Source organism: Miniopterus schreibersii (genome assembly GCF_964146895.1).
Source record: "Miniopterus schreibersii genome assembly, chromosome: 8".
NCBI classification, from domain to species: domain Eukaryota; kingdom Metazoa; phylum Chordata; class Mammalia; order Chiroptera; family Miniopteridae; genus Miniopterus; species Miniopterus schreibersii.
The window spans coordinates 28,292,581-28,576,333 of NC_138109.1; the positions used below are offsets into that span (position 1 = coordinate 28,292,581).

The following is a 283,753-nucleotide window of genomic DNA, read 5'->3' on the forward strand; positions in this document are numbered from 1 at the left end:
ATGGAGAGGGTGGGGGATTCTGTGGGAAACAGCAAGTAAGACAGGGCCAAAGGAGCGTGACCGGAAGGCACGACCGGATCTAAAGGCAGAGCTGTTCTCCGGTGGGACGGGCGGCCTCCGGAGGGAGCACTTTGTCCTCATGGATGAGCAAGCAGAGGGTGGAGAAGGGGTTTCTGCTGTGTGTCAGCACGGATTTGTGGTTTATGAAGGACACTCCAGGTCGGGGTGAGGGTGTGTATGTGTGTGTGCGATTATGGCCTACACAGCTATACGTACATGTGAGAGCCTGTGCCAAGAATTTGTAAGTGTCTGCTTGCGTTTGTGTATGTATGTGCTTATGCACGACCAAGAGAGAGAGAGGGAGAGAGAGAGAGAGAGGGAGGGAGGGAGGCTATGAGACTGCACATAGGCAATAACTGCAGAAAATGGGTAAAACTAAGAAATTCTTCTTGTGAAATCTCAGAACCTTCTGCATTTCAAGAAAAAGATGGGAGGCCATCTCTTCTGGCAGCCTCATCACCCTTCCCCCTGGGTTCCAGAGTGTGTGCACAGGCCTCTGTGCCAGCTCGAGGCGGGGCTTGGGGCGGGGGGTGACTGTCTCCCTTGGGGATTTCCTGGTAGAACCCCAGCAGTCTGAACAGAGTGCAGGGAGCTGCCTGCTTGACTTCCCAGGGGCAGTGGCAGACCCCAGGGGATGCATTCCTCTCTCTCCTGTGGGGTTGAGGATTAGAGGGGGGAGCACCCCCTCTACCTTGCTGTCCCACCTCCCTGGCAGGGTTTGGCAGATCAAATGTCTGCCCAAATCTCTCACTGCTCCCTCAAGGATCTGTGCCACTGTGTGCCTCCTACACACCTCAGCACCATGGCACACACCTTTGCTGGTGTAGAGGGAGCCAGGGAACCCTGCAGTTCCAATAACTTAGACATTCTCAGCACTTACTGAGCACCTGCTGTATGCCTGGCCCTGTGCTGGGTACAAAGAAACAAGTAAGAAGAATATGGTCCCTGCTCTCAAGACAGTTAAAACATAGGGCAATTTGGGTTAAAAAATAGAGAACTATGGGAGTATAGAGCAGGGGTCCCTAGCTCAGACTGGGAGGCCAGGAAGGTCCTTAGGGGGGAGACTTTTGAGCTGAGTCCCACAGCTCCAGTGCTTACCAGGAGGGCAAGAGAGAAGGGCGTCCTGGGAGAGGCAGGGCACCTACAGAGCTATAGCACCCAGTCGGCTGAGTGAGCCCTGAACCCTGGAGGAGCAGGGGCCTGTCTGGGTGGGGCTTGAGGATGGTGAGGGTAGTGTCAGGGGCTAAGGATAGAAAGGGAAGCCGAGAGCTTGGACTCAAGCCCAAGGGCTTGGGAGGAGCACATTGGAAGCCATTTCCAGTGGGAACGGGGTGGATTTTAGTAAACCCCACCCTGTCCCATACAGTTGCGGCTTGGTGGTGGTTCATGAAGAGGCCAAGAGACAAGAGAGGAGCCATTGTCATGTCCTGGTGAGAAGAAGGTGGCATCCACGTGGACTGGAGCAAGAGGGATGGGGAGAAGGGGTCAGACTGATGAGAGATTTAAGAAGTGGAAATACTGAGGTGGCTGCAGGCATGGGAGGGGTCAAGGGTGCACCTGAGTCTCTGGCTTGGCAGCAGGTAGATGGGGTCCCTTGGGCTGGGGCGAGTGTGGAGGATGAGCCTGAGCTCAGGCTGGTCTTGTCTGCCGCATTGGAGGAGCCTTCAACTTCTTCAAGGGAGGATGGAATGTACTGGATCAGCGCTGCTGGCTTAGACTTTAACTTATTTAACAAATACATAGCACTTTCTCTGTGCCTTGCACTTTATAAATATAGAGTCGCTCAATCCTCACACAACTCTGTGTGGTTGGTACTATTATTATCCCCATTTTATAGATGAGAAAACTGAGGTACAGAGAAGTTTAATAACATGCCCAACACCAGCTGAGGGAAGGCAGGGAAGTTTAGTAACATGCCCAATACCAGCCAAGAGAAGGCAGCTGGTAATGGGTGACCCACGGTATGAACTTGACTCACCTCAGAATCCACACTCTCACCGTGCTGGCTGTCAGCAGAGACATGGCGAATGAAGCCACGTCTACATGAGACCACACTGGGAAATGCTGAGGATGGGACCGCGGGGAAACACTATGAAGCAAAGAAGATTCTATTATGGATTTGGGACAAGTTGCTATGTGCAAATAACTGCCCTGCTCTGGTCCTCGGTTTCCTCTTCTGTTGAATGGGAATCACGAGCAGTGTGCAGCCTGCTTCCTAGAGGCTCGGGTGGGATAGGAGAAGGGCCTTGAGGAAGTGGAGCGCTGAGGGGCTATGCGTCAGGCACACTGTATGTGCTCAGGCGGCGGGTGGTGGGTGAGGTGAGAAGGGCAGGGGGCTCCCTGAAACTTTTCCCCAAATCCTCCTGTGCTTAGGCCTTGGTCTCAGTGTTCTTTCAGTCCAGGGGTCTGGTTCCTTCAGTGCTCTGAGAAAGGGGCACCTGCTGAGAAGGTCCTGGAAGATGGACCCCTGGGGGGGGGGGGGCAGGCCCACCCCTCCCCCCTCTTTCCCACAGAGCTGCCCAGGGCTGGAAGTCTCCCCCACCCCCTCAATCTCTCATTCTGCTCTTGATTCTGGGAAAGCCGATTAGGAGGCAGCCTCCAGCCCGCCTCCCTGACAAGTTTGTCTGAACTTCCAACAAAGGCCCTCAGAGGGCTGCAGAGGGCGGGCCCTGCAAGGGGAACCTGACACCGCTGGCCCAGGATCACCCCGGCAGCCTAGGAGGCAGCCTTCTGGCTCTGACCACCCTTCAGCTGGCAAGAACGTCTCTGAGAGGGGACCTGACCCCATGAAGGCCTGGGGCTGGGCCAGGGCAGGCTAGAGGACAGCTTTACCTGGGAGCTCCTCACAACAAGGAAGGCAGCACAGACCAGCACCCGGAGGGTGGGTGGAGATATGCTTGCATTCTCCCGCACACTTCCACACACTCCCAACTACACACACACCCTTCCCCTTCACACCACACATGCTCACACATACATCCTCTCAGACACATGGGACATGCTGACTTCTGCATTGGACCACACAATCTCAGGGTGTCTGTCTCCTACTCGTATACACCCCTCTGCCATTCAAGCCCTCAAACACACAGCCCATGGTCTGTCACCTGGATGTCCCACATGCTCTCGCCCCATCCCCAAGATGTGCATTTTCCCAACTTACTCTCCAGACAGCACCCCCCACCCCAACACTTAGATGTTGGCACCAAGTCCCCTTCTACATATGGGCCTCTCCAGCCACACTGCCAGCTTGGTGCCCAAACACTCCATTGCTGCCCTGTGCCTGCTGAAGATGTTGCCCAAATATCCACATGCAAGTCAGACCCGGTCCCAACTGCCACCATAACAGCCCTGTTCTTTGATCCACACATCCATCCTCACACACTGTTCTCCCTCTTGGGGCCACCTTCCTGGGTGTGTGACCTGTGTAGCTACATAGGACCCTGGGCTCAAGCCCCATAATCTTCTCATATCTCCATCTTGAATTCCTTAATTTCTTAACAAGGAGTCCTGCAGCCTCATTTTGCACTGGACACCACAAACTGTGTAGCTGGTTTCCCTCCTTCATTACAATCTCCCTCCTCTCACCCGGCCCTTCTGTTGCTTCAGACACTGAGTCTCCAGAGAGCCCTCGGCTTCTCCTACCTGTCCAAATGCCTCCCCTTCCTCTTATAGCTCAGACTTCTCTGTCCCTACCCACCCCCATCCCTCGCTAGGCAGCTGAGTGTGACGGGTGGAAGGAACTACTAAGGGCATGGTATACTTTTACGTACCTCCTCCTAGTGTGACCTTGGAGCTCAGTGTCCCCATCTGTAAAATGAGCTCATGACAACATGTACTTCAGGGCTTTCTGTGAGAATTAAATGAGATAACATCTGGACTCCACTAAGCACAAAGCCTGGCATTTAGTAACTGCTCAATAAATGCTTGTTATTATTGCTGTAATTACACTAATAATTACAATTATTAGTGCTGGTAAATAGCAATAGACTCAGCCCCTGGCCCTATAGATAGAGATTATTAGAATAATCACACATACATAAATGTAAGGTAGCAGGATGCAGGAGAAGCACAGGTTTCTGACCTCATGGGGCTTACAGCTAACAGGAGAGGCAATCTGAGGCTAGGATCAGGGATCAGTCTAGGGCAGGTCACAGCTCTGTTAGGGGCTCAAAATGAGGCCAGAACCAAAGCTTTGTGTGTGGCTGGGATCAGGGATCAGTTGGGGCCAGGGGCAGGGCTCAGTCTAGAGCAAATCACAGCTCAATTCGAGGTCAGTGTTGGGGCTCAGAATGGGCCTGGGCTGAGCTAAGTCTGTGACTGGTACCAAGTCAGTTTCATTTCCAGCATTAACTCACTGTGGGGCTGTTTAATAAGCTGTTAGGCTTCTGTAAACCTCCGTTTATCATCTGTAAAATGGGGAGATCTCTGCCTACCCCCAGGCTTGCGGGCATTATGGAAACAGAATAAACTGCTGCCACTAGCACTAATGCTCCAAGCCCGGCCCCTGGGGCTCCGTCCCACCCCCAGGCCAGGGAGGCTGTGCCTTCATCACCCACATCTCCAGCTGTGGGAAACCACCACTCAGCCCGGGATACTTTCCAAGAGGAGTCTGGAGATTTCGAAAAGCCTTTTCAACAACAAAGGCCACAGAAGCGATATTTCCTCTAGGGGCTGACCGCTCCGTGGCTCCTTTATCTTGGCAACCAGGCCTGGAGAGCCATTCTTGGAAAGAACTTGTGTGGGGCGTGTGCGGGTGCATGTAAGCTTGAGCGTGTGCTCACAAAGCCGCTCTTTGTTGCCATCCCCACCTGAGCAGGCTGGCAGACCTGGAAACCTGGGTGCTTCATAAGTCACCCCACCCTTCCCCTCACCTCCACATAGATGTGCTGGGCAGCCAACAGAGAGGGGAAACTTTTTTTTCACACTGTTCTGAGGTGTCCAACCAAACTGGATCTTCACTGTGACCTTTCCCATTTGTCTTTGCTCTTGCTGATCCCTCTTTCTGGGAAAAGCCTATTTATTCTTCAGAACCCATCCACTTGACACCCTCTCCAGGAAGCCTTCTTTGATTACTCTACGGGAGGGCAAGGGCCCCCTCCCTCTCTTGAGCCTTCTTGGCTACTACGTGCGGTTCTTATCCACACCCAGATGGAGCTCCCTGAGCAGGACCTGGCATGGCCCAGAGCCTGGCTCAGAGTTGTTGAACCAATACCACATTTGTTGAAATGAATTGGAGGAGCAGCGTGAGGGCCAAACTCTTTCTAGGACCTGGGGAACCTGGATCCTGTCTGGCCTTACTGCATGGCCTTGGCTTTTTCTGGGCCTCTAATTCCTGTGCAGGGGTTGGAGGGTAGTCTATATGGCCATCTGCCTGCCTCAGACAGCCTTGATTTCTGAGTGTCCTACTGGGTTTTCAATTCTGTGTGATATTTGCCCCCCAATTTCTTCAATTGTTCTATCGAGGACCTCTTCCCATGCTGGGTGCATCCAGCTGTGGGTGCAGGTGTGGTTTAGAGTCACTCGTGTAGCAAAGGCCCAAGGAATTGGGATGAAAGGGCCCCCAGGGATGGCACAGAAGGATGAGTGAGCACCCTTTGGCCATGAAGGGCTTCTCCCTTTTTGGGGTCTCATTCTGGGCATCCTTTAGATATGAGGCTAGGTCTGAGGCAGAGACCATGGCACAGCCCCATCTCTTCCTGAGGACATGGCTCTGTCGTGGTTCAGGCTTTAGCTCCCTCCTCTCAGTCTTGAGCACCAATGTCCAGAGTTTAGGGACCACACCCAGTCTTTGTGAGGTGGGTGGGTGGGAGCCTCAGTCAACTAATGTTTATTGAGCACCATCTATCTGCCAGACACAGCCTGACAGTGGGGATACAGTGCTGAAGGAGACAGTCCCTGTGCCCACGGCACTTAGCACTACTGTGGAGACAGACAACAGATAGATAAGCAATGAAACAAATACATTTGGGGTGCTGATTAAAGGTTATAAAGAAACTAAAATAGGGACTGGTGTCAGGGGTCAGGGTTCAGCCAAGGAGACTGATAGAATGACCAGACCAAGAGTTAGGACAGTGATGACCATACAGATCAACAGACAGGTGGACAGAAGGGGAGGAAAGAGGTTGGTGCAGGCCTGGAGGCAGGACAGAAGGCTCCCAAGGGAGAGGGGGTAGGGAGGGGAGGCATCTATTAAGCTGATGACTCCAGGCCCTAATCCTGTGCCAGGCCTAGGCGGGTAGTGTGTGTGTGAGTGTGTGTGTGTTGGGGGGGGCACCCCTGCTGGGGTGTAATTTCACGCTGAAGGGCCTGATGGGGCGTCCCAGGGACTGATCCTTTCTGGATCAGAAAACTCACTTCCCTTTGTCGCATGCAGGGCGATTAACATCTTAACCCTTTGTGGGCTGGCCTAGGGCCAATCCCGCCCCATCTCACCTCCAGCTCCTTGGGACCTGCCCAGAGCCCTTTGCCTGCAGCCCAGCCAACTCCTGGACCATGTCATGTCTGCAGGGAGAGAGAAGCTGTAACAGGAAAGCCAGGGGATGGATTCTAAGACAAGTCATCCATGTCCTTGTTTCCAGCTCCCCCAAGCCCTTGTGCCCCCAGAGAAGTGAGTTCCTCACTCCATCTGCAGGTTCTCTTATTGCTCAGTTCAAGTCCAGTCTCCTTCAGGACGCCTGGGGTCGAGTCTAATCCACCACCACAGCATCCCCCATGTTCTGTGGCGGGGTGCTCACTGCCTGCCAGGGGAGCCTCTCAGACCGGCAATAAGCAATACAACCATAACCTCCTAGTTCCACTGACCTCTCAATGAGGAATGAACAGTGGCTGCCCCAGGAGGCCAGGTCCCCTAAACACTCACAAGCCGTGCCTCTAGGAACACTCCAGAGACATCCTGGCCATTTCGTCCGATGGTGGCATCGCAGGCCTGGGCAGGTCATCACAGTTAGCCCCTGCGTCCGTGCCCTCTCTTGCTCACGTCCTGTCTGTTTCTGTTCAAAGGTCCCCAGGAAGTTGTCTTTTCTCCGGCCCCTGCCCCCGCCCCTCAGCCTAACTTGGGGGCATCCAGTGTTGGCTCTCGCTGCCAGTCCCCTCCCGAACTCCCAGGGGCAGGGGAGAGGGGCAGGGACCGGGCTGGACCTCCTCTAAGCTCCCTGGGCCCCTAAAACCCCAGCCCCATTAAAAGAAAGCCCCTAAATGTTATTTACACTTCGGAGTCTTAAAAACCATTAACAAAAGCCACTTAATTCAATTATCTTCCCGGCTGGCTCGGTTCTCAGCGCTGAGCCCCGGCCTCCCCTCCTTGCCCCCTCTCTCTGCCCCCCCACCCCCGTCATTGTGTCGGGCTAATGAGGTAAACTGAAGCGAGCCCTGTCCCCCCTGACAGGTTTATGAGAATTTAATAAAGCGTGGCCGGGACCAAATGAGTTGCCTCAGCCTCGGAGAGCTCATTGTCTCCGGCGTCAGCGTTTTTGACTGGAGCCGCCCCCTCCCCCCGGCTCCCGCCTCGCTCAGCCCTCGCCCCCACCCCGGGTGCCTCCCAAGGTGAGCCTGAGGCCGGTGGGCCCGGCACCGGCCAGCTGGCCGCACAAGGCACTTGGGCTGCACCCCGGGTAGGACAGAAACGGAATCGGTCAGTGAGCCCGAGGAGACACCGTCTGGTCCCTTGCCGACCTCCCCCTCACACCCACCAGCCCCCAGGAATGTACAGAGGCCTCTAGGACTTCTGCCTCCTCACCCACGGTGCCTCTGCTCCTGTCGCATGGGCTGCTGCCAACCTGGGGCTGAGGCTTGAGTGGTGCCACCAAGATTCACTTTTTCTTGCCTGTTTGAAGTGACCAGCCAGATTAAGCTCCCAGAGCAAGGGGGCTTCTCCTGCCAGGGCACAGGGGTGGGGACACAGAGACATGGTGATGGCCTGGTCGCACTCTCTTCACTGAAGTTTGCTTTCTCCTCACATTTTCCCTAAAAGGTAACAAGGGGTGAAGCACAATCCAGGGAGCAGAAGGGACTTGCCCAAGGTTTCAAAGGAGTCAGAGTGCAGACGGAAGAGGCTCCCAGCCTGGAGGCTCCCCAGACACACCGGCAGGCAGGAAGGCCCAACTCTGGAGTCCCAGGGGTACCTGGAGAAGGCCCAGCTGTCCTTCTTCTCTCATGTCCTGGGCAGCCTAGTTCCCGCCTTTCTCTTCACGGCCAATGTCCAGGAGTTTCTGGACCATTCAAAGACCCAGAATTCCTTCTCTCTCCCTCAAATGTGGCTCTAGAAGTTATTTCCTTTTGGGGCTGAAGCCTGGCCTGACATGGGAGCCTCATCTGAAAGGTCCTTAAGTCAGTGGGGTGTTGGGGGAGCAAGTCTTAGGTATCAAGGCTCAGTCTGTGACCTGGATGAAAATTCAGTCCTTGTCCTGGGTCAGGGATCAAGATATGGACCTGGGTTAGAGTTCAGGTTAGGGCCAAATTCAGGGCTCTTTGACCAGGGTCAGGCTCAGCCTTATCAGAATCAGGACTCAGTGTATAGATCAGGGTCAGAGTTAAGTTTGTGGCCAAAATAAGGGCTTAATATGTGTCCAGGATAAAGGCTCAGTCTGTGCCCAAGTCAGGGTTCAGTCTACGGACCGAGTCAGAACTCAGGCTAAGATCAGGATCAGGGTTCAGTGTATGGACCAGGCAGGGGCAGGGCTCAGAGTGTGGCCAGGATCAAGCTCAGGCCAGGACTCAGTATGGACTTGGGCGAGGGTTCAGTCTGTGACACCTCTCAGGACTTAATCTGTGACCTTGATAAAGGCTAAGTCTATGTTTTGGGTCAGATCTCCCTCTGTGATAAGGTCAGGTTTCAAGGTTGGAGGCATCATTTAGTAAATTTGGGCGACTTAACCCCTCATCTGCCCATTCCTCCCATTCCACAGAGCCTGCCCCTCAGAAGAGGGAAAGGTCAAGTTGTGCAGGCTGCCTGGCTGTTGCCTCCGTCCCGTCATGTACCCAGGCTGCCCTCTAGTGGCCATCTCTAGCAGTGCAGATTTCCTCAGGCTTAGCCGATCTCTGGCCATTGCCTACTTTGGGGAGCCTGGCCCTCAGTGCCCATCTAGCCAGCTCTACATTCCTGCATCCTCCAGCCTCCGCACAAAGTAGAAAGCAGGGATTTGCCAAGGGAACTCCTACACACAAAGGGAGCTTTTCTCCTTTCCTGCCCAGAATTGGGCACCTTGATAATTTACTATTACTGGGGACCTAGAGTCTCAGCTGTTGGGTCAGATTCACATCTTTTACTCATTCAGCAAATATTTGTTGAGCACCTGCCTTGTGCCAGGTAGGACTGAGTGCACAGCAGTGATCAGGACAGAAGTCCCAACCTCTTGGAGTTCATAGTCCACTCACTTCTTCTTAATCCCCAACTCCGAGTCCACAGACCTCATCAGCAAGGCCCGGGCACCAGGAGAAGGGTGGGTGAGATTCAGAACTGGGCAATTTAAGGTACCGTCTCTCCCCCAGACTCAGAGGTTAGACTGGTCTAGATTCTGGGTTCTGTCTTCATCTCTCCCCAAGTGCCTCATCTGGACCCATGGCTTAGCCATCACCCCAATGGCAATGGTTTCTAAATCTGCATCCCTTCTGCTCTCTTTCCAGAATTCAGGAAAGAGAATTGTGGTTCCAGCTTCTATGGGAAGCTCCATGGGGCTAATAGGCCTTTTATCTTACTACAGCCCTTGCTTTTCCTCCACCACAATATGCCCACCTGTTCAAACCAAAATTCTAGAACTTTCTCCCAGATTCTTCTCTTTCATTCCCCTTAAACTCCCCCAACAGGGAGACCTCAAAAAAATGGGTGCAGAACCTGTCCATGGCCACCACTCCAGGCCCGGCCCTAGCATGTCTCACTGCAACAAACTCCTAACCCACCCTGTTTTTCCCTTGCCCCTCAACACTATTTTCCACACAGCGAGCAGAGTAATCTTTACAATCATAAATCAGATTATGTCACTTCCCTACTTAAAACCCTCCAGGGGCTCCCATCTCGCTGAGAATAAAATCCCAACTTCTCACCCTGGCTTACTCAGCTTTATATAAACTGAGGGATAGGTTCCTTCCCCACCCTGGCCAATTTCATCTCCCACTCCTGTCTCCACAGCTCTTTTTTCTTGGCCTGACACACACAGGTCAAGTACATTCTCACCTTAGGGCTTTTGCACTGGCTGTACTGCCCTAGAGGGGCCTGAAGGAGTGTGAGGGAAGGAGTCTCCTGGTGGGGCAGGCCTGGAGAGATGGGGGGCGGGGTTGCTAGGGTGACTTGTTGGAAACTGGGTCCTGGGGTATAGAGAATATCTCCTGGTGTGCCTATGGAAAGGGAGGCACCACAGATGGGACAAATGACCTTCAGCTGGGTGCGGCAGTGAAAGGGAGATGTCAGGGAGCCAATGCCTCCCCCGCCACTTCTCCCCCTCCCCCCTCCCCCTCCCCTTCCCCCTCCCCTCACACAGTGTCTCTTGTCTCTCGGTGGCCCACTGTCTTGAGCTCTTATTGCCTGTTTACTCTTCCTCCTCAGCAGCCAGGCCCCCAGGCAGGACCTGAAGTCTTCACGTGGGGGGAGAAGATGGTGTGCATTTCCAGGCCTCTGCCAGCAGGTGGGAGAGGGGTTTGGCCTGAGACTCGCAGTCCAGGGCTAGAATCTGGGGTGTCTCCTCCTAAGAAGGTGGTAGGAGAAGAGTGAGCCAGACTACACCTCAAGGCTGCATCAGCAGTGGCCCCTCTCACCTCCTATTCTACCAAGGCAGCAGGTGGCATCCGAGGCTGCAGACCAGTAAACCAGAGAGATAGGACTGGGGCCTTCCTTACCCCCCCCCACACACACAGTGGGGGTGGGGAAGTGCTCTGAGAAGAGGTCATCAGCTCAGGGGCTGGATGCTTCAAAGGTTAGGGCCCATCGACCCGTGTGAATTAATAGAGATGACCTGCTCAGCACCTACTGAGATAGATTCACTCGTCTCCAGGTCAATGGGAGGGGGAGACAGCAGGAGGGGCAGAGGCAGAGAGGGGGTCAGAGGAAGGAAGACAGATCACAGGGCTGGGGGGAAGAGCCTGAGCCCTAGCAGAAGAGCAGCAAAGTCCACTCTGAAAAGAGAAAGGGACGCTGATGAAGCCAAGGGTGGATGAGCAGAGAGTCATGGTCAGCAAGGGGTGGTGGTCCAGTGTGTGCCACCATCCCTGGGCACTGATGACCTGGGTCCCTATACTGAGAGGAGGAGCTGGCCAAGGTTGCAGTGTCTTCTCTTCAGACACTGGTTCCCTTGTTTATTCTTGCAAGGAAGCCTCCATCCCTCTACCAGCTGCTTTCACCCACCTAGACAGAACACAAACTAAGCCCAGACTCTACAAGTCCAGCCAGGCCAGGAGAAAGGTCTAGGATTTGGCTAGCCCTGGGGAGCCCTTCTTTCCTCATCATCCCTGCTGGGAGACCCAGCCCTCAACCATCACCACGTGCATGTGTGATGTTAGTGTCACCTGCGTTCCCCATCTCATACACATAGCCAGGCAATCTCACCCACAGGCACACTCAGGTGTTCATCCAGTCCCCCAGCCTGACACACCTGTTCCCACGATGTTCACAGGCACGTCCAGTCTCAGTCTTTTGCTCACAGTCACCCACTCCTTTCCCCTGGGTTTACAAAAGGATGGGAGGGCCCCAGAATCCAGGGCCCTGCAGTCAGGTCCTCCCTTCAGGGCTGCACCACCACAGAGAACTTGACTCCAAAAGTGCTTTATTGAGAAGCGAGGCACAGAGAGAATGCACTGTAAGAAGCCCCTCACGGTTCACCCCTTCGGGGAACCCCAGCCTCAGCTCCCCCTGCTCTACTCAGGCAGAAAGGGTGGAGTGTGCTCAACCCAGCTTTACCTTTGGGATTGTCCTGGCTCAAATCAGAGCCACCTCCTTCGCCCCCAATAATCCCAAAAGGTCGATGGGGTGGAGACAAGGAGGGCGGGCAGGAGCAGAAGGGGTAGCTGGTGACCTTTCACAGTGTGCAGGGACAGGAGACAGCCTGGGCCGATCCTCCTGCCCTTCTCCTCCCTTCCTCCCACTTTGGGGGTGTAGGGGTAGTCGGTCCTTCTCAGAGTGGCTTTGTTCAGTGTCCGAATGCCATGGGTAGTGGTGGTGTCAGGGGCTCAAGGTCCAGGCGAGTAAAGCAATGGAGGGCGCAGCAGGCTCCACCTACAGGGCCTAGGAGCTGCTCCCCCCGGGGGTGAGGGCCGGCCCCCGCACAGTCTCCCCCCAGCAGCTCCAGAGACGGGCCAGGCGAGGCCCCCGTGCCCAGCACCGGGCCCTTAGGAACATTTCTCTTCTCCCTTCTCTTCTTCCTTGCATGGCACTAAGCGGCGGGCCCGCGGCCGGGGCGCCCGGGAGGCCCGGCCGCTAGGGGGCGGCGCGCTCCCGGGGCAGGTGGAGCCGGGCCCCGTCGGCGTGCGGCGCGTAGGCGGCTGCGGGCGACGGGGCGTCCAGGGCGAAGGCGCCGGGGCCCGGGCTCGAGCGGCCGGAGGACGCGGCCGAGGCGGCGGGGCTGAGCTGCACGGCCGTGGTGTCCTGCGCCGTGCGCTCGCTGCTCTCCATCTCCAGCGCCACCCGCCCGCCGCCGCCGCCCCGGCGCGGGCCCTTGGCGGCGGCCGAGCGCGGGCGGCCCGCGGGGCCCCGGCGGCTGCAGGCGCAGCAGGCCGCGAAGAAGCCGAGCGCCACCGCCAGCAGCGCCGGCCCCACGACCAGCGGCGCGTTGTGCCGGGGCGGGAAGGAGGCGAAGGCGCCCACGAGCGTCACGTTCACGCCGGCCAGCAGCACGCACAGCCCGCAGGCGCAGCACAGCGCGGGCGACGGCAGGCGGGCCAGCCAGCCCCGGGCGCGGCCCTCGGGCGCCCCCGCAGCGGGTCCCTGGCTCTGCCCTTGGGGCGGCATGGGCGGGGTCACCGAGCCTTGCTCGTCAGGCGCCCTCGTGCCGCCGGCCCCGACCGGCCCCCATGGCAGCAGCCGAGCTCCCAGCCGTCCTGTGGGCAGAGCGAGAGGGGGCGGTCAGCAGGGCATCGCAGCTTCCAACCCCTCTCAGGTCTGGGCTGCACTGAGTGCCGGGAGCGCAGAGGTCGTCTGGGCCAGCCCCTGCCTTTGCCTCAGGGAAGCACCGGCCCACCCCAAATGGGAAGAGGCTGCCTAGTTTCCCCACCCAGTCCCTGACGTCCCTCTGGTCAATCTTGCCATCCTCCTACCCTCTCTCCTCCAGACAGACGCAGCACCTCTGCCTCCTTTCCTCCAGGAAGGCTTCTTGGACTAATTAAATTGAGTGAATGGCTTTAAAGTGCTGAAATGATCATTATCAGTAGTCCTAAATAGAGGGCAGGTGGCCACTCTTGGGATCTAGGACCTCCCCCCCCCCCCAGCTATAGAGGGCCTTAGAAATCTTCTAGTATAGCCCCTCCTTGTCCAGACGAAGAGGTCTAGCAATTTACCCAAGATCCAGGACCAGGACCTAATGACCTGCCTCTTGGCCTACATGTTCCCACCTTAGGCTCTGGTAGGCATAAGCAGTGACATTAAATTTCCTGAACATCAGATGAGGCCTTGGAATGAGTGATTGAGTGAGAGTGAGGAGCTCCTAATATTTCAGATGGCCAGGGGGTTCGGTTTGGCTGGAGCAGAACCAAGGCCCCAGGTTCCTTCTAGACTGGGAATTTTATTAGATTCCAATCCTACCTCCATCCTGCCCCCTCCCCCCTCGCCAGGATTCTGCTGTTGAACCTGGACTCACAAGCCTGATCACTGGATGCTAGAATTCCTTTCTAGGATTCTCTGGTTGCATCTGGGATTTATCACTGAATTCTAGAATTCTGGGAATGCATGCGGAAGCCAGGGTAAGGTAATCAGAGTCCAGGGATTTAAGGCTTCTATTGAGAATTCTGTTCTGTAACATGAAGTCACAGGCATGAAGGCCCTCAAAGGATGAGATCATAACTATGGAGCTATGTTAGAATTGTGGAAAAATGTCAAAAAAGGGGCCTGAGTGGGGATGAGAGGTGCATAATCAGATGGTACCACAGCTGGGAGCAGAGCATGCAGGAATAGTAATGGGGCATGACCTAGACAAGTGGCCTGTCCAGGCTTCAGTGTTAACACCTGTCATGTGGGGCTAATAAGAGAACCTACCTCATAGGGTGTAGTAATAATGAAATGCTTTAAGCTAAATGAAATGCTTAGAACAGGACCTGGAACATAGCGAGAGTTCAATCGTTAGCCATGTCGTCACTGCAGTGGTTGATAGACAAAGGGGCTATAAGGTCTCAGATCTGGGAGGTCGGTCTTGTTTAGTTTGCAAACAGAACAGTTGGTCTGTCCCTCAGGTGGAAGTGCCCTAGGAACAAGCCCTGAATTGTCCATGTGGGTGTCCAAAGCCTGCACACAGTGAGGTTGGAGAGAATTTAATGACTTATGAGTGAAAATGAGTGCAGGTGCCAGAGAGGGGCAACTCAGGTCTTCACTCTGGACACATTTGAATCAGCCTGGCCCAAGCAGGTCAGAGAGCCTGGAGGGACCACCTCTACTTCTGCCCAGATCTGGTGACTCCAGGGCTCCCTTTGCTGGCTCCATAGTGAGAGGTGGCAATTCTGCTGGGACTCCAACCAGAAGCAACTGGCTGACCTCACAAATCCTGGCCAAAAAAAAAAAAGCCTGTGTTGACCCTTGAGGGCATTTACAGACCACAGATTCCTCAGGAAGCTTCACATTTGCACAAACCATCTGCTCTATTTAACCTGCAGCTGTTGGTTCTGCCAGGCGGAAATAGTAACCACTAAAGGTTACTATTTACTACGGCAATTTCCAGTTTGCAAAGCCCTTCACATTCATGACATCACTGAATGGTACCACTGCTTGATAATTATTAACAGCCACATTTCAGAGCTGAGGAAATGGAGGCTCAGAGCGGGAAGTGAGCTGGGCTGCCATGACTGGACTAAAGGACAGGACATTCTGAGACCAGGGTCAGAGAACACATGATCTGGTGCACACTGTATACAATCTTGCTTCATCTTAAAGAGACGGGTTTGATCCCCTGGTAGCTTATGTGGAGGTAAATCCCCAAACCTTCCCTTATAGGGAAGATTCTTTGTCTTTGAGTTTCAGCAGTTTTACTATGATGTGCTGAGGTGAGATTTTCTTTGTATTTGTCCTTCTTGGGCTTCCTGGTGCTTCTACAATCTGTGGCTTGATTTCCCACCACTGCCCCAGTTTTGGAATATTTTCGGCCATTATGTTTTTTCCATTCTCCCCCTCTTCTCCTTCTGGGACCCTAGCTGTACACATGTTCAATGATTTGACATTATCGATATGTCTCTTACACTCTATTCTGTATTTTGTAGCCTTTTAATCCTCTGTCTGTCTGGTTATTCTCCTTCTGATCTATCATACCTTTCACTAATGCTCTCTTCACCCGTGTCTTCTCTGCTGTAAAGTCCATCTATTCAGTTGTTCATTTCAGTTGTGAACTTTTCAGCTCTAGAATTGCCACTTGGTTATTTTTCAAAGATTCCAGTTTGTTGTTGAAAGATTCACTTCTTATCTATTTTCTTGAACGTATTAAATCCTTTTAAAGTCTATGTCTGAGAACTCCAACATCTGGATCTTGTTTCTATTATTTGTTTTATTGCTCTTGGTTTTTGGTCATTTAGTCTTATCTCTTGGAATGCTAGATAACTTTTTAAAAAGATTTCAAATTTTAAAAAAATATGTTTTTATTGATCTCAGAGAGAGGGAGAGAGAGATAGAAACATCAATGATGACCGTTATCAATTGGCTGCCTCCCACACACCCCCTACTGGGGTTGAGCCCAAAACCAGGGCATGTGCCTTGACTGGGAATCAAACTGTGACCTCCTGGATCATAGGCTGACGCTCAACTGCTGAGCCATGCCAGCCGGGTGCAAATGGATAATTTTTTTTATTAAATGTCCAACATTGTAGAGATAGCCTGAGGCTCTGTATGATGTCATCTTCCTCAAGAGAAGATTTACTTTTGCTTCTGACAGGCAGCTAAAGAAGGAAGAGGCCACCTTAACCCGATCTGGGATGGCACAGACTGGAAGTTGTGCTTCAGTCTTTCTGAGTCTGGTTTATATATGGTTAATGTGTACTCTCAGAGGATAGCCCTTTGGGCTCAACTAAAAGCTGAAGTGTTTATTTGTTTTTAAATAGAGCCTCTCTACTTTTTAAGCTCTAAATTTCAATTTTGACTTCCCAACTCCATGACCACTGCCCCCTATGAAATGCAAAATGTCTTAAGAGAAAAAGTGAAACCAAATATTACTTCTTTTCTCTCTAAGATCTCGGCCCCTCAGGTCTTCACTGCCTTGGTAGCTCTTCCATGTCCTTAAACAGAGTTCTTAAATGTTTAAGCCAGCATTTTTAGTTATCCTCAGTGAGTGAGTTGGTCTGATACAACCCAGCCTAGGTGAGAATCTGAAATTAGCACTTTCAGATTGCTAAATTAATTGTGCTATCCTGAGCACTTTCGATAGCGTGAGATTAAGTATTACTGTTATAGCTCCATTTTATAGATAAGGATACTGAGGAACAGTAAGATTAAACTCACCCACGACCACTTAGTAGCAGTGGTGGTGCCAGGATTTGAAACCTGGTGTCTTGCTCTGGAAGCCCGAGCTCTCAATTTAGCACAGTGCTAGGTTTGTTAAACACTTGTTGAGAGACTGAAGCACAGAGCATAGACTCTCCTCAGGGCCCTGTAGATAAGCTTCTGTAATTAGCACTTAACACTGCTCGACTGTCAACAGCACAGGAGGGGCCAGGGTGTGTTTTGTGTGTTTCTCCAGAAGGTAAACTCACTTTGCTCCTCCTTGGCTCAGCAGGCTAAGTTCAACAAAAGCAATGCCTGCCCAGGGGCTGAGCTTCCAAGTGCTAATTGCCAGTGAATGATTCATTTTTGCTCTTGGTTGGCAGAACTGACTCTGGAAGCCAAAACTACTTCCAGGGTTTCTGCCCCGGGTAGAGAAAGGGCTAAGGGCCCTTTCTGCCTCCACCTGGTTAGTTGCGATCTGGGGTACACAGGGGTGAGGTGGTGAGGTGGCTCAGTTGTTGCAATTCAGTTTGCGCCACCATTTCCACCTGGTATGCTGTGGCCCTCCAGTTGGGGCTGTTGAGGTACTGGAGCTCTGGCTAGCTCTGTTGTGTCACTGGGGCTGTTCACTAAACCCTTCTGGTTCTCCCTGCTTCTGAATAAATGTTAAAATTGTACTTCCTGGCCAATTTATGATTAGGTGGGGCCATGTGACTAGTTCTGGTTAATGAATTGTGACTGTGTCACTTTCAGGCTGGAGTACTTAATTTTCAAAGCAGGACCCTCCCATTTGATGCTATTGCTCTCCCAAATCCTCCAGCAAATCATCAATAAGTTTGGGGCCCAAGAAGGGTGGTCCTTAGTAGGTGGAGGCCAGAGCTCCTGGGGAGGGGTCTCTGTCTGAAGTCCTTTGAGGTCACTCCAGCCCAGCCCATGGATGCCCGTGTTGTACAGGAGCAGTTGCTTGACCAGGGGCAGTGGTCAGGCCTCCAAGCCCCAGGTTCCTGCTCCAAGGGCCCCAAAGCCTCTGGGCAACATCAGCCATGACATCAAACATCAGCCACTGGTCCCAGCCCCCTGCCCTCCAAGTGTGATCGAGGGTCTTGTTTGCTCAGCCTGAACTTTTTGTCCCTCACTGTGAACCCCTCTGTTCCCCTTAATCTTAGTCCATTTGTTCCCCCTCAGTCCCTGAAAGTCTGGGCCAGCCCCCTCTCCGGACCACCCCCCCAGCCCCAGTGCTCTCTCTGTCCCCAGCCTGCTCTCCTCCCCACTGTACCTCATCCTCAGGGAACCCCCCACATCACTATTACTCAGTGCTGGCATATTCGTCACCCTGGAAAGCTCTCAGCTTTTCCAACTGAACTCTGCTTCCCCAGAGTCCAAAGAGCTGTCACCACCCCCATTCCAGCCAATTCCACAGCCCTGCCCTGCCAAGTGACAGGCATGGGCGGGTGCATACATACACATAAACACACACACACAACACACGTGGGCATTCAGCGACATGCCCAGAAATACAAACACAGATGCTTTACACACTGAGAACTGCAGACACAGGCCAACAGATAGACAGACACTCAGTTGCCTGCCTATCTGGTGGCAATGAGCTGCTGCCCAGCAGAGGTGCCTCTGGGGACTTCTGACTTCTCTTTGCCTGGGAGTGTGGGGGTGGAGGGGAGCTACTTGGGTAGGGAGCCCTGGGAGAGGGGAGAGGTGAGAGGTGATGAGGGGACAGAGACCATTCAGACCATTCCAGCTGCTCTGATGGTGTCCTCCCATTTCGAGTGGGCTCCATGCCTACAACAGGCATGTGCTTGCAGTTCGTTTTATCAAGCCTGAGTTTTGCCGTTTCTGGGGCTCACTTTTGCTGAGTTTGGTCTAGATGGTCTCTGCTGCCCCTGGCTTCTGGTCCAGCTGAGAGGCCCCCGTGACACAGGACTCTCCACTAACTCTGTACCCAGCAAGGCGAGGTGACCCAGGGCCTCCTGCTCTCTTCTGGTCCTCTCTGGTGCTCTCAGATTTGCCCAGCAGGCTCCTTGTCCACAGCCCCAGCAGGGGCCATGTTTGTGCCAGACTTGGGTCCCAGCCTCGGCATGGGCCTAAGCTTCCACTCCGTGAATCTCAGCTGCTTGGACCCATAGGGAGGGGTTGAGGGAGGGGACTGCAGACTGGCTGGAGTGGAACCACCTCTCCGCCTCCCTCCCTCCAAGGCTTTGGGACCAGCTCTTCACCCTCCAGCCCAAGTCCTATCTGCCTCTCCTGAGGAACTTCAGCATCTTTTGTACAACTGTTCCACCTTGTGTCCCCCTAGCTCCTTGGCTCCTCATCTCCGATGCCCAATCCTCTATTCCACTCAACTACCCTCCCCCTCACCCCCCCTCACCCCCCCGCCCCCATCACCTGAGGGACCTTACTGCCCTTGTCATCACCGAACCGTTCCACCTCTGAGAAACCCAGACATCCTACTCTCGGCTATAACCCCATTGCTACCGCTATGGAAATACGTGTACAGCACCTACGACTGTCAAACGCTGTTCTCAGCCCTTTATATTATTAACTCCCTTGAGCCTTGTGACAACCCTATAGGTGGAAGCTATTGCTATTCAGATGGGGACACACAGGCTCAGAGAGGTTGACTGACGTGGTGATAACATGTGGCAGAGCTGGGATTCAAACCTAGTCTGTGTGTCCCCTAAGCCTGTGCTTTTCACCACGGCTCCGCGGCGCCTCTCGCTGTAACTGTGCTCTGAGCTGATGCAGCCCTGGAACTCTCTACATTTTCTCCACGAGCCCCTTTCCTCCACTTCTTTCTGCACCAACCGCATCGAGAACCAGCAGCACCTTACTTCAGTTACTCTCTTGCAGCTTAGTTTGTCTTGCAACTTAATTGATTGTCCAGCAAAGCTTCAACCCTGCATCAGTCCAGCTTTCCGCCTCCTCCAAGTTTGTGCACAAACTGCTAAGTCTGCTAAGTGAAAAGAAAATCATGAGCTGAGCAGCACGGCCCTCTGTGCACCCACGTCCCTGGCCCCCCAGGCTCCCAGGAAAGCTCCCCCTTCCTGGTCAGTGCTCATCAACCCCTCTCACCGCTCCTGGAGACACTCGAGCCTCTCCATCTTATACAAAACAACCCCCCCTGCAACTCTGCATCCGCCCCTCTCCCCTTCTTGAGAGTGCTGTCTGCACTCCCTACGTTACCTCCTTCTCAGGAGTCAATCCACGCCCCTCTGGTTTCTGTCCTATCACTGGGCTCTCCCCAAGGCCGCCAGCCGCCTCCTTGTTGCTGAATTCAGTGAACACTGTTCAGCCCTTAGCTAACTTGACCCCTCCACAGCTTTGGCCCCGCTGAACGCTCCCTCCTGGAAACATTCTCTTTCTCTTGGAAACAGTCTCCTTAAACTTCATCTTTTCCCAAAAGCCCAGACTCCCAGCCAGAAACCTGTTCTCATCCTTGCTCGTCCTTTCTCAGGCTTCTCCCCAAGCATTTCCAGTCCAATCCCCAATCCATCTGCCGCCCAGCCCTGCAGATCCTTCCCTCCAGGCGGCTCTAGAATCCGGCCCTTCCTCTCTGGCCTCACTGCTGCCCCTGCTCTGCCCCCTGCCCCGCTTCTCCCCGCCGGTTAAGATGCCAACCTGGCTGCCTCCAGGCAGCCCTTGTGATTGTGCTGGAGTGGAGCTCAACTCACCAGGTGCGGTCTGGGGCACGTGCTGCTCCCTGGGCCTGAACCACGTAGGTGTTGACTTTACCTTCACCTGGCTAACCCCAGCTCAGCCATCAGAGGGCAGCTGGGATGCCACTGCCTTCAGGAAGCCCCCCTTAACTCCCCAAATCAGCAGGCAACTGGAGACTCCTGTGTCCGGGTCTAGTCCCTCAGTGGGCTTCCTTGAGGACCAGGAGTACATCCACTTTGCGGCGCGTCCCCAGCGCAGTGCTGGAGTCTCCCAGGGGCCCAGGGAATGTTGGTTCCACAGTGGTGAAGGGCGGGGCTGGTCAGAGGGGCCTCGGATGTGTCGCCTGTCCTCCTGGCTTCACCTCCCTTGGTTTTGAAGTCGCTCTGTGCCCCCCCTCTGACTCCCTCCTCACTTCGGGAGCGTGTGGGGGGCAGCTGGGTGGGGCCTGGAGGTGGATCCCAGGGCAGGTTCCTACTGGGTAAGGAGGGGGGAGGTCAGGGTAGGCAGAGGGGCCCAAGGCAGCCACGCTCGGCGGCATCTCCCGCTTCCCTCTGTCTCATCTCTTTTTGAAGAACTCCCCCAAGGCTACAGGTCCCGACCTCGCGTCCAGGCACAGCTCCGCTCCCCTGGGCGGAGGGCTGGGTGGTGTCTCCGCCCTTCCCCAGGGCAGCCCGCGCTCACCGCCTCCCTTCTCCGGCTCCTCCGGGTCCCCGCCGCCCCTCCCGCCGCCTCCAGCTCGGGGCTTTCACCGCCTGAGCCGGTTGGTGGCCGCTGAGCACCCAGCGCCGGCAGGAGGGAGGGATCCCCAGGGACCTCGGGGGCGCGAGTTGGGGGGGGCCCACGTGGGGTGGGGTGGGGTGGGGTGGGTGGCGGCCGGTCTCCCGCACTCACCCGCCTGGCAGCTCGGAGATCCCGGGGCGCTCGGCCCCCCGCAGTCAGTCCCCGGAGTGCGCCGGCCGCGGGGAGCGCGGGGCGCGAGTGCGGGGCAGCGGCCCGTCGCGCGGATTCCTGCGCGGCCGTGGCCCCTCGGCTCCCCGCCGACCCAGGGGCGGTGATCTGACAAAGTGTCCCGCCCCCCGCCCCCCGCCCTTCTCCCCTCCCTCGCCGGGCTCTGGGGAGACCCCCGCCCCCCCAGGCTGCGGTCGGGACTTTCGAGCCCGCGGGGGACACACCGCCGCTCGCGCTACAGCGAGGGGGGCTGGTCGCACCGACTCCGTCTCGCCTGGAGCGGATCCCCCACCCTCCCGGGGGGTGGGGGGATGGAGCTGGGGAGCAGGGAGATTTTCCCAGGGACCGTGCCTCTGCTGGCCGCCCTCCGCCGGTCCTGCCCCTGGAAAGGGGCGCGGCCACAGCCCGCGGGGAGCTCGGGCCCCGGTGGGACGGGGAAGGGCCCCTGGGGGTTGGAGGGGGGAGGGAGTGCGGGGCTCAAGGCCCACCCGCTTGGCCTGTGATAGAGACCCCGAGTTCAGCTGGAAGAGCGGCTCCAGCCTCCCCCCTCGCTCTTCCCCTGTCCAGTCCCAAACCCTCCCGACGGGGACCCCGCGGCTCCCTCCGTCCTGACAGAGGTCCTGCGAGGGCGGTGCTGCAGATGAGGAAACTGAGGCACAGGGCCCCACAGCCTCTTGCCCAGCCCCTGGGGGCGGAACCAGGCTGTGAGTCTCACCCCCCATCCGCAGCCCGGTCGGTCCCCCTGGGGGGCCCAGCTGGGATGTGATGTGCAGAGGCTGCCCCGCCAAGCGCAGCCCAGCCAGGGCCCTGCAGGGCACAGCCACGCTGAGGTCAGAACGGGGTTATTGGACAGAACCGATTTCATTTATTGAACAGAGCACTGGCAGAGCCCCCCCCCCTTAAATATTGGAGGGTTCAGGAGCTGCTCAGAGGTGAGAGGGTGCTTCCCCTGAATACCACCCACCACCCCACCCCTGCCCCCTTGACCCAACCGCACCTTCCTCCAAAGCAAGGATGGGGGGAAGGCATGCCTCCGCATGGACCGCTCCTGTGACCAGGTAGAGGGTCTGGGGGTACCCAGAGTGGAGATACACTTGGGGAAGGAGTTTCTGAACATTCACCTGCACTCGGGGGGGGGGGGGGGGGGGGGGGGGGGGGGGGGGGGAGTCTCAAGGAGCCCATGGTGGCTGGGGGAGAGGGGCACTAGAGGCAGGCCTTGAGAACTCCCACCCAGTTTCAAGGGTCCTTTGAACCCCACCCAGTTCTCCAATGGACATAGCTCTTGCCTTTCTATGTGTTCATTCCTTAGTTTATTCCACTCTGATCCCCATCACTGCTCTGTGCCTTGCCCTGTCAGCCTTTGGGGATACCATAGCCCTGCCTTGGGGAGGTCATGGCTGGGAAGGGTTGATGGTGGGCCAGGGTGTGAGACCACCCTCCCAACAGCTCAGGCTCCACTTGCTCCACTCCCACTCCCACTCCTGCCACCTTGGGCACTTTTGGGGGGTGCTGCAGGTGAGGATTGAAGATAAACAAGAGGAAAGGTTTCTTATTGATCAAGGAGGAACCACCAGGCCTGAGTTACTGTTGGTGATGATGAGATTGTGGGGAGAGGGGGAAGGAAAGAAGGGGCGGGAACAGGTAGGAAGGAGGAGGGGAGGAGGAGGCAGGGAGGGGAGTTGATTCTCCTCACGCTGGAAGAACCAAGCTCCACAACCTGCCAGTGCATGTGAAATTGAGCCCCTTCATGGATCTCTATCCCTCTATGGTCAGGGAGTCGGTCCCTGTAGCTCGCGTAGAGAATAGCAGAGGGTTGAGCCTTGGGTGGGGGAGAGAGGAGACCTGGGTGCTGGCATGGCTCCACAATCTCCCACTGTGGGACTTGATGGATTCTTTTCCTGCAGGGTCTCAGCTTTCCCATCTGTACAGTGAGATGGTCTCTCCCACTTTTGGTTGGGTTTTCCAACATCCACTGGGTATCTTCTGGATGCCCAGCCCTCTGCTCCCTACTCTGAAGAGGGGGAAATAAGGGCCATTCAGAGTGATGTGGGCCATGATGGAGGGAGCCTTCAGGTGGTGGGAACACAGACAAATCAGGGGAGGCTTCTAAGAGGAGGTGCCATCTACACTTATCCTTCAAGAATGAGACTTCCTAGCTTTGTCTTATGCTCACCATATCAGGACAGAAGCCACAAGGGGCAGATGTCTCTGTAGGATCATGAAGGTGCAGGTGTATGAAGAATGGTGTGGAGGGAGGAATAATGTTTTCTGCATAGCCACACACCCCTGGGCCAGGTCCTCCTCACCACAAACCCTGTGGGCACATGGGGCCTTGAGGTGGATCTCTAGAGAAAGCCTGGAGCATGTTTTTTTCCATTAAATTTAAGCCATTAACATTTATTGAGCATCTACCATGTGCCCTGATGGTAACCAGAAGAGGGCAGCATACACTAGGTTTAAATAGGATTAATAATAGTTTTATGAAAAAGACTTCAACCGGCCTGGAGACTGTCGAGAGAGGGAGACACAGCTGGTGGAAGAGGACCGGGGGGGGGGGGGGGGGGGGGTACTATGGTTAAGGGGATTCTTGGAACCAGGCCTTTAAAGCTGAGGGTTTTGAAAGATAGGAGCAGGGGGTCCTCCAGGAGAACATAAGCCAAGGCTTGAAGTCTGCAATGTGTTTAGATTGCTCAGGAGCAGTGAGAGGGCTGGGGAGAAGAAGGAAGGCTCGAGGTTTTGTCCGGAGTCTAATACCCAGAGTCTCAGGGGAGGGCTCAGCTCAGGAGTCACCTCCTCTTGGAAGCCTCCTATCATGGCAGTGACCACTTTGTCTAGGATTTCCCCCTCATGCCCCCCTCCCCACCCCCGTCTGGTTCACTGCTGCTAAGATCCCCGAGGAGTTGCCCAGAGTTTTGATGTCTCCAAAGGAATCGGATCCAGCCCTTCTATCCAGCCAGGGAGCTCTAGAGGCCCAGAGCCAGTCCTTGGGAACTGAGGGGCTCAGCTAGGCTGTGGTTTGTGTAGGCCTGTGGTTCACTTCTGTGGCCAGGCTGAAGCAAGGGACTGGGGTATCCCTGGGCCCTAAACTCCACAGAAACCAGTCAGTAGATCAAAAAGCTTCGCTGCAGTCCAGAGAGAAAATCCGGGTCAAGAGCCTAAAAGAAGGATCCCTGTGGAGCTTCCAGTGACATCTTACTTCAGAATCCTCTACCCCTACTCCACGTATTTCGTTGCCAAGAGCCTTGACCAAGTGAATGCAGATCTGGCATCTCCAGGGCCTGGTTCATCTCTGGTTTGGACCCAGGAGGGCTTTGAAATCAGGGTGGTGGGTGGGAAGGGAGGGCAGGGCAGGGGGCAGCCCCTCAGCCCTGGCCTCAGGCCTCCCCAGTCCCCCGACCCCCTGGCTTCAGCTTCTCCAAGGTTCTGCTCACGGTGGCCAGGCTGCTGCGGACTCCTGGGGGAGAGACCAGGATGGGGCTGCCTGAGTAGACAGATCTCTGGGTCAGAGCAACCCAGAGGGACCGTGGAGCAGAGTGGGATAGAATAGGGAGAGAGGGGAGTCCCAGGAGGCAGTTTCAGCCCAGTTCACAGAGGCATGGGTGGTCAGAATGGCCCTTCAAGAAGACAGCAGACGGGTGTGGGGTTAGAGGCAGGACTGGGGCTGGCTGCCTGGTCTCCGTTCTGGCCCCACTACTTCCCAGCTGTGTCACTTAATTTCCCTGTGCCCGTATATAATGTGGGGCTAATTATAGTACCTTCCTCATATGGTTGTTCTGAGAATGGAACAAATTAATATATGTGAAGTGCTTGGAACAGTGTCTGGCATGGGACCTTTTGCTGAGATTGGGCATCCTACCGCTGGAGGCAGGCACTGTGCGCTGGGGCCGTCTTTGAGAAACTCCTGCCCTGGAATTTTCCAGTGTGTGGGGATGGAGCAGGAGGAGGATTCCCAGTTTCAGGTACCAGCTCTGAGAGTTGGATTCCACAGTGTGAGAGGAGAGTGAGAAAATAAACTGGGGCATTGGATGGAAGTGAGGGGAAGGGGCAGCAAGGTGCCTTCTGTCCCGGTGTCCATGCTGGGCAGGACAGAGAGACCCTGAGGACAAACAAGCAGGGCTCAGCTCAGCCTGGAGCAAGAAGGTTTTGACTAAACACATGGAAGAACTACCCAGCTCTGTGGGCTCTCTGGGACTGGGCAGACCCCTTTTGCATGTCCCTCAAGATTTCCTGTGGGTCCCACAGAGCTGCTCAGCCAGAGAGGAAAGGTGGAAGATGGATTCTGGAATTTGTGGAACTTACCCTCTTTATTGCCATTGGTGCTGGATCTTCCCTCCCCCTGGTCTGGTGCTGGATGGGGGTGGATTCTCAGGCTCCCTGTAGGATGAGACCACCCCAAGCCCCCTGGTCACTAAGCCATTCTCAAATCAAGGCCAGTTTTGGAAAGGGAAGTCCTTCCTGTTGTCTAATCTCCATTCCTGCTGCTGTCTTCACTCCACCATTGCATTACTTTAGGCTTTAGGTCTTCCACACGATCTGGGCTGGTGTGTGTGTATGAGGGGAGGGAAGGGGAAATGGGCCTTTGAAGGAGAAGATGGCAGGTTTTTAAGGAGATGGGGGTTCTGGGGAGAACTGGGGATGTGTAGAGCTCCATAGGATTGATGGAGATGGGAGTATGTATGTGGGGCGGTGAGATGAAGTGGGAGCTATACAAGGGTCCTAAGGTCTTGAGGGAGATAGGTCTTTATGGTGGCTCAGGGATGAAGTGGTGTGATCTGGAGATCTTGGAGGTTTGGGGGAGATGGAAAATCTAACAGGGGAGATGGGAGTTTTAGGTGCTCTAAGCTGGTTCAGGCACTTTTGCAGCAGGCTGGAGTCTGCTGTATTGTAGTCATAGCAACGCCTGCACCCCCCCCCCCACAAACACACACACACACACACACACACACACACACACACACACACACACAGAACAACTCCAGTACACACAGCCAGGAGCAGCCACACATGTGGGCTCTGCTCCCCTGCACAGTGGGCCACAGACTTACACACAAAAGGTCTCACAGTCTTTGGCAGACTGCTGGGGGCGGGGAGGGGACTCACCTATATTAGGCAGGATATGGTCCAGATTGAACCGAGCCTTCAGGAAGGGGTAGGCCAAGATGAGGAGCCCTGGGATGAGAGACACAGAGGGGTTCTGTGACGGGGAGGGACCTGGTGGATGTGAGCTGCATAAAGCTGTGGGTGGGCTGTGAGCCTGGGGGTGGTTTATGAGGGTGATATAAGGCATGCATGGAAGAGCACGAGTGCAGGTTGGGACTGTGGGTGTGTAAATGTGAGCCTGTGAGTATGTGCATGGGATAGCTCTCTAACACCCAGCCCCAGGAGGGGCAGAGAGCAGTGCCTGCCTGGGGAAAGGGCTACAGGCTGTGTGGGCCCAGGCTCCTGGCTCCACCCAGCGGGCTGAAAAAGGGCCCAGCTGCCACTACCACCACCAACTCTCCCCTGCCCCACCCTCCTCTAGGGAGTTTTAGTCCTCCCCTGGGGGGCTCCTCAGCATGCTCCTTTCCACCCAGACCTGGGGAGGGGGTAGCAGAAGAGTGGGTCCTGCCCTGCCCATTCCCACTCTATCCCCAGACCAAGTGTCAGTCGCCCTTGGCGGGAGTTTACAGGTGCAGATGCCCAGAGCCCACAAGCCCAGAGCTTCTCGGTCTGTTTTTGGCCCAGGGTTGTGGAGTGGGGTGAGGGATGGTACTCAGCATCACTGGGAACATCAGTGGGACTCGCCCAGATAGGCAGATGGACAGATATGCCGCTGAGACATACTGAGGGAAAAAGGAAACCCTTTGTCTGAACTGCATCCTGTCTTGGCTCAAGGAGGGTCCACTGGGAACTCTGTCCCCTTTTACCTGCTCCCATCAACCCACCCCTACAGGCTTATGAATCCCACCGCAAACCTAAGAGCCCAGGCCTGAGACCGGACAGCCAGGGGGGGAGTAGCCAGAGAGGAATGTGGCACAGCTCCCTCTCCCGTCTCCTCGCTCTGGAAGTCCATGGAGGAAATCTCACCCCAACCTTCTTCTCCTTCCCTGTATCCCCAAAGCTGCCTTGCTCACACCTCTAGCTTCTACCCTCTCCAACCAGTTCCTGTTGTCCCACCCCTTCCCTCCATTTCCTGTTCACCTGACCATGCCCCTGCTCCCTCCGAGCCCAGCTCACCCAGACCAGCGGCGCCAATAAAGATACCACCCAGGGCAGCTGCAGCTTTGGACACGGAGACGCCGATGATGATGCTGCCGGCCACCAGGCCAAGGCCCACACACGCCAGCTGCAGGCAGCGGAAGTCTCTGCTGTTGATGGGGATGTCCATGCAGGCCTACCCAGGGCACCGTGCCCAGCCAGTGGGGCCTCTCCCCAGAAAAGCCCTGGAGGTCCTGATCCTCTTGGTTGTCCCTTGTTGGAGCTCTGCCTTGAGGGTGGAGTTTCTGGGCAGTAAGATTCTGGACTGGTAACCCTTAGATATACCTGCAACCCTATCCCACAGCTCTCCTTAGTGCCCCCCCCCAACCTTTACCTAAGATCTCTTCCAGGTCATCCCAGCTTACTGTTCCTCCCCTAAAGACCCCTGAAGCTGGGGACCACTTTTGGGACTCCTGCCTGGCCACATGCAGTGGTGGCTGCCAGAGTTCTGGAGAGCTGGGCCTGCCCCATGGAGTCCTCCACTGCCAGCCTCCTCTTGGGAGAGCTCAGCCCTAGCTCCCCTGCCCTGGACATCCTGCCCCAGCTCCCTGGAGCCTGCTCAGCTGCCACTGAGCCTTGGCCTATTAAAGTTTAAAGCAGTGGGGTGGAGGTGGGTGGGGCAAAGGGTTGGTCCAGAGGCCCGGCTCCTCTGAGATGTAGGCAGCAGGGAGGTGCTGAGTTATTCATGAGGTTGCAATGTGAGCTGCTGCCTGGGTCCCAGAGGCCCACTGGGGCAGTCAGCCAAGGTTCCACTGCTGGTCCCCAGCAGGGAAGGATGAGCTACTGGCTTCAGGTGGGGTTCAGTAGCCAGGGATGTGAGGAGACTCCCCCGCCACAGGTTCAGGGCGCACTCTGCTGTACCCTTGGCTTGGAGGTATACCTGAGCCTCTGCTCGGGGACTCAGAGAGAGTGACGGAAGGAGACCTGTAGGAGGTTCAAGAGGCAGGAACAGCAACTAGGACAGGAGGAGAAGGAGAGGTGTCCCTTCAAATCCACTCTGTATGCCTGTCCCTCCTTTACCCCATTCCATCCCACAACCTCTGGCTCCCAGGCAGGGCTGAGGGGTCCTAGTTTGAGACCCCCCCCCTTCTCCTTAATTAGCCTTGGTACCCACTCCCCTTTAGTTTTCAGTGGGCTGAGAGGGTGAGCCCTTCTAGCCTCCTGGGAACCCCGGCTGGGAGCTGATAGGGAAGAGCGGTGGTAGGGACCAAGAGGGAAGAGAAACATTTATGGGCTAGGGCTGGGAGAGGAACTGGAATGGGAATCAGCCTAGGTGGGGGCTGGTGTCTGTGGCCTGGGTCCGGAGACTGGAACATGGCTGGCACCTCCTGACCTTTGGCTTGAGCTCCTCTGCCCAGACTGTCTGACTCACTCGCAGGATCCACCACCTTGAGGCCGGGCAGCATTCACCCAGCCCAGCCAGCCCAGCCCTGTCACACCCCCCCAGTTCTAGCTCTCATCACTAATTGCGTTCTTTGGCCCTCTATGGATTAGGGACTCCCTGGTCCCAGATATGGCCCTGGCCTTAGCCCTGCACCTAGACACCTGGGCATAGTCTCCAGGGTCCCATCGCAGCCACCACTGATTTCTCTTTGGATCCCCCCTTCCTTCCCACCACACCTGCAGACTGGCACAGCTGGGACCACGGTCTCTGCCTCCAAGGCTGCCCCCTGCCCTTGCCCCTCCCCTTAGCCTTTGCTGCCCTTCTGCTGAGTATCTGCCTGTCCCCTGTGGCCTGGTTAATACCGCCTCATCCTGCAGGACCCTGCTCGGCCAGCCCCACTCTGTGAAGCTGTTTCTGAGGTGCCTGCGTGGGTGGGCTGCCTCTCACGGCTGCCCATCAGTCCTCATTCTCTCTGTGCCCCATTCAAAGACTGTGAGCCCCTTGAGGGCAGCTGCAGAGAGTGAGCTCCACAGAATGCTGTGGCTGGGGGGACCTGGGTTAGGCTTCTGGACACAGGCAGAACTCTGGGAAAGCTCAGACCCACAGTCACCTCAAGCGGGCAAAGAGGAGGGCCTCGGGCACCATGGGACCTCTGTCTCTAACAAGTGGCTTTCCTTGGTGGGGATGGAGGAGCCTAGGAAGGCCGGGGTCACCTGACTGAGCTTTGGCTGAGGGAAGACACTACCCAGACACTGGAGAGAGGCCTGGGCAGGGACAGGTGTGACCTCAAAGGTGTGTAGAGAGGAGGGGCGACTGTAGAGCACCCACGGGCTCCCTGGGCCATGATCCTGGCTCATAAGAGAAAGCCCCTGGAGGTGGACATTCCCCAGGCACAGCTGCTGCTGCCAACATCCCCCGTGCCTCTCACCAGGATGAGGTCTGATTATTCCTCTAATTAGGCATCAAATGACAGCCATGTCTCTGTTACATGTAATTGATCCCCACTGACTGGTTTTAGAAGGAGCCATCAAAATAATTGTCCATGAAAACATGTTCCTGAGATGTGGAGCTTTGGGAATCTGAACATCTTCCACAGAGCCCCCCCCTCTGTTTCCACAGTGTGTTTGCATAATTCCCCCCCCCCCCCCCCCGGGCAGGGCCTGTGCCGGCTCCTCCATGGTGTAAGAGTGAGGGTGGTGCTTCCACACCATCAGCAAGACAGAGGCTCTGAGGCCATGTCTCCCACCTGGAACTGTGGGACTGGGACCAGCCATGCCTTTGCCTAAGCTTCACTTTGCTCATCTTGTGAATGGGAATGGGGGTGGTAGAGGCTGGAGGAGGGATACTTGTGCATTGTAAGTTTTAGATTCCAGAACATTCTGACCTCTGAAAACTGGACACTGAATTCCAAATTAGTTTTTCTTTGACATTGCAAATCCTTCAGGGCACAGATCAGAGGAGGAAATATGGAGGAGACACACATTAAGCCACTATCAGTTACAAAATCACAGAGAGCCCTGGCTGGGTAGCACAGTTGGTTAGGGCATCATCTCAATACACCTGAGGTTTGATCCCCAGTCAGGGCACATACAAGAATCAACCAATGAATGCATAAATAAGTGGAGCAACAAATTGATGTTTCTCTGTAGTGATGTTCTGAGACCCAGACCGACCAAAAGATGCTGGCTACTTTGAAGAGAGTGGCCTCTCCCCACAGTTCTTAGGTGTTTTTCATTGAGTTTTGTTACACTTCTGTCCCCAACTCAAAGCCCATTCCTCAAGTGTCAGCATTTTGTATAGAAAAAACATCCTTTTTCTCAGCATACCTATTAGGCTGTAGAAAGAGGCATGTTTAGAATTCGGAAGCAGAACCTTCTTTCTTCAATAAGATAAAATGTCTTGAGCTTCAAAAAAAAAGAACCAAACAGTATCACAGAATCATGTCAGTTCCTTTCTAGAACAGATGAGGAAACTGAGATGTGGGAGAAAGGATTGTCCCAGAGTCCCTGATAGGACCTCAGTGTCCAGAGTCCCTGCTTGGCTGGGAAGTACTCCAGCATATCTCTGGCCCCGAATTCTAAATTACCTTATTTGTGGTGGGAGGAACTGGCAACCCCGCATTCAGAGGAATCAGTCCAGGACTGCATCTTTTCCCTCATCACAGGAGAGCATCATTACGGGCTACTCAGAACCAGTATGATGCCTGCCCCTCCGCTGATTACACATGTAGAGAGGAAGGCTTGCCAGTTCTTACCTCCACATAGGCTGTATCATCTCTGAAATAACATCTGTCCGTGGGTGATGTGCTTACTATAACAGGTGAACGAGATGGAAGCTCAAGGCACTGGAGCTGGACCACTCACTGCTCCCCACCCCATGAGCATCAGAGCCCTCCTCCCTGAAGCCTGGGTCCCCCAGGCCCCAGGCTCAGGGTGTGGCTAGGCCATGGGTCTCTGCTGAGTTCCATCACGGAATCTCTGTCTCTGGTGAGGCCAGGGCTGGAGGGTGCCTGCCTCTGAGCTTTCCTTCCCAGATCCAAAGGTGGAGTGGGGGTGGGGAGGAAGAGTGGGCGAAAGGCCTCGGCTTGGTTTAGTTCTGTTTATTTTCCTTGAGGGGTGAGGACCCTGGAAAAGAGCATGATTAATTCACTGATCCCCTGGGGAACAGGCAGCTTTCCCGGGCTGTTTGGAAGCTGAAGTCAGAAAGCAGCTTCCAAGGCAACTGCTACCATGGCAACAAGAGTGCCAACCATGGGGGAACCTTGCTCCTACATCCCCTCCAGACCTAAGTAGCTGGAGCAGTTGGCACAGGACCTAGGCACTGTTGTTCTTGGAGCTAAGTTTGGTGAGGGGGCAGTCAGTCGGGAGGTAGATACTTGGAGGGAGAAAGACTTGATCCCTGTGCCCGGGCCCCAGATACAGGAGTCCTCGGGTTCTGCTTGAACCAGGATGGGCTGGGGCTGAGGCCTGAGACACTCCATTGTGTGGGATCAACTCTCCTAAGGTATAATCTAAGTGGGAACGCTGGAGCCTAGGAACCTGCTCTGGGAACCAGTTCCAGAGCTTCCCTCAGTGTGTCTGCCATATCTGCCTCTGCCCAGCAGAGCCAGGTACATTGCCTGGTCCTCAGAAAGGGTAAGGCACTTCCAAGGTTGCCTAGTGAACAGTGGCAGAGGAAGGACTAGAACCCAGGGCCCTGGCCCCTACTGCTGCCCCTTGGGGATAGGGACCCCACCCTAAAGGGGCAGAGCAGCCTGTCAGCTGGAGGATCCCATAAAGGGCTAGAGGCCAGGTCCATCTGGAAAGTCCAGAACTATCTCCACCCACACAAGCCAAGGAAAGGGGGAAAGCTCATCTCCATCACCAGGACCCAGTTGAATCACTCTGCCCCAGGTGGTAATAATAAAAATAACCAAAACTAGCATAGCTAACAATTATTGAGTACTTACTGTGTGTGTGCCTGAAATTACCCTAAACACTATATTTATTAATTTTTCACTTTCACAACAGCCTGCCCAATTTTTGGTTACAGAAACCAAGACCCTCAATGATTAACTTGCCCAAGGCCCAAAGCTGGTAAGTGGCAGAGCTGGGATTTGAACCTGGGCAGCACAGCTCTGGGTCCCAAGTCTCTCTGGAAAGAATTCCAGTTCTACCTTCTTAGCTGTACAGCCCCAGGCAAGCTATTTTTTACTTTCTCTGCTTGGTTTTCATGTTAAATAGGGTAAAATAATAGTACTTTACTGCATAGGGCTGCTGTGAGAATTAAATGAGATAATGCCTGTCAGCTTCTCAGACAGAACCTGTTACTAAGTGCACACTAATGTTAGCAAAACCAGAGCAGGTGCAGTAGCATTTAAGCAGAGTGGAGGATGGGAGAGGCCTTGCTGGGGGTCTGGGGGTCTGGGGTGGGGAGGTGGTGTGGTAGAGGGCACAGCCTGAGCACACAGGGGCAGGAGAGATCGCCTGGAGTTGTGTGTAGGGCAGTGAGGGGCTGAGGCATGGAGGTGATTGATCCAGGTAGCCCCTGGAAGTCACATCCCTGCTGGGCCAAACTGAAGGGCTGACAAGGCTGGGGGTGGAGTCCAGAGACAAAACTCATACCCTGGTTCTGAGTCCCCAGGGGACTGGGAGACTTTGGGCCAAAAGGCTCAGATCGTGCAGGCCTGATTTTCTAGCCCATCCCCCTCTGGCCCGATGAAGACCGATGTGAGGGTAGTGAGGGTCCTGCAAAGCAAAGAACAGAAGTATGTCATCATCATTCACAGTGCAGGACAGCTGGTAGCTGGGCCCATCACGCACCCCCTGAGTAAAGAACCCCTAATCCCAGCTCCCAGCTCTGCTCTCCCTGGGTGAAGAGCTCCCAGGGAACCCAGTCCACTGCCCTGACACTCAGGCCTCTCTCTTGCCACCTCCTTGGGAACTTTTAAAGTCCCTTCCTGCCTTAGTTGTCTCCAGCCTGGCTCTGAGATTACACGGGACACGCACATGAAAGCCCCTGCGTGGTGAACATACAGGCTGTGGATGGGAGGCACCGTTTTTCTTTGTTGCCAACTCTGGCAGGACAAGCGTAGTCCCGGGCACACAATGGATCCTCAAGGGCTCAATGCTGCTTTAGATGGAGGGGAACTTTGTTCCCACTCAGGTGGCGGGCAGGGCTGGGTACAGGGCGCATCAGCTTAAAGCATGCTTTGAAGTCCGCTGTGATGGCTGCTGACACCACCACTTTAAAGGCAGAGGCTGTTTCTTACTCATCTCTGGCACAGACTAGGAAACTGACAAATGTTTGATGAATTTCATTTCCTCACCTGAAAAAGAGAAGCAATCATGTCTCCTTCACCTTGTTTTATGAATCCAATGAGGTGCTATATTTAGAGGTCCTGTCTCCTCTTCAGGTTTGCAGGTGAAGAAAGGACTACCAGGAAGGCCATAGCTACAATTTAAAAGTTTTATTAAAACAAGCACAATGTGTAATAGCATCGTTGTGTTGTATAAATGTCTGAGATACACATACTGATTTTCTTTAGGTAACTCAGCAGCTCAGCTTATCTGATGCCAGGTTTGCCTTCATGCTCTTGGCAGGCAGCAAGTGCCACCTCGCTCAGACCAGGGCAGCTGGGCTGCCTTGGATCTGGCTCTACATCAGGCACAGAGCTCCTTGTAACTGCTGGGACCTGTGCTGCCTTCCATACCAGGCCTAAGATGCAGCAGCAGACTGGGTCTCTAAGTCACTCATTGTGGTGTGATAGTTTAAAACCAGTTAGAATAATAGGAAACAGCGGATTAAAACCTTTCAAATGCATGGACATCCAGGAAAAGAAGAGCGAGCCTCTGCACGCTCTGGCAAGTCCATGGGCTTGCAGTGGGCGTTTAAAATCCCATCTTTGCTGGAAGAGCATGGTTAAAAAAACAAACATTTTAAAAAACAAAATACTGCAGACTTTAGCAGCAATCCCAGACAAGGAAGATGATGATAAATGAGGGACACACTTCAGTCACGGCAAAGAAAGATTATGTGCTTCTCTGTGCTACAGACTGGAAGACTGATCTGGCTTCCGGAATGCGAAGTCTCTGCCCTCCCCTGAATTGAGGGGATGGCTTTGCTCAGCCCAGGGGGAGGACATCCAGAGGACAGAGGAAGGTGGAAGTACCAACAGAGGAGGGGGTGACAGTGCAGGGAGGGAAGAGCCTCTGTCAACTGACACTTCTCAAGGCTGGCTCCCTGAAGGCTGCAGCACCAGCCACCACTGCCACCCATTCAGGAGAGCAGGCTGGATCCAGGATTTGCAGGCGGGTGAGCAGGTGGGCAGGAGCCCAGCAGAGATGTCCCTGCCTCAGGCGATTATGCAAAGTGACAAGTGATTGCTTTCCTTTTCAAAGACAACCCCTTTGGAAAAAGCTTTTTCCTTGAGGTCTCTGAGGAAATGGGGGGTTGGTGGGAACCTCAGGGCCTCTGTGGATGAGAAAGTCCGGCTGTGGCCACACAGCAGGTCCCTCTGCCGGATCTGCCGACTTTAGCCTCACAGGTTTCCAGGGCCTGAAAGGTGTGACTGGGGTCGGTCAGAGAGCTGTGGGTGTGGGCCGGGTCCTTCATCTCCACTGCGGCCTCCCTGGGTGAGGGCCCTCCGCCGGGCCAGGCGTGACTTGGAGGGAGGGGAAAGCTTCATGGAGCAGAAGCCCTTGGCCAGTGCCTTTGACTCCTCTGCCAGTTCATTCTCCTCGTGCTGAGACAACTGGCGGTTAAGGGCAATGGCCTCGGCCGCGAAGAGTGTCAGGTCCATTGTGCTGCTATTTCTATAGGGACAGAAGGGAAGGCAGAGAAAAGAGGGAGGCAGGAGGACTCAATGGCTTCAGCCAGGCCAGTTCCTTGACGCCCCCACCAACTGCTGCAGTTCCATACTTCCACCACCTTTTTCTGAGCCAGCACGGGGCTGCTCTCTCTGAAGTAGTTCTTGTGTGGGTTTGGAATCTGACTTCGCTGAGGCTAGAAAGGCTTTGAGCCTCAATTACTGTCCTTGGACTTGAGAGACAGATGCCCGTTTCATTCAGCGCACCCTCCTCTAAGTCCCCAAGGCTCTGCACAGAGCTCAACAGAGGAAGGGCCTCCTCAACATATGAAACCCACCCATGTATGTCCTTCTCCCAGGTCAGGGCTGGGAGCTCCAAGGGCAGGGGCTGTCCCTTTGTGTCTGTGTCCCCAGAAGCCAGCACAGGGCTAGCACAAACAGGCAGTATTTGCTGAGTAAATATGCTAAGGTGGATCTGAGATTTGGAGCATCAGGGCATCTGGATATCGCTCTAGAGAATCAGGTAGGAACCCAAGCTGGGCAGTAGCATTCTGGCTCAAAGGAATTGAGATTATAAAGGTATAAGACTTCTCTGTGTAACTCCTAGAAATGACCATGAGGTTGGTTTCTGGAGGGGTTCCCACAATGCTTTAGCCCTAGCCCTTCGGGAATATGGCAGTGCTCATGAAGAATGTGATTGAGTGTTAAAAGGCACTGAAGTAAGCCCCGGCTGGCACAGCTCAGTGATTAGAGTGTTGGCCTGTGCGCATGTCAAGGGCACGTACCTGGGTTGCTGATTCAATTTCTGCCTCATGTTGGGGCGCATGTGGGAAGCAACCAATCGATGTGTCTCTGTCACGTCGATGTTTCTTTCTCTCCCCTCCCTCCTCCCTTCTACTCTCTCTAAAATCAACAGAAAAATATCTTCACTCCTTAGGCGAAGATTTAAAAAAAAGAAAAAGGCACTAAAGACAAACAGATCTGGGTTCAAAGCTGAACTCCCAAGGCTACTGTGCAGTCTTGAATAAGTTAACTTCATCTTTCCATGCTTTAGTTTTCCAAACTATAAAACGGGGTAATAGGAATGAGCACCGCTCTTTGAAGTTTATCATGAAGATTATGGATATAATCTATGTACAGCCCTTCGTACCATATCTGGCATGTGGTATTTACTATGCAGTGGCCATCATTATTATCGTTTGTTTAGTAATATTTCTATCATAATCCATCTTGCTGCCTTACACTGCCCTTGATTCCTGCTTTCACCAAACCACAGCAGCAGAAGGAAACCTTGGTGTTATAATCCACAGATAAGGTCTGTTTGGGGATGCAAATGGTGATTTCCAGTTAGGATTCAAGTGTTTAAGCAAAACAGATTTTTCTCCTGCACACAGCACAGGGAGGAGCCTTGAAGGTGCTGGAGGGCTGGAGAAGCCATCCAGGTGGAAGAAGAGAAAAGAGGGAGACATTTACTGCAGGGGTGTAAAGAGAGGAAGAGAAGTGGGGAGAAGGCAGGCCAGGGAGCCACTTCAGGGGAAGGGTACCTGAGCCTAGAGATGGGCTCCCCATCCCCTACCTCCATCCCAATGTGGCTGAGAACTTGAGAGAAAGTCAAAGCCAAAGAAGGAAGGGTGTTGGGTGTGGTGGGAGCATTTACCTCTGGAGGACTTGCGGCGTGGGGAGTCCCCTTTCTGGAGCTTGCTAGAATGGGAAGGATAGATATGTAGGTAAGTGTTGCTCCCTCCTTCAAGAGCTGTCCCCACCCATGCCAGCACAGAGTGGGTAGGTTACTACAGGCTCTGGCCCAGCACAGGGACTTGGCCAGGCTTGCCTGCAGGATCAGATCTTCCAAGGAGAGAGCAAGCAAGGAACAGCCCTCAACCCAGCTACCTCTGCATGGAGAACCCTCTTGGCCTGGCAATATCCTAATCATCCTCTAAGACTCAGTTCTAGGGTTCCTTCCCCTGTGAGACATTCCCCTTTCCTGCCACCTCCCAACTCCTGCCTATTCTAAGCAGAGGTGGGTCATTGTCCACTGGTCCCCCAAACATCTACCACACTATCCTGTCATTCATTCCCTTGTTTCCCTCTCCCCATTAAAACATGAAGACAGGGACTGGGTCTAACTCATCCCACTGTTACTAGTGTCTGACATGGCGGGTACTCAGTAAAGACAGCAATTCTTGAGTGGCTGGGAATTAGTCACTGCGAGACACTTGGATTGGGTCCCCATCTGTAACATGGGGCTGCTGGGGCCACTGAACTGAGACACAGTGACTCCCAGGAGGTCTGGCAGACCCCTTGGAGGAGAAGAAGTCAGGCCCCATGACTAACAAATGAGGATGGCTAAAAATATTCTCTAGTGAAGACTTGGATCCTTAGTTTGGTGAAAATGCCACTATTTGCCTTTTGGGCAAGCTGCAGCGAGACCTCAGGAACACAAGGAGAATGTATGTGCCCCTAATGCAGCCACACAGCAAGCAGGGTGGCAAGGCCTTGCTTCTGGGTGCTCTCAGCTACTGATCATTTTGTACAAGGGGATGGAACCGCAGGCCTGATGACATCAGGCTGCTTCCTGGGCTGTATGCCTCTCCGAGTAGCTGGATGCATGTACCGAATCCCCCAGAGGCCTCTGTTCCAGAGAAGCATGGGTCAGCTAGGGCCTTGGTCTATGATCAAGGTTAGAGCCAAGTCTGTGACCGGCATGGGACGCAGTCTGGGGCTGGGTTAGGAGTCAGTTCACCCTATGAATGAACCGAAACAGGAATTGAAACTGCCATATAATCTCCCTCCAGCTGAGGTCAGCCACCTGAGTGTGAGAGCTTCCTCGTGACCATGCTGCAGGCCTGAGGAGGTGGACCACCACCCCTCCCTGGGTCACTCACCCCCTGCACCCACGGGTGCTGCAGAACTTGGGCAGCGCTCAGTCTCTGCTTCGCATCTCGAACCAGGAGCTTGGAAATGAGGTCTTTGGCCCCACTGGAGATGTGTGCCCAGTCCTTGTCAGGAAACTCATACTTGCCTTCTTGGATGCTCTCAAACAGCTTGTTCTAGGTAAAGAAGATTCCTCTTGATGCGACACTGGCCAGGGATAGGCCGGATGGGCCTGTTATTGATCTGGTCACCTCCAGTCCAAATGACCTCAGTTGAAGCCACAGCTCATGGCTGGGATATGCCAGACTCCCCACACTCTCCCCTAAACCATCAAATGAAACAGAATGACCTTGGCAGGCACGATGGCTATGCTACTAAGCAGGCTGGGCGGGCAATACATGGGAAATATCAGAGAACAAAGCCCGGATTCCTTGGCCCTTTACTCAGGGCCCTTCAGGAATGGGCCCCTGGCAACCTGTCAGGTCTCATCTCCCACCACCATCAGCCTTACACTTCTACTCTTCCTCCCTCTACTCATTTGAACCTCTTGTCTTTGCTTTGCTGTCCTTCTACTTGTGTTTCTTGCTCCCCTTCCTCTGAGGCCAGACTCACCCTTTCAGACTGAGTTTGGGTATGACCTTCTCTACCTGGCTGGGCTAAGTGCCCGATCATCTCTATTTTATCTTGGGCTACCCTTGGACACAAGAGGGAAGGGGCACATCCTTCCCAGATCAGGAACAATCCCCAAACCCAGTCCTGCTGGGCATCCCACAAGCATGCTGACCCCTAGCCGGCCTTCTGCAGTGGATCCTGGGACTGCACTCACCTGGCACACCCTGCAGACCTCTCCCCGGTCCCAGCCACAGTCAGCCCCACAGTGACCCACAAAGGGGGGGTAGCCACTCAGCATAATGTAGAGGACCACGCCCAGGCTCCATAGGTCACAGCGCTTGTCGTAAAATGTGGCCTCATCTATGAAGACCTCCACCACCTCTGGGGCCATGTACTCTGCAGAGCCACACTGAGGAGGAAGTGACGGAGAAGAGAGAGGCTTAGTCACAGGGAGAGGGGATGGCAAAGAATAGAATGTAATAGGACTTGAGCAAGAGAACAGAGTTGCAGAGGAAGAAGCTGTCAGGAAAGCCAGCTAGAGAGCTCACCTGATGCCACCAAGGCACTTAGAAAAGCTGGGCCAATTAAACATTGGAAAACTGAGTCCTATCATTCCACGTGACCCACATGACCAGTTCCAGGACACCTTCTTATCTTTTTGGGTCCTTCTCCAGTAGGCAGAGACCCTTGGTCAAGAAGCTCCAGGAATCTCTCCCTGCATACAGTCTCTCTGTATATAGTCACTTAATGTGCAGGTACTTCAATGTATCAGAAGCATGGCTCTGAGGGAGATCTGTGGAGATCAATTCCATAAAGCAAGGGCTTCTTAAAGTGAAGTCCTGCCAAGCTTCCCTGCTAGCTTAGAGCAAGGAAGTATAGGACTTAGAATTAGTAGACAATCAAAGCTAGGAGAATTCTTAGAACAAATACAATTTCCCCACTTCTCCCATTCATAGATGGGAAAATCAAGCACTAGGGTAGGACAGGGATTTGTTTAAGCACATCAGTTGCAACCCAGTATCCAGGATTCCTTCCTCCCATCCTTGCATAGAAAACTGCTGATAAAAAGATGTAATTCACTTTGTTCCACTCTTCATTATTTCAGGTTCACCAGGAAATACCCCGCCCCCACCTCCAACACACACAACTAATTTGTTGGAAAGATGGTAAGTGGAGAAAGCACATTGTCTTTGTTATTGGCAATTAGAGTTAATGACTTTGAGAACAAGGTAGCTCAGTGTTGGAAAAACTAATAAACATTTCTAATAATGTTGCTTAGAATAAGACATGGGCATAGTCAAATACATGTCTTTAAAAAAGGTTATTAGGAAAATTCACTTATAAAGCAAGCAAATCTCAAAAGAATCATAATTACAGTCTAACAAATATGTACAGAGATGTCTTAGGAAGCAATAGCTCCCAACAGCACCATCTGGGTATGAAGTGTGAAGTGAGAGAAGCAATAAGACAACTTAGCCAAGTGAGCCTATGTGCAGAGAGCCTGGGACCTCAGTTCTCATCACAGAGAGGCCACACTCCCCATCTTCCATCACAAGGTGATGCGCCACTTCAGCAGTGGGAATAGGGCTCTCAGAGCTATAAGGTGCTCATATGCCAGAGGGCTGGCCCAGGAATGGTGTCTGTCTTTACCTGGGTCAGGATCCAGGGCTTAGTCTGTTCTTATAGATATAATTTGTCTCATCATTGGCAGAGGACCCACCCCAAGCTAAAAGCTCTAATGTCAGTTTTATTAGCAACTAAGCACTGGGGCAGGGAGGACAGTAACAGTACAAAGCAGTGAGTCAAATGACAACTCCGGCAGCAGGAAGAGATGTAGATATGCTCGCTTTTCCTTCCTTAGCCCTCTGTTCTGGACTCCAGAGCTTTGGGTCAGGGGCACTCCAAATGTATAGAAGCTCAGAAGGAGGTGGCACAGGGTGCCCAGCCATACATACCGGAGTGGTCAGCTCTGGTGTAGTTATGGGGGTGCAGGAGTTATTCAATTTCACCCCACTGCCCAAGTCAAAGTCACAGATTTTCACTGGAGACACCTGAAAAGGAAAGCAGAGAGTGAAGGTTACAAATATAAGGAACCAAAGGGCACTAGGAGACCAAGGTGACTATGTGGGTGCACTGTTACGTGGCTGCCAGACCGAAGCCCAGCCTTACCTGTCATGTTTACTCTCCTTAAGTTAATTAGGAGTCACCTGAGGATTTATTCCAAGCTGTCTTCTGCTCTATGCTCTTTACTTATTTCCTGACTAAGAGAAAATGTGTGCACTACATAGTTCAGGCTACTGTGAATTTAGTACAAGACAAGTAGCAAACCTTTGGAACTCTTGCCGACAAAGGTATCTGTGCAACACAGAAGTTAGAGAAGTTAGTACGTATTCCTGGGACACTCCTTGTAGACTATTGAAAGGAATTATGAGTAAAAAAACCCTTGACCACCTCAGGTGGCTTAGGGTGACCAACTTGACTTTGCTTGCTTGGGACTTTGTTGGTTTAAGCATTCTAAGTCCTGCGTTTCAGAAAACCCTCCAGGCAGGAGCAAACTGGGATGGCTGGCCACTCCAGGTGGCATCAACATAGCAGCTAAGCCCACCAGAATTGGAGGCTGCACCTGAGACCAAAGACAGGATGAGTCATCTCTGGAGCCAAGCAGAAGGGCGGTTTGTGTGCACGCATGAGAATGGCCTGTGTGGTAGAAGCAGTACAGTGAGTCAAAAATGCTGGTTCCGTGAGTCTCAGCTCAGATTTACCTGTGGGGGGAGCCTGGACAAATCCCAATAGCTCCTTCTTTCCTTCTCTCCTCCTTCTCTCCTTTTTTCCCTCTCTCCACTTTCTTTCTCTTACATTTTTTTTCTTTTTTTCCACTTAGCCTCTCTTTTTTATTGTGATAAAAATATATATAACAAAATATGCCATTTAAACCATTTTTAAGTGTATAATTCAGTGGCTAATTAATTACACATACAGTTGTACAACAATTACCAGGATCTGTTTGCAAAACTTTTCCATCATCCCAAACAGAAACTCTATACCCACTAAGCAATAACTCTCCGCTTGCCTCTCTCCCTAACCCCAGTAACATCTAATCTACTTTCCGTCTCCATGAATTTATCTATCCCAGATATTTCATATAAGTGCGATCATACAATATTTATCCTTTTATGTCTCGCTTATTTCACTTATAATATTTGCAAGGTTAATCCATGTAGTAGCATGTATCAGAACTTCATTCTGTTTTATGGCTGTGCAATATTCCATTGTATGTATATATCCACATTTTGTTAGTCCATTCAGCTTCTGATAGACATTCGGGTTGCTTCAAGCTTTTGGCTATTGTGAATAATGCTGTAATGAACCTTGGTGTTGAAGTCCAAGTCTCTGTTTTTAACTTTTGGGGATATATACATAGGTGTAGAATTGCTGAGAGTTATGGTATGTTCAGCTTTTGAGGAACTGCCAAACTGTTTTCCACAGAGGCCGCACCATTTTACATTCCCACTAGCAATATACAAGTGTTCCAATTTCTCCACATCCTCATCAACACTTATTTTCCATTTTTTAAATTATAACCATCTTGGTAAGTGTGATGTGGTATATCACTGCATTTCCCTAATGACTATGGATGCTGAGCATCTTTTCATGTGCTTATTGGCCACTTCTATATCTTCTTTGGAGAAATGTCTATTCAAGTTCTTTGCCCATTTTTTAATTGGATTGCCTTTTTGATGTTAGAAGTTCTTTATATATTTTGGATATTAAAACCTTATCAGTTATACGATTTGCAATTTTTTCTCTCATCATGTGGGTTATCTTTTTATTTTTTTAGATTTTTATTGAACTTATTGGGGTGACATTGGTTAATAAAATTATAAAAGTTTCAAGTGTACAATTCTATACGTCATCTGTATGTTGTATTATGTGTTCACCACCCAAAGTCAAGTCTCCTTCTGACACCATTTATTCCCCCTTTACCCTTTTTTAATTTTCTTGATAATGTCTTTTGACATGCAGTCTCTATTAATTTTAGTTTTTCAATTATAACAAAAGGGCAACAAATCCATGCCATGAAGATCAAGTGAAACAAAGAGCATGAAAGTACACTGTAAACCAGAGGCAATATAACACAGTAGTTCAGAGCACCCACGGAGTTCTGAGTTTTAATCCGTATTCTACTACTTTTCAGCTGAGTGATTTTGGACAAGTTTCTTAATCTAAATTTCAGTTTCTTCATTCATAAAATGAAGATAATAATAGTATCTATCTCATGAGAGTTTATAAATACTAAATAAAATAAATATAAGTGCTGGCACACTATAAGCACTAAAAAATGTTAACTATAATAATTATTAATAATCATAATAGCAATGATAAATTATATAGTTTAATGCCAGAGCCACAGACAGAAAGGCACAAAATCTAATTACATTACTATTCCCCACAACAAGTACCAAGTTGACTCACATATTCACTTGCAACCATTCCTTATGAATGAGCTATCCCTTAATTCAAACCAAGACACATGTGTTCAAGCATCCGCACACAGATACATACACAGAACCATGCATGTGGGTCATCAGAACCACCAGGGCCTAAATCCTTCCTAACAAACACAGAATCTGTCAAACTCATACATGCTTATGGAAAGGCAAACACATCTACTAGCAGATTGAGTTAAGGGAAAGTTTAAAATAGATGGCATTTGCTCGACACCAAGAATAAATGTTTTCTTTTTAACGGGCACCAAAAATAGAAACAGAAACCCTTTTCAAGAACCTGCTTCCCAATTATCACTTCTAGTGACATATATACCATGACATAAACATCATTTATAGGCAGAGATTTGCTTCATATAAGATTAAGTTGCTGTTTATGACTCCCATCACCTGCTCTAAAGGTAGGTGCATTGGATGAAAAAACATTCATTTTGTGTGGATCTCATATATTTTACAAACTCTCAGGCTTAAGCCAATTGTACTGCTGAAAACAGCAAAGAAGGGACAAGGATTAACCTTACTTGGAATATAGAAACGCTACACATTAGGTATAACATTCTCACATGTTCATAATAATCAGTTCAAGTTGGTACTGGAGTCTGAGAGGACTGCCAACAACCTATACTGAAAGCAAAGGTGGTTTCCCCACAGTGGCGTAAATACTGTAACATACTAAGTGGGGCTCTAAGTACCTTTTCTGAAGATTCACACAATATATTTTCTGGCTTCAGATCTCGGTGAGCGATGCCTAAAATGACAGAGAGCAAGGAAATGGTTAACATATGCACATAATTATCAAACATTCCACACACAATTAATTTTTTCCAAATGCTGCTGTTCGCAGATTAATTCCCAATTATGGTACATTAAAAAGTCAACGAGCTGCAGGAGGCAGAAGTAACCAGAGACAAACCAAAAGTACCGTTGAATGCAAGTTCTTTTGAAGCAGAAGCTTTAGAAGTCTGGTAGGGATACGAAGGGCTAAATGAATCCCAGCCAGCCTACCTCTCAGCACTGCAGGGACAACCAAGAATAAGAAGCCTAATACAAAGCAGGGCAAAGAACTCTGCAAACAGCCACGCTTGGAACAGCAATGCAGAAATAATGAGAGCCTTGTTTAAGAGCATCTCAGGAGGCTGAGACTGCTCTACCTCATTTCTTCTTGTGTGGCCAATTAAAAAAAAAAAAAGATTCCTTCAGTGGGACTTCCTTAATGTTCAGAGGGTCAAGTGTTAGTGAACAAATCTCCCAAAGCTTGTCCAATTCCCTTCTCTCCTACTCCGTATATCCAAGACAGTTCTGCCAGAAGCACTGCAAAGGCTGCTTTGACCCATGGTGCTGTTCTTAAGATAAGCCCCCCTCCCCCCTGCACTTTAGCCAGCCCTCCTGAAGGAGGCTGTAGATAGCAGCTGACTGCATGAGGGGTTAAAAGCTACTGACAAGGACAAGAAGGCACCTGAGGGGAAAACCACCTTCTAACCAAAGATAGGGACAAAGAACCAACTCACAGGGCCATGGAGTTCTAGTGGACCCAGAAACCTCCCATTCCTCTTTCCTCCTGCAGAATGTATGATGCAGAGACAGAAGGGCTGCGAGGCTGAGCAAAAGCCAAACAGCTACTGCTTGGAAGTACTGGAAAGCAACAAAGGATTCTTGGGTAACAGGGAAAAGCAGAGTCGGCTTTACTAAAACTCCCTGGATGATCAATTTCTCAGGCAGCCCTCCGACTCCCTGGTAGGTGACAGAGGCTCAGCACACTGGAGGCTCTTCACTAGAGGAAAAACCTGAGCTCCAGCAGGCTCAGTGACTTCATCAGTCACCTAATTGAATGAGAACCCAGAGCAACTCAGTCCAGGCTGCACAAATTGAGTCGGGCTACAGCTTGCCGTACTAAAAGTGAAAGATATTTTCCATTACAGCAAGTGCTCCCACAGAAGGATCATGAGCCACACATGGAGCCTTGCTCTCCAAATAGGTGCTGATGGCCCAGTCGTCCCTCAGCCTGAGAACTGAGGGCCATGTGTAATAATAGGCCTGCCTCTGTGAGCACACCAGCCATCGAGCCGCTCCAGTTCATTTCCCAGAGGTTAAGCTGCAGTGTGTCCAGTATTTAAAAGTATGGAACTTGTTTCCGGGCTGACCCATTCTTGCCCAATTCATCTTTCCAGTGTGAAGTTATTTAGAAAACAGCTAAGTTCAGCTGGAAATCGTTTTTCATCCCCTCCAACTTTTAGGCACATGGGCAGCTGGCCAGCTAGATGTTAACAAGTACTTCAAAACTCCTCAGACACCACCAGCCTCTGTTCCCTTTAGTGCATTCTTGTAAAAAAAATAAAAAAATAAAAAAATAAAACCCTCTTTACCCCCCTCTAAGGTATGGATCTTGTAAAAAGCATGACCCAGTTTTGCAATCTACGGAGGCAGCTTGGGGAGCAGTTGTAAATCTTTGTCAGGCAGGTGTTACCTACATGCATCCCAGCTTTCAGAAACAGAACCACTGCTATTCATCATGCTGTGGAAAGTACAGATCCCCCTTCTAGGAATTTTCATCCCGTGTATAAGTCAGGCCCCCAACATGATGTGGCCTGGGTGCAGATCTCTCTCCAGCCACTGGAGAAAGCGAGATAGAATAAATGAACCCTCCCCACCCAGTCCACACCAGCCTGCACTGTGCTGCTGGCACAAGGTGGGGTGCACAAACAGGATGCCTATAAGTGGTCCTGAGCACTCGTGACCAAGGCGGCCTAGATCCACAAAAGTGAAGAGAGCAGAGCTAAGTCACAAGTTATTCACTCTAGCCCCCACCAGGCAGAATGCTTTAAGGGAATTAACATTAGGAATAAAGATGATTTCTGCCTGGTGGGGGGTAAGGATAAAGGAAACAACATTATTGAAGAACCATATAGTACGTGCCAGGCACTGCGCTCCAACTCTGCTGTACGTATACAATACGCCACAGGATGCACACAATTGTGTATGCCAGGAAGTACAGATGAAAGGCTTAGAATGGTGCCCAGTACGTAACAAGTGCTATCTAGTGTTAACTACTGCTGGTGATGTAATTCTCTCTTTATTCTCACCATAACTCTGTGGGGTAGGCACTGTTACAACTGGTAAATAAGCAAAGCTAGAATTCATTTTTTTTCCATGACACTGTTGTTTGGCAAATTTAAAATATGTATGTAATAATTAAATACATTTATGAAAATGCAAAAACACCCAATTTGCAAAAACATTTAATTTACTACAAAAGTTCTTAAATAATCAGTCCTAAATAAGGACTGTAAACCAAAGTGTAATTCCGACAATAGCAATCCTGCTCTTTACCATGGTGAAGCTCAAAAGATACCTCAAACTTACCATGTTAATAGAAAAGTGCACTTTCCATTTATTGTGAACAAGATATAAAACTACATGTATACTATCATGCCAATAGAGGTGATGTATTTTAAAATACTAGAAAGAATATCATCAAATATTTATACTAGAGGTTGTATGATGCATGGTTTGCATTCTTCATTAGGAAAGAAAATCATCCACATCCACACACCCACATATACCTTGTTCAACATGAAATTTATTGTTCTTGTCCCTGCTCTTTCTTCTGTAATCCTTATCATTCTTAATAGCTCCACATCTACCCACCATCCATATCAGAAGTCTGGAGCAACCTGGTTTTCCCCCTCACAGTCACGGGTGGGCCTGCCAGCTGCACCAGCTCCTGGCCCAGCCCTCCACCTGGCCTGCCTTTGTTCCTTGGTCCCCGTAGGCTGACCAGCCCAACCAACCCACCCACCAAGGCAAAGGCTTGGCTCACCTTTGGTGTGCAGGAAGTTAAGGGCAGCAGCCACATCCTGTACTACTCGGCTGGCCTCTCGCTCATTGAAGTGCTTCCGCTTCTGGATGTGGGCCAGGATGGAGCCTAGGGAGCAGAGGGGACACAGAGGAATGCCTTTTCAGGCTCTACTAAGTATAACTTGTCAGAGGCCAAGTGTCCACAAGTTTGGGGTGGGGACATAGGCTTATTCATTGCTGAATGTTCAGCATCAAGTATGGTTCCTGGCACAGAGGACGTACCAGCACAAAACTGTACTGGACAGAACTGAACTGTGATCTTCTGTACCTGTCTATGATGAGCAAAGAAGGGAGTGAGAACAATAAATGGCCATAGGATATAAATGCCATTTGGCTCCTGGAAGCAAAAAGAACTACAAATCCAAGTGAATCCACCTGGGGTTGGGGGCCTCTCTGTAGGAACTTTTCCTCCTTTGCATCTGATCTCAGATCCAAATGAGAGCACAGCTACAAACAGAAATGCCACACCCTCACTGGATATGCAAATAGAGGAAAAAAAAGAGAAAAAAATGCTTTCCTTCTGAACTTTCCCTATTATTATTATTATTTATTGGCAACTTGTTTGAGAATTCCCTGGGATTCATGATGGATGATCATCATCCTGGGCCTTAATCAGAAGTCCAAACATATACTCAACAGTAACTACAATTTCTCAAAGACCAAGTAAATTTTGTTGGCTAACACTTATTGAGTAGTTACTATGTGCTAAGCACTATGTAATACTCTTTTAAATAGACTATCTTAGGCTCACCACACTGTACAAAATGTACAAAATACAATTATCCCCATTTTACAGATAGGGAACGCAAAGACAGGAATGGTTTAAGCAACTTGCTCAAGATCATACATCAGTAAGTGGTGGCATCAGGACTTAAGTCCAGTAAGTTTGACCTCAGAGCTTGTGTAGACTTCCCCTCAGGAGGACCTGTGGCCCCAATGCTCGGGGGATGAGTTGCCCTGAGCCAACCACACTCTCTTTACCCATTGGGTCTGGCCTCAGTAGAGTTGCACTCTAAGTGATATGGTTACAGACAACCCCAGCTGCATCTAGCATTAAAACATGCCATTCAAAGTCCTAGTATTGTTGGGTAGGGCTGGGCAGGCACAGGCACGAACATATGGCTTGGCTCCAATGTGGTCTATGCTCACTAAGCCAGTATTTCTGGACTGAAGGTGTCATCCTTGTGTCCTAAAAAATGGTACATGTTTACTTATTACCTATGGTTTGGGCACGGACAGGGGATGAAGATTTTTCACTTGCCAGGTTAAACAATCAAGTGATCCCAACATGCTGGGAAACATTCTGAGAAAACCAGCTCCTGGCTAGATCTCAGGTTTGCTTTATTAAAGTGAGTCTCATTTCCAAATTTGTTAAAAAGGAAGGTGAACAATATTACAGATGTCCCTCAATCCACCCCCCTTTTTATGCCCCTCCTCCCAGACCCTGAAATTACACTAAATCTATAAGTAAATTTGGAAAAAAAAAAAGGAGGGTGGAGTGTAACATTCTACATACTTCTCAGATAGCTCCCACCACAGCCAATTGTTTTAATAATAACTGCTGATGATTATTAAACCTTTAGCGCCTACCAGGCACTGTGCTAAGCATTTCACATGAATAATCTCATTTAACCTTCACAGCATCCCAAGGAGGTAGGTGCTGTCGTTATCCTTATTTTACAGATGACAGAATACTATTTGGAAAGGTTAAGTGACTTGCCCAAGGTCACACAGCTAGTAAATCATGGGACTAGACTTAAACTTAGCTTTGCTGGTTTCTAAAGCAGTCTCTTAGCTACCAAGCCCCTCCATGTAGCCCTCCACTCAGCTCCAGACATCCTTCCTAAACTTCACCTTGCAAATGTGTCCTATGGTTGGGTGAATGATGGGGAAGACAAGGGCTTCTCTATCTCCCTCTCTTTGTCGGAAAAACAACTTCAGTATACATCTCAGTGATTGTGTGTAGGGGTGATGGCAGTAGTGGTGATGGTTAAGAATGGCATCTTTCTATCTGAAGGATGGCACATTTTCAGGCCTCCTCTCTATCCTGGGTCTGTGTCCTAAACAATGGGACCCTCCTCTCCCCTGGTGAGCTTTTCTGGACTTCACATTGTATATAAAAGCTTCCACCCCACAATTAATTCAGTTAAATAGTGAACGTGTCAAAGCATGGATTGATAAATTGATGACTACATGTATCTATATAGGAGCCCTATTATAATGAGAAGGCATTTATAGAATGCCCACACAGGTGACATTCTAAGCTCTGCAAAATGCTAATTATCATCCTTCCCTCCGGCCTCCCTTCTCCCAAATCAAGGGCAGTTTTAAGTCCTTCATCCTTTTTATTAGCTTGACTCGTTTTAGAAGTCTCTGGGATTCATGATGGATGATCACCACCCTGGGTCTTAATCAGAAGTCCAAACACATACTCAACAGTAAGTACCTCCTTGCAATTTCTCAAAGACCAAGTAAAACCTTGTGTCATCTTCAAAGAACTCAATCAGCTCCAAAATGTTCCTTAAATAGGGAAAAATAGGAGGAAAAGGAAAAAAGGAGAAATGGTATTATAGATTAAAGCCCATTTATAAATATACAATGAAAAAAAATATACAATGCCCTGTAACAGGGCAGAAATCAACTTGAAATCAGAATGCTTATTAAACACCCATGTTTGAGAAGCAGCCAATGGTGTTAGCAAGATTCAGGTCACCTTATCTTTCCATAATGTTTAGTCTCTGGTGTTTTCACCAAGTCTGTGCTGTCAAACCCCAACCCTAAAACCCACTAGGTAGAGTTATAAAAAAGTCCTGGTCACATTAAACTGAATAAAATCTGCAGCCGACTGGAAGCAATTGCGGTTAATAACACTGAATAGTAGGTGTGTGTCCTGGAGGCAAGCAGCAAATAATTACTTGCCCTCCCTCTTGCCCATAAATCACGGGGCAGTATTTACATTGCCTGGAGAAAATGGAAACATCTGTCAAATAGACTTGGGGCCTAACGTGGGCACCGCTAGACCCTAACTGCTAAGCGCTGCTTAATGAAACGGCCGTGTTCCCGGCCACCGTAGCACTTGTGGCCTTCCCCGGTGAGCACTCTCTGTCTGCCTGAGCATTACCGTGCTCTGCCAACAAGGTCGTCTTGTAACTCAGTAGGGAAGCCACCAGACTGGATATCGGAGGTGTTGGGGGCTTTTTTTCTTTTAAAGAACGAAATAAACCACGTAGAGTCTCTAATGCTGAACTCAGAAGCTGCAGGCTGAAAATAAAAATCTGTCCCTCATAAAAAAATGCTGACCACTTTGGGAGATACCAGGCTTTTACTAGTGTGAAGGCGTCCAAATAAGATGGCCAAAATGGCCTAATTTGAAAGAAGAGTGTAGAGGCAGTGCCTGGAGTTAAATCAACAGCAGCCCCCATCCTCCAAGCTTAATGACAAAGCCATCAATACCGGGCCACTGGCTCCCTGCTGACCCTGCGTGGAGAGAAAGGAAAAGGAAAGCGAAGTCTTAGAGGTGACCCTGATTTAAAGCCACAGCAGGAGAGCCACTCATTTGGAGCTGGTGGTGAGCATACTAGGATGGGGCTAGAGAGCACCTTGGCCCAGCTGTGAAGCACAGAGGGTTAGGGCCCGTCTTAGGACCCTCAGTAGTAGCTGCATGTGTGACTATCCTAGGAACAGAAAACAGCAGCAAATATTCTTAATAGTTCTCATAATTCTCATCTATTAATTAAAGCAGGTTCCTAAAGGTTTCTACTGGGTAACACTCAGTCAACCTAGTTTCCACAGGCACTTGAAAGAAATAAAACCCTACATTTTTCCCAGGTACTAATTCAGATGGCTCACTCTTCTAACATGCCTGAATTGCTGATATGTATAGTATTTTGGCCTAAATAGGAGATAACTTCTTTGCTGCTGTTATTTCTCCTCTCTCTTTTTTTAAACACTGAAAGATGAAAGGAGTTATATGCAGTTGTGGGGGAAGGACTGAGAGCTGGGGTCAGGAGATGGTAAGAAATAACCTCTTTTTCTGTGGCCAAGCATCCCCCCAGAGAAGCAGCAACTAACCCAACACCATACTCACTTATTTCCTTGACACTGATAGAGCGTCTCCACCTCTCGAAATACCCTGCTCCGACTGTGCCCTGCTTGTTTTTCGATGATCTGTGGGAAGAATAACATCTGTCAAATACACCCACCTGACCTCAAAACACCCCTCAACAGGAGCCCTCTGGCAGAAGGAAAGGCCAAATTTAGCACAAATCAGTTTCAAGCACAAGTCTGGAGTAGGGCTTGGTGACACTGGCCCTGTGGCTCTGTCAGCAAAGTGGCAGACTGGCCCCAGGGCTTTCCAGCCTGGGTGGGCTGTTAGAAGCCTCTGAGGGCTGTCCCCAGCTGCCCAGGGGAGACTGAGGCAGCCAGCCTCAAAGAGCTATCTCTACCCATCTCTTACTCCAAGGGTATCTCTTTCTGCCTTTTGGGTAAGAATTTACAAACTCTAGTGAAGGATCTCCTAGTGCTGGAGGAAGAGCAAGGGGGATGAAGGGCACTGTGGACAGGAACTAAAGCTCCGAGGTCCAGCTCAGATGCCACCTCTGCAGTTCATCTGAGAATTTATCCTTTGGCAGGCACTGTATTAAGTCATTTAGGTAATCTTTTAACACTTACAACACAATCCCAAGATAGACAGAGGTCAAACATTTGCCCACAGTTCTGACAGGTGGCAGGGCTGGAATTTAAGCCCAGAGCTGCCTCCGAAGCCCTTACTATCCTATACCTGCCTATATTCTCTATAGCTTCTCTCAGAGAACCTAGAGGCCTTGTCTCTCCTATGATACTGTGGGCGGCTCCCCCTCCCCACCTATATTCTGAGGTACTGACTGAAGGAATGGGTGGGCCAACAGATGAGCAGGTGGTTTACACAGGGACTGGCTGACTCTGAACATGTCTATGGACCCATCCAGAGCCCCAAACCGTTGTAAGCAGAGCCTGTTGGGCAAGTGTTCTGCAGAACTGGCTCTGCTTTATAGTCCCATGTCAGTGGACAGCAGACGATGACATCCTGTTCCTTTATTCCAAGAATGCTGTGTAGAACACTACAAACTTCTCCAATATGTTGCAGTACAAACACCCATGAACAATGTAATTTTCTAAATAAGTTCATGTCTGTTACTAAACCTCTCGACCCATTTTCTGCACAGAGAGGTGCAGTGCTAGGGCTCAGAAACTATTCAGCTTGTTCATTCACCAAACATTTCAGATCAAAGTCAGGAAGAATTTTCTAGCAGGCATGCTATCCAGCAATGGCATAATTTTCTCTGTGGAGGTAATGGGCTCCTACTACTAGAGATGCAGGAGCAGAACATGGTACAACTATTTTGAGGAGCTATAGAGGAAATTCAGGACTAGATTTTCTTGAAATTCCATTCCTACCCAGAGACTCTAGTATTTATCAGTTGGATGCTAGTAGGGAAAGCCCTAATCGAGTATTGTGGAGCTATGCGGGGAGAAGCAGACCATCTCTAGTGAGTTTTCAAGGAACCTAAGACATGAGACACTGGCAGAACTGCTGAAATCCAAGAATTGCCAAGGCAGGGTCCATCTTTGCCCAAAGATGCCAGGGGACGTAGAGGAAGGAACTGGTTTTCCTCTTGTGAGCCAACTTTGAAGAAATAGGTCTGTATCCATAAATGTATTCAGACCTTTAAAAATCAATTGACATTTGTAGTTTTTACCACACTTAAGGCATATTTTAAAAAAATTATTTGTAATTTATACTAATCTGTTTCCAAAAAGGAATTGAGGCAGTGCTTTTGTTACCATATGAAGCAATAGTCTAGCAAAAAGGAACATGCCTTAGCAGAAGTGTTTTCCTTTATAAATCCACAGCTAGGACTATGGCCAATTGGTTAAAAAAATACACTTCTTCCAGGAGTCAATCTGGCTGGGTTTGCCCATATGAGGCAGTGTTTAGACCTGATGGCTCAGGCTCAGGTGGATGATCTGAAATAAGTTTGAATTATCCCCTTGGATTTAATAAGACCTTGTTTCTAGATCAGTCATTCTCAAACTTTGGTAGGTATTAGAATCACTTGGAAACTTAGTAAAAATACAAAGACCCTGGTGCAGGGACCACACTTTGAGAACCACTGCTCTAGATCCATTTCTTCTTCCATGGGAGGTCAGCAAATGAAAGAGGGGTGAAGTGAGCCACTCCAAGGTCACACAGCTAGAAGCCACCTCTCCTGCCCCACAGCTGAGTGCTCCATTCTCATTATTATGATAATGTACATCATTTGTAGAGCATTTTGCAATTTGTAAAATATTTCTACTAATATCAGCTCATTTTTATTTTCATCTTCATAACCAGTGCATGAGACAGGAAGGGCAGGTATTAGTATCTTCATTTTAGAGATGTGGGAACTGAGGCTCATGGAGCTTCAGTGACTTTCCCAAAGTCAAATAGTATCAGTTTGGCCCAGTGGGCATGGCTCAGTGGTTGAGAGTTGACCCGTGAACCTGGAGATCATGGTTTGATTCCTGGTCAGGACACATGCCCGAGTTGCGGGCTTGATCCCCAGTGGGGGTTGTGCAGGAAGCAGCCAATTGATGATTCTCTCTCATCATTGATGTTTCTATTTCTCTTCCCTATCCCTTCCTCTTTCTGAATTCAATAAAAGAAAAGCATGTTAAAAAAAATAGTAGTAGATTGTCAAAACAGAGATTCAGGTAGGTCATCTCATTATAAATCTGTTTGTCTACTCCCTGAAGCTAACTTCCTTTGTCAGATTAATAAGCAGCAGCTGCTATAAGCTAGGTATTGTTTTAAGCCCTTTACACATATTAACTTATTTAATCCTCACAATAGTATATAGCTTCTATTATTACATGTATTTTACAGATGAGGAAACTGAAGGACAGAGAGGTTAAGTAACTTGCCTAATGTTACATAGCAAGTAGAGAAACCAACATTTGAATCCAGCGAGTACAGTTTTGGAGCCCCAATTCCTATTGAGCCATAATATTGGGGAACATAAAATTTATTTGGTTTAGGACTATGTGCAAAGTAAAGCCTGGCACCCAGATAAGATACTCACTTTGACGGCATACTCTTTGCCATTCTGCAGGTTCACAGCACCTTGAACTTTGGCATAGGCTCCCTCTCCAAGCAATTCAGAGGTCAGCTTGTACACATCTAGAGATGAAATGGATGAAATAAGATGAGTCACCCTTTGCAAGTTAAGATGGGAAGAAGAGCTTCTGTTACTCAGCTTCCTTGGTCTGACAAAACACAGGCACACGATGACTCCACAGCACAGTGACAAAGAAGACCATTAGCTTTCCCGGCCATCTCAGGACTCAGTTTCTCAACAACTAGACCACATTGAAGGCATCCTGTTCCCCACTTTGGAAATGAGGCCAGTGAAAGGGTTTCAATTCGGCACACACTTCCTGAGCACCTACTATGTGTCAGACAGCATATTAGACTCATAATAGGGACAGAGCAAGGAATAAAATATAGTCCCTGCCACTGAGAATCACAGTCCAATGGGCAAGACAGACACGTACACAAGTGACCCCAGAATAAACCAGGCAGTGGGAAATACTATCATACAGAGACAAGACACAGTAAAAAGGAGCCAGGGAAGGGAAATGTTATATCTATCTGTTCAGAGAATCTGGGGGATCCTCATAGAAGGGCTGTAACTTGAATGGACATCATGCATTCATTTACTCATTTGCTGAGCACCTACTATGTGCCCGGCTCTGTGCTAGGCATTGGCGAGACAAAGGGGAATAAAGCACTGTTTTATTTTATACCACACACAAAGGAATTCATTGGAGGTTTTAGAGAAGTTTCCAGAAGTCACCCACAGGAAATAGCAGACAGATATAAATGCAAACGGATGCCTTGAGGTTTTAAGGGTGCTGAGTCAGAGCAGTTCTCAAAGAGTAATAGGCTTGGGTTGAAAGAACATTTAGGTTACCTGCCCAAGCTCACAAATAGCACGAGCTCTTTGAGCCCTTCCAAAGGAAGCCACAGCTCCATCATGGTCTCTGCTGAATTGGCCTCCTTCTCCCTCGGCCTCCATTCCTCAGCTTCTTCCTCTTGAGGCAGCCTAGCACTTAAACCCATAGACTGAGCAGAATACTTTTTAACCATGAAAGTAGATTTTATCATCCTGAGTCATCAGAAGCCCTATGATTGCACAAGCCATCCTTGAAAAACAGGAAATACTCTTTATGTTCATTGAAAGAGCAAGACCTGTTGATTTGGAACCTATTCTAAAACCCTTGGGACTTTTGTCCATCCCTTCTCCCCTTACCCTCTCCACCCCATACACACACATCTATTGACTGAGTTAAAGACAGACAGACAAAACTCTGCATTAAGGACCTTCTTGGTTTCATCATGGTTTGGTCCTGCAGCTGATTATAAGAATACACACTGTTGTTTGTAAATATTTTAAATAATATGCTTTACTCACAATGGACACTTTAGTATTAGCCTTTTACACATGTCAAAATAGATTGGTGGTTGGAGGTCCAATATTCCTGACTCATAAAGGGCTTGTCACTAGAACTACTCCACAAAACAATTAATTCATTAGTGTGTCTGCAATATTGGAAAGAGGGACCATGAAGGGGAGCTATATGATGAAGGGGCATGTTACCCCCAGGAGTAACTACTGATCCTTGCAGATCTCTGCAGAAGTGTCCAATGATTCATTTCATCCTATCACATGCCCAATGACAGCAGGACCAGCACGGAGCCTGGTGTCTCACACAGTGTTCAAAATGTTTGATGACCAACACTGTGACCCCTGAACACAACATTCACTCTTAAAATGGTGTCAAACTCATACAGCACAAGAAGCTGCAATCTCTTGGAGTCAAATTCTCTGCTTATAGAAGACTGAAGTTCTGCAATGGCCCTCTTTTCCTCTTACAGGGCTGTTCTACCTCTCAGCAGCCCCTCTAGGAATAGCTGAGGGAAAGATCACATCTGAAAGAGGCTGAAACGTATCAGGCAATCTCACTGCATATACAATTCTGACAGATTGGTCTTTCTGTCCCTTGACCATTCAGAGGAGGCTTGTGTATCATCCAGGGGCTTTTCCCATCTGCTCTCTGTCACTCCTTTGTGTAAACTCATGCACCCCTATCTTTTATCCTTACTACACACATAACCATGAGCTCGCTCTAAGATTAAACAGATCCTGTGATCTAGACCCATGGGCTTTTGAGAAGCTCCACTCATACTTGGGGAGCCACAGGCCCTGATCTAAGAGAGTTGTGAGACCAACCTTCAAATTTTCCCAGCAAGGAGTCAGTGGCCCGGGCCTTCTGCTTCTTCTTCTTCCTCTTGTCACTTTCTGCAACGGGAAGGGGTTCACTGCTGCCCATCTCTGAGAGAAAAGTGGAGATGTAAGGGAAATATCACTGTACAGGTCCAGCTGTACGTTCACCCAGAAGAAAAAAAAAACGGTGGTGGTGGTGGTGGTAAACCAGGAGCTTTACACTGATGGGTTTTAAATATCTGTGAGGATTATTGATTTGTTTTGACCCAGGAGGCAAAACTAAAGGCAAAACCATTATAGCAGATCATTAACTGTGGAAAGAACCTCAGATAGACAGGCTAGATTAAAAGAGGATAGCAGAAGCCTGCTTTAACCAAGCTCATTAGCACATGAATTTAGATCTGCCACCAGTCAAACTATAGTCCCCAAACACAACAATGAATCCATGAGCAGAATACCACCTGTGACATCCTCCAGCTTCAGCACCAGAAAGCTAGGAAGGAGGGTGAGGTTGGGAGGGGTACATGCAAATGAAATCATACAATTAGTAACATTCCTGTGCAGATTTGCACAAGGATTCAAAAGGCCTCCAGTGGAGATTGCCTCTGTGAAGGTGCGATGGGGCAGTGGATGTGAGAGCACAGACAGTGCTGTGGAGCCACGGCATCCTCCTCCCTCTCTGCTTCTTATCTGAGCGGATACAAGTAGGGTCCATCCAAAAGCCTGCAGGCTGCTGGATGGGGTCATTTATTGTAAAAGGATTATTATCTCTCACTGGCAAGCACCCGGTGCCCCTTGTTAAAGGGAAAACTTGGCAGGCAGATATTTGGACATTGGACAGATTGGGCAGGAAAAAGTAGGGACGGAAAGAACAAGGGGGAGACTGAGAAGGGGAAAGAGAAAAGGAGGAATAATGTAGCCAGTACCCAACTGTAGTACTGTTTCTAAGACACTCTAGTAAGGGCCTTCCCCTGGTAAAGATAAATTACTTATAGAACATGTCATGCCCCTGATCCAGAGTGGAGCCTTAATACTCTTTGCCTGCAGTTAGAAATAATAAGATTTCTCTGAAGTCTCTGGGTCTAAATCCCCACCAGGGTGATTAAACCTTTACATCCTTCTAAAATAGAGGCACTCGAGTGCTGATGGGGCATACAATGTGAGAGACTTTTAGACCAACCTTCAATAAACACAGGCTCTGGGTTGTTGGCTTTTTTTTTTTCCCAGAGAGATTTTGAAATGGAAGCTGGCTCTTTGCCCATTGAGGGAAAAGGCCCACTCTCTTCTCAGAGGACCCCAGCTGAACACGATCAGAGAAATGGCAAGTCTGCTCAGGAAGATTAATTAGAGCCAATGCACGTCTTCTATGCACTGTTCTCAGAAGTGAGTACACGACAGCCATGAGAAGGCACACAGAACGATGGCCTCTTCAACACCACAATCCAGAAAGCATGGTTAGGCAGCCAAGTATCTGACAGCTCAATTTAGGTGCATTCTTCCTTTTACTTTTAGGATCTGATGACAGCAGATTTTCAATTATACTTTACAGAACAGATAAACACAGGGATAAAAGGAATCCTCAGAGAATCTCAAAATATTATTCTAGCCAACAGCTTCAAGCACAAGATATATCTTGCGTAACACACTATGAATTCAAAAATTAAACTTAAATATCAGCACCCAAATACCCACCCTCATCAAGGTATATTAAAAGGAAAAAAGCTGCTCAACATAGTGAGAAACTCTACAGAAATAAAACACAGGGCCACTCATCTTTAGGAGCTCAGGGAAGGGGCACTGACTACTGGGACAGCAGGCTGAGAAGGAGGGACTACTGTCCCTCTTGCTCTGCCTCTGTGTGCAGTTAGTGTTAACCCTTGCCCCCATCTATTTTCTTACCAGCACAGCAAGCCAAGTGCGGACTAGACAGATTTTGGATTCACTTCTCTTTCTCCTTCCCCTGCCCACACTCTGATGGAAGCCCTAAGGACAAGCAAAACAGCCAACAGGCAGGCAATGTAGAGGAGGAGCCAGAGGGCTGGAGGCATTATAATTCACAAGGGATGCTCAAACATTCTTACGACTCTAGCTAGAAAACCCTGTTAGCCACAATTTATATTTGGTTTTTACCACAGCAGGGCTGAGGGAGCCTCTTGTGGAAGAAGCATACCTCTGAGCACCACCACACACTCAATATTAGATTTTATGGCTTCACACACAAAAAGATAGAGTACCTGGTCTACTCTGCATGGATTTCATTGGAAGAGGGTACGCCAGAAGGGACAAATGGTTAAGGCTGCTCTTGGAAACAGAACTTGTTGAAGGAGAGTTGTTTTTGAAACTAGGAAATAAAAAATATAAGAAGACAATGAAGTGAAAAAACATGATTAACTTCCTTGTTTACACCGGGGAGGGGAAGCGAGAGGTGTCACAATCTTAGCAAGGGGTTGATAGTTTCCTTTCTGGAGCCTGTACATAGTCTCTTTTATCACCAACAGTCCACTTGCAGGGCCTGTGGGGTCTTAATTTATTATGCATGCAATCATTTGATGAAAACTTCAGAGGGCAGGGTTCCACAACCAAGCAGGTGCCTGGCTCACCTTCTTCCCTTAGCCTAAGAATTCTTCTCAGCTATTAAAACCCATCTCAAAAGTCTCCGTCCCTTTGAATGAGTTAAGCTTTGTTAAAGACTGTTAGGCACTATGCAAATAGATGGGATTACCGCACTGAAGTAGAAGTTAGTGCTCCCTCCTCTGCTCCCAAACACCTTGCTGGAAACTCTATTAGAGCACTGATTTTACGTGGCCTTGAGGTCTTCCCAATGTTCTGAAAGGCCAGGACTGTTCACCTCTGCATTTACTGTAAGTCAGACATATACCAGCCATCAGAAAACATGCACTGAAATGAAAATGATAGAAAATGATACACATAGTAGGTGTTAGGTATAGTGCATATTAGGGTATAGTGCCCTTTAAGTACCGAGTGTACACACTGAAAGAACTTTGGGTGCACCTTTGCCCTGTAGACAACACAGTTTTATGAATTCCCTGATAAACTTCCTCTCAAAAAGAGCACAGTGATGCAAAAGGTTTTTATCTTTTTAGCAAGAAGCCTGGTCCTTGCCAAACATCTAATTAGTGGTTTGCCTGGGATTCAAACTTAATGCTGCCCTTTCAAGTCCAGGCCATTTCTAATCTATAGTAGTTTTCTCTACATGCTGGAGTGATTTCTATTTTCTTGTTTGTATTTTTCAGTATTCTACAAATTGTATACAGTGAAATTTATTACTTTTTATGCTATTATAATTTCAGTCATCTTTTATTTTTCAATAAAATACACAATGTTTCTCCAATGCACATTGGAATTTAGAATTTAACTATACATTTAAAAAAATATCTAGATTTCTCTGTATTGAAATTCAACATTTGGTGAAGAAAAAAACATTTCAGGAGTATTGGTGCCTTGAAGATATTTTTATAATCTTGAAAAACAACAAACACTACTTTAATTTTTATCTTTTTAAATGTTATTTTTTTAAAAGGAAAAACATTGTAAAAACAAAACGATGCATTCAACACTCAAGCCTGAGAGACACCAGTTTAAATCCTGGCTATCTGCATGAGCTTTGGTGAGTTGCTTAGTTTCTCTGAGTATCAGTGTTTTAATATACAAAATGAGGTCACAGTAAGACCTGGGCTGCTTATATCACAAGGCTGTTGTGAGGATCAAATAAGAACATAGAAATGAAGGTACTGCTGACTTATTCATTACACACATATTGTATTTACTGAGCACCTACTAATTGTCCAGTACTAGACAGTTGAGACTACAAGAGAAGACATAGTCTTTGACTTTATGGCATTTAAATCCCCTGACATGTAAAACAATTTCAATACTGTGGGACAAGTGCTATGACAGGGAGTACCAGGTGTGTGGAGAAAAGAGGCATCTAACTCAGTCTGGTAACTACAGGAAGGGACAGCTAACTGGCACCTGAAGGATGAGTGGAAACTGGCCAGGGTGGGGACTGGGGAGAGAGGCAGAGGAAGAGCATGTGCTAAGGTCTGAAGGACAGGCAGCATGGCCGGTTAGAGCCACTGTAAATCGTTCAGGCTAGCTGTAGCAGAGAGCTAGATTTTGCTGGCTAACAGTTTGGCTAACTCAGCTCATGCTTCTCTCCCAACCACTCAAGACTCCTTCTCAGGATCTAGGATTCGCTCCTCTTTCCATTCTGTAGGGCTTATTTCCCTCAGTCACAAGAGCTTTCTAAAGAAGGAATAGTGGTAAGAGCAAGCTGATGAGTATAATGATCAGTTCACCTGTTTTCTCAGTCATCAGCTGGCTGAGGGCCCCCAAACAAATGGAAATGGAGAAAATGAAATGAAACTGAGGTGATGAAAGGAAGGGGAATGGACACTGTTAAGGAACGGGCCAAGACTAATGTGAGGCAGAGGAAGAGGCAATCAGGAAGAGCCTGGGGAGACGGAGCCCAGAGCATTTACTTCTCTGAAGCAGTATAACAGCAATTTAAGCAAACACTACTACTGTAAGTAGTAAGTAGTTATAGTATACACACACTTATATAGTGCTTACCATAGGCCAGGCAATGTTCTAAGCACTTTACAGATACCACATTTTACATACACTAACTTACATAATCTTCACAACTCTATGAGGTAAGTATAATTATTTTCACATTTTACAGATGAAGAAACTGAGGTACAAAGAGCTTAAGTAATTTTCCCATGGTCGCATAGCCAGTAAGTGGCAGAGCTAGGATTTAAATTTTGTTAGTCTAGTTTAGAATACAAAGGTTAAACTATTACACTATATTTATACATTAATGCTGAAAGGCAGAAGGGGGTAGCCAGTCAGTTAGCCAGATACCAACAAGAATGCTTTACTTAGAAACCTTAACACAGAGATTCCCTACTGGTGTGCTGTGAATGAGGTATTGATCCCCATAGCACACATAGAAAGTGATATCACTGAACAATATCGCTTTCTGTGTGTGCTATGTTGTCCAAAAGGTTGGTAAGCACTGCAAGAACATTATCACTCTAGCTTACTGCAAGAACATTATCACTATTTTATCATTATTGTATTAATCTGAAATCTAATTTATCTGAAGTTTCTTCTGGCTCTAAGATAGCTTTGTATTTTGTGTTTTGGCATATTATGTAGGAAGAGCTACAAACCAGTCCAACCACATTGTTTCACGGCAGTTCTTATATTAGCTACAAGGTTACATTTTTTTTCTGCCAGACCTATTAGTTGGCTGATTTGGTTTTACGTAGGGGACAAGGTCAAGGAAGGGGTCATTCAGACAGAAGCTAGTCAAATTTAATGCAAAATGGATGAGAGGAGCCACCTGTGAAATCAGCTCAAAGGAGTCTTTAAGTGTGATTCCAGGGACTAAGGTATTTCACAGGTTTTGCCCAAGAGTCCTATGTGTAGTAGGCTGGGCAGCATTACACAGACTGCAGTGTCTCACTCAACTATAGTAAAAGAAATCTAAGGCCCGCTAAGGTGCCAGCAGGGTGATGATTTACAACAGGCCTGAAACAGGGCTGGGAGAGTAAGATTCTCAGAGGCAAAAGGTCTAGATTCAGGCACATCTTCTTCCCCTGCTCTGATTCTGGGATCACAAGCAGCCTTCAGAGCTGTCACAGCATCTCCTGGTGGAAGGAATGACAAGAGAAATGGTAGGAGGGATAAAGAGTGTGTCTAAGAAATAGCAAGCAGGAAAATAGAATTACCATATGAACCAGCAATTCCACTTCTGGGTATTTATCCAAAGAAAACAAAAGCACTAACTTGGAAAGGTATATGGCATTAAAAAAAACACCACACCTCTTTGAGTGTGTAGCAGTGAAGAACACAGTGATTGCTAGTACAGATCAGTGCCACTGACTTGATTTGTGCTAAGGCACCAGCAGTTTTGCCCACTGTTGCTCTGTAACAACAGACAATATCTTGGTACTATTATGAAAATAGTTTTGACCTTGTAGATACTCTGACTTTTTAGGGCCCCCAAGGCTCACAGAGCACACTTGTGAACCACTGTTTCTCACAATGGGGAGAGACTGTGTACAACTGGATTGTGCTTTAGGGCCATCAAACTGGCTTTGATGTGCAGAACAAACTGGAGGCTAGAGAGGGACTGAAGGGTCAGTGAAGCTGCTGCAACAACCCAGAGGAAGGCAAGGAAGGCCTATAACTAAGGCAGGGATAGAAAAGAAGAGAAAGAAGCAGAACTGGTCCTACTGAACAACTGGAGATGGAGTCAAAGACTACTACCTTCCATGTGTAATCTCTCTATCTCCATTGCCTACTATGGAGCCAGGCACAGAGGAGGGCCTCAATATATGTTTATTAACCAATGTCACATAACCCCAAGAGCAGTAGGACCATCAAAGAAGGGGAGAATTCAGGAAGGAAAGCTTGTTGGGGATGGGGAGCCATGGAAGACTGTGTACTACCGAGAAGCTTCAGATGAAGGGTGACACAGCAGCAAAGCACAAAACATCACAGAACAGGTTAAGACCATTCTTACCCAGAACTCATCTGACCCAATCTCCAAATGAGGCATTGTTTATAACTTGCCAGGCATAAAACCTCAGGTTAGAGTGTTATACAGAACACTTCAAAATGTCATAGTATATGTCACATATATTATAAGCTTAAAAAACAAAACCTGAAAAGATACATCTCAAGTCATTTTAACAATGGTTACTTTGGGAGAATGAAATTGGGTGGGTATAGAATTTTATTTTTTATACTTTTGCTGTATTTTATTTTGTTTTGTTAAGATACAGTTGTTTTATAATTAAAAGTAAATAAATATATTTTACTTACTGCATGGTTTTTCTTATGAGCCTATCTGCCATTATATTCTGGTAGAAATGTGCTCCTCACTATTAAATAACTATCTTAGGCATGCCAGGCAGCCCAGCCAATCCTGGCTGCCTAACTGAATAATGAAATCTCTGACTAATTCCTTCCTCTGGAAATATATAATTTCAACCTAAAGCAATCTAAAAGTCTGAAATGTATATCCAACCTTACCTATAGGTTTGCCCAACTTTCAAAAACCAAATCCTCTATAAACTTGAAATTGCAAATAAAATAATGCTTCTGACAGGAGGTTGCTGTCATCCAGTCACAGAAAGTGTTTCAATGGTCTCTGCATGTACCAGACATTCTTCAGTTCTCCTCTGCTTCAGTTCAGCCTCTGCTTCATCATATCTGGCACAAAAATCTTCAAAAAGCAGAAGAAAAAAAAAAGGATATCAAAACGCTGACTTCTTTAAAAGAACCAAAGATAAAGATCAACCTAAGTATTCCCCAAACCTATGCATTATACCAGTAAGTAGATATACACAAGGCAATCACAGATTTCTCCAGTCTTTAAAATCAGACATCTGAGCATTTGAAAATGTTGAGATTAAACATTTGACAATTTAACAAGTGTCTGAGTAAAAGTTTTCGGATTCTGTTTCCACTGTGGAATTCTAGAACCAAAAAAGCATAACTGGACCTGAATGACAAGTATGGACACCTCTGTTTGCTGAGGAGTCTCATTTGGAAGGTAAAATCTGACACTTCTCTATTGTTCAAGTCTCACAGTAGGAGGCAACAGAGACAGAAAGATAAAGTAGATGCTGAGAGCAGCAGGTGGCATGAATGGGGGGGGGGTATGACAAATGCATAATTATTGCTAGTTTTCTATCTGATGACTTCATTTTCTGTGCACTGCTATTTTTAATCTCGTGGCTCTAGCTATGATGTGTCAAAGAAGATTTGTGAATTTCTCAACATGAATGTGTACTTCCCCTTTTCCCAATGGAAAAGGTCTGAAAATGCAGTTTAAATCTGAATTCTGGGAACCTTGTGCCAAAATTTCTAAAAAGGTTTTCTAACTGGAAGCCAGATGTGTTTCACCATTTCCTCAAATCACATGTCCCAAACTGAACTCATCCCCAACCCCACCCACTGCTTCCTTCCTCCTTTCCCTTCTTCTCTATCAGATTATATCATTCTGCCAGTCGCCCAGCAACAGAACCTTTAAGTCATCTCCAGTGTTTCTTTCTCTCCCAATCTCATAAGCTCCAAATAATCACACTGTAAGGCTTTCCCTCAACCTGTTATGTAGCTCTTTGAAGAACTGCACCTATTCTTTCTTCAGGGCCCACCACAAATTACTGAAAGTAGTCCCACAAATTACGGAAGCAGTCCCTGACTTTTTAAAATCTATTTCATCCAGCATTTAATCAAACCCAAAGCACACTATTAAAATACTTAGAGTTAGCTATACACATGCATATGTGGTTCTCCCAAGAGGCCATAAGCTCCTTAAAGACAAGGAGATATTTTTTTTCATCAATGTATTTCCAGCATCTAACACAGTATCTGGCACACACACACAAAAGGACTCTAATAAATATCTGAATGAATTACTTCATCCACAAAATATTTCTTTATTGTCCAATAGAGAATGTTAGCACATAGAATAATCCTTCCTATTTGTGCTTTTTATTCCTAAACAAATCTCTGTGCCCAATAAAACTATTTCCAGGGCCCAAAGAAGCTCAGGTTATACTCTCTTTCCTTGTGGCCACAACACTTCCAGAGAAAACCTTCAACTTCAACTCTTTGCCTTTAGTCTTGCCACAGTACTAAACTCCTTAGTCCCTTCCTTCTTGTTGCCTATTGTAGGGGTTGGCAAATTTGTTCTGTAAAGGGCCAGATAGTAACTATCTTAGGCTTTGTCAGATGGTCTGTTGCAACTATTCAATTTTGCCTTTGTAGAGAAAAAGCAGCCATAGACAACAGGTAAATGAATTATTGTGGTTATATTTCAATAAATTTTGGATACTGAAACTTAAATTTTCATATAATTTTCATTCCACAAAATATTAATCTTCTTTTGATATTCCCCCCCAACCACTTAATAATGTAAAATGCATTCTTACTTTGTGGTCTATATGAAAAGTGAGCCAGAAATGGCCTGTAGGCAAATTTGCCAACCCAGCTTATTTCCCCTCCTTACAACTCCATTCCTCTATACACACATGCACACAGACACACAGACACACACACACCCTGTTCCACTTCTAGTAGGTCTAAAGCAAAAACCATACTCAGAATTCCTTTATGGATTTTGTGTTATTCTGCTGTTTGGAGCCACTTTAGGGCTGGGAAGTAGGAAGCACGTGGGCTTTGGAGCCATTAGAGCCCAGATTCAGATTATGGCCTTATCATATACAAATGAAGTAGCCTTGGACATAATACTTAATCCCGCTATGTTTCACTCTCATCATCTATAAAATGGGGACAATAACATCTATATCACAGAGTTGCTGTGAGAATTAAATGAGCTAATAGAGCCCTAGCTGGTTTGGCTCAGTGGTTAGAGTGTCAGCCTGCAGACTGAAGGGTCTCACATTCAATTCCGGTCAAGGGCACAAACCTCAGTTGCAGGCACCAGCCCAGGCCCAGGTCGGGGTGTGTGCGAGAGGCAACCAATTGATGTGTCTCTCTCACATCAATGTTTCTCTCTCTCTCTCTTGCTTTCTCCCCCTTCCACTCTGAAAAAAAGCGATGGAAAAATATCCTCAAGTGAGGATTAAAAAAACAAAAAACAAAAAAAAAATGAGCTAATATATATTTAGTTCATGGCACAATGCCTGGCATATAGTAGATGCTCAGTAAATAGTAACTATTATTCAAACTTGGGATATGCTTGCCAGATCAGTTGTGGCCTTGGAAAGTATTCTGTAAACCACAACTGGGCAGCATGAGGGAATAAACTGTTAGTGAAGTACAAAGGCAAAAAAATCGAATTTGGAGGTTTTTAGATACATGATGCAGGTTCCAAGTACTTGGATAGTCATGATGTCCTCTGGCAACATTCCAAATTCCTTTGAGTCTCTTTTCCTTTTCAGCAAGAACTTCTGACTCTCACACTGCCTGCATCTCCTTAGCACTCCTTCCAAATACCCAGATGAGCCCTGGAATCCTCTCCTCATTCCTGTACTCTTCTTAGGGCTGGGGAAGGGTGAGCATGGCCAGACCAAATCTACACGGATTGGCCTGCCACTGGGTCTTATACAGGTCAGGCACCTTATTCTCTCAATTCTTCATAAATTTCCTGCTGTATAGGGAATTAAATTTCTCCAAAGCTTAGGAACTAGTTTTTCTACAGAAGTTTCAGAGCAAAAAAACTCAAACAAACAAAAAAGAAAGCATACACACAAAACTACAACAACCAAGTATACAAATAAGGGATCAATCTGTTATATCACTTTCAAGACAGAAAATATCAGTGGTGGACAGATAAGACTAAGGCTTGTGGGATCTCTGTCCTGGGTCTAAAAAGCCAGATTTGAGGCTGTCACTTCCTTTGCTCCAACACCTCCAATGGGTGTACACTGCTTCTGGAATCCCGGAATCCCAGAATCCTAGGCTCCTATGCTGTCACTCAGGGTCTCCACAAACTTGCCGCAGACCATCCATCCTGCATCATGTCTTACTACTCCTCTACAGAAGTTTTGACCTATAATCCAGGCAAGATAGACTGTTTCTACTGAACTGCCCTCAACAATGTCCAGCTTCCCACACTTGTGCATAAGTCAATCACCTATAACATTTTATTGCACATCTCCCCCTAGATTGTGAGCTAGGGACAGGGCAGAGACTACGTCTGATTCATTTCTGGGTCCCCTACACCTAGCATAAGGCCTGGCACTAGGCACTCAATAAATGTGAATAAATGAATGGAAACACCTGAAGTTATTCTTCCCTTAAACTGTTTTAGCAGACTAAGCACAGTCTGGGTTATTGCCAAGAAGCAGAAAAACCGAAGAGAAAGAAAAGAAGCATGACCAATGAGATCCAAGCAACGGAAAATAGGTTTTAAGAGTGAGGTAAAAGAAACCAGGACTGTTTAGCCTGCAGAAGAGAAGATGAGGCCTAACTCAATTCTGGCTTTAAGGACACAAACGGTTCTCATGAGAAAATCCTGACCTCATCCTCCCTTTATAATCAGAAGAAACTTTTCCATATTCATGGGAAATGGAACAAGAAGAAATGGCTTAAGTTAATGCCAGGGGGGTTTAAGAAGGAGAGAAAGAAAAACCAAATTAGGCACCACTTTTCCAGAGATATTGTTATTGTACTTTTTTGGCAAGTGAATTGGAGTGTCTTGCTTAGCACTTTTGTTGAAGGCTGTGCAAAAGGGAATACATACGCTGCTCTGTTCCTCTTTACTGTGGACAGAGGTGGGTAAAACACAAGTCAGGTAAGATTTTCTAATAAACCAAATACTTTTTATTGACCCTTTTCCTACAGGCACTTTCTTTCATGTCATGCTTTGCAATCCTGTGATGGGACAATCTAGTATTTCAAAGTTTCCCGATGGGGCAATAGAAAGAAAGAGAAGGCAATAGTGTCAGAGTAAGACAGTAGAGAAATACACTTTCTAGAAAAACTCTGTGCTAAGTGCTTAACATAAGTTATCTCAATCCTCATAACAACCCCACAAGATAGGTAATATCTGTGTCCTCAATCTTTGGATGAAGAAACAGAGACCCAGGAAGGTTAAATAACTTGCCCAAGTCACATACCTAGCAAGTGATAGAGCCAGGACTAAAACCCAGACAGTCTGACTCTATCTAGAGCCTATACACCTAACTACTGTCTCTCTAGAAGAAGGATGAGAGGCTAGAATTTAAACTCTAGTCTCTCTGAACCCAGGTTCATATTCTCAACTACTTCCTTACACTGCCCCAAGTCAGGAAGAGCAATGGAACACATGACATTAGCAAGAGAAGAGATCTCAGAAGTGAACCAAAATCCCCACCCCCCCAAATTACAGAAAAAGAAGCTGAGATTGAGGACTCACAGGTGATAATGAGCAGAACCAGGATTTGAATGCCAGCCTCTTGACTCCAAGTATAGTCTTCTTTCCTCCATTATAGATTCTTGTTGAATTTGAGGGTGAGAAAATGAAGGAACAGCATGTGCTAAATGGGCCCCTCCCTAGACACTTTTATAATGAACTGTTAATCTCACATTAGAACCTATGCCTGAACTACAAGGGTGCCAGAAGCCTCTATAAACCGATTCTAAGATCCTCCTAGCTAAGGATGGCAATACACTGATTTATGGTAGTATGGGAGCTGCCATAATGCTCACATATTAAACCAATCAAGCAGCCCGAGACCAGGCATTTTTCATAGTAGGTGAGTGGTTCACAGTTTAAGCCTGAAAGGAACTATTCCAACAGCCTCCTCATTGATGTACCCATTCTGGAACTTGGTTTGCTCCAGTCTAGCCTCCATTCAGCAGCCTCAGTAAACAGAGCCCTAGTCATGGCCTGCAAAGTCTTCAGCACAATGGAAGAAAGAATATGGGCCTTTGAATCTAATACTTGTAGGTGTGGATAGAACTCTGCCATTTACTAGCTACCTGATCTTGGGCAAGTTACTTTAATCTTCCTGAGGTCTTGTTTCTTCATCTTTAAATTGGGGATAAATAACCCTGTATTACAGTATTCTGGAGATTAACTAAATTACAGTGTGTAAAGCATCTAACATATTGCAAGCCACAAAGCAGAGCAGACTCTCGGTAAATGTTAGCATTCTTCTCCCCACTCCCTTCTCTACATTTTGGGCAGAAACCACCATTTCAGCTTATTTCCACTCCTCACCAACTCCATTCCGCTCCCATAACACACACACACACACACACACACACACACACACACACACACACACACACACGTTTATTTGCACCTCTAGGTCACTGCTCAAGCTGCTCCTTCTCTCAGGAATTAACTTCCTCCAAGGCCCAGTATAAATGTTCCACCTTTAGGAATTCTTCTCTAGACCTTCTTTGGTCCTTTTGGGATTGATTTCTCCTTCTTCCAAACTCCCACTTTGTTTACATTCTTTACTACATTTACCACAGTCAGTCTGATTTCAGTAATTTATGTACTTATCTATCTTCCTAACTACACTGAAGGGAGAAGGCTCTAAGAAGACAATTACTTATAGGAGGACAGGAAATGTGAGGTTTTCCTGTGTATATTTCTCAATACCAGGGTCTTGCACATAGCAAGACCTCAATATTTGTTTACTGAATTGAATCTTGCCATCCTTGACTAGAAATCTTTACAGAAAGATCCTAAACCGAGTTTACTCTAAAGCTCTACATTTACTGCCTGACTTGATAGACATGCAATTTTTAAAGTATACTAATGTTCCTAAACTAAGATCCACTAATACCCATGCCAGCTTGCTTCATTCCTTTAACCGTTCTTTTGACACACTCTGGACTCCTCTCAAGAATCCCTTTGGGATATAGGTAGACATTGCCAGGAGGATGTTGCTCATTCACAGAAGTAGGGTGATGTGGGATCAAGCTCTTTGGAGAACTGTTCCCCCCAAATGGTTAGGAGATGACTACCATTAAAACCATATTAAAAACCAGAGTTGTGGATCCTAAAGTAGATCTGAATGATTTCTACCTGCTTCCGTTTCCAAATCTATAAAATAGAGTTTTGAGATGCTACATATAAAGCACTTAAAACAGTATCTGCTATATAGTAAGCACTCAATAAATGTTAGATATATTAACAATGTAGTAGACTGGAAAAATAAAGAGCCAGGACTTTCATTTCTAGTACTATTTCCACCACTAACTGATTCCTTGTGCAATCTTGATCAAGTCTTTTTCCCTCTGGGCCTTACCCTATCTGTAAAAGTAAAGAGGTAGAACCAGATGGCTCCCATGTTCCTTCTACTTTCAACGATGTATATTTTTCTATGAACAGCAAAGAGCCTTCTGTTCCATATGCTGAAGCTGCTGGCAAGGAAAAATGTGAATGTGTAGCTGCTGGTTCCAAGATGGGAGGGGTCAAGGACAGGACAATTGATTAGTAAAACACCTGTGTGCTTTCCCCTTTGTGAACTATATCATACTCAGTGCAGATCCCTGAACGGAGCACCACCTCCCTTCCAACAAAACTCACAGAAAAGGCAAGACAAGTGCCTGAAAACAAGAGCAGCAATGAAGAAGCCTTTCTTGTGCAGAATACCTGCACTTTCTTGCCTTTGATGCCTGTAATTAGGGCATAATCAATGTACACAGGGTTTTCCTTAGGAACATCTTCTCTTAGAGGAAAAACATAACAGTCCACTCTGAACCTAAAAACTCATAAAACAAAAAACCAAAGCAAATAAATAAAAAATTTCACCTACTCATTCAACCACAAACACCGCAGAGGCCTACTATGTGCCATGCAGAGGAAGGATGAAACAGACACGGTCCTTTGCCACCAATATATTCAGAGTACATATGGGGTGATACACCCCAAGGCAGACAGTGAACAGCGCTAAATTGGAGCTGTGGCCTCTCCTACAGAAGATGGGAACAGGACAACTAATACAGCAGGGGGATCGGAGAAGCTTCACTGACAGGTCACATGAGACATGGGCCTTGAAAGATGAGAAGAGAGAACTCCAGAAGAGCGAATGCAAGCAAAGGAACATGTAGGGAGTGTTTGAGCAACAAAAAGTAGTTTGTTTTGACTGGGTCACAGGTTTGGGAAGACAAAGGGAAACAGGACAGGAGAGAGGTTTGGGAACAGATTATGGAGGAACTTGCCTATGAGGCTGAGGAGTCCAAACTCTACATAGTTGGCAAGGAAGTCCATCAACATTTCTGAGCAGATATAAAATGATGAGACCATTATCTCAGGAAAATCATATGGGTATCCATAAAGAGGATGCAAAAGGAATCAAGTTACTAGATTACTATGAGACCACATAACAGGAAATCACACGCACTTCAGAAGCATGTGCAGGAATCCAACAGCTCCTGTTCACAGAGCTTCTTTCTGCCATGGTCCAGCTTCATGCAATCTGACCTCAAGAGGTGCTCACTTGCCAGGCCCTCTAATCATCAAAATCTCCCAGAGCACTAGAGTAGCAGGCCTCCCAATCAAAGTCAAGGCCCAATTATCCTTCTGGATCACAGTAAGGGAAGAGCTGATGTGGAATAAGTTGGCACCAATCTTCAACCCTCCACTTTATATCACTTTCAGCCTAGCTCTCTTTAGAGGGGCTGAAGCTAAGGGCAGTGGGGTTGAAAGCACCTGGCCAATGGCTAAGGAGGCAGTGAGACAATATGCAGGGTGTCCCCCCAAAATGTATACACACTTATTATGCATTATAAATTCCATGGGTTAAATCTGAAAAGAAAGAAACATCAATTGAGCTATCAGCTGTTAAAGTATGTATATGTTTTTTAGGGACACCCTGTATATCAACTGTCCAGTATGGCACTTGGCACATGGGCAATGGTTAACCAGCATTAGTTCCCTTCCCATTCTACAAGGTCAATGCTACCTATAAATCCCCATGAGGTTCCAGGACCTAGGTCACCTCAACTCTCCCCACAGGGCCTCTCTAAAGTCCCCTAGCCCAAAATTACCTTGTTCATATAAATCACACCCATTTCATGACAGGTGTCATACTAGGTGACACATGTAATTCTATTCAACTTTCACAATGACCCTATTTTGCCCTTTTTATACAGGAGAAACTAAAGCCCAGAGAGGGGAAATGACTTGCCAGAAGACACACACATAGCAAGTGCAGAGGTGAGATCTGAACCCAGGACTGTCTGACTCAGAGCCAGGCACTTCCAACATTTCACTCCTGTCACCAGTGCTGACTCTGCTACTGAACTTCTGACAGGTAGCCTGGAAACTCCCTCCCTAAGGAGGGAGACTGCACCTGACACTATTCTTTCTCCTCTCTCCTCAGGGTACAGGGATCCGAACATGTCAAGAGCTTTTAAATGAAAACAGGTAACTTAAAAATAATGTAGTACAAAGATATTAGAAATTCCTCACGTGAAAAACTATTCATGATGTTTGGACTGCCTCAGCCTTGAACCCAGCGACGTAGCCTGGCAGGGACTCAGTCGCAAACTGGCCCCAGACTGAGCTCCGACCTAGGACACCTGTCACAACCCGAGCCCCGGACCTAGGCACAGGCCAAGTCCCGACTCGGGACACACGCTGTGCCCTGAGCTCGTCACAGACCGAGCCCTGGGGTGACCCGAAAGAAGCGTCCCCTTGGCTGACACCCGCAGCAGAATCGGGTCGTGACCTCGGACCGTTCTGAAGGCCCCGATTTCTCCGTCCCGGGGCACAGATTCACTCACAGACACCCTCCTCCGCAAATCCCATTTCACTTGTAGGGCTACCTCGCCGTCCCGTCTTCCTCTCAGCGGACTAACGCGGCACCGGTCGCGCGCTCCCAGACCTGCAGATGTCTCTGCTGAGAACGCGGAAGGGGCGGTACTAGACCCGAGGGGGCGGGCCCGACCTTAGAGCGCGCGGGGCCGGATTGCGCCTGCTCCCTGAGGGCTACGCCCAGGGAGGGGGGAGGGGCCAGCTTCCTAAACTGCGCAGGCGTGATAGAGAGGGGCGGGGAAATTACTGGGAAGGGGGTGGGGCTTAGCTCCCTCCACGCTTACTTCTCCGAGTGAAGGTCCGGAAGCCAGGGAAACGCCAGGAGGGAGGAGGCCAGGAAGCAGCAGGTGTAATTAACATCTACGGAGAGCTTCTGTATGCCCGGAAGGAATTTTTAAAATGTCTTTTACATATGGGGATATGCTGCCAGTCTTTTCTAAAATGAGAGCTAATTCTGTAAAATTTCTTAAAAGATTTGGGTGTCTATAATTTCACCATGAGAGTTTCTCCTTGAGTAAAGCATCTCCCCAGTAGTTCAAAATTCAAAGACTTAAAAGTTCATTTCTTGGAGAAAACCAACTGCAAATAAATTACTATTTCAACCAGCCCCTGGTCCTCTCCCAAGATGCAAGTGTGGTGATGTAATGAGAGTGCTGGAGTTTGATTCAGGTCCTGACTCAGTGTGTTTCCTCTGTTGTGAAATGGAAGTAAATATCCCTTCTCTGCCTGTCTCAGGATCGCTGTGAGAGTCTGGCGAGCAATGCTAGTTAAAGAGCCTCTTGGACTTCCTTCCCATCATCCATCTGAAAAACATTTGCTCCCTTTCTTTCTGAGCTCAGTCTTCCCATCTGTATGATGGAAGGAGGTCTGGAACACTAGAGAACATTCAGGGCTTTGCTAGATTTCCCAGTCTAGGTGAAGGCTGGAGAGGGGTTCTTCTCCCAAGCGTCTGTATTCAGTCACTTCCAGAACCCCTCAGTCCAACCTGAAGGCCCCTGTGTATCCTGCTCTTTCCCACAATCACCTTCTGGACCCATCCAAGCTTCATGTCCTCAGAGGCCTGTTCCCCTCTCTGTTTCCTGAATGTCTCAATAACTAGCTGCTCCTGAGCTACTCAGGCCTATGTTCCAATCCAGGTTCTCAAAATTGCTATGTCCCCCATATGGTACCCAAGTTCAGTTAACACCAGGAAAACAAAGCCTTCAACAGCTTAGGTAGAGCTCTCCCCTCTACCTAAGAAGGTGATAGCCTGGCTTCACCTTCCAAACTGTCTCCCTATCCCTAATACACTGCCTCTCCCAGGACTCTCTCATGCCAAGTTTTGCCCTGTAGATGGGGGAAGGGGGGGGGGCGTCTGTTCTCTCTTCTGTCTCCTCCTTCCTCTCTACCTCTGTCTAGTCTTCTCTAAGCATCCCTCTCTGAATTTCTCAAAGCAGTTTTGTGATGATTTGTAAGAAGCAGGACTTAGCTACCCAGTTCTGAGATTAATCTACCTTCACTGCCATGGTGTATTTCAAAACAACTATGATCCCAGAACCTGAACTTTCTAAGAGGCCGAGCTGTCTAGTCATTGAGGAGGTAGTGAGTGACCTGTCACAGGAAGTGACAGGTGCAAGCAGAGCCATCTTTTAGAATGCTGGACTGGGGCCTCCTCTGGTGAGCAAGAAGAAGGAGCAGCAGAGTGGAGGGCCTTACAGACCCTAGAGCAGTGAAAGGAGGGATACCGGGCACCAAGAAGGGAGCTAGGCAGCTAGCCAAAGACAAACTTGATTCAACACGCTATTATGTGTCAAACATTCAGAGCTGTACCTGACACATAATATTAGCTTATTGTTATTATTGTGAATGAGTCACAGACTGAATAATGAAGGAGCTTAGAATTAATTATCTCCTCACTTCCACTCCTGGTAATGAAATAGATGGGGTAAACTGAGGTCTGGAGGGGCCTGTCATAGTCAGGGGCTGGACTGGGACTAGAACCTAGGCCTCTGCCTCCCAGGAGAGCTGCTGCACAAAGCCAGGCTATCACCTTCTTAGGTAGAGGGGAGAGCTCTAGATGGGCCTTTGCTGAGTCTTAAGAACCAAACTTTTTTCCACCTCACCTGGGCAGCTGAGGGTAAGGGGCAGTGGAATGAAAGCAAGACCTGAGCTAAGACCCTCAAGTGTCTCCCCGGAATAAGCTCAGGAATCATCCCCATGTCCAGTTACCCCCAACAAACAGCATTTTCTTAAGAAGGGCTTCCTCTGTTGTAATTAGGCTTAGGACTGTGTTTCTGCCCTGTTCCATAACACATTAGCTCCAGTAAACCACCCAGATTAAGGGGGTGAGAACAGCCAATGCCAGGTGACCTGAGCTGAAACAAGAAAAGAATCTTCCAAGAAGAGACTGAGCTCCCCGAAGGCAAGGGCCAGTCCTCTCCTCTCCTAGGGTCCTAGCCTTGCCCAGGAATTCTAGGTTCAGAATTCCCAGAGCCCTGGGAAAACCTTGGTGTCTCCACCCTGGAGAGCTGTGCCAGACATGACCATACCAGCCAGCACTCCATATGGCCTGGGACAAAAAGCTCTCCCTGCCCCATTCTGGCCCAGTTCCTTCCACAGCCTGCCCAGGAGCCATGTGGCAAACAGACCACAGATTCCCACCAGCACTGCTTTAGTTTGCCTCCTTTATTTTACCAAAAATAACAATAAAGTCTTCCCTCTGTTTCACAAAAATAGATTTTCCCCTTCTTCCCTCCCCACCCCACCCACCCACCTCATCCCCTTCTGCAATCAGCACCAGCCACAGCCTAGAATCCAACTTCCGATTCACAGTCCTCTCTAGGGGAATCTTTGACCACTGCCCCCTCACTCCAGAACCTTTGGCAAAGCTGCTGGCCCAGTGTGTTTCCCTTAGGAACTTCTCTGGAGGCAGCAGTCCAAGGTCTAGCTGGCTGGCTCCAAAGCCACATCTGCTTCCCCAGAAATCAGGCAGCTGCTGGGCTATGGAGAGGGCCATGATTTTGGACGCTTGGCTCAGCAGATAACCCCAGCAGACCTGAGGGAAAGTGGGTCACTTTGGCATTAGGCTAGAAATCCTTGCTCAAAGCAAGAACAGTTGTCCTGGAGATGGGCTGTCAAACCCTCTTTCCACATGCTTCTCATGTCCAGGTCCTGGGGTGAGAGTCAGGACCTTGGCTTCTATTCCAGTTCCACAAAGCTTTGTTGTGAGGCCTAGGAGAGTTTCTCCCTCCTCTCCTCCTGGCTTCAGTTTCCTCTTATGTACGTGGAGGATTCTGTGAGTGGGACTAGATGATCCTCAGGTCTTTTCTGGCTCTCCATCCTAGCCTCCCAGCACAGAGGCTCTGGGAAGGGAGGGCCCTGTTCCCTGACTCTACTTCCCCAGCTGTGGGTCTGGGCACAGGGCTGGGCATGGGGGTGCTGAGTAATGGAGTACTGAGTATATCCCAGTTTCTCTGTGAATAGCTAACCAACTGGAATGTCTCAGGATGGTTGGGAAGGAGGCAAATACTTGTAGGATGGGGGCTCTCCAAGCCCGGAAGAGTCCATTCACTAGCTATGTGGTCCTTAATGGGACCACAAGACTCCAGAGTTTCCCAATTCAAGTTCCACTAGATCCTTGGGTTGGACGATTATCCTATGCTGGGCTTCAGATCCTGGGAGCCAAGTCTATAGATTCTAGGAGCTAGATTGGAGCTCCTAGGGGACAATTTAAGCACCAGGGGACAATTGTGGACATGAAGGATCACCCCCAAACCCCAGGAGGCTGTCTATAATCAAGCCTATCTGGAGGTAGAGGACTGAGTGAAATACAGCTGATGGGCATCTCTGGCTGAGCAATCAGAACCTGTGTCTGCGGTGGACCGGGGATTTAGGTAACCAGGGAAAGACTCCCCTTTCTGCCTCCCCACAGCTCCCCAGAATTCATGCTGATGGAAGAAAGTAACCTAGAAGGTCAAACATAGAGCTGCATCCATCTATAACCACATTTTGAACATTTACATACACCGTCGGACACATCAAGTGGAGACAGTGAACTGTCATCACTCCTACAGTGGTCATGGTCTGATGGTCCCAATCCCTCCTCCCCACCCTCTCTCGTTCCTTTGTTTCTTTCATCAATTTATTTGCCTAACATTTATGAGGTCCTACTATGTGTCAGGGAGGGTGTAAGATGGCTAGCTTTCACAGACACACCCCACAGTCAAAATCACACACACACACACACACACACACACACACACACACACACACACACACACACAGTGCTCACTTACACACAGGCTGCTCTCTCTCTTGTACCTTGCTTGGCAGCACCTCAGCCACATCCACATTGCTCAGACAGGCTTGGGAACCACAACAGAAGGGTGAAGTATCACAGCAAAAACCATCTAGTCTACCCCACCCCTAGACCTCATGTTGGAGGTTTAGCTCCTCTTTTCCTTCTGTTTGCCCACATTTAAATTCTCCCCTTCTCCACTCACAAGCAGTTGGGGGACATGTGGGCAGACTCCTGAGAACCAGAAGTCCAGGGGCTTTGGGAGTGTGGAGGGGTCCCAGGGCCTTCAGGTTCCTCTGCCACCAGACTCCTGAGGGTCCCCTCCCCTAGCCACTCTATGTTCAGACGATCATCTGACGAGCAACAATGTCCAGGCCTGGGCTCAGTGACAGATCCGCTCTGTCATCTCCCTCTGCAGAGACACAAGGTTGGGGGGAGGGGAGTCAGTCAGAGCTCAACCTGCCAGGCAGCCCCTTCCCAAACCACAGGACCTGGTTGCTCTTCTACCTGAACCTGGCCCCTTCCCTCCCCCAACCCCAACTCCAAACTGCACATCTGGATTTGTAAACTGACACTTGAACAAATTCTCTGTTAAAATACAGAGTCACTGTTAAACGAATTGCCTTCCCCTAATTTATCCACTTGGGTATTGGATTTTCTTCAAGCAGGTAGCCTTTGGATCCGAAAACTCAGAGGCTAGCCATGGTGGTGGAGGGTAGTGGGGCTTGGTCTCACCAGTGGCTCCAGCTCCCGCTGGTCCACCAGGCTGAACTCGCGGATGAAGTAGTAGAAGTGCTTGTAGCAGGTGTTGACATGTGCCTCGGCCCCCATGCTGAGGATGCTGTCGAAGTGGTGGATGTAGACGTGGACAAAGACGCGAAAGAGGCGGGTCAGAATCTTGGTGCAGACCTGCTGGAAGTTCTTGGGAAAGGGAACTCCTAGGAGCAAAGGGATGGGCAGAAGTGGGGAGATCAGAATCCTATATGAAACCCTGCCCAGCCCTGCCTGCCCTCCCACATACTGGCAGCCTTTGCCCAGGATGGCCTCTTCCCTAGCACACTTCCCTGTGGGAGACAGAGATCGTGATTTGCTTTTCCCTATACTTCCATTTTTAATGAAGCACAAATCTGACTTTGCCTCTGTTTTGCTGAAATATCATCTTCCATGTTTTCCCATGACTCTGAGCAAGACTCTGCCACCTGGTTGGGGGTCACTGGCCAACCCTTCTTAGAGTATGATGGAAGAAAGTAATGCCCGAGCTCTCCATAGAAACCTATGCATCTGCAGGTGCTCTCACATGAACACCATTGGACATAATTTCAAGGGGAGTTCATCAAAAAACATGGGCCTTCATGATTGAGTCCTAACTTCCCAGCATGGTGCCTACTCAAGGCCTTTCATGGTCCTGACCTCCCTCTCCAGTCCCACCCTTACTCCTTCCTTTTTGCAACATTCACAATGTAGTCCCCAGAACCCTAATCCTGAGAGTTACTAAGGCTTCAAGAACTAGTTCAGATATCTCTCATTCCTTCAAATATTCAATAACACACTTCCATCCGTGAGCCAGGCCCCGTGCAGGCCCTTTGCACCTTCCGCCTGGTATGATAATGGGTGTGACAGTCATACTAGATGTGATAAAATGGAGGTGCATGAAGGTGGAGGTGCATGAAGGTGGAGCCACTTGCTCAAGGCCAAATAACTATTAATTAGTATAGACTGGAGGCAGGATTCAAACCCTTTCTGCACTGCACTGCAGCCACCCCTCTGAGAGAAATGTCACAGACTGCTCAAGAAGAGCTCCAGGACCTGTGAAAGACAGTTTCGAATAGTCCCCCGCCCCCCCCCCATGCTCAGGGCAGAGATCTTGGTGGCCATGCCCTCTTCTCTGCCATCCCAGGGTTAAGGCAAAGACACCTGGGGTCTCACAGGCCTGGGGGTTAAGGCTAGAAGGGAATAAGAGCCCGGACACAGGCCCACATTGGCCCACCCCGCTCCATAGATCTCTTCTCCTTCCTCACTGCTCTCAGGAAGGGTTGAGCCCTGCCTCGCCATGAGTCCTTCCAGGCCCAGCCGAGGTCTCTCAGGCTTGTTCTGCCCATCTAGACTTGGGGCCCAGGTCCCAAGGGACCTGAGCTGCAGTTCTGAATCCCTCCTGATTCAGTGCACTGTCCCTTTAGTGGCCTCAGTTTCCTCCTGTGTGAAATGAAGATACCCATTGTTGGGCATGATAGTACAGGAAATGACAGGTCACCAGCTGGGGAGGGGCCTCACGCACTGAATTGTGACTCAGTGCTCCGCATTCAGACTTCTCCCCTCTGGGCTTGACCACCCTGCCCCACCCGTCTCTGATTCCCAAAGCCTTAAGAGGGATGAAGGTGAGGCCATATGGGGGTGGGGCTGCTGTGATGAACAGCGTCATGCCAACAACCGCTTCTTGATGCCCTTGGGTGGGGAAGCAGCATCAGATTGACATCACTCATCGCCCCTACCCACCCTCATCCGCCCAGGCTGTCCGGCTGAGATAAGAAAAGGCTCCATGGCTTGGGCCTGACAAGGGAAAATTCTGCCCTCAGAGCCCTTAGAGGTGGAGAAATGGTTAGGCACACCCAATCCCCACCCCCTTCCCTTTCGGGGCCAGAAATCAGAGGGAACTCCCAGGAGGCTGCAAATCATGATCAGCCCCAGCAGGTACCAGCTAGGAGCACTTTGGGGCACCTCTTCTGGAAGGTTTCTGAGAATCACAGTGGCCTTGGCAGGCTGGTCCCTGGAAGGGCACTCAAGCTTTAGACAAGAAGAGCCCCAAACTGGGAGGCAGGCAGTCTGAGCTCAAGATGTCTGATCTTGACAAGCAGACATTGAACCTCTCTGAGCCTGTATCCTCTTCTACAAAAGTGGGATGCAAATTACACACAGACACACAGACACACACACACCCTCGGCAGACCAGCTATATCACACTAAATGCCTCGTCTGTGAAGGGGCTCCGGTAGCTCCCTCCTCCTGGCCAGGCAGGCCGGCACTCACCCACGCGGGTGGGAAAGACATCCTCATCGTTGATGAGGCCCTCGATCCAGTCCATGAGCAAGGCCATGTAGCGCGGCGCCGAGAGCTTGGCCGGCCGCCGGTACTGGTGCTCGTCCTGCCAGCGGTACTCGTAGCGGGGCCCTCCGGCCATCACCGGGCAGCTGGTCTCGCTGCAGCGCTCGGCCATGGTGCCGTAGATGAGGTTGATGCGGTTGAAGAAGTCCACCACGTGCACGGCGATCCAGTCGTCGATGTTCTCGCCCGGCGGCAGCCTCACCACGCTGCGCAGGTCCAGGCCAGACTTCAGGGACGCCTGTGCCTTCTTATACAGCTCAAAGCGCTGCGTGCCCGGCTCGAAGCGCTTTCGCGGCCGGAACGTCTTGTCCTTGGCGAACACCTGCTTCAGGCACAGGGCCATAGCCAGGTTGGGCTGAGGGACGGGTGTCCAGGGGAAGGACCTGCAGATGTCCTGCCAGAGCCAAGGGCATGGAAGAGCATGGTGGTCAGGTCCCTACCAAATGTGCTTTGACTTCCCAGCACATCATTCCCTCTCACCGCTCAGCTTTTGCAAAGCCCACCTCAGGGGCCTCTGCCCCGATTATAAATCCTCCTCACCCCCTCGGTCCAATGCTCCTGCCCTATTTCCAGGCTGCTCTGTCTCCCCCTGCCAAGCGCCACAGCGTGTTCCCTGTCCACGTTCATTACATCTCACAGAGGGCTGGGCCTCGGTCCCAAACAGGTGCTCCTCAGACTTGCTGTTGACCATCAGAGAGGTGGCAGAGGCTTCCTGCGGGCCCTCCAGGAGGCAGGAGCATGGACAAGATGACCTCTGGGGGCCCCACAGGCCACCTGGTGCAGCGTGGGAGAGCCTGGCTGCATTGTGCTGGGGGTAGGGGGAGGGTCCCCGCCTTCAGCTTCCTCTGGCATATCTTGTAGTCCATCCGGCCACCGGGGATTCCCAGGGAGCCCGAGGGACTTTTCTACCAAAAATGTCCTTTCCTTTTATTACCCTGAAAGAGGAAAGGCCCTCATATAGCCAGCTGGGCGGCCTGTGAATGTGGCAACAGGCGATGGAGAAGGGGGGGAGATAGCAGGTCTAGAAGGGCACTACTTCCTCCAACAGCAGCTGGAGATCCTTCCCCCCTGCAAGCCAGCCTCCTCCAGCCAGAAACCCCAACAGGGCCCTCCCCCTGCACATGATAGCAGTATACATTCCTTGAGCACCCACTATGTGCTGGGAACTGGGAGGTAGGAATGCATTTGGATCCACCTAGCTGGGCCCATCTAGAAATCAGATGAATATGCTTTGCCTTTTAGAACTGAAGAACCCAAGACTCAGAACAGGCTTTGGGGACAGCAATCGGAGTTCTGAGCTTGCAGGCAAAAGTCCTAGGCTCTAGGCACAGCACCACCGTGACTGTAGCAGGCATGGACTTGGCCCATGCAACTTCCTGGGTCATTCCGATATAATCCAGGTTTCTGTGACTCTCAAGGTAGACTCTCACCTCCTCTGTGAGTGTGTGAGCTCTTGGGAAATGCAGACCCAGGTACCTACTGAGATGAATTTAGCCACAAACTGAGCACTAACCCTGACCCTAGACTGAGCACTAAGGCTGAGTATAGGCCAAGCACTGAGCTCTGGCTCCAGACTGAACTCTGACCTGGCCTTTACCCTGGTCAATGAGGGTGCTGACTCTAGCCTTAGACTGAGGCTTGACTATAGCTACAAACAAAATCTGGCCTTGCCTTAACCTCAGAGCTGACATTGGAGCATTTTCCTTTCTCGTGCCTCTAGTAATGCTGGGACAGGATTGGGGAAGGAGGATGGGAACAAGGTGACACTGGATATAACCAAAGGCACAGTAAATATGGGTTAGGGGAGGTGTCATGTCAGGCAATAAGTCAAGCTAGTGGAGAAGTTCAGAATAGGGGTTCCTTGTTGTACCCACAACAGGCAGGCAAAGCGGGGGCAGTCAAATAAAATGAGAAGCACTTGGAGAGTAGGGGTAGGTCTCCCAGAAGGATCTTGTCTTGAAAAAAAACCTCAGAGATATGGTAGGTCATCTCATCCATCCCCTGCCCCTGGCCTTCTCACCCAAAGAAGTCCCCAGTGTGGGACCTTAGCTTCCTGACCCAAGAGCAGGCGACTTCCAATGTTTCACTTGCTACCTGCATTCTAAACTCGGGCATGTGCTTCCAAAATCTCCCACACTGCAATTAGGTGGGGTTCCTGGGCTCTTTACCTTCACCCAGCTCCCTTTACTGACTATTGCCAAAGACCCTCACCCTGGCATTCAACACCTTACCCTACTTTTTCTGCCCCACCTCCCTACCCCACCCACCCTGGGCTTCTTGCTGATCCCTGAACATGCTCCCTACTCCTGTCTCTGAGTTTTCTTACACTAGTCCCTTTGCCTGACTACAGATGGTCAGGTTGAAGGCTACCTCCTCCCACAACTCCCTCTACTAAACCCAGTTCTCTTTCTCCTTCAGTGGAGGCTGCTCTTTGGCCACTGCTGTCTCCACACCAGCAAAAGGAGGTGATCTGTGCCCCCGCCCAGCCGTGCCTAGGTCAGGGCCTGGTACAGAGTCAATGCTCAGGCTTTAAGGAAAGCTTAGAATCAAGAATCTTAGGGTTAAAATAGCCCTGAGAAATCAACTGGCCCAATCCACTTCTTGTACACATGGGGAGTCTGAGGCCCAGAAAGGGTACTTGAGGAGCTTGTGTTCACATAGCAAGTTATAGGCAGAGGATCTCCAATGGTAGAACTGGGAACTGGGATAAGATGGGGCTCATCCCAAGACAAGGATAAAAGGCCATTTTCCTATACTGGCTGCACTAGCTGGTCGCTGGTCTGGTGGAGATAAGGGGAAAGGAGGGGAGTGGAGGGAGAGGGGAAGCATCTTCCCACCAATTAGACCAACCTAATTCCTACTCCAACACACTGAGTCTCCCCCATTGCCCCCACAGCAACTTGGGTGTCCGGACCAGTGAGCTAGAGTCTCACCTCCTGCTGTAGAATTTCAAGGCCTGGGTCTTTCCCCAGAAAAATGTAAGCTTGCCAGTGGGAGGATGGATAGGTGCCCCTATCCATGCCACTTGTTTCGCTTCACTTCCCACTCCATGCCCGTCCTGAGTTTCTGTCCCTCACAGAACCTTTGTTCCCTCCCTGAACCAAGGCCATTGCCCCTCTTAGCCCAAATTTCCTAAGTCTGTGTCCTTTTACTCCTAAAGTGGTCAGTGATGGCTCACACCCTGGGTGGGCATCTGGGCTTCCCAAATGAAGACCGCAGAGTAACGCTCCCTGTTTCTGACACTTAGCCCCCCGCCAGGGCCACACCTACAGTTCCTCAGGCTGGCCCCCGTTTGAACCTAGAATCCAGGCTAGAGCTGCGGGACGCGCGGGCGGGGGGGCCCTGACCCTGGGCCCTGACCTAGGCACGGCTGGGCGGGGGCACAGGTCACCTCCTTTTGCTGGTGTGATGACAGCAGTGGCCAAAGAGCATCCTCCATTCAAGGAGAAAGAGAAAAGCGGAGGCGGGGATTCCGTGCTCCGTACAGAGTCTGCACAGTCCCCGCCACGCTCCGCCACCCAAGCCCACCCTTTGCCCTCCGTCCCCCGCCACCCCTCTCGAGCCCAGCCGCCTGGGCAGGTCGTAGGACCCAGGGGTGCAGGCCTGACATTTCCGCTCCTGAAGACACGCCCCCCTCAAACACTGCCCCCCCCCCCCCCCCCCCCGACTTTCGCTGCTCTAACCCCGGACCGAAGACTGTGGCCAGCCTGCCTTGGGGCAGAGGTCGCCTCGGGACCGTGCCCCGCCGGGCAGCCGAAGAAATGAAAGTGGAAGCAAGGCCGGGTGGTGCTCGCGGCGGGGCGCGGGGCTCACCACGGGTCAGCCTCGGGGGCTAGTGCGAGTCCTCCCCGGCCGCGGGTCACATCGCCGACGCGCTGGGTCGCCTCCTTTCGCCGGTGCTCCCGCTCCGGGGCTCTCGCGCCCGTCCACCGGCCAGCCCAGCCGGGCCGAGGTCGCCCTGTCTCCCCCGAGGCGACGCAGCCCCGCCCCGGCCTCCCGGCCCCGCCACGCCGCGGCCAAGGGGCGGGGAAGGGGCGGGGAGTGGGGACCCTCCCCTCCTCCCCAAAGCACTGACACACTTCCCTGTCGCCTTTCCGGAAGGTCCCTATCGTGCTCCCGTAGCGCAAACTCAGTGTCTGCTTGGACACCAAAGAGGCAGCCTCAGCTTTCTCTGCTGTAAAATGGGGACAAGGTCAGCTTCTGTCTGGAGCAGAAACAAAAGCGCTGCTAGATAATAAGGGTGGTTTTCTTGCTTTCCCAGAATCGTGTGTGTTTCACTTTTGCCTGAACTCAATAAGGGATCAGTGCTGCCCCACACACTTCCATACCCTCAGCTCTTGGCACAGTGCCTGGCACACAGCAAGCACTTAATACCCATTTGTGGAATGAATGAATGCCTTGGGACGCAGGAGTGAGTCCCTCACCCAAGGACTGGCCCTGAAGAGTGCTCAGATCAGACTTTCACCATCCCCACCAGGGCTGGGGTCCTTGCTCAGACTGGGCTGATTCTCCTCACTCCTTACCTGAAGTCACCCCATTTCCTAGCGCCAGACATTTGTTCTAGCTGTTCCCATTTGGAATATCTTCTTTCCCTCCTTCCTTCCAACCAAATCCAAGCTCTTCAGGACCTGATCTGTTCTTCCTACTTTTCTATCTGGGTTCTTCCCCTGAGGGCAGACAGATATCCCACACTAGCACCCAATTACAAGTGGGCCCAGGCCCAGGTGGCTGTCTTGGGATGGGAGGGAAGGTTGGAGGCCTTCTAGAGTGGGAGGGCCAAGGCAGACAGATGGGCTGCAGAAGTCACCTTGGGGGGGGTGTGGGGGGGGTGAGGAGGTGAACAGCAGGAGCAGGGGAGAGCTGGTGGCTCGAGGAAGGAATTTACTGTGGCACAGATGCTTACTGGGCTTCCCTTACGTCTAGATCTTCTGCTTGCTTGATGGTATGGGAACATGCTGGATCCTGAAGAATTCCAGCTCATAGAACTGAAGATTCTTTCTTTTGTTGAGCACCGATTTTTGCCCCAGTCTAAAGTTCATTTGCTGTACCTCCTGCTGGTTTTCCTGCTGTGTGGTTCCTTAACTCTACCTCAAACCCCTATAAATGTTTGCATGCTCTAGTATATGCAGAAGAGATTCAAATCTAGTCCTTCATCTGTTTGATACCCTAACCAATCCCCTTTACTAAGCATGATTCTGCACTGAGAGCAGGGCGTCAGGTGTTGAAGCTGCTTCAGTCCCTGACCTCAGCTGACAACAGGTCAGCAAGGGGAACAACACACAGAGATAACGCAAGGTCAGAGTTCAGTCATCCAGAAGCGAGAACATCGTTACAGACTGATGGGGAGCACTTTGTGAGAGGGGGTTAACTGCAGGAAACACGTGGAACACTCAAATTGGGCACTTTGAGGAGAGTTTAAAGAAGGCACTATTTAGAGGTGTAGTCAGGGTATAGAGAAACCACATGGATAGTGTATCACCAAAGGGCTAGCAAGAGCAGCCCTTCGATGTCCACTCTAGGCTGAAGTTGCCACCCCTAGCTGAAGGGGTGCTGGGAGGAAGTGGTCAAAGTGGGACCAATGAGGAGGGGGCTACTGTGGCTTAAGCTTGAGGGGCATACCCAGCCCACAGCAATAATACTGCAAAGGACTGGGAGTCTAAAGGGGCTTCCCCACCTCCCTTCCCCTGATTTCTGGCCAGGTTTCCCTACTGGCCAACTCCTACTCTTGAAGCCAAGGGCAGGGAACCTGTTGAGTCAGCCCACAGAGGTTAGCCTCTTGGAGCTGGGTAGAGGAGGGTGGAGAATATATCTGGGTGGAAGGTAGTTGGGATGTGGGCTTAGGGGCTTTGGCTTACAGAGGAAGCAGAAACTGCTTTGTGCTTTCCTTATCATTCAGTTCTAAATATTTCAGAATTTCATTGTCATTTCCTCTTTAACCCATAGATGACTTAGAAGTGTGTTTTTTAGTTTCTCAGCCTATGAGAGGTTTATGTTTCTCGTGTTGACTTCTAATTATATTGCGTTGTGGTTGGAGATCATGGTCTGTAAGATTCTTTGGAATGTGATGTGACTCCTTCTGTGGCTTTGTACATGGTCATTTGCTGTACCTCCAGCTGGGTTTTATAGGTTGGGCAGGAATTTGCCTGGTGAAGAGTGAAAAGTACAGAATCTTACATTGTAGGAATTATAGTTGGTCCACTTAGAAGGAACTTCAGAAGTTGCCAGCTCACCCACAGAGCCCTGGTATTTGCCCATTACTAGCTGGCAGGTTGAAGGGTTGGGAGAAGACAGAGATAGACCAGATCTCTTAAATACCTGTACCTGCTTCCTGTGGCTCTCAGTCTGGGCTAGAGAGACTGTATTCTTACAGGAGGCTCTGCTGGGCCTGAGAAGATCTACCTTTGAGAACAAGGTCGTGGCTTTACAATGTATTTGCTGTGTGAACTTGGGTTACCCCTGTCCTCCCTGATGGCATGCTGTAACTCTATAGCACTGCAACCTACACAGAATAGGCCACTGTGTCCTGTGTATGATAAGTGGCTCAAATAAGGCCATGTCTCTGAAGCTTGGTTGGAGCTATTGAGAACCTAGTTGAGGACGTACCCTTCTCCACTGTACAGTCCAAGAACATGGCTCCTTGATGGGAGGTCCAAGTGGCAGGGGCTGGTATCCAGACCTGGGTTCCTGCTTTGCCCTATGTCTCTAGGAAAGCCTCTGACCCTCTTTGGGCCTCAACTTTCCCCATCCACACCACAAAAGCATCTTCCAGCCATACCATTCCAAGTACCTTGTCAGGATCAGCTCCCTGCTCTTGCCCCTGTGGGCCTGTACCCAGTGACTCCACTGATACAGAAGAGCCTCTCCCTGGGAACTTCCCAGCCCCTTTTATGCCAGGAAAGTTTCCCCATCCCCATACTCTTCTCAGAATGAGCTACAGCACTCCCAGAGCACCCCACCAGGCTTCTGGAAACTCCTATAGCTGGATGGGGCCCACCTTCTTCTCAATCTCCCAAGAAAAAGTTTCTATTTCAGTTTCTGCCTTTTCCTGCCCAGGAGGCAGTATCTCTCATCCTGGCATATTTAGAAAAAAAGCAAAGAATAGCCTCATTGCAATAAGAGGAACTGAGGTTAGACTTCCTTTAGTTTGAAAGACAATGTTGAAAAGAATGTACATTAAAATTCTGTGTGATCTTGGACAAGGCATTTGTCCTCTCTGAGCCTGTTTCCCCTTCTGTAAGATGGAAACAATACGTGTCCCACAGAAGAGTTGTGAGGATCAGCAGAAGGCTGAAGTTAGTCGTTTTGGGGTGCTGCCTTTAAGTACCCAGCAGGCTTTTGTGTGGAAGAGGGATTGCCCTGTGGTCCTGGAAGACAAGGGGCAGAGACCCAGGACAACGTGAGGGGACACGCAACACATCAGGGCTGTCCAACCACGTTGCCTGGATGGCTGTACTCACTTCTCGGGGCGGGGTTGGGGGGAATATGCAAGCAAAGGTGGCACAGCTCACTGTGACATGGGCTTCAGAGGGTTTCAGTCCCTCTGAAGAGCAGGAGGGCCCTCTTGACCCTGAGAACTTCAAACTCAAGTGTTCTGTGCTCCAAGGTCCGTCTTCCCTTCCAGCTCCCTGCCTACCCCTTGAGTTGGAGGCATAACCCTCACCTCTCCGGGTCTCAGGACTTCCATCTTGGGAAGGAAACCTCTGGAGGCTGTGGTGGAAGCCTGGTGTGCATAAGGGCCTTAGGATAATTCCATAATACGCTACCCAATATGACCTGACCTCCAACATAGCCCTGGTAGGCATTATCCTCTACCAGATGCATGCCCTCCAACCGCTTGGGTTAGTTCTCAGCTCAGGGGTGTCTCAGGAGTGGAGGTGATAGTGGGGGTTGGGGGGAGCTGGGGGGCAGGGGGTGGCGGCAGTTTTGCGAGTGTCCCAGGCTCAGCCTTCACGGAACCCACCATGAAGCCTGCACAGGAAGTTCTGTCCAACCCTACCTCCTCTGCCACTGTGGTGCCTCACTTTCAGCCTCTGGGGCTGCCTGCCTGGAGCAGCACCCCAGTTCAAACCCTCCTCAGACTACCGCAGTCCCCAGGGCACTTTCTTCCTTCCTCTCTACAGCATCCTTTCTCCAAGTGTTTTCAGTAACACCTGCCCTAGAGTCACCAGTGGGGGTGGGGCTCCTTATAGAGTGCCATCTGATTCTGACCAAGCCTGGAGATCTATCAAATACAGGAAGGACTGGGAATAGAGGGACAAGTGAATGACACTATGGGGATGAAATCAGTAAAATCCAGAATGACAAAAACTCTATAGGACAGATTCTTAACACATAAATGTCAACAAAACAAAAGAGATGAGGGAAAACCTGTAAGTTAAAAGTGCCTTAATATGGAATACTATTCAGCAAAAACACAAACCGGCTATTAACACTTATAACAACTTGGATGCATTTCAAAGGCATTGTGCCAAGTGAAAAAATTCAATCTTAAGAGAGTACATACTGTATGATTTCATTAAACACATTCTCAAATGACAAAATTATAGTGATGGAGAGCAGATCAGTGGTTGCCAGGAGTTAGGGTTGAGGAGGAGAGTTTGACTAAAAGGCATATGTAAGCACAAGGGGCTTTCTTCTCTGGGTGATAGCATCCTGATTGTGGTTCCACACACCTATACATGTAACAAAATTTCATAGGACTATAAACAAAAGGAAAAAATAAAGAATGAGTGCATATAAAAATTGCCAAATCCAAATAAAGTCTATAGTTTGATTTGTATTGTATGCATGTCAGTTGCATGGTTTTGATAATTATATTATGGTTATTATATGTTACCGCTGGAGGAAGCTGAGTGAAGGGTACCTGGGAACTCTGTATTATTTTTACAACTTCTATGTGAGCCTAAAATTATTTAAAAATAAAAGTTAAAAAAAGGTTTCAGAAATATCTAGTTGTAAGGTGTGGATCTCATTCGGATCCTCATTTTTGTTCCTGATTGAACAAAACTGTAAAAAAAAAAATTATAGGATAATTGGGGAAATTTGAATATGACTGCATGTTTGATAATATTAAGAAATTACTGTTAATTAATTTAGGAATGTTTTGTTTTTTTAAAAGTACTTATCCTTTAGAAATATAAGCAGAGGTATGTATGGATAAAACAATATGACGTCTGGGAAAGTGGGTGGGGATCTAAATGAAACCAGATTGTCATGTGTTGAAAAATTTTTGTTGGGTACTAGGGACTTGGGGTTCATTATACTATTGGTTTTACTTTAGCATATGTTTGAAAATGTCAACAATAAAATGTTTCAAAAAGGAAACACAAAAGGCAGGGCCTCTCTTTATAGAGATTTTATTTCAGTATCTTTGGGATGGGCACAGGAAGCTGCTGGTTAAGCAAGGTCCCCAGTGATATTTATACAGAAGACTAAGGTTTGGGAATCTCTGCTGTAGACTGAATATTTGTGTCCCCCTAAATTCATATTGAAACCTAATCCCCTGTACAATGGTATTTGGAGGTGGGGCCTTTGGGAGGTGATGGGATTAGTGCTCTCATAAAAGAGGCCTCGGAGAGCTCCCTTCCCTTTCTGCCATGTGATGACAGAGCTAGAAGATGGCCCTTCTATGAACCAGAAAGCAGGTCCTCACCAGACACTGAACCTGTGTGCGCCTTGATATTGGACTTCCTAGCCTCCAGAACTGTGAAAAATAAATTTCTGTTGTTTATATCACCTGTCTATGGTATTCTGTTATAGCAACCCGAATAGACTAAGGCAACCTCTTTCTGGTCCCCATATTACTTGTGGGGTGAGGTAAAAATGGGGGACCTCCCAGAGGGCCAGGGTGATGTCTTCTACTAATAGTAGTAGTAAATTAATATAGATTTTAACATCTTAGAGAGACAGCATGGTTGGGTGGAAACAGCACATCTGTTTCATTCATTCATTCCATAAGTATTTACTGAGGACTCATTAGATGTCAGGCACTATATTTGGGCTAGGAGCAGACCTTGCCCTTGCTTTGTGGGTGATGACAAAGGTCTCAGTCTTTTGAGGAACTTTCACCAGGCCCCAGTGTCCCACTTTATAGCTCCTTAGACTGCAGATGATCATTAAAGAGCAACAGGTCACGGAGGGGTGGCTTTTAAAGGGGAAGGGTCCTTGGCAATCAAGATCTAATCTCCTCAAGTGTTTCAAGTCAGGTACTGTGGTCTACAAAGATTTGCATCCCCCACAGTACTAGTAGTGTTCTTTTTTAATTTTATTTTAAAATATTTTTATTGATTTTTAGAGAGAGGGAGATGGCGAGAAACATTGATCAGCTGCCTCCTGCACGCTCCCTACTGGGGAGCGAGCCCTCAACCTGGGCATGTGCCCTGACCAGGAATAGAACCGGCAACCTTTCTGCAACCTTTTGGTGCACGGGACGATGCCCAACCAAGCCACACTGGCCAGGGCTCCGGTGTGTTCTTCAACCCTTCTTGCCCCTCTTCTGAGATGGCACTGGTCAGTTTGCCTCATATTGTAATTATTCATGTCAGTGTCTCCCTTGCTGAACTTCAAGCTCCTCAAGGGCAAGGACTGGACCTTTAAATCTGGGCCCAGAAGCAAGCACGCTGAGCTTAGCCTGCTTCAGGGCCTCAGCACTTGCTGTTCTCTTTACCTGGTACTTTTCTTCAACTCAAGTATCAGCTGTCACTTCTGCAAAGATGGCTCTCCTGACCATGAAGTTATTGCCTCCACTCCACATTCTAGCACATTATTTTATTTTCGCGGCACTATCAGTATCTGAAATAACCTGTTATTCATTTGTCTTCTTCACAAGCGTATAAACTCCATGACAACAGGGTCTTATTTTTCCTGCTTATTGCTTTATTCCCCAGCTACCTATACCTGTGCTTGGCATAAAACAGGTGCCCACTAAATATTAATGAATGCTGAGTCAGTGCTAAATCAAAGGACTGGGGAAGGAGGCATTTGTACCTCTTCTCCAAGGCGGAACAAAAGGTCAGTATTATGGAGACTGAAACAAACAAAAGAACATGTGGCTACTGCTTCCAAACTGGTTGGAGAAGAAAGAAGTAGCAGCATAAACCTCTTGAGAACAAGACAAGGCAAACTATGACGAGGTGCTAGATGTGGGGCCCAGAATCAGAGGCCAGAGAGACACAGCGGTGGCTGGAACAGAGCTTGAGAGCAGGGATGATCCTACCCATCCTCTGTGTGAGCACCTAGTGTGACTGGCGGAGCAGGTGCTCTGTGAGCAACTACTGAATGGTACTGAGCAGACAGCCCAGCAGACCGGTGACTTACAGAGACTTTGTGTATAATTTGGTTCCTTGGATTACGAATATTCCTACTCAGTAAGTTCTCGATCTAAGTGTGTTAAGAGATTCTCTTAAATTCAGAGTATTTAAATATAGGTACACACACAAGATAACATTTTGGCTAAAATCCATGTCAGTCATTTATTCAACAAACGTCTTCTATGTTCCAGGCCATGTCCTTGGCACTGGGAATGGAGATAAAGCCTGGCCCTCAAGGAGCTCACAGTCTTAGTGAGGGCAAAAGATACATAAATAAATAAATATAATTTATGCAAAGGGAACCACTACAGGAGGCAAAGGACAGAGGAATCCAATTCTACAGTTAATGTCCATAGGAAAGGAAGACCTGGCATTTTTTGTGAAGAACGCATAAGGCCAGGTTCTCAAAGTGTGGCTGGTGAATTACCTACATCTAAATAATATGGAGCACATATTAAAGTGCAGATTCCCAGCACAAAATCTCTGCAAAGATTATGATTCAGCAGGCTGAGTTTTGGGACTTGGGAATCTGCATTTTGAAGTGCTCAAGGTAATTCTGCTTCCACTTAAAGCTTGAGAACCTGAAAGATAAGGTTTGCTTGTTCAACTGGAATGAAGAATGATCTGCACATCTGAAATGTTAATTTGTGCTGGTCTTTAATGACAGGCAGGGGAAGTAGACAAGAGAAAGGGAGGTGACATTAAGCAAGTCTACCTTAGTCTATAAATTAATTTAATTCTCACAATAATCCTATGAGGTAGATATTATTGTTATCATCCTTATTTTACAGATGAAGAAGCAGAATTATAGTTTAAGTCATTTCTTCAATATTATAGAGCTAATGAATTGCAACACTGACATCTGAACTCATTTAACTCTAAAGCCTGTCCACTTTCTATAACACCATTTTGCTCCAGCAGACAAATTTACTGACTAATGTTACAATGTTCTTTTAGTTCTTTGCCAGATCTTGCTAGGTAAATATAAAGAACAGCCAGATGGTCCTTTGATCACGTCTAATGTAACTATCCATGGACAAAGCCTTCCTTGGCAAGAGGGGATATAGGGTAAAGATGGGAGGAACAGTAAAATGAGCAGCCAGTCCTTATTTCTTTCCCCATCATTTTCTCACCCTCTGGTGGAGGTGTTATGAAAATGTTTTAAGGCTAGGAACTGGCCAGATGGGAAAACAAACATAACTGGATACCCACAATAGCAACTCCAACAGATACTAAAGATTCCTGGGACTCAAAACATCCAGATCTGAGTTTCTCAAAATGTGAACTGTCAGGACCAGAGGAAGGTCCAGAATTTGCGTTAGCAAACAGCTCAGTCATTAGAGAAATTGTGAAAGGCTTGCTAGCAGCTTTTCCAGGTTAAACAAACACTGTCTGTCTCTTTCTATACAGACTCAGAGGTACAACAAAAAAGACATAGCTCAGAAAATAATGGGAAGTCCAACCCTTTTTAAAGAGCTTGGGGATAGGCCCAACCTGTAATGAAGAAAACAAACATACACAGGAACTGTAACTACTGGTTCCATTCCCACTCACCATATTCAGTGTCATACAACCAGATCTCAGGCCGCAGCAGACAAAGTGGAGCATGTCAGAGCAAGAATAAGAAAGGTGTAGTAAGGAAGGTGACAATGATAATGGTGGGCATTGGGGCTGGGATTTCAGGTTCCGAAGGCTGGTGTGTAACCACCACCCTCCTCTATCACTGATCTTGAAGCCACAACAGTGATACTACAAACCACATGGAACTGGAGAGCTCCTTTCTCATTTTTGGTGTTTCAAGCAACTACTGACTCCAAAGATGAGTTTTGATCAAATCAGCTCATAGCAATGACCCTATGGACAGCAAATAGCTTAGATTCCACTGCTGAGTGTAACAAATACTGTAAACCGGATTTTATTTTATTGCTGTATTTTCTCCACACCCAAAGTGGGAACATTTGCTTCCACCCACTTTTTCATATAATACTAGCATGGCTTAGAGTTTTTAAAAAAAAGCCAATAACACAAAAACATGCAAATCTGGACAGATCCTTCCTTACAAAAAAGTTGATTTATTTACACTGCACTGATTCACCCCCTCCAAATACACAGCTTCTAAAAGGCAAGTTAGAGCAGCAGATGCCACAGACCATGGTTTAAAAATACGCAGGCACTGTACCTGTGTGTTTAAGTTTACCTGAAATCTACTGATGCTTCAAGCCAGCTACATTAAAGGCAACTCTGGGAGCATCTAGATGAAGGCTTAATCCTGATTGCAATATCTGGTTGTTCTAGAGTCTAAATAGGATACTTGGATTATGCTTTTGGCCAGATAACTGGCACATGGGAAGAATACCTAAAGCCCATATCTAACTATAGCAGGTCTTCAAGCTTATCCTGTCACAAATTTATAAAGATGAGGAACTATGTGCATTTGGGAGCTATGCAGTCAAAATGTCCAGAATGCAAATGCACTTGTAAGAAAATGTTAGTGTGTAAAATCAAGTCAACCATCCTGCAGATCCTTGGCTGTCTCTGATTATGACGTCAAATACTTAAAAAGGAAACCTCAAGTATGCTGAGTGATAATTATCAGAATGTTTGGCTGCCTTTGTTCCTGAATATCAAGTAATAGGGCTCACCTCCATGATTACTTCTTGCATAAACACACAGGGCAACTCCTTAGAGACTGCACATTATAGATGCTGAGCTCCTGAGAGTTCAAGGGGGTGGGTGGGCTCTAGACTATCCAGGGCTGAGCAGACTCTGTAAGGAGCCAACCCTTATAGCTCTAAGTCTTATCCTGGTTCTGGGTACATTTCAGTTCCGCTCCAAGTCCACTTTGCTCCAGTTCAGCGATGACAGACATATACTTGAATTCATTTGGTCTGAAGTTAAAGGTCTCCACTAACGCGTAGGTCTCCTTCCGATCAGTGGCATAGAAGAGCTGAACTTGGTTGGCAATGCACTGTGCTTCAGCAACATTCTGGAAGGTAAAAAGAATGGTGAGGTCCCTCCCTGCACAGGACCGCAATGCTCTGTTTTTGAGTTCCTGTGGCGAGTGGGCCCTCTCCCAGGAGACACTGCTTTAGGAAGCTTCCCAACTCCCTGGTCTCCGAAGTCTTAGGTGCCCCCCGTCTATGCATCCAAATTACCCCATGCTTACCTCTATCACAGTATTTATCATACTTTACTGTATTTGTCCTCTTTTTCCTTTTCTTTTTTTGTCTATCTTCTCTAGTATAATTCCTCTAAAGTATATGTGCTTGTTTCACATCCCTGCACATAGTGACATCTGGTGAATATTTGAATAAATTAATGCATATGCTCAAAATTTCCCTCTTCATTCAGTTCCTTTATAACTGTTAAGTATATTTCAAGGGGGGGAAAAACAACAATAGTTACCCAGCTCCAAGCACTAGTGTGTGAGTACTAAGTTCCTGACTAACCAGACATACTCAAATAAAACCTGTTCCTAATACCACCTCAGTCAGAAAACTAGTGCCAAAGCCAGCTGTGATAGTTTTACATTTTGTCCACAGATTCTAGGACACTCTCCCTTGATGGACCCTAGTTTCCCTTTCCCTGAGTGCAGGCTGTACTTACTGACTTGCTTCCAGCAGACTGCAGTGGTATGATGGAGAATGACTTCTGCTATTAATCACAAAAGACACTGTAGTTTCTGTCTTGCTCTCTCTCGAATCATTTGCCCTGGGAAATTCAACTGCTATGTCATGAGGACATTTAAGTAGCCCTACAGAGAAGCCAGCATGGCAAGGAAACGAGGCCTCCTGCCAACAGCCATGAGAGTGGGGTGAGAGGTAGATCCTCAAGCCCAATCAGCTTTCAGATGGCTGTGGCCCTAGCCAACATCTTGACAGCAACGTCATGAGACTGAACCAGAACTACCCAGCTATGCTGCTCCTGAATTCCTGACCTACAGAAATCATGAGGTAATAAATTTTTGTTTTAAGCCACTAAGTTTGGAGTAATTTGCTATGCAGCCATTTCTAACTAATAACTAATGCACCAGCAGAGCCCCAGGCAAGAAAAGGGGCCACCTTCTGAAAAGCTCAGAGGCAGGGAAATGGCAGACCGCTCTATGTAACAGAGGTGGGGTCAGGACATTGGCTAAATTCTTGAAACCTTACAAAAGAGTTACTTCAAACAACTCTTACTTTTGCTATCTGTACATTCTATAGTTCTAGCTAGTCAGAGGCATTTATTCATTATCATTATGTTCCTACAGCCAAAACCCAACCCCAAAGGATAATGGAAAGTTCCCCGTAAAACTGACTGTCAAGAGTGCACTATGTCTAGCTATGGAATGATGAAGATGGGTTATAAATACTCTAGGCCACTTTATCTCCACTCCCTCCTGTGGGGCTTTCAGGTCATTTTCTCACAAGCAGGCACTAATCTCTGAGACTGGATCTTCAATCAAAAGCCTTTTTCCAAAATGCTGGCTATTTCAAATTAATAGAATTTCAGAGCTGGAAGAGGCCTCAGAGATCACCCAGTCCTCATATAATAAGCCAGGAAACCAAAGCAGATGAGGTCCAGGGATAGGCCCAAGATCATGTGACTAGCAAGGAGCAGAGAAAGGAGCAGACCTCTGGACTCCCAGGCTGGTACTCCCTCCACTTCACCCTGATACTGTTTCTGGTAGGGCAAGATCATTAAAATCGATCAAGGTCATTAACTCTGCTTTATCAATTTTACCTTTTTATACTCAAACATGCCTCGAGAGTAAACCATTTCTAAAGCAAGTGCAGTGCCATAATCCGAGGCAGATATCACCATTCCCTGAGCCCCTGAACTGCAGGGCCTCTGACAATTTTTATTTGAGGCTTAGGATGGTGGAGGTGGGGGTTATCTCAGCTGTGCGCACTCTAGAACAATGCTGTTCCAACAGCAGAGTCCTAGGGGCTTTGTGGAGGTGCCCCGGGCCCCTCACCTCTGTTTTAGCTGTTCTGTCCTACAGGCTACTACCACCTCTAGCCATTTAACTGTATTTGTGTCCTTATATCCTGACATCTCCCCTGTTTTTATATTTTTCTCATTCCCAGACTTACCCACTCAAAAATCTCACTTTGACATTTCTCTCCTCTTTCTACACATTATCAATATTTCCATCTCTACTTGACCTTCCCATCAGCATACAAATATTTCTCCCATATTTAAAACAAAACAAAAAACACTCATTCCCACTTCTCCCTCCAGCTATTGCCCCCATTCTCTCCTTCCCCTCAAAGAAAACCCTTTCAAAGACTTGTTTATATTTACTCAAATTTCTCTTTTTTAAAAAAGTATTACATAGATGTCTTTTCATTTTCTTTCTTTTTTAAAAAAATGTATCTTTATTGATTTCAAAGAGAGGAAGGGAGAGGGAGAGAGAGAGATAGAAACATCAATGATCAGAGAGAGTCATTGATCGGCTGCCTCCTGCATGCCCCCCACTGGGGATTGAGCCCAAAACCCAGGCATGTGCCCTGACTGGGAATCGAACCGCCATCTTCTGGACCATAGGTTGATGCTCAACCACTGAGCCACGCTGGCTGGGCTAACTTCTCTTCCCATACTCTCTTAAATGCACTCTAAGTATGTGTTTATCCTGCTCCTTTTGAAATGTCCTGTAAAAGGTCGCCCATGACTTCCATTTGTGAAATGTAGTAAATCCTCAGTCCTCATCTCATTTTCCCTACCAGCAAGTGAGATTTGGCTAGCTGAGCACTCCCGATTCCTTGAAACATTGTATCTCAGCTTCCAGAGCATTCTACCATCTTAGTCTTCTACCTACATCACCTGTTTAAATCTTCTTTGCCGATGCTTCCTCATCTCCACAGGGCTCAGTTCTCAGACCTCTTCCCTTTTCCATCTCCATTTATTTCCTTGGTGATTTCATTCAGTCTCATGGCTTTAAATAGCAGTCTGCATGTTGACAACTCCCATATTTACACCTCCAGCTGGGACCTCTCCTCCGCACTCCAGGCTCATATATTTAACTGTCTAACTATTTGCAAATCTAATAGGCATCTCAGATTTAATGTGCCCACGACTGAGCTCCTGATCTTCCTTCCGAACCTTTTCCTCCTGCAATCCTGTCTATCTCAGTTAATGGCAACTCCATTCTTCTGGATGGGATTTTGGGTAACTTCCAGTTGAGTGTGATGGGTGGAAGAAAGAAGAGGAGAAAGGGGACGGAACAGGTTCAGGAATACTAGATTGGGAAGTAGTGTCCCAACTGTGTCCAAAACTTGGGACTTGCTGCTACTGTAATACTAGCTGAAATGCTAGTCTGTAGCTGGTAAGAGAGAGGAAAAATAGTGGGTGTTGTAAAGAAAAATCTCAGGGAAAAGAGGCATGAAAGTGGCCAGTATCTTGAGGACATCCTGAATTTAAATGCTGTCAGATAAATGAGACTAAAATGAGCAAAGGCTAAACAAACAGGTTGTACAGTAATTATAAAACTGCTCCTGGCCCTGGATACACAGAGAGAACAAACACAATGGATATCACTACCTATGGGCATATGGTTGATCTTTGATGCTCTCTCCAGGGAACGGGAAAAGGGGCAGAGAAATCACTATGTACGAGGAATGTTATGCATATGAACAGTGTGGATGATAAAAGATTGAAAACTAGTCTAGACTTTGCATTCTTCCCTGCACTTAAGATAAAGCCTTTTACTTGTCCAGTTTCTTATCTACAACCCCAAGGGCCTGATGTGTTTTCAAGTCAGAATTTTAGAAAGGTAATAGGTGCAGAATGTTTTCAGAGCATCTGGACTTCACAACTGTTAGAGTGGTTGAGGATCTGTACTAACTTCAACTTGGAAGAGGCTTGAGCAAGACCTTGGTATTGTCAACTTTGAGTAAGAAACAAATACATGTAGATCTCTTGAATTTTATCTCTCCTGAGCTTTTGCCTAAGAATACTACCTTCAGGGTTAACAGGTAAATCCAAAGGTAAAAGTTGATTCTTACCAGAAATGTAGAATCCATTTCTGCTGTCATCAGTACTATGCCCTTTTCTGCCTTAAGTTCAGGGTAGTGATATAAAATCAGCTGGCTGGCCGCAGCTTCCCCTCGGGTCTGTAAGGAGGAACACTTATCAAGACTCAATAAGGTACCACAACAAAACTGCAATTTCAGAGCAACAGAGAGTCTGGAGGAAATTCTGACTCTTACCAGCCCCGAGGGTGTCTAGTGAGTCAGAGGACTGGTGTGTGTGGGGATGGTCAGGCCTGCTACGGCACGGTGAAAGTGACAGTTTGCACAGTGTTATTTGTGTCTTCGATTGAAAAAGGTTTGGCTCTTTTCCCAGAAAATGTTTACAGTAGGCAGTGAATCCTTCATCATGGCCATATATTTAAAAACAAAACGGCACAAGCAGCTACCAAATCAAGTTCTAAAGAAAGCAATATGCCTGTGTAATTGCCACTTTTATGGACTAGTGCATCTCACAGCTGAAATCTACTCCCCTTGGCTGGCTCTGAAGACTGAGCTCTTTTAAGCTGTAGCAAACAGCTGGAGAGTTTGCACATGGGCCAGATTTGTAATGTGCAGTTTTAAAGTACAATGTGGGTGAGGGGTAGGGGGAAAAGAATGAGAGCATCATAATTTCATGAAGAATGGACAGGGTAGTGGTTACCAGACCCCAACCCAGTCTAGGAAGACAGTCTGGGTTCAAAGCTAAAGTCCTCATAAACTGTTGGAGGAAATAACTACACATTCAAAAAAGATCTCTGGTTTCCATCTCTAAACTTTCAGCAAGAGTCCTTTTAATTATCAATATCTAAGTATTGCTAGGGTCAGTAGATATTCTGTGTCCTCAAGCCTCAGCAAGGGCTCATGGACCCACAAAGGCGTAGGCCTCTTTCCTCTCAGGGATGAGCATAAGCCACCTACCTGAATATTTATAAGTGCAGTGAAGTGGAGTTCAGTGCCTGACCATTGTCCTACAAAGAACTCATAGCCTTCCCTTCTTGGTAGTGCACACAGAAACTGTGGGAAACAAACACACAAGGAGGTAGATGAATAAATAAAATCATTTCCTCTATGTCCAACCACCTGTATCATTCACTCCATTTCTTCAATGTTTGATTGAAAACATTTTTTAAAATTATGAAATTCATGCATAGTAAAGTAACAAACATACATACATTTCCCAACCCACCTAAGAAAGAAAACATTAGATATCCAACTGAAGCTCTATGTAACCCATTCCAATCCCACTGCAGAGTAACATCTATCCTGCATTTGCTGACTGCCATTCCCTTTCAGGTTTATATACTTTTAATGTGTATGTGCATATCCATAAACAAGTAACAGTACTGTTTGCATGTTTTGAAACATAAATCTTGTCAAACTATATGTATACTTTTGCAACTTGCTTTTTTCACTTCACATTATACCTCTGAGATTTATCCACATAGACAACTATAACTCATTATTTTCACTGTTGTATGGAATTCTACTATAGAAGTTTACCAAAATGTATCTATTCTTCAATTGATGAACATCTTGGTTTTTTCAATTTCTAAACTTCCTAATGCTGCTGAATTAACTTTTTGTTCCATTTACTGTAATCAGTTCATACTTTGTCATCTGAGGCTGATACTGCAGCTCTAAACACAAAGAAATGATTAGTCTTATGCTTGAGATGTTTAGAATTGGGGATGAGTGGTGGAGGAGAGAATGATGCGAGAATATAAAGTATAATCAGTTCAACATGCATCAGTCATGGAATTGTCTCCTTATTGCCAGCCACTCAGGCTGTTTTATTATTATTAGATAAGATAACCTCAGTGCCTATCTAGTAGTTGGCCCCTTATTAGGAAAAAAAAAAAAAAAAGAGCTTTATTGAGGTATACGTGAAGTATAAGAAGTTACACATATCAGAAGCACTCAATTAGATGAGTTTTAATATATGTATACTATGAAACCATCACCACAATCAACATAATGAACATCTTCTTCAAAAAGTCCCTTTGTAATTAATACCTTCTCCCCAGCTGTCCCTAAGCAACCACTGATTTGGTTTCTGTCACTACCGTCAGCTTGCATGTTCTAGAATTTTGTATAAACGGAACCACAGAACCTGTACTTCTTTTTGGTTTGGCTTCTTTCATTCAGCATAATTATTTTGTGATCTACCCATGTTGTTGCATATATCAATAGTTCTTTCCTTTCAATTCCTGAATATTATTCCATTGTATACATGTACACACATACAACAATTCTTTTATTCATTCACCTGTGATAGATCTGGGTATTTTTCAGTATTTTGTTATTATAAATAAGGTTACTATGAACATTTGTGTACCAGTCATTGTACGTACATGTGCTTTCAGTTCTCTTGGGAAAATATCTAGTAGTAGAATGGCCAGGTAGTATGGCAGGTATATGCTTAACTTTTAAAGAAACTGCCACATCCCCTGTCCGGTTTGGCTCAGTGGTTAGAGCGTTGGCCTGCAGACCACGATTCCTGGTCAAGGGCACCTACCTGGGTTGCAGGTTCTACCCCACCCTGACTGGGGTGTGAGCCAGAGGCAACTGATGGATGTGTCTCTCTCACATGTTTCTCTCTCTCTCCTCCTCTCCCCCCCTTCCATTCTCTCTGAAAAGCAATGGAAAAAATATCCTCGGGTGAGGATTAGCAAAAAGTAAATAAATAAATAAATAAATAAATAAATAAATAAATAACAGGGAAACCGCCACACTGTTTTCAAAGTGGTTGTACCATTTTACATTCTTATCACCTTCCCAAGCTGAAACTCCATATTCATTAAAAAAGAATTCCCTATTTCCTTTCCCCGTCGTCCCTGCCAACCACCATTCTACTTTCTGTCTATAAATTTGTCTACAACGAAGTACCTCACACATATGTGGAATCATACAGTATTTGTCCTTTTGTGACTGGCTTATTTCACTTAGCATAATATCTTCAAGGTACATATGCATCGTGGCATGTGTAAGAATATCCTTCCTTTTTAAAGCTGAATAATATTCTATTTTATATACATACATATATATACATACACACACATCCACATTTTATTTATCCATTCATCTATCAACGGATATTTGGATTGCTTCCACCTTTCGGCTATGGTGACTAATGCTGCTGTGAACATGAGTATAAAGTAGAAAACTTTTATTTTGATAAAATGTAATTTATCGATTCTTTCAATAGTTTGTGCTTTTTGTAATGTACTTAAGAAATCTTTGCTAAACCCAAGATCACTAAGATTCTATACTCTATTTTGAGTTAATTGTTGGATATGGTATGAGGTAAGAATAATATCCATTCTCCCATTTAATTACCTTGGCCCCTTTGCTGAAAAACAACTGACCACATATATGTTGGTCTATTTCTGGATTCTCTACTCTATTCCATTGGTCTATATGTCTATTTTTATCACATAAGGTCTTCATTACTATAGCTTACAATAAGTCCTTAAATGAGGTAATGTAAATCCTCTAACTTTGCCCATTTTCAAAATTGTTTTGTTAGTCTAGGTCTTTTGGATATCCAAATAAATTTTTAAAATCAGTTTGGCAACTTCTTTTAAAAAAAGTCTATTGGGATTTTAATTGGGGTTATATTCTAGAGATCAATTTGGGGAGAAATGACAACAATATGGAGTCATCCAGTCCATGAACATGGTATATCTCTCCATTTACTTAAATGTTTTTTATTTTCTCTTGGTAATGTTTGGAATTTTTTCTTTCTTTCTGAGAATCATAGAAATTATTACCAACACCAAGTCAGCTGGTCCACCTCACCTTTCCCCTTCCCTTAGGTCTTCTGGTAACTCATTACTATAGCAACAGTCTCATAATTCCTTTTAGGTACATATAATCAGCATAGCATGGCCAAAACTGAAAAGAAAACTGCTAATAAAACAGACACTTAAGGAAAGTTGAAAATATTATGGTCTCAGGTGCTGCATCCAACATTTACTTATACTGTTGATTAAGATCCTTATCAGAAAGGGCTGAGATGTATCTAACAAGCCAGAGACTTACTGGACAAAACTCAGATGATGCTACAAGGCTAAAAACTTCATTTATCAGTACAATCAACATATCATCATCTTTGTTAAATAAATAGAACTATAACATGAGATAGTATGGAAGATGATGAGATTGGTTAGAAAACATCCTTGTTTGTCAGCAATCCAGAAACTTACTGTTGGACAGGATTGAGCCCGGCTCCAGATCAAATCAAACTTCTCTTCCTGTAGGTTAGAAAGGAATAAAGTTCACAAACAAAAACACATACAAGGCCGCAATCACACTTAAATTCACCAAGACTGAACTCTAGAACTAAACTACAACTAAAACAATCTAAGTTTCATCATTTACAAATGCCTCTTATGACAGACAGGAAAAACCAGATGTATTCTTTGCTGTTCAGTATCAGAATTTGCTGTGAACAGTGTATACTCCAAATGCTTCAAACTCTCCAGGGGACTGTGCCAAGTGTCTGAGACATCAGGTTACTAAGTCTGTCTGAGGGAAGGATAAAAAGCCCCACTCAAATAAGCCAGTATTAGAGATCTAAAATATCACAGAAGTGCAGATCCTTTGGCTGTTGAACTTATGAAGGGCAAGGGTATATATGTATAAAAGGTAGAAAAAAATAGCAATACCCTCACTATAACCAAAAGGCCTGGCTTTATTTTTCCATCTATAAGTTTTTCTCCTTAATCTTATAATTATACATGCAAGCTTGTATATATTTATGTGCTTGATATAAACAGTATTACTGTAGGCTACTTCCTCTTCAGGGAAGAAGAACAATTAAAGAACTAGTTGATAACCCAGTACATCAAGTGCTGATTGCAATGGTCAAGCAGTGGCCAGTGACTATCTCCACAACAGCAATTTCAAGAAGGAAAACAAAGCAAAACAAACAAACAAACAAACAAACAAAAAACCCACAAGAAAATGCCACTTGATAAGGGGAAATGCCAGAAAAAGATTAGAAGGCTCCAAGTCAGCTCACGTACAGGTCACTTATAGATAAGAAGGGAAGAAACTTATGCTAGAGGTCCTGTGTTAAATTCCAATAGCTTGGAAAATACCAAAAAGAAATAAAAGACTTGGAAATTGCTCAGCAACACGAACTTACACCATGCTCCCTTGTCAGAGGCTTGACTCAAGGAGACATTTCTAAGCCAGAAAGAGGGAAAACAAGAGCCATAAATATACCATATGGAGCTTCCAATCTTTGGTACTCAGGGCATAATAAAAACCCTCAGAGCTATAAACGTAAGTTCTCAAGAGGCAATAAACATAGGAAAAGTAAAAGCAACTGCCTGCTAAGGTTAGAGACCTGACCTTCATGCTATAACACTCTCATTTTCCCCTCCAAACTACTTACAGGAATAACTGCGTAGACTGTATCTTTCGCTGCAAAATACTGCTGCCAAATCTGTACAAAAAAGAGAGTATGTCTGTGACATGTGGGTAATCTTTTCAACCTGCACCAAGAAATGATGACAGCTTTCATTACTCACAGTAACATGCTATTTGATAACAGAGAGGAAAACCCAACGTAATGCTTTTATTACTAGTACATGATTACAAAAAGATTTAATACCATCTACTCTTCTAGATGATTAAACTGTAACTCTTAATAACAAATTCCTGTCAGAGAAATGGATTCTATGACCTTGTTAATCATTTTTCTCATGACGTGCCTTGTGTGTAATAGACAAGCTCTTTTTTTTTTTTTTCCATATCTTCTGTCTTCCTTCCCCAAACCCAAACTCCCTAGCCAATTGTGGGCTTTCTCAGAGAGTAGGACATCAGTCACTCAGAACCCAGGGTCTGGAGTAAGGCAGACCTGGATACAAATCCCAGCTCCAATCATTTGCTAGATGTGCTACTTTGGGCAAATTACTGAAAAATAAATAATATCTATATAACAATCAGTAAAATAGCAACTGTATCAACCTCACAGGATTGTTGTGAAGATGAGTTAAAATAATGTAGGTTTGTGCTTAGCACAACAGAATTACAATGCAAACCAAAGCCAAGGTGCTCTGAGGGCAACAAAGAGGCCCTTAACCCAAGTTAGGGAATGAGTGCCGGAGGAGGGGACACTTGTATATTTTGAAAAATGATCAGGAGTTAGCCAGGTGAATAGGAAGTCTAGGATGACAAACAGGTAGGGTAGAAGATAAGAGACACATTCTAAGCAGAGAATGATAACATTAGCAAAGGCATCGAAGCAGGGGAAGACATCATAGCCAAGGTGACATCCCAGCTGGTGCTGAAGAATGGGTCACCCTCCTTTAAAGCTGCTCTGCTTTGTTAACATTTCCATTAAAATGGGGTCCTAACTGAAGATACTAACAAAGTGTGATCTAGCCAACACAGAGCACAAAAGGACTTGGGCAAATCACTCTATCAATGCAGCCTAAGGTTGCTTTGCTTTTATTTTTCATGTCAAAACACAGTCTTCTCATTTTAAGGATAACATATCTGCTTATTTTTATTTAGTTTATATTAGCAGATAGTTTATGAATCAACACTGAAATACATAAGACTGATAGATGTTTCCCAATATAGTTGACCTTAGTTACTCAAAATTATTTAAAAACACACAAATTTGTATCTAAAATTGTATGTCTAAATGATATTTGTCATATGGTCAGGAGGACTCCAGGGCCTGGCTTCTCTTTCCCCTAAAAGATATGCTTGGTGTCACCTTCCTTTGGCACTTCTTCCCAAAGGCAGCTGAGGGCTCCTTGAGACTTTGCATAAGCCTCTATTAACAGAGGTTAAAACCCTGTGCTGTCCTTATTTTTGTGTCTGTCCTTCTACCAGGCTAAAGCTCCTGAGAGTAGGGGATTCTCTCATTTATTTTCATCTAGCACAGAGCCTGACATGTAATAGGTATTCAATAAATGCTTGCTGAAATGAATGATCTAACACTCAATGGAAAACCAGGGCAACTGGCACAACTTCCCATAAGGGAATATGATGCAGAGTAAACAGACATGGGTTTGAGTCCTAGCTCTATCACTTATTAAGTTACTTAACCTCTTTAAGTTAAATTTTCTTCAGTGGTAAACTGGGAATAAAGCACCTACTTTACAAAGTGGTCATGAGAATTTAATGAAGTAGTGCATATGAAGCACTAAGTACAGTGCCCGACACATGGTATACTGCTTTTATTATTCTGATTCTCTCAATATACCTAAAATACAATTAATAGAACTATAAGGAATGCCCATAAGTAGCATATTATAATCTAATTAGAGAAAAGAATCATGCACATGAACATTTAAATAGCAATGAAATGACCAAACAGGAAGAATAGATCAAGAGTGCTTTGAAGGAAGGTGTTCAGGAAACTTCCTACAGAAAATCCTATAATAGTGGAGGACCCTGAATGCCAAGCAAAGGAATATGGGAAGTCATCGAACATTTGTGAGCAGGTTACTAACATAATATTTTTATTCATTTATTTAAAAATACAAATATAGCACTTGCTCAGTGCCAGGAACTGTTTTAAGTGCTTTACAAATATTAACTTGTTTAATTCCCCAAATAATTCTATGGGGTAAATACTATTATTATCTCCACTTTACAGATAGGGAAACTAAGACTCTGAGGGTTACCTAACTTATCAAAGTCATTCAGCTAGTAAGTGGGCAGAGCTAGGACTTAAAATAGGCAGCTTAGTTCCAGAGTCTGTGTTCTTAACCAATAAATTATGCTTTTCCATAATGAAAGCGGAACTTTTAATTAAGAGGATTCAACTGGTGAGGATATGACAGGGGAAGTGAGAAATAAGGGCAGGAAAACCTATTTAGAAAGGTATCATAGTAATCTAGGTATAAAGTAGTGATGATTTTAAATAAGATGTGGGCAATAGGAATAAAAAAGAAAGGGGAAATGTGAGTTGATTATATATACAGGAGTGAGACCAAGAAAGACAAGTTTTCTTATGCCACTATTTTTCCATGTAATTCATCACTTTTGCTATCTATGGCCAGAAAGAGGTGTCAGGAAATGTATGCTCCTTTCTACTTTCAGATTTGGTTCACAGAGCACACATTTTCATAAAGTATGTCAACCTATTTTCATTCATTACCTGCTTTATTTCTTCTGCAGTTTTGTCTTTCACCATCTCAATGTTAAAGATTGAACTGAGAGTCTGAAAGAGAAAATAAAAGGCAATTAACACTTACAATTTAGAAATGAAACAGCTTAACTTTACCTGTAACCCTTGTGGGAAGCAACATGTCAGGACAATGCATCAGATCTTAAGTAAGTAGAGAACAAATATAAGAAAACCAGTATGCTCGGGGAAGTGAGCCCCCAAGTCCAGGTTTTTGCAGTTCTATTCTGGGGAGTATCTACAGGTACTTCCTAAATCCTTCACCCTCACAATGAGCACTGCAGCACTTTGCAACTGGTAAGAGGAGAGTTTGGTTATCTTTAACTGCTATTCTGCCAGGAGTGGCTCCTTATTTGCAAATTAAATGACAGAGTAAACATGTTTTTATTTGATTTTTAAAAACAAATTCTTACAAAAAAAGGTATCATTATATTTCCTCTAGCACCTCCAGGACCCACACTATGCTAGAGGTCATGTCAAGGACACAAAAATTCATAAAAATATTTCTTATCTCCACAGCTGGTAAATCACAAAATCACCAAACCATAGTAAATGTATTCAAATTTGCAGTCTCTTATTATAGATGTTCCATGTGGCTTCAAACTTGGATATTTAATTGGAAACCTACCTTGTCCTTAGTGAATCCTCTGCTCATAGGCTGCTTCCCCAAAGTGTCTGCCTGAAATATATGATAGACAGGATATTAATCTGTATTTTACTCAGAAGAAAAAGACCACTAAGCTAGATGAGGTGCCTAATATCTCATTTAGTAAATTTCTACCTAAGAACTCATTTCTCTCCACTCCATACAGTAACTGTACATACTGTTCTTAGAGTTGTTGTTTGTGAGGCAACTTTTCCTTGACTAGGCTTCTGAGATAGAGATGAGAAAGAATTTCTTTGTTAGTAACCAGTATCTACTAGTACTGAGAATGCATGGTATGCCTGCCACTGTAGATATATGGGACTCCTTCCCAGAATGAGGCCTGCTTGGGTTTTCTGTGCTCTGTCTTCTGATCTGCTCCACAGTGAGCCACAGAGGAGGTGCTTCCTATCTGTGACAGCACTTCTGATGGGAGACATCCTAAGAGGACGATAGTTTTTTCTTTTTTTAAAAAAAATATATCTTTATTGATTTCAGAGAGAGGAAAGGAGAGGGAGACAGAGAGACAGAAACATCAATGATGAGAGAGTCACTGATCGGCCGCCTCCTGCACGCCCCCAACTGGGGATGGAGCCCACAACCTGGGCATGTGCCCTGACCGGGAATTGAACCCCGATTGCCTGGATCCTAGGTCGTCGCTCAACCGCTGAGCCACGCCCGGCCGGGCATTTTTTCTTTAGTACTCAATCTTAATATTCCTTCCATCAAATTAGACTTCCCCTCAAAAAAGGCCAAGAACAACTGAAAGTGATTATTTTCTCTCTTAATCCATTATCTCTGATAAAGGCTATAGTAAGGAAATCCTATTTTGAGTTGTTTCTGATAGTGGGCAGGGGTTGTTCTGAGTCTTCCACTGAGTCTCTCAGTTCAAGACCATGCCTTTCAGAGGGAAGGAGTATAAGCTACACCTAGGATTCTGAAGAGGGAAAACATTTTCTGCATAAAACCCTGCATTTCATTACTCTGTGCGTTAATAAATCCAAACCTTTCATAAATTATGTCCATAGAATTCTTACCCACAAATTAGACAAAAACCTGGTGTAGAAAAACCTACTGGATATACCCTGGTCTTTCTGGTCATACCCCTGTCCACTGACAGCATCCTAATGCAGTCTTTCCTTCATATGTAAACTATCCAAAAAAGATAATTGATTTCATTTTCTTACCACTCACCTTTAGGTATATTGTGAAAACAAAACAAACAAAACCCTCCATTTTCTCAACTGCCTTCACCTTTCAATCACTAAGCCTGATGTATTTTTTTTGTACAGTGTCCCTCCAGTTCATTCTTCATTTCCACTTTCAGTTACAGAAATAAAAAATTTAAGCTTATTGCATTTTATCTAATCAGAGACACCACTGATCTTAAGCACCATTATTTTATGTATCAGAAAATGATGCCAATTAAACAATAACACAATACTTACATTTGATTATCAATTTTAAGACAATTTCAAAGATGTTAAAATGTGAAAAAAATGTACACTTGAGAACCAGTGAAGGTAACTAAAATTATAATTGAAACTATGTGCTTAAGTCTCAAGAGCACATAAGAAATTTAAATGAGTACATTATTTTGAAATCTGTGGGATTTTTTTATCACAATAATTGACTGAATGGTGACACCTGCATTTATGGGAGGGGCAGGGGTGCTAAATGAGCTGCAATTTTAAAGATGAGTTCTACATAACGAAGAACTTTCCTTCATCCTGCACAACTTCTCAATGTCTAGTCAGACATCCTTGCAAGTGAAAAACCTTTTTATAATTACCAGGGCCTGGAACCTAACTCTGTTTTCTTTCTCTCCCTCTTTTTTTAAAAACACAACTTTAATAAACACTAAATTTTTCAGAAATGCAACTACTATGTAGCTTGAGAGAAGGCTGTATTGTGGAAGCTCATGAGGGTCACTGATTACAACACTGTTCATGGTCTGGGGGTTTTATAATTACCAACATAACACCCCTGCACCAGTCAGCTTTTGCTGCTTATGTATTCACAGTGATTTCACATGTAGGTGAAAGCGTCTAATGACTGCATTAGGTCTCAAAGAATAGTTGTGCCTAAGAACTCACATACTAACATATGTATTTTATTTAAAAATACTTTCCTTTATATTACAGTTAGACATTATATTGATGTTTGCCCCCTGAAATTATGTGTATAGTTGGGTTATAATGTCTACATTTCAGGATAGAAAAGGGAGAATTACAAAAAATTATTGCAAAAGGAGATGTTAGATCTCACGTGATAGGAACCAATAACTCAAAGTAAAGAAGAGGCTTCAGAAATGGAGCCATTAATTAGCCTTCTTCTGGGTAGCTAGATAAGACAGTAAGTAAATATTTACCTAAGAGTTGCCATAATATAAATGAAACCTTTACTTATTCTGCATCTTATCAGAAAGTTGAATTTCTAACTCTGTCTACAAAAAGGGGCAAAGAGCTTTCCCATATAATATTGAAAGTTTATAATACAGTAAAGATAACTGGCACTATAACTTTATTACAAAGAATTACATATGTTAAAATATTTGTAGTAAATTTGTTTGTTCACATAAAGTTGTAAACTATGTTTGTCATAGGAGGTTGAATTTGCTCCCCAACCTTATAATGATTAACCCACTGACTATTGCTCTTATTCTAATTAACAACGTATTAAAAGACTGAGTGGATTCTCTTAAAACTTAGGATACCCAAAGCAAAAAAAGTTATTCTCCAAGAAAAAGAAACATTTCTCATTTTAAAACACAATGTAGAATCCCAATTTCCCACTGTAACTACCTTATTTCAGATACACACAGCCCACACCTGGACTACGGTACATTCTCCCTGGTTTTGGCTTCTCCCACTCCAATTAGTTCTGTGCATCACCCTAGATAAGTATTTTTCAAATCATCGGTTCAAATCAATTTAGTGGCCAAAGTTTTTAAAAAGATAAGATAAATAATAATAGTACATTGCAAGTAGCAAAAGTATTGTTTTGTAAAAATTTTGTTTCGGTTACAATCATATACTTATTTGTGTACTGAATAACAATGTAAAATTTATTTCTTACTGTGGGTCATGGTCAAAAAGTCTGAAAAGCACTGCCTCAGATTTTCCTATACATAGCTTTCAGCATGCTTTTCCCCAGCTTTGATCCTTATTTAGGGATAACAACAGCTATTAAGCACTTTTTTGCCCCCACCACGATGTCTATAGCCCACTGCCATGTGTGCCTTACTTTGATCACTCACCATACCCCTGGGAACAGAGACTACCTTTTCCATCCCTCTATCTCTACATGACCACAGTAATTTGCCAGAAAGAGTAGGATTCCATTTATGGAATCAGACTGAGCTGAGTAGAGAGAGGCTATGTTCTGGTCATCCAGCTGCCCCATTAATGAGCCCACTTTCAGGATATGGGTCGGGTTTGAGTGTGTAGAGCACCGGTGAGCCAACAACACAAAAAGGAACAGGTCTTACCTTCTGTTCCACACATTTGATAAAGTCACCTTGCCTGGAGTGCCCCACTGGCTGCTTCCGAAACTCACTGCGCTTCTCCAGTCGGGACTCAAAAGCAGCTGGGTCAGACCTGATCAAAGGTAAAACAAAAATTAAACCACTGGGTCCTTTTCGTATTTGGAAAGAACAAAGAATCATGTTCCACTTCTACAGAGAGGGGACACAAGTATTCAGAGGCTGAAGGATTTGCTTTCAGTTAGTTAGGCCTGAGTACAGGCCTACAAATCAAAAAGTGGAAAAAGTCTAGTTATTCAACTATTGTTAATCTTCAAGAAGCCTGTGTAACCTTTTCTCCTGCAGAGTATTCCCTAGGGTGACGGAGAGCTTGGCCCCTCAGGTACTTACACTCTGGGTACTTGGAATTCAAATCCTCAAGATGGGAAGGGGACTCTGAGGTCATCTTTCTGGGTCACCTCCTCAGGCAGGAATCCAACAGCATTCCTACTAGGTGTCAAGCTTTCACTTGAACATTTAGTTCTTGGACATCTTCTACCCAGGTTAAACATCTGTTTATTCAGATGTAGGTGGTTCGGAGCCTCCAGGCAGCCTATTTTGCAGAAGATTTAGCACCTGAGTATCTCCCTGACCCTCTCTCAAAAAACCTGCTCCTGTAGACAGAACATCAGAATTTTTCCTTTATGTCAAAATGGGGCTGGTCTTCAGGCCTGAAGTCCAGGTTGGGGCTGCCGTTCTTGTTAAGAATTCTTCAGGCTGTGTAGCCAATGATGTCATATTTGGCTCTATACACTTTGGTGAAGACTCCAGCTCCTCGGCCATAAGACCTGTAATGTCATGGGTGTTATCTACAAGATCCAAGCACATCTTGCTCACTCTGGTGGAATCTTGGCTGGTCAAGGCACTGCAGGGGGCCCTTCTTCCATAAAACTCCTTTCCAGAGGTTACAGTAAACACCACATCCTTCACTGCCATGTACATGAATGCATCTTCTTTCCGTCCCTAGTGGGCCAGCTCCTCAGTGTAGAGTGGCTCAAGAAGTCCTGCCCAGTGGGCTGTGGCAACTACCTAGGCAGGGCTGCAAGTGCCAGAACCTGGGTTGGTGCTGCCAGTGTCCACAGCCACACCTGGGCCTCCCATGATGAATGGGTAGACAGTGAGGGGTGGCTTAGGCAATGGAGTCTTTGCACTTCTGCCTTGGACGTCTTTTATTATTAAAATGTTCTGAGTCTAAATTTCTCTCTCTTTATCTTTCACCCTCAGGAATAAGAGAAAATGTCTAATTCCTTTTATATGAGTACTTGAAAAGCACTATTATTTCACCCCTTAAGTTTCTCTTCTCTAGGTAAAATTTCTTCTTTTTTTCTTTTGGCCGCTTTTCATATACGTGACTTGTGAATCTTTCCTTCCTCACTGTGGACCTGATCTCTAGACACACTCGAGTTTGTCCACACTCTAGACATAGTGGGCCTGAAGCTAGATCAAATCCTCCCAACTCACCAATGTAGAGTATGATGTAAAAACCCAGTTTTTGGGTGGAATGGAGTCAGCAGGGCATACAGCCTTGTCCTGCTTTTGGCTCACATCACATCTGTGGCTGGTATTCTTAAAGAGCCCATATTTTAGTAAGTATGCTCCAGTACTAACCAATCAGGACTGTGAGTCCTTTTAAAATATCTCATTGCTCTGGCAGGTGTTGCTAAGCGGTTAGTGTCAGCCCACACACCAAAGGGTCACAGGTTTGATTCCCAGTCAAGGGCACATACCTTGGTTGCAGGTTTGTTCCCCGCCTCGGTCAGCCTGACTGTGGGAGGCAACCAGATGATGTCTCTCACAACCAGTTGACCTCTCTCTCTCTCTCCCCTCCTCCTCCTCCCTCCCTCCCTTTCCTTCTGTCTGAAAAAGCAATGGAAAAAGTATCCTCAGATGAGGATTAACAACGATAATCTCATATCTTCCTATGTGTTTGATCCTGGGCAGTCCTAAGGTCAGGCCCGGTTTTGCCTCTTCCCTTAACTTGGCTCAGGTTCTACTGACACTTTTTTGGGCCCTACTTTCATATCTTCCTTTTCATCTACCTCAACCTCACGCTCTTTTCCTTTTTGTATCCACACAGCTTTCCCTCCTATCTCCCCAACTTGTCTCACTCAGCTGCTTCTAGGATTTACCCCTTCCCCTCTCTTTTTCATTCATTCAACAAACTTTGTTGTCCCTTGCTTGTTGTTTACCTTGCTGGGCTCTGGGGATACAAATATAATTAAGACAGAGTTCCCACCTCAAGGAGCTTCCTATCTACTACGAAGGACAGACATGTAAATAAGTACTGTAAAATGCTATGGGCATGTGATGACAATTTGCTCAAACATTCCCAAATGGTTTGAGGTGGTTTTGTGTCTCTGTACCTTTGCTCCTGCTGCTCCCCTTACCTGGAACATCCTTCCCCAATCCCATTCCTGTATTCCGTTGTGCTAGACCATAGTGCCCAAAGGAAGTTTTGGTAATAAAGTTAGGGAGACAAGGCTCACAGCATAAGAGCCTTGTGAGGAACATGAAGGAATATGGACAGTATCCAGAGGTCAGTGGAAAGCTCACATAGCAGTACATGAAAATGTTGATGGGAATGATCTAGTGGGGAAAGAGAGTAAAACTCGCCATTCATTTGTTCATGAGTAACTAGAGGAGTTGTGAAATATTCAGAGTATGAGTAGACAACTCTCCTGAGATGCCTGTTTCTGCAAGGAATCAATGAAAAAGCTCAAGAGAAATGTAGGCCAAGAAAAGGGTTTTAAGATGACAAATACTTGAGTATATCTGAATGCTTTTGGAAGGAGAGCAAAAATATTCATTCATTTATTCCATTATTCTTTCAAAAAGAAAGGTCACTATAGCAGTAGTGAGACAGACTGGGGCAGAGCGGTCCAAGACTGGAGTAGGGAAGACTAGCTAGATGACAGCAAGAGTCAAGGTGAAGATGATGGAGGAGTAAATTAAGGTTGCTGAAGTAGAGATGAGACAGAATTCAGTGAAGTTATAGTTCAAGTCATTGGTTTCCTTTCATAAGACAACTGCCTGCCCACCCTGCCAGATTCTCTCCCAAGCCCCTTTAATTCACCTTTGATCTCCTTCAGCTCTTTCCACTTCAACTCTTCAGACCCTTCCATGACCCCCAACCACTCACCTCAGCTTCCTCTAATCTCCAGGTCCTTTCATCTGGAAGCTGCGGGGTAGTGTTAGGAACCCTGGATTCCAAGACAGATGAATCCCAACCAGCAGTGTGTTCTTGGGCAGGTTTCTTACTCTCTGATTCTCAGTTTTCTAACCTTAATGAGAGGGTTCTATTGAAGATCCAACTGTGACACCACTACTCTTTGAGGCCCTGCTCCCACCTTCAATGTCCCTTCTTTGCATTCAGGACTCTAGCTAGGAGCTTGTGAACACCAGTTCTAGGCTAGGCCTCAGCTGATTCAGTATGTGACCTTGAGGAAGTCAAGTCCCTTCTCTGAAAGGCTCCATTTTTCCATTTCTGAAACGACAGGTGTCTTGGAGCTGCCTGCTTCATAAGGGCTGTTAAGAGTCTTTGAGAACTAAAGCACAAAGGCAGACAACGGCGAAAAAGCCAGGGCTTTGCGGACACTCTCAGCTCTGACACTAGCTGTGTGACATGAGGCAAATGATCTTGCCTCTCTGAGCCTAGATACATCTCTGCCGAGGGGGGACAGCAACACTGCCCACCTCGCGGGGCTGTTGTAAACACTCTGCACTTTATGAGTCAGACGCGGCAGAAACGCCGGCCGAGCGCCGCCCCTCCTCCCGGCCCACCGCCGGCCTTCGGGGGCCCGCACCTGCGCAGCTGCTGGATCTTGTCCCGGTAGCGGTCGTAGAAAGGGTTGGTCTCGAGCTCGGCCTCGACCCTGCAGCCGTCGGCACCCCCCGCGGGCTGGCGAGAGGCGCAGCGCACCGGGAACACGCGCAGCTGCGCGGGTGACACGAGCCCCAGGCCCAGGGCGCGGCTGCGCACCGCGCACAGGCCGCGATAGAGGCCAGCCACCTGCAGGACGGCCGCGCCCGCGCCTCCCGCCGCCGCCGCCACGGCAGCCATAGCTGCCCCCACCTCCTCCTCCTCCTCCTCCTCCTCGTTCTCGTCCTCAGGCGCGTCGGCCTCGGCCGGCTGCCCGCGCGTCCGCTCCATCGGGTTCCGGGTCCGCCGCGCCGGCGCTCCGGCCTTGAGGTTCCGCGCGCCCAAGGTTCCGGAAGCAGGGGCAGGCAGAAGGGCCCGGGGCGGGGAGGTAGGGTCTCAACGCTCCCGCCGGGTCCGCGCGCTCTGCACGTCCCGTGCCGTCGCCCGCCTCCTCCTTGGAGCCTGCCCGGATTTACGCCCGCCGCCTCCGTATCCGCAGCCTCGGCTCTCCAAGTGTCCTTTTGAAAGCCGCTCGGATCTGCAGGTCCTCACCGAGCTTGCTCCCTTTTAAATTCTCTTGGCACTTGCTGTAGTAGATGACCTTCAGCATCGAAGGTCCTTTCATCAATTGTAATAACAAGAGCAGCTTCTCTTTACTCAGCGTTTCTATGTGCAGGACACTATCTGCTTCACACGCTGCGAGGCAGGTTTCTCCCTCATTTTACAGATGGGAAAAAAGGCTGAGAGCCCGTAAGCGACTTGTCCAAGTTCTACCGAGGCCTGAACTCTTTTCAAGATGCCAGCAGCCTCCAAAGCCCTGTCTCCCTCTGCTTCCTGACATCCATCTTGAACTCTGGACCAACTGAACTCCTCTCCTCTCCAAAAAGACACCTGGACTTGTCCTTCCAAGGCTTTATTTAGGCTATTTTTGATCCCTGGAATAGTTTCTTTTTCCTCTCTTCACCCAATGCCACCCTCTATTTCACCCCCCTGAACATGGTTGTGAGCTCCTGGGATCAGGAACAGTGGCATCAACACCTCTGTGTCTCTCCTGCTCCCAGCACAGGGTCAGGCCTCGATTAGGCCCTCTGCGATGGCACCAATCATTTTGCCTCCATGGAAGTCCTTTCTGTCTGGGTCTTACCTGAAAGAAATCCTTCCTGAATGGTGGACCCCCAAGGGGCAGGGACAGAGCCTTCAAATCTGCTCAGTCCAGCTTATACTCATGGAGATTGGCTCTGGGCTGTGGCCTATGCTGGGAGTAGTGTGGTGGACTCAGTAAGTCCTTCGAATGTGCCAGCCTGTACATGCCTTAGGGTCGTTGTACTGGCTGATCCCTTTACTTGGATTTACACATGGTTGCCTTATCATTTAGGGCTCGGTTCACAAGTCAGCACCTACCTCAAAGGTGCTTTTCTTGATGCAATCCCCCATCCCTTACATTCTTCTCATTACATTTTTGTCTCCTCATAGCAGTTATGACTCTCTGAAATTCTTAGGTGTTTATTTCCTTGTTTGCATTAATTTAGGGAGCTTACATTCTAGTGGGGTGAGATACGATAAATATATATATCATGTTAGGTGATGATACATGCTATTCATTAAAAAAAAAAAAAGCAGGCTAAGAGAATAGAGATATGGGATACTTGAGCAGAGACCCGAAGGAAATGAGGGAATGATGTGTATGGGTATCTAGGGGAAGAGCCTTCCAGATAGAGGAAAGGCCCTGATGCAGAAGCACGCTTGCCCTGCTTGTGGAGCACCAAGGAGGTCATTGCGTGAAGGAAGTACAGGAAAGGGCAGTTAGATTGCTCAGGGTTTCGTAGGCCTTCAGCAGAGAAGTAACATGATCTACTTTTTAAAGTATCATTCTGGCTGCTGGTGGAATATGGGGCATGGGGTGCCAGGATGGAAGCTCTCTCAAGGGTGACCAGTTTGTCCTGGTTTACTTGGGACTTTCCTGGTTTTAGCATAGAAAGTCCTCAATCCTGGAAACCTCCTCAGACCCAGGCAAACTAGGATGATTTGTCACCCTACAGGGAGACTAATAATTCAAGTGAGAGACAGTGGTGTTTAGGATAAGGTGATAGTGATAGGAAGGAGGTTTGGAAAGCAAACCTAAAGATTTTGCTAATGGAGTGAAATTCGGTGTGAGAGAATAAAAGGAGTCGAGGATGACTTACAGGGTTTTGGCCCGAACAACTGGAAGGACAGAGTTGCCATTTACAGAGAGGAGGAAGGCTGGAGTAGGTTTCAGAGGATGGATGATCAGGAGCTTGTTGTTGGACGTGTAAATTTGAGATCACGTAACAGACTGGCAAGTAGGGTCATCAACTGGTCTGTTGGGTGAATGAGTCTAAAGTTTTGAGGAGCAGTCTGGGTTGGAGATACAAAGTTGTTATTGGTGTATATAGGTGTATATATATAGTTAAAGTTGTGAGTCTCTGGGGATGAGGGGTGGGGGGAAGTGAGGAGGGTATGGGGGGATAAATGGTGATGGACAGAGATTTGACTTGGGGTGGTAAACACACAATACAATGTACAGATGATGTGTTGTAGACTGTGCACCTGAAACCTGTATAATTTTGTTAACCAGTGTAAGCTGAATAAATTCAATAAAAAGGAAAAAAAAAAAAAGCTATGAGTGACTGAGATCCTGAGGGAATGAATGTAGATGGAGGGCTAAGGACTGAGCCCTAGGGCACGCTAACATTTAGTGATCAGGGAAAAGAAGAGAAAACAGCCAAGGAGACTGCAAAGCAGGAGCCAGGGAGGTAGGAGGAAAGCTGAGGGTTAAGTGGAACATGGAGAGAAGTCCGTGCTAAATAGTGCCCAAGTCACAAGCTGAGGGGGCCACAAAAAGGGACGCAATTAAATGGCGCCAAGAAGCTGAGCTGGGCCCAGGAGTAGTACAGGGAGGCTTAACTAGGGAAGGGCTTTCTAACTGGGCAGCCCATAAATGGATCAACTTGCCTCAGGAGGTGTGAGCAAGTAAGCCCCTAACCCGAGCAGGCCCAGGGGATGAGTTGCTGGGTGGGGAGATCTACCTCCAGGGCTCAAGCATCTGATGGGCTTTGTACCAGACACTTCTCAAAGCCCCTTCAAACCGGAAGTGATGGGATTCTGGGAAGCCAACTGAAACAACCGTTTGCCACAGAGTACAGAGTATGGGGGGTGAAGGATAAGCAGGCGTTCCATGGGGGACAGTGGGGAAGGGCCTCACAGGTGGAGGCAGTATGGGCAAAACTCCAGCGGAGTAAGCAGGCTCAGGTAAGGAGTCTGGCCTGATCAGAAGGGAAAGGTATGTGAAGGATGGGGAGGAAGGTGAAGCTGGATAGGATGTAGGGCCAGAAAGTGGGGATCTCCCACAGGACCTGGTGCCCAGTAAATGCCACTTGTTGAAGGAAAGTAATGAAACAAAAATGAGACTGTAAGAGCCAAGAAAGGAAGTATCAGTTACTTAGTTCCCTTGAGCAGGTTTTCTCCTCATGACTTGGTCACAAACATCTTGAGGGTAGGGCTGCCCAAAGCTGTGTGTGCTCCCTGCCCCAATTCCCACTGGGAACAGGTCTCCAACTGTTCCTTAAAGCCCAGCAACATAGATAAGGCCCTGAGGGACCTGCACCCTTTCCTGGGGCTGCTCTGTGGGTTAACCATAAGAGGTAGGGGGCAGACAATTCAGTGGCTAGGTTAGTCCCTGATAGAAGCAGAATTATACTATGACACATTAGATGGAGTCCCTATCAACCCAAGACTTCACAAGCACCGCCCCTAGAATGCTCAATGCTCACAACCCAGAGTGACCTCACCTTTAGGAAACAATGGGGCCTGGGCATTCCAAGGCCCCCTGTTGATTGGAGAGATGGGTAGGTGAGCTCCCTCTCTCCAGAGCCATAGGCAAGGTACCAAAGCTCAGCCTTATGGATTCCCAACCAAAGGACCTGAGCCTCCCTGGTGGTAAATTCCTGACCCTTGCTTCGTGTCCTTAGCTTGGGAGAACACCCAGGGAAGACCTTTTGCATGGATGCTGCAATGGCTGCCTGCATGGAGGAATGCTAAGGAGTTAGGCCATGGTTTCTTCCAGAATTCAAAAGGATTCCTTGAGGGCAGAGGGCTACTATGAATACCCTAGGATTATCACAACTGAATAGGTAGAATGGGATGGGACACTGGTGTCCCTGTCAACTGTTACTGTTAAACTTTTACTTCCTTGAAGAGCCTTGCTTTTAGTGAGGTTTCTCCATCTGGTGGATTGGATGGGTCCAGGGTTGGGAACCAGAGGCTTGGCTAAGCCTGGGCAGGTCATTCCCCCCTCCGACCTAGTTTTCCTAATCTATAAGGGGCTAGGGTGGCCTCTTAAGCTCCGTGGAAATCTAGTTTTGACTAAGAGAATGATGAAGTCAATGAGGAGGGAGGGGAAGAATGAAGCGAGTAGCTGAGTGGATGGCATGACTGATGAATGGGTTAAGAGGAATGAGAAACAGCTCAGGCCTCCAAGCTAGAGCTATCAGCCAGCTCGCCTGCTTTTCTTTCTTATTGCCTTAGTGTGGATCTCGCTGTACTTCGGATTCCTGGGGCTGTGTTCAGTGCTAACTGGTGGCTGCATTCTCTTTCTGCATTGGAGGAAGAACTTGCGGCGGGAAGCGCGTGCCCAGGAGTGGGTGGAGGTGATGAGAGCTGCTACGTTCACCTACAGCCCACTGTTGTACTGGATTAACAAGCGAAGGCACTATGGCATGAATGCAGCCATCAACATGGGCCCTTCCCCTACTGTATCCAAGACTGAGACTGAGGGCCAGAATTCAGATCCTCTGTGGGAGCTGGACAGCCCTGAGAGGAGCTATGCTGCTCAACAGAGCAACCCCAAGGTGGAGGCTCCTGTCCCACTGCAACCTGCATTGCAGCTAGTCCCGCCATCTCCCTTACCTACCCCAATGCCTCGGTCCCAGAACAGCTCCCCACTCCCGATTCCCATCTTTCAGGAGGTGCCCTTTGCCCTCTCCCTGTGTAACCTACCACCAATGCTGAACCACTCTGTCTCCTACCCTCTGGCCGACTGTCCTGAAAGGAACATCCACTCCCATTCCCTCCCCACACTGGCCCATGGAGACCACTGCTTCAATGCCAAGCCTTTTGCTTCAGAATTGTAGCCTCCTCTCACTGAAGGTGGAAGCTGGAGCTATCTGGGCAGAGCTAACCTTGGAGGTGGTATTGACACAGGCTAGGGCCCATCCAGATGTCACATTATGAAACATTAAAAGAAGTCCCTGACTCCCTTGTGTCTCATTTGTTGTTAGAAGGGCAAAGTCCTTCCCCTGTTTGAAGGGGACAATTTGCAAACCAAACTGAAGGTCACTGAGTATCACCAACACAAATGGGAATTGAAGGGTTGGCTATGAAAAGACACACTGAACCAGTACTTGCGATGGGCTCAACAGTCCTCTACCCAGTATTTACTTAAGACCAAAAATGTGTGCTTGACCCTGGGGTAGGCACCCAAAGGCACTGCCATTCTGTGGGACATTAAGCACAGCTGCCAAGTGATAGTTGTGGAGGGTGTGCGAGCTACAGTGATTCACAGTGGTCATGTCACAGGCAAAACAGGTCATTGAGATCCATGAGCCACATTGCACTGCCGGCTCATGTTCTTTGTCTCTATATTACTTGTAATAAAAAACACTGCCAATGACTCTCCACTTATAGATGAAGAGACAGTTCCCAAGGGCATTTGCCATACTGTTATGTTGCAAAGCAAGGTCTCAAATTTACATCTGCCTGGCTTCAAAGTTCCTGATCTTCTGACCATACACCGTGGTGTCCCTTCCCTAATGATGTCTTGTTAGAAAACACTTGGCAAATGACTTGTGTGTGTAGGGTATAATTAACTTGGTCCGTGGAGTGGCTTGGGGGAAGGGCTGGTCAGTGAAGCCCCTAAAATAATACATGAAATGTATCCAGTTTTAAAAAAAGATCTTTCTCAAAGGGATTTATTGCTCCTCCAAAAGGTAAGATCCACTATATAATTTTTGTACCTTCTGGAAACGATCCTAAAAAGAGAGACAAGATAATACTATTTGGTTCCAGATTAAAGGTAAGGAAGCTCTGGTCTTTCCCAGGATATAAATTTTGGTAAGATGCTCAAGTGAGCTAAGCTTTATGTAGTCATCCCTGAGGGGAAAGGCCATCCAGATTGTGTGTGTGTAATCCAGAATCTAGCAACCATGTAGAGCTAATTTTTCTATTTTTTTGTGCCAAAAAGCTCCAGCCCCTATATGACCACTCTCTTGCAATGGATTTCAAGCCCTTTTTTTTTTTTTTTTTTAAAGGCAGTGGAACATTTCTTATAAACATGCTCTTACACTGAATCTCAACATAGAAGATAGCCCTAAGTGGAGCTTCTGCAGTTGATACAGGAACAGGGGCTCGCTCATCTCTCTCTCTCCCCCCTCCCAACCTACAGACTCCAAAGCAGCAGCCTTCACTCCTTCAGGCCAAATTCTGTGTTTGTCAGAGTCTTCAACTGAACATTGTGCCCACAATCTGTCTTTGCTTTCAAGAGGAGCAAGGAGTCCATAAAACTAGGGATCAAAGCAGATACATACATACATACATATATATATATTTATTTTTACTTAGTAATCAGGGTTGGGAGGGCCTTTAGTCATAGACACAGTGGGAGAAAAAGGAAATGTTTTATTGAGATAAATTAAGATGGTTGTATTACTGATACGAAATAAGCAAAGTTCAAATCGTCATGGAAACCTTGAAATCACTCTCCAAACAGAACCAAAACTGCTTATACATTACCAAAATAGCTCCACTAAAGCAAAGTAGATTGACATTTCTTAATGTGAGAAAACAACAAGGTAGGTTAGGTTCATATAACATACAATACATGCTCTATAAAGTCTCAGGAATTCCCAAATGTGTTCTGGTTTGGATATGAAAGGAGGGACCACATCTTGCTGGTGTTGGGAAGCAAGCCAATGAGGTGTGTAGCAAACGAAAGCTGTCACTAAAAACAACTCAACAGCAGGCCATTACCAGTATGAGCCCATCACAGTCAGAATCTTTAACTGTGACCAGCAAGACCAGCGGGGACACTGAGTGTCCTGTCCAGCAACATAAGTGAGGAAACGCCAATGGGAGGGACAGGAGCCAGTAGGTGAAGAGTGTCCGTTCTTTAGCTTTACTGTTTGTGACACATTCCTAACTGCCAGGCCCCTCTCTGCCCTTAAGACAACACCACAGTCATGCCCAAGCTGGTTCTCTCTTCTTTTGGTTTTCTTCCTACAAAACCCTTTTGCCCTTTAAGTAAACATTGTACCAGACAGTACAAGACAAAAGAAAAAAAGGACCAAGCAGCACTGCTTTGGGTAACTTGGGAAAACAGCAGCAGGAGCTGCCAGAGTGAAAAGGGCAAAGTATACGAAACCAAAACCAAACTCACCACTACTATTGACCTCCCTGTCAGGGCTGAGATGTGGCAGGTGAGGCCTGATTAGAGTTAAGACAATTTACAAATAAAAATCCCAAATTAACACTGAACAATAGGCTTCTGAGGCTCTTCTTAGGCCAATGAAAAGGAGTTCAAGATGCCCTAGTTCTGCCTGGGAGACAGGGCACTTCCTCAGGCTGTGTGACAAGGGTATTCACAAATCTGAGAGTATAGCAGGGACACCTCTGCCAAACTGGACGGGGGGGAGGATGGTACTATAATCCTGGCTCAGGGATGATGCTAGCCAGACACACCTGAGGTAAGAACAGATGATAAACTAAAAAACAAAATGACTCCTCCACGGATAGCTATCCGATGCAAAAGAAAAGTACATACAACAAAGAGTTAAGGCGTCCTCAAAGTATCTGCCTATGAATAAGAATTTGAAACTAAAAAGGACAAGCTACATTACCCTCAAGTATATTTCATATAAATCAGTTCTCAAAAAAATACCTTCCAGGTACAGACATACTATTTATGGTACATTATATACAAATATAGCAGTATAATTCAATTTATTGCTAGAATGTTATTTGGTTGTTACAAAATCCGTCAGGGTTCATATATTAAAAAAGGGAGGGGGCATGGAAGGTAGCCCGAAGAGTAATCTTCAAGTTATCTAAAGTGCCAGGCTAATTATTTACTATATTTTAACCTTTCCAAGAAAGTGAAATAGCTTGGATGGGCAAGAAAAAAAATATTTTTAAAGAGAGAAAAGCATAAGCCATATGTGATAAGCAGACACATTCATGGGAAAAAACTTCACCTTGCTTTAACTAACTTTTAACATTTCTAAAAAAAAAAAAAAAAAAAAAAAAATCAAGGTTAGCCTACACCAAGCTAAATATCATATAAAGAAAAAACCAAAACAAAACCAGCCCTTAAATAGTTAAGGATGTTTGGCTGCATCTATGGCTAACTGGGCAACTTGTACAAAGTTAAAATGGAAAAAATTAAAGTGGAAATGAGCTCCACTAAAGAAGTCAGTCCACAAAAGCTTCTCTAGTTTCTCCCTGACTTGGCCTACAGCACAGTTAAGTTTTGCAAAGTTTTTTCCTTTTGTGTTGTTCAAAGATTCCTTCTAAGAACAATGCAGCACACACAGGTGACATGGAGGTAAAACTCCTTCCAGTCCACGGTCCTTTAGTACCAGGCTACAGAGTGTTTCAAGGGGAAAGTATTACACTTGCTTATATTAGATTTGAAAACACTTGCTACCATCACGTGAAGCCCAATGTTCCAGGCCTGTTTGCTACTGTTCGGCATTTTCTGGACATAAAGCTTCCTGCTGCTTCTGACCTGATAATTATGAAGAAACCCAGTATGTTCACAACCTATTTGGCTTTAGCCCCCAGAGGAACATATTAGGTTCTTGGTTAGTGCCCACGTAAAATCTCAGTTTCCTGGGTCAGAATTAGAGGTATAGCTCTCCCTTAAAGCTCCTGGGCAGCTAGGCTGAGACAGTGGCCAAGGGACTTCAGCCCTGCCATTCAGAATGGATGTAATATCGGAGGTGGAAGTCAGCCACAGCTTTTAGACGTGTGCTCACGCGCACGCATGTGAATCCTGCTCACTCCGGGAGAAAAATGTAGCTCCCCACTTTATATTCATAACTTTATATTCATAAACCCTGAAATAGAATAGAAAATAATAAAAATGCCCAAGAAAACTTCTCTGGTTCACAGGTTGGGATTAGCTAAGGGGACAGAAACAAAGAGCCAAATCTTACTTTCCTGAGCCTGGAGGCTACACTGTCCCCAGTGTCTACTCCCTAAATATATTCCTCTGGCCACCAGACCAAACCCCATGGCAGCACCTAAAAGAGATGCCTGAAGGAGACATGGACCTTGTTTCAGCCGCCACCAGATCAAATTAGCGACTTTTAATAAGTCATTTGTTCACATCCTATTTCACACCATTCCTCCTACTTCCCACAAAATATGCAGAACTCTCTCATTTCAAATATTTACAAACAGAAAAAGTCTATCTTTTAAAGGAAAGACATTTTCTGAGTCTGTATAAAGTGCAGTTAATTTAAGGCAAATTTATGCAAAATATAAAAGGTGGCTTATTCTCACTATATACACATTTTCCAGTTTTAAAAGGTCTCCTTCCCTCAAAAAAGGAAAAGAGAAAAAAAGGGGGCTTGACTTTTATTCTGGCAATTTTAGAATTAAGATCTTACTGGTTTCAGGAAATCATAGATTTCTGATCTTCTTTTTAAAAAAATAACTTTTATGTAGCTTTTTCAAACAAGTTAAAAGGTGGCAATGTGTCTGTTACAATAGTTTGGAAAACTGACAGGTAAATAGAAGGGTTGTTTTTGTTAGGTGAGTAGATATCAGGTAGCCCAGTATATATATCCGTTTCTAAATATGCCCAATGAGGCTAGACACCTACAGCTACTCTTAGCTCCAGGAATGAGTATCTTCCATCTCCATCAGCATCAAACACTCTCAAACTCTCTGGTGCTGGTATAGCAGAACCTAAGGAGTTCTTAATTTCCTGGTAGGTCAGCTTCTCATCCATGTTCTGGCCAGTCTTGTGGAATAAATCCTGAAGATCTGTTAAAAAAAATTGCAAAAAGTGTATATGTATATATACATATAGCTAAGTTTAGTTAACAGTTTAAAAAGTAGCCTCAATTGAATTAAAGCTAAATTATAAAAAGAAAGCTACTTTGCAGACTCTGATTCTAAAAGGTAAAGGTTAGGATATGGCTAAATCAGAAAGACGAATTCCTGATCCTTTAAGAATGAGAGGACAGCACTGACCTCCCAAAACAGAAGCAGTGATAGGTAATCACAGAATAATGAGTAGACTGTCTTTCTCTGTCCAGGGCCTTCCTTTTAGATTTTTCAGATTTTATTCTTATGTTGAAGGGGTGAAAAGGACTGCAGAAGCTTAAAGAGCTAACTGATAGGAGCTGAGCTTGTAAAACAGACTCTGGCATATTGTCAGTTAAAGAGTTATCATGTGACCCAGGAATTACATTCCTAGGTATATACTCAAAAGAAATGAAAACATCTGTCCACACAAAAACTTGTATACAAATGTTCAAATCTGCATTATTTCTAAGAGCCAAAAAGTAGAAACAACCCAAATGTCCATCAACTGATGAACGGATATACAAAATGTATCCATACAATGGAATATTATTCAGCCATGAAAAGCAATGAAATACTGTTACATGCTACAACATGGATGGACCTTAATAGCATTATGCTAAATCAAAGGAACATATTGAAAGAAAGAAGCGTATATAAGGTCATATATTGTATGATTCCATTTATATGAAATACACAGAATAGGCAAATCCAAAAAGACAGTGGTTGAGAGATTAGTGGTTGTCAGTGGCTGGTGGAAGGGGAATAGGGAATGACTATTTAATGGGTATAGGGTTTCTTTTTGGGATGATAAAATGTTCTAGAATTAGATAGTGTGATGGTTGCACAAACTTGTGAATATACTAAAAACCACTGAATTATACATTTTAAAAGAGTAAATAATATAGTATGTGAATTATATCTCAATGAAAAACAACCAGAGGACTATACAGGGTAGGGCAAAAGTAGGTTTACAGTTGTTTGTATTGCAAATACAATAATTAATAAATAATAATACAAGAATAAACTGTTTCGTGTACTCACAACTATAAACCTATTTTTGCCCCACTCTGTATCTCTTCAAAGCTATATCTACTATATATACTGTACATGATGCCAGGCACTTGTGCTCACTAGTGCTCCCTCTCCCTCTCCCTCCCCTTCCCCCTCCCCTTCCCCCTCCCCTCCCCTCCCCTCCCCTCCCCTCCCCTCCCCTCCCCTCCCCTCCCCTCCCCTCCCCTCCCTTCCTCTCCCCTCCCCCGTTAAAGAGTTATCCCTCCCCCTCTCCCTTCCCCTCCCTCTTTCTATTCCAGCTGAGAGAAACAGCAATAATATCAGTTGATCTATATATTCTTTTTTATTTCTAAGATATTATTTGAGCCAATAGGATTGGAGAATTTCTATCAACAGTTTCTTCTGGTATTTTCTCAAGGACCCCATAACGAACATACTTAGGAGGGCCAATTATTTATAAAACATTTAAAAAGAACCTGATTGTGTCCCTACTCATGACTTAGATTTAGTCTCTAATACCAGAAGACAGTCAATGAGACTTATGTTTCTTTAAAAATCTTCCTAAATTTTTTTCCTTTCTTCATTTATTCAACTTCACACTTAGATTTAATAGGCCTTCTGCTGTTTGGGACTTAGGAAGAATAGATATGGTATGAAGCGGGAAACAGTTAAAATGCAAGGTCTAGTCCATCAAGGAGTTTTGTAGACAAGCTTCTGAATAAGGCCCTACTTTCACTCTTAAGATAGCCCTAGCAAAGCAGCAGCTATATAGTCTCAAAAGCTCCTTGAAAGCCAGAAAAACAGGTGGGATGCTTGTTCTCCATGCCTGCCACCAAGTGGCTCGCTGAAAAATGTTTTATTGTGTGTGTATATGAAGCATAAGTTTATAAAATGTGCTATGCACTTGGTAGCAGTACTCAAATAAAAATCTGATTGCTGCTCCAGGTCATTTCAAAAGTGTAGTCATTCAGAAGTGTGTAAAACTTATGTTAGGGACTGAAGTACAAATGTTAAGATGGCTTGTTCTTAACAGACTTTCCTCCATTCATTCTCATCAATTCTTGAAGTAATAATGGTGAGTGGGAGGAGGCAACTTGTATTGTCAAAAAACACAACACTCTCCTGTCTCCCCAGAAAACAGAAAGAAAGAAAAAAACTGGAGACAGAAAAAAAAAAATTGCATTTAAGTGGCAAAATAAATTTAGGTCTTTTATGCTTTAATTGTAACCTGTAGATAACTCATTCACTTAACAAATATTCACATGTACCAGGCACTGTGCTAGGGACTGGGAGTAAAGTTAAATTTTATGTCTCCCCAGGAAATTATAACAGAGTGACATATACTAAACAGGGGCAAACAAAATATAAGAGGTCATACACAGAAGGAACCTAATCTAGTCCTGGGAAGTAAGAAATTGTTCCCTGGTGGAATGGTATCTAAGCTGAGGTGAAGAGCCAGGCAAAGGTAGATGGACAGGCGTTAGCAAATGCAAAATCAAGAGATCCAAACATCACGATGAGGGACAGAATATATATTGTTGGAAGCAAGACAAACACATTTTTCTGTGAATCTTGCTGATCCTTCCTACTGTTTATCTTTCTGATTTTCAGCCAAAGGACTCCTCATTTTTGGAGGGCCTGGACAAATAGGGTCAACGTTTACTTTATCTTGCTAATTTCACCATATTATGTTTTCTTGTTTGCCTTTTCCACTAGACTTTTATATCTGTGAGGAATGTGAGGCTGTATTTTATACTGTACTCTTACTGCTTAGCACTGGGTCTAATTAGGCACTCAATGAATGCATGAAAACTCTAGAAACATTACCAGAGAGATAATATAGTACATTGGTTAAGAGTGCAAACTTTGGTGTCAGATTGCCTTGGTATGAAGTTTACCTCAACTAATTATTTGCTGTATGGACTTAGACAGTTTTCCTATCAGTAAAATGGGCATCACACATGAATATTTATGTTCCCAGGATTTTTTTGTTTTATTAGTCCTCACCTGAGGATATCTTTTCTACTGATTTTTAGAAAGAGTGGAAGAGAGGGAGGGAGGGGGAGGAAAAGGGAGGGAGAGAGAGAGAAAGATCAATGTAAGAGAGACACATCGATTGGCTGCCTCTTGCACACACCTCAACTGGGGCCAGGGATCAAACCTGCAACCCAGGTAACATGCCCTTGACCAGGAATCAAACCCCTGATCCACACTGGGCAGGGCTATGTTCCCAGGATTTTTAATCAGGATTATATAATACAATGCATATAAAATATTGGCCCATAAGAAGTGCTCAATGTTAGATATAATTATTTTTCTTGCAAGTTAAAAAAATTAAAAAGTTATAACTTTTAATGTTTCCCTTCCTCCATCACTTCTCGACCTTTTGGCTAAGATCAAGTGTGAACATTTCCCTTATTACTCAATGGTATAAACATTTACCTTTGATGCTAGAAATTCCTGGTAGGGAGACAGATCTTAGCTGGACAGCTTTCTCAGTCTGGTGTATGACAAACTGTGGCAATTCTGGCAATGCTGATGGCTTTGATGTAAAACTCTGTACTTGCTCTGTAACAAACACGTATGGTTTTAGTACTATAAACCTGACACCAAATTAAACCAGTAATGAAGGTCACCTTTTAGGACAATTGCATATATACTTAAGAGAAATCACTGACAAAGGAAACCATCAGCAAAACAAAAAGACAACCTACTGAATGAAATAAGATATTTGCAAGTGATACATCTGATAAGGGGTTAATATCCAAAATTTATAAAGAACTTACACAACTCCGCACCAAAAAAACTAACAACCCAATTAAAAAATGGCTGCAGAACCTGAATAGACACTTCTCCAAAGAGGACATATAGATGGCCCATAGACATATGAAAAGATGCTCAATGTCACTAATCATCAGAGAAATACAAATTAAAACCACAGGGAGATATCACCTCACACCTGTTAGAATGGCCATCATCAATAAACCAACAAACAACAAATGTTGGTGAGGATTCGGAGAAAGAAAAATATTGTACGCTACTGGTAGGAATGCAGATTGATGCAACCACTATGGAAAACACTATGGAGGTTCCTTAAAAAATTAAAAATAGACCCAGCAATTCCACTTCTGGGTATATATCCAAAGAAACCCAAAACACTAATTCAAGGACATAAATGCACCCTTATGTTCACTGCAGCATTATTTACAATAGCCAAGATATGGAAGCAACCCAAGTGACAATCAGTGGATGACTGGATAAAAAAATTGTGTTACATATATAGAATGGAATATTACTAGGCCATAAAAAGAATGAAATCTTACCATTTGCAACAGCATGGATAGACCTACAGCAGTGATTTTCAACCAGTGTGCTGTAAGAATTTTTAAAACATGCAATACTTGACTATTTAGTCAGGGGCACTGACCTCTTTTCCCTTAGATTGTCAAATAAAAAAATGACAACAGCCAACACAACAATAGCTGTCCCATGTGAATGCCCTGCTTGAATCATAAATATATAGGTCAGATAATAGAGCTGAATCTTATTGGTTACATCACATAATAAGGTTGCATCTGATTGGTTAATTCTTGGTATCAGAAATCCTTATATACAAGTATAGGCATCTGTTTTTTTTAAAAAAAGTCACTTTGGGGCAAAAAGGGTAGGTAATTATTATTATCATTGTAAATAAATCAAAATTATACCTATATTTTTGTCAGATTGGCAAAAAATATTTTTTGTTCTGTCGCAGAATTATAGTAATTAGTTTGTGTGCCATGAGATGAAAAAAGTTGAAAATCATTGACCAAGAGGGTATTATGCTAAGTGAAACCAGTCATATAGAGAAAGACAAATATATGATTTTACTTATATATGGAATCTAAAGAACAAAATAAATAAATAAACAAAACAGAAACAAACTCAGAAACAGAAAATAAACTGATGGTTGCCAGAGGGGTAGGGGGTTGGGGAGCTCGGTGAAAAAGTGAAGGGATTAAAAAATACAAATTGGTAGTTATAAAAGCAGTCATGTGGATGTAAAGTACAACACAGGCAATACTATATAGCCAATAATATTGTAATAACTATGTATAGTGCCAGAGAGTACTTGAAATATTGGGTAGACCACTTTGTAAATTACATGGTTGTCTAACCACTATGCTGTACATCTGAAACTAATATAAAATAATACTAAATGTCAACTATAATTGAAAAATAAAAGAGAAATAGTTGAGTAGAAGTAGCATAGTGACTAAATTAAGTTAAAGGTACGGATTGAATATGTTTTGTGGGTAAGGGAAAATCAATCAGTAATTTATATTATTAAGGTTTGAAGCTGCAGTCTCACTGGAAGATCTTATAGTATCAGTAAGCATTATACACGTTTAGATGTTAAGAGTTTACGCTGCAAGTGAGAGTAGCATTGGATATTTGATACCCTGGGAGCTGTGCTATAAGATTGATCGGGTAAATGTGCCACCAGACCAGCTGGTGCGGATAGAGTGCTACCATACAACTGTGTAGCACAGTGACAAGTCCTCCTACTGTAGTCTGTCTCCCACCCAAAAGAGTAAGAGAGATTGTATTGCTTTCCCAAATATAAGAAATACTTGTGGGGGTTAGGGATAAAAGCCAACATAGTCCAATGCCTTGGTTACATCCTCCTAGAGCTTAAACCAATTGATATATCTGCCAACATTGACTAGGTATGTCCCTACCTAAAGCCAAGGTCCTTTCCAACCCAATGATCCCATCATTATTTGTTAATGGGTTTTCAGAAGGACTAATATTTATTTTTAAGTAAATTTTATGCACTTAAAAAAAAATGAAAAGACTTCCGTAAACATTTAGTTGGTTTAATACATGCTATGACAGTAATGTTTTTTTGCCTATAATTGGATGCAGACAGCATGGAAAAGTCTATTTCCAGCTAAACATTACCCTTTCTTCCCTTAATAGACTGGAGTACAAATCATGTACCAAATGGGCTTTTTCTAAATGAAAGCAAAGTGTATCAGCTTCATCTCGGTGCGCTCAGGCATCATTCACTCGGTTCAATCAGTCCTGCTGGAACACCTTTCCACTCCATGTGGGAGGCAAGCTGCTCAAGCCTGCGTGAAATATTCAGAAGCCAGCCCTGAATATCTCACCTTCATGGGTGGTCTCTGGAGGCCTGTTGCTCTCAGGTTTGTTGGTGAGAGCAGTGACCAGCTGTAGTTTCTCTCTTAGCTTGGATACCTGAGAATCTGCATGGGTGGTCTCTGGAGGCCTGTGGCTCTCAGGTTTGTCGGTGAGAGCAGTGACCAGCTGTAGTTTCTCTCTTAGCTTGGATACCTGAGAATCCGAACTATCTTCTTTCTGCCCAAAACAAAGATCACAGAGGTTTAAGGTAGAAGCAAGGCTTCATCTGATTCTTTATTATGTTCCCAGAGCCTATTTAGCATGTAGTGCCTGACCCCCAGTAGATTCCCTATCAGTACAGGCAATGAAGAAATGAATCAACAAATACTAGAGATATCTTCGGTACTCAGTGCTGATGAGGGCCTAGCTGGATTTGAGCCTAGACCATTAAGGGAACATTATGCTACAGATGATCTGATTCACTGTGAACATTTGGCTGATGGGGGAAGGAATGCCTGTGTCAGCAGTAAAGGAAATGTCCCCCTGATCAGGTGCCTCTGTGACACCTATTTCCTAAATGAGTAGGATATTGGTTTCTAGGAACGATTTCACACTAACTAAATAATTTCCCTGAATATATTACTTCACTTTGTGAATAGACGACTTTAGGTAGAGTTTTATGCTCTTATCATGTTAAAAAAAAGCAACCAAACCACAAATATTCCCCTGATCTTTCTTCTCTCCCCACATGGTGATGATTCAACTGGTGGCAGGAACTGATAGGAACATGAAGAAGAAGCTCTAATACTTCTAATTCAAAGTCTTATTTATATCTTTTTAAAAAGCTATTTACCTTATACCCTGCCTCATCCCCATGATGATCTAGAGAGGCATATAAAGGTACATTTAGTTATAAAAGGAGAGAAGTCTGGTTTCTATGAGGCCAGTTTCTAACTGCTTTGGCTAGGGCGAAAGGTCCTGATCCTGTGTTTAATTAGAATATAAACTCATTACATGTTTCTTTTATTCAATATATATTTACTTATTTCTCTTCTGCCTTTATTTCTACCCTAATAGTTATTGTTTAGGTCACTCTTGGTTTATTTAGAGAGCTAATATATGAGCATATGTAACTAAAACTAGGTCCTAACTGCTTGAAGAATTTATGCTAAAAGAAATGACATATGGTTAGGATGCTTACATGACGCAGCACAAAGGGACTCATACACTGAGACGACAATGAAAAACAAAAGGTCTGAAAGTAAAGCCAAGAAATTCAGGCAAAAATATGTATTAGCTGTATTTTATTCTGATATTTACTGTTAAAAAACCTGAACTACTTTTCAACAGTAACCACCTGTTACTTTTTTCTGTTCAACACTTATATCTGGCTCTTGAATTTTTCCTGTCATTCTCCAGTTGAAGTTTTTCTAAAAAAATTTTCTTTGCAGCAGTTAGAAAATACAACAAAAGCCTAGCTTATAAAGCATTAACATTTTAATATATGAGGCTTTTATCTGACAATACAAAACTGTTAAGGAAGAAAAAACATAGATGGAAAACATTACATTGAAAACTGCTTGTATTTGGTTCATTTCAAAGTTCATTTTCTCTGACCCTCATATCTGAATTTGTCAAATGTAATATGCATCTGAGATGGTATTTTAGCGACTCAGTCACAATCTTCCTGATTTTTCCTTTAGCTTAGCTCAGACTTACAGTATTAAACAACACTCTAATCACAGAGAATGCTGCAAGCAAACTTTCTCTCCTGAGGTGACAGGGTATATCAGAGATTGCTTATCTTGACAACATGTCTGGGATGAACAACAAAAGGGAAAGGTACAAGTTGAAGGGAACTGGCTGAGGCTTAAATAGACTATGTAAGTTCTGAGACTGCAATTTAAAAATAAAAAAAAAATTTTTAGGTTAGTCACCGTTTTTAGATTATCTAAGCCACTGTTACCCATCAGTACATATAACCTTCTGTCTTAGTTTAAAAGTCATTTCCTTAGAAAAGCCTTCTTCATCTCTGCTAATGCCCTCATCATACCCTGTACTTTTCCTCTCTAGCATTTATCATATTTGTGATTAATTATCTGTTCAATTACATGTTAATGATTTTCTGACTGATGTACTTTGAACTCCACCAGAATACGGTTCACGTGTCTATCCTGCTCACTGTGGTCACCCCAATTCCTAGCAGAGTGATTGGCACTAGGTAGGTGCCTGATAAAGTATTCCCTATTCAATATACTAATACACTAATTAATTTGTCTTGAAGTTTTGCAAATGAGACAAAAGTAGCTCCTTTTGAGAAAGCAGCAGTAGTTCAAAAGTACAAAGATGCTGGTGCATTTATTTTTACTTCAAAGTAAGCTTCCTGTTATTTACCTTTATGCTTTGGATTTTTACTGTATCTGTTCTGCTGGTCACCTGATGCAAAGACTCTCTTTTCAGAGTGGTAGCTCTTTCACCTTTCTTAAAGGGTAAAAAGAACAAGAGAAGATTAAAGGCAAACATTAAAATGTAAACATTTAGCACTTTCTCAGCAATTTGGTCAACTTATTTAAAAGATCTCAGAACACTTTCAACAGAAATACCAGAAGGAGAATGAGAGAAGAGAGAGAGAAAGGCCACCAAGATACAAAGCTGAGAATGGTGCTTAGTCTAGTTGTTTCATTCACAAACTTTAAAACTTTGAAGTATAAAAAGCAAGAAAACTTTAACCTAGAACCATACCGGGAATGATACTATTGGAAGAAACAGTAAGGCAGGTCTTACTATTAACAATTTCCTCTTCTGGAGAAAAATTAAGTGGGGAAGAGAGGGACAGTAGGGGAAGTGTGGGATGGTAAGTTTTCATAATAAGCCTTGAAAACCTTGAGGCCTACTACTCATCAAATCATCCAAAATTCCTAGCCCCTACTTAGTTTAGCAGAATTCAAAAAGGCTTTTTAAAGTAAGGCTCCTTTAATTTTCACAGATTTGTAGTCAGTTACACACCCCTGTAAAACACGAGAGGAAACAGGTCTTACTCCACCCTCTAAGCCAAGTCGAGGCAACTTGCCAAGGCTCCACTGTGGCAGAGCCAGTTCAAACACTGCTTTCTATGTGCCACAGTTTGACTTTACTCATGGGCTTGCTTCCAGCTTTCGTGGTTACATAAATTTACAGTATAATTTCCTGTATTTGGTTTCCATTTCTTTATATATGCCTGTGTCTTTGTTGTATGAAATCTTTAAGGGTGAGGATTGCAACTATTAAAAAGCAATCCATATGGATCTCAGCACAAAGTATATGAGAAAGGTGATTAAAGAAACACACAATAACATGAAAACCAGTAAACCACATGGTCTGCCAACATCGGTGACTTAGGAGGTCATTCAGTTTCCTCATATGTAAAATGAGAGGCTGGACTCAATGGTCTCTTAAGTTGAGGAGCTGGTCAGATCTCATCTGTTTTAAATGGCTTTCCTGACCTTATATGCAAAAGTATCTCCTTAATATGCAGAAAGAGCAGGATAAATCTGAAAACCAAGTTCTGGCTTAATGAAATGGCAAACGATTCTTCAGTTATTGTCACTGTCATTGTTCCCACCCCCACCCTTAACAATTTAAAAAAGAAAAGATCAAGAAGACCCCACTTGGAAAAATGTGCCAGAGCTTCCCTACCAGATGTGTCACTGACAACATAATAGGAAGCTTGTCATCTCTGCCAACAACCTGTGGTGAGGCCTGGGCAAGCAACTAAAGCTCTATACATCTCCCCTCCAAACCAGGACCAACACCTCCTGTGCCATTCACAGCGCAGAGCTAGTGTCAGGACTAGAGACAAGGATTAGGTACAATGCAAATGGGCAGCCTCTCAAATACGCCGGAAGACTGTCTGAACAGGTGGTGGACTGTCATCCACGTACAGACAAAAGACACTGCAACACATAACACATCACAAAAGATCTGAAAAGGCTTACCATGCTGAAGGACAGGTTTGCTTGCTTTTCTACCTTGCTCATAGCAACCAGATCTCTTTCTACCAATTTGACTCTCTGGGTAAGAATACTGACTGTCTCATTCCTCCCCTCCAGTTTAAGATCACTCTGTCTCAGGGCCATTAGGGCACTGTTTACCTCCTCTAAAAAGTTGTGAAGGTACAGGATATCCTGGAGTGGAAATAAATCAGGTTGTGGAATCCAGCTAAAGATGTATACTAGACAAGGAGGCCAGCAGCACTGAACAACCATTATTATGTCAAGTTACTGAAGTAAACGCCTTTTCTTGGTCTAGACCATTGATCATGTCTCTGCTTTGTCCCTCTAACTCTAAATTGCTCCCAGTTTACTCTCTCTGGAATTGTTTGGCCTCAGCTAGAAAGGAGGGGGAAAGAGGTAAGGGGACTACCTACATGATTCACTCTCTAGTCCCAGGAAGCTGAGAGCTTGGGAATTGATTTCCCAATGTTTACCTCACCTGCTGGCGGGAAAGATGGCTAGGTTATTAACTGAAACGTCCATTTACCTAATTTGTCAGAACAAAACTACCTTAGGAACAATACCAATTACTGAATTGGCTCATGTAGCAAAACCGTAACAAGTAGTGCATTATTTAGTACAAGATTCAATTATTTTTATTGACATCCTTTAGTTACTGATTACTACTTAAATAGAAATGATGACTCTCGGTTTTAAAGGGCATTAAACTCAGAACAGGAATTCTTCTTAGTAAAGATTTCCTTTATTCTCTTCAATTTGATTCTAAATTCAATATCCTTTTTTCTCCTTGTCTTTAATCTTTAGAGAATCTTGATTTTTTAGGATATGCTTTCTAATGTTCTTAGAATTTACTGTGGCTCAAAATAGCCATTGCTCTGAATTAATCTGCTATCCATCCACCTTTAACTTGCCCAGATTGTTGCTTTTCATAAAAAGTTTTAGGATAGTCTGCTCATTCTGTCTTTCAAGATGTGAAAAGGAATTTAATCCACTGATCGACATGCAGGGAAAAAAGCAGATTGCCAAACAAGAGATAGGACAGTATCTTGGATCCCTAAGACAGCATCACATACCCCTCTCTGCTCAGCTCTCAAGTAGGCACATATATGCACGAGATGCCTGCTGAGGCACAACACTAAGCATAAATTACTCAGGCTGCTCTAGAGTCCACTGTGGTCACAGGGAAGTAAGTCAGAGACAGAAAGTACCTGTTTCACATTCTCACTGTGGGTTTTATTGTCAAGTGCTGATGGGGCTGAAGGTGATGGAATAATCTGGTTGATTCTACTGGTTTCCTTCAAAGAGTGCTGATTCTGTTAACAGGAATGGAGGTTAGTATGGCAAGCAGTAATTACTAAGTCTACTTAACCATCTAGAATGGTCCCAGAACATTCTAGCTTCTCACAGGGGGCATCCAGAGATTAATCAACATGCGACAGATCTAGGAATGAGTGGAGAAGCTAGGGAACTTTTGTACGCCTTGAATAGTCCAATTTTGAGTACGTATAACTCATCTCCCCAGCACAACAGCAGAAGCTGTGCTATCCTTTTCACCCTTCATAAATCCTGAATGGAGGTAAGTACCCATTAGATGAATTCAGGTCTCTGAATGACTGCAGACAGCTTACATGGGCACAGCTTTGAGAGACATTTGAAAACAATCCTTGAGCAATGCAGGGGTTTGTTTGTGTCTCAGTTATCTATTACTGCGTAACAAATATTCCAAACTTTGTGTGGCTTAAAACAACAATAATTTATTATATGTCAGGATTCTGTGGGTTGACTACGCTCAGCGGGGGTGGGGGTATTCTGTTTCACATGGTGTAGGCTGAGGTCACACATAGCCACATTCAACTGGGGGCTTGAACATCCCAGATGACCTTTCACCCTCTAGAGCACCCCCTTCACTTGGCCTCTCATCATTCCCTAGTCTAAGAGTCCTGCCAAGTTCTAGATCCACAGAATAGTGAGAAATACTAATGTACTGTTTTAAGCCACAAAGTTGTGTGGTGATTTGTTATGTAGCAATAAACAACTGAGACACTTCCCCACTCTCCTTTTCTTCTTTCCTATCCACCTTAACTGCTTAATTTACAGACTGTAAAAGTAACAATAAACACTGTTCACTGTATTTTTTAAAAAGGTACATAGTAGGGCATCACTATTATTACTACACAGAAAAAGGGAGGCAGGAGTATGGTAATTTTCAGTAGCACTTGTAGATTTCCTTACCATATTACTCTGTAGTAATTCCATGGCTTTTTTGTGTTCATCCACAGTTTTCCGTATTGCCTCTATAGCAAGATGGACACTGTTTAAAGTATTGCCAATGAAAGCTACACTCTGAATAGAAACATGTAGTAAGATTAGTGTTTTTTCCTTTTTAAAAAATTTTAATAGCTTTATCAAGATATAACTGATATAAACTGCACATGTTCAAAATGCGTAACTTTATAAGTTCTGACATACATACACCTGTGAAACCATTACCACAATCAAGATAACACACATCCATCACCTCCAAGTTTCCTCAGGCCCTTTAGTAATTCTTCCATCCGTCCCCAGGCAACCACTGATCTACTTTCTATCTCTACATATCAGTTTGCATTATCTAAAATTTCATGTAAAGAGAAGCAGTGAGTATGTACTTTTTTTTTTAAAATATGGCTTCTTTCACTCAGTATAATTATTTAAAATTTATCCATGTTGTAGCTACTCGGCATGCAGCTGAAGAGCATTCTCTTGTATGGATGCATTGCAGTTTATTCATTTGTTGATGGACATTTAGGTTGTTTTCAGTATTTGGCTACTACAAATAAGGCTGTTATAAACATTCATGTGCACATCTCTATGTGGGCATATGCTTGTCATCACAATACCTAGAAGGGGGATGACAGATCATATGGTAGATGTCTGCTTAACTTTTTAAAAAACTGCCAAACTGTTTTCTAAAATGGTTATACCATTTTATATTCCCACCAGCAATGTACGAGAATTCCAGCTACTTCATATCCTCAATACTGGTACCTGCAGTCTTTTCAATTTTAGCCATTCTAGTGGAAGTGTATATATCATCGATTTCATTTTACATTAAACACTGATGAATGGAGGTCAGTGCTTTTAATTATTTCAAATATCTTCAAACTATGAATTTCATATAGCTTATACTGACACAATTAACAGGAAAAAGATATATATGTAAAACATGCAATTTTCCCAATTTAAAGGACTTTTCCTAGAGGAAAACCAAATCTTTCCTTAAAAAACACCACTAGTTTATAGATTTGGAGCCCATGGATAAGGCTCTCTCACAAATTGCCTCTCTTAAGCCCTGCTGTAGGCAGGCAGATGGCAGAGCTAACACTGTAGACTGCCATGGAGTTTAAAGCAAATGATGACTTTTGAGTGAAAATGGGTGAAACCATTTTTGGCTTCAGGAAAACTAGCATTGCAGAGATGAAGGAAAAATTCCATTTGGCAGTATTTGTTCTTTTTCTACTTTAGAATCCCATCAGCAACTACTGAGGAGAGCTAGATACGAGTAGTAGTAGCTTACTTTGCTTTCATTAGGCCTAAGGAGCCCAAGTGGTATCAGGGACTTGGGAAAATGACTCAGAAGCCATCTTTTAAAAAAGCCCTGTCCTAAGGGAATGCTCAAAAGAATGTTACTATTTGGTGGGTATTGGCCTTTTATTAAAATAGACTAACAATTTTATGATGTCACATTAGTATTTTAAACCATGGTCTTTTATATTACATTGATAGCCAAGAATCCAAGAGAACAAGAGATGACATTTTCGACATTTAAAAAAATTATACAAGTACACTGAGGTTAGGCATTTGAGATGAACTTCCACTTCAAAATTGAGCCCCTTGTAATAAAACTAGTGTCTAACATTATAAATGCACAGATTTGCAAAGAGAAAACACCCTGGGTAGAAGTCTCTGAGCTGGGATGCTATCTATGCAAGCTTTGTTGTTACAGAAGCTACAGGCTTTTAGAGACACCTCCTGCTAGAGACTACTCACTGGCTGGCTGTATGATCCCATCAGGACGCAAGAAGATAGTAAGTTATTGTTTGGTATTCTCAGCAACTGCAAAGTGCCTGGCACACACCAGAAGAAGCTCCTCAAGTGTTTACTAAATTAATGAATGCAAGAGTAAACCACCTTCCTTCACTAATGTGAGACTATCAGAGTTGCTTCTGTGCTAAAGGCTAGAGGCCTACCTTTTTCCCACTTGGCACTTGAGAACAATGGCAAGAAGCATTTGGCCTCAAAGTTGTCCCTACTTTTTTATTTAAAGTTATAAGCAGATGACCACATTGGACAACTAGCAAACTATGGAGACTGAGCACACAGGTGGAGTGGCTATAAAATAGCAAGTTTCGTTTCTGTTTTTGGCTTAAAAAGTTCTCCTTTGTGAAGATAATTTATATATTTATAAAGCCTGGCAGGTAATCAAGTCAAAGTTATCACACACTAGCTTTTGCAAGTTAAAGACGCTAGATTTGATTTCCTTGCCCCAGAATCCCTTCCTCCATTTCCTGCTGCAGGGGCTGCTGCTTATGTTCCAAGTAGGCCCCTTCTTCTTCCTACCCGCTCTCGCTACCCAGCTCTAAGATGCCTATGTATTACTCATCTGCTAGGTGACTGCCTCCGGCTCTAGGCTTGAATCGTAGGGCTCAAATAAACAGAAATTCCAAATTACTGTTTGCCTAGGCCCTAGAGCCTAGGGTACATATGCGGTGAAGTGCTTGGAGGATGTGCACCTTTACCTTTACAAAATAATAGACATTGTTTTCCAAAATGCTTTTTACCAATTTATTCTCCCAGCAGGAGTGTTTGAAAGTTTCCTTTGCTCTACATCCTTGCTAACATTTATACATATCATGAATTTTGAATATTTGCATATCTTCAAATTATTTTTTAAAAATTTAAAAATTAATAATTTAGAGCAACTCTCATGCACAATTGGTCTGCTTTCATGAAGACATTGTGGATGATGAATTGAAAAGGCAAATGATGAAAAGCGAACCCACATATGTTAACATAAGATTCCCAGCAGAACAATCCTGGGACTTGCAGAGCCAAATAAAAAGGTGCACACCCACATAAAACAGAGCTAAAGTCACCTGTTGCAAATTTAAAGGCCCAACGAACCAGATCAAAACAGAGATATTCTGAAATCTTTAGAACATAGTGATATGCTCTATTACTGCCCTCCTGCAGCAGGTGATTTCAAATGCCAGGCTTTCAAAGAAAACTTCTAAGGAGCTAGAATTACAGTAGTCGGTTAATCTCAGTGGCTATACATAGCACTTACCTTCTGAAGTCCCTCTACAGTGGCAGGCAGGCTAATTAAGTCTGCTGCTGATTTAACACTGGCTTTGAGATGGTTTACTGCAGAATTCAACAGAGAAATCTGAAAAGAAAAGAGTAACAAACAATGAAAACAGAATCTGCACAGTGAATGCTTCCTTCACAAAGTCTACATCTGATGGTGATGCCAAGGCACCCTTTGGATTTTATGCATTTCTGTGATCCAGACATTATATCTTGTTCAGCTCATACCTTGAATAGATTGGAGATCTGGAAGGCAGCAATAATACCCCTTCTTTCTCTGCCCAATTTAAAGACTAGTGCCAAAGAGGGAAAGGCAATTATTATTTTTTACCCTACTCCTGGCAGCTACAAGATGTAAAAATCTTAAATTACCCAAAAGGTGATTACAACAGTGATTACAACACAATCCTTCAACAATTGGACAGAAAGCAAGCTAATGATCAAAGACTCCTGAAGGATTTCATTTTGGTAAAAAAATAACACCTCAGTTATTTACTGAACTTTTGTTCCTGCCCAAGTGGGAACATATATTATTAAGTAAAAGCCTATCATCACAAAATACAGTCTACAGGAAATGTACCCCAACAACTTGAACAGCATTTCAACTACTTGGGGATTTAGTTTTGGTTTAACAATGTGATTAATATTTCAAACTCAATAGCTCAACCAAAGCACTATTTTGTACCCTGAAGGGGCTCAATAAATACCCACTGACTCGCCAACTGATGCACTGAATGTATAAAAATTGGAATTGAATCAAAATAAAATGTGTCTTCCCTTCTGCTATTTAGGGGTAGAATTCTAAATAGCTGGACCTCTCTCTTGGATGGGGGCTGGGGTAACCTGTATCATACTCAATTCTAGGCTGCAGAGATCATATTCTAACAACCTTGCATTGTGGATTAAAACATTCTTGAAAGATTCCTGGTTCCATATTGCTTTCCTGTCCCAAATGCTAGAATGAGGACACAGATTTACCAATAGCAATTATATTCAGAGGGCCTCACAGGATAACCACTAAAGTTTCTAGGCACTTGTTACATAAAACAAAGTAAACCTGATCCCCTATTCTTTCTTTCAACAAATGTTTGGCATCTTCTCTGTGCCAGGTACTGCTGCAGGCACTGTGGAGACAGTGGCAAGCAAGACCATGAAGTTCTGCTTTTATGGAGTGAAAATATAGTAGATGAGGTAAAAACAAAGAAGGAAAGTACTAGATAAAAGTACTATGCAAAGAATTTAAGCAGAGCTCTGGGAGTGAGCAGCAGTGTGTTCTGAACAAGAGAGTCCAGTGAGAAGCTGGGGAACTTGGGTCCTCTTCTTTCTCCTTTCCTTTAGGAGGGAAATGTTCCGGAGCATCAAACCATTTTTCTTTCTTTCTTTTCCTTCCTTCCCTCCCTCCCTCCCTCCCTCCCTTCCTTCCTTCCTTCCTTTCTTCCTTCCTTCCTTCCTTCCTCTCTCTCTCTCTCTGTTCTCTCTCTCTCTCTCTCTCTTCTTCCCTCCCTCCCTCCTTCCCTCCCATAAAATTTTATACCAGGTGTCGGTAATCTTTTGGAGTTTACATTTTAGTGCAAGGAAACAAACAATTTTATATAATATCAGATAGTAGGATATGTTAGGAGAAAATTAAAGTAAGGTAACTTGATGAGTAACTGGGTAGCTACTTTAGATTGGGTGGTTAGAGAAAGCCTGTATAAAGAGATGAAATTTAAACAGATCTAAATAATAAGGAATTAATCAGATGGAAACTGAATGAAGTACATTGGAGGGCAGAAGGAACTGTTAGGGTAAAGGCCCCAGTGCAGGAAAGAGCTTGGCATCTGACGAACAGAAAGAAAGCTGGTGGCAGGAGCACATAATATGAGTGGGAAAGGGAGAGGGGGGAGGGGGAGGGAGAGATGGAGGTGGGGAGGTAGAGGGTCTACCCCTCCACCGTAGGGAGGGAACATTAAAGAAAATAGTACTGCCCAGCCAGGCGTGGCTCAGAGGTTGAGCATCGACCTGGGATCCAGGAGGTAATGGTTCAACTCCCGGTCCAGGCACAGGTCTGGGTTGTGGGCTCGATCCCCAGTCCAGGGCGTGCAGGAGGCAGCCAACCAATGACAACTCATCATTGATGTTTCTATCTGCCCCCCCTTCTTCTCTCTGAAATCAATAAAGATATATTTTTTAAAAAAAGAAAATAGTACTAAATGTGATAATAAAGTTCTGAGAAAAGAATATCAGTGCAGGCTGAACTGGACAGGCTTCACTGAAGTAGGACTCAAATTAGACTCTGATGGAGAAGAGTTTTATATATAAAAATAAAACAGGTATTCTTTCTAGGTTAGAAGGGTGAGTGTGGCACTGGGTAATAGGTAGGGAGCAACAGCATGAATAGGCCCAGGAAGACTTTTTTTGCATGGTAATTCTCAAAGTGGTGATGATTTATTTATTTGTGTAATTATTTGATTAAGTTTCCCAAGAATAGTAATGGCCTCACAAATAGCCAGTGTGGCTGGTTGGCAGCTACTATTTCCCCCCAAACCAGAGGAGCAGCTGAAAGCCAATGCCAACAGGATAAGGTGAGGTACTGGTCCACTTCTCCCCAAACTCTCTAGGCCTGGGTATCAGATGCCTCACTGAAACAATATGCTCTAGAGAGCTGACCATTAACTCTCTAATTACCAAACATCACTGAGAACTTCTTACTCACTTATAAGACCTGGACCACACACTGGTCACTAGGACTCACTACGTTCCCATAAACTGCAAAGCTTCCATCTCTCAGTATCCCTTTCTTAATAGTGGAATAATGTCAAAATCTGGAAAACTACAGCAAAGCTACATGTGTAACTAGAATGGAGAGACAAGGGGCACTCTCCATTACCTCTGGGACTGCTCAAGAATGTCAGATTGGATTCAAGCAGTACAGAAGTTATCTCTGAAAGTCACACACTATGATTCAGAGTCTAAAAGGTGGAATTAAGTAGAAACCTTTAAGATAAAAACCCAAATTCCAGCCAAAAGATGAGTCATGACATTTATGCATATTACATGACTTTTCATTAGCAAAATTAAAAATAGCTGCTGTAGACCATTTTATATTATGAAATCTGAAGTGCTGCTTTTTTTGCTTTGGGGTTAAAATTAAGTGTTCTTTAAATAGCAAGCAAAAAAGTTACTAAAACAGACAGCCATCAATGACGAATATGAGCTCTAGCAGGAAACTGATATCACATCCTTTTAACTTCATCTACTGAGCACCTATTGCATTTTATAGAGGATATAAAGATGGAAGGCAGAAAGAACTGGACAAAAACAGGCTCCTAGGACTTGGGACTTTTTTTTGTTTTAATATATCTTTATTGATTTCAGAGAGAGGAAGGGAGAGGGAGAGAGATAAAAACAGCAATGATGAGAGAGTCATTGATCAGCTGCCTCCTGCACACCCCCTACTGGCGATCAAGCCCGCAACCCGGGCATGTGCCCTGACTGGGAATGGAACCATAATCTCCTAGATCATAAGTTGATGCTCAACTGCTGAGCCATGCTGGCGAGGCAGGCTTGGCCATTTTAATGTTAGCACTGCTACACAGCTGTGTGATCTTGGGCAAACTACTTAACTTCTCTGAATCTCAGTTTTCTTATCAGTAAAATGGAGATACCACCTCGCAAAAAAGATTTCATATGTAGTGCTTCTAATAGTGGCCTACACAAAGAAGGCATTTAATGAACGGTAGTTATCATCTTAATTGCCATCTTTATCATCATCACCAAAATTATGCTTAAAGCACGGAGTACAGTGTAGAACCTTCTAGTGTAATTTTTGCTTCCTGTGGTTTCAGTTACCTAGGGTCAACTGTGGTGCAAAAATTTTAAATGAAATCTCCTGCTATCCCAATCCATCCTGCCAGGACATGAATCATCCTTTTGTCCAGTGTATCCAGGATGTATATGCTACCCAACCATTAGTCACTTAGTAGCTGTCTCGGTTATCACATGACTGTCACGGTATCACTGTGCTTGTGTTCAAGTAACACTTATTTTATTTAATAATGGCCCCAAAACTCAAGAGTAGTAATGCTGGAAATTTGGATATGCCAAAGAGAAGCTATAAGGGTTTCCTTTAAGTGAAAAATGGAAAGTTCTCCACTTAATAAGAAAAAAAAAATATAGCATGCTGAGGTTGCTAAGATCTATGGTAAGAATGAATCTTCTATTTGTGAAATTGTGAAGGAAAAAAAAATTTGTGCTAGATTTGCACCTCCAACTACAATAGTTACAGCCACAGTGCATGTTAAGCACTTAGGTAAGATGGAAATGGCATTAAATTTGTGGATGGGAGACATGAACAGAAAACATGTTCTGGTTGACAGCAATGTGGTGTGCCAGAAAGCACTGGGCCCATATGAAGACTTCAGCAAGGTGTCCCCTGAAACAGGTGACACAAAGCCATTTCTTGAGAGTAAGAAATGGTTACCCAGATTTAGGAGTGGGTTTCTGAAAATATAAAAATTACTGGAGAGACACCACAATTACATAACTTTTGTTATAGTATACTGTTATAATTGTTCAATTTTATTGCTATTGTTGTTAATCTCTTACTGTGCGTAATTTATAAATGAAATTTTATCATAGGTATGTATGCATAGAAAAGACATAGCATATAAAAGGTTTGGCACTATCTGTGGTTTTAGTCATCCACTGGAGGGCTTGGGATATATTCGCCTTGGATAATGGGGGACTACTGTTACTATCACATCACAAGGTGTCTGGACAAAATGCCAAAAAAAAAGATAAAGAGCATACTATAGGAGATGACTCACTCAAGGTCCTTGCTGACTCTTGCTGACATATCCTTACTTCTGGCCTCTTTCCACCAAACTTATGCTATAATGAAATACAAAAATCCCCTGAACACACTGTTTCTCATTTGTCTGTGCTTTTGCACACATATAGTCAATTCTCATTATTCACAGTAGTTATGTTCTAGAACAGAGATTTTCAACCGGTGTGATGCAAGAATTTTTAAAACATGCAATACCTGACTATTTAGTCAGAGGCACTGACCTCTTTTCCCTTAGACTGTCAAATAAAAATGACAACAGTCAACACAACACTAGCTGTCCAGTGTGAATGAATCAAAATTATACATATTGTTTTTGGTCAGATAGGCAAAAAATGTATTTTTGGTGTGCTGCAGAATCTTAGTAATTAGTTTATGTGTGCCATGAGATGAAAAAGGTTGAAAATCGCCACCCTAGAAATTCACAGCAAACACTGAATCAGTGATTACTGAACCACTGCTCCTAGGGGAAGTACAGAGTTAGGTTCCTGAGAGCCCTCTGGTCATAATATTTTTGTTAAGTGATCAATATAATACATAACTTTGTTTTATGTGAGTTTCTTTTAAAGGTGTCTTATTTAATGTATATTGTTGAACTCGTACCTGAATGAAGCATATCTAACACACGTATTTTCCCTGTAAGGCACAACACAGCTTTCTTGCCTTTAGCCATACTAGATAAACTTCAGCACTAATGACAGGTGTACATTTTAAGCAGCGGAATCACCCTCCCCCAAAAAGCACAAAAGTGCAAAAACCATGGCACTAAATATATCATGAAAAGGAAACCTGTTTACACTATGAGCTGAAACACGGCAGCCTTGTTTGACCTCAGCTGGAAACATTCCTGTTGGGTCACTAAAATTTTTCGCAACTGTCCACCTGTCAGTGAATACCTGACTGCAAAGCACCGCAAATACAGATTTGGGGGTTACAAATTTTAGCTAGTAGGTGAATTTGCAAATATGGAATCTGAAAATGATAAGGGTCAAGTTTATTGATGAAGACACCCTCTCTCTTTCTACAGAATTTATCTGGCCAACTCCTATTTGCCCTTCAGGACTCAGTTCAAGATATCTTAGAAGCCTTGCTTGACCCTAGCCAGTCTGGGTTAGATACATACCTAAAAAATGCCCCCATAGTGCTCATATGGACTGGCTTCTTATTGCTATTCATGCTGTTTTACAACTATTTACTTTTCTATCTCCTCTATTTGACTGTAAGAGCCTTGAGGGTGGGAATTCAAGGTCTAACTCCATAAAAGCAGCTTATTAAACATTTGTTGAATTAATGATCTTCAAAGAAGGGGGAGAAGACTACCTATAATGGTTGAGAATGGGCATGAGTATGAAATCAGAGGTTTCATAAATAACACAGAAAAGAGATTTTAACACTAGTTTAATGATTTTTCAATGAAAAAATTGATTTTAACACATTTCAAACTAATGGCTTTTTTCTTCAGGCTACATTAACTTCAACTCATATTGTGATAAGGACAGTCCTTGTTAAGTGATATAATACATTTTCTTGTTGTTTAAGCCACTTTGGATTGCTTTAAAAAAATTTTGCCACTAAAAGCATCTTAATTGACAGAGTTACCCTTAGATATAGAAACATGGTTAAATATTAATTTTATTTGCATACTTATTTTGGTTTTGGACAAATGCCTTTCCATCAGAGATGTGTAACAATTTTAGAAAATCACTCAGAGACTAATGAGGTTCCTCAGGACTAACATAAATCTCTGCATTACCACCACCCGCCCTTCTGCACCCCTGCCAGCAGAGAATGCTCTGCCTCAGGTTAGTTTCATCAGTCAGTCCCATCAACTCTGAAGATCTACTAAAGCTAAAATGGAAAGAAAGGGTTTCAGTTCAGTCTCTCCTGGTTTTACATATGAAGCCCTAGGATTGAAGTAAAATGTCCTGCTTGTCTTCCTTCCCAGGTACTTTCTGCATTAAAAACAACAACTGGGACAAGAATAAAATGATTTAGTTTCTAGATTCCAAATTAAAGAGAACTAAGAAACCAAAACATGTAGCAAAGATCTGAAAACCCACATGTCCTCTCACACTAAGTGCAAATTTCCCTTTGACTCTTCTCTCGTGCTGCTTTACAAGGAGATGGGAAATAGCTAACACTGCCTGCTCTTCATCCTGAAAGATCTCATCCTCGCTCAGAACTATAAATTCCATCACTATCTAAATGGAATCTTGGGTTTGCCCCAGGGAGAGACGCTGATTATCTCTCAGTGCTTCACTGTGGGTGACTTTCACTTGATGTAAACTCTGGCCAAACTGCTCCTTTGCTCTGTGAATACAAAGCCACAGTTTATCCTTTTCGTTTTGCAAAAACAGGAATGAATACTTGCTTTTTCCTAAATACTGAGAGTCCAAATATAAAAGAGAACGGGTAAAAACTGCAACTGATCAATTATTTCACGAATGATTTTAAAAAATGAAACAGAATAGGAAACAAAATATCATAGGGCATCATAAGGGTAAGCTAATGTTTTCAGAAACTTTTATTTCAGTTACATATATGTGTGTGTCTATTGGATAATGACGTAAAACATTTCTTATGGTGGGTTCCGGGCAAAAGTTTTAAAGCTGCAGCCCAGGCCTTTGATCTCTGGTCTTAACTGATGAATTGCCCCACTCCTGCACTATTGCTGAAAGCTGGGGGGTAGCTTCAGAAATATGTGTAAGCCTTTTATCCTAGCACAGTGTTCTTTGCCACTGGCTGATTCTGAACTTCATGACTCCATTCTGAAGAAGAGAATATCCTCTTAGCGCCAACAAGGATGGCACATCTATTTTAAGGCACTTTGCAGGCATACCACTCATTTGATACTTGAGTTTTCTTTTCAATGCACATTATTCCTAATAAAACTGAAAAAAACTGAGGATAGGGACTGTAGTTACCCAGCGGCAACTATATAAATACAAGATGTTTGATCAAAATCCTTTTAGGGATTGGAAAAGTTTTTCCTCTAGGCTTGGTTGCCTGGCCAAGGTATTTAACCAACTCTACCACTTCCTCCTATGTTATGCTAGAATAACTATCATTAGCTGTGGTTTCCTAATTGGTTTTAGTATAGTGTATAGCACTATACCTCAAGATTGTGTCTATAAGTTTGTAAACTCTAGTAAACATAGTAAGCTCTCATTATCTAATAAAAACAGGCTATCCTTTTTCTTGGGGGTTAGATGGCACTCTTTAAAAAAAAAAAAAAAAGAAGATACCTACACTGCTCCTTAGGAGAATTGACTCAAGAATTTCCAACTCCCTCTAAACTGCCCTACTTTGTAAAGCTATCGTTTGCAGAAAGGGTTAACAGTTTAATTATTTCGTAAATGCATAACTATTACCTATTTTACCTGAACTTAATGTGTTGGGATCACAGTTTGCAAAAACCATTTCAAAAAGTAAAGCAATTTGGAGTTTGCTATACCCACAAATTCAGACCAAACAAAACTAAATATTATAGCCGACAGACATAAAACCACACTTTCGCTACCTGCTTATTCATTTCTGTGATGTTCATCCAGACCATGTTCAAGCCCAGCTCTCCAGATTCAATCTTCTCAAGTTCTCTTTGTTTGCTGAGTAGTTCTTCATTGAGTTTGGGGATTTCTTGGAATGAACTTTTCTGATTAGATTCCACTAAAAGCAAAAATAAGAATAATCATAAATAGCCAGAAAGTTCCCTCATGGCTCCAAGAAAAAATGATCTCATAAGGTAGGAAAGAACATAGATTAATAAGTTAACTCTGGGAGGATAAGGACTAAATTTAGATCTATCAACTACATATTCTTTTATTTATGTGAACCTTTAACACTGAAGCTCCTTTTAACTGGGGCTATTCACTACTGGCAATACAACTTTCAAAAGTCAGATGGCTAAAAATGGTAATGATGAATATCAGCAGTAAGAGTTGGACTTGAATCTCAACTCTGTAACTTACTAACTGTGATCTGAAGAAAATTACATGCTCAAGTTTTTTGAGCTCAGTTTCCTCATCTGTAACACACAGATAAAATATACTTTACAGGAGTTTTAGAAGTGAGAGAATGGCTGTAAAGTACTAAACACAGCTGGCCTGGCATACAGGGATAAATAAATGTTAAGTACTGACAACCTTTACTCCATTGATGCTCCAGCTGACATAAGTTATAACTCTAAGTGTGTAAGTCTACTTTCCTCTATCTCAAATTGGTCAAAAGCAAGGTGGGTTCTTACCCCCTTTCAAGTACTGTTATGAGGACTAAGATTTTAAATCTTTTTCGTAAACAGCAGAGTGTTTTCTTAAATCCACCCAAAAGCTCAAAGTAAAAGTAAAGGAAGATAAAGGAACATGTTAGGTGGAGTACAGGGTGCTATTTGGCCTTTCCTTTGGGAAACAATATCTCTTGAATGGTTTAGAGATTTGCCAGCCTAAAGGCAGAGGCCTGTAGGAGTGCTTTCTCTTCCTACTATAAAAAGGGTATTTTTCCTTTTCATGGAAAATACTGGTAATGGCTGGTCCTCCCGAACGAAAACCTACATCATTTTTTTAAAGCACAGAGTGCCAGATTAGTTATTATATGCTTTCTTTAAAACCAAAAACTGGCACACAGGACAGGTATAAGACAATTTACTAAAATGAAAGTGCCAAGATGTTTTTTGTTCATTTCTGCAGTTAGCTCTTTGAATATACCTGGCACATTTTAGGCACTAAGTATTACTGACTGAATAAAACTGGCCTTTGCTTACCTCTCAACCACGCTTCTCATCACTTTACCTACCTCTTCAATCTACTTCCTAGCCAAGCAGATTTCCTGACACACCAACCTCTTTTAGGCCTCAGTGACCCTATACACTGTCCTTTCTGCCCAGATGCCCTTAGTTTGCCCCTTCTTCATTTCTGCCACTCTAGCCTAGTTAATTCCTTTCAAGATTCAACCCAAATTGCTGCACCTCCACCTTGGACCACTGCCACCTCTTTACAACTCCTAACTCTACCAAGCACTTCACACACTGTGCTGTAGCTACATGTTCGTCTGTCTCCTCTGCCAGACTGACAGACAGCTGGAAGAGGACGGGACCAAATCTTATTTGTTATGTACTCCCAGGTCCCACAACAGTGCCAGGTACGCAGAACTCAAATGCTTGTCCAGTGAAATAACTGCGGGCATGAAATGGGGATGATGTTAGCCTGTAAGTCCAACAGAGGAAACCCAATGAACACATTCAACGACTAAAAGTCATAAAGAACACCATTACAGAGGGACAAACTGGGGGTAGTGCGGGGGGGCAGGTGGTATGGTGGTATCCCAACTACAACAAAGCCCACCATCTGAAAATTCAGATTAAAATAAATTAGGTATTTTTTATTCATCTTTCAAAAATATACAACAAAGAATTTCTTTATTAACAGACTTCCCTAATACTTTTAATGTAATATTTGATTTACACATGGCTTATAGGACTACGTCCATCTCACACAATAACGTTTTACCAGTCTAAATTAATGTAGCACTTAGCATTTCAGTAAATTTTACATTTTTGGTGAGGTTGCAAAGTAACTCATCCCATGCATGTCTGCTAGTCTCAAGTGGTCAAACATCCTAAGAGTGTGTGAGAATGTGTGTATGTGTGTGTGAGAGAGAGAGAGAGAGAGAGAGAGAGGGAGAGGGAGGAGTGGGGAGTCTCTCTCTTTCCTTTAGTCTATACGAATTAAGTATAAGGTAGAAGTGGAAGAGAAAGACAAACACAAATAACTTGAGTTACAATTATTAATAAACACATAAATTTGACAAGCCCTCAACACACTCTGGATCCTGAGGATTTTATGAGCCAATAAGGGATCATATTCATTATCTGATTTGGATCATATTCATTATCTGATTTGGGGCCTTAACAAGCCAAGTTAAGGCACTCTGACTACATAAATGGGAAGAAGTGGAGCAAACAACCTATGGTTGCTTACTCATGCTCTTTCAACATGGAAAGCAACTCATTTAAAATTCAGTATATTAATACTCAAACTTACTTAGCTCTTTTCTTAATCGCCAAGATCAGAAAATGGAGATTTCTGCATACATCCTTCAGACAGAACATATAAAGCCAACAGCAAGATTTTATAGTTTGCAATAAACTTTTATGTAACTACTAAACTGGTTACTGAGTCCCTACCATGTGTCCAGCTTTGCACTCAGGGCTAGTGCATAAAAAGACCCCGAAGCTCTCAGTTTAGCAGGGAGCGTGGCATTGTCACAGTTACTATATGGTGTGACAGATGCTATGACAGAGGAATGCCCAAAGTGCTTTGGTAGCACAAATACATCTTTGTTTTATGGATGGGAAAGTGAAGGCTCAGAAAGAATAAGTGACTTGTCCAAGTTTTACAGCTAGTAATGAGCAAGCCAGGATTCGACAGCCAAAACTTTTGCTCCTAGAACAAGCACTCTTTCCAGTATACTCCAGCTATCACAAACACATCCGAATACCCTCATTATCACTTGACCACACTGCTACTCTGCCTGTACAACCAAAAAGGAGATGCTTAACTCATTAACACCTTCCTTCTTTTCCAAATTCTTTTCTATCACTCTAATGTTTCATAGTTGAGTGACAAAGAGGGAGGATTGGAAGTAGAGTCTTCCGTAGAATAACTGTGGAGGTCTTTGGAGTACCTGGTTCTGGAAAAAATACTGAGCTAAGAGTTTCAAGGCCAGTCAGTACTTTTAGCTTAAGGATCAAGTTACTCCTTGAATACAAGGAAAAAATACCAAGCCTCTCTGCTTTGCTTTCTATTTCAGCAACCCTACCTCCTTTCCTCACAAGTGTCTTGGAAAATTTATTGAAATAAAGAACAACGGGTTCTGAATTTTTTAAAAAAGTATTAAAGCCAGAACAGCAGATGGTCTTATTTGAGTCAGTGACTTCCACTGTCCTTCTGAAAAACAAGAAGTAAAAATTAACTTGTTGAAATATATTTAAAGCAGAGGCATAATTCAAAGAAAGATTATTAAAGCTTTACAAGATTGACCTCATTTAGTCAAGGTAATGGTTTTCACACAAAAAAAATCTTGGGAAAGTGGTCCATAATGGGTCAGCCCATGGACTGACAACATGCTCCAGGCACCAGCCCCTATTCTTCAGAAGTCCTGCTTTAGACATTAGAGGTGCTGGCACTTCTATTGTAGCAAACCAAAGCCAACAAAGCAGCTGGGCTGACGATTCTAAATCTGCTTCATTCAGGGGCTGACAAACATAGTCAGGGTCTCAAGGGAATGGTGCTCAATGATATAAAGCAAGTCTCATAGCTCAGAGTACAATTCCTGGAATCTCCTGAATATAGTGTTTCCAGGAATTGGAATTAACAAGTGCTCAATAAATATGTGTTGACTTGCTGATTGCCAAGTCTATTTCATAAATATACTTTTAAATACCCATTTCTAGACAAAGAAATTTGATGAAAAGCTAAGGTATAAATTACATGGGTGTCCTGTCAACACAGGCACAGAGGAGTCAGAGAAAGGAATCCGAGAGGCAGAATTGAGCAATGTTTTGAAATGCACAAATAAACAATTGCTACATGTCATCAAAACAAGCTATACCACAAACTTAGGAAGTCCAACTAATTAAGGCGATATGACGGCACAGACAGGTGTCTTCTGTGGTTATTTGTAGTTAAACACTGTTTCTGAGAATCTCATTTCCGAGTTATGATTACCGCTTACAAAAAAACCACTGGTCTTAGAAACACCTTGCAGTATTGCTAAGGACAACCACTATGGAGGGACAATACTCGTACACAAATCTCATTCTTTCTTACACTATACTGATTCTACCAGTTGATAAAACATAGAAGTCAGGATGATTCTGGCAGAGAATGACCTACCCAAGCCCAATCCCTGAATCACAAACTCAGAAGAAAACCAAAGTTAGTACTTCAGCATTTCCCGCCCCCCACAAGCAACATCACTAGGAATGCTATCAACAAGTAAGGATTAACTGTCCCTAGATCAGGTTCAGAACTTGAAAACTGCAGGCAGCAAAGAGAAGCTGGAGTGAAGGAAAACTAGGATGTTGTGATTTCCTAAGGCTTAAGATGGGAAGTAAGAAAACAACTCTAATTCCAGTTCTGGGGCCAGATTTCTTTATGACCTTGAGAAAGCCTGGTGGTCAGTTTCCTGGAGTGTTAATACTGCTAAGGTTAGGGAATTTGTGATTAACTTGGAACTGGTTCCTTAGCTTAGAAAATTAACCCCTGAAACCAAGAACTGAAGATCTCAGTGTTGGTAAAGGAAGACATTTAAGTTAAACCTGGTAGAAGCTATCACACAAACACATCTTTTAGAAGAAGTACTTTGGATATGCAAAATACAACTTTATAATTTATAATATATAAAATTCCTTAACTTAAGAAAGTCTCTTAAACTCTAAAACTCACTCATGAGACAAATATGTGACCTGGCATACAGTAAGCACTTCATAAATGCTGGTTACAATTATTGCCCATTCCTATAGTTTTTAAGGAGGAAATGTTTTGACACATTCCCATATTCTTTCTCAAAGGCCCTGTGAGGAAGGCAATAGCCCAGTGTACTGGGAAAGTATAAAGTGGCAACAGGTGGAGGTTAACCAAGGTCCTAGACTCCTGGATCTTAGTGCGCCCCTTCTGTGCCCTAAGTGTTGACTACAATGCCATTTTTCAGATGATATTTGTCCTGACGGTGCGTAAGCACTGTTTTTTGTTTGTGTGATTAAGACAAATGACTGTTGCTGGATTCAATCTGACAGCTAAGAAAGAGTAAAAAGATGCTGAAAAAATATATAATATATAATTGCTTCACTAGTAGACAAAACTCTTAATTCAGCATGGTCCACTTTGTCCTAGATCCTGGAAAAGAATCCAAGATTATACTCTGAAACATGAGACGACTTACTTGTTCTAAATTTTTCCTTGAGGGCATCCAGATCCTCCTTCAGAGCAACTTGCATCCACACCAAGCCAACGCAGGCCACGACACAGGCGGCAAGGATGACAAACGCACAGAGGGGATAACAGATCTTGCAGCATCGTGAATAGTCTCCCCTGATCACAAGAACAAATTCAACCAGGAGTACAAAAGTGATTAGAGAAGAGCTTTATTAGAAATACCATACATGTGTTCCTATGCAATGATCTTTTTAAATAAATAACCAGTTCATTTACCGGGGAATACAGAGTAACACAGTTAAATCTGAACAGCAAGTTGAAAATAACTAAGTAATATGACCTATGAAGAGAGTTCATCTATTCACTACAGAAGTTTCAAACTTCACATGAAACAGAGGGACTTCCTGTGGGCTACGGGAAGCACCTGTGGGAACTGCAGCTCACTGCCATCACCATCAATTCATGTCTTTGGAAACAATCTCAGATTAGAAAAGTGTCAAGACCAGAGCTTCTCTGCAATTCCATTACTGCACTGTAATTGACCTGTCTGTCTCTGTCAAATACATGCTTATTCCAGGAGACCCTGTTTCAGTTTACTGAAACTTTATACAGACGTTTGAGCAAGTTTTATTGCAAATGGAATGAAAAAAATAGGAACTGTAGGGTTAAGTGGACACCTGGTACACTAGCTTATTGGCTCAGAAGAAAGGAAGCATAGAAAGGGGTTAGATTTCACATCAAACTTCAACCAACACTTAAGGTCTAAACTAACCCAACAGGGTAACTATTCCAGTAGAGCTATTCCATTTCATCAGATCTTCACAACCCAAACCTAGGACTGTCCTTAACTACCTAATCTGGCAAAGCTCATTAGAAACCAAATTCTTTCTTTAACAAAATAGAAGGACAAAGACACACTAAACAAACAAGCCTCAAACAAAGAAATCAATCTCTTTTAGCACCTCAACCTTCTGCCTCGCCCTTACTTCCACATCCATAGCAAAGTACTCTTTTCTTCCAATGTACTCCTTGAGAGGGACCAAGGCACCTTCGAGGTTCTCTTCAGCCCTTTCACAACCCCAATTCCCAGTGTCCTCAATGTTCACTACTAGATTTGTCCAGTGCCTGCACCATCTAAAAGTGGTTTGAAAAAGCTGCCTCTTCTTTTTTCCTCCACGCTCCGTCACTCTCAAGGCTCATACTTTCTACAGTATGTCCCTCACCATATTCTCCCATCACCAAGATTCAGACTCATCAAGAGTGCAAAAAATAAATAAATTTGTAGTCCTAAGGTCCCTGTCTTTCCTACACTTAAAAAAAAAGTCTAGTTCCAAAAGCTTCTCTGCTCCTATGTTCCTATGTTCTGAGCTTCTTCGCTACTACCAACTTGGTCTCTCTGGGATCCTGGCACATTCCCCATGTCCACACTTCTACCCTAGATTCAGAGCTCTTTTTTGTACACTCAGAGACAGATCTCTAATTTATCCTGTATTCAGAACCTGAGCTCACTCCTCCCTAACAACTTTCCTCCCTCTGCCTTCCAAGGACTACACCTTTTTTTGTCCCTAAGAACTCCCTTCTCCTTCTCTTCAATTTGCCCCCTTGGTAGTACAAAGAGATGTCCTTTTCCCCATCCCATCCCTCACCATTGCATCACTCACTTGACAAAGCAAGAGCGATTTCCAACTAAACCGAATTCCTCTTCCTCCTCGGAACTGGACTCAGAGTCTGTGTCCGGAGGCTCAGTGCGAAGCAGTCGGTGGCCTGTGCCTTTCTTGCGCTTCTTTCTCCGGCTGTCCCCAGATAAGCCAATCAATGCATTGAGCTCTTTGCGCTTTTTCATCTTCTTGTGTGGGGTGAGTGGAGCACCCACTCCTGAGCTGCCAGGGTTGTACTCAAAGCGCAAATTTCTTGTTACCTTGGAGCTACCTTCCAGGGTGGGGGATCCTGGGCCAGAGCCCCCTGGTCACTCCCACCCAGGGGTGGGACTGACCAGATCCGCTGGGAGCTGGAGACTGGAGCCCAGTGGAAACTGGAACTCAGATGGGTTGGGAAAGTCACACGGATATGGCCAGGGGGCTGGTGATCCAAAAGAATAAGGTCCTGGGTATTGTCAGTTAAGAGGGTGATAAGGGGACTTCTGTCTCTCAAAGGAGATAAAAAGCCAAGTCAAGAACAAGCGATTCTAGGCCCTGATAAGTAGACAATGTTTTTAAGGGTTGCTCCAGAAGCTGGGGAAAGGACACTCAGATGGATGTTTTGGACGTCCGGGACAGGATTTCCAATGGAGAGGGAAAAGAAACTCGTCCTTGAATGGGAGGGGGAGGGCACAGTACGAGACAGTGGGAACGCGCTAGTCCCTTCTCTAGCTGGAGAGGTGGCAGCAGAAGGGGGCTCCCAGTTGCTACAGCCTGGGCGACAAGGAAATGCTGGGTCCGGGCAGTTCACTGGCCTCCGGCCTCCGTCCTGAGTTTGAAGGAAAACCAAAACCGAGGAAGACCCAGAGCCCGGCTCGGAGGGCTCTGCCTGAGAGAAGCCAGTCCAGCGCCTGGGGAGATCCCAGCCCCGTCGTCTGGGCCTCGGGGGCGCGGTGCGGAGGGGCGACGGCGGCTCAGCCCACCTGAAGAGCTCCCGCCCACAGTTTGAGGTGTTCCGGCACCGGCGACTCCCGGCAACTCACACGCGCCTTCGCCACTCGGGCCGCGACTGTGGCCCCCGCTCCGGCTGCGGCCGCGGCTGCTCCCGACGCGTAGGAGGCGGCGGAGGCGGCCGCGGGTCCCAGCCCCGGGCCATTGCTACAGCTCCAGCTCAGTTCCTCTTTGGCAGCAACTGCCGGCACCGCCTGCCAGTAATCCGCGTTCCCATTGGCCGCCCGCCTGGTGACGTCACACCCAAGGCGCTAGTGGCGGTGGGGAGGCGGAGAGTTAAAGGGCCCTGGGCCTTGGCTGAGGTCGGGTCGGGCCGGCCTGCTGGGGAGGCCACGCCCCCAGAGGGCGTGCTGCTCACCTGAGCTGCGGACCAGTTCTGTTTCCTGCAGAGCCGGCTCGGAGTCAGCGGAGCACCCAGCTGCTCAACTTGCCGGGAAAGTTCGTCAGACTCCGGGCCCCTAGCTGTGACCTGACCTTGCTCAGCCTCGAGGCTCCGCCCCTCTGACTCGCAGGCTGTTTATTAAAAGTCGAGCGTGTTGCAGATTCGTGACCCGGTTGAACACAGTTATTCATTCCATAAATATGACTACGTGTCAGGAGATACAGCAACGAGCCAAATAACTGCTGTCCCTGCCTTCCTGTGTAGGGACACCAGCAAATAAAAATAAATACAGGACACCCAATAAAGTCTGAATTTCAGGTAAACGACGAGTAGTTTTTTAGTGTAAGTATGTAAATTTGCCGAACTCCTGGGACGTCTTCATACTGAAAAATTAGTTTTTTATCTGAAATTCAAATTTAACTGGGTATCCTGTATTTTATCTGCCAATCCCATTCCTGCAGTTTATATTCTAGTGGGAGGCGAGCAGCAACAGACACGCCTATTAAATTTCAGGAGATGATAAGTGTTAGGAAAAAATTGAAACATAGGGGGATGGATGGGGGGTGCCTCTGCGATAAGGGGGCATTTGGTTAGAGACTGGGGGGAAGCTAGGGAGTGCGCTGTACACTGGCCACTAGGAAGGAGTGACCCCGAAGACTGGTGGGGCTGCACCTGAAGAGCAGAGGAGGGAGGTGGGAAATGAGATTGTGAGGGGCCTTATGGATGGTGGTGAGGACTTTGGGAAACCACTGGTGCTTTAAGCTGAGAAGAGGCATATTTTGGCTTAGATTTTAAAAAGATCACTCTGGCTACTGTGTGGAAAAGAGTTTTGGGAGAAAGGTAGGGACACAAGAAACCAGTCCAGATAGAGATGATAATAGACTAGGGTGGCAGTAATGGGGATGGTGAGCATTCTGGCTGCTTCTTGAAGGTAGAGTGAATGATATTTACTGATGGATTAGATGAAAGGTGTGAAAGAAAGAGGAGTAATAGTGGACTCCAGAGTTTTGGGGTGGAACAACTGGAAGAAAGGAATTGCCGTTTACTGCGATGGTGAAGAGCAGGTGTGGGGCAAGCTTGAGAAACAAATTCAGTATTCAAGTGGCTTGTTTGGTATATGCATTTGGAGTTTTGGGCAGAGGCTGGGGCCTGAAATATAAATCTGAGACCCATCAGATATAGACGGCTTTTAAAGCAAAGTGCTTTGAGTGACTTGGAAGAAAGTCACTTAAAGTAATTTTTTTGTGTGTGTGGCAATTACATTGTTATCCTTATTGTGGCAATTGCACTGTGTTTGTTCAGGGAGACACACCCAAAGCCAGGGCCTGTCTCTTATTTGTCTTCCTGTGTTTAGCCCGGGGCAGGTATCTAGTAACAATGATCTGATAAATGTGATGCTTATATAAGTGGGCAGAGTTGTACAGAATTATGAGTGGAGTCGGAATCAAGAGATCTGAGATTAATATGCTTCTAATACTTGCTATCTCTGTCAGCATGGAAGCCATTTAAATTTTCTGAGCTTCAGTTTTTCCCTCTGAAAAATAGGGATAATATCTATTTCACAGGACGGAAAAATGAGAAGATGCCTGTGAAAGTGCATTTGAAGCCCTGAATCATGGTGCAGTTATTGCTTTTACTGTCTTCTTTTGTTTCTAGAACTGTGCAGCCCAATACAGTAGCCACTAGCTAAGTACGACAATTTAAATTTACATTTAGCTTAATCAACATTAAATAAAAAGTTTCAATTAATTCCTCTGTCTTACTGGCCACTGTGCTACAACAGGGGAACCAGGGGCTGAGGAACCCACAGGAGTGAGGCAGAGCCACAGACGCATCACCCAACTGCAATACCTTCTGGTCAGCCAACCCTGCCCTGTCTGCAGGTGGAGACCTCCTGCAGGACTGGACAGTGGGCTGGTTGGTCATGGGTGCAGAGACTGGAGGAGTGGAGAGCTAAGGGGATGCTTCTGCTGGATCTGTTGTTCAGTGCCTCTGTCTGCCTGTTTGTCTAGGGATCTACAGATAACACCCCTCCTTTGTTAGGTAAACAGCCCATAGGATGATGAATCACCCTTTGAAAGCTGCTGGCCAGGTGTTTCTCTTCTTTCAGAAGCTCTTGGCACCTCTCTGGTCTCCTCCCTCAGACCTGGAACCCTGAAGGCCAGAGATTAAGCCAACCCTCTCAGAGTGAGGGTTCCTGTACTGAAATCCCAAGTGCCCTCCTAGACCAGGACTCCGCAAGGTTGTGACGCATCTTTTCATTTGGGAATGTTCATTTTGTGACCCTGTGTCTGTGGAGCCCTGTTACCCTTTCAAAACTTGCATGATATGTGGTGGGAGCTCGGGTAAGTCACTTTACAGTTCCAGTGCTTCAACTTTCCTGTCTGTAAAATGGGAATAAGATTATTCCTTGCCCAGTCTTCTGCTTGGTGCTGTTTGGGGGAGGAGGTGGCATGATAGAGCATTATATGCTGTGAAGTGCCATGCAGGGTGGGTGATGCCTGCTGAATCCTCCTAGCAGCTCTGTGGGGAAAGTGGGCATAGATGGCTCCTCTGTGCTCAAAATCCCATCCTGTGTAAGTGGCAAAGCCAAACCTTGAGACCCTGTGCTACCTTGGAAGACTCCACAGAGCACTTCCACTTGGGACAACTGAGGCACACAATAGGCGCAGACCTGCCCAGTGTCATAATTAGAAATCAGTGCCAGGGCTCCTAATTCCTGGGCTGAAGCTCTTTAAAATCTGAGTCCTCTTTCTCCTGGGATCTCAGCCTGTTGTGCTGTTTATTATTCAATAATGAATGTTATGCTCCCTTGGTCATGGGGGTAATCACAGGGGCATGGGACCCTGCCTCTGACTTGGCATGCACCCCAAAGTCGACCCTCCCTGTACCCAGGCCTCTGCCTGGCAGAGAAGAAGGACAGGGGAACAGACAGCTGAGAACCCATTTTGGGGAGAGGAAGGTGAGGAGGTGATGAGAGATAGGACTACGTGTGAGCTGACTCTCCAGGTCCCCAGTGCATGCTCCATTGTTCCATTGGACTTCATTTACAAAACACAATTAAAAAATAAAATTATTAAGAATTTCAAGACAGCAACCAGAGAACATTAAATCCCTATTTTGGGGCACCCTTCCGAGTGGGGGGCTCTGTGCAACTGCACTGGCCACACATCTCTGAAGCTGGCCATGCTAATACCTAGCTCAGAGTAGCTGTGAAGAAGGAACATGCCTGACTCATAGTAAGTGCTCAATAAATGTCAGCTGTTCTGTTAGTGTGATTAATTATTAAATGTGATTTATTGCAGATTTATTAAATGTGATTTTGATGATATATCTTTATTAGAAAATGCTGCTTCATCTACTCTAAAACCTGTCTTTGCCATCATCTCTCTTGTTTTGCCATGGTTGAAGAGGGGCGAAGGAACAGAAACAAACATTTAAATATATTTAGGTATCAGGCATTTTGGTGTTAATCCTCACTGCAAGAAGCTAATCTTCACTAGGGAAGCGTTTTATCCCTGCTCTAACTGAGAAGGAAATTGATGCTCAGAGATTGCAAGAGGCTTGCCCAGGGACACACAGGATGGCAGTGGCAGATGCTGGGCCTTGAATCGGGATCTGTCTGCCTCCGAAGCGTGAGTTCTGTGCCCAGGGCCCTGGGCATGCTGACGGAGACTGCGGTCTGGGGCCTTTGTTGGCAGCTGAGGCATCTCCCTTCCCCTGGGATGGCCTGGTCTGCTTCCCCCGGCCCTTTCCCCATCCTTTCCATGGCTGTGCTGGCAGCTGCATCCTGTACCCTGATGAGAGGACTAGGGACAATGGGAAGGGGGAGGATTGGGTGGTAGGAAAGGGGCCCAGCTCCAAGCTAAACAATGGTTTCTCTCCGGGGGTCCCAGGCAGCCGGAAGGAGCCAAGGGCTCCCAGCATTACTGCGGGCAGGGTGCGGGCTGGGCCTGGCTTTCTCCTTCTGTTCCAGGCTCAGCCTCCTGAGTCGCTGCAAGCTTTGGTGCCTCAGCTGTGTTTCCCCATCTATAACTGTGTTTTAGCACTCAGAACAGGGCCCAGTGCTGGGGGTGGGTGGGGTGGAGCTCGGGAAATGTTTGCTGAATTATAGGGACAGTAGAGGAAACTCCGAAGAGTTTCTAAACATTGTTCTTCATCTTGGTGACCTGATCCACCCACCCATCTATCTAGCCATCCACCCACCCAACACACTCCAGGGAGCCCCCACCTGCATCGAGGCCTCCAGCCCACCTTTCCCCGCTCCTGCCCTCTTCCCCTGGGGCTTGAGCTGGAGACAGGGCTGCAACTGCCCATGGATGGAGCTCTGGGGCCAGCACATCTGGGTTCGAGTCTCAGCCTCTCTACCCACTAGCTGTGTGACCTTAAACAAGTTCCTTTTCCTCTCTGAGACTGCTTTCTCACCTGTAAATTGAAACTAATAATGCTCACCTCCTGGTGATGCCTGTGGTAAGGATTACATTTAAATGGCAGGCTTTAGAGGTTAAAGCCCTCTAATTGATAAGTGCACTGGGTAGACAGGTTGGCCAGGAAACACCTCTGAGGAATCTCATTTGAACCAGGGAACTTAAACAGCACAGTCTGGGAGAGAAGGTTGATGGAATTGTGAAGGGAAGGCTCTTCTAACTGAAAAAGAGGTTGTGTGTGTGTGTGTGTGTGTGTGTGTGTGTGTGTGTGTGTCTGCTTCCTCCATCAAGGCTGGGTGTTGGTGGGAGATGCTGAGTCAGCAAGGCCACTTGGGGGTGGGGCAGGAATAGGGGAGGCCGCCTGGGCCCTCCTGAGTTCCTTCTGAGGAAACTGGCTTTGTGTGTCTAAATCAGCCTAAGACTGTAGCTCCAGCTCGGTCTGATACCACACCCTACTTTCCCCAGACCAGCACGTGGGAGACAATAGACGTTCATGGACTTGTGCTGCCCTCTGCTGGCGTTTGGACAACTGCATGTCTTGGACGGGGACAATTTCCATTTGCTCAAATAAGTCTCCTATGTCCAGCAGTGTGTTGGGAAGTGGGGACACACAGATAGACAAAATTATATTCTTATATTCTTACTGTTTAAGAGCTTCTGGTGTGTGTGTCTGTGTGCGCGCGTGAGGAAGAGAGAGAGACAGGGAGAGAGAGACACACATGAACAAAAAAGTTGTAATCAGCACTGTGACACAAAATGCAGAAAGGGTAGAGACGGCATTAGGGAAACTTGAAAGAAGGTAGGTTTCCATCCATCCATCCATCCATCCATCCATCCATCCATCCATCCATCCATCCATCCATCCATCCATCCCATGTTTATTGGGTACTTAATGCAATCCAAGCCCTACCTAATCTTTGTGCTAGAGCTATCACAGGGAACAAAAGACACAAAAATCCCTGCTTGCATGGAGCTTGCATTCTAATGAAGGGAAACAATTCATAAATAAGATGGATAAATATATATAGTGTTCTCGATGAGTCAAAAGAAGAAAAATAAAGCAGGAAAGGAGACAGAGAGTATTGTTGGAGTGATTGCAACTTCTGAAGTGACATTAGAATAAAGACCCAAGGGAGAAGAATTTAACTTTTGGACATGATTGAGTTGTACTGGACTTTTCCTCCTGCATAAATAACTAGAAAACTGGGCATATATGTGAAACAACTGTTTAGACATTGGTCAACAGTTAACACAAGACTGTGCTCCTGGAGGGAAGGAAGATAAACAAGGTGAGCCTGACGATCACTCTAGCTTTGGGTCTGAAGGCACTTTCTGGAAGAGCAGGGAAGGGCAACCCAAGTAGAGAACAGGGGTATTTTTGACTGAGGAAAGGATATTGAAGTTTGAAAAGGTTGACACACTAGAATTTGCAGAGAGGAGTACCAGAGAGGAAGGAGCGACTCAGAAAAGAGCTCCAGAAGTCTGTATAGGGGTCTCCCTTGAGTCTTTGTCAAAATACTAAGTTGTGCATGGACAGGGTGAAACTCCATGATTATGGACAAATAATAGCTACCAGGGAGATGTTATTTCCAGAGTTCAGACCTGGTTGGGGGACATTCATGCTCCAGCTACCTAGAGTGGAGAGAACTTGTTTAATATCTGGGACATTCAGTGGAGGCCTCAAAGTGGTCATAGTAGTTGTCTAAAGTAGCCTTGGAGTAAAGCTACTCTAAAGCTGCCTTAATAAAGCTTAAAAAAAGACACCACTGCTCCATGAGTAACTTAACTGCCTGACCAACCAAAACAAACTTCAACATTCTTTAAAGGAAGGAAAAAAATTTAAACTCTCAACAATGAAACATTCACAATATCCAACACCCAGTAAATTCCCACTTGTACATCCCCCTATGTGGAGCGATGCTTGGCTTGTTGATTCTGTGCCGGTCCTGAGAGCTGAGATGAGGGGGCAGGTGTGCAAATCAGCACCCCCAATAGAAGCCTCATTCATTCATTTCTCCTCAGGTTCAGGCCAAGACTGGAAGGCTCAGTTGGAATTTTTGGCAGACAAATCCCCGAAGACTTTGACACTCTAGGTTTCAGGGGCCCGAGGACAGGGAAATCTCAGGTCAGAAGACTAACAGCCCTGACCTAGCCTGATAGGATGACCTCATGATTGCTCTCGCCTCCTCCCTGGTCTTCCTGACTACATGCTCCCCACTCCAACCTCCATCTCATCCCCACAGTGCTGCCAGAGCAACGTGTTACAGCAGAGACCTTGGGGTTCTGATAAAGGATAGTTTTGGATGGTATGTCTGGCTCCAGCACCGGGGATCAAGCCTGCAACCGAGGCATGTGCCCTTGACCGGAATGGAACTGGAGACCCTTCAGTCCAAGGGCCGATGCTCTAACCCCTGAGCCAAGCAGGTCAGGGCTCATAGTTGCTGTGATGGAGCCTCGCTGGCCAGAGAGATTGAGAACAGCTTCAGACCTAAGGAATGGGGGGCCCTGATCTACTCACTTTCCTAGTCCCATCCTACCCCTATGGTTGAGGCTGTGGGAGGTGGCTCAGGACCCACATAGTTCCTTAGTCTTATTTCTCACAGTGGCCTAGTTCCCTTTCTGCTCAGCAGTTATCCTTAGCAACCCGGAGGCCCTATTTTTCTGGCTTTTGTCTTTGACTGTTACCTTTTTGTGAAAAGCTCTTTTATGTCTCTTTTACCTGGACATATTCTAGGCGATCGTCAATGCTCAGCTTAGGTGTACCTGGTTCTGGGGAGCCTTCCCTGGTCCCTCCCAGCTTGCTTAGGTGTCACGTCTTCCTCCTCCTGCTCTTCTTCCTCCTCTGAATTAACGCCGATTGCACAAAATTGGCTTATCCATATACCTGGCTCCTGACACTGTCATCATTAGTCCCTGCACAAGCCTCTTTTCCTCCCTCTCTCCTTCCCTCTTCGCCCTTCCTTCCTTTCTTTCCCTCCCCCTCACACACACACACAAACTCACAACTCAACCCAAGAAGTAACATCACTAAAAATTACATTTAAGTATCTATTCCTTTTCCATCCCCAGTAAACACCATCTTGAAATTTGTATTTGTTATTTCTTTGATTGTCAACACGCCCATACACACACAGAGCATGTTTTAAAAATTTTTTTTTGGAAATTTATAAAAAGAGTATCATGCTGTATGTAATCTTCTGAAAATTGTTTTTTTCTTTCAGTGTGTTACCAACTTTCATCCAAATTGTAATATGGTCTATGGTTAATGCAATTTGCTGTGATACATAAAATATTCTTTCGTGCAAGTATATCACCATTTATTTATCCATTTTCCTGTCAGTGGGCATTGGAGTTGGTTCCATTGGTTTCCTATTATGAACAGTACTGTTAAAACACGATTGCACATATTCCCTGGTGAGTGTCTCCTTGTACACGCACTGCACGCACATATGTACGTGTCTTGAAGAGTAATTTCTGGGTTGTAGAGTATATGAAAATTCAACTTTACAAGCTAATACTAAATTGTTTTTCAAAATGGTTGCCACAATTTACACTCCCATCAACAATGTATAGTAGAAATATTGACTCACATTCACTAACACTTGCTATTGTTAGACTTCTTACTGTTTGTAAGTTGAATAGGGGTAATTGGGATACCATTATAATCTTTTTTTTTTTTTTTACCTGGTTACTAATGAGGTTGAGAAAATGTTTATTGGAGATATAGTTTCCTTTTGTGTGAAAAGCCTAATGATGACTTTTGTTCATTTTTAATTGCTTTTCCTTCTCTTTGTCTTTGAGGCATTGTATAGATTCTTGGTATAAATCCTTTGTTAGTTATCTGTTATGATTTTTTCTCTGGTATGTAAAGTAGTCCTTGTCTTTCTTTAAAATGTCTTTTATGAACAGAAGCAATAATTTTAATATAGTCCAGTTTATTATTGTTTTTCTCTTATTATTAGCTCTTTTCTTTGTAAATTGTTCAAGAAATTATTCCCAGGTCAAAGTTATAAAGATATTAACCTATATTTTATACTAACTGCTTTTGAAGTTTTATATTATCCATTTTGGGTCTTAGTCCATCTTGAATGTATTTTTTTAATATGTGTGTATGGGACAAAATATGGATCTAATTTCATGTTTTTAAATTTCTGTCACATTATATGATAGGTCTGTTTTGAAGATAACTATTCTAATCCATATTGGCCAGATTGTACCATTACACTGTTTTAACCACGATTTTATAATACATTCTGATAAGTGGTAGGGCAAGTGCTTCCTCCCTATTTTTCTTTAGAATTATCTATCACTTCTTGGCCCTTCCCTCTTCCATATTAATTTACAATAAGCTTGTCCAGTTTAATTTTTTAAAATCTCTGTAGGATTTTGATTGGATTGCATTAAATTGACAATTAACCATATTAAGAACTTCTATTTAGAAATATGGGGTAGATATTGTCTCTAATATCTTTCAGCAGTTTTTTCTCAACTGCTAATTTAAGAACAATGTCAGGGTTATATACAACATCCACAAGAGTAGGAAAGCTATGTCTATGTACTCTTTCAACATTTGCTTCAGCTCTCCATATTTATATAAGTATTAATATGTTCTTTTATTCTGAACCACTCGAGAGAAACTTACTTCAAAGTATGAAATTTTATCTCCAAATACTTCTGCGTGTAACTTCCAAATACACAAACATTCTTCCATATGAGTTCAACATACTGATCATATTGAGGAAATTTAACACTGATACATCATTATTCCTGATGCTAACCTCTAGGGAAGGGCAAGTATATCTCTGTTTCTCTGCCAGTTTGCCCCTGCTCAGCTGTCTGAACCTCCCTCTGTTCCCGTGACTCTTTGTCAGTATCCATGCCCTCTGAAATTTCTGTAGGTTTTGGGGCCCAGGATAAATTTCTCTGGCGGAGACCCACCTATGGTGATTTAACAAGGTCGGTGAGGTGAAGCTGAAACCAAGCTTTGGAGGTGAGCACAACTCCCTCAGGAGTTGGTCCAGGAATTCCAACACAGCTGTGGGTTTAACCAGTTGACTTTGGTGACCTCCTTCCACATTTCCTTGTTCACTGCTTTGGGGGAGATGGGCTTGAGGAGCAGAAAGAAGGGTTATGCCAAGAGATGCACTGATTAGAGGCCTGCAGGCCAGCCTGGACTTGGTTTTAGCCTCTGCCTTTTCAGAGCTGAACAGCTGGGTCCTTGAAACAGGCTAACATAACAGCAGGTCTTTCCTGACTCCACCAGGCACACACAGTCCCCACCCCACTCTGTTTGACTGAGGTGTGACTGTCTCTCCCACTAGAATGGAGCTCCTCAAGAGCAGGGCCAGCTTCTTATATCTTCCTGGAGTCCTCAGCACCCAGTGCGGTGGGGAAGGGGCACCAGAAAGTACTTGTCCATGAACATTTGTGAGGCAGCTCAGGCTTCCTAAAGCTTCCACAAATGTGATCTCGTTTGGGATTCACAGCAGCTCTGTGAAACATGGCAGGGATGGTCACCCCATTTTCAAGCCAAGGAAACACAGGCTCGGAGAGGTGCTGTGAAATGGCTGGTCTATCTGCTACGCAGTGCCTGCAGCTTCTGGAGGGATTCCCACTGAGGCTGATGTCCTCTCACTGTGGGAGGCTGGGTAGAGGGGGTTCCGACTCTAGGTGGGGAGACAAGGAGCTGTCTCCTCTTAGCATTCTGCGCTTCTCTTCTCAGTGGAGCCTGCCCATTTTGGCCAGCAGAGGGCAGCATCGAAACACAGAACTTTCTAAAGCCCAGCACTCATTTGGGTTCACTCTCACTTTACATTAAAGCCTCAGCAGAGTTCTAAGCAAATATAATGCCTGCCATTTACTGAACGGCTATTATGTGCCACAATTACATATTATATACTTTCTAATCTTCAAAACAACTATGCATGGAAGGGATGGCTGTCTCCATTTTCTACCCAGAGAAACTGTCTCACTTGCTTGAGGCCGTGGAGTTAGTAAATGGTATACCTGGGATTTGAACCCGGTCTGCTGGTTCCAAAGGATTGGTACATCAACCTTAGCAAGCCCAGGACAAATGTCTTCTGAATGAACTTGTTGAATGGAGTCAAGGCAGGGTCCTCCCGGGTCCCAGATTCCCTGCTCCTCCCAGCCGTCTTGTTTCTCTAGTCAATACCACACAGGGCTGAGTGCAGATCCCCAGCTCGAGGAGGAAATCATTCTGTTCCCAGCTTCTACCTTCCAATCTTTCGCTGCCCATCATCTCCCAGGTGCCTTCCTCTCTCTCTCTCTCTTCTTTCTGATGGTTCCACAATTCTTCTTTTCCATTCTAAGCTGGCACAGAAAACAAGAGCTGGAGGTTAGAGTCTGGGACATTGGACCAGGCTGGGTCCTGAGCTCTGGACTCTGGCCTTGCTGATGATCCTGGTCCTGATGCTGCTAGTCCTGCATCCAGGTGATCCTCAATGGCCACTGCCCTGTTATAAGCCTCCATCACCTCTTGTCAGCCCTCCTCGCTGCTCCCCCACCCTCCAGGCTTTTCTGCCTCCTCTCGGATGGCTTTGTTGTTTAGGCCCATGCCTTCGGGTTTCTGCTGCTCCAATCTCCTCTGAGGTTATAGGAAAACTGTGCAAAATTGTATAAAGGATGAGCTGGCTTCAGTGTCCTTGCTCTGGTCAGGTCACCCTTTCTTCCGGACATCCTTCCTCAATGAGGGCACATCTCCCACTGCATCCCAACATGGCCAGAGGGAGATCCTGCCTTTGAGTTCTGCCTTGTCATAAGCTTTGAGGCACATTCCTTGTTTCTTTCTTCCCCAATGACTCCCCTCTCCAAAGGTCTGTCCACAGTCTTTATAAAGTCTGTGCAGCTCCTAGCCTCCCAATTACTTATCCCCTGTTGCTGTCATTTATCAGGAGAGGAGAGAGAGGTGAGGTTGGAGATAGCGGAGAGTAGAGGTTCAGAAGGTGATTAATACAGTACAGTAGTCCCCCCTTACCCACAGGGACATGTTCTAAGACTCCCAGTGGCTGCCTGAAACCATGGATAGTACCAAACACTATATATACTTATGTTTTTTCTTATACATACCTAAGATAAAGTTTACTTTATAAATTACACAAGTAAAAGATGAACAACAATAACTGATAATAAAATAGAACAATAATAACAATATACTATAATACAAGATATGTAAATGTGGACTCTCAAGATATGTTATTATAGTGTACATATAGTGTGGACATGCTGGACAGAAGGATGATTCATATCCCGGACAGGATACAGAGGAATAGTGTGAGAATTCATCACGCTGCTCAGAATGACATGCAATTTACAACTTATGAATTGTTTATTCATGGAATTTTTTGTTTAATATTTTTGGACCTTGGTTGATTGTAGTTAACCAAAACCCTAGAAAGCAAAACCGTGGATAAGGGGAGACTGCTGTGCCTTTATAGTCTAGGGCATCACTTCTCATGAAGTAACAAACACTGGTTAAGAAGTAATTCCTCCTCCTCAGCATGTGCTGCAAGGAAGGGATGAATGATTTACTGCCACAGTCCTCAGCATCTTCCCTAGGGAGTGCTCTCAGAGGTAGCTGAGCAAGCACCCTGTCTTTTTCTGGCAGAACTGGATTCACAACTTTTGCCCTTGTCTTATCTTCTCCATTGACAGACATGGCTGCAATACATAACGGTCAGATTGGTTTATTGTTAGACACTAATCATGTTGTGCAGGCCATGTGCAGGTGGAGAGATTTATTTTTCAATCTGTGCTGATTTTAATTGCCTGATTTAGTTTGGGAGTTTTGATCATGGAGGAAATATTACCCACTCTGGATATGTCCAGAAGAGTCTGTGTTAGTACCAAAGTCAATTCCAGATGCTCATTCCCAAATCTGGAAGTTGCCGTACCTTCTCTTGTAGCAATGTTCCCTTAAGCATCATAAATGTCACACATTTATCAGATTTTAAGCAAGCATGTACATGCCCTGGAAACAAACCTTGAACACCTCCAATTGCCCTGGCTTACTCATTTACCAATGCTGCCCGATGCCCAGGGCAGAGTGGTGAGTTTACTGTCTACTGGGCATGTCAGATAGATGAACTGGTGTCGCTGCCTTGAATTTCTCAAAGTCCCCTAGCCTCTGAGTTTACCCTGCCCTTCACTACTCAAATAGAACAACCTGGGATCCACTTCCACACATGGTAGGAAAACTAGCATGACCCTCACAATCAATATTTCAGGGATTCTCAGGAGCCTGCATTTCTCCTGGGGACCTATTGGTCTTTGTGGGGGTTTTATATATGTGTGCAAATTATTTGATACTCTCCCTATCAAGAGGTGGAGTCTAACTCTCCTCCCCTTAACTATGGGCTGGACTTAGTGATTTGCTCCTAATAAACGGAATGAGGCAGAGGTGATACTGCTTGATGCCTGAGGCTGGATCATACAAGATTTTGGAGCTTCTGTCAGGCTCTGTCTCTGAAAGCTTGCTTTTGGAACTGAGCTGCTATGTTGTGAGAAAGCCCAGGCCACTCAGAAAGGCCATGTGCAGGTATTCTGGCCAATAGCCTTAGCTGAAGTGAGTGAGGAAGGTTTGAGAGGACTCCAACCCCAGCTACAGCCTGACTGCCACCACTCTATGTCCCAGCGGTGCTGTCCTCTTCTTTGTTGCTTAGGTCCACACACACCATTACCCTTCCTTCTTCAGCCTCATGAAGCATCACTAATGCGAGGCTACTATGTGCAGTGGGTGTTGTTGAAGATTATGGGGCACAGAGGAGAGCTGCATAAAAAACACAGATAAATGGGAGTGTGGTCACAGACATGGAGGTGAGAGACAGCATTTTGTGGGTGTGGAGCCACTAGGCTGGTACTTGGATATTTTGGGGAACAAGAAGTGGAAGAAGAGAAGTGGCAGATGATGAAAAATCTGGCTCTCCCCTGAGGGTACTGCCTTTCTGAAGACTTCAGAACTGGTGGCTGCTATCTACTATTCCCAGAGTCTCTGGGCCTGGAGGCAGGATTCAAGAACTCACAATTTTCCCGTAACTCCTCAAGCTGTGTGAGTGAGATTAAGCAGTGAGAAAAATACATCTTTTAGTGTATCCTGAATCTCAAAGGTTGACCATAGTATCTGAGTTCAACAGAACCACCAAGCTCTTCTGGCCCAACATTTTTACACTACAAGAGAATCATTTGGTTGAATTGTAATATAAATAAGGCCCACATAGTTGGACCACATCAGAAGAATGGTGGTGTGAGAGAGCCCCTTGGCCTCTCCCCTAGAAACTTTAACAACTTGATTAACTATAGTTCCACAAAGGATTCCCTGCTCAATATAGAGGCATGACTGAGAGACCCACACACTGAAACATCTAAAAGGGCCTTTTGCATGTTATGTTTTGTTTTGTTTTGTTCTGTTCTGTCAGCACCTGCACAACAGCTCACACAACATGGTTGGGGTTGAACCTCACAGTCAGCCAGCCTGAGGAGAGATCCCACCCACCAACGGGACAATAACAGTCAAGACTCAGTTACAACAGGAGAGCCCAAATAACTCACCAAGGGACATTCCTAGAGTACCCAGCTCAGGAGATCAAAGAGACTGCACCACTGAGTCTGACAGGACACTTACTACATAAGGCCACCCCACAAAGACTGGGAGGCATAGCAGTTCTATCTAATACATAGAAACAAACACAGAGACAACAAAAATGGGGAGACAAAGAAACAATCCCCAAGTGAAAGAAAAGGAGGGATCTCCAGAAAAAGAGCTAAATAAAATAGAGGCAAGCAATTTACCAGATATAGAGTTCAAAGTCATGGTTACACAGATGCTAAAGAAACTTAGTAAGAATTACAAGAAACTTAGTGGTAACTACAATAGCATGAAAAAGAAAATAGAAACCATGAACAAGAACCAGTCGGAAATGCAGAATACCATATCTGCCATCAAAAATACACTGGAAAGAATTAAAAGTAGATTGAATGAAGCAGAGGATCGAATCAGTGATTTGGAAGACAAGGTAGTAAAAAACATCCAATTAGAACAGCAAAAAGAAAAAAGAATTACAAAGCAGGAGGAAAAAATAATAATTTGGGACAACATGAATCAACACCATCCGTATGATAGGGGTAACAGAAGGAGAAGAAAATAAGCAAGGAATAGAGAATTTGTTTAAAGAAATAATGACAGAAAACTTCCCTAACCTGGTGAAGGAAAAAGTCACACAAGTTCAGGAAGCAACTAGTTATAAAACTGTATAACTAGAGCTTTGGTGGAGGTCAGCACTAGGAACCTTGGGGCAGAGAGTATGGAGAGACAGGTTGCAGGGGTACATCATGGAAGACTTCCTGGAATAAGTGATATTTGAGATGGCAAGAGCATTCCAAGAAGAGGGAACAGCACAGAAGTGCTGCAGAGGTTGTCTTGGGGATGATAAGCAGGAGATGAGAAGGGGACTGCAGGTTGCAGGGAGGGAGGGGACACCAGAGTGACCTGCAGGAATCAGCTTGTTCCAGGTCTGGGCGGCAAAGGGTTTGGCTTCCATCCTGAGGATAAGAGGTACAATTTCATTGGTAGCTTCTAGACAAGGCAGTGCCATGATTCAAATAGTTTTTCTCTGTTCCCTCTCCTGTTATTTGCTCATTCCACTCAGCCCTGCACCCTATCTCCTCCTTTACTCCTAAACCCTGCATCTCATCGCACCTTCATTACAGCTCCCCTGAACTTCAAACTTATGAATATCCTCTTCACTCTTTTACCTCTAGGTCTTTGCTTTTGCTGTTCCCTCCACCTGAAATACCCTTCCCAGACCCTTCTCTGTCTGGTTATCTCTTACTCATCATTCAGATCTTGACTCTGTAGCTGCCTCCCTAAATCATATCATTCCCTCTTCCCACAGATGTTTCTAATCTCTGCCTTCTCTAGGGCCTTAAAGGGGGACCCAGACTAATGCTTGGCTTGCAGCCTCAGCCCCAAGCCCAGAGCTGCCTGGGCAAGCTGGCTGAGTTGCTTCCTGCACTGTTTTTTGGGTTTTTTTTTGTTGTTTTTTTTGTGTGTGTTTTTTTTTGGCAGAGGGAGCAGGGAGGTGGGGCTGGGCAGCATTCTCAGGCACTGGAGACTGTTTGTGTCCCAAAGTTCAGGGTACATATTGTATAATAGGAATAGTGGGTAAATAATTATGCAACTGCAAGGGAATGTGTGGCTCCAAGGAGGGGAACCAAATCTCATTCTGGTTTCTGGGACCTTAACTCTGGTCTCAGAATCAGAAGATCTGGGTCCTTAACTCAGCACCTGCAGGGATTCTCTGTGAGACCCTGACAAGCCCGTTTCCTCCTCCTGAGCCTCATTTTCCTTATTTACAAATGAAAGGGTCAGATTAGATGATCTGTCTCTGAGGTCCTCTCAACAAATATTCCCGAGTACCATGCTGAGTCTGCTGGTGACACAGGGATGAACCAAACCCCATTCCTGCCCTCAAGGAGCTCACAGTCTAGAGAGGGGTGGACTCATACTCAGATGGTTTCAACACAGCGGCAAGTGGAAAGGCTGGGCTTTGAGGTCAGACTGACCTGGGCAAGTCCTGGCTGAGTCATCTCGGGCAATTGTCTTTACCTCCCTGAGCTTCAGTTTCCCCTTTGGTAAAATGAGGATGATAATTTCTGTTTATGGAGGCTATGTTATGAAAGTTAAATGAAAAAAATATCAACATGTCTAAAAAACTTAGTGCTCTAGGCATTATTGCAGGAATCGCAATTATCAAGAGAGGCCTGTGGGGGCTCTCCAGAGAGAGGGGTTCACTCTGCTTGGGGTGGGCAGGTCCGCCCAGCCTACCATGGCGGCCGCAGAGCTGAGCTTTCCGTGCAAGGTGGCTGTTTGTCCTCACAGACTCTGGCAGGTTCTGCTCTCCTTCGGCTCCCCTCAGACCCTTGGGTCCCAGCTTTGCCCCGTGTCCTTTCTGACTGTTCCTTGGCTTCTCTGGATGGCCACCGTTTCCCCCTCTTCTTTCCTACTCAGGGTAGCCTCCCCTATGCCTGAAATCTGTCTCCTCCTGCCTGAGAAGGATCCAGCAGTGTCCTTCTTGGTCCCCTCGAAATTCCAACCCCATTCTCATACCCCTTCTCTACCTGGGCACGGCCAACCCTACACTGCAGTTCTCATGGCCTCCCCCATGCTTGGCACCTGGGTCCACCTCATGCCCAGCCTCTGTCCTGCATTCTCAACCTCACTCTCCACCAGTATCTTCCTTTCAATTTTAAAAAAATGCTCAGGTCTCCCTGTCTGAAAAGTCAAACACCCTAGGTGCTCCTCAGCCTTTTCTCTCCACAGGCCAACCCAGAGAGTTTACTGTTGACCTTCACTGTTTACATTCCTCACCCTCTCACTCACTCCTCCATTCACTGTGTTCTATTTTCTGGCCCCAGAGTCGTTCCTCTGACATGGCTCTGGCCCAAGTTCACTAGGCACCCTCTCCCCATCCCTCCCTCTCTGCTGGATCCATAGGATCTTTCTCTGAGCAGGTTTCTTTTACTAAACCTACTCAGCTCCTCATCAGCAGGCCTGAGGGCCGGGCAGTGTTTGCTGACCACAGAAAAGGGAACCTTTCCCAGGGCAGGCCAGGGCAGGAGGCTAAGCAGGGAACCAAGGTACTTAGGAGCTCTGAATGGTTTTGGAAGCTATCCTAAGCCTAAGTACTATTTAATCGTTTGAGCAGGACCCACAGGATGGTGTTACTGTAACCTGAGCCAGGCAACTTGATCGCTCACTCTGACCTGCACCTGCGCCAGCATCCTTGGTGGTTCTTGCAGGAGACTGGGCCACCATTGGGCCTGTTTTGCTGAAGTGGAGCCCTGTTCCCTGAATTAGAGAGGAAGGAGTTTCTGAGGGCATTGATTCAACCCCTCTTCCTCTATCTCACTGACTGGAACTCCAGCTCTGCTTGCTCACTTCCAGTGATGGGGAGCTTACTATCTCATAGCTCAGAGATATCTGCATGGAAGGCTGGTTGTGTAATGGGCCTGGTGTGGTAAGAGCTTTGTAACCATGAGTTCCTGTTCTCTTCTCTCTTCCCTCTCTCCAGGCAGCACTGCACTTCCCCCACACTGGATCTGATACCAAGCCTTTTTGGTGAGTCCCTACAGTCAGTTCAGCCCTGCCCTCTGGCTCAGGAGAAACCCAATGGAGGTCCACTAAACTGCACTGAGCGCCTTCTTTCTAAGCATATACAAATGAAATCCTGGCAGCTAATCTTCACAAGAACTCTGGTCGTATGTGTTGGGGGTGACGTGGGGAATACCTGAAGTACTTGTTTTCTGCACTTACATACCAAGTACTTTGCTTTTTATTTAAGTTGTACTTCTGAGGGACCTGTTTGTGGGAGACTTGGAGATTATTCAGGGTTGGGGTGGGCTAAGACACCCAAATTGCTTCTTGGCACTGTCACTGAAAGTGTCCTCAGTATGCATCTGTAGCACTTTCTCTCTCTCTCTCAGCTGGATGCAACATTGCTCCCTCCCCTGCCCTCCCCCATGGGGTCATATCATCTTTCTTCCATTTTATTTTGTGCTTTCTAGCTTTTATTCCTATAAAAGTTGGCTTTTCCCACATTTCCTATGTTGCTTTTTCTTTCTTGCTTGCCTTTGGATTAATTGAACATTTCCTCTCATTCCATTTTTCACCTACAAGTTTAAAAGCTGTTAAATTATATTCTTAAGTGGATACCTAGAAATTTTACCATGTATACTTTACATATCAAAGTTTAGAGGAGGCAGAATCTTCGATTGCCCTAACTAGGTAGTGCCTGCATGGAACATGGCCGGCTTCCAGGCCTCTTGACCTTGCCCTGCCCTACCCACATTCCACAGCCAGAGCCTCCTCCCTCCCTCCTGTACATACCCAGGCTTTGGCACCAGCCGGGGCAGCTGGGACCATTCTGAAGCAACTCTATCTCAGTGAGACAGTCAGGAAGACAAAGAAACCTCAGAATCCAGGCTAGAGCTTACCTGACCCATTCTCCATTTATTGGTCACTACCCATCCAAAAACAGCTATGTGAATATTTATCTTAATTGTGTCAAACACTCCACGTGGAAGCTGGGTGCTTTCCACATATTATCTTATTTAATCCTCCAAACAACCTTATGAAGTAGATACTATTATAACCTGTTTCCTGCAGATTAGCACCTGAGATTTAGAGAGGTTAAGAAACTTGTCCAGGGTTGGATGTGTTCTCAGACCAGTTAGAAACTCAAGATGATGTTCTTAACTAAAGCTCCCGTCTGTCCCAGGCAGCTAGTATGTCTGATGAAGACGTGGTGGGGCCCAGGCAAGGCTTATATGCTGGGTGTCCTGAATGCTAGGGTAAGGGCTTGGCATTCTCCTGACTGCCCCAGTCAGGCCCCTGGGGGTAGAAATGATTAGAACCTTATGTCCAGGAGATGCCAAGTGAGGCAGAGGTGGACTGGGAATTACAGGAGGGCTGTAAGCCCACATGACTTCTTTCTCTATTTGGATTCCTCCAGAGGGGAACAGAAGCCCTGTTTGCTTAAGGTCACACTGCCAACTGGTCTAGCTGTCCCTCAGGGAGAGCCAAGCAGGAAAAATGCTGAGTCCTCATTGCTGGAGACAGAGGGAAAGGAAAAGGAGGAGAGAAGAGAAGGGAGAAAGAAAAAGAAAGAAAGAAAGAAAGAAAGAAAGAAAGAAAGAAAGAAAGAAAGAAAGAAAGAAAGAAAGAAAGAAAGAAAGAAAGAAAGAAAGAAAGAAAGGGAGAAAGAAAGGGAGAAAGAAAGGGAGAAAGAAAGAAAGAAAGAAAGAAAGAAAGAAAGAAAGAAAGAAAGAAAGAAAGAAAGAAAGAAAGAAAGAAAGAAAGGGAGAGAGACAAGGAAATATGTCCTTTTGGACTACCCTCCTCTACCTGATCCCTGCCTCAGTTTCCCAGGGATGTCAGTCAAACCTAGGGAGTGGTGAATGTGAGTTCCTGATAGGGGAGGAGGGGCCAGGTTATATTTAGGAGAAACAACGTTTTGTCTAGAAGAGTAGTTCTCGATTTGGGCTGCACGCTGGGATTACCCGGGAGCTTTAGAAGCATCTGATGCCTTTGATGCAGCCCCACCCCCCGCGCTTGCCCACATCTGTGTTTCCTATCTGCACGGCCTTCTTTTTTCTTTTTTTTTTAAATTTTATTTTTGTTTAAAATATTACAGATGTCCCTTTTTCTCCCCAATGACCCGTTCACCCCGTCCCATCCCCCTCCCCTGTCCCCCTCCCCACCATTGTCCGTGTCCTTGGGTTGTGCATATAAATTCTTTGGTTACTCTCTCCCCCTCCACCCACCCGCCCTCCTCCATCCCTCTGACATTCATCAGTCTCATCTATGCTTTGCGTGGCCTTCTTAATGGGGTGGTGCTGAGGATCCTGAGAGCTTGGCATTGCTTTGTGCACATTGCAAGGTCGGTGCGCTGCTGAAGGGTGCTTTCCCTTGCTGCTGTGGCCAGTGCTCAAAGTGAGTTGGGGGAGGTAAGGGGTCAGGTTGAGGACCGTAGTGAGCCTTGGGCTCCCCACCAGGCAGCGGCTGCTGGAACCCAGTCACAAAAGGTGCCAAATACGCTGTCCAGAAGGGCACCCATATGGCATTTCTAATATATTTTGCATTTGCCAGTCAACCTTTCCTTACCTTCTCTTCCCCACCCCTCCTGCTATAATAGCCAATCCCTTTTATATCCATTCACTTTCAACATAATCAGATTATTTCCTGCTCTCTCTCTCATGGGTGGTTTGCCCAGGCTGGTCTCACTTAGAATTCCTCTAGGAGCCCTCTCAGCACTTCCCAGGTTAGCTCCACTACTCCAGGGATACCAGGTTCATCCCACTTGTCCCCTCCCATTTTAATTCCACTCAAGTTTCTTGCAAGCTAGCCCCCTAAATATGTTTCAGCCCAACTTAACCATGCCTGTCCCACTTTCCTGGGCTTTCCACAGTGTACCACTTAGGAATCCTTTGGGTTCACGTAACAAAAAACCCAACTCAAATGGAATTTAAGTAATAAAGTGGATTGATTGGCTCACATAATGAAAAGATCCAAAGGCACTCCCAGCTCCAGGTGAAGCTTAGTCCAGGGGTTCAAAGGAGGTGACTAGTATTCAGTTTCTCTCTGTATATTTCTCAGTTCAGTCCCTTTGGCGTCGAGTATCTTCTTGTCGTGCTCTCCCCATGTGGATTACTCCTGAGAGCACATGCTTCCAGGTTCAAATCCAATGCCAGAGAGTCTGTTTACAGAGAGCTTAAATTGTAGACCAAAACTGAGTTCATTGGCCCTGATTGACTGACTTTGCTCATGTGCCTGTCCTTGAAAGAGGCAATGGGAATGTAGACAGTCTTAAAGAAATATGGGTACAAGCTGGAGTTGGGGGTGAGGTCAATCCCTCTGCACCCCAAAGCCAATAAATTCATGGTACTTGTTGGAAAGGGGCAAGCAGGGAATGGATACTAGGAGTCAATCAACCAGTATCCACTATACCCACTTACCATTTTCTAGGCTAGCCCTGTTCACTTCCCAGGTGCATCCTAAATGGCTCTGGCTGGGAGCCATGGCTCCTTCATCAGGTGGGAGCTCCCTCAGGCTCTCCCCAAACACTCCATGATACCATCAGGCTGAGATCGCACTGATAAACAAATTCACCGTGAACTATGGAATTCTGCTGATAGCTCTTCATGCACCCTTATTGACTTCCATTTTAAATGGGGCATTCCATGTCCTGATCTAATGAAATGAAGCACAAATATGGAATTTCAGGAACTCTCTGGATTTCCTTTTACTGTACTGACATCTTGTTTTCTCTGCTTATGGGTAGGACTAGATAGGGTGTCTCCCCAGGAGAGGAGTTGGAGCTCACGCTGGTGTTTTACCATTCCCTGAGTCAACACCTGCAATCTGAGTTCTACAATCAGAATTCCAGGTCCACCCGATTGCTGGTTTGCCCACTGCCACCTCCATGCCAGGCTCATACTTTTCTCTTTGCCCCGCTAGGAGGCTCATTTCTGCATGTTGACTCCACCAAGCTCCCTTGCCATCTCACTTCTGGGGGGTTTGGCTGGTAGGAGATACCACTCAGAGATTAGATGGAGGGAGAGGAAAGGGGCTGGGATATTTCTTCTCTGCTCCCTCCCTCTCTAGCATCATTTCTCTGGCAATAGCTGCCCACGCCAGGCTCCAAGAATCCTATATTTTCCCCTTGTTCCTTCAGCTTAGGGATGTCAATGGGTTTCCTGCTTCTGCTAGTCTCTGGAAGCCACACCATACCTTGTTTGATTCCTTAACTCTGCCTGTCCCTCTGAAAGAAGCCCTGCATCCATGTCTTTTCATCTGAAACATATGCAGTTACCTGTGGGACCCTGACTGTTACAACCAGGTCTGGAGCGAGAAGTAGCAGACTCTCCCCAGGCAAAGCTGGGGCCTGGGCAAACTTTCTTCTTTAACAGAATTCTGGGCTGAGCAATTGAGAGCTACAACTGCCTTGCTGTGAGGTTTTGGAGAATTCTCTGCTCCTCTCTGGGCCCAAGTGGCTCTCTCTCCATCAGTCAAGGAGGGATTGAATTTGATGACCCTACTCATCACCCTGAAAGTAATATTCTATGTTCTTTAGTGTCAAGTTTGTACTGTGGTCTTGGGGTGAAGTTGGCCCTTTTGTGACCCAGAATCTTCCGTCTGGGACTAGAAACTTGTCCCTCAAAGTGTCTCACAAAAAAGGGACTCAAAGCATCATAAGCCTGGCATAAATGCAAGCCCTTCCAGTGGGCCATAGTGAAAGGGACAGCGGAAAGTACAGGAAAGCTGAGCCTCAGTTTCATTATCTGCAAAATGGGCATAAAGAGTGAGTACCTGTGACCTCCTTGTTTGGATTAAATGAGATAGTGTGTAGAAAGCGCCTGAAACAATAAGGTGCTTATTTGAAAAGGCAGTCTTTATGCAATGATTATACAAAGAATTGCCTTCTGTTTGCTCCTGCAAAGAACCAAGACAAGATACCCATTATCTGATTTCTTTGAAGCCCTTCACCTGGTTTCTTTCCAGCTACTTTGGGACTAGTGAGCCAGGCTGTTTCTTCTGCTTTTTGTGACTTTTGGGGCTTCCATCTCCGCCTTATGAAGCTCTGCCCACTCTGGGCTGCTATTGGTAGGGCTGTGGCAGGAACTGGCAAGGTGCCTAAGTCTAGAGTATAAAGGAACAAGGGGAAGTAGGAGAAGCCTGGGTGGCTGCAACTCTCCAGCCATGGTGCCTGCTTTGTTCTCCCTGAGCCTTTCCTGCCTGGGCCTGTGGGCTTCTGGACTGATCTTGGTCTTAGGCTTCGTCAAGCTCATTCGTCTGCTGATGCGGAGGCAGTTTTTGGTCAAAGCGATGGACAGCTTCCCAGGGCCCCCCACCCACTGGCTCTTTGGGCATAGCCTCGAGGTACATGGGGGATAGGAGGAGGGAGGGGTAGAGAAAGAAAAATGCCTCTTTTTCTTCAGAGAATCCAGCCCAATCCCCTGGGGGCATGGAGGGAGACCCTACTTGGGCAGGAAATGATATCCTTGGAGCCGTGGTTCCTATTCAGCTTTCCCACCGGATCTCCCCCCTCCATCCTGCCTTCTGAGTTTGCCTGGGTGGGGGAACTTTAAAGTTGGGGCCCAAGCAGGCCACAGACTCCTTCCCATTATTCTGAGGCCCAAGGTTCAGAAAGAGCTCTGCTAAGGGCTTGGTGATAACATCTGGGCAAAATCCCTGAATAGTCTGATAAAATTAAGCAATCTCATTTAAAGTTTAACCAGAGTCCTGTTTGTTCTGTGCAGTGTAAAGATTTCAATTTTTAAGGTGGAAAATTAAAGTGAAGGCAGATATGAGTGCTGTCACCTGAGAGATCTCCTAGGACACCTAAGCTGTTGATGCCCCCAAAGGTGGGGTTCTCCTGGCAATGCCTATGGGCTGGCTCAGGAGCTGTGGCATCATCCTGGGTTCAGATCATGACTTGTCCTCCCCAGTTACCTCAGGGTGGGGAGGCCACCTTAATACCCATTGTCAGGAACACCTCTTAGCTCCCTACCTTCAGGGGATCTAGACCAGAGGTTTCTGAACGCCTGCATTGGAATCAACTGGGAGAAGTAGATTTCTTGACCTCCAGTCTAATCAGCTGGAGATCCTAATCAGCATATTGCAAGGAGGAGCCTAAATTTAAAAACCTCCATGAGTGTTAGGACTACAGCCAGGTTTGGGAGCCCAGGTATAGATGCCAGATATTAAAGCTCAGAGAGAGGCATAGTTACTTCTACTTCCTGGGTACCTTCCCCCATTCTCAGTTTGAGGAATTGTCTCTCCTCCATGGTTGATGCTGGGAATGAACTTGATGTTGAGGTGAGGATTGCCCAGGCTTATTTTTACCCCTACAAATAACTCCTCTCTCAGGATGACCTATTAACCTATATGCATCTTGGAGACACCCAGGAAAGAAAAGGGTGCAGCAGGGAGACAAATCAGATGCAGGCCCTACTCTCAAGAAGCTTACTGTCTAGAGGGGAAGTTGACACCAGAGCCCCCTGCCCCAGGCCGGGTGGGGTGCCTAACCAGGAGCCTGCACCAGCCCCACGCTCTGTGCCTCAGCTCTTGTCCCACTGGGCTGACACGTTCTGTTTATCTGCTCATCTCCCCCACTAGACCATGACCCTTAGGAGATGGAGATCTGGCCTGATTCATCCCTGTGCCCTCAGGGCCTAGCACAAAGCCCGGCTCAGAGCAGGCATCTCTGAGTGAGCAAAGGGTAAATGCTGGAGAGGACAGAGGGGTAGCAACAGAGGAGAGAGAACGATGGAGAAGACAGGTGGAGGAACCGGGAGGGCTTTGGGAGAGGCTTTGCTAAGTACAGAAGGGGGTCATGGGAAGGTTAAGGTTGGACCCTAATGGTGGTATGAGAGGCATTCAGAGACCTTAGATCCCTCTTCTCTCGCATCCCCTCCACTTCCTCTTGCCTCCATCCAAGCTTGTTTTGCTAAGAGAGGGACCTTGTTCCCCTCCCCCATGTCAGAGCTGGCTGTCTCTTCTCCCCAAATCCACCCATGACCCACTTTTTTAGAGTGTGTAGAACATCTGCAACATGGCTTAGCTCTGGCTTCTTGGTTCTAACACAGTAGGTGAAAGGCTGTAGCACCAGGAGGGTGGGGAGGCCTGGCTGCTCTCTGGCACTACTAAGGTTTCGGGAACCACGGCAGGCCTAAAAAGTTGAGGTTCAGAAAGGGCAAGGAATTTTCCTATACCCATGTAGTAGTTCAGAAATTGATTCAAAGCTGGACCCAGGACTCCTGCCTTTTCCTTCAGGACATAATTAGGTCCTAAAAGGTGACTGCAAGTTTGATCCTCAGGCCTAGTGATGGTGGGAGTGGAAAAGGAGGAGGAGGACTGGTGGTGGAAGGAAGGGCCTGGGGCAGGGAGGAGATGTGCGTCAGAATTACCTTCTCTCTGCCTGGTCTTCAGGGGTAGCCTGGAGGTCTGGGACCATCTGCCTGCCATCCTCCTCAATTCTCAGAATGTGTCCCCTTGAGGTGGGGTTATGTCTTATTCTTTTAGGGTCCTGCTCATTCCACTCTGGGGCCCAGGGGGGACTTTGCACATAATGGGTGCTCAGCCATATTATTGGCTTGAGGTTAGGGCTCCTGGGAGGACCCACAAATCTGACCTGGGAGAGGGAATGCCAGCTCCTAGCCCAGGAAAGGCAATCCCCTTGAGGCTGCATGGAGATGCTGGGCATCCCCTTACCTGGGCCCAGGGAAGATGGACATGAAGGTGAAAAGGTGGCACCCGGCCACATTCTAAGGGAAAAAGCACAGGGTGTCAGATACCTGAGAGGACAGGCCTTACTTAAAAATCCCCACAGCCTCCCACCCCATTTGACCTCTGGACCCAGGAATGGGGTGCCTCAGCGTTGGGTCACACTGCACTGTTCCGGTGCAGAGATCAGGCTGCCTATGGACAGAGCAGAGGGCAGGTGACCAGCTGTGTAACTTAGAGAAGCTGGCCAGGCAGCCCTGTGACGCTCCCCCTGCCCTAAGAGAGAGGACACCCTATCCCTTCTGATGGGGCTGCAGCTCCAGAATGGAACCAGGGGCCAAAAGCTGTCTTCATTCTTACCAGGTCCCTGGGGCAATCAAGGGCGCGTAGGAGAAAGCTGGGCATGGGGAGCCGGGATGCTGGTTCAAGCTGTAGACATAGTCAGCATGAGGTCCGAGTCTCCGGGCCTGGTGGGGTGCTGTAGAAGGGCACACTCATGGCTGATGTAGAAAGGAGTGGAGCTGAGATGAACCAGGTAAGCCTAGGGCTCCTTCCACCCCTGAGATCCTGTGAGTCTGGCTTCTCTGTGACTTAAGCCTCTCCCTGCCCCTGTCCACTGGGGTTCCCTCAACCTGGGAGGGAGGGAGAGAAGGGGAGCAGTCATGGTGATCAGAAAGTAAGTTGGGAAGGAAAACCCAGGAGGTCAGATGGAAAAATAAGAGACACAGGAAGAAGGGGGCACTTCCAGGGATGCCAACCAGGAAGGGGGCAGAAAAGGGGCAGGGACACCAGAAGTCCCTTCTTACTGGTAGATGGAGATGGTGCTTATCACTTCGTGTAATGATAAACTTTCTGACATTGAGTGTACCAGGGCAGTGAAAATATACCACTTGCCACCCCCAGCCTGCCCCCTCCAGGTTGAACTAATGACAGTAAGTTCAGAGGCAGTGAATGAGAAGATCTATGGGGAGATGACATTGGACTCTGCAGAGGGCCTGGGAGAAGAGCCCCAGAGAAGGCAAAGGACAGGTGGTTGGAGATCAAAGTAGCCAGGACCAGTCCCAGGGCCCTTCAGGAAAGTGGCTTGGGTCGGACATTATCAGATGCTCAGCGTCCTTCAAGGCTGTTTCCTGGAAGATACATGGATTAGTTGAGTGGGTGAGGACTGTGAAAGGGAACTTTGCAAGAAGGAAAGACAGGGCGAGCACTTGCACAGACCTCAACACCCGAGGACTGTGAGGTGCACAATTTATGCCCCTGAATACAGCAGCCCTGACAGACTTCAATGTGCAGAAGAGAATGTGGGGGCTCTCACCTGAGTTAGAGCAGCACTAATCTACAAACAATGGGCAAGTCAGTTCACATCTCTGCACCTCAGTTTTCTCATCTGTAAAATGGGAGTGACTATGAATCCACTCACATAACACCTGGCATATAGGAGGTTATCGATACATATCTGTTCCCGTCCATTTCCTATGTCAAGAGATAGAATGCAGAAATCAGGGCATTAGCCAAAGTAGGTAGGTTAGGGCTGGCTGGGAAAAACAAAAATCTGCAATGCTGTTTGCCAAACCTATTCCCCAAATTGAGCAAGACTTTTGGCTGTTTCCTTAAGAGACTGACAGTCTCTGGCCAGTGTTGACATTAGCCAGATGCTTTGCGTGTGCCCTCCCCTCCTTTCCTGTCTTCCTTCTCCTTCATTTCCTTTTTTCACTCCACTCATTCAACACCCACTTTATCGAGTATGTACTATTTCCAAGTCCCTGTGCTGAGCTCCACGGTGACCTGGAGATGCCACCTGGAGATATGATCTGTGCACTTGGGAAACTCACAGCCCAGGGTGGATCCAGGGGTCCTGGGTGCGAATCCTAGTTCCCTTGCTAACTCACCATGTGACCAAGTTTCCTTTCCTCATCTATAAAGTGGGAATTATGATAGTGTCTATCTTAATTTTCTGAGGATTACATGAGGGCAGGATTAGTGCAGTGTCCGGCTACATTAAATGCTCAATGAATGCCAATTTTAATATTATTAATTTTTTGGTCATAGATGCCAGCAATTACAACACCCAGCAGACCATGGGAAGGTGTGGGAGGGGCCCAGCAGAAGCAGATTTCAGGCAGTGGAGGACAGATAGGTTCCTGGAGCAGGACATTCAGGCTGATGCCAAGGAACAAGCAATACTCAGCCAGAGGGTGTATGTGGAGCAAGGAGTGATCTAAGCAAAGGTGCAGAGATGATGCCACACCCCAGGAGGTCGGCTTCGTTTTAAACATTTGGACATGCAAGGCTGCCATAGGCACAGCTGGCATCAGTCTTCTCCGAGGATATGAGCAGCTACTGGCAAGGCGGTGTCAGGCAATCCTCACAACATCCACATCAGCCGGCAGCCAGCCATCTGCTCCTTGGGGGCTGGCTGGGGCAAGGAGATGAGACCCACACTGGGGGGTGGGGGCCCACCTTGTCTTAGAATCCCTAAGCCCCACGGACTCGCAGTGTTTGCTGACTGCCCCAGGGTTCCTGCAAGGGCCACGCACTCACACTCAGGAAAGCCCAAAGCATGTGCCCCATTAGGCGGTTATAGTTCACTCAGGTTCTTCCCAGTCCCGATGTTATTTACCAGCCAAAGTTCATTTCTGCCATAGCCACGATGCCTAGCACAACAGTTGACATCTTGCTGGTATCAAGTGTCCAGGGGAACAGAGTTGGAGAGTGTAAGCCAAGGTCAGCTTCCCATATGACTGGGGGCTAGGTTTGGTCAGTCCTTTACCCACAGGTGGAAGTATCTTACGGCATGTTCAGAGCACATCCTTCACGTAGGTGTGGGCGTTTGGGAGTGGGATGTGCCAGGAGATGCAGGGAGGAGGCTTGGAGGAAGATGTTGGGGAGAGGTAGGCATGAAGGGGAGGGAACTACTTATCGAGGGCTCACCTTATGCGGGATCCAGCCCTGGGTCCTTGAATGTCACAAGACCTCAACCAATAACACACACACCCTGCAAGATTTCATTAATGTCCAAGCAATTCTATAAGCTAAGTATTATCATCCCCATTTTACAGACGAGGAGAGCGAGATTTAGAGAGCCTAAAACACTTGCCCAAGTTCACACATCTTAAAAATAGGGGAAATCCATATTCAAGCGGAGGTCTGTCAAGCTCTGACGATTGCAGGCCATGGAGTCAGCTTTCCTAGTTCACATTCCACTCCCCTCACAAGCCGTGCAGTCCTTGGCAGCAACCTCAGGTCTCTACCTTAGGCTCCTCTCCCCTAAAATGGGGCTTCGTAGAGGGGCTGTAAGGCCTAGATGAGGTCAAGATGTAAGGTGCTTAGAAGAAGGCCTGGCACATGGCTATCCCTCCTCACAAATGATGCTCAGGCTTCATTCTGAGACCCAGGGCAGGCCACTGAGGGATTTGAAAGACCCTCTCAAAATAGAAAAAATGATAAATACAAAATGGTGCATCCCTATAGTGGAACGCTATGTAGTTATGAAAAATATTGAGGGATAGTTAATTGTACTATTTGAAAAGGAAGACAAGATATATTAAATGAAAAAGGGGCAGGTTTAGAAAAGTATTATATACTCTATTTTTATATAAACACCTCTGGGTGAGTAGATGTGGTTAGAAAAACTCCCAGAGAGCACACACCAAGCTCTGAATGATCCCTCCAACCTTATCTCAGGCCACCGTCCCACCATGAGGCAGCTCCTGGGAGACATCACGCTTTTTCCCACCCCAGAGCCTCCGTACTTGTTCCCTTGACCTGGACGGCTCTTCCCTTACTCTTCACATGGACAGCTCCTTATCATTTCACCTTAAATGTCATCTCCAACCAGGGGCCATCTGGGTCACTCTTTTTTGGTTGTTGTTATTAATCCTCACCTGAGGATATGTTTTTTTCCATTAATTTTTAGAGAGAGTGGAAAGGAGGGAGGGGGAGAGAGAAAAAACATCAATGTGTATGAGAGAGACACGTGGATTGGCTGCCTCCAGCTGGCCCCCAACAGGGGCTGGAGATTGACCCTGCAACCCAGGTACATGCCCTTGACCAGAAATCCAACCCGTAGCCCTTCGGTGCAAGGGCCGATGCTCCAACGACTGAGCCTTGCCAGGCAGGGCCATCTGGGTCACTCTTATCCAAGCAGGTCCCCTCTGTTAGTCTCTTGTAGCACAGTGTTTATTTCCTTCTTCCCATTTACTATTGTCTGAGTCGTTTTGCTTAATTGTTTACTTGTTTCTTATCAGCCTTCCCCATAGAATGAAAGGGCAGGACCATGTCTGCCTCATTCCCTTGAGATATCTAGGCAATGCCCTGCACATAGTCGGTCCTCAATAAAAATGTGTCAAATGATGTAACAGGGCTGGAATCGAAGTGGATTTTTTTTTGCACAACAAGCTGGTATTATTTTTCTAATGAAAAGCTTTAATGCTGAAAATAAATCTCTTTTTGACTGCAGTATAGTAGAGGGTTGGTGGAAGGCACCAGATGGAAGCAGATTGACCAGTCTGGGGTTGTTGAGCTAACCAGGTGCAGTAAGAGGGTGGCTTGGACTTAAAGCAGTGGCTCTGGGCTGGAGAGGTACTGAGCCCAGAGATGGACAGGACTGGGTGACAAGCTGGGGGAGGGAGGGATGCTCCGGGTGTGGCTGGTAATGTTGGGTTCCTGAGTGGCCTGGCCTTCTATCACCATTACAGGTACAGCAGACAGAGAACCTGGACAAGATATTGTCCTGGACCCGCCAGTTCCCCTATGCCCACCCACTTTGGTTTGGGCCATTCCTTGGCTTTCTGAATATCTACGAGCCTGACTATGCCAAAGCTGTGTACAGCAGAGGGGGTGAGCATTCTTGGGAGAGGGCGGGACTTCCTGAGAACAAAGGGCTCAGGCATAACGTGGGGAGGAGTCCTTGGCCTGTACCCTAAGTCTGGGCAGCTGAGGTTCACATTCTGCTTATCAATAAGCCTCCTTTGGTAACCACCTAGTCCTGGCTTGACCCAGTCTTCTCTGTCTCCTACAGACCCTAAGGCCTCAGATGTATATGACTATTTCCTCGAGTGGATTGGTGAGTGGTCATCTTCCCTGCCCTTGGTGCTGGGTAACCAGGATACTTCCCTGCTCGGTCCCCACTCAGTCAGTTATCCATCCACAGACCACCTGGTTCCATGTGCCATTCCTAAGCTCATCTGCTCAGTAAGGAGACAGAGGAGGAGGCAGGAGAGCTCCTGGGTAGCTAGGGAAGTGGGGCCCAGGTGCCTTCTCCTGCTGGGTGTGTCTCTCCCCCTGGACAGGCAGGGCAAAGGATCTGGAAAATCTGAGTGTGAGAAACAGCCTCCTGGAGGGGGTGGCACTAGAGTTGATCCTAAGAGATATTACAGGTGGTGCTGGCCTGGGCAAGGGATGGAGGAAAGGTATGGTGGGAGGCCCAAGGCTGGTGTCACCAGAGGCTGTGTGACTGGAAGGCAGAGCTGGATCGGGAGGTGAGGCTGGGCGGGGAGGAATAGGGTGGGGTGGGGTGGGAGTGCTTGGCCCCAGGCTGCCAGAGATGGCGCAGGATGGTGTGGACTGACTAGCCCTCCCCGTCTCATCCCTTCCCCAGGGAAAGGCCTACTGGTCCTCGATGGGCCCAAGTGGTTCCAGCACCGCAAGCTGCTCACACCTGGCTTCCATTATGATGTGCTGAAGCCCTATGTGAAGGTGTTTGCCGAGTCCACGTGTGCCATGCTGGTAAGCTCCACGTGCCAAGCTCTTAGAAGCTGTGGCTGCTGGCCAGCCCCTCCCCACCCCAATTTTCCCTGGAGGAGGGCAGTAAAGAGAATGGCTGAGGCCCTTACCGCCCGGGGCAGTGCCAGGCCTTGCTATACCTGACACCTGCTGTGTGCTGTGTGCTGACTAGGTGCAGAGTCCCAAGTGGCCAGGCATCCCTGGCCGCTGTCTCCACCAGGAGACCCAGCCATTTCTCACAGACCATTCCTGTGGGACCCAATAAGGCTCCTACTGGAGCAGAATGAGGGGTGCCTATATTTGGGAACATGGGGATGTCCATTCATATCTACAAAGTGTTTCCTCATTCCCTCTCTACCACAACTGCCTAAAGCAACACCATTGGCAAGTAATCTCTTAAAGGGATGCAAGGGATTGGGGTCAGGCTCAGCACGTCAGGGCTGGATACTCCCCACAGGTTATTTGGGGTAGTCTTTCCCCTTGGAGGAGACTCCACCCCCAGTGTTACCTATGGCCTGACTTACACACAGACTGTGAGAGGCAGCTCACCACCTCTTGGCCTTTTAATTTCCTTCTAGATCAGCTGCCCTGACAGGGAGAAAGTGTCTGTGTGTGCTGTGCAAGGCCTACCTCCAAGCCCTCTGAGCCTGAAGCCCTACCTGCCCCCACCCCCATATTCCAGCAGGAGGGAGGGCAGACCAGGGGCTGGGTGCCTGGCAGGGAGAACAGGCTGTGGGTCCTGGGGGCAGAGGTGGGACATGAAGCCTTCTAGCCCCCCACATTACTTCCCCTCTCTGGGTTCCAGGACAAATGGGAGGAAAAGGCTCGTGAGCTCAAGAGCTTTGACATCTCCCCTGATGTGGGTCTCATGACACTGGACACACTCATGAAGTGCACCTTTGGCAAAGGACACAATGGCCTGAGCCACAGGTCAGAAGGCACTTGGAGCTGACCACAGTCTCAACCCAGGCTAGCTCAGAGGGGAGAGTTGGCAGGACTCCTGGGCCCTGGTCCGAGAGGAGACAGGGTCTCACCCCAGGGAACCCCTTCTTGTGGAGAGCGGGCCTTGTCCACGGTGGGGAGACAGATTCTGGCTTTAGTGGGGAGGCTTAATGGCAGGGAGAGGAAGGGAGAGAGTGTTGCAGTTGGGGCTGGATTCCTGGGATGAGGCAGCCTGGGGCTGTGCTGTGGGTGAGTGTCTGAGCACCCCTCTCCCTTCCATTGCTGCACAGGGACAATATCTACTACCTGGCAGTCAGAGATCTCACTCTGCTGATGCAGCAGCGCCTCGAGACCTTCCACCACCACAACGACTTCATCTACTGGCTTACCCCGCATGGCCGCCGCTTCCTGCGGGCCTGCCGGGTGGCCCACGACCACACAGGTGGGCCTTTCCCGCAGTGCCCGCCCACAGGAAGCGCAGGCTCTAATCTAGCTCCCCTGGGCACCCCTGAGATGCTGCCCATAAAGGACTTCTGTTCCCCTGTGGGCAGAGGATGAGCCCCAGGTAGTGACACCCTGTACTCCTGGCACAGACCAAGTCATCAGGGAACGGAAGGCAGCCCTGCAAGATGAGAAAGAACAGGAGAAGATCCAGAACCAGAGGCACATAGATTTCCTGGACATTCTCCTGGGGGCTCGGGTGAGTGCACAATTGCCCACCCTGCCCTGAGAACTGGTTCCAGACCATTCTCCTGGGACAGGGTTCACTGGACAGCTGCAGGGGCCCTTAGCTGCATTTTCCTCTTCTTTCCCTGGCAAATATGATGTGTTCCTTCTCCCATGACACACATCAGCAAAGGCTCAGGGGTGGGGAGGTGCAGGATGTGGCTGGCCGTGGTAATGGGGAGATGTATAGTAGCAGGGACCCTGGGTAACATGCCAGAAGGCCTGATGACCAATTCTAGACTTCTAAGACCCTGAAGAATCTCAGCACCTTAGAGTTTTAGAATCTTAGACTCCACTCATTCTTTCATTTATTCACCCACTCCATAAACTCACTGAGCCCTGCCCCTAGGTTAGTTCTTGTGCTAGGGATGCAGAAGATGAGAAGGACCTGGCACTGCCCTCCAGGTGTTTACAGTCTAGTGGAGAAGAGAGGAGGTGAATGTTGACTAAGATCTCTTCCTCTGTTCTGTGTGTCAAATGAGCAGGATCAGCAGTCCAGGCTGGGTAAGGTCACAGGTCACTGGCCAGAGGGATCAGGGAAGGCTTCCTGGAGTAGGAGGCATCGAAGCTTAAGTTTGGGAGATCAGATAGAAATCTGGGGGAAGGTTCTAACCTTCATTCTGAAGCACAGCTTTCACTATCTCCCTCGGACCTTCATTTGACAGCTGCTGTTATGAGTATTTCTTGGTCCCTACCTCAAATGCCTTGGCTTGTTCCATTATGCCTACCCTAACCCAGGATGAAAACGGGATCAAGCTGTCAGATGCAGATCTCCGGGCTGAGGTGGACACGTTCATGTTTGAAGGCCATGACACCACCACCACCAGCATCTCCTGGTTTCTCTACTGCATGGCCCTAAACCCAGAACACCAGGATCGTTGTCGAGAAGAGGTCCGTGAGATCCTTGGGGACAGGGACTCCCTCCAATGGTGAGTGAGGCTGCAGGGGAGCCCAGTCTGTCCTGCTCAGCTCCAGGTTGTACCCATGCTGTCTGGTGTCATAGCAGATCACACATGGTGACCCTGGAAATCAAGTGAAAGCAGCAGCAGCTGCCCTGTTACCTCCATTGTGTGTACACACCGTGAGCCCCTTCTCCAACAGCAGAGCCTTTTTATACGTGAGCAATGCAGAGAAGGTTGTCCACAGGAGACCAGTTTCGTGTGTGTTGGCTCTGAGGGTAGAACCTGACTACCCTTCTGGCACACCACCGCTGATGCTGACCTTTCTTTGCAGCAGGCTCTCTGGGGACCTCTCACACCTCTGCCCTCACATCCCTCTCTCCCTGCCTTCTCCCATCTTGTCAGTACCTGGGCTGGGCAGCCTGCAGGGGTGCAGAAAATGCTCAGTTGATGGGAGAAAGTTTAGATTCATTTGAGGGAGACACACGTAATTCCAGGGTCTAAGATTTGGGGAATGAAGTTTCCATTACTTATTTTTATTGATTGGATGTTGGAAATATTCCAGGGTGTCCAGTCATGTTTCAGTTCCTGTTGGGGGTGTAGGTGGGAAAAGGAGGAGCCAATTTGCTGCCCTTGGGTGTTTTTAGAGAAACTAACTCACATAACTAAAAAGCCAGAGAAAATGGAAGAGTGACATCCCCCCCCCCCCCCCATGTTGCAGGCAGAGAAATCAGAAGGGGTAAGGCTTAAGTTGGCTTTCTATGAAGGGGTGAAACTCTGGCAAAGGGAGAAAGAGAGCTGGGCATTCTAAGTTGGGTAACGAAGTGAACATAGCCTGGAGGCAGGGAGCTGAAATATTTATTTTCCCTTCATTCTATCCAGACCTTGAAGCAACTCAAAGGATACGTATTCAATAAAATTTTTCAAATGAAAAATGAGGACTGGGAGGAACACCTAAAGGCTAAGTAATAAGGTGTTGCACAGTAGTTATATTTGGACCTAACATTTGGGTCTGAGCTTCCTAGTGGCAAAAGGGAAAAGAGAAATATATGTATCATTTATATGTATAATATATAATATATAATAAAAATATATTATATATCTTATATAATATATATAATATGTATCTGAGCTTGTCATTGTTCATGCATTTATTACTTCATTCAACCAATGAATATTAGCCCCTGTTCCTTTCCATTCCAGCTCCACAGGGGAAACCAAGCAGAACCTACAAAACTGTCTCTTGTGGGGCTTCTATGAGGCTCTGAGAGACACAGGAGTGACCTTTTCTTTTATGGCTGGACACACACATACCTCTAGGGTCCTGGGCTTCCCCTTCCCAGTAGTGAAGATGAAGGACGGATGGAGAAAAGTAGAGTCAGAACCTTTGGGCCTGAGTGGTCACCCCATGTCCAGTGTGGCCTGAACACTTGGAGCACTTGTGTGCCTCCGACCCTTGGGGGCCTGATGGTAGTGAAGGGGGGAAGCTGGAGCCTGCCTTTCCGCAGGACCCCGTTTCTCCCCACCTCCAGAAAAGACGGGTTGTGTTGCTGGCAGGGATGATCTGGGCAAGATGACCTACTTGACCATGTGCATCAAGGAGAGCCTCCGCCTCTACCCACCTGTGCCCCAGGTGTACCGCCAGCTCAGCCAGCCTGTCAGCTTCGTGGATGGCCGCTCTCTACCTGCAGGTGCGATGGCGTGGATTTGGGGATAGAACCCAAGTCCTCGAGGATGCTTCTCTGACCCTCTCTGTGCCTTTGGCTGAACCTTTGCACCCGTGGCAGAGAACTCATGCTCTGGGCTTGGCCTGCGTTCAGTCCTGGCTCTATAACATGAGTAAATTTCTCTACCTCTAAGCCTCTTCTTCCCCTTCTGAGAAATGGTGGTGAGGAGAGTACCTGCCTTACAGGGCTGTTGTCAGGATTAATTCGCTAGAGCTGTCACATTTAGCCATGCAGGTTGTGCCCTGAAGAACTTCAGGAGGCGCCATTCACATAGACTACGGTGCTGTGCAGTGCCAACCCATCCACCCACATGTGGGGCTTTCTAGAGTGTTCCACTCTGTATCTAGCCCGTGATATGCATCCAGTGACTGGTAGTGGCTACTATGGTTAGTGTAATGTTATGATACCATAGTTAACTGCCTTGAGAGTCAGTGAACTGAAAGCAGAAAGTGTGTAATAGTCCTTGCCTGCCCTGCTAGTCATGGGGGTGGGTTCAGTCCTTTTTCGTTCCATTCCACAAATGTCTGTGTTGGGTGCTCTGCCCAGTGCTGGCGCTACAGGATGTAGGTGTGATGATCCAACCACGCTGATGTCCTGAGGGTTGTCCTGAACCTTCTGTCACTAGCAGAGCTGAGGCAGGGGCTGGTGCCCAGTTAGGCAGGCATGAGGGATCTGGGCCTGTGAGGAGGGAGTCCTGGCTGTCCAAGGACCACCTGGTCACCTGCCCTGTGCTCTGCCCACAGGCAGCCTGATCTCTCTGCACATCTATGCCCTCCACAGAAACAGCGCAGTGTGGCCCGATCCTGAGGTATCCCATTCCTGTGCCCGGAGGTCAGATGGGGAGGGAGGCTGTGGGGGTCACCCGCCCCTTGGACCTGACAGGTATTTAAGCAAGGTCTGTCCCTCAGGTCTTTGACCCCCTGCGCTTTTCCCCTGAGAATTCAACTGGACGCCACCCCTTCGCCTTCATGCCCTTTTCTGCTGGGCCCAGGTAAGGAGATGCCAAACATGTCCAGGCCCTCAGGACTTGGTAGGGGAGGGTGGACGATGTCATGGGTGAGGCGTCACTTTGGGGAACTCCATGATGATGGGGACCGTGCTGAGTTTGTGGTGATTCTAAAGCAGGCTAAGTTCCAGGGGCCTTCTTGCCATCAGCATATTCATGCCCTTAGCAGGTGGTGGGGTGGGTGAGTCATTCCAAGAGAGACCCCCAAGCCAGAACCCCCAATGTGGATTGACTTAGTCTGGGACCCTTCCATGATCCCTAGCTCTGTTTCTTAAGCCCACGTTGATCAATCCATCAGCCAATTATTCATCCAAAAATAGCTGTTGGTGTTTGTTGGCCGCTGAGAGCGCTGCGTGTCATCGCTCCAGACACCTACAGCCCGATGCCTCTTTATGCTCCTCACTGCAGGAACTGCATCGGGCAGCAGTTTGCCATGAATGAGGTAAAGGTGGCCACGGCCCTCTGCTTGCATCGCTTTGAGTTCTCCCTGGACCCCCTGCGGCCACCCATCCAGGTGCTCCAGCTGGTCCTGCGCTCCAAGAATGGCATCCACCTCCACCTGAAGCCACTGGGCCCGGGCTCTGGGAAGTAGCCCTGTCAAGAGTAGGGCCCCAGACAGCCCAGGCTGTGACCTCTCCCTGGGCACCACCCTTTCTAGGCTGGACTGTGGAGCCACTGCGGTTCCCTGTGTTTGGCAGGCTTGTGTTATAGAACGGGAGTAGGTGCCAGCGTAGACAGTCACCTGGAGGGTGGTGCCATGGAAACAGTGTGTCTATAAATGCTTACCCTACATGTATTCTAGAACTGACTCATTCATTCAACAAACATGTGGTGAGCACCTACTTGCTTCGAGAATCTTGCTTTTTCTACCATAATCGGCATTCTTTCTAAAATGTAGCAGAGACTTACATTCCAGAATGGGTGATACAGTGGCTACGATGGAAACTGTGCCTTGGGATTCATGGTTAAGACCAGGCACTCACCCACTCAACATGAAATGCAGCAGGGGAGCTTCCTGGGGCAACCAGGGATTACTGACCTTCAACTAGTTGCACCACCTGCTCCCAATGAATGGTCCAGACTCCTGCCTCTCCCCCATCCCCTCAGTCAACCAGCTTCTGTAGCCTTCCTATTATACTGAAGAAATGTCCCTCCTTGACACCTGTCAGTCTCTTCACCTGGACTTTTCTGTCTCCCTGCCTCCCCAACCCTACACTGAAGCCAGGGCCCAGCGCAGCCCCTCCTATGCCCCCAAGCACAGGGAGGACATGTCCAAATGCCTCAGCTTGCATCACAGCCCTCCATGGGCTTTTGCCTCACTCACCTCTTACCTGGCCAGCTCCCCTTCCTGACTCAGCTCATGTTACTGAGGTCACAGAGAATGCCCTCCCTCCGCCTCTGCCTGTCTCATGTTCAAGTCTGAGTCCAGTGACATGTTGTCTTCATCCCTCTGCTGGTGGCACCTCTTGCTCTCCAGACTCCCAAGACATTATTAATGTTTTATTCAAAGATATATCACCGTCCAGTGCCCAGGACAATGCAAGGAACATGGAACATTCAACAATATGCTCATTGAGTGAATGAGTGAGTGAAAGAATGATTGAGTGATGTCTGACTTGAGTAGAGGTATTTGTTTCTTGACTGTGAACTCCTGGAGGCAGGGACAGTTGCTTCCCCAACTCCTAGCACAGGACTTGGCACAAAGAGACAGGCTTAAGAAATACGTTTATATTTGAACGAAGTTAATTGAATTGAAAGTGTAAATTAAAATAGGAAAGAAAAATGAAAACCAGTTCCGAGCTAGGTATTGAGCTGCCTGGTGCTCTCCTGCCCTCTGGTGGCAGCCACATGACTTGCAGCCAAGGACTGAGGAAGAACAATCCTGGAAGAAACCAAATACTAGAGCCAATGAATCTCTGGAAGAAAGACCTAAATCCTGTTCTGTGAAAGTTGATTCACCACTTGAAGAACTCACAGATGTATGGATTCAAAAAAAGCTTGTTTCTAGTAACCAGGTACAAAGTTTGTGGAAGTTACTATTTCACAGGAGGATTTGTGTGGCCTTTGCAGGTTTTCAAACAGCAGCTGCTCTGGAGTACACTCGTCCAGCTCAATAGCTATTTCTTTTCTTTTCTTTTTAAAAAAAATATCTTTAATGATTTCAGAGAGAGGAAGGGAGAGGGGGAGAGAGAGACAGAAACATCAATGATGAGAGTCATTGATTGCCTGCCTCCTGCATGCCCCCCACTGGGGATCGAGCCCCCTAGCTGGGCATGCACCCCGACTAGGAACCGAACCGTGATCTCCTGGTTCATAGGTCAATGCTCAAGCGCTGAGCTATGCAGGCCAGGCTCAACAGCTATTTCAAGTATGCTTTATATTTTACACACCAGGAACCTTTACAATGCTACGTGTCATGTGCAAAGTACTGGGTTTTCTCTCAAAAGCAGTGATTCTCATTTTTATACTTTTTGCCAGTGTTGGACTGTGTAGACTTTGGGACTTTGGTACATAAAACCCACCTTATATGAAGATTTTGCCAACTGGAAAGTAGTCGTGCTTATGTGAATATCAATATACAAGTCATGCTTATGTGATAATTAATATACAAACTTTTGTTAGGATAGTCTGCAAAATTAGAGAGGCCCACATTGGCGTGAAACTCTCTTCAAACGGCTAGTGCGCCGTTCACGATCAGGGCTTGGACAGTTAGGACAAGGGTGGTGGCTAGAAATTCAAACACATGCAAATATCACGGGTGGAGGGAGTGGCAGGTTAGTGAAGTAGAAAAGGCAGTGGCTGGACTGCCCTGTGGGAAGAGGGAAAATACCACCTCTTTTTAATATTACTGATGACTGAGAAAAGCAATCTGAAGTTTAGTTGGTATGAAAAAATTTAACTCTGAGAATTATTCCTGAAGTGAGGAAAACACCAGAATCACTGAATGATAGAGCAGTGACCAACACTGAACTGTGGGTGGCCATTGGGAAAAGAGCCGTTTGAAGAGTTGCGGACCAACACGTGCCTCTCTTTTTTTGCATTCCATCCCAACAAAAGTTTGAATGCATATTAACATTCACATAACCATGACATTTCCAGTAGGCAAAATTCTTTCCATGAAGCGGGATTTATATACCATAGTCCCACTGTCTACACAGTCCAACGCTGGCAAAAAGCAAAACACTAAGAACCATCAACTGCTTTTGAGAGAAAGTCAGTGGATAAAGTCTCTGTGTCATGCCCTGAAGTGCCACCTTTCTTTCGTGCATATAGATACAGGCCTCCTTCCCAACACACCAACATACAAGCGCATAACTGCAGACGCCACATGTAAATGTAGGAAGTCACAGTCATTGGGATGTGCACCGGGTGACACCATCCCCCCAGGTACAGGGAGCCTCACCCTGATCCTCCTGAGGGCAGGAAAGCTGTGCAGATCAGAGCCCAGCGCAAAAAGAAGGGCCAGACACCTGCGGAGAGAGCACCAGGGCCGGGACAGGTAGGGCCAAGCGCCTCCTTCTAATCCATGAGGGCACAGGACTCTCGGGGTGGAAGCAAGAGGAGGCGTTGGTCAAGAGCAGGGGTGGGGAATGCCTGGCCCTGTCAAGGCAACTGCAGGCGGGACTCAAAATTCAATAAATGTAGCAGCTTTTTTCACAGCTAAGTTTGAAGTTGCTAATTTTGTATGGACCGTGAATGATGTTATAAATATCCAAATGGCCCTTGGCAGAAAAAAGGTTCCCAAGCCTTGGAAGAGAGATGAGCCTGTACTTCCTCCCATATGGGTTGGGCCACACCTTCGGATTGGGCATAAAAATTAAGTGAGACTTCGATTCCTTGTGGGCAGGGAAAAGAGAGTTAACTGATCATACTCATGCCAGCAGGGAGCATGCATGCACAAATAGTGTGGGAGCCACAGTGACAGTCACTCTATTGCAGCAGAGGTGAGGTGGACATGGCAAAGCACATGTGTGCACATTAGGAGTAGATACCCATGACCTGGGACTCAGAAGCAAGAAATGATTGAAGGCCTACTTTTTGGAGGAATTCAAGGTAAAACTCACATTTGTCAAGTGCCGTCCATGAGCCCTTGGGGATTATGCATTAACTCACTGAATCCTCACAACAACCCTCCAAGGAGGGTACTCATATTCCTATTGTTCAGATGAGGCACCTGATGGTCAGAGAGCCTGAGTAACTTGCCTATGATCACACAGCTAGGATGTGGCAGGATTGGGATTCAGACCAAAGGTGAGCGAGGGGTGGCCCCCGACCATGGCAGGCTCTCAGATCTAGTCATCAGCTGCTGTCTGCCATTAACCTGAGGGCTCCTCAGAGACTGGATCATCGGACACATGGCTGTGGGTTTCCTGATCTCCCTCATTTGCCTGGATCTCATAAGAGAAAAACGATATCTACTCTTACCCCTGTCTGATTGTCTCTGCCACCCTCACATCTCAGAGACTTAGAATTTTAGAGTGAAGTTCCAAAAGCCCCACCCAGAGTCCAACATCTCATTGTGAAGAAGATTCTGTGGACTGAGTCAGTATTATATCAACTGGCATGTACTGTAGTTCTTTGCATTTGTCACAAAGGAGTTATGTACACATTGCCTCAGATATGGGGGATATTCAAATAGATGTGACCATGCAGAGAGAATTGCCCCTGCAGTCCTGCAATCTGGAGTCGGGGTTGGAGCGCGGGGTGTTAGAATCACACAGCATCAGTGCTGTCGGATGGAATTACTTAGCCTCCCACTCAGGCCCGCAGGATTCTACATGTGATGGGTGCTGGTCCTGGAGAAGGACAGGCTTAGCGCTCTACTCGTGTGATGTCAGGTTTGAGATGGGCTCTGTTAGGACAATGTACCCAAGAGAATTATTCTCTCTGAGTTGAAAGGGGAACGCATAGTTATTGAATTTTTGCTGTGGTCCAACTCTGTGCCAGGCATTTTATATTCCTCATCAAAACTACAAAGTAAGCATCCACTTAATGGTGAAGGAACAAGAGCAGAGAGGTTCAGGACGGCTCTAGGACACGGGGGTCTGATCTGCCCTGGCTTCTTGCAGAGCGCCTAGCTCACTGCGTGTGGTGAGTTCACACCTCTGGGTAAGGAGCGTCCATCAGGAAGGTGACGGGCGAGCTGAGCTCTCTGCTGACCAGTGGTACAGGCGGACAGAGTCGCAGTGCCTCCTTGATGCGCACGGTGGTGTGGAGCATCTGATCCAGGTGATTCCTGAAATGAGTGAAACCCAACCTGAGGGCAGGCAGGGCCCAGGCAGACAGGGCTCCTGGTCTAGTTGAGTGGGCAGGGCTCTCCCATCTCTCGAGCACTCACCATGTGATGGAGGCACCATCCCTCAGGAGGCTCTGGATCTTCTTGGGGCACCTCTGCTGGTGCTCAGGGTACGCAACCAGAGCATAGAGGACCCAGGAGATGCCACTGGCTGTGGTGTCATGGCCCTCGAACGTGAACGTGTCCACTGCTGCACGAAGCTCTAAGAAGTGGCGGGAAGAAGCTACTCAGCTTCTTCAGGGGGATCTCACCACCACCCAGAAGGGGTGAGGGTTTTATTAGGAGAGAAATGAGGCTTGATTCAGAGATGAGGGTGGTGGTTACCTATTGTTTTCTGTGAGCCAAAGAGATAGATCATGGTAAATCCACCTGTCAGGTGAACAGCAGTCCTGGTTACACATACTTACTTATCTAGGGAGCCAGGAATCTGTATGAACCCGGATTCTTTGGATCTGAAAGGTAAGAAAGGGCATTATACGGACCTGGAGGGGACCAAACAAGGCAGGCAGTCCCCAGGAGACAGCTGTCATCCAGACCATGGGCTGCCATCCCTTCCTGATTATTGTCAGCTGGCTATTTGTCTCGAGTGACTTCCCACATGCCTCCCATCCCCAAGTCTCTCTGTTCTAACCGTCACTGTGGGCTCAGGAAGGCAGCAGAACATCCACAGGACTAAGATGGTGAACCTGCCAGAAATATAGGCTCTATCCTCAGTGCCAGAGAAGACACAGAAGTCTGCGGTCTTCCTACAATTTGTGGGGCCTTAGTCATCCCATGACCCAGGGTAGGCAACAGCTAGACGTGCCAAACCGAATTCATGGCAGAATGAAAATTTTCTTTCAGATCTGGGCAAGTTTACATAAGAGATCATCTCAGTCTGGCTAAACTACAAGTCTCTTTGGGGATTTCACAACCCGAGGGCATATATCCAAGAGGAAGGAGCTGCTCTAGCCTCAATGTAGGTTTCATTCTCACCTGATCTTCCCAGGATCACCTTCATGTAGTCAGGGTCATAAACAGTGAATTCGATCCTGCTCCCCCATAGCCAGAGAGGACAGGCACACGGGAATTTCTCTACTCATTTCTGAAACGATTGTAGCTCCTGGTCCATTTGGAACTGTCAGCAAAGGGAAAGACAAATCAGTAAAACCCTTCTCTTTAAGTCTAGAGCTTGGAGTGGTGGTGAAGGTTAGGACAGCCCCAGGGAGGTAATTCTGGATCTATCAGCAGTGATTAGGACCTTAGAACTATATCTGATGAGCCAGGTTCTGATCTGGTTTCTGTTTCTTCATCAAGACTTGGTCTAAGGTCAGATCCTGGCTTCTGGTTGGCCCCTCACTCAAAACTGCCTTTAGAATCCTACACATAGTACGAGCTTGATAAATGTTCAGTTATGGACTGAGTGGTGTACAAGCCTTTTCCACAGACTTATATTTGAGTTATTGGTTGAAGGTAGGGTCTTTAGAGGGGTAATTAAGTTAAAATGAGGTCATTAGAGTGGGTCCTGATCCAATATAACTATCTTTATAGAAAGGGAGACGTTTGGACACAGAAGAAGTCACTCATAGAGAGAAGATGATATGAAGAGACATAACGGAGAATATCATGGTTTACTAGCCAAGGAGAGAGGCTGGAGCAGATGGTGCCTTCACAGCTTCAGAAGGAGCCAACGCTGCCAACGCCTTGATTTTGGACTTCTAGTCTAGAACAGCGAGACTCAATTTCTGTAGTTTTAACCATCCAGTTTGTTAAATAGCCCTAACAAAGTAGTACAATTATGTAATGTTCAAAGCACACCTGTGGTTAGGGATGGACTATTGCTTTATCCTGTTTGGCTGAAGAATGAGGAAACTGTTAAAGATATGCCCAGGTTGCTGAGAGTCCCGGGGTGTTTTGCAGAGCCCAAGGGTGCAGGAAGCAGCAGGGACTGGAGGGGCAGATCCAGGGACTGGAGATCTGCCAAGAATGAGTCGCTCATTCTTTCTCTCAGTAAGTACATGCATTCATTCCCTTATCGAATGTTTACTGGGGCTCTACCTGATAAGTTCTAGAAGCTGGCAATATACTCACAAATAAACAGACAATAGTCCCTGTCCTCATGGAGCTGGGTGCACCTGAGCACTTGTACCCTTCCCGGATTGTTACCATACTACCACATTTGTGTCTGAGTGGCACTGTGGGTCCTATCAGAGAATCTGATTGTAATATGGCCAAGGTGTTCCCCTGCTACAAGCAACTGTGGCTGAGGTTGAAGAGGGCATTCAGGGGCTCACCCATGTTGAGGCAGAGATCTCAGAGCAGGTGGGATGGGAAGACATCCCAAAATGTTTCCACTATAGTGAATGAACAAGTACATAAATGAGCAGATGAGTAGATGGATTCACTCATTTATGTATTTGATAACTATGTATTGAGCACTTACTTTGGGTCAATTGCCATCCCAGTTACTGGGGATGCAGTAATGAACAACACAAGTCCTTGCTATCATGGAGCTCATGTTCAAGTGGGGGTGCAGGTGGGCAGACAGCCCTGCTCGGACCTGAGCAGTGTCCTGTTTGAAGTACTTAAGGAGGAGACTTTATGCTCCCAGGTCATGTGCATTATTGGGTCTGCCCTTCTCCTTTGATCTAAGGTGGGGACTGACCAGCAGGAACCTCTTACCACCCCAGCTATGTTACCTGGTCCTCTAGGATCCCCTCCTACTAGAGCAGCAGGGGCCTGGGAGACCCCATTTTAGCACAGTAGCATGCCCTCTTTCTGATTGCTTGGTGCCCATGCCCATCAACTTCCCAAAAATCCTGCTGCTGGACACTGTCATTAGTTCCTTTTGGGGACTCAAGGGAGCTAAACTATGTTCTGCATTCCACTCTCCTCTCTGGGCCATTTTGGCATCCACAGCTCTGTCACCCCTCCAGTCAACCATTGGGACTGCCGTCTGTCCCTGAGCATGTGTGACCAGAACCAGTAGAGGCTCTTGTAGAGGGAATGGTACCTTTGGTGTCAGGGATGACAACCCTGTAGGCAAATATCCAGTGCTCACCTGGCCTCCAGGCTTCAGCCACTCCATGCAGGCGGTACTGCCCTGGAGCTGTCTTCACCTGGCTGACTCTGGGAACTGCAGCTACAAAGACATTTCTGAAAAGGGAGACACAAAGAGAGTAAGTGGACAGGTAATAATGTGGGCACACAGGCCATCCTCAGATATGGGCTCTGCTGCCATGGCAGGTACACCTGTTTTTGAGGGAGGACATAGGGGGAAATGGATCTGTTTGGGTTGTTTGAATCCCAAAGATGTTAGTTCCCTTTTCCATAGTCCCTGTCAGATTCCATCCCTACTGAATGCAGTGGGTTTGTGCCTTCAACATGCTTATTCTTCATAGGCATGAATATTATTTTACATTCATACAAATTAGAGTGAGTATAATGGTGGCCCTTGGTCTCTGCCAGGCACAATTCTAACATTATAGGAACTCACCTGAGTGCTATCATTATCATCATCATCATCCCCAACTTACAGATGAGGAAATTGAGTCATAGAGCGAGTGGGCTGGAAGTCATGGCAGAGCTGAGATATCAACCTAGGTAGCTGGGCAACAGAGCCCATATGCTTAACCGCCCACCTTGTCACTAGTCATCTGGCCTGAAAGATTAGTTTCCATCTGGATTCAACATGCGGCACTCAATTCCCAACTTAGCCAATAACAGAGGTATTGAATAAATGAAAATCTCAGGCAGTATTATAAAAGCAAGGAAAATTTGGCTGCAGTATCTCTCAGGCCAGCAGGATTTGAGAGGCGATTCACACCATGAGTAATACTAGTTATGGAAATAGTATTCCCCACTTACTGAGTCTACATATCATCTAACGCCATCAGTGTACGGAAAAGTCACTGGAGGAATTTTAGTGGTTCCTTTTGTCCAATCTTAGCTCTGAAAGGTGACAACTGCATCAACAAAAGTCACAGATTCTCCAAAGGAACAAATCATCTGGAAGTCATTAGTACCACACTTTGCATGAACAACAAAGTCTTTGGCTGTCTCTCTGTGGCTAATATGAACAGTTCCCATTTGGGGCTCCATTCACCTGATAATCGCTTGGCCTCCTTTTGTGAAAAAGAGAAGCCTCAGGTTTCTGCAGCATCCCATCTCCTAAGGGATGGGCTTGTTCAACCCTCAAGCCCTGGGTGAGCCCCTCTTCAGGCAGCCCCTCCTCTCGCTCTGTGCGCTTCGCCTCAGGGACTAGCACTGACGGAGCTGGCTGGATAGCACTGCGGGCCACCCAACCTGCAAGCTGCCCCTTTCTCGGTCAGCCTGCACGCCTGCGTCAAGCATCCCTCTGTGTCAGGCCCTGTGCTAGGGATGAACGCAAAGAATGGAGGATGATATCTTCAGTCCCAAGCAGCTCCCAGGGCAGGGGCTTGGGGAGTGAGAGCTGGCAGGTAAAGAGCTTCTTTTTAATGATGCAACTCAGATGCCAGTGCTCCTTCCCTCAGACCATCTCCGAAGCTTCTTGCTCATATGTGCCAGTAACTTGCCAGGATGTTAGCACTGCAACCACTAGTCTGAAAATTCCCATAGTCTCAGGCCCACCAAGCTAGTCGGTCCTCTACACCTGGTATTACCCCCAGCCACCCTATGGGTGAGCCCCTCTTCCTGGAACCTGATACCTTCTTTAAATTCCTATCATCTCCACAGGCTGTGAACCTCCACAGGCAGGGATCCATGGGACTGATGTCTGTGTTGCCAGGCAAGCTCAGGGCCAGGCAGAGAGGATGGAGTTGAGTGGACATGGGCAGGGAAGCATCTAGAAGTTCTGGTCTGTGAGCCTGGAGCAGGGAGACTCAGGAAGAAACAGCCCTGTCCTCAAAGTGCTGGGCTGACAAAATAGCCTGCAGACCGATCTAAGGAAGGAGGATCTGACAGACTGAGGACACCAGCACATGGGATGCGGAGCCACCGCCTGAGGGGTAAACTGGTTCTGCACCCTGAGGACACATGCTTCTCACACAAGGCTTTGTCCCACAGACTTGCTGACCATGACCACGCTGAGAGCCCTGCCCTCCTTGCCCTCCCTCTCCCCTGTCCCGCTCCCTTTTACCTCCTTGTTGTGCCCAAACAGCCAGTGGGAGGGAGGGGATGGGAACTGCTGGAGAGCTTTGAGCAGGTAGAGCTGGGCTGCCTTGAGCAGCAACAGAACCAGTCCAACCAACAATACCACCTGCGGGAGCCCAGAGACACTGCCCAGGGGCCTTGTGGGGCTCAGCACAGAGACACTCATGCTGCAGTGGTGTCTAGGCTGCTGACTGTCTCTGACCACCTCAGGCCAGCCTGGAAGTTTTGTCCCACCCACCTGTGGGGAGGGGGAGGGGGGAGGACAGAGCTTAGCCACTACAGTTGATCCATGGGAACAGGATGAAAAACTTTTTCAGCTGTCAGCGACAATAGTTGTCATTTCGTTCCCACTTATGAGTTGTTTGAACAGACCTGTTAATGTGCCAGTCAGTATGCCAGATCCTAGGACACAGCTGAAAGCAAAACACATGAACACTGAGGTCTAGAAATCACAGTCTAGATCACCAAATGTTCAGTAGGGGTGGTTACAGTATTTAATTATCATTTCCATTTCAGAGATAAAAGTTGGTCACAGATGGGTAAAGTGGCCAGCAGAAAACAGCCATTAACAGTTTGAGTTGGGGTTAGAATCCTTCCCTGTGATCTCCAAAACTGCCTGCCTACCTGCTCCTGAAGTTTTCCCCAGGGCTTGGCCCAGTCCCCTACTCAGTTGTGACCCAAGGGGAATATGAGGGTGGACAGAGCACTGACCTTATACTCAGGAGGTTCAGCCTCAGGTCTGGCCCACTACATATGAAGTCAGCAGCAGATAATCTCTGAGCCTGTTTCTCCTTTTGTAGGTGGGACAATAATCTTTCTCCTAAGAACAGCATAGAAATGCTCATTCATTCATTCACTCAGCAAATATTTTTTGAGTGCACAATCTAGTAGGTAAAGTCAGAAAACAGTACAATTCCTTTACTGGAGGAATGAATGGTGGGTTGGGTCCACCCAGGGAAGGAGAAGACTAAATGAAGAGAATGGTGTCTTAAAGCATGACTAGAAGTTTGTCAGGTGGAATTTGGTAGGTAGAGGGATGGGCACTGAAAAGTCATGGAAATCATATATAAAAGAGAAAGGGATAGGAGAAAGTTAATCTCTTACCCTCAGTGAGTTCATGATTTTCTTCCCCAACATCAAACCCAAGGCCCATAGTTCAGGTAGTAAAACAAAATACATTTCAGGAAAAATTCCTTGGCAGACCTGTTCCTTCACCCATCTAAACTCTTACTCCCAACACCCTCCTCCATTGCCCTGTCTAGTGATGGATGACTCATCACACAACCAGAGTTCTTTTCCTTCATCCCTAAATCCTGGGCTCTTGCCCAAACTCAAGGTCCAGGACATGTAACCTTTTACACCCATTCCCCCCAACCTTCCCCCAGTTCTTGGTTATTTTCCATCCCTCTGGCTCCAATCCCAGGGACTCTTGGACTTTGACTCCCCCTTACTTGGCTCAGCACCAGCTTTTCACCATCAGTATGAGGGGCAGTAGTGGAGGACTTTGGAGTCAGAAAGCCTGGGTTTGAATTTTGGTTGTAACTCTTTCTCTCCCTGAGTCCTCAGTTCCTTCTATACATTTGGGCTCATAATGCTTGGCGATAGCTAACATTTAGTGAGCACTTACTATGGTCTAGACACTGAGCAAAGAATTCATATGTTCTCTCCCACAACAATCCTACAAAACAGATCTTTTTAAAAAATCCCACAACTCTAGTTGAGAAAACTAAGGCACAGAGAGGTTAGCTGCCTGCCCAAGGTCACCCAGTTGATAAGGGATAGAGCCAGGATTCAAACTCAGGCCTTCTGGCCTCAGAGATTTGCTGTTGACCATTGACTTAAAGAGATTTCAGTCCAAAAGTGATGGCCCCCAAACTTGCAGGAGGCATGTCATCTTTGCTCTGTTTTATCCTGTGTTTCCAAGTAACAGGTGAGTGTTTCATCACCTCCACATATTGGTGTAAATGCAAGCCTTATTATCCAGGGAAGCTTTTTGAGAAAGTGTTGGGCAAACCATGTGGTCAGATGTAGTCATCACTGAAATGGTATTTATGGAGAATTTTTAATGATATGAGAAAAGCTTATAACAAAGTGATCAAAGCAGAATGTAGAGTATGAGCTTAACTCATGGAAAGTTGTGCTTGCCTGGGTCAATATTTATTAACTAGTGAATATCTTTTCCCTTCATTTGATATCCAGACACTCCAACCAAGGTCTCCATGAATATGGAACTGTCCTGACGATTCTCATAGCCTGAAACACGGGACTGTGCCTGCTGATGACACCCAATACATACTGAATTGTTGAATGAAGGAAGAAGGGAACGAAGACCACCTTGGACTGGTTAGGCCACCATCTTAAACAGACTAGATTCCGTTTGGGGTGCCGTATTGTAAAAGGACATTAATATTTTTATTCCTGGATGTTTTCTGCTTCAGCTTATAGGCAGCAGAAAGGCAGAGGAGGCGGTGTGCAGTCAAGCCCCAAGGCAGTGGCTTGGAGCATTACTCAAGTGAGTCGGCTGCTCCAGGAACTTCTTGGTTTCTAGGTTTGATAAAATTGGGTTTGATACTGATGCAATTTATCATATTTGGTTTACTTTTGCTCCTCTACAAAGACTGTAACCACCAGGCAAAAGCCTTTTAAACCTGAATATTTACTTGGTTTTTCCATCCAAGGGAACACACAAACTATCGTTTTTATTTTCAGCTGGGGACATTCTGCATCATGACCTTCGACCTGAAATGAGAGATACAGATAATTTTGAGAAAGTACTCAGTACCCTGTACAGTGCTGGCATGCAGCTAAGCTTCCAAAAATGCCTCCTCATTTGCCTAAAGTTTCTATTTTCTTTTTTTTAAAATTTATCTTTATTGTTGAAAGTATTACAGGTGTCCCATTTTTCCCCCCAATTGACCCCCTCCACCTCGCTCCCACCCCCTCCCCAGGTCTTCACCCCATTATTGACTGTGTCCATGGGTTATGCTTATATACATATAACTTCTTTGGTTAATCTCTTCCCACCCTCCACCCCCTTTTCCTCTTTCCTCTAAAATATGATTGTTGCGTGCGTCAGTGTCTCTGAATCTATTTAGTTCATCAGATTCTTTTGTTCATTAGCTTCTTCTTAAAGAAGATCCTTCAACATTTCCTGTAGTGCTGGTCTGGTGGTGATGAACTCCTTTAGCTTTTTCTTATCTGTGAAGCTCTTTATCTGCCCTTCAATTCTAAATGATAGCTTTGCTGGGTAGAGCAATCTTGGTTGTAGTTCCATGTTTTTCATCACTTTGAATATTTCTTGCCACTCCCTTCTGGCCTACAAGGTTTCTGTTGAGAAATCAGCTGGCAGTCGTATGGGTGCTCCCTTGTAGGTAACTAACAGCTTTTCTCTTGCTGCTTTTAAGATTCTCTCTTTGTCTTTAACCTTTGGCATTTTAATTATGATGTGTCTTGCTGTGGGCCTCTTTGGGTTCCTCTTGTTTGGGACCCTCTGTGCTTTCTGGACTTGTAAGTCTACTTCTTTCCCCAGATAGGGGAAATTTTCTGTAATTATTTTTTCAAATAGGTTTTCAATTTCTTGCTTGCTTCCTCCTTCCGTTACCCCAATAATACAAATGTTGGGCCTCTTGAAGTTGTCCCAGAGGCTCCTTATACTATCTTCATATTTCTGGATTCTTTTTCCTTTTTGCTCTTCTGGTTGGGTGTTTTTGTTTCCTCATGTTTCAAATTGCTGATTTGATTCTCAGCATCCTCTACTCTACTGTTGATTCCCTGTAAATTATTCATTTCAAGTTGGCACTTTATTATGTCATCAATTTTCTCAGTTGTTTTCATAATACTCTTACTAATATGGTTGAGCATCCTTATAAACAAAATTCTGAACTCTGTATCTGTTAGCTTGCTTGGATCTATTTCATTTAGTTCCTCTTTTAGAGATTTCTTCTGTTCTTTCCTTTGTGACATGTTTCTTTGCCTCCACATTTTGGCTGCTTCCAGGTGTTTGTTTCTATGTATTAGGTAGAGCTGCTATGTCTCCTGGAATTTGTACAGTGGCTTTGTATAGTAGGTGTCCTGTAGGGACACCCTCCCCAGTCAGCTGAGCTGGGCCTTCTCGGTGCTCCCCTGTGTGGGCTGTGTGCACTGTCCTGTTGTAGTTGAGCCTTGGTTGCTGTTGGTGTCACTGGGAGGAACTGACACCCAGGCCAATCAGCTGTGAGGACCAGCTGCAGCTATAGCTGAAGAACTGCTCTGCTGGAGACACCCCAATGGAGCAAGGTTTACTTCAGTGGAGCTTTGGTGTTCACCAAGTGCACCCCTTGAGTGTGTCATGCCTGGATGTGGTAGGGCTGTAATCCAGCGTGGTCGAGTCTGAGCACCAGGTGCACTGTCTCTGGGGCCTCCTGGAGGTGTAAACTCAGCCTGTGCCAGTGCCTTGCCCAGGGCCACCCAGCATGAGCTACACAGCAAACCTAGTTGGCTGCTACTTGTGCTGGGCTTGGCGTTGTCCAGGAGAGGCCCAGCTATGAGCCAGTGCAGCTGCCGCTAGTGCCAGGCCTGGGGCCACTTATCAAGCCGTATGGGGCCCGCTGCTGCCTGTTTAAGAGAAAGTCCTAAGCATGGGACTCGAGAGGCCACTTGCACAGAAAAGCCACCGGAAATGGCCTGGCTGAGCTGCAGGTGGGGAGGGGCGGGGCCTCCGGGAATCACGGGGCGGGGCCAAAGGTGCGAGTCAGGTGCTGGAGGATCCAATATGGCGCCTGCCTGCCGGCTGTGCGGGGAGGACTCGCCAAAGGAGCCGTGGCCTCCGCCAGCCCTTCTGCCCGGGAGGAAGCCGCCCCTCCGCCTCTCGCCCGGATTCCAGGCAGGTTAGTTCCCCCCCGAGTGTCCCAGGTCCTCTCAGGCTGCTGCCCGGCGCTGGGCTTAGAGGGAGCGTCCGGGTGAGTCCGTGCCGGGCCCTTTAGGAGGAGCTGCTGGGGCTCCCGCAGCCTCCGCGACCCTCAGGGACAGTCCCCGCTGGTTTCACAGCCCGGAGTTGTGGGGACGTCTCTTCCTGGCCCTGGAGCCCTGGGCTGGGGGCCTGCTGTGGGGCTGGGACCCCTCCCTCCTCCGGGAAACCTCCACCCCGAGATGTCCCTCCCCTGCCTAAACCGCGCCGCCCGCGTCTGCGCCCCTCCTACCAGTCTCGTGGCTCCTTCAGTTCCCTCCTTGTGGGGCTTCTGTGCGGCCAGATCTCAGGAGGCTCTGAGTGAGGGCGGTTCTGTGCTTTAGTTGTAGTTTTGATGTGGTTGCGGGAGGCGGCGGGGGCAGCTGTTACCTACGCCACCAGCTTGTTTCCTCTCCTAAGGCTTCTGTTTTCCAAAACGCAATCACAACTACTCCTCAATTTACCAGGTGTTATCAACCTAATGTTTCAGACAAGAAAACTAAGGCTCAGAGGTATTAATTGAATTTATCAAGGTCACGAAGCAAGTAAGCGTTATGACCACCACCTCAAATTTCTAACTAGGGATTTTCTACAACTTGACTACCATTTGTTTGGTATAACACTTACTGTGTGCTGACATGGTGCCAAGTGCTTTCTTATATTATCTACTTTCATCCTGACAATAACCCTGTCATAGTGTCATAGACACAGCATCCTCTGGAGGAACTTTCTAACCTCATCTCAAGCCACCGTCCCACCATGAGCAGCTCCTGGGAGACGCCACACATTTTCCCACCCCAGAGCCTCCGTACTTATTCCCTCGACCTGGAAGGATCTTCCCTTACTCTTCACACGGACAGCTCCTTACATCCTCCGGGTTTCACCTTAAATGTCATCTCCAACCAGAGGCCATCTGGGTCACTCTTATCCAAGCAGGTCCCCCCTGTTAGTCTCTTGTAACACAGTGTTTTTTTCCTTCTTCCCACTTACTATTGTCTGAGTCGTTTTGCTTAACCGTTTACTTGTTTCTTACCAGCCTTCCCCATAGAATGAAAGGGCAGGACCATGTCTGCCTCGTTCCTTTGAGACATCTAGATAGTTCCTTGCACTTAGTAGGTCCTAACTAAAAATGTGTTGAATGACTTAACAGAGGTAGAATCTAGGTGATTCATGTTTTTGTTTTTTATTGCACAGCAAGCTGGTATCATCTGTCTAATGAAACGTTTTGATGCTGAAAAGAGCCCTAGGATGTTTTGCATAGTGGGTAGAGCATCAGCCCGGGGACTGAAGTGTCTCGGGTTCAATTCCAGTCAAGGGTATGTACCTCTGTTATAGGCTCCATCCCTGGCCCCAGTCAGGGCGGGTGCCAGTGTTAACCAATCAATGTGTCTCTCTCACATCGATGATTTTCTCTCTCTCTCTCCCTCTCTCTCTCTCTCTCTTCCCTTTCCACTCTGTCTAAAAAGCAATGGAAAAAATATCCTCAGGTGAGGAGTAAATAAAATAAAAAGACGACGAATAATAAGAAGAAAAATGCTGAAAAGAAACATTTCTAGCTACAGTGTAGCAGAGGGTTGGTGGCTGCACCAGATGGAAGCAGGTTGGCCAGTTTGGGGTTGTTGAACTAACACAGGTGCATTAAGAGGGTGGTTTAGACTTAGAACATTAGAACTGGGGCTGGAAAAGGGACTGAGCCCAGAGATGGATAGAATTGGGTGACAGGCTGGAATTGGGGAGATATAGTAGGAGGGCAACCTCAGGGAGTTAGGGCCTGGCAGTGACATTGAGTTCCTGCATGGCCTGGCCTTCTGTCACCATTATACAGCAGAGAGGGAGCCTGGACAAGGTGGTGTCCTGGGCCCACCAGTTCCCCTACGCCCACCCACTCTGGTTCAGACAATCCCTTGGCTTCCTGAACATCTATGAGCCTGACTGTGCCAAAGCTGTGTACAGCCGAGGGGATGAGCATTCTTGGGAGAAGGTGGGACTTCCTAAGAGCAAAGGGCTCAGGCATCATGTGGGGAGGAGTCCTTGGCCTGCACCCTAAGTCTGGGCAACTGATGACCACATCTTATTTATTAACGTCTCCTCTGGGAATCCCACAGTTCCTGCTTGACCCAAAGTTCTTTCTTCTGCAGATTTGAATGCCCCAAATGTTCATGACTTTCTCCTCCAGTAAATTGGTGAGTGGGCACCTCCCCCTCTCTTTCCCATTCCAGACCTCGGATGCTGGGAATCCTTTTCTGCCCTGTTCTACTCAGTCAGTTTTCCCATCACCTGCACTGCCTTGCCCCCATGCGCCTCTCCTAAGCTTTACTGCTTGGGGGTGTGGGTAGGGGAGGAGACAGGAGAGCTCCCAGCTGGCTCAATGAGCACCTCCTTCTGGGTGCCTTTTTTTCAATACAGGGATATATTCTACTGCTTCTCTTTTTCTGGTAGAACCCTGACTAATACAGATTTTGCTACCAAGACTGGTTCTAAGCAACAGAATCTTAAGGATGAGTTTTCTGAATTTGTTCCAGGTTTTCTGGAATTGGTTCTCTGACATGATAGCTGGAAAGGCCCTACTGACTCTACTACCAATGGCAAAGAGAGCATGATGCGACAATAGAAATACACAAAATGCTACTGGATACTACTATTCAAATACCTACAAAAGACAAGGTTCTGGTGGCCATGTTTTTGATACCTTAGAATATTTTAGTCACACTAAGGAGTCTAATAAGATTGGCTGGTTGCTCCTAGTTGTACTGGAGAAGGTGGAGAAAGAAAAGGACGGGGTTGGGGATTCAAATTTCCAGCCTAAAATGCATCTATGCCTGTCCTGAAAGAAACCTTTGTGTCCTGTAGCCACAGGCCTCTGCTAGGGTTGAGATTTCTGAGAACTGAACCCAGTGCCTCATCTTGCCAGTGCCTGAATATCAATGCAAATTGCATTTCCAGTCCTGCAGGGTGTCTTCTACTAAAGGAGAACATTGACTGAGAAGTAATGAGAGCCTGAAAATTGGAATGGGGGCATATAGGAAGACCCCAGTGAAGCTGGAGACATCAAACCCCTACATTCTGTTGAGTCCTCTATGGCAAATGCTGAGTATATATCTCTTCCAGTTATGTATTCCAGAAACAAAGAACCTCAGGATAGGTTGGGTTTACAGCACCAGCTAGGTGACAGTAACTTGCAGGGCTGAGGTAAGTGTCTCTAGGAGGTGTATATGCTATGAATCAATGTCTAGTAAATGGTGCAGTTTCTTCCATTGCCATGATTCCCCAGTTCAGGGATCAAGGGATGGAAATGGGAGTAGCACCACTCATTATTACCCCTAGTGATCCCATTAGCAAATTTTTTGCCTCTTGTCCCTGAAACCTTATGCTCTGTTGGCCTAGTGGTCTTAGTTCCAAAGGGAGAAATGCTTCCACTGGGAGACATGATAATGATTACATTAAACTAGTAAGTAAAAGTGCCACCTGGCCATTTGGGGCTCCTCATGCCTCTGAATCAAAAGCAGTTACTGTACTGTATTGATTCTGATTTCCAAGGTGAAATTACCAATAGAGATCAGGAAGAGTATGTCTGTAGTACAGGATATATCTAGGGCATCTCTTAAAACTACCATGCCCTGTCATTAAACTAAAGAAAAATACCACAACCCAATTCAGGCAGGACTAATAGCCAGGATCCTTCAAGAATGAAGGTTTGGGTCACCCCACCAGGCAAAGAACCTCGTGTAGCTGAGGTGCTAGCTGAGAGCAAAGGGAATATGGAATGGGTTGTGGAAGAAGGTGGTTATAAATGCTAGCTATGGCCATGTGAGCAGTTGCAGGAACAAGGACGGTAATTGTTTTGAGTATTTCTTTTTTATTTTGTTATAAATGTGTTTGTGTGTGTGTGCACATGAGTGTATGAGATAGTTTTTCTTCTTCCTCTTTTCCCCTTCACACCTAACATAAAATGTATTGATAAAAGTCAACTTTATATCACAACATTTAAGTTAGAAAAGAGTGAACATCATCCAATGACTTTGCATTGTCCTTGGGGGGAACGGTTAGTACCTTTCAATGATTTGCAGGGTAGCTGGCAGAAGTACAACTTTATTATAGTCTTTATTTGTAGATTAAGTATGGTTTATGGGGATGTGTGTGGATGCCAAGTTGACAAGGGGTGGATTGTGACATCTAGTTTTATGTGTCAACTGGATAAGCTGTAGTACACAGTTTTTCAGTTAAACACAAGATTAGATGTTGCTGTGAAGATTTTATAGATGTGGTTAATATCTACAATCAATTGAATTTAAGAATATTTCCTTGATAATCTAGGAATGCCTAATGCAGTCACTAAAAGGTCTTAAGAGCAAAGTTCTAGAAGGTAGAAAATGTAAGAAATGAGATTCTTTCTTAGAGCTTCTGCAACACCTTGATGTGGCCCACTGAAGCCCCATTTCAGGTTTCTGATCTCTTAACTTATGAGACTATAAATATGTGTTGTTTAAGTCACTAAGTTTGTTGTAATTTTCTATAACATCAAAGGAATACTAATACAGGTTCAGGAAGGCAGGCAGAAAGTCAAAAGAGAGGAAGAGGGCAGACAGGCTGGAGGACCAGCATGTGACTAGGAGTTAGGTAGACAGAGGTGCAGGTAGGTAGAGACAGGATAGACAAACAAGTTGTAAGTCTGGCAAAGAGTGAGACAGAGAAGAGCAGAAAGTCTGGTGGGCAGGAGGAGGACAGAAGTTGATGATAGGAAGACAGCACGCTAAGCAAGAAGTCCTCAGAGCTTGTCCTTGTCTCGTCGAGGGTTAGAGAAGCTTTCTGAGATGCAGGTGGATCCCGTTCTGGGACTTCAACACAATTCCTGGTAGGGCTATGGGGACTCTGGAGGGATCTGCTGCCTGCTCCAAGTGGAGCATGTTTAGGACCATGGCCACTTTCAGCTTGTTCATGGCAGACAGCTTCGGGATGAAGTTCCTGAGCCAGGGAGGGAAACCGATATGAGAAATGGCCTTAAACCCTGTTTAGAGCTGGGCAGGTATTGGCCGCTGAGCCCTTGTCAAGAACAGGGCATTCTGATATGAGCAATGCGATCCCCTTCCTTTTATGTCACACACACTTCTACCCCAAAAGCCTTGCTTCCTGTCGACAAAGCCTATCTTTTTTTCAGAAGTAGCTCCTAACTCCTACTTCTGTTCTCAGTAGGCATGAAATCCTGTTAGGGGAAGGTCAGTGTCCTAAGCCACAGAGTCAAATCAAGTGAGTCATTAAAAAGTTAATTATTAGTTTGTTTACTCCTTTCACAAGCAGTTCCTGGTTTCTCAATGTGCAGGTCAGCTCAGGGCATAATATGGAGTGGGGTGGGCCATACTCTCAGGCCCTCACCATATAGTGGGATGCACTGGGACCTTGATCCTTAGAGAGAAGACAAATGGGGTTGTATAAGGAAATCAGAATGACAACAGGGGAACTTCTGGAGGGGCCGCAGTTTAGCCACTCTCAACCTATTGTACCATCTGCTTCCCAATAAATGGTCCAGACTCCTGCCTCTTCCTCTCTGTCAGCTATACCTCTTGCTCCCCAGACACTAAGGCACAATTAGTGTTTGACTCAAGGACACATAACTGTCCAGTGCCCAGGACAATGCAAAGAACATGGAACATTCAACAATCTTCTCAATTTGTGAATAGTGAGTGAAAGAAAGAAAGAATGAATATTTGTCTTGAGTAGAGGTATTTGTTTCATGACTGTGAACTCTTGAATTCAGGGAAAGTGTCTCTCATCTCTGTGTTCCCATCTCCTAGCACAGGATTTGGCACATAAAGACAATCTGAATAATTTTAGATTTGATTGAGATTTAGATTTAGATTTCAGAAGTTAATTGAATTAAAAAACAAAACAAAATAGAATAAACTAAGAGTAAATATGAGTTCTGGCCTAAGGATTCAGCTGCCTAGAACCCTTCTGTCCAATAGTGGCAGCCACGTGACTTGCAGTCAAGGTCAATAAAGAAGGTGGGAGAAGGTGAAGCAGAGCTAGTTCTGGGATAGGTGCAGAGTTCAGCAGGAAGAAATGTTTATTTCTTTGGATGGTGTGGGCAACAGTATGGAAAGTTCAGAGCAAGCAAGAAGCGTAGGTTCCTAGGGGTCGATGGCACCTAGTCTCTTTGGGTAATTGTGGCTATAGCCACTTGTAAGAGGAATGTAATTAGTCTTTGTTGCTTTTGTCCTGCGGTTGTTATTGGATTAACCATTCTTGTCTCCTCCCTTCCCCTCTGCCTGCTGTAATTAATTTGGGGCATCTCAGAATGTTCTCCTTTTCAATAAAAATCATAAGACTTTGGGCCTGAGCCCTGGTGGGTGTGGCTCAGTTGGTTGGAGCATCTGTACCATATACCCAAAGGCTGTGAGCTGGAGTCTCGGGTAGGGCACATACCTGGCTTGCGGGATTGATCCTCAGATGGGGAATGTACAGAGGCAACCAATCAATGTTCTCTCTCAAATCAATGTTACTGTTTCTGTCTCTGTCTCTCTGTCTCTCAAATCAATAAGCATATCCTTGAGTGAGGAATAAAAAATAAAAAATAAAGACTTCAGGTCTGAAAGGTAAGGAACGGTATTACAGGAAACTGGAGGGGACCAAACAAGGCAGGCAGCTCCCAGTAGGCAGCTGTGGTCCAGACTACAGGCTGCCATCCCTTCCTGATCATTGTTAGTTGACAGTTTGTCTTAAGTGACCTCCCACATGCCTCCCATCCCCAAGTCTCTGTGTCCTAATGCTGTAGGTTGAAATCAGACTCTCCCATGGCATTGAGAGAAAAGCATCACACAGATCCACACACGGGAGATTGTGGTGTGGCAAGGTGATTTATTAGGGTGCAAATAGACCCCTGGGTTTTCAGTGTCCCATCTCCATCCGTCCCGCCATGGAAAAGTCCAATTGTGTCTTTAGCAAAGCTAAGACCAAGGCTAGTGTCCAGAGTTTTTGCTTCATATTAAAGCTTAGTCCTTTTGGAGACCACACAGTCTGCTTGGGGCCTTGGTTGCTGCTAGACCCACATGTTCTCCTGTTCTTGGGTGAGAGATTAGGCAAAGGAACAGGGCAAGTGTGGGTCACAGAAGGAGAGAGAGCTTCTTTGTTCCCCCTGGGGGTTTAACCAGGAGCTTTTTCAAAATAACCAATCTACTTCCCAAGTTTTCAAGGGCTTGCATTGGCTCCACCCCCTAGCCAATGATTTTTTTTGCCAGGACTGACAGGCCTCTATGGTCAAGCACCTCTCTTGTGCCATTTTTACTTCATTGCACATGTCTTTACCTCCCCCTTTGTTCTATCTCTTCCCCTGGGTGGTGAGTGTGAAGCTGTAGCTTCCTAGTGAAGCAAACAGGCTGTGTTCCCAGCTGACCTTGCTTAACAATGTCTGACTTCCCTTGCTCTCTTCCTTTTTAGTAATATTTAGCTAACTGTGGTAACACTAATAGTCACTGTGGACACAGGAAGGCAGACTCAGTGTCCCAGCAGCAGAACACCCACAGGACTAGGATGGTGTGTCTGCCAGAAACGTAGGCTCTATCCTCAGTGCGAGAGGAAAACACAGAAGTCTGTGGTCTTCCTACAATTTGTGGGGTCTTAGTCACCCCATGACCCAGGATAGGCAACAGTTAGAAGTGCCAAACCCAAGTCATGGGGGATAGAAAATTGTCTTTTAGATCTGGGGAAATTTACATTACAGATCATCTCAATCTGGTAAAGAGAAAAAGAGAGAAAGGAAAGAGGAAGGAAGGAAGGAAGGAAGGAAGGAAGGAAGGAAGGAAGGAAGGAAGGAAGGAAGGAAGGAAGGAAGGAAGGAGAGAAAGGGGAGGAAGGGAGGGAGGAGAGGAAGGGAGGAAAGAAAAGGAAGGAAGAAAGGGAGGGAGCTAGAGAAGGAGGGAGGGAAGAAGGAAGAAGGAAGTTAGAAAGAAAAAGGAAATTGGCCCCACATAGCTGTTTAAGCATTCTATTTACATAAAGATTGTTGGACTTAGGCTGGTATGTGGTTTGAGGGGGTGGTTGATAGAGGGTTCAGGTAAAAATGGCAGAACAGACTCTTCTAGAATTTCACAACCCAAGGGCATACACCCAAGAGAGAAGAACTGCTCCTGCCTGGGACTCCTGACTCTGGTTTAGCTCTCACCTGTTTTTCCAGGATCACCTTCATGTAGTCAGAGTCAAGTCTGACCTTGCTGCCCACAGCCAGGGAGGACAGGCACACAGGAATTTCACTACACTTTTCTGAAGCTGTTGTAGCTCTGGGTCCTTTTGGATGTGTAACCAAGGGAAAGACAGATCAATAAAACCTTTCTCTTTAGGTCCAGCTCGTGGAGTGGTGGTGAAGGGCATGTGGCCACAGTTTGGAGCTGTTTCTGATGAGCTGTGTTCTGATCTGGATTCTTGCTCTATTGCAAGGCTTGATCTAAGGAAGGAAGGAAAAGCAAAGGCAAAGGGCATGGTGGCATGAAGGCCTGGTGTTTTAGGAATGGTAACAAGTTCAGTGTAGGTGAGGAGTAAAATGACAGGTGAGCAGTGGAAGACAAAGATGAAAGTAAGGGCAGGGGTGTAACTTCTGATGAGCCATGCATTCCATAATGACCAAGAGGATGTTTTATAGGCAGTGCCTATTTAAAACCCATGGTGGTTGTGAAGTAAGGTATTGACATTATCCCACAGGACACTGAATGAAAGGTGTTTGGTGGCAGAGGTACTAGCTAGAACGTCTGACCTATAACCATGGCAGCAGGATGACTTCAGAGGAGGGATCAGATTTGAAATAGATTTCCAAGGTAGAGTCAGGAATTAGGCAGAACAGAAAAAGGAAGAACCTGACAACACTTCAGAGAAGTCACCAGTAACCCCTTAGGGACCATAGTGTTAGTTAACCCAATGAGGCACCACTAGGCTCATTAAAAAGCCTGAGTCAGACCCTGTGTAATGCCTAAGTTTCTTTAAAAATACCAAGTACAGCCCTAGCTGGTTTTGCTCAGTGGTTAGAGCATCGGCCCCCGGACTGAAGAGCCCCAGGTTCGATTCCGGCCAAGAACACGTATCTTGGTTGTAGGCTTGATCCCTGCCCTCTCTCCCCTCACCCCACTGTGAGCCCACGGAAACAACCCCCCCCCCCCCAAAAAAAAAGCAATGTAAAGTATTTAACCCTCTGGTGAGGGTTAAACATAAATAAATAAATAAATACCAAGCACATAAAAAAAGCATCCATACTAGGGTGGGTGGGGGAAGAACAAACACTTTCTAAGCCCCCAAAATAAAGATAATTGACTTAGGGGCTTCCACTTGAATTTCAAAATATGACCTAAAAAAAATGATAAGCCTTTGGAACAGGGAGTGGGGTGTCTGTTCCACCCTGGAATCTGGAATTTGAATCTGTCCTCATCACTGCCCCCTCACTTCATGCACCAGTCTTGATCACACTCTGACCATGACTTCCTCATCTGGGCCCAGATGTTAGTATCCTTTGTACCTCCTCAGGTGGGTCTCTCTGACTTACGCAACTTAGCCCCTAAGCCAGACGTTGAATCTTTCCTGATTTCTCAGCCGAGTCCATTTAAGACTGGCTGGTCATCTGATCTCCACTCTCTCCTTCCCTCCATTCTCCTTTCTTGGCAGCTCCTCCATGCCCTCCAACCAGTTCTGGGTAAATTCTGGCCAGAAAGGGCTGGCACAAATGTGAAACAATACTGTTGACCTTGAACAAACACAAAAGTCAAATATTGCTCCAATAAAATGGGTTTATTCGGGAACAACAATCTCAATTTTGGATAAGTGGTCTAATGGTGAATCACACACCAGTCTCAAGAAACAAAGGAAAGGGAAGGGTATTATACAGGGGAACAGGATGTTGGGAGAGCCATTACAGACACGGAGTTCTGCCTGTTGGCACTCTCCCTTTTGGCCTCCTCACTTCATTTTAAATGAGGTTTCTGTGTACTGATTTTTATAATACACATGCCAGTCCCTTTGCAACAACTGTCAAGAGCCCAAGCTGGGACTAGGGACATGGGTTTAGTCTCACTTCCACATTTGGCTCTCCCTGGATGTTCTCTGTGTCCATGTCCTAACCTGTGAAATGACTCTTACGTTGCCCTACATTTCACAGTGGTCTGGGAGGATCAAGTGAGGGACTATTTTGGAAAGTGATGTATTTCTGTCAGCTTTTATTATTTCCACTTCCCTGTGTTCCAGGTGTGGGTTGTTATTTTTAAATAATTTTTTACTTTTCAATTATAGTTGACGTACAATATTATGTTAGTTTCAGGTGTACAACCCAGTGATTAGACCTATAGCTTACAAAGTGATTGCCCCATAAATCTAGTACCCATATGAAACCATACATAGCTATTATAACATTATTGACTATACTCCCTAGGCTGTACTTTACATCCCCATGACTATTCTGTAACTACCAATTTGTACTTCTTAATCCCGTCACCTTTTTCACCCAGTCCCAATCCCTGTCCCATCTGGCAACCATCAAAATGTTCTCTGTATCTAGAAGTTTATTTCTGTTCTGCTTGTTCATTTATTTTGCTTTTTAGATTCCACATAGAATTGAAATCATGTGGCATTTTCCTTTCTCTACTTACTTATAACACTCAACACAATACCCTCTGGGACCTTCCATATTGTTGCACATGCAGGATTTCATTCTTTCTTACGGCTGAGCCATATTCCATTGTATATAGGCACCACTTCCTCTTTATCCATTCATCTTTTGATGGACACTTAGGTTCCTTCCATATCTTGGCTATTGTAAATAATGCTGCAAAGAACATATAGATATATATGTCTTTTCAATGTAGTGTTTTGGGTTTCTTTGGATACATACTCAAAAATGAAATTGCTGGGTCCTTCTTTTTTCTTGTTATAGCCTTTGTTTTAAAGTCTATTTTGCCTGGTATAAGTATTGCTACCCCAGCTTTTTTTGTTTGTTTGTTTCCATTTTCATTAAATATCTTTTTCCATCCTTTTACTTTCAATCTGTGTGTATCTTTCATTCTGGAGTGCATCTCTCATAGACAGCGTATATATAGGTCTTACTTTGTTAGCCCTTCAGCCACTATAAGTCTTTTGATTAGAGCATTTAATTCGTTTTTATTTAAAGTATTTGTTGATAAATATATATATTGCCATTTTATTATTTATCTTTTTATCTTTTTTTATATTTCATATTTCTTGTAATACTGATTTGGTGGTGATGAACTCCTTTAGGTTTTTCTTGTCTGGAAAGCTCTTTGTCTATCTGTTGATTCTAAATGACAGCCTTCCTGGGTAATCTTGGTTGTACATCCTCACTTTTTATGACTTCGAATATTTTGTGCCAATCCCTTCTGCCTACAAAGTTTCTGTTGAGAAATCAACTGACAGTCTTATGGGAGCTCCTTTATACATAACCAATTGCTTTTCTCTTGCTACTTTTAAGATTCTCTCGGTGTTTTTAATCTTTGGCATTCTAATTATGATGTGTCTTAGTGTGGGCCCCCTTGGATTCATCTTATTTGGAACTCTTTCACTTCCTAGACTTCTATGTCTAGTTCCTTCACCAGGTTAGAAAAGTTTTCTGTCATTATGTTTTCAAATAGGTTTTCAGTGCCTTACTCTCTCTCTTCTCTTTGTTGCATCCCCATGATGTGAGTGTTGGTATGCCTGAAGTTTTCCTAGAGAATCCTTAAACTATCCTCATTTTTTTGGATTATTTTTTTCTTGTTGCTATTTGGATTGGGTGCTTTCTGCTTCTTTATCTTCCAAATCACTGATTTGATCCTCTGCTTTGTCTACTGTATGCTACTGTTGATTCCCTGTAATGTATCCTTCGTTTCAGTTCATGTATTCTTCATTCCTGACTGGTGTTTTTTTTTATGTTTCCTATCTTCATTTTTATGTTTCCTATCTTTTTGTTGAAGTTCTTGCTAAGTTCATCTACTTTTCCCCTACGTTCATGGATCATCCTTATAGTGAGTGTTTTGAACTCCATATCTTATAGATTGCTTGTCTCCATTTTGTTCAGTTATTTTTCTGAAGTTTTGTTCTGTTCTTTCATTTGAGACATGCTTCTTTGTCTCCTTATTTTGGCTGCCTCACTTTGTTTGCTTCCATGTATTAGTTTGAGCTTCTATGTATTCCAGTTTTGGTAGAGTGGCCTTATGCTGTAGGTGTCCTGTAGGGCCCAGTGGCACAATTTTCCCAGTCAACAGAACTAGGCACTCCAGATGTGTCTTTTGTGTGGACTGTGTGCACTCTCCTGTAGTAGCTGAGCTTGATTGTTGCTGACACATCAATGGAAGGGATACACGCCATGGCAGATCAGCTGGGAGCACTGGCCACAACCACAGTGTAGGATCTGCTGTGCAAGGCTGACCCCATAGAGCAGGACTTCTGGTACCTGATGAGTCCACCCCTTGAGTGTGTTGTTTGTGGAGGTAGTAGGTGGTCACTCAGGTGGCATCTGAAGATTTCCACTGGGTGCACTGGCTCACCAGCCTCCTGGAAGTACAGGCCAAGGTCAGCCACTGTCTTTGCCCTGCCCAGGGCCACCCTCCATGAGTTACAGAGCGATTGGCAGATGGCTGCTACTTGTTCTGGGTTGGAGGTGCCCAGGAGATGCCAAACTTCTAAGTAAGGCCAGCTGCCACTTTTGTGAGTCCTGGGGACACTGAGCAACAGGTACAGGACATTGTGAGGCCAGGTGCTGCTTGTTGGGGTTTGTGAACCTTTGAGAGATTTCAGGGAGGTTCACAGGATGAGCCAAGACAGGCTGTTTATATAGGAATATCCATTGGTTGGCCTGCATGTTAGCTGGGGTGTGGCCCCAGGGAATCACTAGGGCAGGGTGAACAGTGTTAGCCAGGTTGATGGAGACTCAGATATGACACCTGCCTGCTGTCTCTGTCAGGGGATGGCTCAGCAAGGGAACAATGGCTTCTGCCAGCACTTCCATCTGAGAGAAAACTTTCCCTCAAGCCCTTGCCCTGAAGCCAGGTAATTCATTTCTTCCCTGTATGCCTCTGGAGCTCAGAACAAGTGCATCTGAGTAAGTCTCTACATGGCCCCTTTAACAGGCCTGGGACTCAAGCAGGCTTCTATCTCTCTCAGCACAGTCCTCACCAATTTTCATAGTCAAAAGTTATGGGGGGCTTCTCTTCTGGCACTGGAACCCTGGGCTGCGGGGCCTGGTGTGGGGCTGTGATCACTCTCCTTTCAGGGGGCACTTCTGCAGCCAAAATATCCCTCCCAATTTTTAACCAACAAAGGTGGGTGTAGGACCAGCTCATTCTGCCTCTCCAGCCCCCTACCAGTAGCAATGTGGCTTCTTCCATGTATCCTTAGTTATAAGACTTCTGGTCAGCTAGACTTCAGGTGGTTCTAAATGATGGTTGTTCTGTAGTTTAGTTGTAATTTGATGTGTGGGAGGACGCGAGTACCACATTGACCTACTCTGCAACCCTGACCTGAAGTCCCCAGGTGTTGATTTTTTTAAAATTACAAGAGCCTAAAAGCCCATTTGTCTTCGAAGTCAGTCAATTTGTCTGAAACAAAAAGTAATTAAAGTCTTTTACTTAATCTTGTTACCTGACTCATTTCTGCACATTTGAACATCTTTCTGTTAAAAAGGTTTTGACTGTTTTCTAGTTTCTTAGCAGCACATAAAATAGTTTCCAGCTTTCAGCTTCATTCTAGGGGAAAGGCCACTCCAGCATTTTCTCAATGGTGTACTGTTGTAGCTGGTTCATTCAGAGTTTTTGAAAACATAGGGATTAAGACATTTATGAAAAAATTTGAACCATGGTTAATCATTCACTTAATATACATTCGCTAGCTAGGAAATATGTGGTAGATAGTAAGTCATATGACAATGTTTCTAGTTCTTTGCATATTTGTCTGTTGATGGAATATATTTGTTTAGCATGCATATTTTTTGTTTAGTGTACATTTGTTTATGACTGAATAGATGAATGACATGCCCCTTATTTCACTTCTCTGGGTCTCCCTGGCTGGAGCCCTTGTTTCTCTGATTATTACAATATTGAAAACCATGTGTGCACTCACTGCTTCAGCACAGTGCTCAGTGTTACACATTGTTACCTCATGTAATTTTCACAATAACTGATAGTGGTATGTGTTATTGTCATTCTCATTTTTTGCAATTTGGAGAACTGAGGCCACTTGGTTAAATACCACATGAGCCCAGGGGCTATGTTCCGTTCACAAAAGCAGCACATTGCAGGAAGCTGAGCAGTGGTTTGATTTGTAAGTAGATCTGAAACAAAGCAGGGTAATTTTTGCTGACATTAACCCACAGTTTCCTCATTCCTGCTCCTATTTATTGGCTCAGTGATTTCTTGTCTTGGGCAGGTTCAATGCAGGGCAGGGCCATAGAAAGGCCAGTTCTCCCACTGGCTGACATATGCAGCTTGATACATTCCCAACTCATAGCAGATTTTTAGGCAAAAGGATTGTAATCATCATTTTTGTTAAGCAGTTGACAGAGAGATTACTTAGAAATTATAATACTATAAAAACTCAACTATAGATGCTAAAATATTTTCATTTCTTCCCCCAACCCAGTTATTTCAAGTGGATGAAAACCTATTTTAAAAAATATGAATGTTGCAAAGATAAAATCAAGTGACCCATCTGAACTATTACCAATACAATTAATTATTTGAATAAAATCAGTAAAAATAAAATTGAAAAATTAATACTGCAATTCTGCTGAGATTAGTATCATAAATACAATATACATGCAAGTTTTGCAAATCAGGTTCTTTACTAAGTTTATTTTGATAATCCAATCTTTGTTGCTATAGTATAATGTCCTTCATATTAAAAATTAAAAATTTTTAAGTAATACAATTGGATAACCATGATTAACAGAGCTAGTGCTATTAACCATGGAAGTTCAACAACTGAAAAAAATGAAAATAGTAACATATGTGGCTAAAATCACATAGTCACGAAACCATAAAAATTCTAGAAGAAAAAGTCAGTAAAATCTCAGACATCTTGTGTAGCAATATTTTTGCTGATATATCTCCTAGGGAAAGGGAAATAAAGGAAAAAACAAACAAATAGGACTACATAAAACTAAAAAGCTTCTGGACAGCAAAAGAAACCATCAACAAAATGAAAAGGAACCCACAGTGTGAGAACAAATTTGTCAATGATACTTCTGATAAGGGGTTAATTTCCAAAATGTATAAAAACTTACACAACTCAACACCAGGATGACAAACAACCCAATTAAAAAATGGGCAAAGGATCTGAACAGACACTTCTCCAAAGGGGACATACAGATGGTCAATAGACACATGAAAAAATGCTCAAAATCACTAATCATCAGAGATGCAAATTAAAATGACAATGAGGTATCACCTCACACCTGCCAGAATGGCTACTATATATTTTTTTAATGTTCTGATTTTTTTAATGTAATTATTGATTTCAGAGAGAGGAAGGGAGAAGGAGAGAGAGACAAACATCAATGATGAGAGAGTCATCGATCAGCTGGCTGCCTCCTGCACGGCCCCCACTGGGGATCAAGCCCGCAACCCAGAACAAACAAGTCCTGGCGAGGGTGTGGAGAAAGGGGAACCCTAGTGCACTGCTGGTGGGAATGCAGGCTGGTGCAGCCACTATGGAAAACAGTATGGACTTTCCTCAAAAAATTAAAAATGGAGCTGCCTTTTGACCCAGTGATCCCACTTCTGGGAATATATCCTAAGGATCCCGAAACACCAATCAGAAAGAAGATATGCACCCCTATGTTCACAGTAGCGTTATTTACAATAGCCAACATCTGGAAATAGCCCAAGTGCCCATCAGTAAACGAGTGTATAAAAGCCGTGGGACATTTACTCCATGGAATACTATGTGGCTGTAAATAAATAAATAAATAAATAAATAAATAAATAAATAAAAAGGAACTCTTACCCTTTGCCACTTAATCCTGTCTCAAGGGCCACTTGACATTCATCTTTTATTTCAAGTGTCCCAGGCTTCTCTGTTGGTATCCCACAACACTCTGTGCTTCTGGTGTCTCTCATACTTCTCTGCTTGCTCCTTTCCCTCTTCTGGAGGCTCACACTTCTTTACCCAGTTTTGTTTTGTTTTTTTAAAATGTATCTTTATTGATTTCAGAGAGAGGAAAGGAGAGGGAGAGAGAGAGAGATAGAAACATCAATGATGAGAGAGTCATTGATCGAGCCCGCAACCAGGGCATGTGCCCTGACCTGGAATCAAACCCCGATCTCCTGGATCCCAGGTCGACGTTCAACTGCTGAGCCACGCCTGGCCAGGCTCTTTACCCAGTTTTTAAAATATGGGAATTACTCAAGGTAACAGCAACACAAATAGACATATTTAGAGGTTTCCTTGATTCACTGGTTATGTCATCCAAAAGAACTGGGACGATCAACACATCTGGTGTTGCTCACAAGGTGACAAAGAGGAAAGGAGAAAGGACCTTGGAATTCTCTTTCTGGAGAGAAGGGGTTTTGGGCAAGCTGCTTTTCTTTTTTAGACTTAATTTTCTTGTTCGTAAGATAGTACAAGTTCTAGAGAATCCACATGGACCCTTCCAGTTGTAGCATTTATTCATTATGCTGTATCTCCTTGCTTACCTATTGTCCCCCCCCACCACCAGACTGTGAACTGTCCCAAGGAAAGTTACTTAGCCTTGATCCTTCTTTGTTTCCTGGCATTGCCCAGCACTGACCTTTGTACAGGAGGCAGCAGTGAGAGTGGGAACTGACCCTATGCCTTCTTCCTGAACATTTCCATTCTCTTACCTCCAGGCTGTTGAGGAAGAAATTGATGGAACCATGTGTTGTTGGACCTCTGCATAAAACCTCCTATGTAAATGTGACTGTTTCCTCAACATTTAACAACTTGCTTGCCGATGCCCTCAGCATTAATTGTATAAACAATATTATTCTGCACGGCAGGTGTGACTCAGTTGGTTGAATGTTGTCCTGTGCACCAAGAAGTCCCTGGCTTGATTCCTGGTCAGGACTCATGCCTGGGTTTTAGGCTTGATCCCCCATAGGGGCATGCAGAAGGCATCAGATCTATGTTTCTATCTCTCTCTCCCTCTCCCTTCCTCTCTAAAATCAATAAAAATGTATTTTTAAAAAATTAAATAAACAAACAAATAAATAAATAAATACCACATGATTCTGAGACACTTTTAGCTGAGGGATGGAAGAAGGCAAGAGGTGAGAGGTCTAGGGAAGAGGGAACTGAAACAAGGTGTGGCACAAAATGGAACAGTCCAGGGGCCAGTACTTGGTCCAGATGAAGTCATCACCATTGGATTCTGTCTTATCCATTAACCTGCCAAGTAAAACCTGGCTCCAGAGACTGGGGTAGGTGCTTGAGGAATGGGGGCAGTAACAGGGAAGAGAATAAGAATTTGTAACAGAGATTGGGTTTATTGTTCAGGGCTGTAAATCCAGCACCTAACCTGTGCCTATCTTAGTATAAATGCATGAATGAATAAATGAATGAATGAATGAATGAATTGTGGACAATGCCTACAAAGAAGGCTGGGAGTGGGGGACAGCATCTTGGAAAGCTGGGTCTGTTGGATCCTACTTCACCACCTACTGGGTAATGAAAAATTCATTACTTTCTAACTACTTTACTACATTTACTATTATGTATGCTCTTGAGGTTATTTATGTTCCTTGTGCCCAGGGCTCACTTCATGGGCATGGAACCTGAGCAGGCCTGCAGGGCCTTCCATTCAGAAGGATGTGCTTTTGGTTTAATGCTCTGCTATTGTCATCTTGTTAATAAATTTTTAACAAGGGGCCCCACATATTCATTTTGCACCAGGGTCCACAGATTATGTTGGGGGCCCTGATTGCATCTGTATGGTGGAGCTACTATACAATGGGATGCTACTTAGCATCTCTTCCCAATTCAGGGCTCAGCGTCCTTTGTTGGCAGCTTGAAACAGGACGTGGTGGACATCAGCAAACACTGGAAATCAGGGTGAGCCCCAGTTGTAAAACATTTACCAGCGCACCACTAGACAGGCCACACTATATAAATATAGTGTTTCCCCCCAAAATGCATACCCACACTTTGAATAATTATAAAGGCAGTGTTTATTACAATACATTTTATTTTCAAAATTGAGCTATCAGCTGTTAAAGTGAGTATACATTTTTTTGGGACACCCTGTGTAATGATCATAGTCGCCCACCACCAGCCTACAGACCCCTGTGGGTTTTGGTAGAATTTCAGAGTGAAACGAAGGTCTTTTTGTATAGCACGTTACCATTTATTTGTGTCAATGAAGAAAAATGATGACCTCAACCTTGGCATTATTCCAAAACCTAAATTCAAATTTCCCTTGATTGAAAACTGCCATGCTTGAAATATGACACTCCAGGAGGGTATGAGAAACCCTGAATGAAGATTTGCACCAGCTGATAAAGGGTTAGAAGTCTGGGAACTTGCACCTGCCTCCTCTGGCCAAGTCTGAGCTGCACCTCCCATCGCTCTTCCTCCTTCCCGGGGAAGGAAGGAGCTTCTCAGAGGGCTCAGAGACGCAGTGGGCTGGGTGATCTTCCTCCAGTGCCAGGCTTCAGAAAGCTCACCCTCTCCCTGGTCCTTGGAGATCGCCGGCACTCGTCAGCTCAGAGTGATGGTGTCCAACTGGCTGTTGATGTGCTGGGCGAGGCTCTTTTACCTGGCGATCGTGTTCCTCCTGACCGTGGGGCTGCTGAAGGCCATCAAGCTCTACCTGCGGAGGCTGCAGCTGCAGCGAGATCTGCACGACTTCTCTGGGCCATCCCCTCACTGGTTAACCGGGAACCAGCAGGTAGATGGAAGGGAGGAGTGAAGGACGATGCTGGAAGCCAGAGGGGCAGAGAGACTGCTTCCTTCCCTTCCTCCCATCCTTCCATCCTGCACAACCCTCTCTGGCCCAGCTTGTGGCTGTCCCATCTTTTTATTATTCTACACTTGCTCCCTCACAGCCCTACAGGGAAAGGGAAACACCCTGAAGCCCCTAGAGAGGAAGCGTTGGTGGCTGGGAGGGGGCTATTTCAAAAGACTGAATCTGGGAAAAGAAAGCGGGTGTAACTCAGGCCTGTCTCTGCTTCACCAATTTCTTGCATTTATGCACTGCATTTTAAAAAGCCTTCCACACGTATTGTTAAAAATAATTTTTAGAAAGTATTATCCTAAATAATATTTATCAATTGTAGGGAATGTACAAAACTGGACATAATAGTTGCCAGTGTTAGGCCATTTCAACTAGAGAAAATTAACTGTCTTTTCCTAAGATTCTTGTGAAGCAGGGAGTAGCCCCAGACAATCACTAAAAAAATATTGACTGATTTAAATTTGTAAGGTAGAGGAAGGCTGTTACCTTTTGGTCTTTCCTGTTATCTAAATCCACTCCCACCCCTGATTTCTTGTTTTATTAAAAACATAAACTATTCCCCGGCTGGGCTGAAATTGACAAAATTAACTGCAATATACAGTCCAAACCTTCCCCCTGGAAGTTGCAGGCCTTTAATAGACTCCAGAGTTACAAAATAGGTACATCAGACAAATTTTGCCAGGGCAGTGGTTGTCTAGGTGGGGAGACAGATTACTGGTGCTTCCTAGTCTCCTATCTTTCCAGAATTCTCCCACCTATTTGATTGTTAATCCTTATTATGTGACCCTTTTCTCTCCCTCTCTCTAACAGCTTTAAAATCTTCACTTTGCCTTTGGTGTTCTGAAATTTAATTATGATATACTTCGGTGTGGCACTTAGGTTGTTTTGTTTGTTTGTTTGTTTTTTCAGTTATTATCCCTGATGCTTTGGTCAGCAATCTTTTTGATCTGGAAACTCATATTCATCAGTTCTGGGAAATTTTTATGTGTAATGTTTGTCTTAGTTTAGATTTTCCCAGAATAAGATTCTAAGACAAGGATTCAAGAGCAAGTATTTTATTTTGGAGATTATGCCAGGAAACTTTGATAGAGGGTTTGGCAGGTAAGATGGAGATGAAAAGGCAGTCAACATAATGTTGATTCTCAAGCAAGTTACCTCTGTGGATAACTGTAGCTTAATCTTACAGGCAAACTCTGGTAGCCAGTGTATGTAACTCAGAGTTATCCTGCCTGAAGAGTAAGGGAACTGGGGCATTTTTAGATTAACTCCTGACAGTCATTGGTGAAAGATTGATCCTAGGGGGTGTTAAATTTCCAGCACTTCTAAACTGTTGTGCAGACAGCAAAGCAGGCTCCAGTAGCCAAGGACAACACTTAGGTTAATAAATAAAGATTCTGGTTATGGTATGCATTAAAGTGGTAAGGTTGAAGGGGTAGGGATAGGACAGTAACAGTGCATACTACAATTTTTTTGATACTTCCTCCCCATCACCCTCTCAAATTTTCTCTCTTTCTGGAACTCCTATTGGTTGAATATGAGCCTCCTGGATTGAGCCTCTATTAATTTTGTATATATATATATATATATATATATATATATATATATATATATACACACACACACACACACACACACATACATATATATATATATATACACACACACACACACACATATATATATAAAATATCAGGAGCCCTGCTTCATAGAGCTCTTGATATAAAAATTAAAGAATATATATTTATATATAATTTCATGTTACACATATATATAATCTCACATCACCTTTGTAAAAAATAAATGTAAACATAAAACTTAACTTCCAGATTCTCAATTCTATATAATTGGTCTATACTGTATGTCTATCCTTATGCCAGTACCACACTGTTTTAAGTACTGTAGCCTTATGGTAAGTTCTGAAATCAGGAAGCATGAGTTCTTCAACTTTGTTCTTTTTCAAGACCATTTAGGCTATTCTGGATGCTTCCAGCTTCCATGTAAATTTTAGTACCAGCTTGTTAATATCTACACAGAAGCCAGCTGTAATTCTGATAGGGATTGCATTGGATCTGTGGATCAATTTGGGAAATACTGCCATCTTAACTTAAAACTCTTATTAAGCCTTCTAATCCAAGAGCATGGATCTCTTTCCACTTATTTAAGTCTTTTAAAATTTCTTTCAACAATGGTTTATAGTTTTCAGAGTATATGTTTTACAATTCTTTTGTTAAATTTGTTTCTGAATGCCTTCTTCTATTTGATAGTCATAAATGGAATGGTTTTATTTTCATTCAGATTGGTCATTGCCTTCATGGTGTTTTAAAGTCCATATCCCTCTTGACTGTCACTAAATTATTTTTTGTATTTTAGAGAGGTCTCTGTCAGAGCTTTGCAGGTTGGAGATGGCTGATATATCAAGTTAGCTAATATTATCAATGCTACCTCTTTACTTTTGTTAACCCTTTACGTTCCTTTTGATGATTCATCACTCAGCCACAAGGAAAGGATGGAACTATTTTGCACTGTAAAACATTTGAGGTTCCAGAAAGAAAAGGTGTGTGTAGGGGAAATTCCCTATAAGACAAGAAATTTCATTTCTTGCTCTGTTCCAGTTGTGCTGGCCTTGCTATTCTTCAAATTTCCAAGCAAATTTCTCCCTCAGGGCTTTGGATGTGCTCTTCTTTGGTTGAAATGCTCTCCCTGCACTTTATTCAGGCCTTTGAACAAATAGCACTTCCTCAGAGAGGCCTGCCCTTGACCCCTCAAACTAAAATAGGGCTTCCAGTACTCTCTATCCCCTGTTTTTATTATCCTAGCACTTATCACTCCCTGACACCATATTATATACTCCTTTACTATACTCTCCCCTCATCCTCACTAGAATACAGAATCTATGAGAGGAGGGTTCACCACTATCAGCCCAGTATTTGGCTCATAGTAGGTGCTTAATAACTACTTTGTTGAATACACACATATTAGGTACTAAATAAATTCATTCATTCAAAGATCTATTGACCACAAAGAATAGACCAGGTAGACTGACACTTATTCAGTAGACCAATGAATCCCAGCCAGTATGGTTGGGACCTAGTGTGTTGTATATGCATGGGTGTGTGTGTGTGCACACTCATGTGTGCACATGCACACTTACATGTGATTCAGGGAAAGCCTGTGTAGCTAAGTATTAAGACACTTGGTCTCAAAAGTTCAATCTGGGTTTGAATCCTTACTACTAGTTGCAGCTGTACAACCTTGGACAGATTACTTAGCTTTCCTAAGGCTCAATTTCCTCTTCTGTAAAATGGAGATTGCAATTGTATCTGAAGATAAGGCTCCTGATATAAAAATTAAAGAATATAAAGCATGGAAAGCACTTGGAAGCCCCCAGCTCATAGTATTGCTTGGTAAATGTTAGCTGTTACTATTACTCTGAGCTAAGTAATTTCCAAATATTTCTGAACATTGTCTCCTAAATATGTATAATATGCATTTTCAAATGTATTTAATGCTGCTGTGGATGAAAAATATAAATTCATATATTACAGGATTCACAATAACTTTCTGTCCTTTTTGTCTAGACAAGAGTTACTAAAAGTATAACCAAATGCTTGTGGCTAAGGGTGTCCATGATCTTTTCTAACCTAAAAAATAATCCTCATACTAGGCTATAATTTCCATGAAGGCAAAGACCTTGCCTATCTTATATTTCTCTGCATCTCTACCACTTGATGCATATTATAGGCACTTAATAAGTAGTCATCTGTTTATTTTTTGCAAATGAAATTAGCATTGTTGGCAAACATTGCTCACGGCTCACAGCATCTGTCGGTGCTTGTCGCTGGCTTGACTGTCAGAGGAGAGCAAAAAAAGAGTCTGCAGGAGCTAGTTTCAAGTCTCAATCTTTTGGAGGCCCTAAACTATCCAGGGAGCACTTCATAGATTAGAGGTGCTAGCTGGTAACAGAGGATATTAGGAGCCAAAGTTTTCTACCTCTTTTGATGGTAAGAACAAACAATCACATGGCACATTCTGTGTGACTGGTCACACAAGGAACAGATTGACAGCCTTCAGGTTTGTTTCAGGTCAGGATCCCCACGATCATGCTCAAATCAGTAGCTGGGCACACTCAGACACACGCATACAGGTCTCCCCACCTCCTCCCACTTTATGCCCTTGACCCCTCAAACTCTATGAAGCAGATACAATTGCAATCTCAACATAAATGGATCTTACTGTCAGTGATTTAGTGAAACTATTTATTTATTTATTTATTTATTTATTTATTTATTTATTTATTTATTTATTTAATATATCTTTATTGACTTCAAAGAAAGGAAGGGAGAGGGAGAGAGAGATAGGAACATCAATGATGAGAGAGAGTCACTGATCGGCTGCCTCCTGCAGGCCCCCGACTGGGGATCGAGCCTGCAACCTGGGCACATGGCCTAACTGGGAATCGAACTGCAATCTCCTGGATCCTAGGTCGATGCTCAACTGCTGAGCCACGCCGGCCGGGCCAGTGGTACTATTTAAATGAGCCATTAGCAGGCTGCTTATCAGGCAAAAAGTTCATTTCTAATGGTAGTATTTGTGTTCTGATTTATACGTGTTGGCAGCTGAGAGGTGATGTTTTTTGTTTGTTTTTGTTGTTGCTTTGCATATGAGTTTGTTTTTATTGCTATAATACAAAAACAACTATTTGCTTCTTGCTTTTGCAGCACTGAGTGCCATATTCTTGGGCATCAGGAGGGCCTACATGGATTCATTCATTTACCCAGGAAAAGTGGTAGCATATTTTAGATCGATTCCTTACATCATGTCTGTGCACAGCTGACACACAGTTATCTGAACTAGAGAAAGAGGATAGATTACAGCATCAAGCCACAGGAAATCCTGTATTTTATCTTAGGCAGTAATTTTAACTTCTTCTTTTTTGAAACCTTTCACTAGTGTGGCGTCGAGTCAAACATGATGGGTCTTTCACACCAGACTGAGGCGTTTGGACTGACTTCAGGGTAGATAAGAATCGCAGCTGAATAGGATGCTGTCAGTTGTCAGCTTGGAGAGAGATCAGATTGCTGTGATGCAGTTATTTCAAACCCCTGCTTTCCCATCTTTCTGCTGGTCGGTAGGGTAGAATCGTCCTGGTTTGGCAGTTTGCTTACCTGGCGCGAGGAGGCGATGCTGGAATTGGGGCTGCACAGGGGCAGGCGGAGCATATGGGGAGAGCTGGCAGTAACTGAGGGTTTTGTGTTTGAGTTTGCTTTAAGCTTCACACACGTGTATCAATGAAACTTCTATTATATGGCAAAATAAGTGGATTTTCTTTGTAGATGGAGTTGGCAGGTTTTTAGAAAGAAGCATTTAGTGTTAAGTCATTAGGGGCAAAAATCACTCATCAATAGTTAGAAGAAAAGAGAGAATGGTGAGCTGGGTGGTGGGTCATGTTCAACACACTAGCAGTTACCTTTCCGCATAGGAAACAAAAGTATTTTTTAGCTTCCAGATGCCACTCCTGACCCTAGCGTGTGACCTTGGCAGGGGAGGCGGGGCATGTGACTTGACTCCCTTCACCCTCTCAGTTGGGAAAACAGTTCACAGTGTATGTCATTTGACAGTGACTTAGTCTGGGGATATAAGATATATTTATATTGAGAAGATAAATATGCTATCCTTGTTTAGAACGTTATACCCCAAGCTTAGAAATCCCAAGTAAAGTGTGTTCACCCACTTCCAGGAAAAGGGTCAGGCCCCTCTGCCTGGTGACCTTATCTAGGCCCTGAACTCAGCTCGGATCTGTAAGAGGGATGAGTCTAGACTGGTTGGCATCTCTAATTTCCTTCACTTTTTTTTCACTGAAGATGTTACATGAAGATAATTTGGAGGTAACTGAGGAGCTTGTCAAAAAATACCCTTGTGCCTTTCTTGCCTGGATCGGGCCCTTTGAGACATTTGTCTATATCTATGACCTGGACTATGTAAAGATAATTCTGAACCAAACAGGTAAGAAAAGAAATGAATCTCGGGAACCTCATCCTCCTTGAGTGATATGCACAAACCACAGGCAGGATTCTGAAGGAGTTCTGAAGCAAAGATTAGTATTGGGCCTTTAAGAGACACTGGAGGAAGTGTCAGGAAGTTTCCCACCAATCCTGAAGGGAATTCCCACATCCCCCAGTCCCTGTCTAGTTCAGACCCCCATGGGTCCTTTTAGGTCACTGTATATCTTAAAGCCCAGCAGGCACCACCAGATCACCACAGGCTTTTTTTGTCTCTTTTGGTTTTGTGACTTCAGTGTCAGCAATACTCCCCAGTCCTGGCCCCTTGCTCGAGCATGTCTTCAGAGGGACTCAGGTTCAGTATGTGGACCTGAATGCCAGATCACTGCTTTATTTAGTTTAACCTCTTCACTGTGGTCTAAATTTTGTTTTTGTTTTTGGTATATCTCTCAACTGTGTCCTTTTTGGAACATGAGTCCTCTGACTCCTCCATCCAATTCTTTTTCAAGGCATTCATGGTACATTATCTCATAGCCAAAATTAAAATGTCCAGTTTTTGCTGCATTAACTTTGTAAATCAAGGCCTGATATTCCATCTTTCTTCCCTGTGTCATTGTCTCCATTACTCTTAGCAAAATCTAATAAAAGAAAACAGCCTTTTCTATGTTTCCCATTTCCTCAGTTCTCTCGGGTTGGTCTCATGTTCACTTCTTAAAGGACCCCTACACCTTCCAAAGGCTGCAAGGAATGAGCCCTGGGCTCCCTTTTGCTGACTATTTGTGGTTAATGTGGGCAAACAAGAGAACCTTCACCAACTTTGATAATTTTCCTCTAATGCTGTCTTTTGTTTCCTCTGTTTGACTCTGCAGGTCCCAAGTCCAGGTTCTTGTACAAGTTCTTGATTCCACTAATCGGTATGTATGTGACCCACTCTCTTGCTAGAAGTCCCCTTTCTATAATAGAGCATTCCAAAGAAACTCAAATCGGAATTCAGAAGCATTAAGGGTATGGTGGAGCTACACTGAAGTTATCAAGGGTGGAGGTCAAGAGGGAGTGCTAAGGTCAACATAACACAACTTCCTAAGAACCCTCCTTGTCCATTTCTGTCCCCAAAATCTCATTCTCAAGGCAGCATATGTGTATCTGTCCCATCTCTGTCTTGAAAATTGCAGCCTCACCATCTGTACTCTTTATGTTATCCTTTCTTCTCTCTTGTTTTCTTGGCTCCTTCCCTTTCTTTTTGGAGTTCTTCTATTTCTGTATGCAAATCAGTAAAATTTTGCTTCAGAGTACAGTTTGGAAATATCCCATGAGCACATAAATTAAGCCTTTTAGTCATGTAATTGGTATTTATGTTAGACAAGAAAGGAATTAAATGAAAAAATATAGGTTTTGGATTTAGAGCTACTTGGATTTGAATACTGCCCCCCATTGACTAGTTGAGTGTGGTCTTAGGGAAGTCAATTAACCTCTCTAAGCCTGTGTTTCCTCATTTGACAATGAGGAAGAGAGTTACATCTCCAGACTGTTGTGAGGATTAAATAAAACATGTATTTTCAGCACTGAGTGCAATGCCTGGCACTGTACCAATGCCCGACCATGCATTGCAAGCCTGGTGTGTTGTAAGCTCTCAATGAATGATGGCAATTATATATTAATAAGCTTTAAGTTTCTTTTAAAGCCAAATCTTTAATGACCTTGCTGGTAACAGAAGATTGTGAGGCATTAGCCTTGATTAGTGTTTTCAGCTTGTATCATTTATGGGTATGAAACACAGACAAGAGCTCAAGGAGAAGATATCTGGGGAGATAGTGAACACTTTTGTCCAGTTCCTTATGAAGTTTTTGTTCACAGTATAGTTTATGGGTTGGTTTGAAGTGAGAGATGATGACTATTTGCTGTGTTTCTACTGTCAGCTAGAGACCAGGCCAGGTGCCTTATATGTACACCTTCATTTAATCTGCACAGCAACACAGTGAAGTAGATATTTATTATCAAACTTGATCACTGAGAAAGCCAAGCCAAGGAAGATTAAGTTATTTACTCAATTATTACACAGGTAGTAACTGATGATTTCAGGATGAGCACTCTCATTAGGCTTCATAAAGTGGGTTTTTTTTTCTGACAATGCTATATACATGCATCCCAGATGCAAGCAAACTCACCTCGATCTTAATATATGAGCACTGCTTTGATATTGCATTCTGTCATGTCTGTGCACCATTGTCACTTCATGGTGTCTGTTCCTCACCTCTTCTTCATCATCTCTTCTAATAAAATGCTTTTGTGCCTTTTATGTCTCAAGGAAAAGGACTACTGAATCTAAACGGATCCAAGTGGTTCCAGCACCGGCGCATAATAACTCCTCTATTCAATTTTAACACCCTGAAAGCCTACGTCAGCATAATGGCCCAGTCTGTGAAAGTAATGCTGGTAGGGATAAAAGTATTCTGATGTATTGCAAAATCCTTCCAACAGGGAATGGCTTAGACATATGTTTAGTGGGCAGTGAAAGTCAAAGGGGGATGATTTCTAGAAATTAACCAATTACAAGTATCCACTAAGCAATAGGTGTCTATGTAAGACTTTGCTATGTTTTTGGGGGTGATTTATAAAAGGTGATGATCCAGTTGAGATCCTATGGCAGTAGTAAATGGTAAATGCTGTAGGTGACAGGTAAGGAAAACTGGAGTAGCTATAATTGCTTCAGATTCAGAGGAGACTCAAATTCATCATGAAATATGAGCTGGACTTGAATATGTGAATAATGGATGAGGGAATTTAGGCAGAGTGAGTTAGCATGAACAAAAGTTTGGAGATTGGGATGGACTTGCCTGATGGCCATAAATGACCTGGCAGATGATAAGGGTCTCCATTAAAGTTGCAGATGTGAGTGTTCTCTTGCAGATAACAGAGGATCATTAGGAGCTGACCTGCACCCTTCCAAAAGGGCCATCCCTGATTTATAAATGAGTTCTATTCCAAAACTCCACTTGTGCATGATGAAATTTTAAATTGTACTTCTTTAAAAATTAGACCAGTAATGCACTGAAAGAGTTTCATCATAAACACTTCCAACACCACAAACAAAGCCCAAGTTTTCTCCCACTTTCACCTGCAAGCCTATCCCTTTCCGCAAGAGGGAAGCACTGATTGGCTGGCTTCTCAGCCAAGCTCAGAGAGGCGGATTTAACCTCAAGCCTGCTGAGACTGTGGTGAAAGTAAGTACCAGTGTGAGCAGTCAAGGCAGAGAGCTTGAGGTGCAGGCTAGAGTGGAAGAGGGCGTGCTCTTCGGATTCTGGTGCTGCATATCAGCCAGCGGTGGTATTTGAATTTACTCCCATTTCAATAAATCGTTTCTGTCTCCCTCACCTCTTAGGCCCACATTTCCCTGAGATTCCTCTCACAGCTTTTCCCTCTGCTGAATTGTGCCAAAGCGCCTCCTGTACTGAGCTTCCCCTTTGCTCTCATTTCTTCTACACTCACTTCTGTACTCAGTAAAACTTAAATAACTCAGGGTGAAAGCAATTGATGAAACAGTTGACACTTAGGTAAAAGCTTGAAAAACAACATCTCTTTGCCTTTTTTTTGGTGTGGCCTCCAAATCCTTAGCACCTGGTTATAGGCATAGGCGCTCAGTAAATGTCAGTTGATCTGAACTTAAACATTAAGATTTATTTGTATTTTTACTTTTAATGTTCCAAGTTTATTTTAAGTGTGATTATGGTGGTTGAAAGTAGTGATGGGGTGGAGTGTCTAATAGTTTGGGGACTGAAGATAGAGGAAACCCTGGGGAGACTCCTTGTAATTGTGGGTCTTATATCGGAGATTATCTGTTTTACTGGAACTCTGATCTGTTTTTAAAGCAGTTGTGGTAATAATTGAATGGCCGATGATACTTAACTCAGCCATTTACGGGATACTTGGTTGGCTCCATGCTCTTTCTCACCCAGCGGGATGCATTTTTTTCCCCTTCCTGATGCCAAGTAAACGTTTAGTTTATTTGCTTGTATGAATTTTGGCTCCTGCTAGGTCAGGGTTGTCTCCCTTACATCATAAGGGCGGGGCCAGTTAAAGGCACTTGGATGGTGATGTTGATCTTGACTTCCTGTGCCAGGATAAATGGGAGGAGATTTGCGGCACTCAGGATACCAGTATGGAGGTCTTTGAGGACATCAGCTTGATGTGCCTGGACACACTCATGAAATGTACTTTCAGCCAGGAGACCAACTGCCAGAGAAGTAGGTTAGTGACAGGAGGGCAAAAAAGACATTTGTTTGCCATTATCTGAGTCACTTATTGACATAGTATCCTTTCTCCCTAGAGCCCATCATTTTTATGTTAAAGGGATAACTGAAGCCGGCGAAATCATCTTTAATCGCCTATACCATTTCCTTTATCACTATGACATAATTTTCAAGTTCAGCCCTGAGAACCAGCGCTTACAGAAGCTAGTCGGCTTAACATGGAAGTACACAGGTATTTTTGGGTTTGGGTTGCCCGAGTGCATACATTGTCACAACTGTACTGTGTCTGTGTCGAGGAGTAGGCCTCAGTGTGAAAAGAGAAAGAATTTGTGTTCTCAACGGAGCTTTAAATGGACACTGCTCAAATAAATGCAAGTCCTTTAGAAGAGTTTGCTACATCCATAGCAGTGATCTTATGGGAAGTTTTCAATGTATTATATAATTTTTAATATGCACAATTTTTATTAATACAAATATAACAAGTGGGGACTTAATATTTCAAAGCATAAGTGGCATTTGTCTATTTGCGCCATGATTGCAGTAATAATGACAAGCGAAAATAGTCATGCAGCCTAGGAATGAACAGGGGAACAGGGCAAACGCGGAAGGACATTCAAGAAGGGGGAAATGGGGAGTGCCCGTGGGTATGAAGTTTTAGTGATGGAAGAGGAATACGTTCCAGAGGGCTGCTCTACAGCATAGGGCCTGTAATTAACTATATTGTATTGTGCACTTAAAAATGTGTTAAGCGGTTACATCTCTGGTTAAGCATTCTTACTAGAATAAAAAAAAAAAAAAAATTTAAAAAAAAGGTGGAAAAAAAACAGATTGTTTCAAAATTAATAGTTTTAACAAAACATAAATATAAAAGTTGAAATAGATTAAACTTTCTAAGCAATTCAACATTTCTTTTAATGAACATAACAATAGACAATGTTTATCAAGCAGTCAATTATTCCTGGTTTAGCTCCACCAATTACTAGCAGTGTGACTTTGGGCAAGTTACTTTCTACTTTCTCTGTTTCATCTATAAAATGGGGATAAAAAAGGATCTAACTCATAGGTTTGTGGTGATGATGAAATATGTTTATATGTGTAAAGCACTTCAGATGGTTCCTGGAACTGAATCAGTGTTAAATATAAAGTATATTTGCCCCTAGGAAATTTGCAAGATACACCTGCACATCCACAGTCACACACATATATTCACACATGAACATAGCTATTGTTAGGAGGACACTCATATAAGCAGATTAGAAACAACTTAACACACAAATAGGCATGATGCATAGCAGTTCTCAAACCTGTTCCCATCATGGCCCACACAGAAAATGTTAATATTTATATGCTTCATTGGAGTAAATAGAAATGGATTTTGTGGCATCTACATAGGACTTGGTGAAAAATTTCTTTACATTTTCTTTATATTAATTATGATTTTAAAAAACAATGCAAAGTATTAAGGAAAAGATTAAATGTTAAATTTAAAATTTATTTCAATTACAGTTGACATTCAATATTATATTAGTTTCAAGTATACAGCATAGTATACACATTTATATAACTTACAAAGTAACCTCCCCAATAAATCTAGTACCCATATGATACCATACATAGTATTACAGTATTATTGACTGTATTCCCTATGCTCTACTTTACATCCCCTTGACTATTTTGTAACTATCATTTTGTAATTCTTAATCCCTTTACTTTGTTCATCCATTCCCCTCCCCCTCCCATCTGGCAACCATCAAAATGTTCTCTGTATCTATGAGTCTATTCCGTTCTGCTTGTTCGTTTATTTTGTGTTTTAGATTCCATGTAGAAGTGAAATCAGTGATATTTGTCTTTCTCTGTCTGACTTATTTCTCTTAGCATGATATCCTCCAGGTCCATCCATCTTGTCATGAAATGGTGAGATTTCATTCTTTTTTATGGCCAAGTAATATTCCATTTTATATATGTACTACCTCTTTTTATCCAAATGTCCATAGATGGGACACTTAGGTTGCTTCCAAACCTTGGCTATAGTAAATAATGCTGCAATGAACATAGGGGTGCATATATCTTTTCAGATTAGTATTTTGGATTTCTTCGAATAAATACCCAGAAGTGGAAATTCTGGGCCATATGGTGGTTCTATTTTTTATTTTTTGAAGAACCTCCATTCTGTTCTCCATAGTGGCTGCATCAATTTGCATTCCCACCAATGGGGCACAAGGGTTCACTTTCCTCCACATCCTTGCCAACACTTGTTTGTTCATTTATTGATGTTGGCCATTCTGACAGGTGTGAGGTGATATCTCATTGTGATTTTAATTTGTATTTTTATGATGATTAGTGGCATTTAGCATCTTTTTATATGTCTATTGACCATCTGTATGTCCTCTTTGGAGAAATGTCCATTCAGGCCCTTTGCTTATTTTTCAATTGGGTTGTTTGTTTTTTCATGTTGAGTTGTATAAGTTCTTTATAAATTTTAGATAATAATCCTTTATCAGGTGTATCATTGGCAAATATCTTCTTACATTCATTAAGTTGTTTTTTCATTTCATTGATGGTTTCCTTTGCTGTGTAAAAACTTTTTAGTTTGATGTAGTCCCATTTGTTTTTCTTTTGTTTCTTTTGACTAAGAGATCAATCAGAAAAAACTAACACTAAGAGCAATGTCAGAGAGTTTACTGCCTATGTTTTCTCCTAGTCAATAATATAACTATGGCCTTGTAGTATAGTTTGATATCAGGTAGTGTGATACCTCCAACTTTATTCTTTCTCAAAATTGCTGTGACTATTTGGGGTCTTTTGTGGTTCCATATAAATTTTTGGATTATTTGTTCTAGTTTTGGGTAGTATGGACATTTTAACAATGTTAATTCTTCCTATCCATGAGCACAGTATATGCTCCCATTTATTTGTATCTTCTTCAATTTATTTCTTCAATGTTTTATAATTTTCTGAGTACAGGTATTTTTACCTCCTTGGTTAAATTTATCCCTAGGTGTGTGTGTGTGTTTTGATGCAGTTTTAAATGGGATTGTTTTCTTAATTACTCTTTCTGATAGTTCATTATTGATTATAAAAATGCAACCAATTTTTGAATATTAATTTTTTATCCTGTTACCTTACTAAATTCATGTATCAGTTCTAATAGGGTTTTTTTGGTGGGCTCTTTAGGATTTTCTATGTATGGTATCATGTCATCTGCAAATAATGACAGTTTTACTTCTTCCTTTCTGATTTGGATGCCTCTTATTTCTTTTTCTTGTTTGATTGCTGTAGCTAGGACTTCCAATACTATGCTGAATGGATGTGGTGAAAGTGGACATTCTTTTCTTGTTTCTGATTTTAAGGAAATGCTTTTAGCTTTTCACTGTTGAGTATGATGTTAGCTATAGGTTTGTGATATATGGCCTTCATTGTGTTAAGGTATGTTTCCTCTATTCCTCCTTTGCTAGAGTTATCATAAATGGATGCTGAATTTTGTCAAATGCTTCTTCTGTATCTATTGATATGATCATATGATTTTCATCTTTCATTTTGTTTATGTGGTGTATGACATCAATTGATTTGTGGATGTTGAACTGACCTTGTATCTCAGGAATAAATCCCACTTGATCATGATGTATGACCTGTTTAATGTATTGCTGAATTCATTTTGCTAATATTTTTGTTGAGGATTTATGCATCATGTTCGTTTGGGGATATCGGCCTATAATTTTCTCTTTTGTAAAGTCTTTGTCTGTTTTTCTTTTTTTTTTTCCTTTGTCTTTAGATTCAGGGTAATGCTGGCCTTGTTAAATGAGCTTGGGAGCCTTCCCTTCTCTTCAGTTGTTTGGAATAGTTTGAGAAAGATAGGTGTTAGTTCTTTGAAAGTTTGGTAAAATTCACCTGTGAAGTGTAATGCACTCTAGGTCCATCCATGCTGTTCCAGTGGGTAAAATTTCCTTCTTTTCTCATAGCCGAGTGGTATTCCATTGTGCAAATGTACCACAGCTTATTTATCCACTCATCTACTGATGAACACTTTGTTGCTCTGCTTGGGTGTTTTCTGTTAGTGTGTCCTCTAAATCGCTCATTTCTTTTTCTTTTATTACTTCATTTTTATTGTTGACACTATTATCCTCTGCTTCATCTAACCTGCTCTTGATTCTTTCTAGTGTATTCTTCATTTCAAATATTGTAGTCTTCATTTCTGAATAGTTATTTTTGTGGTGTCTATGCCCTTTTAAATGCTTACTATCTCTTTAAGCTCTCACTAAGATCCTTGATTCTTCTAAGTTCCTTGAGCATCCTTGTAACCATTGTTTTGAACTCTGCATTTGGTAGCTTAGCTGCCTCTATTTCATTTCATTCTTTTTCTGGGGATTTCTCTTGTTCTTTCATTTGGGGCATGTTTCTTTGTCTCCCCATTTTTGTCTGCCTTTTTGTGTTTGTCTTTGTGTATTAGGTAGATCTGCTGTGTCTCCCAGTCTTGTTATTGTGATCTTATGTAGTAGGTGTCTTGTGGGGCTCAATGGTGCATGCTCCTTGATCACCTCATCTAGGTGCTCCAGGAATGTCTCTTGTATGGGTTATGTGAGTCCTCCTGTTATAGTTGAGTCTTGGATGCTGTTGGCCCATCTGTGTTTCTCCCAATTCTTGAGTACCACGTGTGGGTGTGGAATGAGCTCGTTTCGAATCTCCACCCCTCCTATTAGTCTCAACGTGGCTTCTTCTTTATGCCCTTGATTATAGGAGTTCTATTCAACTAGTGTTCAGGTGGTTCTCAAAAGTGGTGGTTCTATAATTTAGTTGTAATTTTGAGGTAATCATGGGAAGAGGCAAGCACAGCATTTACTTACTCTGTCATCTTGACTGGAGACCTCAGTCTTGGGAGGTTTGATGAAAAATTGTAATTTTATAGGAAAATAAATGTCTGCAAAATGAAATCTGTCTAAATAGGTATACCCACTCTGACCTCAAGAAATTAGGCAAGATTTGAAGTTATCTATGGCCATGGCTTGTTCTATAATTTATTTTACTTTGATTTACTTTATGGTCGCTTTAGTAATGGGAAATTATTATTCTACCACAGAGGAGATAATCCAAAAGAGAAGGAAAGCCGTCAAGGATGACAAGGAACATGGTAAAACTGAGAAGAGGAAGTATCGGGATTTTCTGGATATTCTCCTTTCTTCCCAGGTAAATCTTTCATATTTCTGAGCCTGCTCATATATCTAGTTAATTGTGTGGGTAGGTGGATGAGTGGGAGGAGAGGAGACAAAAGCACAATTGATCAACTAAATTTAACAATACTTTTGAATCAATGGGTTAGCTCCGTACAATTTGAGGTAAAGACAGAATTCTGCAACTTTGCCACTAGAGGAAGTCAGATAAAACTAAAATTTTTACTGACTTGATGAGATTTGGTTACTATCATAGAGCTACATGATAGTTCAGGAAAACGAGAAAATGGGTCACAGTAAGCTGATAAAATGTTGATGATGAGGTGCTGGAGAATCTGGATAAATCTGGCAGGATGATTGGAGGAACACTTTGCAAGGCCTGCTTTCCTTATCTAACATTGGTCCTCCTTTATGCTTTGGGTAAAGTATGACTCATAGTATATATTTGTTGAACTGAATTAAAATTGAAACTCACATTAGAAATGCTAATTTTTTTCCTTAAAGCCATTATTTTGATCAAGGCTCCAAACATCTATAAACTGAAATTGTATAAAAATATCTCTATTGTACTTTCTAGGCTGAAAATGGCAACAGCTTCTCAGATGCTGACCTGTTTTCCGAGGTGAACACATTCATGGTGGCAGGGCAAGACACTATCGGAGGGAGCCTTTCCTGGCTCCTCTACCACTTGGCTCAGAACCCTGAGCATCAGGAGAAATGCCGGGAGGAGATCAGGGGCATCGTAGGGGACAAGTCTTCCATCACCTGGTAAGATCTACATCCCTATACTATTCATCCTAGTTTTCTTCCTGGGATTTTGCTTTAATATTTCTTCTTCTTTCACCTTGGTAACTAGTGCCTCAAAAGATGTGCATGTGGATAGGCTGCTCTTTCTCTAGAAGGCCCAAAGTTACCCCTTTGTCTTTTGCAAAAGAGGTTCACGCATCCATGAGTTATTTTTTTCCATTGTTTTTCTAACCAGTAGTGTGTAAAATGCCTTCTTTCTTTCTTTCACCCAGTTTCTGGTGCATTGCAAATGGGGACTCCATCCATAGACTTGTATTTAGAACGTGAGCAGTAGGGCGCAAGTGGGGCTTCTCTTCTGAGAGACCTGAGCGAGCATCTGCATCATTTCAGTCTCATGGAATACATTCTCTCCCATCTCCTTGTTTACTCCTCAGGATTGGCTTTGGACTTTGAACGTAGTACTAAATGATGAGTTGAGTTTAGCAAATGTGGACTGAAGACATTTTAAGTACTGAGGCACTAAAACTACATGCAAGATTTGGTGTGGGTCCTACCCTCAATGAGCTCATACCCTACTACAGGAGATGCTCCCCATATAGATAATTGCAGAATAGCATGATAAGGGTGAGAGATAGGTGTTGGTAACCTCAGAGACTTAGAAGACAGGTGCCTAAGCTGGTGTAGGGGTCTCAAGAAGACTTCCTGGGAGATTTGATGATCAAGGTACCTCTTATAGAATGGGTAGGAGTTAGCCAGGTGAGAAGCTTCAACTTCATTTTGCTAGACCTTGAGCAGATCTTGCTGTTAATGAAGCTCAGGTTGTGAATTTTCCCCTTAATCATGCTATTTGCAAAGAACACACATGTCCCTGATATAAGCCACAGTCTTCATCCTAGGTAGATGTTTCACATATCATTGTTTTGCTGGTCAGAAGGGCTGAAAGATAGAAATGCTAAGGGCAATGCAGCCCCATGCTCAGGGGGAAAATGTCATATTTCAAATGCAAAAGTCTACTCAACTAGAACATTTGTAAAGGAAAGTTTGAATTTATATGGGTGTAGTAGAGATATCACTTTTTATAAGAAATAATAGTCATTTCCTACTATAAATTAAAGGTCTGATCTATATAGCACAAAATGCAATGTTGATCAGTCATTTTTAATTCATTCATTGAATTTGGAAACGCTGTGTACTGTCTCCCAACAGTAATTAGATATTGTAGCCTTGATTATGGTGCATATATATATACAACTCAAATAATTATCTTTCTCATTCTTATTTGGTTTATGTAAAATGTGAAAACAATAAAGAAATATTTGCCAGGTGAGAAAACAAGGTTCAGAGGATCTTTTTACTACCATTTATTTTTATGAGAGTAATGGCAATAATATTGTAGGGAATAAATGTTTTTATTCTATAATATGGTCTTATAGTTATACTTAATGAAATTTATACATAGCCTTCTGAGAATTGATAATTCCTTTAGACGGGTAATAAAACCACACTGCAAAAAGCAGTTTCTGGCCTGGCCGGTGTGGCTCAGCAGTTGAGCATCGACTTATGAATCAGGAGGCCACAGTTCAATTCCTGGTCAGGGTACATGCCAGGGCTGTGGGCTCGATCTCCAGTAGGGGGTGTGCAGGAGGCAGCCAATCAATGACTCTCATCATTGATGTTTCTCTCTCTCCCTCTCCCTTCTCTCTGAAATCAATAAAAAACATTTTTTTTTTTTTTTTTTTTTAAAAAGCAGTTTCTGGAAAAGCTAAAAAAATTGTTCAATGTCTTCGTCTGGCTCCTTATCAGCCCACTTCTGCTTTGGGTTACTGTTCCTCTCTTCTTTTTGCACCAGGGCTGAGATGGACAAGATTGTTTTTCTTAAACATGCAAGACTAAGTTCCAGACTAAGCACATGACTCTTTATTCTGGGCTCAAGGAGGAAAAAGTTTAAAATTAAAATTTCACATTACTGAAACGCCAAAGCCTGCATTCAGAATAAGTAATCAGAAAAGCAAATAGAAATACAATAAAGCGAATAGGCTAAATACTACATTCAATCATTTTATTGAACCGACCTAACTAGCCAGGGTGCAAATTAAAGACTTCATTCTTCTGCCAATGCTTCAAACTTGCTGTGTGGGAAAGGGTCTTCTGGTGTGAAATCGAGAGTGAATCTTACATATTCCATTTGATTTCAGCCACAAGAGTAGTCTCTTCCCAGTAATTAAGTTGATCCAGTGGAATATTGAAAACTTCAATTTCCTATCCACTCGGAACATCTCCCTCTATTCCAGCTCAGTACTTGCTCGGGTCTGGAAGCCAGTGGTGGCACAGGGCTTATGGCTGGCTTCCCCTTATTGACCAGCGCCTCCCCTCCCCTACTTCTGGCCCTTCCCAAAGTGGCCCCAGGAGGGAGAGAGGATGAGGGAGAGCGGCTGGTGCTATGGTGAGCTCACCCTCTGAGCTCGGCAGTGGTGATTCACGGGCGAGGGAAGTCTTGCCCTTCGAGTCCCCTTCAGGCTGGGTCCAGAGCTCTCCCTCTAGCCAGTTCATTGGCCCGGAGGACACATGGGAGTGTTCTTGGTTTGTCCCTGTTGCTCCCCCATGCCTCTCTGTGTGTCTGTTCAGCGTCATGGCTTTTCTATCAGCCCTGTGCTCCCCAAACTCCAAGGAACACTTGTCAGATCACCGAACTGGTGCCCCGCTCTGCTTAAGATGGGAGGGAACCCAGTCCTCCGTTCTCCACGGCGCTCTGCCATTCCTACAGTTCTCTTTAAAGGATTGTTTCTTTCTATCAAAACTCTTAAGCCTCCTCTCTTCAATCCTTAGCCATTCCTTATACATTCTTAATTTGTTTAATGAGCTAAGGGTTGCAAAACTGGTTTTCAGAACTCTCCTTAGCAAATTTTTTACCAGAACTTCAGCACCTCACTTTATAATCAGGATATTTGGCACCTGTTTGATTCTTCCTCTGGGAAGGAATTCCATTTAAAAATTCTATCACATAACCAATTGGGAAAAGAGCTTTAACCGGAGGATAATATTTATCAGGAACAAACATCAAGTTAAAAAAAATCAATATTTACAACCTGGAGACCTAGCCAGTTTGGCTCAGTGGTTAGAGCATCGACCTGTGGACTGAAGGGTCCTGGGTTCGATTTTGGCCAAGGGCACGTACCTTGGTTGCAGGCCGAGCCCTGGTCAGGGCACCTGCTGGAGGCAACCAATTGATGTGCCTTGCTCACATCGATGTTTCTCTCTCTCTCCCTTCCACTCTGAAAAGCAATGGAAAAATATCCTCGGGTTAGGGTTAGGAGAAGAGAAGAGTAAATAATATTTACAAACTGTATATGGAGTCTGAGCTCCTTTCCCTCCTTCCCTTGTGTTCACAGGGACCAGCTGGGTGAGATGTCTTACACCAAAATGTGTATCAAGGAGTCTCTCCAATTGATCCCTACGGTCGCGGCCATTTCCAAAGAACTCAGCAAGCGCACTACCTTCCCAGATGGACGCTCCTTGCCTGCAGGTCTTTGCACTCTTTTCTTAAGCAGTTCTTAGAGTCTGTGGATCCTAGGGACCACAGTAAAAGACCCGTGGGTTTCTCACCTCTTGGAGAAATCAAAAGACAATCCTAAAGACACCTAGCTTAAGGTTGTGCACCTATTAAGTAAAAGCTCAGTGGACATTGGCTTGATCAGATGTGGGTGTTAGCGACTTTCCCAAAGGCACATAACCATTTGCAGCAAAACTATGCCCGGTAACTGCATCACCAGAATCCAAGCCCAGAGTGTTTTCCATAGTGGGACATTGTTTTTAAGATATTTCTTGTTTGGCTGAGTTTGAGACCCAAGTGAGGTTTCATGGGAGATGAACACCAGTGTCTTCACCCTAATAAGTGGGCAGCGCATATTATCTTACATAGAGCCTTCAAGCATTTTATCTCATTTTCCCTTTGGAACATGATCTTAGCAAACACTTATACAGTGCTTTGCAGTTTCAAATACTTTTGGTGTTGCCAAAAGCCTGCTGGCAGACCCCAGTGTGCAGTGAGCAGAGTTAGAAGCCACCCAGAGGTCCTGAGCCCAGATCCCAGGGCTCTGCAGAACAGCAGAGGTGGGAGGCAGAGGGGCCACATGAGACACCCTTCACAGAGCTGCTTCATTGCACTTGCATTCTTGCCCTTGGAAACAAGCTGACAGACTGTCACTTACTGTGACATTGTCGACAGATCAAGAATTAATGAACCAGAATTATTTCTGGTAACCAAATAAACCTAAATTCTCTGTCCTCTCTCTTTTTTTAAATCCCCAAACTACCTGGGTGTTTGCCGAAATTCCCCTGCATAGGAACAGCATCCACAGAAACTTGTCATTGGATTTGCATGATGGAATCACGGTTCTGTTCTTATGTCCCCAAACTGTTCCCAGTGGGTGCATTATAGTCCATCGATAGATATACAGTAGTCCCTCCTTATGCATGGTTTCATTTCCCCTGGGTCAGTTACCTGCAAGCCTCTGGGGTCTGAAACAGGAGTAGTGATGCCAGCAATGGAGACAGGCCAAAGAGAAGCCATAAGTGCTTTTTTAAAAAGAAAAGGTGAAAGTTCTCATATGCTGAGTTTTCCATGACCTATGGTAAAAAACAAATCTATTTGTAAAATTGTGAAGAAGGAAAAAGAAATTGGTGCTAGTTTTTCTGTTGTACCTCAAACTGCAAAAGTTAGGGTCACAGTGCATGTTAAGTGCTTAGTTAAGATGGAAAAGGCATTAAATTTGTGGGTGAAAGAAACAAACAGAAAACATGTTCTGATTGATGGCAACGTGGTGTGCCAGAAAGCATATACGGAGACTTCAGCAATGAGGTGTCCCCCAGAATGAGTGACACCCAGCCATGTGCTGAAAGTAAAGGATGGTTACACAGATTCAGGAATAGGTTTGGCATTTTATCATCTCACATCATCATAAGAAGTGTGAGTACAGTGCAATAAGATATTTTGAGAGAGACTGCATTCACATAACTTTTATTACAGTATAATTGTCCTATTTTATTATTAGTTGTTTTTTATTTATAAATTACACTTCATACATTACATACATTACATAGGTATGTATGTGTATGTAAAATCATAATATATATAGGGTTTGGAACCATCTGCAGTTTCCGAGTTTCACTGGGAGTCTTGGAGCATGTCCCTGTGGATATGGAGGGACTACAGCACAAGTGATTTCCAGAAGTAGCAGGAAACATAAGCATGTTTGGACATGATATCAATAGCTCTTTAGGACAGAATCATGTATTAAGTAGATCATTGCTTTGAAAACTAAGGTGCCACCAACCTTCATCTTCCCATGGGTCCTTCACTGCTGGCATCAGCCACCGCACCCAGAGCTCTGCCCGGAGCTAGCTCTTGCCCTTCTAGAAGATAAGTCTTACTGAAGAGTGGGACAGCAGTAGCCCACTGCTTGCTCTTTCTCCTGCAACTTGTTTTATCTCCTTTCTTTCTCAGGCACAACCATAGTTGTCAGTATTTGGGGTCTTCACCGCAACCCTGCTGTCTGGGAAAACCCCAAGGTATGACTGCCTTACACGTAAATACTTCCAAAGAACTTGTGGTACGCAATTCACCTTCTGTTAGCTCTGCATGGAAGAGGCAAATGATACAGCAAACAAAAATAAACATAAAAACCAAAAATGTAAAACTTTTCCACTAAAGGAAAATTGCCCTTTCCCTCTACTCCTACTTTGTCTTTGCTTTGGATGAACGAATTGGCATAACGTCTGCTGCTCTAAATTGACACAGCCATTTACTTAGCAGGTTTTACCAAGCCCTGACCTAGATATCTGCCAGAGTATAGATGGTCAATAGTAACTCAGATAACTCAAACTCCCTTTCCCTGGATATAACAATCAGGATTCTGGCAGGAAATCAACAATTCACTCCAGTTGGGTAATTTGGAGAGTTTTATGAAGAACTATTGATAAAGGTATGGGTTAGGGTTTAGAAAAAACAAAAGGGAGGAAATAATTGCCAAAGGGCTTACCACTTCCTGGCCTGATGATACACGGGAGAGAGGGTTACAAACCTGGAGACAGAGAACTCCCGGGAAAGGCCATCAGAGAGGAGCGTGGCTGTTAGTAGAGCATGCAGCCCACCTTAGACAGCCTGGTAGGGAGGAGCCCAGGGAATAAATACCCAGAATGCTTTCTCCTCCCAGCCTCCAGATCTCCTATCAATGCCTTTTCTTGGCAAAACCCAATAGGACAACATGCAGGTTAGCTTCTTAGAGCCCAGAACAGGAAGGAGAGAGGATCTGGAGAGGCAAAAAGATGTGTAACATACCTGAGTTTCTTGATTCAATGCTCTCAAAACTTTAAACACAGCATGTATGTGTGGTTCCTTTTACAAAAGCTGCTAGGATTAAAGATCGGTTACATGTAATGGGAAGTGGGATTGCATATCCCAGTGACAATGATCACGTGATTGTTTTGACTTGACTTCTGAGTAGGTACTCTTTTACCTCCAAAGTGACAATCATAACACTGGCTGTAGTATTTCTGCTTTCCCCTTACTTAATCTGAGTAGCACACTAGTCAATTGGGAAGCCAGTCAAGGTCACAAGTCTAGAGTTGCACTGTCCAGGGTGGTAGCCATTAGCACATGTGGTTGTTGAGGACTTGAAATGTGGTTAGTCAAAACTGACGTGCTGGGAAAAATTCACACTGGAATTTGAACATGTACTAAAAAATGTGAAATATTTCCTTAATAATTATTTATATTGGGTAGATGTTGGGATGATAATATTTTCTGTTAAATAAATTCTACTATTAAAATTCATTTTACCCTTTTAAAATGTGACTATTAGAACATTTGAAATATATTTCTGTTCATCAGTTGCTAAGTAGTAGCTTAAGAAATGTGTTCATAGTGTTGGGTGGTGCCCTCTCATTTCAGGTCTTTGACCCCTTGAGGTTCTCTCCGGAGAATTTTAGTAAGAAACACACCTACTCCTACATACCATTCTCAGCTGGACCAAGGTGAGGACAACTTGAAGCTGTTGAAAACATACAAAAAGGTTTACGTGGGGACAGAGTTTTTCCTTTAGCCCCTCAATTATATAAATTCTTCCATGGAACTCCATTGTCTCACCTGAGCGTGAGGAAGTCTTGGTGCCCAGTTGGGCCTCTGAGAGGGCAGTTAGTTTTGCAAGGGACAGCTCCCCTCTCTATCACATCCTATATAGCCATGCCTCAGAAAGCTAGCCCATGATGCAAGCTGTTGCTCAGAGGCTCCGTGCAGTCTACCCTCAATGCAGGTGGGCTACATTTATTTTTTTTTCTAAAAATAGAAAAAGATTTTTTAAAATTTTCAGCCTTACTGAGGTATAATTGACATATAAAATTATAAGATATTTAAAGTGTACATCGTGATGATTTCATATACATATACATTGTGAAAAGATTCCTCCCCATCCAGTTAATTAACACATCCTTCACCTCCCATATTTATTTCTATGTGTGTGTATATGTGGAATATGTACCACTATATCATTGTAACTTACTCTCTTAGCACATTACAGTTATGCAATACAGTGTTATCAACTACAGTCACTAAGCTTTCCATCAGATCCTCACAGGGGAATGAATTTTCTGAGCAACTCCAGCGCCACCTTGTTTAGGGAGGGCTCACACTGGGGCCGCCCAGCTCACATTCTTGTGGGAGACCATGTACACCCAAGTAGAAAAGTTTGTATGGCATTTAGAATGAAAATGTTGCTTTACTGAGAACATCAGACTTCCTATTCTGGCATCTTTTTGAAGAGTCAGGAGAAACACATCTGTTCAAGTATCTCTGATTTTCTCTCGTGTCTACAGGAACTGCATCGGGCAGCACTTTGCCATGGCTGAACTGAAGGTGGCCGTTGCCCTGATTCTGCTCCGCTTCAAGATTAGTCTAGACCCCACCAGGCCTCTTTCCCTTGTACCCAAGGTTCTCCTCAAACCCAAGAATGGGTTATACTTGTCTCTGAAAAAAATTTCCTAATGTTAGAGCCCAGGGTACAATGACTATAAAATTGTGTTTTAAAGTTAAATTACTACTAATGATCCAAGAACATGGTGAGGAATCGAAGGATGGTGGAGGAAGGGCTATGGGTAGGTGGGATGGGGGTCTCTGTGGACTGCATATTATCCACAAACACTCCTAGGTGACGTTGTGTGTCACCTAGATCTGTTTCTGCCTGACTTTGGGAGATTTTCAAATCTTTTCTGTTTGATTTTGGCTACTATTAATGCTATATACCAAGGAGTCTGCTAGAACATACATGTTCTGTTGTTGTTTGAAACAGTTTTCAGAATGACACAGTAATAGGTGAATGGATTCTCACAATAAAAGATTCCCAATTATAGAAAAAGCATGTAGAGTAAAAAGTAAAAATTCTGTTTCACATAGCACACCCCTCCCTGCCCTGACCAATCCTGGTGCTTTTTCTAAACACAGAATACTTTGATTTGCATCCTTTCGGACTTTTTCCTGTATCTTTCATATGTACGTATGTATATGTGTATTCTTAGAGATGAGATCATATCCATATTGTTCTTACTTTTTTCCCACTTAATAAAAATACATCTCATTCCCAATCCTGGCTCATGATATTTTGTAGTATGGACGTACCATAATTTATTTAACTATTTTCCTATTACTGGATATTTAACTTCTTTGTAGTTTTAAAACATGCTTATTGGCCATTTGTGTTTATTTTTGTTTTTTCCTCTATGATTTGTGCATCATCTATATTTCTTTTTCTATGGAGCTGTCTTTTCTTATTCATTCACATGAGTTCTTTATGTACTGTGGATAATAACCATTGATTGTAACTTTTCTTTGTAATTTTCCCCATTCTTTTCCTTTGTAAAATGGAACTTGTGGTGTCAGTTACCATATAGAACCTCTACATTTTCATGAAGTGAGACAGATAAACTTTTCTTGATGGTTTCTGGAGTTTAAGTCTGGCTAGGAAAGCTTTCATTTGGAACATGATCAAGATAATTTTACATCAAGATAATTTTACATATTCTCCTGGTGCTAACAAGTAATGTGAAACCTTAACAGGAATTTCTTAATGATTTTCAGATTCATCATTCATTTGATGTTTAAGTGCTTACTACATGTCAGATATTTTGATAAGCATTAAAGATTCAGTGGGTTAATAGACATGGGCCCTGTACTCATGGAGCTGGTATTCTAAAGTGGAAGAAGGGTAGCAGATAGTTACAAATTGTAGTAAGTGCCATGAAGGAAATGAGTGGGCTGAGCTAGATAGTCAATCAAGGGAACTTACTTGAATTGTATTATCCAGAATATGCTCTTTTAGAAGGTGACATGTAAGTTGAGACCTGAAAGATGGTAATGGAAGCTACCCCTGCTTTTTCTCATGGGCCTCCTAGCAGCAAAATTATGGCCCTTTGAAAGAGCAAGGGTAAAGCCAAGTGTCACTGCTATATGTCTAAGGGGGAGAAATGGACTGGGAAGGAAGGAGTCAATGGTGAGCTCAGTTTTTCACACATTGAGTGGGAGGTGCCTGGTAGCCTTCACAGAACAGATGTCTAAGAGGCAATGAAAACCCACGAGAAAGACCTTGGCTGGAGAAGGTGTTACCAAGTCACTGTATAATGCCACACTCAGTGCTGCTATGAATATTTTGAACAAATATCTTTGTAAACTTGTTCGAATGTTTTGTAAGCTAAATCTTAGGAGTAGAATTTCTGAATTCAAGTTTATGAGGGCCCTCCCCTGAATCTTCAATGTAAGAACATGAAATTATAGGTGTATAGGTTAGACTTCTTTGTGCTCCCAAGGCAGGTCAAGCTTACCCCCTCCTCTCAACATGAAAAACATGTTTATCAAATAATTAAGTCCCTTGGGGAAAATTAAGAGTCAACAATCTTGTGTTTATGTTGTCATCTAATCAAATGCCCCCAAATATTTTTTTTCATTAATGGTACAACTGAAATTCTTTGAACACTTTTCCTAATGACCTTGGACACCATTATGAAGTGTGTCTTCAGTCACCAAGGCAGTGCCCAGGTGGACAGGTCAGTGACTAAAAGACAGGAAGCAAACTCATTCACCATGAACTATTTCATCCATGAGCATACTGTTCCACTCCTCTTCTAATATCTCCAGATCCCTCCTGGAAGCAAAGTTTAACAAGACCAAATTTATCCACCGTGGTCAATGCACTCTCCTGTATCACAATGACCTGGTTTACAAATTCAGCCACCAGAATTCCATTTAAATAAATATTGCCTGGTGGTCCATGAGCACCCAGGTTTTTCTTGGGCTTTGCCTTGCCTGAGACCTCCATAAAACAACCAGTTGCCTAAGACACAAACCCTGGCGGTGTATGCTTCCTGGTGGTGTATGTGAAGGTTGGACAATATGTAGCATATAGGAAGTCCTCAAGAAACAAATGGAAACTAAATGTGATGCAAGGCAGGGCCAGTTCTAGAATCCCAAACAACTAACTTCCAGCCAGGACTCTGTACTAGAGCCAGACCCTACTTGGCAAGAAGAACTTTTGGGAAGAGGTAAAAACATTTTTAATACCCTCAACTGGGCCAGGTGACAGGAGTGAGCCTAGGGTAGGCAAAAGCTGGTGGGCAATGGTTATGGGCTATGGTTGGCAGGCACATGGCTGTGCATGATGCCTCTGAGTCTACAGGATGCCAAGACTCTACAGGAGCCCAGTCTTTGGCTGGACTTTCGCCAGAAATATGAAGTAGATCCTCTTTTAAATGTTTATTTAAGGAAAAGAAAACTGAGACCCAGAGAGGTTAAGTGATTTTCCCAAGGTCACACAACTGATTTAAGTGGCTGAGCTAGAAAACACCAAGCAGGAACTATGCCAGATGCCCTGGGGATGTCCTGCCCTCCAGGAGTTCACAGACGTAGAGTATAGCCCACTCAGTGAGTGTGGTAGGGAAAGATGTGTCAGAGCCATCCTGAAGGAGGTGAAGTTGCAGAAGGAAAAATCATGAGCCCTGAACTTGAACAACAGGGAGATGTGAAACAGCCTGGGAGGGGAGGGAGGGGAGGTTGGAGTAGGCCGAGTCACAGAAAGCCTCCAGTGTGGCCATCTAGGGGCTACCCCGGATATTGCAGGCAAAGCTGAAGGAAAATTGTGATGGCTGTTGCCAACACTCACTGAAGATTTACTATATGCTTTCTGTACATATATTAACTCATTTACTCTTCGCCACAAACCTCTATGATGGCCATCATTTCACCCTTTGTTTTCATACTCAGGCGCTGAAAAATTGGCAGGGTGGGATCTGCCCAGGAAAGTCTCGCTTCAAGCCCCTGTGCACAGCCACTAAGCTGCACTTGCCTGGAGGAGTGCAGTTTACCTCGCAGGGGTGAGGGGTTGGATCCCGGCTGGCTCTGTTTGGGAAAGATCTCTCTAGCGGCAGTGTGAAGGGTGGTCTGAGCGCTCCGCTGGAGTGAAAACAAAACATCCCCAGGCAAGATGGAGACCTTCAGCCGGGAAGCTGGGGGGGGGGGGGGACAGGGAGGGGCATTCAGCGGGAACCCATCCTTGGCCTGAGTGAATGGACGGTGATGCCACTAACAGGACCAAGGATTAGGTTGGTGAAAGACAGGGAATTCTATCTGGACCTGAGGGGCTTGAGGAGTTGAGCAGGAGGCAACGGGATACTGGAAGGAAGGGGGCTGATGGTGCTGACTTGGAAGTTTATACTTCAAAGGAAGTAATGTAAATATCATGGAGTGGATAAGGCCCCCATGTCATTCTTTGAACAAGTATTTATTAGGGACCTCCTTTATTTTCAGCTTGTGCTGGACACACGGACACTACGATAAACAGCACAGATGGGGCCTGTGCCTCACAGAATTCAGAGTTCACAGTGTTGTTGAGAGAGCAACACTGCGACCAACGTGGGAGCCCGGGGAGCTGAGGGCAGGTGGTCAGTACAGCTCCTCAGGAAAAATGGCTCCTACCCCATTATGTTGAGAGCAGAGGATCAAATAAGCCATTGTGTCTTATGACAAAAAGACGGGACTATAGTGCCCTTGGTGAGAGCAGTCTCTACAGTGTCGGGCATAAAAGACATGGAGGAGTGGATGGGAAGGATGGAGGCAGACAGAGCAACTGTCAGCCACTTCTTAGATACTTGAAGGGACCTCTCTCCATCTTTCCAGATGCAGCTTTTGGAATGGACTAGAAGGGCTGCAATGGCGATCACTCTATTTTCTTCTTCATCTCCCCATTTCACTCACACAAACGCCCTACAAAGAATGTGGAGTAGAATTAGCCATGGATTTAAAGTCAAAAGACCAGAGACAACAAGGTGGTGGGGTAGGTAACCGGTACCCACCGCCTCCCGCAACCACATCAAAATCACAATGAAAATACAGAACCACCATCACTCAGAACTTCCTGAAATCCAGCTGAACAGAAGCCCCACAACCAGGGAACTGAAGAAGCAATGAGATGGGTAGGAGGGGCGGAGACCCGGGAGGGTCAGGGCTGAATCGTGGAGACTCGGCCACAGGCTCACATGAGGTGCCTCGGTTTAAACCCAGGAGGGATATCTCCCCCATGGAGGTTTCCCGGAAGATTGAGGGGTCCCAAACCCACATCGGGCCCCCAGCCCAGGGCTCCAGGCCGGGAAGAGAAATTCCCACAGCTTCGAGCTGTAAAAACAGCAAGGATTGGGGCTGAGGGAGCAGAGGCTGCAGGAGCCCCAGGCTTTCCTGTTAAAGGGCCCGCACGAGGACTCAGACGCGCTCCCTCTGAGCCCAGCGCCGGGCAGCAGCTTGAAAGGAACCTGGACACTTGGGGAGGAACTAACCTGCCTGAAATTGGGGCCAGAGCTGGAGGGGCAGCTTTCTCCCAGGCAGAAGAGCTGGCGGAGGCCATTGATCCTTTGGCGAGTCCTCCCCACACAGCCGGCAGGCACACACCATATTTGAATCTCCACCAACTGACTCACACCTTTGCCCCTCCCCCCCTGTGACTCCCGGAGACCCCGTCCCTCCTCACCTGCAGGCTCATCCAAGCCATTTCCAGTGGCTTTTCTGTGCAAGTGGCCTCTTGAGCCTTATGCTTAGAACTTTCCTAAAATCTCTCAAACAAGCAGCAGCGTGCCCCATATGGCTTGATAAGTGGCCCCAGGCCTGGTGCTATCAGCAGCCTGCATTGGTTCATAGCTTTCCCTCTCCTGGGCACCTCCAAGCCCAGCACAAGTAGCAGCCAACTACGGTTTGCTGTGTAGCTCATGCTGGGTGGCCCTGGGCAAGGCATTGGCAGAGGCTGAGTTTGTACCTCCTGGGAGGCCCCAGAGACACTGCACCTGGTGGTCAGACTCGACCATGTTGGATTACAACCCTACCACATCCAGGCATGACACACTCAAGGGGAGCACTTGGTGAACACCAAAGCTCCACTGAAGTAAACCTTGCTCCATTGGGGTGTCTCCAGCAGAGCAGTTCTTCAGCTATAGCTGCAGCTGGTCCTCACAGCTGATTGGCCTGGGTGTCAATTCCTCCCAGTGACACCAACAGCAACCAAGGCTCAACTACAACAGGACAGTGCACACAGCCCACACAGGGGAGCACCTAGAAGGCCCAGCTCAGCTGACTGGGGAAGCTGAACCACTGGACCCGACAGGACACCTACTACACAAAGCTACTCTACCAATTCCAGGAGACATAGCAGTTCTACCTAATACACAGAAACAAACACCTGAAAGCAGCCAAAATGTGGAGGCAAAGAAACAAATCACAAAGGAAAAACAAGAAATCTCCAAAAAAGTAACTAAATGAAATAGAGCCAAACAAGCTACTAGATACAGAATTCAAAATAATGATTATAAGGATGCTCAAGAATCTCATTAAGACTATTAAGGAAACTAATGAGATCATCAATGACATAATAAAGTACCAATCAGAAATGAAGGCTACACAAACTGAAATAAAGAATAATTTACAGGGAATCAACAGTAGAATTGTTGATTGTTGTAGGATGCTAAGAATCAAATCAGCAATTTGGATATGAGGAAACAAAAAACACCCAACCAGAAGAGCAAAAAGAAAAAAGAATCCAGAAATATGAAGATAGTATAAGGAGCCTCTGGGACAACTTCAAGAGGCCCAACATTTGCATTATAGGGGTGCCAGAAGGAGAAGAAAGAAAGCAAGGAATTGAAAACTATTTGAAAAAATGACAGAAAACTTCCCCTACCTGGGGAAAGAAATAGACTTACAAGTCCAGGAAGCACAGAGAGTCCCAAAGAAGAGGAACCCAAAGAGGCCCATACCAAGACACATCATGATTAAAATGCCAAAGGTTAAAGACAAAGAGAGAATGTGAAAAGCAGCAAGAGAAAAGCAGTTAGTTACCTACAAGGAAGCACCCATACAACTGTCAGCTGATTTCTCAACAGAAACTTTGCAGGCCAGAAGGGAGTGGCAAGACATATTCAAAGTGATGAAAAACATGGAACTACAACCAAGATTGCTCCACCCAGCAAAGCTATCATTTAGAACTAAAGATCAGATAAAGAGCTTCACAGATAAGAAAAAGCTAAAGGAGTTCATCACCACCAGACCAGCACTGCATGAAATGTTGAAGGATCTTCTTTAAGAAGCAGCTAATGAACGAAATAAACTGACAAACAAAATAGACCCAGAGACACTGACACATGCAACAAACAGTCCTATCTCAGAAGGAAGAGGAAAGGGGGTGAGAGGTGGGAAGAAATTAACCAAAGAAGTTATATGCATATATGCATAATCCATGGACACAGACAATAATGGGGTGAAGGCCTGGGGAGGGGGTGGAAATGAGGTGGAGGGGGTCAATGGGGAGGGAATGTGATACCTATAATACTTTCAACAATAAAGATACATTTTTAAAAATAAATAAATAAATAAAGTCAAAAGACCAGGGCCCAATGCCACTAATTGGCTGTGTGACTTTGAACAAGTCACCTCCCTCTCTGAGTCTGCATTTTTCTCCTCAAGACAATGGATCCAGTGACACAGCCTGATAGGATCAGAATGGGGCTTCAATCAGAAAGCATTTTGCAAGCCATACAGCAGGCTTCAGCCTTCATGTGAAAACCACCACCACGACAATCAGTGTGCTTGGGTGTGGGGGAAGTCCCTTCCCAGTCTCTTGTTTCAGCTCATTAGCTCTTCAGACATGGAAGATTCTTCCATCAGCTTCTCTCCACCTCTTCCTTTTTTCTCTGCCCATTGGAGCGCCCTCTCCTCCCTGACCCTTTCCCCACTTTGCCATCACTTATCCTCACCACCCCCATCCCACACCCCCAAGCTTACAGCTAGAACTGGTTAACAGTCAGTTATTCATTTGCAAAGTCCAAGTACAGAACTGTACCGGCCTCAGCAATGCAGAACGAAACTGTGCAACCAGCCCCATTGTGGTGGTGCCTCCAGAGGTCCAAGAGGGCAGCTGGGCCAGCATGTCCTATACCCACCAGCCATGCAGAGCTTCTAGCCTGCCTCTCACCCCGACTTGTTCCATGACTTGGGCAGGTGCCATCCCCTCTTTAGCTTCAGATTCCACAGTGCAAAACGGGATGGACACTGTGTCCTTGCATCCAATTCAGTTCACCCTGTAATAATAATAGAAATTAAAAGCAATAGCTAATATTTATTGTGCACTAACTGTGCTAGGCACTATTCTATGTACTTTTTAAATTTGTTTTTATTGTTGAGGGTATTACAGATGTGCTTCATTGCCCCCATCCCATGTATTTTTTCAAAATCCTCACATTTTTATTGATTTTTTTTTTTTTAGAGAGAGAAGGGAGAGAGAGAGAAAGATCGATGTGAGAGAGAAACATCCATCAGTTGCCTCCCATACACACCCCAATGAGGATTGAACCCGAAACCTAGATATGTTCCCTGGCGGGGAATTGAACCCACAACCTTTTGGTGTACAGGACAATGCTCCAACCAACTGAGTCACACCAGTCAGAGCACTATTTATGTATTTTATGTGCATTGTTTTTTAATTGTCACAGCATCTCTTATTAGATAGCCACCATTTACTGCCCCCAACTTACAGACGAGTAAATCAGTGCTCTGGGAGTGAGTTGATTTATCCAAGGTCACAGATACTAAGTGTCAGAGTGGTGCTGTGTCCGGGCTGCCTGACCCAGACCTGGCCTCTTAACCTCCCATTTGAGGGCAAAATCTTGTGCCCAGTTAATAACTGCTCAGCTGAGCTTCAGACCTGAACTGTGCACCAAACTGTCCTCCTCCATCTCCTGCAGAAGTCCCACAGGAACCTAAATGCCATATGCCCGTAAATGCATTGTCACCCCCCCCCCCCCACACACACACACACTCCTGCTTGTCCTCTAGCACCTGCCATGCTAAGTGCTATTCACCAGCCTATATTGGGCTTTGTGAGAATCAGAAAAAAGTGCCCTCCCTGCAAGCTGACATAGGCCCAAGCCAGCTTGCAGGCCCTGGTTAGTGGTGGCACAGCCTGCACAACCCAGTGCAGTGTTCCTGGCTCCACCATTTTCATTTGCCCAGGACAATACTGGGACTCATCCTCCTTGACATAACACACACACTCTCTCTCCATCTCTCTCTCTCCATATTTCTCTCTCTCTCTCTGTGTCTCTCTTGCATCTCCAGGGGCCTAAGGTCTGCAGCAGACATGGTCCCAGAAATGTGGTCAATCCATTATTCTCTGAAATAATGTTCCAGGGCGGAAGACACTGGGCTTCCAGACAATTTTGGAGAGAAAGGATCACAAGGAGGGGTCACTGGAGGCCTAGCTGCCCTTGAAGCCCACGAGAAGCCTGAGCAAGGAGCTGGCACAACCTGTAGGGGTCTGTAGGGCCAAGCCAAGGGAGGGTCTCTGGTCCCAGTGCCCTCAAGTTCAAAGACTCTGCTGAATCTGCGCTTCCTGTTGAGTGTGCAGCCACCAGATGGCAGCTGAGGTTTCAGGCAGACAGAGAGCAACCTGCTGGTTTTAGAGCCAGAGCCTGGGCAACCTGAGCCTTCTGCCCAGAGAGCAGGTGGAGGGATCATGAGGAGATGATGCCGCACAAAGGAGCGAGACTCCAGTGAGGGCAGGAGACTTTCCCTGCCAGGGGCCACATCAGGACAGCTTGGGCAGGTGTGGATGGTTGGGGTGGGGGGTGGCAACGGGAAGACCCAGCTGGAAATAGAGAAAGGATGGAGGGGAGAGAGGGGGCGGTGAGCACTGAGCGAAGGTGGAGGGAGAAGGGGACAATAGGGCACGGAGGAGGAGATGGAGGTGAGAACGAAGTCCAGGACACACTCAGAAAGACGTGGACAGGGTGATGGAGATCGGAGAGTGATAAAGGCCGCGCAGCCGGAGAGGAGACGGCCCGGGTGGGGCGGTCCTAAGTGTAAACGGTGGGGAGGGGGCGGGAAGGCCTGAAGCAGCACCGCCGTTTGGGGTTTCCTGCGCTGGTCCCACGGCTCCAGGGGGCCGCCTGCCCCTCGCCCGTCACCCCAGGAGCGCGGAGCCCCACCCGCCGTCCGGGCAGGGGGCGGGCAGCGCGCCTCCGCCCGCCCCAGCCCGCAGCTCCCTCCCCAGGCCCGTGAGCGCCGCCCCCCGCGGGACCGGCTGGGCCGCCCCGATAGATGGTGGGGGCCCAGCTGGTGTGTTATCAGCCTCCTCCAGGAGCCAGCCTGAGCCACTCCGCGGCTGCCTGGCTGAGATTAGGCCCCCGGAGGGTCATTAAGCGCCGCCCTGGCCCGGGCCCAGCCTCCTTCCCCTCCCTCATCTGGCCAGCAGGGCAGGTGGGAACCAGCGATAAGGACTGGGGGCTACGGCGGCCCTGGACCCCGCAGCCCCTGCCCCCTGCCCCCTGTCAGGGCAGGAACAGGGGCGGGGGCGGGGGGAGGAAGGTCAGTACGAGCCCAGCACCTGCAAGGACCCCCAGAGTTCCTGCCGGCCTGGGGAGGGGCGCGAGGAGGCGCAGGCAGAGAGCTGGGGACCTGCCCCAGGACTAGGCCCCTGCACGCCCGTCCCACCTGGTGAGGCCTAACAGGTGAGAGGGGCTGCAGGGAGACAGAGGGGGGTGGCTTTGCCTTTGGGCCCTAGCAGGCCGGTGGGGGACCAGACTCAACCCCACCCTGCCATTCAGGGAAACTTGGGGCCAGCAGTGGGAAGGAATGTAGCTTCATGCAAGCAGAGTCAGATCCAGGCAGCCGAAAGGTCCCGACCAGGAAGCAGGAGAGGAAAGAGCAGGTATTTGTGCCCTCTAGGAACCTCCACCTCTCCTTCAGTAAGTGAGAGGCTGGGCTGGCTGCCCCCCTAGCTCTGCCCTCTGGTCTAATCAAGGAAGACTTCCTAGAGGAAGAGGAACCTTGGCTGGGCCAAGAAAAAAGCACTATGTAGAATTTAAACTGGCAGCGGTGGGTGAGAAGGCACCAGCCGACGTGTCGGCCGCTTGAAGCGCGGTGAGCAAGCAGTATTTCTGATCATGACACTCTGAGCATGAGTGAAGTGATCTTGAAAATCGTCTCAGTCACCACATGAGCAAAAGCCTAGAGTAGAATCACAAGAGCTATAGCCACAGTTCACGAAGCTGAAGCTCAGAGAGGAGAGGAGACTTGCCCAAGTTCACACAGCAGGGAAAGGGTGGGCCTGGGGCAAAGACCCTGCCATCCCTCTGCTCGGGGCACTTCTCACTGCTCCTGGCTGCAAACTAGACCCCAGTGAGGAGAGAAGGAATGATTCCAAGTTCAGAGAGGTCTCCCCGGGGGTTTTGAAGTAAAGCCTTAGAACAGCAGCTGAATGGCTGTAATGGTGCGGTGAGGGGCTGTTTCAGGTTGGGACAGGTGGCAGAGGGAGATCTTGGGGACAAGGTGGACTGCCTCCTACCCTCTAGCCCTGCTCTTCTGCATATGGGAGTGCTCCCAGGTGAGTCTGACTCAGGTTGTCACCCTAGACAGAGAAACAGAGAGGCAGAGGCTGTTCCCATAAGAATGACAGTCATAGAAGTGAGGGGCCTCTGCCAGCGGCTGAGTCATGCTTCCTCTCTCCCTCCTGCTTCCTTCCCACTGGGACCCTGACTCCACCCCACCCAGGACTGGGAGTCAGTGGCATCAGTGAGGACGACTCTACTCTGGTTCCGTGGTGAGACTGGCCAAACCTGCCACAGAGGGGAAGCTGGGTTCAGAGAAGACTGTGACTCTCCCACAGTCACACAGCAAGTTGGTGGAGGAACTGGACTCAAATCTGGGCTTCCTAAGTCCTCGCCCAAGACTCTTCCGTGGTGCTTCCGATGCCCAAAGCCCACCCAGAGAGGCTGTGGGGAGAGGGATAGAGCTGAATGGGTGGACCTGCTGAAATGCCAGGCAGCATGGGGGCAAGGGGGAGGGGTTGGTGCTGCCTGGAATAAGGGCAGAGTGGGCGAGCTCCCTGGCCCCATGGGCCTTCCAGAGAGGGCTCCCTGGCGAACCCTGCAAAGCCACCATGACAGCAGCTTCGGAAGGTGATTGTCATGGTGCAAAAAGCAAGGTAGGGGCTGTCTGGAAGCCTGAGGGGCTGTTTCTGAACCTGGGAGCCTCAGCCTCAGAAGTACAAAAAGTCTTTATTCACAGCAATAGGTGATTTCCACAGTGAGGGGAGGAAATGTGAGGCAGGATGGGAGGTGCTGAGCCAACTGTCTCTTTCAGAAGGGTCTTCTGGATTGAATTGAGTGGGAGACTCCCCAGGAGACCCCAGAACCATAGTGTGAGTTCCAACAATGTCTGGGACAATTCCAGGGAGGGTGGGTCAGTGTGAGGTTGAAGAAGTCGGCCTGTTACTATAGATTCCTGCTCAGAGGAGTGGCACTGATCACAGATGCCCAGGATCAGCGCTGGGGGCCACAGGCAAGTGGGGTCACATGGGGGTGCTCCGGACCCTGCCCTCCTCCTCAGGGACATTGTCATAGGCATTCTCATGCTCGTGAGACCTGAAAGAGGGTGACAGGGGTCATTATACCTTTCATCCCATCCCTTTCTCCCTGCCCTATCCCACACCTGTGAGAAAGGTGTCTTTCAAAGGAAACGTTTGCATCCCAGAAGGGGGTTCCCCTGGCCACATCTGGTCTTGTGCACCTGAAACTGGAGGTCTCTCATCCCCACCTCTCTGAACCCCACCTTCCTTCTCCATGGAGTCCCCCCACTCACCCCTTTAGAGCCCCTTTCCCTCATTGAGCCCCTTTTCCCCACTGCACCCCTCCCTGTGTCCTGGTCCACTCACTGAACCCTTTTCCCCACCAAGTCCTCACCCCCTTCCTGGGCCCGCTCCCCAAACTAAGGCTTCATATTCTCATGGGGCCCTGCAGTCCTCATAGAGCCCCCATGGCTCACCAGTTCCCCCACTGCACCCTCTGTCTTCACTGAGCCCTTCCCCACAGGAGCCCCCGCCCTTCCCCTCCTTCTGCTCCATCAAAAGCGCCGGATCCTGCTGTCCCCCGCCTGGAGCACCTCACCTGAAGCTGGCCGCCATGGAGGAGTACTTTCCTTCCGTTCCTACCAGGATCCCGTCTTCCTTGTTTCCAACGGCCATGACCATGTTCACGGGCTCCCTGGGGACAGGCTTCATCGGTAGAGCTCTCTGGATCCCCTCTCCCTTTGTTCCCCCTTCTCCCCAGGTCCAGTAAGCCCCGTTTGGGCTCTGGTTCTCACAAGCCCAAGGGCAGAGGCCGCTGCCCCTTGGCAGAAGCCCCCTCTCCTGCAGGGCCCCTGTCAGCACCTGATTCTGGCCCCACCCCATGGACCCTCACACCTTTCTCTCTGCTCCACCGTGGGAGCCGCAGGTCCCAACCCTAGACTGGCAGCCCCCCTCTGCTGCTCTTCCTGTCTCGGCTCGGCCAGCCCCCCGCCACCCCCAGAGCGGACCCAGCAGGACTCAGGGTCTGCGCTGGGTTTCCAGCGGGCTCTCCTGGGGCCTGTAGGAGCAGCACAGCAGACGGGGCGGGGGGGGGGGGGGGGGGGGGGGGGGCGGGGGGGGAAGGAAGCACTTCCAGGGAGAAGCTCCTGGCCCCTTGTTTAAATTTAAACCCCCTGAGTGTGGCCTCTGCCCCCACCTCCCAGGAAATTGCTCTCATGAGGGTCACAGGGAGCCTCACCGCTCCTCCTCTTTCCCGGCACATCCCGCAGGCTCCTCAGACAGTGTGTCCCAAATTAAACTCAGCAGCTGCCCCAGATCTGCTTTTGTGTCTGTGTCTCAGGGAGTGATCCTGTCAGAAGCCTGGATGTGTTCCTGTCCTTCCTCCTCCTTGCCCGCTGCTGTCCCCCTCCCTCAACTCGTAGGGGGTCTGACTCCTAGGCAGCAGATAGCTCAGACCTGTCCCCTCTCTGCACCCCCTCCACCCCCGCCGTGCAGACTCTCTCCCGACCTCACGCTCAGCCTCCGCATCGCTTTCCCGCCCGCGCACCGGCGCCCACCCCGCATGTCCTCCACGGGGCAGCGGAGCCGTTGCGCTCAGGCGCCTCACCCAGACCTCCCTGCACGCTTTCCCCAGGTTCCCACGGCACTGAGGAGAAAGCCCGCGGCTCGGGGCGTTGCTCTGTAAGGGTTTGCTCGGCCCAGGCCCTGCCTTCCTCACCAGCTTTCCTGGACCCCTCTGTCCCTCTCCACCCGTGAGACCCTGGGTTCCCGCCCTGGGCCGGCCGGGCTGCTGCACCAGCCTGCCCGGGGCTGGCCAGCGCAGAGTGGGCCGGATTTCACCCCCCCCCCAACTCAGGCCCCGGGGGCACCCTCCCGGCTCCAGTCTCCATCCCATGCCACCCTGTCCTGACACAGGCTCCTCCTCATTTGTCAGGCTTTGGGGTGAAGGTGCAATGGAAGGCCCTCCTGAACCACCCCCTGCTCCCCAGACCTGGTCAGGCCCGCACCACTCTCCGCTCCCTAGTGTCAGTGCGTGACCCTGTGACGGCTGCTTTCCTGTGTGCCTTCCCTTCTGGCGGCGAGCCTGTGAGCTGTGAGCACAGGGTTGTCTGCCCCGCTGCCCCTCTGTACCCCCGTGTGGCACAGCAGCTGACTCCGAGGAAGGACAGAGCCTTCCTTTCCAGAGGTTTTCACAGCCCCCAGCATAGGCCGGGTGGCTGTCCCAGCTATACAAACAGAAACATCAAAACCAAGAAGAGACGTTTCCCCGACGTCACAGTGAGTGAGCGCAGAGCTGTGGGCCCATCAGGGGCAGGCCTGGGAGCCAGTAAGCTGGCGCTCTAGCCCAAGACGTCTGACCTCAGTGTCACCTCTACCCAGTGAGAGGACTGGACTCGGGATGTCTGAGGCCCTTCTCACAGCTGCTGGAGCAGTAGCCATGGTACTGGGACCACCCTGCCTGTGGTGCCCGGCACCCAGGACCCCCAGAAACACTCACGGCTCTTCTTGGCACCAGAAGCGGTTGACAGCGAAGGCGATTGCAACGAGGACCAGGAAGACGGCCATGGCGATAAGGCCCTGCATCCAGGGCTGCAGGTTCCCCAGGCCTGCAAAGAGGGGAGCAGGGGGTGCTGTAGTAGCCTGGGCCACAGTGAGGCTGCGGTGCAGAGCAGGGGCCGGAGGGCCTCCCACCCCAAGGGCTGGGGCCTGTGTTAGAGGTCATCAGCCAGCTGCCAGGACCAAAGAAGACATTCTGGGTGGCAGGGGTGGGAAGGAGGACCCATCCTACACTCCACTGAGCTAAAGAAAGGAATGGAGGTTTGGAGGAAGGAAGACAGGAATTCAAAATAGGCATGAGGAGCTAAGGAAGGAACAGGCGCCAGAATACTGTGTCTGAGATCCAGATGGCCCAGAGCCCCCCATCCCCCATCACGGGTCACATGCAGGGCCCCCCAGGGAGTGCCTGGGCCCCAGGGACCAAAGGGCAGCCCTCTGGACAGCCTGCCCAGGGTGGCTCTCTTCCTCCCTGGCTCCCAACAGGCCAAGTCAGCCCAGAGCTGACAGGACTGGGCTGGCATCCGGAAGATCCTGTTCTGTAAGGAGAGAGTTCTCTAGCACTGGGTAGGGCGTGGGAATGAGAGACAGGCCAGCTACTCAGCCAGGAGTGCCGGGGCCCAGAGAGAGGGTGAGACAGGACATCTTTGGAAGGCAAGACAGAGGGGTTCTCCTCTTGGTCTTGGGGGCCAGGAAGGAGGCATCAAAACCTGGCCCCTTTGAGGTCCTTCAGCTGCGTGCCCAGGGGGCTAAGCCAGAGACCAAGTCAAGGCCCCATCCATGCACTGCCTCTGCCTTTTTACCCTTAAGGGTTAAGTTTAACCCTTGACACCACCTCTAATCCTCAAGTTTTCTCAGAAGTCTCTGCCCTCTGCCACTGGCAGCCCCATAGGTCTCTTACCTCCCTGGGCATCAGTGTACTCCATGAGCCTGAGAGAGCTCAGCCCCACAGAGCACATGCACATAGCAGCAGGTGGAGAGGACTCAGGAGGGGACAGAAGATGACAGGAGGCTTCAGAGGGGCTCTGCCTCCAGCCCAAAACACTTGAGTCCTAGTGCCATTCTGTACTTTGAGGGGCCAGGCTGGGCATCAAAAATCTCATTCTGCCTCACTCTCACTCAGAAGCCCTTCCTTGAGTCTACTCTGAAACCCTCCTGCGGTAGTGAAGGCCCTGCCTCTTCTCTGAGCTCCCTCTGAGCCTGGCAGGTAGTAGGAAGGGGTTTGGGGTCTCAGAACTCAGCCTGTGGCCAGGTCAGATCTTGCTTCTCTCCTTGGGGAACAGAAGCTTCACAGTGTGGTTCTCCTGAGTTCCATACTTGCCAAAAAGCAATGTTTTGGACTCATTGTTTCCTCAGGTTAGTGGTTGCTCAAGGATTGGAGTTAGGGCTTGAGCCCTGGGAGGCCCCTCCTTGCTTCCTCTGAACTCTTCAGCCAACCCCCTCCAGACACACCATGTGGCTCTGGGATGAGACACAGAGCAAGGGGCAGAGCCTGGGGTAGGAGAGAAGTGATCTGAGCCCTGTCCCTATTACTCTGCTGTGTGACCCACACAAGTTACTCAACCCCTCTGATCTTCAGTTTCCAAGAAGGCTTCCAAGAGATAGAGTTGAAACAGGCACATATGAGAGCTCAGGACACCTGCCAAGGAGGGGTGATCTGGAAGCATCTTTGTCAGCCCCCTCTGGACCCAAATCCCGCCTGCAGAGTCCCCAGACTTTGGCTGCAGATGTGGTCTCACTGGGCAGGGGAGACACCTGATCTTGGGGTGTGGTACCTCATGGGTGCCCAGCCCTTCCACACCCCTGGCATGGCAGCCACCCTGGGAGGCAGGCAGGGTGCGTTTATTGTCCTCATTTTATGAGTGAGAAGCTGAGTCTCAGAGAAGGGCAGTGATTTGTTCCAGGCCACACAATACAGAGGCAGAACTGGACAAAGAGCTTGGGTATGTGGTGGGGCCACACTGGGGCACTGTCCCCTACCAAAGCCCAGGAAACTGACACAACGAGGACTGAGGACAAAGCCATGGGCAAACCAGTGACAGCCCTGTCCCTCCCCTGACACAAGTGTCTGGACCCCACCATCACCCTCATTGTAGCCTCAACCCCTGTTCTCGAGACCCAGCTATCTCCAGGGAAATCCCTGCTCCTAGAGCTTGGGTCTCAGCTCCTCTCCCCAGTCTTAGGCCCAGCATTTCCCCTATTGCCTGTGTTCTCACTCCTGGAAAACAGGCACAGGCAGAAGCCTGTTTCCCAGCGAGGTTCCTCCACCACTCCAGTCTCTGCTGGAGGCCAGAAGACACCCGGCATCCTTCCCTGGGTTGCCAGCACCCAGTCCAGCCCTCCGCACCTCAGCCACCTGCCGGCCCAGTCCTATGCTCACCTTGTTGACAGCTGGCGGGTGGCACTGCCGTAAGCAGGCCCAGAATGACCAGGCCGAGGGCTGACATGGCTGCAGACAGCTCCGGGCCTTCCCTCCAGCTGCTGGTATCTGGGCTGTGGGGTCTGGGTGTGTGCTGAGATCAGCCCGAGCTCCGTCTGGCCCTGGAGGAGAGGAGCTAGTAGGGAAGAAGGCGAGGGAGGAAGGAGGGGGAAAGGTAGGAAGAAGCTGCCCTCCCTCCCATGGTAATGAGCTGCCAGGCCCGGCCTCCCTGGCCGGTGCCCAGCCCACTGGCGCTGGCATTTGAGGTCACCTTTCAGAGGCTGGCTAAGGAAGTGGGTCTGCAGACCAAGGGGATGTGGGGAAAGTCGGGACCTCACCTCCAAGCCCAAGGCTTCCCCAGAGTTTTTATATCAGTTCCCCCTTCCTGGCAGTGGGGCTGAGCCCTCCGAAGAAAGTGACACAATATTGCTTCTCCCTTGAATGAGCCCAGGGGGTGGGGCCTCTTGGAAGTCAGACAGAGGATTAAGAAATTTGCTGGCTGGCTTGGGGAGAGTAGGGTAAACCCCAGAGGTTAGGGAAAGGTCAAAGTTGCCCCCTCCCACAGAACCTGGCCTATTTCCTGTTCTCTCACCTGTCCTTATTTAGCCAAGACCCAGTCCTGGGTCACAGTCCTGGGACCAGCCCTGGCTTCTGTCCCTCTACCCGGCCCAGCTCAGTAGCTCTCTAAATCCACCCTCTCCCATGGGGGTCACCACAGAGGGCCTCAGGTTCCCAGTCCCCAGCCTTTCCTACCCAGCCCAGCTGACTTGGCTCAGTTTAACTCTTCCTCTTGGCTCCAGATGTGGTTCCTGGAATCTGGGTGGAGCATCCCTGGGACGAGATCTGGGCTTGGTCAGAAGACTCTGTGCATACCTCTGATCCACCTCCACCCATCACAGGGCAACAAGAGGGAAAACACAGCCCTGCTGTGGAGGGCAAGGGACGGACACTCTCAGGTGTCAAGGTCCAACCTGGGGCTCTGAACTCCTGGGCTCTCAACACTCAGGATCACATGGAGTCCGTTGGGCCTTCCAGCCCAGGAACGAGAATGACCCAAGTAGCTGTCGAGGCCTGGAGCCGAGGGTTATGCTGGGTCTCCTTGCCCCACCACTCCCCAGGAGCATGGGAAGCCAGAGATGCTGAGAGTCCAGCTCCATAGACACCAAGAAAGAAGGAGCCAGCAGACAGAGCAAAGTCTCAGAGATGGAGGGTCCCCAAAAGCCAGGGTGAGAGCTAGAAGCCCCCCCTAACAGTTTCCTGGCCAGAAGCCACCAAACTGCTGTTCACAGGATCTCCTGGGCAGCTCTCTCTACTGCAGGACAGGTCTTCCAGGGGCAACACTCAGACATCATGCCTCACCCCTGCTTCCCATACGTGTGTGGGTGTGGGTGTGCACATGGCAGAGCAGTGGGCCCATTTCCGTCCAAAGATGGGGTGTCTCAGGAGATCCAGGGAAACTTGGCTTGGAGTCGAGGGGCACCTCCCATACATGCATGTCCTGTTCTTCCTCCGTATCCCAACGTGGTATCTTCAGAATCTTCTGGCACAGAGTTTGTCTAGAGCAGGCACCACGCATGTTAATGAACAGCCACAGGATCACTGGCTGGAATGCAAGGAATGGGGTTGAATTTAACAAACATCCACAATGCCTTCTTCAAGGGCTTTAAGCAGGGGAGTCACATCAGGTTTTCCGGACAGAGAGTGGAGCATGAATGAAACGGGAATGCAAAAACTGGAGAGAAGGAGGCCATGGGGGGGGGGGGGTCTTCCACAACACTCACACAACCAGGGCTGTGGCCTGCACCAGGGAAGTGGCAGTAAGAACAGATTTGAGTCCTTTTTAGGACATACAATAGACGGGACGTGGCTGCTGAAACACGGTGACTAGCCGGGAGTGGGTGGTGGGAAACCGGGAGGAGCTGAGGGTGACTCCACTTTCTGGCTTAAGTAGCTGGTGAATGGTGGTGCTCAGGACAAGGCAGAGCAAGTTTCAGGATGTGGGAGGAATGATGAGCTTCAGGCTTAGAGGAATAGAGCTTGCGGTGCCTGTTGGCCCTCCGGAGGAAATGTCCAGAAGGCAACGGGGTTCTGGGAGTAGAGAGCTAGATCCAGAAGCCATCTGTGGCTCAGCATGGGTGACTGAGGCATGAGAGTGCACAGTCTTCCAGGCTGTGTGTGTGAAAGAGGGGGGGAGGGAGCAGGGGGAAGGAGGGAAGCTGTGAGGGGCCAGGACACAGCCCCAACACATAAGGGTCTTTCATCAAAGAGGAATCAGGATGGAGCAGGAGGAAGAAACCCCAGAAGAGGGGATGTTCCAGAAACCCAGAAAGGAGAGATCCAAGAAGACATGGGCAGGGAAGTCACTGTTGTGAACCCCCTCCAGCCAGTGACTCACAAGAGCATCCCAGCCTCTCCCATCAGTTCCCATGTCCCAGGTCCTGCCTCTGTCACCCGAGCATCACCCTCACTTCCCTAAAAACCTGGGGAAGGACAAGGATTCCCTGGCCCATGCTTTGGGGGTGGCAGGGGAGCGGGATAAGCAGGAAGGACATCAGGAGACCAACAGGAGGAAAACACATCTCCCAGGTCAAAGTCCCAAGCTTTAGAGCAAAACAAGTTGTTCCGGAAAGGGGGTGTGGGTGGACACTGGCTTTGAGGCTGGTCCCTGCTCTCTGGGTGTCCTCATCCAGCTGAGAGGGTCATCTCCCTAGCTGTATGGACACAGCTCTGGGTCCTCATGACAACAGGTTGGGCCCCCTTAGTGGCCTGGCTTGGAGCCAAGATCTGGATTCTGGCCTCAGCAGCCCCACCGGGCTGGACCCTGTGTCATCTCTGAGCTGCTATTACATCAATGCTCAGTTCCTTCCTCCTGTTCCCAGCCCAGCTCTGCCATCCAGGATCATCAGGCTCCCTTAGGCAGCCCTCCACCCAGCTAAACCTGTGTGCTTACCCTTCAGAAAAGCCCAAGTGGGCCTAGACTGTTCCCTGGAGTCACCTTTCTCCTCTCCCTGCCACATCCTGCCTGCCATTCCAGTCACTGCCAGCAGGTGGCAGAGTCCAGCCCCAATCCCCCGCAGGTTGGGGAGCTCAGAGAGGGGCCAATTCACAGTTGAAGATTCTGCAACTTCCCCTCCCTCCAGCCCCTCACTTCCATCGCCTTCCAGGGGTGCTTTGGAGGAAAGGAGAGTGGACAGTTGGCAATGCTGAGAACAGTGCGCATGGCATTCTCAGGGCTGTGCTGTGGGGAATCACAGAGGACACAATTTTTCATGAAGGCATCCTGGAGGGAGGTGGTGTTAGGAAAATAGTTAGCGGAATTGTTGGACTGAGCAGAAAGACAGCTCCAGGAGGGCATCCAGGCAGAGAGCATTTGGAAACATCACTCTGGCCCTGACCGGTGTGGCTCAGTTGGTTGAGCGTTGTCCCTTGCACCAAAAGGTCACTGGTTTGATTCCCAGTCAGGGTGCATGCCCAGGTTTCGGGTTCAATCCCAGGTTGGGGTGCATGTGGGAGGCAACCAATTAATGTTTTTCTCTCACATTGATGTTTCTCTCTCTCTCTCTACCTCTGCCTTCCTCTCTCTAAAATAAATAAAAATATTAAAAAAAAAAATAAAAACATCACTCTGTGAAGGGGTCCATACGCTTCCCCAGACTGTCCAAGGGACAAAAATGGTTAAGAAGTTCTGACCCACCTGGGAGCCTGGGGCAGGTTGGCTCAAAGCAATGCCACTGATCTCAAGGTCAGACCTGGAGAAAGACTGGTAATCTCTAGACAGAAGTTTTCTGGGACTGAGAGTTGGGAGCTATGGTCGGCTTGAATGGGTGCTCACCCCCGCAGAGAGCCCTGTGCCTGGGAGCTAGGAGGGGCAGAAAGCACCCCTCAGAGCCAGCCAGCCAAGTCAAGGAATGTCCTGGCTGCGACTTCTGGGTCCTAGGCAACTCCAGTGGGCCAGTGAGATTTATGGCCAGGACCACCCAATGGGGGAAGATCAATCACCTCCTCCTTCTGTCCACTCAGCCAAGAAACTAAAGGGCTGCCCTGTGCCAGGAGCCCTGCCAGAGGTCCCAAAGCCAAATCTTTACCCAGTGGTTCCAGCACAGCCCTCTGTCCTGCCCAAGGCTACAGGCCAGCAGTGGAACCAAGCTGAAGTGCTGGTTTCTAGAATCACAGTCTCTCCTGGCCTAACGGCTCATCCTGAGTAGTGTGATCTTTTCCTTCATTTTCAGCTGGGGAAACTGTGACCCACAAAGAGACAGTCATCAACTGAAGGTCATACGGTAAATTAGGAGGAGAGATAGGGCTAAACCCCAGGCATCCTTATGTCTAGCCCAGGGCTCAGTCCCTCTGTCAAGCACCTACTGGTTGGTAAGTTTCCCAAACAGCATTCCGGCCTGCTTTCACTTACTCACTCAACACATATTTAGTGTCTACCACGGGACTGGAAACACAGGAGTGAGCAAGACAGAGCTTACATTGTACAGTTATCTAATTACAGTTGCACCAAATGTTCCAAAGGAGTTAAAAGGGTGCTAAAAGTATATAAATGGAGATGCCCTCTAGTGTAGGAAATCAAAAAAAGATAGTAGTAAATCTAAAGTTTATTCATTTAGCAAATATATATTGAATAGCTCCTGTGGACCAGGCACTGTTGGAGATGCCAGGAACACAGCAATAAACAAAACAAAGTCCCTGCCCTCACAGAGCTTACAATCTAGCAGGGTCAGCCAGGAAACAAGCAAATAGACCAGGGCTGGAAAGGGGTCTGCAGGGCCTTGCGGGACCTGCAAAGAGGTTTGGTCTTTATCTTACAGATAATGTGGAGCCATCATGGGGTTTTAAGCAAGGATGTGACATGGCAGTCTTGCATTTCAGCAAGCTCTCTCCAGGCACGGCTTGAAGAATGGATTAGTCAGGGCAGTGAGCAAGGAGTGGGCTGTTTTATTGGGTGGGAGGTAGGGTGGGGAGGGGTTCCAGGAGAGAGATGGTGTGGCTGCGACTAGAAGAGGGCATGGAGAGGAGGAGGATGGTCGAAGAGCAATTTAAGGGGCACAGCTGGCAGGCTAAGGATGTGGGGAGCAAGGGACTCAGGAGAGTAAAGGTAGTACCTAGTCCCTCGCCTTGGACAAAACTTGGATGTTGGTGCTACTTTTGTTGTTGTTCATCGGTTTATTTTGTTCATTAGATTCTACATATCAGCGAGATCATATGGCCCTTGTCTTTCTCTGCCTGGCTTATTTCACCCAGCATAATAATCTCCAGGTCCATCCGTGCTGTCACAAAAGGTAAGAGTTCCTTCTTCTTTACAGCTGCGTAGTATTCCATGGTGTAAACGTCCCACAGCTTTTTATCCACTCATCTACTGATGGGCACTTGGGCTGCTTCCAGATCTTGGCTATTGTAAACTGTGCTGCTATGAACATAGGGGTGCATATCTTCTTTCTGATTAGTGTTTCAGGATTCTTAGGATACATTCCTAGAAGTGGGATCACTGGGTCAAATGGAAGTTCCATTTTTAATTTTTTGAGGAAAGTCCATACTGTTTTCCACAGTGGCTGCACCAGTCTGCATTCCCACCAGCAGTGCACTAGGGCTCCCCTTTCTCCACACCCTCGCCAGGACTTGCTGTTAGTTGGTTTATCCACATGCCTCTTGGCCATCTGTATGTCCTCTTTGGAGCAGTGTCTATTCAGGTCCTTTGCCCGTTTTTTAATTGGATTGTTTGTCTTCCCAGTGTTGAGTTGTGGTGCTATTTTTTAAACTGGGGAATGCTAAAAGAGCAGCAGTTTGGGGGCGGGGGGGGGGCACGTATTCATTCACTTACCAAAACTTTCCCCGAGAGTCAGTTCTGGGCCCAGCACCGCCCGAAGCGCTCTAGCTCCACAGCCCTGACTGGAGAGCTCGCCGTTAGTGGCTGAGACAAGCAGCGAGCACTGAGCCCAGCGCTGGGTTCCAGCGCAGCCGGGCCGAGCTCACAGACGCAGCGTGGTGGGTCCGGCTGGCACTCCTGCGAGCCACCTGAGCTGGAAATAGAGGCTTAGGATTCAGCAGTTTGTGGATAGAGACTGGAGACGGGGGTGATGGAGCCCGGGATAGGGAAGGGTGAGAAGAAGGGCCAGGACCCGGCCCTAGGACACGCTAAAGGGACCGCGAGCGGATCGCCATCTGAACTGAAGGGAGAGAGCAGCACAGCTGCCGTTACTCCACTAGGATCAGACTCCCAGCACCAGGCATGCCTCGCATTTCAGGCCCTTTGGAGTCATGCAACTGATTTTATTTTATCCTAACACTGTTTTCCTCCCTTGGCATTAATATCTTAAATTTTGGCATTAATATCTTAAATGTTCAGAGAAGCTGATATTTCCAGCCTGAAAAGGAACAGTCTTGGGAGGGTCTCTATCTACAAGTAGTTGTAGGGCAGTCCCAGATCAGAGAGAGAACTGTACTCTGTGTTCTCTGAGCGTAGAGCTGAAGAAGATGAGAGGAGTCAGAGAGGCTGGGCTTGGTTCAGTGAGAGAAAGCCTGTCAAGAAGAGCTGTGTAGTGATGAGAGACGGCCCTGAAAGGCAGTGAGCTCCCCACCACTAGAGGTATGCAAGTAGGAGCTACGAGGTTGCAGAAGGGGGTAGAGCACAGCAAAGGCAGCCGAGGGGTGCATGGTCTTAATGCTGGAGCTCCTGGGGCCCAGGAGGGGTGATCTGGGGTCAAGGCCCTCACCCACCACTAGCTGTGTGACCTGAGCAAGTCTATTCGCTTCTCTGAACCTCTGTCTCCAGTAATGCTGTACCGAGTTGGCAGGAGGATAATGCTACTGAATGCCCTGTAGTCGTGGATACTTAGTAAGTGGTGGGATCTCCCAGATCTAAACAGAGCATCACATGTTTGAGCCACACTGCCCTGTCCCAAGCCAGTCCTTTCTCAGAGCAGAAGCCCCAGCAGAGTGGCGGGAGGCATTACAGGCCACAGGCTGGCCAATGTTCTCTGCCTCAAACCCAGTCTAGAAGAAGCCACACCTAAACCATGTGACCATTTCACACTTGCAGGTTTTGTCTGAAAGGTCAGACTTTGACCTTCAAAATGAAAATGACTTTAAAAGGTTGGAGCTGCAGGCAAAAGTTAAACAAAATAGAAATAATTTCACAATTGGAAAAAAACATGGATTTTTTTTCTTTCCCTAAATGAACAACAAAAATGTTCATTGGCGAACTGGGCTGAGTTTGTGGTATTTTTTTGTTTGTTTTTCTTCTGTTCTTTCCAGAATTTCTATAACAAGGAATGTTTGTTGGGGGGGTAGGGTTACAAAATTCATAGTTTAAAAATAAACAAAATAAATGTTCATAAAAAGGCAAAATCAGGTAACTTTTCCCCATATTTATTAATGCTCTTAAATAGCCCCAAAATTAGCCAAGAGCCTCTCTTTGCCAAAGAATCTGCCCCTGGCCAGGCAGGGCCACTAGGGCTCTGTGGCAGAGCCCAGTCTGCCTGTTTTCTGCTCCACTGTGCTCCTCTAGAGAGGCCTCTCAGTGCCAGGGCACACATAGAAAGCATCTGAGTCTGCCCACCCACTCGATTCATAGTGACGGAGACATGCAGCTTTAGAAATGCTACCACATCTTGGAGGAATGCTTACTGTGTGCCAGACACTGGGCTAGGTGCTTCAGGCTCATAGCTCATTTAATCTTCACAAGAATATGAGGTGAATGCTATATCCCCATTTTACCAACACGAACACGGAGGTTCTGAGAAATTAAATTCAGTAAGTGGATCCAGGATTTGAGTCCAAGTCTATTTGATTCTAAAGCTTTTAAGTATTACATTATACTTCCTCCTCACATTAAAAAAAATGTCAATTACTGCCCTAGCCCGTTTGGTTCAGTGGTTAGAGAGTTGGTCTGCAGACTGAAGGGTCCTGGGTTCGATTCCAGCCAAGTACTTCTGTTGCAGGCTCGATCCCCAGCCCTGGTCAGGCAAGTGTGGGAGACAACCAATCAATGTGTCTCTCACGTTGATGTTTCTCTCTCTCTCCCTCTTTCACTTTCTCTGAAAAGCAATGGAAAAAATATCCTCAGGTAAAAATTAAAAAATAATAAAAATAAAATATCAATTACTAAAGAGCAATGAGTGCTATAAAAAAGGTATACAATTAAAACCCCAAAGAAGGAGTCATTAAACTCCCCTGGGGGAAGAAAAGACCAGGGAAGACTTCCAGGAAGAGATGACATTTGAGTTGAACTTTGAAAGATGACTAAGAATTTACCAGACATAGCACACAACAAAATATATGTCCAGTAGATTTTTAAAAAATATATATCTTTATTGATTTCAGAGAGAGGAAGGAGAGGGAGAGAGAGAGATAGAAACATCAATGATGAGAGAGTCATTGATCGGCTGCCTCCTGCACGCCCCCCACTGGGGATCGAGCCCGCAACCCGGGCACGTGCCCTGACCTGGAATTGAACCACAATCCCCTGGATCCTAGGTCGATGCTCAACTGCTGAGCCCCTCGATGCCGGGCATACAGTAGATATTTTTAATTAAATCAACTGATAAAGATTTTAACTGAGTGTATAGATGAAACAACATGATGCTTGGAATTTGTTTAATAATAATCCAATTCAAGAACAGGGAGTGCGGGGAGGAATGGAGGTTTAGATGAAATAAGATTACCCGAGTGAATGATTGTTGAAGTTGATGATGGACTCATGTCAGTTTTTACATTTTTCTTTTTCTCTCTCCATATATACATATACACACCTATAATGCAAAAGTAGGTTTACAGTTATAAGTACATGAAACACAGAGTTTACTCTAGTATTATTATTTATTAATTAGTATATTATTTTCCATAGGAACAACTGTAAACCTACTTTTGCCCCACCCTGTATGTATCTATATAATATATAATATATAATACTTATATATCATATATATACACACAGTGGAATATACAATGTAGGTAACGGTCCATTTGTGCCCACTCACCCTGAGGTGATGAAATAATTCAATAAATATTTACTGAGCACCTCCACACCCTGGGCATGATGGAGCCACCAGTGGCCAGTGATACACTGTCCCAGCATTGACCAGCTCACAGACAAAAGGGAGGTGAGGCCAGGACTCAAACATAGGCAGGTGGTAAGCGCGGCCAGATATAAGCCAAGGGGCTCTGTGAGTTCAGAAACAGAGACGGCCACCCATGGGGGAGCCAGCAGGTGCGGCCTCTGGGGTGCAGTTTAACACACGGAGGCAGTTCCCGTGGAGTCTGCGGGAAGGCACCTCAGGCGTGAAAGGCTTAGAGGAGAGAAAGGAAGAGGCCACGGATGTGGAACACTCGGGGCGCGCAGCAGCCCCTTAAGAAGGATGTCAGTGGGAGAATAGGGCAGCATTTTTCATTCTCACTTTAAACTAGTGTGACCGCTCTTGCCCCCCTTCCTTCCCACACCCCCAAAGCACTGGGAGCCAACAACGTGAGTGATGGCAGGCTAATCACGGCCCCTTGGGTGTGAGGAGGGCCCGTCTCTCTCTGAGGACCCTCCAGCAGGACAAGCGCAGGACAAAAGCACTGCCTCCTGCTCCCCGCCCGCCACTGCCCTCATTAGCATCATACAGAAAACCTGCCAGCCTCGCACAGCCCGGCGACTGGACAGGCCAGCCCGGGGTTGGCAGAGCCCCAACTGAGCAGCTGTGGACCCTGAAGGGTCCTGTGGCCAACCCTGCCCCCTTCCCCCCAAAATAACCAAACCACAACCACCACCCTGCCCTGCCTGCCCCATAAGCCTCTCTTTACATTGCTGCACCGTCTGCTGCAGGTGGCCAAGCCAAAGGGAGGGGGAGAAGTTACGATCCATGAATGACTCTCCTAGGGTGATACAATCTGAGGGCTTAAAGACTTCAACTTTCCCCTGTCATTAGGCCCAAATCGTAGACCAGGGCAATCGCAGCATGTTGGGACCTCGTTTAGACTACTGCTTTAGAACGTGCCTTTGCCAGACAACAGAATTGCAGCCTCCCAGGACAGGGTAAGGAAGGCAGCTCATCCGAGCTGAGATCCCAGGCCATCCTGGGAGAGATTGCCTGGGGGCTTGGGGTTGGGAATGCCTGTGTCTGCCTGGATCCCACCTATTCAGGAGTAATGGAGAGGGGGCGTGAGAGTGATGGGGAAGCCTGATAGCCCATTGAACACGCAGCTCCCAGGGGACAACTGGAGAGAGGGGCGGAGTGCTCTGAGCAGGAGCCATGGCCAGCCTGTGTGGGAACAGCCAGAGGGCAGAAGGCCTGGCCCCTCGAGATCTAGCAGAGCCTGGGACCCAGAAGCACCACAGGTCCCAGGCTGCAGAGGGTGAGCTGGGAAGGGCTGAGGACCCTGAGCTCGGGAGACTCAGCTGGCTGAGCTGTCACCTGGCATGGGGTGGGAAAGCGTTTTTCACCCTGGTCCCGTCGCTGTACTGGAGGACTGGAAGGCGGGGGGACCTTAGTTATGAGATGGCAAGGGGATGGGGGCCAAGCAGGAGGAAGGGATGTTATCTTCAGATTGCCATCTGCATGATAGACTGAGTCAGGAGGGATTGTGTCTTCTCCAAGGATCAGTGAACACAAAATAACATATAGCCAAACCTCCCCCCCCATAGTGTATGGGGGGTCCTGCTCTGGTTTCTCCTCAGAATGGTCCATCCTAACGGCTGGGACTGTGTAGTCTTTCTCTGTAGTGGTCCTGGCAGTGTTCAGGGCCTCACCTGCTATGGGGTGACAGAACTGGCTCTCACTTGACCTTGGGCCAATCACTTACTGTCTCCGACCTCAAGGTTTCCTCATCTGTAAAATGGGAGTGACTGTCCCCTCGCGCTGGGTTCTAGGGAGATACAGAAGGTGAGACCGCAGAACTGACAGTGCAGCCCTTTGGGATAAGCTGCAGACACAGCAGCGAGGCTGACCTGCAGGGACCCAGGTCTTCTTCCCCGGCTTCCTGGGCTGGGATCTGGGGCCTTCGGCCTGGCTCTGCCATGCCCTGCTCTTCACTGAGGATCCACAGAACATCTCCTCTTTCGGACAGATCGAGCCTCCACTCCACTCTTCCCCAGGGAAGAGGTCTACAGTTAAGTTAATTCTAATTAAACAAAGTGAACACTTCAGTTCCTCAGTAGCACTAGCCACTTTTCGAGTGCTCAATGGCTGCCTGCGGTAGTGACTGCCACACTGGGCAGGGCGCGTATAATGCATGTCCATTGTCACAGGAAGTTCTACGGGACAGAGCTGGCTAAAGGGATGAGATCCCTGTTTGGGAGTCAGGAGATCTAGGTTCTGGCTCCAGCTTAGCTCTTAGTTCATGCTGAGTTTAGACAAGTCCCTTTGCATCTCGGAGCCTCAGTTTTCCCATCCCTCACCCTGTGCCAGGCAGAGCACAGTCAATGATTGATAAGGACTTTTGATTATTGATTCTGTCACCCCACCGCCTCCGGAGTGGACCTAGGGAAACAGGTGGAGGCTGAGGGACCCACCTGCCGTCCCCAGGCTCCAGCAGCTCAAGAAAATACCATAGAGCCACGAGCTTGTCAGGCAAGCTTCCCTGAGCCTCAGCGTCCAGGCAGCAAAGCCAGAGCAGGAGGGCAGGTCCTGCAGAGGGCCAGCGTGTATCTTTCCATGGGCTTATACAGGCCTGAGTGCAGCCTGAAGATCCCAAACTCATCCCTCCCAAACCCAGAGAGAGGCCTGTGCAGGGCCTTGGGCAGGAGGCAGCCGCAGGGGCCTGTCCAAAGGGGAGGGGAGGCGTGGAGAGTCAGAAATGCACTATCAGCACTGCCCGTCCTCCCCACTTCCTCTCCTCGAACGGATCACATCCTGTTATTGTGTGGACAGGGGCGGCCAGGAGCTGGGGAGGGAGGCAGGGCTCGGACCAGGCGAGCGGGGAGAGAAAGGAGGAGCCAGAGAGAATGTCACAGTGGGCACTGAGTAGCTCCGGCCTGGCCCTGCCTCACCCCAGGTGGCCTGGGCAGGAGCTGGGTACCCAGGAGGGAGGACTAGTATCCCTGGAGCTAAATTTGCCAATGACAGAAGATGCTGGGGCTCAGGACAGGCTGTGCCTCCCTGCAAAGGCACCTGGAAGAAAGGAAATAGCACCTCCTCCAGCATGGGGCAGGTCCAGAGGAATCCCTGCTGCTGTGAACAATTAATGTTCCCACTTCCCCCTCTGTGCTTTTTCTTTCTTCTGCCTTTCCCAAGTACAGCGCTATCCCCACCCCACTCCCGCAATGGGGTTTAATATGGCTGCTTTCTATGAAACACACACACTTTACATATATTCTTTTTTCTTCTTCTTTTCTTATCCTCACACAAGGATATTTTTTCCATTGCTTTTCACAGAGCGTGAAAGGCAGCGACAGAGAGAGAGAGCGACAGAGAGAAACATCGATGTGAGGGAGCCCTGACCGGGGCTGGGGATCGAACCTGCGACCCAGGTACATGCCCTTGGCCAGAATCAAACCTGGGACCTTTGGGTCTTCGGGCCAATGCTCTAACCACTGAGCCAAACCGGCTAGGGCTACATATATTCTTTTGAAATCCCATGATATCCCTGTAAGATGGGTGTTAATGTCTTCATTTAACAGACTAGGAAACCGAAGCTCAGAGAGATTAAATGATTTACCCACAGTCACACAGCAGGTACAGTAAGTGGCAGTGCAGCTCTGGGCCTTAAACCCAGGTAAGTCTGACCCCAAAGGCTTGGGTCTTTCTGTGGCCCAGCTGCCTTTCCTGCTCCATCCCACCTGTGCTCTGGCCTTTCCCTCCCGGAGCTGACACCACATCGATGGTCCTCATTGCCCAGGAGCCTGCCTTCTAGCTGAACTTGTTGCTGTTGGCAAGCTCTCCAGAACCCATACTGACTGCCCGTGGCCCTGGGCGGATGGCTGGGCAAGCTGAGCTGCTCCCCCCCCCCCCCCCCCCATAGCAGAGCATAGGCCTATCTGCTCTAAGAACACCAACTCCCCACCCGCGGTTTCTTCTCCTGAGGGGCAGTGCGCACTGGCTTTGGACTCAGACCAGAACTCAAATCCTGAGTCCCCTTGGTGAAGCCCCTGTCCCCTCACATGTCCTCCTTTGGACACTGGAAAGGATGCCCTGGGGCCAACTTGACTTAGTCTTTTCCTTACTCTGACTCATGATGACCGAGCCTCTACTGCTGGACACTGTGCCCAGCACCAGGGCCTGTCCCCAGCAGGCTGGTCAGGGGTGCTTGCCAGGCTCATAGGGCCACAGGGCCAGAGGGGGTGAGCTGGATGCTAGGGAACAGTTCATTGTTTTGCAAGTAGGAAGGGGGTAGTGGGCAGCTAGAGGAGGCAAGGCTGCTATGAACAGACCAGATGAATAGCCTCCTCATTTTCATCACCCCCCCTCACCCCACCAGGTCCAGTATCATAACCAGGCTGCTTGGTGTCTAGCCTGAGAAAGCACATACTCCCCCTACTAACAGCAGCCCAAGGCCCTCTGCCACTCCAGGGCCAGAGCCGTCCACCTGCCCCTTACCAGCCCAGGATCATGGTACTAAGGGGCTGGCATGGGCATTTCTGTAGAAATGACCTTGTCTCTCACCTTTTCATTTCATGTTACCCTCAAAACTGAGCTAGAATATTCCATACAGGGAAAGCTTTTCACTCAGTAAATGTTGAAAGGGACCTGGGCCAGGTCTGACACTGGGCACCGGAGATGAAGAGTCAGACATGGTTTTGCCCTCAAGGAGCTTGTGTTTGAACCGGGAAGCAGACAAGTAGACAAACAGTAGATAGCAAAACAAAGCCTGTGGGGACACAAAGAAGGTGGCTGGCCCCATAAAGTCTCCTGGATGCTGAGGACAAGGTAACCAAATGAAAGGAGGGTGGGAACAGAGGATGGGGAGAAACAAAAAATGCAAAAATTGGACAGTTATAAAAAGAAAAAATTGCAGCCTGGAACAGAAAGGATAGGACAATAGGAGCAAAGAGAATGAAGGGCACAGTGGTGAGAGGGAGGCTGGAAAGATCAGCAGGCCATTCACGCATGGCCCCCGGGGTGTGGTCCCTTCCTTGTGGTGGGCATAAGTTGTCCTGGGAGTCAGGAAGCCTGGTCCTGTCCTGCCTGCCACTACTGTCATTGTTTATGGGACATGTGGCCCTGGGAAGACTCCTTTCCCCTCGGGGCCTCCGTCTCCCCACGTGGAGATAGGGACACTAGCCAGACAATTCCCAGGGCCTGGGCAGCCTGGGAATTGTCGAAAGACTCATAGGCTCTTCCTTGGTGCCACAGAGCTGATGGGCTCTTCCTGATCTCTCTGGACATAGTCTCGTCCACTCCTGAGAAAGGACCTTCTGGGAACGTAGGCTCCTCCTTCCAATTCTCTATCCATGACAGTCAGGTGGCTGCCTCTACCCCCCACTGTTCTCACCAGAGTCTCCAGTGACCTCCACATTGCCAAATCTAGGTGACACTTCAGGCCCTTTTTTGCTTGACCTTGCAGAGGCACTGGGCTTGGCTAACCCCACACATTTGCTTTAGCTTCTAACACACCACACTCTCCTGGTGTCTTCCCACCGCTCTCACTACTGCACCAGCCTCTCTCTGTCTCACTCCTCCTTTCATCAGGCTGCTCTTCAGGCTTGAGAACACAGGTCCACCCACCACTACCACCACCAAGACCCCACTGATCTCCCAGCCCCAAAGCTCAGTCTCACCATCCCAGCTGCCCAGGGACCCCCTAGCCCTGGGCTAGGGAGAGACACCCAGTCTTCCAAAAGCCAAAGAGCTTCCCCACAGGCCAGAGAATGATCCCAAGTGCTGTCGTGCTTTTGCCCTTGTAGCTACAGTTGGAAACACCCAGGAGGGGCGGTCAAGATCCAAACCTGGCGGGATGAGATAAGCTCACCCAAAAGAGCCAGCGTTAGCTGTGGGCACCCGAGTTCCCTTCTTGGCACATCTTTTTTCCTTAATACTAATCACCTTCTGATTTACTATACAATCAACACATTTATGATAGTTGCGTGTGTCCATGTTTATTGTCTCCCTGCTAGAATGTAAGCAACACAAGACCAGAGATCTTTGTTTTCTTTAGTGCTGGATCCTCAGTACCTAGAACAATGCCGGCTCATTGGAGGTGCTCGATAAATACTTGCTAAATGAATGCAAAAAAGGAGGATTGGTACGCCATTGGAAATGCCTGCCCGACCTACTGAGGTCCCTGAAGATCCAACAGTCCATGTGCAGAGGCCTCCCCACACCCAGAGTCCCACCTCCGAATGGCATTCCCATTCCTAAGCCTCCATTCACTACCCCCAAAGCCTCAGCCTCCATCCCTGAGCCTCATGTGAAACCTGCACCCCCCAATCCTCAAGAGCCAGGCATAAGAGCTGCAGCCTTGA

At 46.3% G+C, this 283,753-nt stretch overlaps 11 protein-coding genes across 30 annotated transcripts; 3 read left to right on the forward strand and 8 right to left on the reverse strand.

Annotated features, from left to right (window-relative positions):
• Positions 1–12,460: 12,460 nt before the first annotated feature.
• Positions 12,461–21,018, reverse strand: TMEM275 (transmembrane protein 275; the record flags this gene model as incomplete). 2 transcript variants are annotated; one of them, XM_081144657.1, is made up of 3 exons in its annotated part: positions 20,338–21,018; positions 19,498–19,616; positions 12,461–13,080 (listed from the first exon to the last, which is right to left on the reverse strand). In XM_081144657.1, exon 3 carries the CDS (start codon positions 12,989–12,991, stop codon positions 12,461–12,463), a length of 531 nt encoding a protein of 176 aa, XP_081000783.1. In that variant the 5' UTR covers positions 12,992–13,080; positions 19,498–19,616; positions 20,338–21,018. The 2 variants fall into 2 exon arrangements, with proteins under 2 accessions (XP_081000783.1, XP_081000782.1); XM_081144656.1 differs by having other exon boundaries at positions 19,498–19,619; positions 20,338–20,540.
• A 3,627-nt stretch (positions 21,019–24,645) lies between these two features.
• KNCN (kinocilin) lies at positions 24,646–27,724 on the reverse strand (the record flags this gene model as incomplete). The annotated part of the gene is made up of 4 exons (XM_081144366.1): positions 27,488–27,724; positions 26,372–26,440; positions 25,571–25,645; positions 24,646–24,725 (listed from the first exon to the last, which is right to left on the reverse strand). Exons 1-4 carry the CDS (start codon positions 27,636–27,638, stop codon positions 24,646–24,648), a joined length of 375 nt encoding a protein of 124 aa, XP_081000492.1. The 5' UTR covers positions 27,639–27,724.
• Positions 27,725–33,825: 6,101 nt separating this feature from the next.
• MKNK1 (MAPK interacting serine/threonine kinase 1) lies at positions 33,826–72,747 on the reverse strand. Of its 11 annotated transcripts, XM_081145082.1 has the most exons (15): positions 72,608–72,747; positions 63,398–63,590; positions 58,564–58,670; positions 58,229–58,312; positions 56,336–56,437; positions 54,125–54,222; positions 51,112–51,191; positions 49,471–49,544; positions 46,987–47,091; positions 43,862–43,917; positions 40,620–40,715; positions 38,879–39,073; positions 38,064–38,228; positions 36,836–36,879; positions 33,826–35,185 (listed from the first exon to the last, which is right to left on the reverse strand). In XM_081145082.1, the coding sequence occupies exons 5-15, from the start codon at positions 56,433–56,435 to the stop codon at positions 34,912–34,914; spliced, it is 1,287 nt and encodes a 428-aa protein (XP_081001208.1). In that variant the 5' UTR covers positions 56,436–56,437; positions 58,229–58,312; positions 58,564–58,670; positions 63,398–63,590; positions 72,608–72,747; the 3' UTR covers positions 33,826–34,911. The 11 variants fall into 11 exon arrangements, with proteins under 11 accessions (XP_081001208.1, XP_081001202.1, XP_081001203.1 ...); XM_081145076.1 differs by lacking the exon at positions 58,229–58,312 and having other exon boundaries at positions 72,608–72,741; XM_081145077.1 differs by lacking the exon at positions 36,836–36,879 and having other exon boundaries at positions 72,608–72,741.
• A 2,496-nt stretch (positions 72,748–75,243) lies between these two features.
• MOB3C (MOB kinase activator 3C) lies at positions 75,244–83,967 on the reverse strand. 2 transcript variants are annotated; one of them, XM_081145089.1, is made up of 4 exons: positions 83,785–83,967; positions 79,897–80,365; positions 77,608–77,810; positions 75,244–77,284 (listed from the first exon to the last, which is right to left on the reverse strand). In XM_081145089.1, the coding sequence occupies exons 2-4, from the start codon at positions 80,312–80,314 to the stop codon at positions 77,255–77,257; spliced, it is 651 nt and encodes a 216-aa protein (XP_081001215.1). In that variant the 5' UTR covers positions 80,315–80,365; positions 83,785–83,967; the 3' UTR covers positions 75,244–77,254. The 2 variants fall into 2 exon arrangements, with proteins under 2 accessions (XP_081001215.1, XP_081001214.1); XM_081145088.1 differs by lacking the exon at positions 75,244–77,284 and having other exon boundaries at positions 77,554–77,810; positions 83,785–83,874.
• Positions 83,968–93,166: 9,199 nt separating this feature from the next.
• ATPAF1 (ATP synthase mitochondrial F1 complex assembly factor 1) lies at positions 93,167–114,810 on the reverse strand. Its single transcript, XM_081143763.1, has 9 exons — positions 114,394–114,810; positions 110,558–110,666; positions 107,053–107,103; positions 106,398–106,460; positions 103,674–103,724; positions 102,478–102,525; positions 99,191–99,286; positions 98,267–98,374; positions 93,167–94,266 (listed from the first exon to the last, which is right to left on the reverse strand). The coding sequence occupies exons 1-9, from the start codon at positions 114,738–114,740 to the stop codon at positions 94,072–94,074; spliced, it is 1,068 nt and encodes a 355-aa protein (XP_080999889.1). The 5' UTR covers positions 114,741–114,810; the 3' UTR covers positions 93,167–94,071.
• Positions 114,811–118,369: 3,559 nt separating this feature from the next.
• Positions 118,370–119,599, forward strand: TEX38 (testis expressed 38; the record flags this gene model as incomplete). Its single annotated transcript, XM_081144068.1, has 2 exons — positions 118,370–118,406; positions 118,995–119,599. The coding sequence occupies 2 exons, from the start codon at positions 118,370–118,372 to the stop codon at positions 119,597–119,599; spliced, it is 642 nt and encodes a 213-aa protein (XP_081000194.1).
• Positions 119,600–121,122: 1,523 nt separating this feature from the next.
• On the reverse strand, positions 121,123–156,938 carry EFCAB14 (EF-hand calcium binding domain 14). 2 transcript variants are annotated; one of them, XM_081144026.1, is made up of 10 exons: positions 155,449–156,938; positions 153,795–153,943; positions 148,378–148,523; positions 140,010–140,108; positions 136,916–137,026; positions 135,892–135,996; positions 133,086–133,172; positions 130,721–130,928; positions 128,010–128,135; positions 121,123–124,511 (listed from the first exon to the last, which is right to left on the reverse strand). In XM_081144026.1, the coding sequence occupies exons 1-10, from the start codon at positions 155,628–155,630 to the stop codon at positions 124,336–124,338; spliced, it is 1,389 nt and encodes a 462-aa protein (XP_081000152.1). In that variant the 5' UTR covers positions 155,631–156,938; the 3' UTR covers positions 121,123–124,335. The 2 variants fall into 2 exon arrangements, with proteins under 2 accessions (XP_081000152.1, XP_081000153.1); XM_081144027.1 differs by lacking the exon at positions 135,892–135,996.
• A 22,530-nt stretch (positions 156,939–179,468) lies between these two features.
• Positions 179,469–193,857, forward strand: CYP4B1 (cytochrome P450 family 4 subfamily B member 1). Its single transcript, XM_081145616.1, has 12 exons — positions 179,469–179,695; positions 186,739–186,880; positions 187,062–187,106; positions 187,641–187,768; positions 188,571–188,695; positions 188,998–189,149; positions 189,301–189,407; positions 190,172–190,362; positions 191,890–192,023; positions 192,803–192,867; positions 192,968–193,050; positions 193,474–193,857. The coding sequence occupies exons 1-12, from the start codon at positions 179,516–179,518 to the stop codon at positions 193,655–193,657; spliced, it is 1,536 nt and encodes a 511-aa protein (XP_081001742.1). The 5' UTR covers positions 179,469–179,515; the 3' UTR covers positions 193,658–193,857.
• A 4,146-nt stretch (positions 193,858–198,003) lies between these two features.
• Positions 198,004–198,737, reverse strand: LOC308561083 (cytochrome P450 4A25-like). The gene is made up of 3 exons (XM_081145620.1): positions 198,686–198,737; positions 198,404–198,563; positions 198,004–198,301 (listed from the first exon to the last, which is right to left on the reverse strand). Exons 1-3 carry the CDS (start codon positions 198,717–198,719, stop codon positions 198,163–198,165), a joined length of 333 nt encoding a protein of 110 aa, XP_081001746.1. The 5' UTR covers positions 198,720–198,737; the 3' UTR covers positions 198,004–198,162.
• A 28,342-nt stretch (positions 198,738–227,079) lies between these two features.
• LOC308560437 (cytochrome P450 4X1-like) lies at positions 227,080–251,573 on the forward strand (the record flags this gene model as incomplete). Its single annotated transcript, XM_081144367.1, has 12 exons — positions 227,080–227,256; positions 233,184–233,325; positions 234,191–234,235; positions 235,627–235,754; positions 237,439–237,566; positions 237,646–237,800; positions 242,643–242,749; positions 243,311–243,501; positions 246,870–247,003; positions 248,984–249,048; positions 250,430–250,512; positions 251,350–251,573. The coding sequence occupies 12 exons, from the start codon at positions 227,080–227,082 to the stop codon at positions 251,516–251,518; spliced, it is 1,524 nt and encodes a 507-aa protein (XP_081000493.1). The 3' UTR covers positions 251,519–251,573.
• Positions 251,574–263,089: 11,516 nt separating this feature from the next.
• On the reverse strand, positions 263,090–270,842 carry PDZK1IP1 (PDZK1 interacting protein 1). 7 transcript variants are annotated; one of them, XM_081145127.1, is made up of 6 exons: positions 270,767–270,842; positions 269,125–269,974; positions 268,333–268,493; positions 265,897–266,005; positions 263,998–264,093; positions 263,090–263,475 (listed from the first exon to the last, which is right to left on the reverse strand). In XM_081145127.1, exons 3-6 carry the CDS (start codon positions 268,397–268,399, stop codon positions 263,403–263,405), a joined length of 345 nt encoding a protein of 114 aa, XP_081001253.1. In that variant the 5' UTR covers positions 268,400–268,493; positions 269,125–269,974; positions 270,767–270,842; the 3' UTR covers positions 263,090–263,402. The 7 variants fall into 7 exon arrangements, with proteins under 7 accessions (XP_081001253.1, XP_081001258.1, XP_081001255.1 ...); XM_081145132.1 differs by lacking the exon at positions 270,767–270,842 and having other exon boundaries at positions 268,333–268,507; positions 269,125–269,266; XM_081145129.1 differs by lacking the exon at positions 270,767–270,842 and having other exon boundaries at positions 268,964–269,145.
• Between the last annotated feature and the right edge of the window lie 12,911 nt (positions 270,843–283,753).

What these genes read in the sequence shown, in the direction of transcription:
- MKNK1 (XM_081145076.1), bottom strand. Translation starts at nt 58,588, where the DNA reads ATGAAATCCATGCAGAGTAGACCAG. An exon ending in CACCAGAGCTGACCACTCCG is followed by an intron (nt 39,074 to 40,619) that starts GTATGTATGGCT and finishes CTTCCTCCTCAG; the next exon opens with TGTGGCTCTGCAGAGTACAT. An exon ending in AGGTCTGCAGGGTGTGCCAG is followed by an intron (nt 38,229 to 38,878) that starts GTGAGTGCAGTC and finishes TTCTTTACCTAG; the next exon opens with AACAAGCTGTTTGAGAGCAT.
- MOB3C (XM_081145088.1), bottom strand. Translation starts at nt 80,314, where the DNA reads ATGGCCCTGTGCCTGAAGCAGGTGTTCGCCAAGGACAAGACGTTCCGG. An exon ending in TGTCTTTCCCACCCGCGTGG is followed by an intron (nt 77,811 to 79,896) that starts GTGAGTGCCGGC and finishes CTTTGCTCCTAG; the next exon opens with GAGTTCCCTTTCCCAAGAAC.
- ATPAF1 (XM_081143763.1), bottom strand. Translation starts at nt 114,740, where the DNA reads ATGGAGCGGACGCGCGGGCAGCCGGCCGAGGCCGACGCGCCTGAGGAC. An exon ending in CTGCAGAAGAAATAAAGCAG is followed by an intron (nt 103,725 to 106,397) that starts GTAATGAATGAA and finishes TTTTTTGTACAG; the next exon opens with ATTTGGCAGCAGTATTTTGC. An exon ending in CTGCACTTATAAATATTCAG is followed by an intron (nt 98,375 to 99,190) that starts GTAGGTGGCTTA and finishes TCCTCCTTACAG; the next exon opens with ACCCGAGGGGAAGCTGCGGC.
- EFCAB14 (XM_081144026.1), bottom strand. Translation starts at nt 155,630, where the DNA reads ATGAAAAAGCGCAAAGAGCTCAATGCATTGATTGGCTTATCTGGGGAC. An exon ending in CTGTAGAGGGACTTCAGAAG is followed by an intron (nt 137,027 to 140,009) that starts GTAAGTGCTATG and finishes GTTTCTATTCAG; the next exon opens with AGTGTAGCTTTCATTGGCAA. An exon ending in TCCAGAGACCACCCATGAAG is followed by an intron (nt 128,136 to 130,720) that starts GTGAGATATTCA and finishes TGTTTGTTACAG; the next exon opens with AGCAAGTACAGAGTTTTACA.
- CYP4B1 (XM_081145616.1), top strand. Translation starts at nt 179,516, where the DNA reads ATGGTGCCTGCTTTGTTCTCCCTGAGCCTTTCCTGCCTGGGCCTGTGG. An exon ending in TCTTTGGGCATAGCCTCGAG is followed by an intron (nt 179,696 to 186,738) that starts GTACATGGGGGA and finishes TCACCATTACAG; the next exon opens with GTACAGCAGACAGAGAACCT. An exon ending in GACAGGGACTCCCTCCAATG is followed by an intron (nt 190,363 to 191,889) that starts GTGAGTGAGGCT and finishes TGTTGCTGGCAG; the next exon opens with GGATGATCTGGGCAAGATGA.
- LOC308561083 (XM_081145620.1), bottom strand. Translation starts at nt 198,719, where the DNA reads ATGATCTATCTCTTTGGCTCACAGAAAACAATAG. An exon ending in TGGCTCACAGAAAACAATAG is followed by an intron (nt 198,564 to 198,685) that starts GTAACCACCACC and finishes GCCACTTCTTAG; the next exon opens with AGCTTCGTGCAGCAGTGGAC. An exon ending in GATGGTGCCTCCATCACATG is followed by an intron (nt 198,302 to 198,403) that starts GTGAGTGCTCGA and finishes CACTCATTTCAG; the next exon opens with GAATCACCTGGATCAGATGC.
- PDZK1IP1 (XM_081145127.1), bottom strand. Translation starts at nt 268,399, where the DNA reads ATGTCAGCCCTCGGCCTGGTCATTCTGGGCCTGCTTACGGCAGTGCCA. An exon ending in ACCCGCCAGCTGTCAACAAG is followed by an intron (nt 266,006 to 268,332) that starts GTGAGCATAGGA and finishes CCCTCTTTGCAG; the next exon opens with GCCTGGGGAACCTGCAGCCC. An exon ending in TTCTGGTGCCAAGAAGAGCC is followed by an intron (nt 264,094 to 265,896) that starts GTGAGTGTTTCT and finishes GCCTGTCCCCAG; the next exon opens with GGAGCCCGTGAACATGGTCA.